Below are 281,856 nucleotides of genomic sequence, written 5' to 3'. Positions count from 1 at the left end.
CATAAACTAGMAGAGCTTCCTTGAAGGTAACTGTTGCTTTCTTCATAGTATTAAGTTACGGATCTAGGGCTGGACTGTAGCACCATTTCTGTACACAGTGAGTTGGGACTGACTATATGCAAACAGATTACTTGCATATAAGGTGGGTGAGAGTTACTCTACCAAAAATAATCAGGGATAGAGTTACTCCTGACAACCTAACGTCTAAAAGGATGATGCAAAAARTCAGTGGAGATTTTGCTGTTAATGCAGCAAGTGCATTATGTCACCAATGGCTTTGTTTTTTCTGGCTTGATGTAAAATAATTCAGTGCTTTCTATGTAAAAGTGCATGAAGTGAAACATTAATTAGTGGGCAAAAGACACATCTTCGCTCTCAGTGCAGCGTCTGTACCTTGCCTGGGTCTGGCGGAGGGGAGTCCCAGCASAGAGGGGACAAGTGATCAGTCCTGTGGTGAGATTTATCTGTCACATCACATGGGTGCGTGCTGGGGGTCAAGCAGCTTCCCAGAGCTGTGGCAGGGCCAGCAGCCAACAGTCACCGAGTCCCTGACCTCAGCTTCGTTCTGGGCTTCTGAGAGGAGTCAAAGAGCACTCAGCAAGAATTAAATCATCTCTGACAGCTTCAGCTCGCGCTGAATTTCCTGCCATATATGGGGGCAATGTTTCCAAGGGGCCATGCAGATGGGCATAACGCTTCTCCAACAGTGGCTCTACCTCCTCTCCTCCCCTGGCGCCCGGCCGACACGAGCCATTTGGCAAGTGCTGTGCCTCTGAGAGGAGCTTCCTCCATGGGGTGGTGGTGGAGGGGGGAGGTCTGGGCCTGCCCCAAGCCATGCAGCAGGACCATCATTTCTCGTTTACTGAACGCTTGGTATTTTCACAACAAAAGTGACAGCCGCACTTGACTTTTTTGCAGCTTTCTAAAGCACTGCCTTAAACAAACACTGACCAGTGCGTGCCGTGACAAACAGGGCGAGAGCGGCAGGTAAGGGCAGGGGCTGGCGAGGTTTTGAACCGGTTTCTGGTGGTGACACTGACCTCCTCTGCGGTCTTAGGGAATTACCTTTTCTCCTGCTTTTCCCTTGTCACTCCGCACGCCTTCTCTGTGTGAGGCTCCCTCTTACTGTGCACTGTCAGACAGCCTGGCACAAAGAGGCTTCACAGGACCTCAGCTGGGGCCTGCAGGCATTACTGAAGTAGCTTTTCATCTCTGGTCATGCTTTGCACTCCTCCCGCAGAGAACGGGTCAGCTCCTCTCGGTCTGCAGAACATCAGCTGTTAAGGCAGCAGCAGAGCGTCGGCTCTGTCACTCTGGATGCTTGTCAGCAGCCCCTCACACATCGCGTTTTTCATTGCACACACTCCAAACGTACATCAGAAGCAGGATTATTCCTTTCCCACCAGCTCTGGGATGCCAGAGAGCACYGGAGCAAAGCCCCGAGACACAGGCTGCGGAGGCACAAGTATGTGGGGTTCAGCACGCGCAGGTGCATGCAGCCTGAAGCAGGGCAGATATCCGAAGTCTCCTACACCCACTTCAGTGCCGCATTTTTGGAGATTCTGCCATTCATTTTGCTGAGGGAAGAAGGGCTGGGAGCAAGTGCTCAACTGTGTTTCAGACAAGTAGTGARATTCCTGGGCTAAAGGAGCTCTGAACCAACATATCCCCATAGGATGGTACCACCTACACCCCTTTCAATGTCAGGTTTAATGTGTTTGCAGCTAGGTAGCACACTGTGGCTATGCTTTTAGCTTCTTTTTACTGAGCTGTCTAAGGCTGGATTTAAGAATTTGATACAATGTACTCATTTGTAAAAACACTAACAATAATTTGTTTGTCTGGCTCCTGGCTTCATCTGGTTGAGAGTTTAGGAATGGGCTTAATGGATTATATGGGGGGCTAATGCCTTTAAACATTGTGTTGATTCTGTTATGCGTATCATATTAACTAGAATGCACTTCTGAAGCAGAGTAGGAATTTAAGCATTTAAGCCAGGCTGCTACAAAATGAAAAGATTGCAGTGTATTGTACATGAAATTTGATACTGTTATTCCCAGGTAGCATTTGCTCATTTAATTAAAGGCTACATGGTACAAAGAAACCTGCACAAAGCTCTGGGATTTTGTTGCCTGCACATGCGTACCTCAACAACCTCAACATCACTTTATAACCTCCACGAGCCTACCATAGCGGTTGCAACAACAGTCTAATGTGTTCTATCCACAAAAACAGAAAAATGCCACATTGAATAAGCTCTGGAAACCACTTGGCACTTCACTTATATTTTTGCTTTTGAAACTAAATCTCTCAATGAATAAGTAATAGGAAAGAAAGGCACAGAGAGCACACTGACCCTGTAACACAAAACAACCCTATGGCTATTTTAAATAATGCTGAAGTCTGAACTAGACCTTGTCAGTGCAAGGGAGCTGCAAAAGTGAAACACAGCCATGTTTTTTCACAGTGCTCCTCAGCAAAGGCTGCCAACCTTTCGGACCCTGCAAGCTCTGCAGCAGAAACATCGCACGGCCAAGAGCCGCAAGGCCATGCCACGTCCCTCAGAGGCTGTGGGAAGGCTGAGCCCCGGGAAGAGTTGCAGGTGAGGCATGGAGATTTCCAGGGCTCACCCTTTCCCTGCAGCAGGGTCAGGGCAAGCCGAGCCCTGGCTCCACTCGCACCTCTCTGCAACTGCAGCACCCATCTAGTGCACCCTCCGGCCAGCAGGGACGACCCAGCTCAGCTAGGCAATCAAGGAGGGCTTTCCCAAATGCATCTACTTAACACTGTTCCTTGGGGTTGGACGGCTAAAGAGCCCAAAGAGACGGCAGACCAGTGCGTGTATGCACCCCCCTACACACACTGTCACAGGCTGCTGAAAAATAAAGAATTATGGGAAATAAATTTTGTAATCACTTTCAATTTGTGATATTACTGCCGTGGCTTTGCTAATGCTATTTGCCTTAGGAGACAATATGCAAGGAAGGCCTCAGCTGATGAGAAAAGTTACAACAAATTGTAAACAGAGGATAGAAAGAGAAACAGAAAGATCCTCTCCCGAAGTTGTTAATCCCTCTCTTGTGATTTTCCTGCATGATTCTGTGCAACTGTAGGACAGCTGGAATGCGGCTAGACATTAAATTATGGCTGAATGTGACTGCAGCCAGTGTCAACCTTTAGCAATGTGCCGCCGGTCATGTTACACTTGGCACTTTCTCTTGAATGAAAAGCATTGCAATGTGGTGTACCCATTCTGCAGTGGACTAGCACTAGCGGCTCTTCATGCTGGGATTACTCACTATCATGAGTTCTGTGCTCCGTGGATGGTGGGGACAAGGTGAAAAAAGATCAGTGTCCAAAAGCCATCCATGATGACTGAAAGTTTATAGAACTGGAGAGTGTGAATCTGATGCTCTCCCCACCACTGCTTTTGATCGCATAAACCCACCAATGCTTATACTTGGGAGTATGGAAAATGTGTGATTTCACTGCTAACCCACAGCATAGCCACTGAGGACATCTGCAGTAGTCTTCGTAAGGTCACAGTGAAGAAGCTATTGCCAAAGTCAGGCTGGGAAAGATCCAACACCTCTGCAGACTGGGTGCAGTAACAGATACATACCAGAAACCTAAGGGGCCTAACTACTTCATGAAGAAACTCTCAGCAAGCATCTAGGATATTTTCTGTACCTTACACATACCCAAAAACTGACTCCATATGGACACTTTTATCTCGGGTGAAGTAACACTTCACATCAGTAGGGAGAGTAGTCATGGTGTTGGCAAAGAAGACACTTCACAAGGAAGGGAGATGTGCCATAATCTTTCTGTAAGATTATAAATTGTATGGATGCAAGGTTATGGATTCTGCTTGCCTGCATCCAGAAATATGGGAAGGGGGCATGTCCTAGCTTAAGTTGGACTAGATGCATTTTGTGTCCCAAGAACGGAAAATCTACTACCTCTCATCACTGGAGGATAACTGAGTTTTCCCTTTGGCAGAGCCCTACCTCCTTGGCAGCTTGCAGCTAGAGCTGCCACCTTCTGCTGGTGGAGAAGGACCTTGACCTTGGGCCAGGATGAATCTAAACTCACTGTAGATTTTCTGGGTGCATGGACACCTTGTGAACAAAATAACATTTTGTCTCTTTGTCTCAGACTACTGCAGAGATGCTGTCTTTGGCACTGGTTCAGAAACACCTCTGAAATGCCTGTAGACTGTGTGTTGCTGAAATATATGGCATGCAAAAGAAGGGATCTTCTCATAACCTCCCTGTGTATACAGTTTTCTGGGGCTGAGATAAAACATGCTTTGCTTATCATTCATGGTAACATGGTGATTCCTCCCTCAACCCCTTCCTCCCTTCAGAGAACATTTTATAATTGCTAAAAAGAATAGGTTAGTGACTGGTTGTGTTTATGCACATACACAGTGCATAAACCACCTACACCTGAAGCAAGCTGGTGCTGGTGAGGACAGGCAATACTTAAGGAAATTCAGTTTCTGCATAGTTCTGGCATATGCCATTTCTCTGCTGTATCCCTGCCTGCCCTTTATCCATTTAGATTATGAACTCTTAGGATTTGTTTCTTATTTCATGCACAATGAGACTGGAAGCTTGTCTGAGGTCTCTAGTATTACTCTCCTCTAACATTAATGACAATCATGACTATCAGACTGCCTACAAAGTCTTTTTGCCTTAGCAGAGGCAGCATCTCTGAGGTACAGTGAGTTGAGAGAGGCTTAAGATCATGACATAATACTCCCTGTACCTTCATGTCTAGTAAATGTGCAGAGTGACTGATTTCCAACTTTTTTATGCATGGCTGTTATGGAGCAAACACTGTCATGCCCTCAGGAACTGGCATTTTGCAGACTGCTTTATCATTTACTAAAGAGGGAAGAGTCAGAATGGAGAAAACCACCTCCCAAGTAATGTTCTTGGTCTTACAGGCAGTCAGAAACAAACCCTCCTCCAGATCTGCCTTACAAACACGGATGGGTAATTCAGTTACACTCACAATGAACATGGCGCATTGTAAACTTGGCAACATGTAGCCTTCATTTTGTCAAGAGTTTCAAGCAGAACTTGAGCTTATCTGTCTGCTACATCCACAACTGGACATATGGGTAGATCGGCACAGTATTTTGCAACAGTTGTGTCTGCCTTTGAAGTTTACTAGCACAAACAAGCTCTGAAGTAAAAACTTTCCCTGTACTCCCCTCAGGAGTATCCCCACTCAATCCATGCCTACAAAGCTTCCTAGGAAGCCAGAGAAAATATAACTGATATTCATCCTGCAGCTACACCTACATCCTCCGAAGGTTCAAGAGTTTAGAGGATTATGTTTCTTTTTAAGGATCCCATATAAAAATTCAGTTATTGTACACTGACTTAATCTTGCTTACACTGATCCTATCAGAAGTTTTTACTACCATCACACCAACAGAGTTTTGCCAGCTGTTTAAAATCCCACTCTAGTAGCTTGGGGATGTGGGTGGTGCTGATTACAAGCAAATTCACAGTACAAATCAAATGCAAAGCCGGTACTTATTCTATTGATATCCATGAAAGACATGAGAGAAATAAGCAAAACCAACAGGCCGGCACAGTAATTCTGTCTGCAAGAAGTACAAAGCAAAACCCCGACCTCCAGCCTGWCACACATAAACACACACCTACCACCCTTCCAAAATAAGCACATCACTATACAAAAAGCCTAAATCTGATGACAGTCAAAATGTACTGAAAAAGACAGCTGTTGGACTGGGGCTTAGAGGAAGCCTGAGGAGATGGCTCCTGGTGAGGAAGAGACTGAAAAGAGGTAGGTGTAGGTGTAGGTGTAGATCACTTTGTAGGTGATCTGCTACATCTCTTAATGTTCTGAGGACAAGTGGTATGTTTAGAGCTATGCAGAGTGTTCAGTTGGTGTTTAAATGAAATAAATTTGTGCAAATTGTGTTCTTCTTGATGATACTCTCACTATTTGAGGCATGTCTTTTCCCTTAAACCCACAGCATTTGGAATTATGTGAATATGTGGAATGCATTATTATACATGTTTTCACTTAGGTAAACATGTAGCCCTTGGAARTAAGGAGAAATGTTTGAAAAGCGGACCTCTAAGGGCCTAAAAACATACACACTTTTGAAAAATAAAGACTTCTATGAAGTTTAACCCAGCATTTTGCAGACAGTCAGAGATAGGGAGACCAAGGCTGTCCATGTTTGAATCCTTCTGCACACAGCATGCCTTGCCCCTTACTGTTTCTTTAAGGCAACGACTATGTTACCGAAACCTGTCCAAGAATTACTTTCAAGGAAAATACCAAATCCTTCYATTGACCTTTACCTGCAGAATCTTCCCTATAGCATCAAACTTTTTCCCTTTATCATCTCCCTAAGCAGCCTTTGCCCTTTAAATAGCGAATGTTTCTTTGGACTGGCCTTAGCAATGGTGCACAGTCACCTTATTGCATTGCCAATCCGTCTAGGAAAATGGCACCTCAGTTAGCAAAGGTTCCCTCTGAGGCAGAAACTTGCTTCCAACTGTTTGGCTTCATCTCAGGACCTCGCAATGGGCTCTCAGCATTTAAATGAGCAGTTGCCTGCTTAAGGAAAGCCGCTGCCTGTACTTCTGCAGCTCAGTGGCATGTGTGATGAAACCCCGCCAGTCTCAGCACCCATGCTCGTGCCCAGCAGCAAAGCAAGCAACACRGTAGCATCGAGGTGGGAGCATCTCCTCTAGCGGCATTTGCCAGAGTCCTGAGAGCATCGACAGCAAGTTTCCCTGCATTTCATCAGGCTTTATRTTATCATGACACTTCACAGAGGAAAGAGGGACGACTGAGTGGATTAATGAACGACAGGTGCTGATACCCAGTACTTTGCGGCAATGTAGGCTTACTTCATGTCCTCACATAATTTCAGCTGAGTACATTACTGACACCATCTTTTTAATCCCGGCTCCTGGAGCACATCCCGACTAGATAATGAATTGTAATTTCACAGGGCAAGATCAAATAACCACATTATYGGAAGCTGATCAGCCACTAAATAAGGATGATGAAAAGAACTATAGTAAAACAAAGCCATTTTCCACAAGTAGCAGCAATACAGAACYGGCAGCTCTATGCTCTTATTGCTGAGATTAAATGCAGCTTTCTTTTTTCTTTTTTTGCAAAACCATTAAGTGCAAGACAAATTTGGAGATACTTGGAATAGTTTCAAGAAAGCACAATGTTGTTCAAATATGCATTTTTTGTTAGCGTTGAAGCACTTCTAAAGATTCATTCATTTAGATGGGAAGATAYTGAGGTTCAGAACAATCCAGTCTCTCTCTAATCATTTCTGACCAGGGAGAGAAAAGAAAACCTTGACTAGAATACCTGAAGCATCCTAAAGGGGTTATTTCAATATAAAAATATTSAAAGGTTTTGTTTTCCAATATAGAATGTATAAAAATCCTGAAACATCAATAATTGCCACAAAACATAACTATAAACATAAGTTTACAACGACAAAAAGAAACTTAACTGCTATTTTATAATGTATCCTTGCCACCTGAAGTTCTTGGGGTGATTGGTCTTCTTCTATTGCTTTTGAAATGTTACATGTTATTTCTCCTCATACAACAAGACAAATTGTTCTCAGTCTTTTTCATTTCAGGGCTCCATTAATTAGGTTTCTGAAACATCTGTCAGCATAACCTCCTTCTTTCACAAGCTCACAAGATCTCAGAAAAGTTACCATTCAGTATGACATTTTTAATATTCAGTCTCAGCCTGAAAATTAATTTTGAACTAAAACATAAATGATCATCAGTCCTTTACTTCTACACTATTTTTCTGACTGAAGAATATTCTGGTGATATTTTTCTCTCAAAGCAGGATGGTTCTGAGAAACAGCAAAGTTCCTGAAACCTTGGAATATGACATTTGAACAAAAGAAGATTTTATGTATTTCATGAAAGCTATCATTCACTGCCAGTTTTTTTCAAGCTTGAAAAGTTTGGAAAAAATGTTTCCGTGTAGCAAAATCAAGAACACCAAGCCAAGTACACTCATGAAATTGAAATACTGTTTCTTTTTCTTGTTTGGTCCCTTCTGCAAATCCAGTTAAATCATCTGCTGCCAGAACTGCACCACTCTCTGTGTGAACCCTCGTGAAGSAGTTACTCTATCCCAGTTTTGTTGTTGTCATGGGTTAGTGCCTTTTGTTTTACATGTCGACCATCATTTCTAACAAGGCAGCATCAGAGGCTGGAGTCTCACTTCTCTAGTCTCATTTAAAGCAGTATAGGAAATCTTGGATATTTAAGGCACTAGGAGAAAGCCACTTGCTATTTGTAACTCAGCTGTAGCAAGAGGTTCACTAGAGCTCAGAGCATTTTTGCCGTAGGACCCGGTCCAACGTGGAAGGATGCGCTCAGAGGGGCTATTCTGCTTGCTGCAGTTTTAGGTGACCTYTTGTCGGGAAATGCAGCTGGGCTGGAGGATATTGGCAGAATCACGGCAAGGAGCAACTGTGCTGGACGCCCGTCTGCAGGGCCCGCAGAGACACCATGTGAAACAGAGAGCTGTCTCTCTCTCAAGTTAGCCAGAGTGAMCTGGCCCTTTCTCTCATGCCTAAAGAGGGTGAGGATTCAGAAATCAGTCACGGAAAGACCTACCTCCTGGCTACTTTCTATTCTCAGAGAACACRCAGATGACCAAGCTCTTGAGTCCCGTTGAAACCTCAGAGGACAAGATCCAGGCAAGCAGGCTGTGCTGAGGCACCTGCCTTCCATACACAAGGCACAGGGTACCCTGGTAGCTCAATGCTGTGCTCCAGACACCTCTCCAGGAGCACTTGCCGTTTGGGATTTTGGCCCCGTCAAGCCTGTATGCTGAGGAGAAGGCTGCCCATAGCCACAAAGCAGGTGAATCCCCCTGCAGCACCAGCGTGTCCTGGCACATGCACAAAGATGGATCCTGCAAGCTCCAAGCCTCCCCTCATTTCTGTTATTAATGACCAGAAACACAGACCCAAAGAAGCGTGCGTTTCATCTATATAATGGTCTTACACCACAYAGAAGCCTGAAACAAGGTGAAAAGGGCAGGGTTTTAAATTTGGGCTCTATAGACAAAGGGATACTGCTAGCTCCACAAATGTTTTGGCTTCTTGTGCAACACTTGTATTCTTAGTGCAGAAAGCAATTTGCACCTGGTTCTCTGTTGCTGTCACATCCCAGTTTATTTGTGCCTTATTTTATCATAACCAACACTTGCACAGAAGCACTTTAAARCATAAAAAAACATGCTTCTGTACACCGAAGTTGGCAGGGAAGAGTGGACTAATTTGCGTAAAGTCTGCAATGCACAGACTTCCCTTTTCCAGTGGCACACCAGAAAGGAGAGAGGCTTGCTGCTTACATTAGTTAGCATGCGACAACTCAGCAGTAAGTAGTTTGGCTCTGAAGACGAGCAAAGCTAAAACAGACGGTTGCCAYAGTAGACTCTTAAAACCTTGACGGAAGCCAATATGTAAGCTCGGGCTGCCAAAAGACAGCACTTGTTGCTTGACACTTTAGGACAACAGCATGTCACTCAACACTTCTGGAGTCTGAGTCTCAATTCAGGGCTTCTAGTCAGGAATGACCGCGAGCAGCTTGCAAATAATTTTAGGACAGCTACTGTGTGTTTACATCCAGCTGCCAGAATTATCTTCATTTTTTAAAAAAATAGCTGATGCTGCTTTTAGGCTTACAACTGCCTCTCTAAAGCGTTCCTGCAATTTCTGTAGCCTTCCGGGGTCAGGGTCTTACAGATAGATAGGACAAGGAGAGCGACAGCATTTAGCAGTCTGGGAAGCATCACAGGCAGGTTACGGGTAAGATACGRGCATGTCTCACCAGAATTTGCCTTTGCACAAAGCAACTTAGGTCCGCAAGCAGCTTCAAAAATGCTATACAGTACCGCCCCTGGGTAGGAACCATGTCCTCCCTCTATACCTAAGTGTAGGAAGTCCTCTAAAATGCTGAAGGCGCTGCATATATGCAAGGGTGACCAAAGATTTGCCATCGTGTTTGCAATCTCTCAGGGCTAGAAATCAGAGTAATTTACCAGTGGAAAGGGGAAATCCTCAACTGCCTTGTGGGATCTGATGCAGCCAATGCTAGTTCCACAAACTAATGAAATACAGGAATTTGAAAGCAGGATATTTTTACAAATAAGTAAACAAAGAACCCTGGCCCTACCTGTCACTATCTGTGCCATCTCATAGCAGGAGACTAAAGTGTCTGTGGCTGATGTCCTGCACTTGAAAAGCTGCCCCACCTGCCAGGCTACTAAACATGCCGTATGATATGAAACTTATTAAATCATCGCTCCTATRTTGTCCGAAAAGCAGTAAGATACAGTTTGGCTTTTTCTTTCCCGACCAGCAGCTATTCTTCCGCATGCCCAGCACCTCAAKCTGCCAGACATCTGGCAAACTGTGTACTGCCATAGATGTACCAGAAATAATCCATGTGCCCTGTCCTACTGTGCTGAKCGGGAGGGACCAGGCTGTGCACGCATGAGGGAGACCGCCTGTGCATTGTGTCTCTCTCTCCCTCTCCCTCTTTCCTCAGCACTGCAGACCACCACGGTCATCGCTGGGCCATACAGCAGGCCCTCCTCTGATCTACCTTCTGCTGCAAATTTCTGCCAAGAGCAAGCCACTTGCGAGCAACACAACACTGCGCTTGAGCCCATCTGGTTTAGTGGTCTTTGTGTCAGAGCTCTTGGTGTTATGTCGACCCCATGGGGAATGGACTGTGCCTGCAAGTCTCTTTACAGATAAAGAAGCTGCCTTGCTATTGCTGCTATCAATACACAGCAATTAGGAGTTTCATTCTGTCCTCAAAAAGCTGCTTTTGCATTGCAAAAGCAGAACAGCAACAGACAGGGAAAATAACTAGTGAAGATACTCGATCACTGTCCACTGCAGTTGTTTTATTTATATGCAGGTTTAGCTATTATAGAGTGCCAAGCTGCAAAGTGGACTGGTAGTATATACAGTTTAGTAATATAAAGGGACATATTGCAAAGTGCTAGGTTTCTAATGAATCTCTGAATTCACAGACTTTCTCTGAATTCATGGCATTTAGAGCAAAGTAGATATTGTCCACTGGTGTATAAATTTGTTGCAAGCACAATGCAGGACTATCTAAATACAGGGAAATGCAAGCTCCACACTTCAGACTATTTCCTTTCAGAGCATTTGCCAGACTAAGACACATTTAAAATGAAAAACCTGTGTCTTGAGCCAGAATAAAAATAAAACTCTGAATAGGTCCAAAAGAAGATCTCTCTCACAGTTTTTGACAGAAAAAGAATCTTGTATTTAGCTAGCTGTAGCACCAAAGTAACATGAGATTTGTCCAAGAATAAAATAATCTGTGGCAGAACAGGAAACCGGCAAAATTCTTCCACCTTGCTTTTGCACGGCTTATGAGGAGGCAAGATGAAGTTATCACTTCTGTTATTAAATGATAATTACTAAGCACACCTTTTTAAAACACACCTAAATGAAATGATGAGTTCTCTTAAGAATATTAGAGGCCTCAGGAAACCTATGCACAGGCACAGCATGTCCCCTGCCGTAGGTGACACGTGGGCTGGATTCATCATGAGAAGGATGCAGCACAGATCTGTGAACCTCTTTGATTGGGAGAGAGGCTGGGTTTCTCAGGCCCATGCCTTAACTTAGCACTGCTGAAATGCTAATAAATAGGCATCTTCACAAGCAAAACACTTAAGGCTTGTTTTAATAACGTTCCATATATCGCTAAAAGGCAAGTTTCGAGACAAAAGTTGATCCCTTCATCCATGATGCTCTTTAGACTTCATGAGACATGCATACCAATACTGATAGTTTCTTACCTAAAAATATCTGTAGATTCCCAGTTATCTGTTGGGAACTGCTACCCATGAAGGCAAAATCTTCAGCAACAGCATGTGTCTCATTTTCAATAGCTTTGTAACCTTTGCCTCAAAGAAGCTGAAGTACAGTTTACATCTCTCCCTCCTGAAATGCAACAACTGATAGTAACAATACAGGACAATATAAAACTGCAGTGAAGCATCTGTGTCTACTTAAAACAACAAAACAAATGGAAAGTAATTAGTAAGACTACTAAATGCCCCAAATTAAATTACTTATTTCTCCCTGAGGAAAATGGGAGATTGAGCATTGCAAAAAGAAAAAGCGAAAAATGGAAAAGACCATGTGGGCAGAATTTTGAAAATCACAGCAAGCGCATTGGTATAGACTAAGTGTTTGGCCAGAGAGAGCTCACCAAAAATTGAAGTGCTCAGGGCGTTCAGCAGCATTTGACCTGGAGGCTGAGCTCAGAGATAACATAAAGCAAAAGGACACTCTCCACAGTAGCCAGAAGAAAAAATTTCTGGCTGAATAACAACAGCATATTCAAGTCTTTGATTATAAGTATAAGAATGAAACATTTAAAAAAGAAATCTTTTGAAGCCTAGAAAAGATAGTGACATTTTACAGGATAAGAGGTTTTGAGAGATTTCAATTCAGTCATTATTAAATGGCTCATTCAGATTTTTTAGTCTTGGAATGAATAAAATATGGCCATTCACACAATCCAGCACAGAAGACTGGGTTTTGTGCCCTTCCTATATAGTCAATGGATAGAAGGCAAATCAAAGCATTTAAGTCAGTTGTCATCTCCCCATCAGCTTGGGAAAGAAACTGTTTCTGACAACTGGAGTTGGTTGCCTGAAGTTATGCTCCGTGAATATCCCTCTAAATGTCCAACATCCAAAATCCACAAGGGATAAAAATTCTGCTTTCTGATATGCTTTAGTCATCGCATAGTCGAAGTTTTTTGATTAGCAATCTCTCAGCAAAGGCATGCAGAGCTGTAGGTAATCAGAACCTGCACSTTAGATTTCAGCTCCAAGAAAAACCTTCCAGTAGCAAAGGATTCTCACCAGACATAAGACAAGGGAAATATTGTTAAGGAAATTTTGCCTAGAAAATTTTATCAATAATACCTCATTTTCAGAGGAATTCATGCACACATCTGCCACCACAGAGCAAAGGACAAGGCCACCATTCCAAAGTTAACACTTTCAGACAAGTTTTTTATCATGACAAGGCCCACATAAATATCCATCAGCCCCAGCATATTTACTGTCATTCTTAGTGGGTAACCAAGATCAAAAATGTGCTCTTCTATTTTCAGCACATACTTCAGTTAACAATAAATACATAAAATAAATGCCTGTTTGTATTTATTTCTCTCATACAGCAAATAATTATGCAAGCAAAATGATAAATATTCCTCTTAAAAGAAGTCAACTCTTCAATTATCTTTACTATGGCAATAAATGCATAATGAAATCCTAGCACTTCCACTTTTGAAAATAACATGCCCCACAGAAGTATAGATTTTGGCAAAGCAAAGTTCCCCTGCCTCCCAGCACATGTTTAACAAAGTTACTCCTCAGCTGTTTGCTGCTGAACTGAACTGAGCCAAAATGGGATGCGCTGAGTTTGTAGGCACTCCTAGTGCATTAAAGTGAAAAACCTGTCACTGAAGGAAAACTGAAGTTTCCAGTTTCAATCTGAAAAGTGTGTCTGCTACTCAGAAAGGACGATCATTGTGTCTTTCCACAGAGCAATTAGAGCAGAAAGCAAGCGAGGAAAGGAATTAAGAGGGATTTGTGGTCAGATCACTAGGACCAAATGGATTTATACAAATTTGTCCCCAGGATTTGTCCCTTTGCCTTGCCCATGTCCTGGCCATCAACAGCTTTGGCACGAATATACTGAAAGCAAGCTAATGGCACTTGTATGCACTGCAATTAGTAAGCAAGCTTTTAATTTACCTATACTAAAAATTACATTCTAGGAAGTAGATGAAAAGCTATTTTATTAACTAAATGAAGTATTTCCTTTGGGCTGTATAAATGATCCCAAAATTACACAGCCCACCTGGACTCAGAGGGAAGCTATTTAGTTTCAGAGAAAAATCACTTTTTGTATTGAAAATCATGTCATTGGAACAGTATGCACTGCAAATCGAAGCTTTAATAGTCAATAAAGCCAGAAAAGGCAGCACTTGCTACCAGGTTTTCAAATTATGGGATTCATCTGTCACACTCCACTTAGCATGCCTACATCACTTCACCAAGTAATGCCACCATCAGACAGTTATTTTAATAGTGAAAGGGTAAATGAATAGTATAAAAGGTAATAGAATGGGGGAAAAAGACAAGACAAATCAAGATTTTATCTCTCTCTCTCTCTCTCTTTCTTTTTTTTTTCTCTGACACTGAAGAGTGAAAATTCCTCTTTAACTTGTCTTTCAGTAGGGAAGAATACAAGAAGACTTATTTAACAAGGTGATTTAATACAGGAGAAATCTTCAAGGCATTTTAGGGGCACTTCTCTAGTGCTGCTTATACTTCTCTAGGATAAGTGGTATGGAGGACTTACTGTACGGATAAATGGTTTGCATAATGCAATCAGTCATCCAAACTTAAGAGTGACCTGAGACTTGTCCCTAAAATTCAAAGCCTACATCTTTACAGCTTCTGCTCTCCATGGCAGTTGGCAAGCTGTGGTCTTTGGGCAGGTTGTGCTCAAGGTCCCCCCGTCCCCCTACAAGTGCTTATTTCAGGACAGTGAGAAGAAGAGACATCTTGCTCGAAGGGATGTGGGGATTCAGCATGCAGAAAGATGCCTCTCCAGATAAAAACATCGTTTTTTGTCTGTTTTCCTGGTGGCTGGCTTGCAAAAGCAGCGTGTGCTATTGCCATCCTGTTTGGTGCCACAAGATTCCCCATGCTCAGAGCAAGAGGCAAAGCACATAGGCTGACTCCACTCCAGGAACCCGGCATCTGTGCAAATGTGGTCTCCTCCTCACCACATCATCCACATTTTGTCAGCACGGCTGAAACCCTCAGGAGCTAAGATTTCAGTAGCTACTGGATTTTGCTCTGACGGGAGGGAGACTCACGTTTCCTTAGTTCTAGCACTAGGTCGACCAGAGGGGCAGCACAGAATACTACCGCAGCCTGAAAGTTCAAAGCTGCAACATTTCCTGTTTTCTTTTTAACCTGCTGCTATTTCAGGTGACCATTCCCATATCATGCAGTTTGCAAAAGACTGCTTGGGGCAGAGTGGGGGAGGGTGCAAAGAAAGAAGAGCTTTTCCATGCAGAGGGATATTTACTAATGTAAATCCCTAGCACTCATCGATCTGTGTAGCCCCCTCCACATACACACATAAAATCTGTCCCGTTATATATTGCTGCCATACACATAGTGCCATGCTTACTTCCCAGCCCACTAGAGAAGAATCCTGTATCTTCTTCAAGTCTTCCCATTCCTTTTCATTAAAAAAGTGTACCTACAGCAGAAGAGACTACCTCTGAATTCTTCAAAGATCTTTTGTTCATTATTTAATAGAACAAGGTAGCACACATTCATGGAATATGAAAATGTTTTATTCACTACCTTCAGCTGACTCTTATTTTTCCTTTATCCCAGTAATAGGGTTAATACATTTGTATGTATTCTCAACACAGTATTTCACATTCCACCTGCAGATATATCTTTTTGTCTTTGAAATATCTATGAAATGCATTAAATAATCACTGTAAGCCATCTTTTGCTGATAACTTTATCATTTCACTTTCCTGAATTATTCATATAAATCCAACACTATATTATTACAGGAAAGCAATTAAGCTAGACTGTGTGATCTGGAGAAAATGGAAATCTCTCTTTTCTGTTGCACATGCTGTTTCCATTCCTTATTTACGTCAGCATCAGAAAACATTAGTCAGAAATTTGGGGGATGGAGACTGCTAGTGTTATCAATTGCCTAGGGGAAGAGACTGGTGACTTTTTTCTTAGTCCTACTGCCTAGCTGTAACGCAGCACTTCTCACTGACATATGTATAAAGGAGTATTATTTTCCCCAGCTGGAATTAGTGAAACTGAGGCAAAGCACAGTCTGTCTCACAGTTACGCTCACAGCCTGCTGCAAGGCGCCCACAGTTCCCAACCGCCAGCCCAGCGCTACAGCTACTCTGCCACCCAGCCTCCCACGTGGACAAAATCCCAGCTGCCACATGTGCAACCATCTTGGCAACAGATGGCTGTGGTCTGTTTTAAAAATGTGGCCATTAGATTCAGGTGCCTTAACAACTGTGTTTTTTTCGTATACCTGATATTACCGATCCCATAGCAGTGGCCTGTAAATTAAAGGCCTCATTGTTGCTTACTTTATGGAAGAATCTGAATTAATGTGAGCTCTAATCTATCTAAATCTGTTTGAAATCTGATTTGGTAAGGGCACATCTATTTCTTTCATGAGACATGAGATAAGGTAAGMATGTCCAATATTTGTCTAATTTTTTTTCAGAGAAAACTGAATGGGGTGTAGTCAATACAAAATAAGCGCGTAAACGCTAAAGCTATAGGTGTTGCTGATTTAATGAAATCAGCAGAGAAATTTGCACAGGGCATCTGTGTAGTTTTCTTATTCAGACCAGATGTAATGCCAACACACCAGAGAGCAGGAAACAGAAATTGTYCCCACACAGCCTCCTGCAGCCGGTGACAAAACTCAACCCCATCAATGAGCAGCACTGACAGAAAATGGAAATATTCCTTAGCGAAACGTCTCACAAAAGCTCCCTGTTCTTCATCAAAAAATTTTGCCATTAGAAAGAATAAATACATTACTATTATACATACATATGTATTACTGTTCCAGTAATCAATTAGTTCTTTCTGAGGAAGGACCCAAGAAATTAATGAAACATTTTCACAGTCTGTGGAGACCTATTATAGGTCATAACTATAAAACAGAAAAGGAAAAAAAGATGAAGCGGAAATAATAAAAAAAAAAAGCTAAAAGAGTTTAAATTCTAGAAGAAAAGCGCAATTTGAAAAGCCGAATTCATTAAAAAAAAGAGAAATGCACAGAAGCTCCTCCTGCTTTGCCAGCTCTTCTCCACATCAGCCACCATGCCTTGCCACAATTCTAGAGATGATCAGGCGGGATCACAAAGCAAACTGAGGCAGCAGAGCTAATTCTCCCCCCGCACTCCTCCCCCCCCCCCAAAAAAAAAACAAAAAACAAAAAAACACAGTTGGTACAAATGGAAACTGAAGCATCTCACCCACATCCAACCCTGTGAAGTAGCTGGACGAAACCACAGCTCAAGGTGAATAATGTAACAGCTAGGCTGGGCTTGTGCCCAGCCTGTCCTTGAGATTTACAAGGCATCTCAAGCCTGTTTGGAAAGTCTGTCCACCAGATGGTGGGATTTACTGGGCAGAGAGGAACCAGCCCTGTAGGCACCAACTAGGAAAGAAAAAGAGACCCTCCTGCCCTAAAGTAGCTATATCTTTCTACTAGCGGGGTGCTTTCTTATCAACTGGGAACAGCCTTCAGCAATGTAGACCACAGAAAATYACCTCTAGATCTGCAAGAAGACCACTGTAGGTTCAATGGAAAGAAGAAAAGCTTTAGCAAGTCACTGTCTGTGTTATTGCCTTTGCACACCAAAACAATGGTCGAATAAGCACTGTTTGCTTATTCACATTCCATAACCCAGAGCATAAAACAAACCAGAGAGCTGGCAGGTTAGCTGAACGTAACATGCTGGGTAATTTATTACACACAACTCCCTAATGAGCTGTGAAATAAATTCAGATTTGGCCATTTTAGTAAATTCAGGATAATCTCAATCTCTCAAATATCCGAGCTAATGATTTAGAGTTTGCTCACAAATGGAAATGTCCCTCCCCCTCGTCTGTTGCTACTGATTTTAACTTAGAGGGTGCAATAACGATTCTGCAGCTCTTCTTTCCCTTGTGGGCATAACCTAAATGCTCTAGCTGAGCTCAAGTTTCTGTTTAGCCAGGGACTGCGCAGGTACTTTACATATGCCTTCACCGCACATTTTGGAAGAATTGTGAGACAAACCAGAGAAGATAGTTTGACCAGAGAACTTCACAAAAGACTGAACAGGCTATCCTGCCACATATTTATCATCACTTTTCTCCATGTAATCATAAAGTAGGTCATCACTTTTCTCCTTTTCACCATAAAACACATCCTCTGCTAAGCACGCCATACTAGCTGGGTTTTTTTCAGACCGGAGAGGAGCAGATATGTGTTAAAAGGAGCAAACCCATACAATAGGTACGTATTTATGACTCCGAGACATACTTGAGAACATGCATGTGGTAAGAAGCTTGTATGCTTGCATGATTTGGCTTGTCCTTTGGGATGTATAAGATACAATGAGCCCAAAACTGGAAAGCCTTCAGCTAGCTCAGTCCCATAGAAGATGTAAACGCATGTGACATAAACAAACAGTCTCTCTCAACCTGCAGGACATTTGTATTCCATCACACCTTTAAAAAAAATTTCAAGTAAAGGTGATTCTGCAGACTGTCATATTTCATCAGCAAGAAGCTTTCTGTGTATTCATTTACAATCTTCCCTTCCTTAATTAAGTCCAACTACTTCTAGTTACACCTTTGTGTGCTTCATTAAATCATTTTGCTTCCTCCTTGGTATTTAACAGCCTTCAGTAATTTGCAGACTGCTAAGCTCCGTTCTTACCCTTTAGGTTGGTTAGTTGCCAAAACTAAACTAGCCAGCTCAGATCCTCAGCTGGTGTAAATCACTGTGGGTCCATCGGTTTCAGTGAAACTACGCTAACTGAGACAAGTTGCAATTCTCTTCCAGCATGTTTAATGGTTTTAATCTTTCTCATACTGCACAAGTTGCTCATTCTGAGTCACTGATCTGACATCAGTTCTTCTGTTTCAGCTCTGACCTCTCTCTACTGACAATGAAATGCCCAAACTCAGCATAATATTCAAGAAATGACTGCATCAGAATGCTTCTGTACATGCAGCCCACAGTACCACTGACTTTTTCTAAATTGGTTACTAACCAGTGTCTAATTCTGGTCTACTATCAGCTTTTTGTCTCCATCAAGTTTTTGCTCTCATGCTGTATATCCACATATATGTGTTCAATACAGTCACTGGAAAAGATACAATTTAATATAAATTAACTTATTTCTGACGATAGTTAGGTAGCTTTTCCTTGATCCCATGAATTTGTCTCTTCTGCTGAATTTCAGGTCAGTTCATGTAGTTGAATAAAACATAAGCGCCAAAACAATCTCATTGGAGTGTGTGCCAGTTCAGTGGAAGGGATTAGCTGTTTCTGAAATGCCGTGACATAATATATATTCAGACCTGCTCAGCTGGAGATATGTGGGGATTGTCTGTGAAGCGTGCAGATGCCTACAATACAGAGCCACAAGAAGGAAATGCTGTCCTTCACGTTGCAAATCTCAACTGCTGATAACACTGATGGGCCAGAAAGTCAGTGCTAGAGCTGCTGTACAAATAAAAAGCTGGTCTTCATCTGCACTGCTCGCAGTGTGAGTAAGCTCAAAAAAATTGCAGGCACTCCTGTGCGTAACTTACATCACTTGCTACTGAAGGAATCTGCATACAGCATAGTGCTGTCATGTTGTGGTGAACTGCACGGCATCTCTCTACTTACTGGGAACTACCGTCCTCAGTAGCTCCCAGTGACTTCAGTTGAATAACTGACAGAAGGAAACGGCTTCAGGCTTCTGTGCCTCTGAGGATTCAGCTTCCCTCCCAGACCAAGGCAGATATTGCTGTTTCTGCTGAACAGGAAACAGCACTTCTGAGTTTTGCTTCTAAGCAGAAATGCAGTTGTGTAGACCAGGGTGTTCGTTGCACTGACAGTAAAGGTTAAAGGAGCAGGGTCGTTCTGTGCCATGCAGCCTCTGAGAAACAGCCCCACCAACAGCCTGCGGACCCGAAGCATGATAGATTGGCATGCTATGAACAACTGTGATTTCTCACAACAGAGAATGCTGGGGCATGGTGCAGATAAAAGACATGAAGGACATTCACCACATAGGTTTTCAATGGCCTAAGCAGAGAGGTTATTTACTCCAAGAAAGAAAACAACCATGGCTGGGGTTCTGCAAAATAGTGTGCTCTGAACACAAATGCTGAGAAATAGTTTTCGACAGAACTGACACAGCTGAACTCATGTTTAGCAAACAGGTCAGTAGCTGGGGCTATCCCAGAGGGCTGCAAATGTCAACATGGCCAAGCAGTTGTTGTGTGTGATGAAGTGAATTACATCCTACCCATTTTCTCAGAGAAGCAGAGACTGCTTCAGAGTCACTGGACAGTGACTTTGCCAGTTTCTAATGAGCACTGTAGTCTACTTCTAGCCCTTCCATACTAAAACTGAACATCTTTTGTGGGGCATCTTTCTGAACAGGCTAACTACCCCACAGAGGCAGCACGGGATGGGGAACTGAGAATTACCCATGTACAGGCTGACAAAATAAAAACTGACTTCTCAACAATGCTGAAACTAGCACTAGTAACAAACAGCCCTTCATGCTCACTGAAGAGCAGGCATGGGATCAGATGTCCAGTATTGGACAATTACTATCGGACAATCTCTGCTAATCAGACAATTTCTCGCCATGCCTCTTTAAATAACCAACATTAACCATGACTGTTTTAGGAAATCTTATTCTTTACCTTCAAATACAACATACAAATATGAATGATGACTACTTCTTGAAGCAAACTAATTAGCATGTTAGAAAGTGCACAGTACTAGAAAACTGTTTCCAATGCCATGATTCTCAAGATCAGAACCAGTGACGTTATCATTTAAAGTTGTTCTGGGGTTGCTCTAAGCTACATCATCCATACAAAAATCCTAATATAGACAGCACCAGGGGATGAAATCATCAGGCCCCAGGCAGATACGATCTGTACCCTTCTTCCATATGGGCTGCCTATTCTTTTCTACATCATTATTAGATGTTAGTAATACTCAAATGGGTGCTAATATTTGTCCTATGAAYGATCTCGAAGATCAGTTCTGCTCTGAGATGCCAAGAGGCTGGCCCTGACCTAGGCCAAATGAGGTGACAGTCACAGAGCTCCAAAAATACTATTGTCAACTCTTGACCTGAACTTCTCCTGTCCTCACACAGCCCCATTTTCTCAAGCTGAGAAGCATGCAAGATCTTTGTGTGACCTTCCAACCAAGGAATAAACCATACAGTGTTTGTGAGTGGAATTCAGCCCCTTCCAGTAGCACAAGGAGGCTGTACCTAGCAGTCAGAGTCCAGCAGAGCCCTCAATGTACATGAAGAGATTTCAGAGGGCATTATAAATGGTCTCCTGCAATGTCTATTTTAATTAAGCTGTGTTGAGCCAACTGCACTTTGTGCTTCTTATGCCTTTGTTTGCTGGGTATAAATCATCTTCATCTTCTGTGCTTTCATTCTTTTGCTGATGGAAAAGATAGCACAAAAGGATTCCTCCGGATTGATTAACTAACCTGTCACCCCATTGCCCTTGGTGAGTTAAAGAGAACTGGAGGTTATAATCACCTTTATCACTACACGTTGCACAGCCGTGCAGATTTCCATCTTTCATATAATCACATCATGACTTTGCACTTACAGCACTGCACAGTTCTGCTAAAGCAACCACCCCGTCTCTCCTCAACTGCTAGTTCCCAAGAATGCTCTGGATAGCTGCAGTACATTGCAAATCTCCCTCCAGTAAGCATGGCTTTATAAGGGTGCTTATTTTGGTCTAGAAAACATGACAGTAATCATATGGGGTTCGAATCTGTGCTTCACCCTGTGCTTCCTGTGAGACCTGGTATAGTTCTGGTTGGGTTACCCGCACAGAACCATGCCCAGTCTAAAGGCCTTCAAAATAATTCACAGGCTTGATTTTATTCTTCCACTCCTTGAGAACTTATGAGCCTTAAAATGGGCTTCAGAGACACCAGTAGAGCCAGACGGAAGCATGAGGAAAAGAACAAAGCAGAGTATTTCAGGACAAACTGAAAAGGGAGCCACGGAGGAGTCTCAGAAACAATCCTCTTGGGCTGAAAGGCCCAAAGCCAAGTGCAAGAGCCAGTGACTGTAGCTCAGTCACTACAAACTTCATCTGGGATGAGGGCTGAGTATAGGAGTCTGATTAATACATTTACGACAAGTAAAACTGCGTTAACAGAGGAAATCCAGACGACTTCAGAAATCAAAATATTAACTCCCTCTTCGGGTTTGCAGAGAACCAGTGATAAAGTCTTTGATTCAAACAGCCTGAGAAGGGGAGTAGAGAGCCAGGTGGCCTGGTCTGAGGGTGCTAATAGGTGCTAATTGCCATGATTAGCCTCTCCTGGGGCCTCCAGGCACACACCCTCCACCCGATGGCTCAGGAGCTCTGTATAAGCTCAGGCCTGGGGCCTTCCTTCCTTCCCTGAACCATGCTGTGGTGGGTTTGTGTTCAGGCCCTGACTTATGCTTGAGTCTGACTTGCTTTCAAGACTGGGACTTGTTGCTGCCACCTGCCATCCCTGCTCTGCTTGTCCTGCTTGCAACTGTGCCCTTGCTGGTGAGGTTGCTGCCCTGCCTGTGATGTGGTTGTTTTTGTTTTCTGGTTTGTCTTCCCTTGTGGAGCAGCCCTGCTCTTTCTGCCCCTGCTACCCATCTCCCATCTACACAGTTAACTACCCTRTCCTCTAGTGACTGATTAGAGAACYGAGCACCCCTTGGGGTGCCTGTTCTGCAATGAGTGTGAGATATGTTCTGATGTGTTTGATATAATGCCCCCTGAAGTGTCATGTGTGGTGTAAGAGCCCAGAAAACATGCCTGGGGCAYGTATGGGATAGGGTGACACCAAGGTACAGGACCCTGTTTAGGGCTTCTGAGTAGCTTCTTAGTGGCAGAGGGACTTGTGCTGTTTTGTGGGGATGCCTAGCTGAAACCTGGGAATACGAATGTCCTTGGACTGGAAGGTGGCCAAGCAGTGGTTATTAAAAAAAAAAAAAAAAAAAAGCCAGTGATGGTGAAAAGGACTAGGATAGCCACAGAATCTGTGGAGGACTGAAGGCTGATTGAATGAAGGTCTCATCTGTGTTAAGTGCTGATCATTCCTCTTTAGAAGGCAACTGATGAGAAAAGGTTTTCTGAAAGGCTTAAGGATCTCTGGTTTTGTCTTTGTTCTTCCTTCTATTTAGCCTGCTTCRGTGATACTAATGGGATGGCCTAGTGATCTAATGGAGCATTGATTCCATCTCCTGGTCACAAAAAGAAGGTATGAATTTGAGTAAAACTTTGTCATGACTAGGTCTCTAAGCCTAGTTCTTCTATGCACTAAAGCAGAACAGAAAAGAATTATAAAGAATAAACACATGAATTGTGCTTTTTTTAGAGTTTAAAGGTGAAGCTGTACAAATACCAGAAACTAATTAGGCTGACTGTGTGATATTTAGTTATCTTAGATCCTAGGAGAAAAATTGATTTGTTGCTGAATAAAATTACATTTTCATACTGACTGACACAAGTAGACTTTGTTTCTACTTGCCCTGCAAAAGTGACCACTATCTGATTTCCATTCTTGAAACTATGCTGCTGAACTTCTTTAGTGATGTTATTTTAGTGTTATATTGATCAACAAACATTTGGTCTAGGAGTAACACTGAGCTGAAAGACCTTATATGAATTATACATCCCTATTTCAACTAACTGCAGTTTTCAAAAGGATATATTTTTTCTTAAGCAAGAGAGTTCTTTAATTTGCACAAGGGTGTTGTGCTGTTATCAGCTTCCAGGTGCAGAAGCTTCTTGTGAGGGACTGAACGCAAGCAAAACAAAATTGTTTTCCCTGCCTTACTAATAATTGCAGTTAGTTCTTAAAGTTGCTGCTTGGAAACCAAGCACTCATGCTGTGGATAGTCAGCTAGACTATTTAGTCAGTAAGCTTACATCTCCTAGGGGCACTTGCATCAGGTGCAACAAGGGTGCTGAGTTACAAGACCCTATGGCTAGCAAGAGGGGGGGATATGCAGTGTGTAAGTAGGGGATCACAGCTGCTTTAGCCTGCTGACTACTGTTTTTTGCCCAAACTTTCCTGGTGAAACAGGCCATGAAAGGAAAGCTTACAGTTCTACTGTATGAATACACAATGTCTCATACCTTGGTTTCTCATCCAAGAGAAACYCAAAATTCAGGGATAGACTGTTTGGCACTGGTGTCACTGTATAAGTATTTGTTGTAAATCATGATCCATGGCTCTACTTCAGAGGCAGGAAAAGGAGGGTGAGTGTCTAGCTGACTGTCAGTCCTCTTCACTGCTGAGTTTGCCAACTCCTATATGTGATCTTCCTGCATAGTAGTGCAGCATGTAACTCCTTTGCCCAGAGATTGCTCACTCAGCTTCAAAATGAGATCCTGTTAAACTTCCTGATCTTTCATTGTGAAGATAGCTTGGWTTCTTAGAAACAACCTCTAACTCTACCAACTGTCCATATTCTGCCTTCAGCACAAAGGGAAAGGATGCTTTTACACATGGATATAAAAGTTGCCATTTCAGGAACAGAAAAGCAGGGYGTAGTGCACTGCAAAGATGGTCATAACCAAGTGGAAGAGCACTAAAATACTTTTTGGGTGAAATTAAAGCTGATTTCCTGCTGTGAGAGTATTTGTTCCTCTTTTGATTTGAAGAAATACAGGGAGCGCAATCAGAAAATGTTACCTTGCTATCTTGATGTGCGTTGTAGTGGATTACTTTCTCTGAACCTTGTAATGCAATTCTGAGAACCCTCTTGATTCTTACCAGCCCAGCTAGAACAGCAACTAAAACTCTGCAAGGATTTCTGGTCTGAGTAATTTTCTGCATGCCTGACTCCTTGGATTCATTCATGCTTCTTGTGGATTCTTGGTGATCTCTAAAGGAAATTGCATGCGGTGTGTCTTTCACACTCATGGGCTTATCAAAGTAAAGTTGACAAGTTTGCTTTGCTCAGCCTTTGATGCTGCAAGGTGACCTGTAGTAAGTCTTAGCCACTTCCAGACAGATTTCTTCTGCCTCCCACAAGTCCAGTGATACCATGTTATACAGATAAAGTGCCTGTCACAGATTGCTGGGGTTAAGTGCTGCCCAAAATAAACCAAAAGTAATAAGTAATTGGCAGAAGAAATGATCACAAAAGTGAGAAAGGAAATTTGAGGTAGATGCATGTGCTGCAGGAGTCTGGCTACCTTATGGGAGCACTGCACAAATTCAACTTGGAGTGTGAGCCTTAAATGGTGGACAAATGTACACACACCCAGTTTTTGTAGATTAYAGCTATGTACTATGCCTACCTGTTTTCCAAAGGTTCATAGAGCTTTTTCCAACCACTGCAAACAGCTTGGATACAGAAATATCTGTGCCAGGTGCTTCACATAAGAACTGTCATGTATGACATAAAGATCACCTGTCCTGAGGTTTGAGGAAAGTATGGTCATGTCCCCATTTTCCCTTTGCCTTGAGCAGCAGAGAAATGCCTCCAACTGCAAAAATCTGTGCCTCTTGGAAGGAATAAGGAAGTAATACTATTTCCTGGCAAATGTTAGTAGGATAAATTCCTGACTGTCCACTAGGAACAGAGCCTCTGTGTACCTAAGGGCAAGAACYTGCAAACAGCAAGGAAGTCGAGGGGAGAACTTAGTCTCCTCTTAGTAGCTCCAGGTGGACTTAGAGTCCCACCTGAACCAGTCTCATCTCCAGTATGTAGAGCAGACTTTCCAGAAGTCACTATAGGGCTGCTTATCCTACCAGCTAACATGCTACTTTTTCCACCAATGCAAATGCATTGGTATGAGTCACCCGGTACTCTGAATGCAAACCCATGTTACCTTGCATGTGCTATAGACAARTTGCCTACCCTTTGCTGTAGGAAATCACACTTCAGTGGCAATGGAAAAGGCATTAAATTCATCTAACTGTTTTTTTGCATTGTCTTTGTTTAATAGGCACTAGAGTGAAAATATCACTTTGAGACAAAACTTTTTAAAGAGTTATGTGAAGCTTGGCTAAAAGCCTTTCTACTCATTTAGATTAGTACTTCTTGGCACTGCAGAAAAGGTTAAAAGGCTGTATCATTTTACTGGCTATTCTCTTTCAAAAAAAAAAAGTCCTTTCTGTTCCATCTTTACCCTGTATAATGTTCACTACAGCAGTTTTCCCTTTCCCACACGAAGGCTGGTGTGAATGCTCTGTTACATACCATTTGAAGAGAATCTCCTGAATTCACTGAGCATTATGACAATGACTTCCTAGTTTCTTTTTCGCTTCATCCTTTTACTCTGYGTGGCCTACATGAAATCACTATAAGGAAATTTTCTTTGCTACTTCTGTTTCCTCTCTGACAGAAATGCATAAAGACAAAGTTGAACTTCTGTAAGACAAAACCCCATTTTTTAAACTGCAATGTGTTTGCAGACAATGCTGATGAACACAAGTATCAGGACAAGCCAGAAGTAGAAATAAATGACAGAGGAAAGGCTAACAACACCGAAATAGCCTTCAAAGATCAAGAGGCTGAGAAAGATGAATAATGGTGAAAGTACAAGCTGATGATGTGAAACCAGAAGRGAAATGATGGCTATGGAGAGAACAATGACCCTCTCTTAGATTTGCCAGTTGGTGGCCTCTGTAATAGTAGATCCAACTTGGAATGTGTTGCTTTTATTRTTACATCAGTATTAGATACAGGGCAGAAGTAGCTACCAGCTTCTCAGATGGGGTGTAGAGAGGAATTTGGTCAAAATGAAGCTTACAACCTGGTTCTCCTGTCCTAGACTATCTGACTATTCCCCTGCCCACAGAAGCCCTTGCTTTATTTTGCTTAGTCAGCTTCAGAAGGCATACTTGAGGACTAAATTTCCACTTAATGTGATTGAGGAAGGCTGCTATCATTGTTCAGCAGTTTTTTTTTCCCTATAGCTGCAATTATCACTGCCAATGAAATTCACTGGGTAATGGAGGAAATCAGGAAAGTATATTCTTCAAAAACTCCCAGCTGCTACCTATGGAAGACTTATTTCTGGGGCTCCTACTCTGCCCTTCTGTCATTCCAGGCAGGATGAAGAACACAAGCTTTCCYCTGCTTTAACTGCTAGTCCATCTTTTCAAGGACTGGGGAAGGAGTGTTGAAGCAAAAAACTCAAAGGTAATTACAAAGCAAAGGCAAAAAAGTCTGCAGTTGCTAAATGTTTAATCCTTTGGGGAGCAGATGGAGTATCAAAGGAGGGAATGAAAGGAGATAAGCAGGAAAGATTATTTTAGCAACTGCATTTTGGACCAGGTAAAGTTAAAACACAAATATTTGTGGAATCAAAGCCTCAGTAAATTTAAGAGTCATTTAGCTCTATTTATGCTGAGAGATACATATTCAAGTTTGACTTYGTCATTCAGATCTTTGATCCAAGCCGTAGAATGGAAGATGTTCTTGAGATCTTCGCCCTATGAACTTTTACCCCAGTCCTTGMAAAATTTAAACTTCAGATCCCAGTCAGTTATGTTTTCCACTAAGATTCCCTGTAAAAAGGGCTAATAAATGTTTTAACACATTCTTCATGAAGCCATGAAATCCAGCAGACCAGCAAGTTGTTTCTATCCATAGCCTGTAACAATCTGCAGCATTCACTGATGTATTTATAACCAGCYAGAGATAAGTGGCATATGTGATAACATCTCATACTCATTTATAAACTTCACATAAGCCACTAGAGAATRTTCCTTTGATAAAGTTGAATCAAAATTATTTTCTCAGAGGACATGAACTAAATTCTGGTTTTGTCTAGTCAAATGGAAGGTATCTTTGTTTAGTTTCAGCAGTGATTTATTGCTTTGCTGTTCTTGAATCAAAAGSACAAAGGAAAACCCCAAACCATACATGAGCATACGCACTGACCAAACCTGGTATAAACCTTTTGATGAAGAGAGAGAAGAAAATGCTGGGCAAGGACAACTTACAACCCACCCTTGGAAAAGGCTCAGTAAGGTAAAGGCAGGTTTCTTATCAAACTTACTGCAGGAATGGTAAGTAAWGGATTATCCAGACAACATCTGGGATTGAACTTGCAAAATACCTGACTTTCTTGGTGTAATTATTTTGTATGCCTTGCTTATTCCCACTCAATTCTACAGTGTTATATTTCTGTAATCAATTAAAGAGGTACATTTATGATGCAAAGCAAATTAAGTGGAACAACTTTGGATGGGATTTGCTTGCTTTGTTCTGACTTCAGCCTGCAGTGTGCTAATACAAGTGTGCCATCAAGTGGTACAGTAAGGAAGAACCTGGCAAAGAACTGACTGCAGTTTAAGCTCATCAAATACAGGAGACTGTATGTCTCCAAGTGCCACTTTTTTTATAACTAAACAAGTAACAAATAGTGGTTTTGTAGCATATAAGAGCTCTATGGCTGGGGTTACTGGGCTGTAGCCGTGCGGGGAAATTCCTATTAATTCAACAGGCTTGTAGAAAAGGCATGAAAATACAATCTTTTTAAAGCCTGCCCAAGTCTCAAACTGCTATACAGCATGGTGTATGTTCCACATGACAAAAAGCAGCTCTTGAATGACCCTTTGAAGGAACTGATGGACAGCATGCTTTTGTTCAGCCAGGGGTTGCTGATTTCAGTGAAGCTCAACTCAGCTTTGAAACTGCTGGTTGTGTAGGTGCTCTAAGTCTATCTGGTCTGTCAAAGAGCTGTGTACTTATATTTCCTCCTAAAGAGACTGTGTGGGTGGAAAGGAGGGAGGATCTTCCGTGCTTCTCCTCACATTCTTTCCAGCCTTGCTGGACTTCATGAGTTAGGCCTAGAAACCTCAGTTTAGGGAGAGGGATATGAAGGGATTTTTTTAGACACATGCAGAGTCCCCATGAGTCAGGGACCTACATATCAGGGACCTATACCTTTCCATCACCAAACYACCTGAGCTTCTTGGCAACTTTACCGAATCAGTCCATATGTTACTATGAGGAACTGTTTTACTGTTCTTTTACATGCAGGTAACTAGAAAATGTACTAGGCAAAGGTCATATTTTAAGAGGTATTAAAGTACCTGCATGCAGTAAAATCTCTGGAGGTTAACTGCCCCAAAATATCCTTAGAAATATGGTCCTAGGTGATCTGCCTAAGAGCATACAAGAAATCAGGTCCAGAGTAAGAGATTGTTTTCCCCAGTACTAAGTTAGTGGACTATGAGACCAATAGYATCATAAAGCAGAGCTGCTGTTTCCAGGCTAGGATGGTGTATTGGCATTTAGCTCATATACAGGACAGCTAGGAGTTACCACTGCATTTTCAATTCTGGCAGAGCAGAGTAGCAGATTTTGCTCTATGCAGAACCGTTTCTGCTGGCATTACTTGTTGCAGACTTTTACAGYATTTGCTTGATGCAGCTGAGATGAACACATCACAATGTTCATTGATYTCTTTCTTCCTCCATCTTAATTAGAACTTTCCAGTATTTGCTGAATGAAAAAGAAAAACTTTAAGAAAGATCAAACATTCAGCATTTTTAATATAATCCTGCACTGTGAATAACAATAACAGACTYTGCTTGGCTAATGCTCACATAGAGATTCTTTAAGATGATTGAGACRAAGTTACCTTCCAAACATAGGTTCAATTTCTGTTAGGGTGACCTTGAACTTCACTCTCAAACATTTTTCCCTGGATATTGCCTAATGCCAAACACATCAACTCTGCCTGCTTCCCTTGATGAAAAAGGGTAATGCAGTTGTAGAGTGCAACGCTGTAAGACAAACTGTGTGGTTATCGGGTAATCAGAGCCATGTTGAAGCAGATATTTGAAATAACAGAATAYGAAAATGTCAAGGAAAGAACAGTATGAGCAATGACTGAAGATTGTTTGGAGAGCATCAGTAATTTGTGGTTAACAACACAAATGTTTTGAATCAGGACCACAATGCTTTGTCTTAAACATCTCACTAAACAAACCTCTTAAGCAGCTTATTCTTGCTGTTAAAAGCACTAGGGAACATCAAGCTTTATTTCATTAACCTGAAGACTTGAGACTCTTTAACAGTTACCTGTGGTYGGCTGAGTCATAACAGCTGACTGTATCTGTTCTCAGCCATAGCCAGCCTCTGGAAAAAAGTCATAGGAGTGTGGCGGAGGAGGACACTCATGTATTACTTGAGGAATATTTGTAATACTGACATCCTGAAACACCCAAGAGATGTATCCTCAGTACTATCARTATTTACAGAGATCTGGGGATGGTAGAGAAGCAGGGGCAAGAGAAGTGGCAGTACGATATCCATGTCCAATACACAACTGCACTTCTGAGAATTAAATGACTAAAGGAAAAATTACTGCTGAGGTTGTAAAGAGTCCATATTTGCATGTCATAATCTGTTGTCCAGGAAAATTGAAAAGATGATGAGGAGACTCTCATTATTTATATAATGAAACAGTAAAATACATTGTGTCCTGGCAAACATATTGTTAACTACTACAAAAACCTGTGGGGGAAAAAAAAAGTTCATCAGAAAACAATGGTAAATAATGAAAGGTAATTCAATAGATGTGTATCCAATTACCCAAAAAAGCAAGGAAAGAAGGGAGRAACAGACTACTCACTAAAATATACATCTGAAAGCATTCATTATTAAAATGGCAGTTATTCTCTCCTTTTCACTTAAAACCTGCTGGAAAAGTAAACCTGCTCCTGTTCAAAGGTAGAGCTCAGAAGGCCTGGGAGAACTGGAAAGCAATATGTGAAAAGTAGAGGCTATGCTTTAAGGAGGTCAAAAACTGAACATGAGAACTTTCTCAATCTCTTCTAAGATGCTGCCTCCCTCCTACTGTGCTTAGCCTTCTCTATTCCTTCTGTCTTGCCCTTCAGTGGCTGAAATTCTGTTTCACAGAAAAGCTGATTTACACGCTAGTCTCCAGCTCTTCTAACACCTTTATTCTCTCCCCCCCCCCCCCAGCCTTTAAAAAGTAAACCTTGAATGAGTTTTCCAGTTTCCCCCAAAGCAGATACTGTAATGCAGGTCAAGTTGCACTGTCCTGAACACTCAGTTCAGCCTGCCTTTAGACTTCTACAGAAAGCTAAATTTGTTGYTAACAGATTTGTGTCAAAGAAGAGTCATTGAAGTTGGAAACAGTGTTGCAGACAGCATGGGATATGTGCTCTTCATCTAGCTATATTTGCTACAAGCCCTATGTTGAGCCTGCAAAAATCAATGGAAAGATTCCAATTCAGAGAAAGCTATTTCTCAATAATGTTTTGYTCAACAGCAAAGTTTTCAAGCACCCCTGTTTGTGGCTTTCCTCACTCAAAGCGGTCCCAGAGAGTTCAGTGAATATAACTATCTAATAGGTTAAGCTTCTGTGCAAAGGTTGAGAGGGTCAGGCTAATATTACCAGAGCTCTGAATGGCAGAGAAGTGATGTCTAATAGCAGTAGGATGGAAGTTGTCCACCCCTCTTAAAAATGACTTTAAAATRTTGGATTTAGAAAGGTGATGTTTTAATTGAATTTACCTTTTCCTTTTCATCTGCTCTTCASTGTTCTCATTGCAACTTGTAAAGCTTTTCAGATTTCTAAATTGATTTTGTCATAATTAATTGGACAATTAACTGCATTACTTGTAATTATTTATCAAGTATGCTAATTATGCAAGTATTTGCAGATATAAAGTATACCCACATACTCAAATGAATTTAATAACAAGGCATTGCTGTGGATAATAYAGAACTTTTCTTTATTTGCACCATATATTTGAAAGGCAAATGCTAGRATTATATTTCCTCTCACAGACCTCAGGTTTTTCCTCTGAAATATAACGTTGTATAAAAAAATTACTGCATTGGACTGAAGACACAAATACAAACTCCTGAATTAAAAAAAGYAGGTGTGAAAATGCTTCTGAAATTTGCATGATACTTCCAGACTGATACAGTTGTCCTTTGGTGTCAGTATCAGTGTTTGGGAATTTGAGYGAATGTCAATAAATTGGAGTGAATGTCAGAGCCAGCAATGAGAACTCCCTGCAGCAGTGATCCTCAGTACACTAAGTTTTGTGCAGCGACTTATACGCATAAGCCTAATTCTCTGTATCTCCATTTTTCAAGCCTTTTTTCCCCTCCTTTTAAGTATCACAGTAGTTCAGTYACCAGTTTGTACTGAAGAGTCTTCCCACAGCGTGGGAGGTTGAACAGGCTGTGTGGACAACTGCCAGCAACAAGTATCAGGAGAGGCCACTTTGAGCACCGACCCTAGTTTTGYCATCCCAGGGAAATGCGCAACTACCTATTAATGCTGAAGGGTCTGCATAAGATCCCTTCTTCAAATCCTGTCCCACAAGCTCTAAAATATCTCAGAATGTAAGATGGTGGCTCCTGGTCTTTGGAAATAACCAAAATTACAGCAGATGTCAGAAGGGAGAGGCGTCTTGGAAATTTGCAGTAGACTAGCTGGCCTTTCTGTTATKTTTTTCCCTCAAGGAGCTTTCTGGCTTCAGAAACTTAGATCCCCTTTTTGTTACATGCSTAAYACATGTACTAAAATGCTCCTAGAAYRCAATCAAATTAAATTAAAAGTATCTGCTTATCAGACAGGTGACTTACCAGATTGGCTACACCAAATCTGCTAAAAGCTCTACACAGGTTATTTTAWTACTTATCTGCCACATTATTAAATCATTCTTTCTGCTGTTTTTTTGTAGACAAACTCCATTTAAAATGCACAGTTTCTGCACCTGTTTTATCTTTTGCATTTCTAAAGCACCTCTGACACCCAGTCATGTTTTGGGCTCTWCCTGTTTTGCTCTTTGATTCAGCTGATGCTTAAGTTGATGCAAAGCACAATGTAATTTTGATGGATTGAGTTAATGGTAATACCTAATGTTCGGGAAAGAACATGTACAAGAGAAGGAGCAATTTTACTTTAGTTTGGCCTGGGTTGCTCTATTGTCTGTTTTTTCATGCTCAGTAGTCTCCATGCTTCATCCTTTTGYCTTGCCTTTTATTTGTAGTATCACTACTGATCCAGAATACACTCAGGTTTCACCCACAGAACCAAGGAACCATAAGCAATAATTCTTGCTACCTTTTGTGTCATCTGAGAATTATTACTGTGTCTATGGTAGTAACAGCAYTGCAGTCAATTCTGCCATTTCAACCTTTTTGTTCCCATTTTCAAATGTTTATCACAAGTCACTCAGAGGAAAGTGAAGACAATTAATTAGGAAAAAAAAGTTTGAAGTTCTGTGGCAGTTGTTTTTTGCAATTGGTTAYCTTGGAGAAAGACAAAGATTTGGAAATATTTTGCCTATAGTTATTTGAGTAATGATAAAACATCCATCATAGTTGGAAAGCTTGGAACATGTTTTTGRTTTGGCAATGAAGTTGCATTGACATTTTCTTTAAGAACATAAATAATCTTCCTGATATTTATACTGGTAGATCTCAAAAGTGCTTTCCTTGCAGCCCTCAGCCACAGATACAGGTCTCCTTCCTTGGCCCCATTTGAGCATTGCTCAGTGAACTGGCTTACTAGTGAGAGAAGAGGGAGTAAGCATAAAAGGTGAGTAAGCATAAGGCACTCCCTAAGGAGTTAATGATTTGCTGGTTGATTCCCAGCAGCTTTGGATGGGGAATTAAAATTAACCTAGGCAAATTCTGTTGTCACTTAYACCTGTGAAGTCTGTAGTCCTCTGYTRCAAGTATTCCAGATCTATTCTGATATGTGTAAGAAAAATCTGACCTCTAACTGCTAAACCTGCAAGACACTTRGTTCAGTGACTTTACTCTCATATGCTAAGCATATTATATCTTACCTTAATCACATCAGGAGAAGATGTGGTGACAGTCAGAGTATTTGACCAGACTACTCGGCCAGAGTTCCCTGGTGAATGAGAAATGTTAAAGGATTAGTCTTTTTAAATTTTTTGCATCTAATTCCCAAYTCTCCTTTCATTTTACAATCCATTATTAAACAAGTGGCTGTCAGAYATGCAAAAGGCCATAGCTGACAATRAGGTGCTGGCTCTCCCACTGGTGAGGATACAGCAAAACAGCAGTTGTGATAGCCACAAGAAATGCACTGAATTCTCAGGCCATCAACAGCCCTTGTACAGAGGAACAGTGCCATCTGGAACAGAACCCATCAGCTCAGCACTCAGAAGGTATCAATAGCCCCAAGCAACTTAACTGATTTGTGGTGGAGAACTGCTACTTAGATGCAATTCCCACCACACTGATGATAAGGCCCACAATGAAACGCATTACAGCAACCAAGCAGAGACAGAGTTATTCTGAGCTCTTCTCCTTAGATACCTGGTAACATATTGCATGGACTTGAGAAGGCAAGTGCTCTTCTTGTCTAAGGCCATTGCCATGCCATCATTTTAACTCCTTTTATAGGCACTGATGAAGAGGCTTCAAGCAGAGGCAGTGCTACTTCAACCACCGGGTAGGCTTCAGACATCACAGAAATATTCACTGGCAGGCTGCTTTGTGACTGGATCTACAGTGAGGACAACTGAAATAACCCACTGCTGCCTCTGAGATTTCCCCTTTGGTGAGCACAAGASGTGGGCAAGTTTTCTAGAAGCTGTTGGAAAAGTGCCATGTGCTTTGAGGGAGGTTGAAAGGAGGCTGGTTTCCCTCAGGCAATCCAAGCCAGCTCAACCAGCAAAGGCATCCTTTGCATGCCCAAACACAAGTGCAGGGCTGCACATGTSCCAAATATTCCACTTTATTTTACATGACAATAGAACTCAAAATAGAAATTCAGAGAATTTCCAAAGCAGCTGGACTTTGAACCTGCAAGCCATTTTCCATAATTGTTTTAAGTTCACAGAACCAGCATTCCTGTTACTAGTGTTTTCCTTGGCATATCCTTTTCAAAATAGGTAATTTCTGTTACTTATGAGGATTATTTTTGTAGCTGAAGAGTTGTAATGAATCAGTATAACCTGAGTACGCCCTCCCAATGGTTACAAGAGATCTCCCATCCCCTCTGCCACCTGCCTGCTGCCCTGAAGGTGAGGACGCTGGGGCCCCTTCTCTCTGCTGCTGCATTGACACCTGCTTCCCCAAGCAAAGAGGAGGAGGAGGAGGAGGAGGAAAGGCACTTTCCAACGGGGCCTTGGCCGGACTGCACCAGCGCGCTGCCTCACCTTCGCCGGCGCCCTGCCCGCGCTCCCCCGCCATCTTGCAGCCCGCCGCTAGCTCCCCTAACGGCCCTCGGGGCCGGGACCCGAAATGGCCGCCGCTGACCCGCGTGGCCTCGCCAGCGCGGCCCGTGTTTCGCGGGGCGCCTTACCGTGCTCTCAACTCGGGCTGCTCGGAAAGAGCCTTTGCGCGGGCCGGGAGTGACCTCTAGTGTCGGCAAACGTTATCCAGGTAAAACACAGAAGCCAGGTCTGGCGTTTAATTCCATTCCAGGTGTAAACGCGCCGAAGGGGGGGGCGGGGGGGGGAGAGACGACTTGCCGGGGCCACCTCCCACCGAGCCTGTGTGTGGAGAGCCGCCGCGCCGTCGGAGCCGTTGAACCGACCGTTAGGGAAGGAGTCCACCAGGTTCACGTCGGACCCGAGCTCAGCCCAGGCTGGTCCTTTGCAGAGACCTAACAAGCTTTTGGGGGTTGGGTTACGGACGGGTTTTGGGGAGCTGAAGTGAGGAATGTCACACCCCTGCAGAGWAGTTGGACAAACACACGTTTACCATAGGAAAATGCCTGCCACTGATGTGAGGAGCCRTTGCTAACTGCTGCCCGGCCTTACTGCTGCCCCTCCAGTGTCCCTTCTGCCTTGTTTCAGGTATCCTTAGCAAGTGGCAAGGCTAACAGGACAGATTTTTGTTCCTTAGAACATGTTTTGACCCAGAACACCTGCTTTTGATTTTTTTTTAATCCAAGTAGTTCCCTCTGTGATATTGTGTGCCTTATTTATTTATTTATTTATTAAAAAAAGGCACCCAAATGGAGAATTTGCTGTGCTCCCCTGCTGAAAGTTGTGTAAGCTGGCAGGATAAAATATTACTTAAAGGCGCTCTGAATCTCCAGTCCCGTCTCTGATACACTATCTGATCATAGACAAATCATGTAACTGCTTTTGCTTTTCTATTTTCCCATAAAGAAAAGCTGTAGAATGCAGTGAGAGGTTTAACTGATGAGTGTAAAAACAGTGCAAACCTTCACTGGAATTATTTTGTAAGTACTCTGCCCTTAAAAATTAGGGAAACTATTAGCATTTAGGTGATAAAATACTGAAATGTCATCACGTTCGTTCCCCAGAAATTCTTTCTGCCTTTATCTGAACTGATACTGCCATTTCATTCTGGATTATAGCAGTAGGTAGTAGGCTGATGTGACAACAAAAAAAAATCAGTTTGGGTTTTTCAAAACTGAAATGCAAAGGGAAAAGAAATTCAGCTGCTTTAAAAAACTAATATTTCTTCTCAGGTTGGTTAGCATGCATTGACTGTAATGGGTTGTCTTTAGGAGAGGAAATATAGAATCTAAAAAGCTGTGATGTACATAGTTGCCTGTCTTTGAGTGTGGGAAAAACACAGGACAAGCTGGATCAGGAAGAATGGATTACAGTATGGAATAAAGCAACGTATAGATTACTATATTGACAGGTCYCTCTGCACAAGGCATCATGTGTGACAAATAGTATCTTAATGTGTAACAATGTTGCCTCCAAAATGGACTTTTCCGTGCATAGCAATTGCTGAACAGAATAAAAGTGTGCCTGTTCCTTTGGGCCTCAGTCATCCAAATACATCCTAACAGAAGATGCTTATAGCTGGTGTCATCACTGAACTAGCCTTACTTGTTTCAGGCTATCCTTATTGGTATGGGGGGAGGGGGAGTAATGTGTGACCAGTACTTAAAGAGCAATTTCTCATAAGAGTTGATGTGTTCCTATTTTACCTGTTCTAAGGGTAGTATTCCTGCGCTGCCAGTGTTCTGCAGACATGCAGTCTGGCCTTTTGAAAATAATTAGCTAAGATATCAAATGATGGGGCTTTGGGGGGCTTTTTTCTAACAACAGCAAAAGCCCTTTTAAGCCTTAAGATCTGTCATTTTTGAGCTTCTTTCTGYAACTTTTAAGTGCTAGGAAGAGGGTGAGTGGCTTGTTCTAAAGAAAGATGAAATTTTGCATGCAAGAATTCCAAGAAGGAGCACAATTATTAAAGTACTTATCTCTTCCTGGTTATGATGATAGTTAGCCACCTAAATATATTTAATATCAAATGCAAAGTCTCTTAAGGAAAAAAATGATAAACCATTGTGCTCGTGATATGTAGGTCTTTCTACAGGTAGAGTTTAGCCTCTTGATCCAACAAGAGGCAGTTAGCATGYGCTGGCATGCTTTGCAGGGTTATTGACTTAACTGGCGATTCTGTTGATGCTAGTTTCCCAAAATGAAATKAAACCTGCTTGGACTGGTGGCTTGTAGTGCTAAAAACTGCTGTGAAGTGTGAAGTTTAAATTTCTGTTTCTATGTCATCTAGTGCAACTCATGGGCTTGTGTAAGAGACCAGCATCRAAACAGATTGGGGCACTTACCTGAGATGAAAAGGTTGAGGTTTGAATCCAACTTAAGGAGGGCAGGAATGTAATTGAATAGACTCACAGGGATTTGTAAGTAGTCTACTAGCCTTTCAGTTTGTCATTATTTTGCCATCCTAGCTCCAAAAGATCTCCAGGTGTATGTTTTGTCAGAGCAGGTGAGTTCCCCAATGATCAGTTTCACTTGTTTAGTTGTGGGACATGGTGAATTATAGCACTGGMCTAAGATTTGCAAAATAGCAGCTCTTGTCCTACCTCAGCTTTTGACCTTCTGTGTGACCTGATTTTTCTGTGCCTCTGTCTACAGTGTAGCTAGCTGTGGTGACTCGTTGTGACTATTTAGTGCTACTTTTAGACAGTGAGAGAAGAAAATACCTGTGACGGTGTTCCTGCTTGTCTGTGTGGGAAGCCAGTCTAGAGGCAGACTTTGAGCCTTGCCTATTTTTAATAAGGGTGGATCCGGCCCTTAACTTTAAGTAACAGAGGCCCACAGGTCTGCTCAGTGCTCAGCTCCATGACAGTGCACTTCAAAGGCTAAGAGATCATTAGTGCCTCTGGAAAGATGCCCATGGGAATTGCTACTGAACTGCTAATATAGCTTTTGTTTTGAAAGGGCCTTTTTCACCTGCATGTTAAAACAAACCAGTTTGTGAACAAACAAGAAATGCAGACCTCAAGTTTTTGTACAGACCATATGCAGTTGGCTGCTGGTTCATGACTTAGACTTCTAGTCCTATGCTCAAAGCACTGGTTCTGTTGCTCTGGAGTGCCAACACTTCTCCAGACCTTGTCAGCTCTGAAAAAAATTTCCTGCCTATGTATGGAAAATGCAGATTGTATTTGACAGTCATTGAACTGTGACTGTAATTGGAGGAGCTGGGGGCCATTCAGCTCCTCAGTACATGCATATGCATATTAAATCTGAAGAGTATGTGCAAGTTCCCATCATAAGGACTGAACAGAAGCCAAGCCCAGCATGTCCCTGCCTGGGTGCCACATCTATATTCACACAGAGCTTGATTCTGAGGTTAGCTAAACCTATTCAGCTACTTAAAATAACTTGTATGTTTTCAATATCTTTGAAAGCTAAGCTATTTCTGGCACTGTCTAAGGATCCTCAGGTTCAAAACTGTTCAGCAATATTCTGATGCCACTCAGACATTACTGATACAAAAATTCTGCATGTCAGAAATACTGTGACAAATATGTTTAAAGAAATATAACTGCTGACAGATGTACGTATACTGCAGATAGAGATGTGATAAATCTTTTATTCAGTTTGATTTATACATGAACCTAGTGCTTATAAAAGAATTTTAATTCATCAGGCTTTGCTTTCAATGGTGACAAGGCACTTATTCATATTTTCCTTGACTGCCATGGAATTTCTCATATCTGCCACACAGTTGCAAAGTGCAGTAATAAGGGATTTGGTGTTTGTATGCATGCAGTCACATTAGAAGTGTGTGTGGCAGGAAGTGACAGCAAAGCTTGCCTGGGAGTTTTTGTCTTCAAGACAAATCCATCTGACACTGAAAGGAAGCTATACCCAGCTGCAGTATCTTCAAGTATAACAGTCTCAGAGCATGTTTGAGAGCTTTTATGTAAAATTGCAGTAGTTGTCAAGCACRTTAAGGGTATATTGACACAGAAGTGGTAACAAGTAATACTGTCTTTGTATGTTGTGATTTTATCCCTAGGACCTTAAAGTGAGAAGGTAAAGGAATGGAATTCATTCAGCCAGACACAAAGCTCATTGAGACATGATTTGCAATAGTGTAAAAATACCTACTCTTGAGGGGGAGAAAAAGCACTTTGATTTAGGCCAGGAAGACACAAGAGTTTTTAAAACAGGAATGTAAATGAAAGAAGAATTAGCTGTTGATAGGTCAATTAACAACTGGCAGTGCAAGAGAAAGTGTACTGTAGATGGAGAGACTTACTCAATTACTTGATGTCCTCAAATCAGACATGCATATGTTTGAGCGTTAAATTCTAAAATGTGAGGAATATTTGGGCTTTTTCCAATTATTAACTGAGTGAAATTCCTTGACTTTATAAAGCAGATTGAGTAACTTAATTGTAGTTGATGGCTTTAATATTTCTGGAATTTTTCTATGGCACAGCTCCACTGCCTTCACAAGAGCTACGCCAGCAGAAAATCTGTCTTGAAGTGCCCGCCTTGTTGCAGTGAGCAAGAGATGAGCGTTAAGTGAGGAGGCTTTAGAAATTGGACTTTGGAGCTCAAAAAGAGTGGAATTAAGGATGTCCTCTTGTTSTCATTGCAGATCTGATCTAGGCCTTTATACAACCACAAGAAAATCACAGGGGACTAGCAGCATGGAGTACGTGCTTCACATAAGCACCTATGTGGTTGTGCGAATACAGGGGAAGGGGTGAATTTAACAGTGAGGAAAGGTCAACATCAAAGTGGCAAAGTCAGGAGAAAAAGGAAGATCCATCTCAAAGGATAGGAACATGAATGTTAAAATCAAGATATCCAAACTCCATTAACTTTTGCTATTATTACAGAAAAACTAATTCACTAACCACCATTTGTGCTTTCCAGGCCTTCATTATGAGGTAGGGGAGGAGATTGCCTTTAAAATGTCTTTGGACAATAAACTTGGTTCAGAGATAATTTTTAGAAGAGCTGAAGATATTCCTAGAAACCTCTGAGATTTAATTGAGGCCTTCTGTCATTAAATTCTTATTACTGTGTAATGGAGCCCTACAAACAACATAGATGAAAATGAGTCATCTCAGTAGAAACTGGCATCAAAATGGATCCTATTGATATTAGCATAATGAAGGCTTTCAGATAAACATTCAATTAGTTTGAAACACAGCAACAGAATGGTTTTGTATTATAAGAGAAGCAGAGCAGTATTAATATGATCTGTATTTGTTGGAGGATCCTAAAAAGTCTGTTCTATTTTTTTAATTTAATTTTTAATAATGTCCTCACTGAAAAGCAAATAGCATATGAAATCCTTAATGTATTTGCAAGTTAATAATAATAAAAATGATTTATTTAAAGCCTAAAAGAGCTGTGCCATTTTAAATGTCAGAATCAAAGAAATCAAGACCAGAAAAGACCAAGTGTGATTGCCTGTAAAATAATGACCAGAAAATTTCACCCCTACCCACTTATTCAGGCCCAATTACCTGTGGCTTGCCTGAAGTAATAGCATTTTCATTTTTGTGGTCACAGATGGGAGAGCACCTAATATTAACTGCTAATGGATTTAAGTGACTAGTCATCAGAGGTTTGGCAAAGAAAAAGAAATGTGCCTCTTTGTAACCCCAAATTCACTGAAAAAAACTAACGTGGCTCTTTACTAGACTGACGCAGACTCCAAAAGTGCATATATATCAGCCCATACAGCTATCATTCAGCAACTTACCACTTTAAGCGAGATCTCTTTTGAGAACTGTAATAAAAGATTAGGCTGTGAGTAGATACTTGAATCAGACTTTGGGAAAACAAATTCAACCTGGATTTTAATATGGTACTGGGAGGAATGGAGAACACATTTCTGCTGGCATCCACCTCTTCCCATTCTCACTGCCATCCAATACCTTTTGATCGGTAGCAAAAGGAAGACTAGGGAAAATGTGGGCTCGTTGTTGAATGGGGTGGGGGCCCTGGTGATGAAGGATACAGAGAAGGCAGAGTTACTGAATGCCCCCTTTGCTCAGTCTTTACTGCTAAGGGCAGCCCTCAAGAATCCCAGAGCCTGGAGATGAGGGATAAAGTGTGGAGAAAGGAAGACTTTCCCTTGGTTGAGGAGGATCAGGATAGAGATCATTTAGGCAAACTGAACACCCACAAATCCATGGGCCCCAATGGGATGCACCCACAAGAGCTGAGGGGGCTGTCAGATGTCACTGCTAGGCCACTCTCCACCACTTTGGAAAGGCCATGGAGAACTGGAGAGGTGCCTGAGGACTGGAAGAAAGCCAGTGTCACTGCAGTCTTCAGAAAGGGCAAGAAGGAGGACCCAGGTAACTACAGGTYRGTCAGCCTCACCTCCATCCCTGGAAAGGTGATGGGACAGCTYTTCCTGGATGTCATCTCTAAGGAAGTGGAGGAAAAGAAGGTGATCAAGAGTAGTCAGCATGGATTCAGCAAGGGGAAATCTTGCTTAACCAATCTTGACAGCCTTCTGTGGTGGGATGCGTGGGCTGGGTAGCTGAGGGGAGAGCAGTGGATGTTGTCTACCTTGACTTTAGCAAGTCTTTTGACGCTATCTCTTATAACATCCTCCAAGGCAAGCTCAGGAAGTGTGGATCAGATGAGTGGACTGTCAGGTGGAYTGAGAATTGGCTGAACGGCACTGTGATCAGCAGCGCAGTCTAGTTGAAGGCTGTAGCTAGTGGTGTCCCGCAGCAGTCAGTAGTGGGTCCAGTCTTTTTCAACTTTTTCATCAATGAGGGSATGAGGGGACAGAGTTCCTCCTCAGCAAGTTTGCTGATGATACAGAATTGGGTGGAGTGGCTGACACACCTGAGGGCTGTGCTGCCATTCAGAGAGACATAGACCGGCTGGAGTGTTGGGTGGAGAAGAACATCATGAAGTTCAACAAAGGCAAGTACATGGTCCACCACTTAGGGAGGAATAACACCAGGCACCAGTACAAGCTGGGGGCTGACTTTGTGGAAAGCAGCTCTGTGAAGAAAGATCTGGGGARTCCTGGTGGACAACAAGTTAACCTTGAGCCAGCAACGTGCCTTTGTGACCAGGAAGGCTGATGGTATCCTGGGGTGCATTAGGAAGAGCACTGCCAGCAGRTTGAGAGAGGTGATCCTGCTGCTCTACTCAGCCCTGATGAGGCCACATCTGGAGCCCTGTGTCCCGTTCTGGGCTCCCCAGTGCAAGAGAGTCATGGCACCGCTGCAGAAAGTCTAGTGTAGGGCTACGAAGATGATCAGGGGACTGGAGCATCTGCCCTGTGAGCAAAGGCTGTGAGAGCTGGGCCTCTTTAGCCTGGGGAAGAGAAGACTGAGGGAGGATCTTACCAATGTCTAAAATAGCTGAAGGGAGGTTGTCAAGAGGTTGGGGCCAGACTCTGTTCAGTGGAGCCCAGCAACAGAACAAGAGGCAACGGGCACAAACTGAAGCACAGGAAATCCCATCTGAACTTGAGGAAAATCTTCTTTGGTGTGAGGGTGACAGAGCACAGGAACAGGTTGCGCAGAGAGGTTGTGGATTCTCCTTCGCTGGAGATATAGAAAACCTACCTGGACATGATCCTGTGCAACGTGCTCTAGGTGACCCTGCTTGAGCAGGGGGCTGGGACTAGATGATCCCTAGAGGTCCCTACCAACCTCARCCATTCTGTGATTCTGTGRCACAAAAAACTAGAATCACTATGAAGTTACCAATAGCTAATAACTTGGTTTAAAATGAATGGATTCCCTTCTCCCTGCTGTTATGTGAATAAAAGCCAGGCACAGCTAGAGAAATGTTTGGTTTCACAAAGCTGTTCTCTTGCTAGCTTGGTTTTAATTCTGATAGCCTAAATTTCTGTTACAGAATTTTCATTCAGAGTTTTTGATGTATTTTTCAAGCATTAGTGAAGAAAGCCTTAAAACACTCTGGCAATGTGAGTGAGAATTRCCCCTATTTTACTAAAGAGTGAACTGAGGACAGTACTTCTCATGTTGAAACAAGTGCTTAGTAACTTGCAGCACAGAACCTGAAGCTTGCGACTGCTCTGTGTCCTGCTTCTAATGAAAGCATCGCTGCCTTCTATAACATACTGCTGTTCCCACTGAAGTTCATTGCATTATAGGTGTGAATTCTTGAGCCGAATTAAGTTAGCCAAAAGTTTTGGCTTTTACTTCAATGGGGATGTTCTTTTATCCTCTGGATGCAATTCCAGTCTGGCTCTTTGCAAAGTCAAATTTCTATGGAGACATTACTTCCTCCACAGAATGAGCTGGATCTCTACGGTTTTCCAGAAGGGCTTCAAGATCCCTAGAGGTAGGTAACTTCATAGAAAAGCTTGAGGAACATGCTGGAAATGTTTTCACATAGAAAATGTGATCAGTGTCTATAATCTAGAAAGATTTTTTTACCAGGAAATACAAATGATCCTTTCTGGTCTGAAATGGGATTATTTTGGATTTACAGAAAATGCATGTGGAAATGTCTTTGACCTTCTCCACTGCCTCCTGGCCTCTCCAGTTCAGTCCAGGCCCACTGTCTTGTGCTGTACCAGCTCTATATGTCATATCTGATATCAACACAAATGTGATACAAATGCCCTTAACCTAGTGATAAATGATGTGTCAGAAGAAAAGCCAATTAAACATTGYGACAGATCTTTTGTTTCCTTGGTCAGGATTCACTAGTGCTTCAGGAAGGAGAGAGGAGCTGCAGAAGCCTGTGACCGTCGCTAGATGGTGTGTGTCGTCCACCAGCTTGAGCACAGACTTCCCAAGCAGGGTGAATACAAAACTCCGGGCTCCTAGTCCGTGGGCAGGGTGGCTTAGGGTGAGAAGCATAAGCTTAGTTCTTCCTGTAAAAGCCTAAGTAGGCAAAGTGGAAGTTTTATGAATTAAAATGAGAGAGAAAGAGTTGCCTAGCTATTTACCTTGAAACAGATCATACTTTATATTAAGGATACATTTTAAATTGCATCAGCATGTTTCTGTAGTATTAGTTTTATCATGGTAAAACAGCGCTTAAGGAATAATTTTGCTTAGCTCTAAAGGTCTTAGTACCAGGTAGTGGAAAGCCACACACTGGAGTCCTATAGCCATCTCATTGACCTACAGAACTAAACAGTGGTCTATTAACCATCCAGTAAAACATCCGGTCACCCAACATCACAGTTAGAGCTAGATTTCAAAGAGAGTTTGATTTGTCCTTTGGCATGTAGATGAGATGACTGATATGCTTCCAGGTGTTATTATCTTTAATCAATTGAAATAAAGGCCTTGAAAAGTACATAGTGCTGAGTTTTGCCATGAAACTGGAATCAATTGCATTTCTGGCAAATTTTCATATCACATGTCTAGTTCCTTGTGAGAGGGGACCTCTCACGTAAGCCAAAAATATGATGCGTGAAAAACATACGATTTTCGTATTGGATTTTCAAGCAGCTGCAAAATTTCGCTCTTGAAGAAAGTGAGCAGCTTTTATAGAAGTATTAACAACTGTAGCAGAAGAATTGTGATATGTTTATGTGATATTGAACAGGCTCAGCAAATAACCTATTTTCTTACACCGTTGTGAAGAACCAGAACACTGTACAGTACCTGAGGGATGGTTCATTTATTGATGGTGTCAGTTCCAGTTTGTGTCCCCAGTTAATCTGAAAAGAAAATGAACACAACCTCAAACAGATTTACTCTCTGCAGTTTCTCTGAATAATAATCCTCCAAATGACATCGTAGAAAATAAGAAGCTATCAGAGCCATGAGCAAAATGACATCTCAGTTTGTTCTGAAGCATTGAGTTTGCTTCCATTTGATGGGAATTTGGTTGTTAAAAGCTTGAGCAGGAAGGTCAAATTAAGTGTAGAGATGAGCAAAATCTGAATTTTTTCTCTTAAGTGATATTGTAATCTTCCAATATTTATCTTTGTCCTAAAATAGAATGTGAAAATGTTGAAATTTTTTGAATTGGCATCAGAAAGATGTCATTTAGAATAGATTTTCGAAAGATCTTTTTTGACTCATAACCTGATGTATTCTTGGACGTACTTGATGGGTATACATTTGATACAAAGGAATATTAAGCTGTAATCAGCACAGGTGCTGCCTCCTGGGAATTTAAGTCCTCTTGTCTCCTCCTAACTGAGTTCTTTAAAGCGCTGAATCTCCCAAACTGCGATGTGAATTCTCTGACCAATCTCGATTCATCACTAAATGGAATTTGAGCACAAATTGAAAATAGAATAATTTTAATCTTTAGGTTAAAAAGAAATTCCTCTGTGCACATCAAAATGACATAATCAGGTAACTTCAGTTCACCCCACTGTGGAGCTGAAATCTTCACAGTAAGGATGGACTTTGGGGTTTTGTGGGACTTACGTTTTCCATCAAGGAATCTTCCCRCCTGTTCCTGAGATGGTATTTCTCATCCTTTCCCTTTTTGTTTTCCTTTGCTCTCTTTGTTGTGCCTTTGCATTACYGCGTATACTGCTGCAGACCATGGTTTGCATTCTCACTGTAGTTTCTATGGCATCAAATACAAGATATGTGCAGGTTTCAAAGAGCAGACAGGTAAGAGTCTTTGATATGTAATTTCTTTGCCCTATATGTGTTTATCCCCACATCAGTAATAATAAGACAGAGGAAGAAGTTCTTCAAGAGTCTTGGTGTACTAAGCCAGGGCTGGCCAGATTTCTTCACTGAACTATTTCATATGCAGTGTTTTTCAGTTAGAAAAAAAATCACAACTTTTGAGGAACAAATTTGTTCTTTGTGAAAATCTAGTCTTTTTATTCATACGATAAACAAGATTTTCACTGGATATTTTTATAAACAAAATACTTTAAATTCATTTACAAAATAATTGACTTCATTTTCTGTCACATACCGGCTGTCCTGAAAGCACTGATTAGATAAGCTTACAAATCTCTTTGACTAGTCTCTATTTTTAGGTTAGGCTCATTTCATGGCAAGTGCAAAGTGAGAAAAACATTTGACTAGAGTGACAATTCTTGATTACTTAACTGAGCCACAGTTCAAATTTTGGAGGTAGTCAGGTGCCTGTAGGATTTGAGCACTTGTATCTCTAGCCATCTGAATTCTATTGACTGACATTTCAAATGGGTTAAACTTCATCAGCTTTCCCAAAAGAATGTTTGTGTATCCATGGCAGTAAGTCTTATAAATGGCCTTTTTAACTGTACTTGTCCAGTTTAGTTATAGTGAAAGATAAATGAGTTAAAGAAAACGGGAAAAGGCAGAAGGAGTTCTAGAAGTGCTGCACAAATTCCATGGATGTTGGAAGTCTCTGCGTCTGTTCATTTTCCAACATTGTCAGAGGGATAACAGTACTTCGGTCAATTTAGATTAGATGTTAATGCAGGGACAGTCTATTCCTAAGTTGGACTAAAAGTCACTGAAAGATGAATAATAATTTTGGAGTAGCAGCTGGAAAAAAGAATAGGAGAGAGGCCRTCGGTCAACGGGACTTCCACCCCCATTCCTTGCCCTGTACATCTGTGCTGTGAGCCACGTCTGGCAACTTTAGTGCTTTGACAACTTTGAACTGCCCTACTCACAAGAGCTTTCTTGGAGCACAAAGCAAAATACCCCATCACAGAAAGTAAAGCTGGAGAGGGGCTACATATTTAAAAGAACAGTTGCACATCAGAAATAAAACATTTTGGCTTCCTGCACCCAAGCTCTTCTCCTTCTGAGATGTCAAAGCATTCTTCTGAGAGTAAAGAGTAGCACTTACCTGACATACTGTTGATGGGTCAGAAGGAGGACATAGTACTGACATTTATTTTAAGGAAGAAAGCAAAGAGTAGTAATTTGTTTCAAATTTCAGCCTTTTAGAATTCAGGCAAAATCTGCTCACGTATAAAAACTGGCTCCTTGATTGAGTTGTTTCATTAGTTATATGAAATGAGACAAGGAAACACTTGGGAAACCAGTGAGATTTAGAGGCAGAGAGTGAATTCAAAGACATGATTTGAAGGTTATGTAGTAAAATGCTCAATTTCTTCAACTAATTAGGGCTGCTGGGACTATTGGGGAATGTGCTGTTTCTAGGTCATATTAAGTTTAGAAGCTTCTTTAACCAGTTGAAAAATAGTTTGGCTGAACGATTCTGCAATACAATTATTTTCCCCCTAGGTTATCTGTCTTCATTTATTCTAGCCATATACTTAGCAACCAGAAAAAGTAGCAGCAGAAACCAAAACCAACCAGTTTATTAAAATCCACAGTTCAGCTCCCCTCCTCCCCCCGAAGACCTCCCAGCCAACTTTCAAATTTAAAAATGCATTTATACAGAGGTACTTAAAATGTATTTGTTCCACTGCACACAATACCTGCTGCTACTGAATGTCCCGTGCTATGCAAACATGAACACAACCGTGAACAAAAAGCAGTCCAGAAGGCCTGATCCTGGATTGATGTGAATGAGCAGTCCTGTGTCTCAGAGGTGACTGCCTCAGTGGAGGATGTGACCTAGGATTTCCAAATGTGAAACTGTTTCTCAAATTTTTTTTTTGTTCTTTTGTCCCTTGCTGTGGCAAGACAGGTTCAAATCTGAAACAGCAGATAATGCTGCCGTCTGCCTCTTACATGACCACATAGTGCCTGTTTAATCACCCAAGTCGTAGTCTTCTGTTCAGCTCCCATCCAGGCTGTTTCAGCCTTTCACATCTCCTAGGTCCAAAGAGCTCTGTTCTCTAGTTATGCTTCAGTGGCATAATCCCTGCTTGCAGAAGTGGCATGGGTCTGTAGGCAGAAAAAAAAAACTGAGATGGGAGCAGTGGGAGAATATGCCTCTMTGCATAAAATGCAGTCAGGAAACAAGATTTCACCTTTTGTTGAAACTAATCGTTTCCTTTTAAGAAATGGCTATGAAAAATGTCACTGTTCCTACTTTTGGCCCTTAAACAGAAGGCAAGCAAATTTTTCTGACAGTGGAAGRGTTTTTATTTTCAGTTGGTTGTACATCAGTCTATTTTTCTGTTTTCTTGAAGAAATCCAGAATAAGGTTGGAATTTTCACATTCTGCTTCCGTTTATATTTCATTCTGGGCTCTAATAAGCAAATGAAAAGAGTGCCATTTCATAATGAAATGGAAATTGAACTCTTAAGCAGACTTTTCTGCCTTATTTAGAAACTTTGTCAAAGGATGTCAAATCTGCTATTTTATGTTGTGAAACAAAAGAGCCTTTGGCCTTTCAGCCAACCTCCAGTCTACTGAAGTGGAAACATGGCTCTCTGTGCAGGCCGCTTATTTCAGTCTCACCCATGAAGCTGCTGATGTTAAATCAAAGCTTTTTTATTTAAAATTGAGACTTTTTGCAGCTACAAATAAACCCCCGAGTTATAGCCAGAGTACCTAGTGTTATTTTTTCAGAACATCTAATTTRTCCAGGAGCAGTACTCCTGTTTGGAATATGTCAGCAGTGAAGGATATTTTTGCTGTCTCTGTAATTTTGGCAGCCCTGGCTCCTGCCAACTAGAAGCAGAAAGGATTTGGAGAGCATGTTTGCTCAGGTACAGCCTGGAATGTGATACAGGCCTTCATACTATCCATCTTCTTCCAGAACTTGATCTCTCTCTTCCCCTGTGCTGCTCCTTGGTACTGTCTGGGTGCAAGATGGACCTGTAGTTACAAGGGCTGTGCACGTGCAACATGACTACTCTGATATGTAGGTCCTAAAACAGACAGTAAGCCAAGTGACTGGGCAGTGCCAAAGAGGTCTGGCCAAGATTTAGCTCTGTTTTTTTTTTTTTTTTTTTGTCTTAAAATAAAGAGGAACATGGAGAAAGAAAGGCACAGCCCCTGGTGTTTTCTAGCTTTTCTCATGTACCACAGTACCCAAAAGCCAGTTACTCCTTTCAGGCCTCTTCCTTTTCCTAATAAAAAGCCTCATTTCCAAGAAGGTTGRAGTGTAAATTACCTCCTCTGTTCAATTACAAAATCTGATCGCTGCCTTTTCTTTTTCACCACTAATAAAAGCTATTGAAGTAAAGCACTCATCTCTCGTTACRGAAAAACAGGCAGTAGGTCACCTTGAGATTAAAATATATATTGCTAAGCCCTTTCTTGGGAATGTAGTGCAGTAATTGCTTAAGATGATGACAGCTAAAGGGAACATTGTGTTTTTGTGGAATGTTTTGAGGGATAATGGGCCAAATTCCCCAATGATTTAAACCAGCAAAGCTCCATCAAGCCACTCTCTGGCTGATGTAAATGGGCATACCACCTTTGAGATCAGTTAGATCTCCAGCTTTTATAATTTGGGATATTTCCCTGAACCATCAACTGTAATCCAGTCCTTTTAGATGGATGCAATAACCCAGTATAGTAGATCAGTAGCTGATGTCCCAGACTGCGTCCTCGGATATATACTCCTGTACCAGATAGGACAGGSTGGGAATTCTACCTGACCTTTGCTATGCATGCAGCAGGTTGAGGAATAGGTAAGAAAAGATGTGCCATGGCTCCAGGCTTTCTTGCTGCCCCTCAATGGCACTGGAAATGGCAAATGTCAGCCAGCAGCTAATTGCACCTGCACTTACCCTGGAAAAAAAAAAAAGAAAAGAAAAAAAGAAATGGGGATTAAAAGTAGTTGGGACTTGATTCACCAAGCTGTTCTAATGTGTGTGCTTTTGCCGCTGTTCTATTGCGAGAACTGAAGGGTCAAAGAATTGGTAAAAGCAAAGGCTGACCCCTGTGCTGTGTTACTAGAGATTTTAGGGAGGAGGTGGGGAGAGCCCTTGCTGATACAGAAAGAAAACCATGAATTGATTCATACTAATGGGAAACAGAAGCCAAGAACAGATTAGGGATAAAGTGTTACAATCAGATAATACTTGAAAACTCAATAGAGTGCTCTTCAAAGGTCAGGTTGTCTTATATATTAAGTATCTACGGAAATACTTCAGAGACAYGAAAGCTCAAAGTAAAGGTCAAATGCTTAACCCATAGCTTTTTAAGTTCCTACAGGAACCTTGGGAAAATACACAGTGATGCTTCTCACATGATAAATTAAGGGGGTTTTATTACTTGTTTTTTTTTTCAATCTGCATTCATACATATTTTTGCAGTTTTTTTAATACAAAATACTGTTCTGTTACAGCACCATATAATCTTCATTGCATTTCTGTGTAGTAAGAACTGTTAGCCTTCATATCTTACAGATAGGAAACAGGAGTGATTGGGCAAATTCTGGCTGTGTCAGTAGAGACATACCTTTAATCAATTCAACTTGAATCCTGAGATCAAGAACTCATATCCATTCATATCCAGACCTCATATCTTATCATACATTAACTTTGTCCATGTAATGAATGATAGCAGTGGTAATGGTCCACTTTTTCTTCACAATAAATTTATGACAAGCCCTCCTAGCAGTCTTTTAAAGATTAAAGAGATCAAACATAAAATTTAAAACAATGGCTCCATCAAACCTCTAAGTAGAACGTGTGTAAAGAGAATGAAATTATGTTAAGAACAAATATTTAGGCTCATGCTTGCATGGCCTTGGAGTCTGGGGCCAATGATGAGAGGTGTAAGGAGGCAGAAGAGAATTTAACTCTAGGACTCAGATGATAGCATGTCAGGAGACAGGTTGAGACTCTGTCCCAGCTTCTTCTAATGTCTAGCCAGCATGATATTAGAAAGCCATGGTTTTGGTCTTAGATGTTGGCCTTGAAAGGCCCTGGGAGGACAAAATCTGTTTGCGGATCTCCATTGTTTTTTTAAGAGTTGTGCATAGAGTGAAAGACAGTTTAGGCCAATTTGAGCTCCCACTTAGGGTCTGTGTATTGTGGGTTCTTACTCTGAGGTGGCCAGCTTCTCAGGATGAACATCTGAGAGTCACATGAGAGTGCCTTGCTGGCACTAGTCCTTAAAGCAAGGTTGATGACATCATTTGCTCTATCCTGTGTGTATGTTCTTTGTAAATAGCTGTGTGATATAAGCTATCTTCTCTGCTGAGATTTATAATTCCCAGGATGAGTAATGAATAGTGCAGTTAGCAACATTAGCACAGGTTACCCTGGCCTTTTGGTAAGGATCAGTACTAATCTGAGGCCACAGCCAAGCTTTTGCTGAACTGGAGAGAGAAAACATCCGCTTCTCCTTTCCTTTCGTCTTGTCTCTGCCACTCCAGCTTTTCTTTTCTGGTATGTGCCCCCAACTCAGGTAAGAAAGTGCTTTCATTTAGCCGGCAAAGTACGGTGAAAAATACCCTGACACAGGAGTACATCCCTACTACATTCTCAGTCCTGCAAAACTGTCAGTTAGAGTTGATTGTTTTCCATGCACCTCCTCTTTTCCTCCAAAAAAGACTCTAGTCTATATCCTAAAGCAGCTTATCTAGCACTGTGGCCCTTGTAGGCTGGTTTGGATTGGACGTTCAATGAGCATTTTTTTTCTTTCCCTATTTCTTACATCTCCTATTCTGCTTCTAGTCTGAGGATGAAGGTGAAATTGAGGTAAGGGTGGTCCAGTATGCTTTATATACTGTCAAGAGAATGCGATCATTCCTAAACAAGCAAATGTTGCAGTTGTTTTGAAACATGTCCAGAGCGCTTTGAAGTTTATCTGCTCTACCAGTGATTGCAGGTGCAAGTGCACCAGTGCTGACATTAGCATGATCAAGGAACCCGCTCCATTTTCATTGTGAAAACTCTATATGAAGTCCTGTGTCTAATGCTGTGGGGACTCCATAGGCCCTGAATTGCATTGTGTTATTCCATATGTTCATTGTCTCTATAGAAATGCAGTTTCACAGTCATTAAACATTTTAAGTTCATCAAGTACTAATTAYGGCAGAAAGCATGACAGCAGAATCTTCAAAGCCCTGGTGGACAGAAAAGCCTATTGATCATCCAATTGATTTTTATTACCTTGGTATTGAGCAGTAGAGCTGCCTCCTGTTACATAACCCATTTTTTTCTTTTCTAGTCATTGTACCATACTCATAAAATAGCTTCACCTGCTCTGATACAGGCGATAGTTTGAGTGGCATATCGCAYGCTGCAGTGTACTGCATTACTGCAATTCTCCAAATTCCTACCAAGTGCCACTTTCTCTAGACCCTTCCCTGGAGCATTGGACTGGAGCATCTGTTGCTGCTGTGCCAGACATTGAWATGAGCCAGCTTCTAGCCTCCTCTGTGCTGCTGTCAACTCACAGCAGCTCCATGGGCTTGGTGAGTTTCCCRCGTAGAAAGGGAAGGAGTGTTTGGCACTGTGCTTGGAGACATTGCTCTTTGCAGTTTTGTCATTGCTGCTGGGATTTACTCCACGTGATCTGACTATTGACTCATTAGGAGCATTGATCAATCACAGTATCAAGGTCCTARTCTTTAAAGTAGAAAAGAAACTGAGAAATGGCATTTGCTGTACTAGTTGCCAGAAAGCTCTCAAGTTTCTGCCAAGATCCTGAGGGACAGACAGAAGAGGGCAAGAGGCTCTGCCATGCTTCTAAGATGCTTTCTATTTTGAATTGTTAGTGCTGATCTCTCTCCTTATCTRTTCTTTTCTCTATCATATTTCCATTAGCTGCTGTTTGCAGTGGAAGGATAAGTGCAGATACCTGCAAAACTTGCCATTTGAAGAGGGAAGTGTGCAAGATGAATTTTGTTGTTAATGAGCCACTCTGAGAGTGACAGRGGACCCCAGAGGGTTCTTTGGGAGCTTATGCCAGGACCTGTTGAAGTTATTGGAAAGATTTCCACTGACTTCAGGAAGCTCTGATTCCCTCCCTAATCACACTCTACTGTGCTTCTTAGGAGATTGAATGCAAGAAGCCTGATACACTGTGGTTAAGCACCCTCAGATTGCTAATGTTCTTAATACGCTGGGGCTCCGGAAAAACAGGCTGTATTCTCAGCTGTACTTTGGTCTTCTGGGCACATTGSTTACACACCTCTTGGCCTCATTTCCTCATCTGTAAAGATGATGAAAGCTGCTTCTCTTAAAAATGCCTAAGGACTTCTTATCCTTTGTTGCATAAAGGAATTGATTGCTTCTGTTGTTAAAATTGAGCATCTGATYTGGGAGAAGAGCAGAACCAAAACAGATTTATATAATATAATGAGTCTAGGTGGCTTTCAGCCTATTTTGGGATGAGATGAACTCTGCCATCTCTTAGCCTGAAGACAAACCTGTCTAGATGAGCTASAAATGCCTACAAAAGCAGTGTACAATGTAATGAATCTGTGGCAACATGAACTGAATGCCTCTAATCAGAGCTGAGGCCTGCCAGAGCTGTGGCTTACCTGCTGTCTAATTCTCAACATTTTATTCTTCTTGAGAAGGATTGTATTGAGCAGCGAAGCAGACTGAGCAGTCTAATTCAACATTCTCGCAAAGGCAGATGTGTTATTATTTCTGATACTGTACCACGTTTGTGCTAGGATCTGGCATATACTGCAAGTACACCATAGTTTACTCGACTTCTAGCAATTCCACAGGGCTCTGAGAAGCGAACAGACTTGGTGTTTCCCCTCTTTTTTCCTAATGTGCTCCTGCTGGAGTGTGCTGCACAGAGCAGCAGTGGGGAGGCAGTGTCTGCCAGTGTTGTGGCAGATTAGACCACTGTGTTAGCCAGAACCAGTTAGGAAAGCTTAACTGTCTCTTTGCTGTAAACAGCTTATTTTTAGGGTAAGATCTTTGGAACCTCTTAGCATTGACGAAAGGGGATCACACTGAAATCAAGGGCTGGAATTCAACCACATTAGGGAGGGGATAGAGTCAGGCTGCTGCAAACCTTTGTGGTAAAGAACATCCTGAATGTACAATTGCTCTTCTGTATTAAAGATATTTCTGCTATGTCCTTCTCTTGGGTGTTTTCTTCATGTGAGAGAAGAAAAGAAAAGAAAAGAAATTCATTTAAGATGCAAAGACACAAAACCACATTAAGTTCCATTTACAGAGGTGAACTGGAAACAGGTGCTTCATRTGGGGAGGTACACCATTCTGTGAGAGAGCCCTTGAGAGTCAAGAGAAGGGAATTACAAAGAGCAACAGTATATTCAGAAGGATAACTATAATCAAGCCCTTTCCAYGTCTATTAAGGGAAAAGATAACCGCAAATGCAATGGTGAGATTAAAATTGACTCTGTAAAAGCCTTTTTTTTTTACTTCTGTGAAATAATTTCAAAACCAAAAGCAGGAATAATTGAAGCGCTTACAGAATATATCAATAATACCTCATTATCCAGCTTTGCTTCAATCCACTGATTTTAATTTTCTTTTGAACAAGTGGCGTTTATCTGAGGACTTAGCATATCAATGGGGAAGGGGAAGAAATGTAAAATACATGCTCCAGATTTACATATCTCAGGATGCCAAATAGCCATCAAAACTAATTGTTTYTTAAATGCTTTATAAACCTTATCTTATGTGTTGATCCTAATCAGAGCAATTAATTTCATAATGAATTCTTTGTACACATGTCCTATCTTATTATCCTTAGTCTAAATTAATAACATCATGGTAATAATTAGCAGATATGAAATAGTCTCTTCTACTTCTCATAGCATGTGGGCTTGATAAAAAGAACAAGGATGACAATTACAGGAAAACATGTCAGCTGTTTTGATTGTTGTGCACCTTAGCCCTAGCATCTGCAAAATAGACTTTATTTAAATGTGAATATCTTTGATGTTCTTTTCCCCCCTCCTATTTTTTATTTCAACTGTTTCCCTCCTCGGAAGAGGCAGCCTTCTCTCATCCAAACTACAGCACAAAAAGACTAGAGTAGAATTTTAGAATTGATCCAAAGTCCACTGGTGTCAGGTATTGGCACAAAAGTGCAGTAAGGTCTGACAATTTAGGAGTGCTTTGGCATCTGGAGGTCTATCAGTAATCTCYAAACCAGTCTTGAGATTTAAGCTTTCCAGAAGCCTGGGAAAACTGGGCAGCTTGATCTCTCAGACTGTGGTTTTATGGCTGCCTTAAGTCAAATTAAGATTGTAGTGCTGCTGTCACAAAACATCTACTACAAAGAAAGTTAACTTTTCAGCTAGATCCATTCCCATGATCTACCTCATCAGCCAGCTATGGGAAGGCAATKTGAGATGGTGCCTGCATTTAGATCAGCACAGGGCAGCCATCAAACTAYAGTTTCAGACCTTTTATCACTATTRCCTTCACCAAATACATTATCATGTATCAATTAATTCCTGAAATTATAAAGGTTTCCTCTTATCTGAAGGGAAAATCCCTTCCTCCAGGCMTSGCTGGGAGATGATACAGTCCCTGTCAGCCCACAGCCTTACCTTTAGCCCCAGCTTCTTTATAGCTTTAGGATTTCAATTGTCCTTTATTCRAAGTCACTCTTCTAGCCTGTGCAGTCACAAGAAAACATGACACATCTGCATAAACAAATTATTGCCTGAAGCCAACAGCTTGAATAGGCACCAAAAAAGGACAAGACACGTGGAAGAATTGCTTCAAAATGTTTTATTCATGCACCTGATCGATGACGTATGGTCTACAGCTTTATGGTAATAAAAGATCTGTTGAAAAAAATACGGTTAGGGATCAAGACCGTGGAATATTAAGCACAAAAGGAGAGTCTTCTCTGAAACAGAAAATGCCAAGTCACTTCGGTTCTTCAACGCAAGCAGAAGAGCTCAACCTTAGCTTCTTATTCTGAAGATTCAAGTCAGAAGAACACATTCCCTTGACACCATTTCAAAAAGACACAGCTAGCATTCCCCGCCTAAGGGAAGTATTTTGATGTTTTGCAAAGAAGGCCTGTGACAGAATCACRTTGCTGAGGGTCAAGATGAAGGCTGCTATCATGGAAATATGATCCCTTGTGCATTTCTCTTTTTTAATTATTATTCTAAATCAGTTGGAAACAGCCTTTAAACTATCTGCGTATTTTTGAAAGAATCATCTTGAAGTGTTACCTCTATCATAAAATCTGAAATTCAGTGTGCAGGTTAAAATGTTAAGCACAAAATGAGGTCTTGATATGCAGACAGAGAACAATTCTTTGTTTGCTAATAGCAGGAATAATGTGAACCCTAGATCATTCAACCAACATCACAGTCCTCTTGTGTTTGGTGATGCACATACGGGTAGTAGGAAAGATTCAAAGATCTTCTGTTCGACATAAACCTAGGGTAAATCTGAGCTGCAATCAGGACCTGCCTGATCTATCTTTCACCTAAAAAGTTGACTTCTGCCACCAGCAAAAACAGCACAGTACCCCAGTATAGAAACTTTGGAAGGAGAGAAATGAATGAATACTCTGAACAGAAAGAGTGGGGGAGAAGTCTATTTTTGATTCGACATTTTTTAAGCTTCTTCAAATAAAATGAAGATAATGGACAGTTATTCTAAATGAGTTACTTTAGAAAGTCTAAATCTTTCATTTTTTAAAAAAAAAAAAAAAAAAAAAAAAAACAAACATTGGAAAGGCATGTTTCCTCTCTCTTTCCTCACCCATACTTTTGAGGCCAAGAATATATGCCAGATTCAGCTGAAATTTGACATTCATTTTGGAAATTCATCTTAAAATTTTATTGCCATTGCATAGTATTGTTCACAAAATATTTTTTCTCTTTTCTGAGAACAGATCTTTTTTCCTTGGCATTCTCACCTACTACTTGCTGTGTTCTGAGGAACAASAGGCCAGTGGACCAGACTTACTCAGTGGTGGAACATCCATACTCTTTTCTATAGCAGAGGATGACAGCAGGACTCTACAGCTATAGCTGTGCTTGTAAAGCCAAATGGATTTCAGTGGGAGTAAGCCTGAGCACCCAAATCTGCCCCGATTTATTTTTTTAATAACTCTTAGTACTAGTTGCTATGTCATATGTATGACTACACAGGTCCTCTAATGTTCTCAAAAATAATATTCTCTTTGGTTTTGGTTGAGAACATACAGTTCACACCAGTGAGTTAAGCTAGCATGAGGTAATGAGTTGTTTGGGGTGGCTGTTGGTATATGCGGCAATCAGAGCCCTTTTAGTTCTGGTTTATTTTCCTCTCAAGGGAAATTTTAACACTATCCAAGGCACTTTTTGTGTTATTCAGATGCAAGGAGTGCTCTTCAGCCTCACTTYAACACAGTCACCTGCAGTAACTCCAGCTTGGCTCTGCTACTTGATTTTTATCTATCAGTGCTGATTTAGTTAGCTGAAGGTCAGGGGCTCTTGGGACAGATACTATGTAGAGCTCGGGATCTATTGATCTATTTAGCCACTTAAATTCTGTGAACCACTTAAAATCACAATCTGTGAGCCACTTAAAATCTGTGAATAAGCCTCTAGTGGTCACTAAAACCTGCAGGATCTTCCAGGACTAAGATGTTTTGGAAAATAACCTGTCGATAATCTTGACAGCCCTGTATGTTCTGGTAGGTTAATAATGTTTCACCCTGTAGAGATTTAGGGACTCCACAGTGTAGCTTGCGAATGTGTTTGCCCTCTATTCCAGTGGGGTGAGTACCAGTGCCATTAAAGCTGTGTGTGAACTTACCACCTAATCTTGCATCASGAATATCATTTGGGTGACGTAAAGCTGGAGGACATTCTAAGTGACCTCCAAGCCTATAAAATACATCAGGCACCCAAAACAGAGTCGAAGAGGTACGGAGCATKCATTTCTGCTTCAGTTCCACTAGAGCGCACCTCTTCCCCAGCTAAAGCTGAGAAGAGCAGCAAGACCAGGGGGGCAGATGCAAAATCCCTCCTAATGCGCTTTATCCAATATAACGTTGTCTCAGATTAGGATGCAGGCTCTGTTACTTGATTACCTACAAATCCACAATCATTTTTTGAGCTGAACTTATATTAAAGAATAACAGGTCATGTTAAAGACCAGCTATTTCATTTAGATTGAAATCAGGGGTTTTACTTATACTTTGAAACCTCAATTCAGAATTGATYGTACTAGAACTAGACAAATGCTTAGTTTGGTAAGTGCTTAGTTATACATAAGCTAAATTACCTAGCTGAACAGGACTTCCCTTAATATAAAATACAGAAGTGGCAGGAAATTGCCAGAACTGGGTAAGACATGGTCTGGCTTTGAAATTGCATTGAACAGTACATGATTACAATCTTTTAACATGGAAAACTCAGCTGACATACTCTATTGTGTATCTGTTCAGTGACCTCATATAAAATTCCAAAATGGGATTAAAAAAACCCTTAAGCATTGATATGTCTGCAAAGGAAAAGAAAACAGATGCTTACATTCTGACATTTTCTATTAAGGGGACATTTGCCTCTAAACATACTTCATGTGTGTRTGTGTTTGCAGATACTGAATCATCAATACAGGCAGTGTTTTTGTTTTCTGTCAAACAAACCACTTTGCTTCCTCCCTTCYACAAATAGAATTTCAACAGGAATATTTTTTCCCCATGCAAAACTAGTATTTCACTGATACCATCTAATTTGAGCACCTGTACTCTTTGAAGAGTTGCTAAACATGTGCTGCACACTGTGGTTTTAAGGTGATTAAACTCACCCTCTGAAAAATACGTTGTATAACCCAGCCTGATGTGGCTGGATTCACAGCACAATGAAGGTAGTATATTCTTCCTCCCTCCCTTCTGTATATRGCCTTCGTGTCACCTCTTATATCCTCTTTTGGTGTTACTATAGACTCATGAAAAGTTCTAGAGAACAGACCTGGAGCAGCACAGAAATGCTGTGTATGGAAAGCTTGTACAGCAAAGTCAGCTGCAATGCAAGCAATCCCTTCACACACAAGCAGAATAAGAAGAAAAACTAACCTGGCAAATAAAGGGAAAGAACTGATAACTTCACTGATATCTTTCAGCTGCAGGAATGAACGGCTGGTTAAACCACGCAAGATAAATATGAACTGAAGCTGGTGGATAAGAAATGTTTTTCTATTTATGGTGCATTACCAGATTTCAACTCATTTCACCTAAACCTGTCAAGATATTCAAGTAGTTGTCAATGAATGCTGAAAAAGCATCAGTATTTCTCATTGTTTCATAAGATTTTGATAAAAAAATGAGCCTCCAGCTTTCACAGAAGCCACAATCCCCATGTCTTTAAYGAGCTCTAAAATGTTACAGCTTGTAAGTTTTCTATGAAATGTCAGTAATTATGAAAGTGCTTGTGAAGATGATCATGGAAATTATTTTTCAGCTGCCCCTACTAGGAAGTGTTAGCTTTGTGTCAGTAGTAGCCATACCTGGCAAATAATTTTGCTACTAGTGGACTTTCAAGAACTGGACTTTTCACAAGGCATCGAGTTATTCTCAATTCCATCATTTTTTTTTTATGTAGTAGAGATTCCTTGACATCAGGGATCTTCAGAAAAACAAAACCAGAAAATTCAGATTCATCAAAGTCTCATTTTCAGAAACAATTTCTGCAAAAAATATAAAAACCGTTTCATTCCTAAAACCACTGTAATGAAAAACTATTTGGAAAAAAAAGATGCTCATTTATATTCCTAGTCCCACCTGCCACAGAGTTGAGTCCAGCTTCAAATCATTTCTTGGGAGTTCAGCACATTTTTCTATGGATATGTTTTCCCTAGACTGAAAAGCAGCTGCAGCATTTAACAAAATGATCTATTTTTGTGCGGTCTTCCCCAATAACATGAAGTATTGCAAAAGCCCTAAACAAGTTGTGCAGACCATAGACTTAGACTTATGTGTTTATATTTTTTGGCCCTCATATGCATCTAGTTATGTGCCAGTATGAAAGATGTGATAATAAGAGTCCTTGATAAGATAAAATACAGTGGATGAATGATAAGTTCAGAAAAACAAAGCCAAGCAACAATAAATTTGGCTATGTATGMCTAGGAGATGTAGGTAACCCAATCCATTCACCTTCTTCAAGTTTTGAAGAGTAGCTTGTATTTTCAGTGAGATGCCAAATCAATTTGATTGAACAACTRCTGACATTGCAATACAAAGAGTCTCTTTCATATGAGTGCATCTTTGATGATTTCATTTCAAATGCAGCCAAACCACAGGCTAGCCAAGAACTCACTTTTGTCATCTTGTTCTGTCTGAAACTGGAATCTGGAGGGAATGGATTCAGTGAACCACTTCCCCTTTCCTTTTGCCACGCTCCTTGCCTTCTGAGAAGTTGTCTCCAAAACTGGTGTGTAGCCTGCCAAGCAGAGGACAGGGACGGTAACTGGCTCAAAGTCTAGTGGTAACTCCAATCCATGCTCTTTTAAAAATGTGTTTCTTTGGAAGCCATGTTATARAGTCATGTTTTAGAAAATAGCTGTCAATAGCAATGACTGAACACAGGATGAGTTTGGCCTACTATTTAATGGAGAAGAACGTGAGGTCTAGCTGAGTACTTTACAATCTAGCCTGAAGTATCCTCAAGATTCAAAGAATTTTGGGCCAGCTTTAAATTATTCAAAAAGTCAGAAACTCTTCCAAAGTATTTCTTATGTAGCAAATACAGCCTGAGCTGCTCAAACAGTTATGTCATGTTCACCTCAAGATAATATTTCAGCTGGCTGTGAACATGCAGGCCTATTGCTCACAATTTCCTCTTAAAAAATAAACRCCCTGCCCAGGCAGAAATACCCTGAAGTCTTTTTTCAAGAAAGGGGATTCTGCCAATTCAGACAGAACAAGAGAAAGCAAAATCTGCTTCATTTATGTGTTGTAGCTTTTCTTATGCCTCCTGATGATGTCTTGCTCTCACCAAGAAAAGACTCATAATTGTGACATTCATGGTACCTAGGATGTATCACTACCGTTTATAGTTTGTGTACTTAATTAAAGCTGGAATGGCTCATGGCTCACTTGCAGCTGCTTTCCACGACTTGAAGTCTCTTGACATTATTTATGTGACTGTTAAGTGACACAGAAACACATCCAAGGGAGAAGCAGAGAGGAACAAATGGCTAGAGAAAGGTCACAGCAATACCACTTCGCTGCTTCCTAGCAATGGAAAGAGAAATTCTGCTCRTCTTGAACCCTTCCTTTTCTGTTCTTTGTTAGTAAAATTAGTTTATGAATTGTGAAGTTGAGAGTTTAATTTTACTTTTATTGGCTTGGAGGGGTAAAAATAAAAAAGCAGAGCAGTAAAGTAGAAATATGAATGTAGATATGCTCTTCTAAAACTGCCAGTAATTTGCTGTCATACAAATAGTATTGTTTCTCTTTGTGTTTTGTGCTGCTGACACTGACAGATTGGGGCAAGACACTTAAGCATATTCAGTGTATTTCAGGAACATCTGCTTGCATATCATCATCTGAGAACAAATTTGCGAACGCTCATCAGAAATGCCACTAATACATGTTTATATCAAGAGCCTAGGATAGGAATACAGCAGGAACTTGGCCTTCCCTTGAAGCTGGTTTGTTTCTTACGATATGCCAGTCTCTGAAATATAGCATACAAGAAAAGGTCTRCAATCTGATCAGTAGTGTGGAACAGCTTCTGTAAGCAGAGCAGCTAAACAGGTGAGTGAATTCAAAGGAAACAAAAGCAAGCTCTTTCTCGTACGATATACAGTTAATATATGGATTCCTCATCACAGAATAGTGGGGATACCAGAAGTTTACAGAGGTTCAAAAAAGGACAGAATAAGTTCAGGAAAAAATGGAAAACTTGCTCAGAAGCGTTAATCTCTGTAACCACATCCAGTTCCAAGGGTCTTAAGTTTTGGCTTACTGCAAGCTGAAGCACATACCCGGAAACTAGCACTATGCAYTTGCTTTGGTCTTACCCTCTTACAACGGCATCTGCTGCTGGCCAAAACATTTTCCAAAACAATCTTCTAGCAGTTTTTTGTATTACAGAGAGCAAGAGATCTCACACATACTTGTTGTTCTTTTGCAGTTAGATCCTTAAAACAAAGCTAAACAACCAGTCATGCCACTTAAATCGTTTTACAAACACTTAGTTAGAATGTCTTCCYATATACTGCAGAGTTTACTGGGTAGCAGATCCAAGTTAATGATCTTGATTTGTTTCAGTATAACAAGCTGTTTCATTTAAAATCAAACTCACCCACAAGTGAAATGTTTTTGTTAGGTATTTTCAACTGAAATTCAAAAATATGTCATTGACACAGGAGTTTTTTAATCTGTGGAAAAATTCCCCTCARAGTACCCTCTCTGCCCTGAAGGGCTTTAGTCTTTAACTCATTAGCTTCTCGGAGCTGGGGCTCTACAACGTTTCTTGTACAATTTTAGCTGGAAGCACATTTTCCACACAGAAATAGTTTACTAAGAAGGTGATATTTTTACCAGACTGTTGGCACGTTTGCTCTAGGTTGATAATATGCAAGTGGAGACTATTACAAGAGCACTTAAAMATGAAGAAGCCCCTCCTGTAAATAGTACATCAGGAAAAAAGTATTCTAAGAAATCTCTCCAGTTGAGACCAGAAACATGACAAAATGACCTACTGAAGGGCAAAATGAGAGTATAAAAGAAAGTGGTGGGGGAGAGGAGAGAGTGAAGGGAAGCAAAAGAGTTCAGACAGGGTCAGAGGTGTGCTTTAAAAAAAAAGGAAACCAACACATTAAAAATCATACCATGAAGAAAAGGCCAATGGCCTTGCTGATAGACTGATGGTTTTGCAGGACAGAGGTGGCACTGTGTTACACTTCACAGCCCTTACTTGACCTAGGCTGACTGACAGCCTTTCTTTCCAATTTACCAACCATTAATCGCTTAATTTGGTTCATAGTGCCTTTATTCTCTCTTGAGTGTTCATTTCTTCCTGTTTAGCAAAATGSCATATATCCTGCAARAACGTAATGGAAAAAGTCTACTGTGTGCATTTGCAGCTTAAAACACAGAGCAGTCCAGATTCTGACTGTCTCCTTTTGTTTTCTAATCTGCACAATAGTTACATCTTTTTTCAGCAGTGAACTGATTTTGCCACAGMACTAGATGCAAGACATAAAATATCTTCGAAATGTTGAATATGGTGTGTCTTCAGTATGCTAAAAATGAATGTCATGTAAGCCAAATGMAGTTTGCAAATATGCTTAGATATTTGCAGTTTAGTAAGATGATATAGTCTATATTTTTTGCTTTGCTGCCTCTCAAAGGTTCTRATCCAAAAGAGGGCTTCATTGTGCTGAGCTGTGTAAAGGTAAAATCATCATTGATGTAATTCTGCTCCTAGAMAATATTTAAACTTTAGCAAGAGCTGCATAAGGCTAACACTGTGCCCACATCATAACTCTAATTTTTGGAGAGAAATTCTTCAAATGTAATSAGTTTGTTAACAGGTATTAAGGTCTCATAAAAATGCAGCTATTGCTATCAGTTGCTATCCATGGATTTTATGTCAGAGTTTGAGAAGGCAAACAAGAATAGCAATGCTTTGGAACTTATTCATGTATTTAAGCATTTCTACTCTTACTGTGAAAWAAAGAAACATTAGACTTTGAAAAAAAATTACCATCTGCCATAATCATCTGAAATGAAATGCGGAGRTTTAAACTGATGTGCACTGTTTAAAAAAACAAAAAGAACACAAAACACAAAGCAGGACAACAGAACAACAGAGCTTTAAAATGAAAGCTAGRGAACAACTGCATGTCTTGTGCTGGGATTTTCCAAGTCACTCGTCTTGCACATAGCACTTGTGCAAGTCATGTCAACAAAATTAACACCGACTTCAGTGAAGCAGACCTGAGGTCTCAGTGCTGAGCAGTTATAACCCCTGCTGCACAGATGAGCAGGCACTGCCAGTTACATTCGACCTGGGCAATGGCACACTCAACTTGGCTTCCTCCAGTGGGAGTTATCAATGTTTATAGCTGTCATAGTCTTCATTTCCTAGCCTAACAATCTRTCTTAATTCTTAGATGACTACAGGAGAAAAAAGCAGTCCCTAAGCCATGAAGAAAGTTGCATAGCTCACTAGCATCACTAGGATTTTATTAATAATTTCAAGCAGATGTGCTGGTGTAGGACTTGCTGTAGACATYGCTTGATACTTCTGAAGGTGTAATGGCAGCATTTGTTAAGGGTTCCCATACCAGAGAGTTGGTAGTGTGACGCTCCAGACTGACTCTGCCATAGGCACATGCTCCCTTCAGCCCTTTCCCCAGTAATTTAACAGTGCCATGTAAGTAATATCATATATTACAGTAACACCCAGAAGGAAGAACCTACTGTATCAAATACTGTGAAACTGTAACAAAAACTTTGTCCTAGCACTGGTGACTATATAGTACATGATGAAATATCTCTAGTCAGAGAAGAAGCCTTTGGCCTGGTCTTAGCATACCAGATACCCCACAGTCCTTGAGGTCTGTGCTTCATGTAACAGCTGAGACTTGTAGAGAGATTTGATGTATGACAGTGAAGTAGCTTCCTGGATATTCATATGGTGTGACTTCTTATACAGAAGATGCAGTGAGGGATTGAGTCAGTCGTAGATGTTGGTCATGAGCAGGTGTTTTTAATCTTCAACTTACATCATGCTGCTCCCGTAATCTCTTCCCTGAAGGGACTTCTATGCAGGTCCCCTTCACTGGACTGTTGTGTCACTGRGAAGCCCAGAGTCATTCCTTTGACAGCCACATCATATAAGTTTTGTGAGCAGCATKATCTCATTGCCAGCTGAGAAATATCTCACTTTTCCTGAGGTCTGGGACAATTAGGAGTGGATACAATTGCCTGACGCCCAAGCTGGTGTCTAATGTGTTGGGCAAGAACACTAACTTATTGTGAAGATTCGAGTGTTATAAAGAATACAGTTTCTAGGTACTATGCTCCCAACATGGTGGACGTTTGTCCGCTGACCATGCGTTCAAGCTACTGGAAGAACATTATAATACAACAGCTATTTAGTCCAGCTGAATGCTTTGCAGTGTGAATAGCCTTGTGCAGGACTGTTGCAGTGATCTGATGTATTGCCAAAAGAATAAAGCACTGGGCTGGGCACAGCAGATGCTGTAGAAAGGGAGGGGAACCTTGGAAAAGGCACTTCATATAACCCTTTTGTAATGCACTTTGAAATCTCCTTGTGAAAAGAATTGGGTATTGTTATTATTAAATAAGGTTCAAAGCCTTCGGCTCTTCCTTGTTTCCAATTGCTCAAGCAGTAATATGTTCTTCTGATGGGAAACTCACCTGTGGTTTTCCCTGCATGAAACTTATATTACATTCTCCTAGGTGGATTCATAAAACATTCCTCACAATCCCCATTTATATCAAGCCTTTTTGCTGCTCTGAATAGCACAGTACCTCATAAAGAACATCTCCTTTCATTCAAAAACCATTTGCATTTTATTTGTGCCTCAGAGGAGGAACAATCCAAGCTGATTACAATCCACAGACACTGTATATAATGAAAATTTAATTGCATCAATCTTTTCACTGTAGTGGTCTTAACAACTCATTTTCAACTGGTCATTCTTCCACCTGCTCACCCAGGCCCAAGCAGCTGAAGCAAGCGCATCTCTGACACTGACTGAATACCAATGAAGCTAAGGTCACCTAAATGGCAAATGAGTGGGAGAATAGCACACAGAAGGAGATGTCAGCATTTTCGACTAGCAGCAATTATTATGYGATGAAAATCAAATAAATAACTGGAACACGGATTTTAGTGAACACGCATTGACACACACACATGCATGCAGAAGGGAAGTTGCAGAGTGAASGGGGGTGTCTAAATCAGCGTAGCAAACAAAGGTTATCCTGGCTCCCTTCATCAGAGCCTCCCCTTGACAAGTATTGACAGCAGTCATAAATCAAGATCTGCATGCTGACTCCAGTGCTAGCGATTTGGTCTACCAGGTAAAGCACTCTTGCAGAATATGTATTCATCAAGACTTGGTTTCTGCTTTCAACAATCAAGGCTGCTAAAATGCACAAGGAAAGCTAACAAATAAAAATCAATACAACACAAGATAAAATGGAGTGGTCGAGGGGAGGGAGGCTTGGCACCTGCTGCCTGACTGCATCAATAACCTGATAAAAGAGTCATTTTCATCCTATACCTGCACTGAAAATGTTCTTCAGGTGCAATTATAGTGGAGGCTAAATCTAAGGACACTTTATATGCAGGGAAAGTTAGGGTATTCCATGCTGAACCATGAAAATTACTGCAAGTGGCAAGAGAATGTAACTGCTTGAGACKAGTTGAAATGGCTTGAATTTTCCAAATTCCCTTAGGACTTGACCATAACCCTCAGATTCATTTAAGAATGCACAATCTGAGTATGAAGTGCTATAGATCAGAAAGTACAAGTTTTCTGTCACAGTATTTTTTTTTTTAAGGAAACTGATTTGATGAAAAAGGTTTTTCAAAACTGCATCTTCCTACACAAAAAGTCTTTTTTTTCCTTAAAAAGCTAAARTGTCAGAGAACAGCATTTTTACCCCTGGAATCGAGCTTCTTTTATGCAGAGCTACCATATGGGAACCAGAGCTCGGGTTCCTTGTATTCCGTTTTCATCCTTGAGACAGGGTCCTTCACTAGAACCACCAGGCCATTTGCAGTGATAGCTGACTTGCTTTCCATGTACCATCTTCTATTGCATTTATGCAATATGCAGTATAAGCAAGCATGGGAGCATGAAGTGCCTGAATTACAGACATTTCTTAGAGAATTTAGTCACCATCCACCTATTGACTTGAGGAAGTGTTTGTGTTGATACTTCACCATAATTTCAAATTGGTTTAGGATGAGGAGAGCCCCATATTTCTCTACTGTCAGATTTTCTTTTTCTATTTGGGTGTATGCACATTCTCCAAAGTAAGCAAAACTACACTTTTGAAGGAGAATATTTTATCTATAGGAGGTTGTACCTTACACATAGGAATTTAAAAAAAAAGTAAGACAACATTCTTGAGAGTATACTGTGGCTCCCTCTGCAGCAGAAGAAATTAAATTCAAATTTTTAAATTGATTTTAATCATTACTTTTAATTTTCCTCTCCTCTAGAAAGTGTTCGCTACAGTTCAATAGCAGAGAGAGGGAACAGCTGGTCTGCACATTTGTGAGTGAGCAGCATTTAATAAGGTAATATATTCATTTTCTAAGTGTCAAGAATTACGAATTCATGCCTGGCCGAATTAATGCACGTGTTTTCACACAGCACGGTGAAGAGCTCCATAAGTGAGCATTGCTGTGTTTAGGGTGCTTGTAAAACAATTGCTTCTACTAGAACAAGGGGAGAGCCTCTGTGTTATCTAATGCACACCTCTGTGGTCYCCCAAAAAACAAAAGCAATGAGATAGAGCTCCTGGATGTCAGAAATGTGGCTGTATCTGGCATGTAAACCTCAGGTTTCCATCCCTGTCCTACCACAGAGAAACCTATAGCATTTCAGTGCTCTGAACAAAAACTAATTTTCTTTTCTCTGCCAAGGCAGTGGCATGATATTGTGTTTGCAGTGTAGATAAAAAACAGATATCAAACTCTATTAAACTTTGGGCTAGGATTTTTGTTCCTTCCCAAAATCAAATAGTAAATATTGACTAAAGCAGATTTATCAATATTTATCTTGAGGGGAAATAAATCTACCTGTTTGCAAAACTATAAAGCCAATTTTACTAGGAAGAGAGATGACTCAAATGGTAAGTTTTCCAATAATAATATCAGTGCCTTTCAGCAAACCGATRTCATTAAGGGAATGATTGGCTGGGGAACATCCAGAACTGATGCCCAGAGGCAGTCTGGTGCTGAGGCTAGGCAGGGGTCCAACAAACAGAGTCTTCTGCTTTTAGACTGCCATTTCCACAGGTGTCCCCTAAACTTCCTATGGAAGGTAACAATGCACTTGTCTGTGTAGGGAGATGGGAACTGCGTGGCACAGGCATTTGCCGCCTGGCCAGCAGAGAGGAGACGCCTCAGGTGCAGTRTATGATGACGCTCACCCTTGGCAGWWGTCTCTTAGGGTGAACACGAGCAAAACTGTGTGGATGTTATTTGTCCAGCTGTGGAGAGAAGACCACAGGCCTGCATACGAAAGGGAGGTTATGAAAGGGAGAAGTGACTTGAGTGATGAATGATGTTAACTTGTCAGCTCAAAGAGAGCAAAGTGSAACAAAGAAGCACAAGACAGGAATAGGCACACATGCACAGTCTGCAGAGCTATCTAACTGGAGAGAAAGCAACTGCCCTGCTAGTGCTGCAAATGAGACATGTGAGCCAGTCCTTTTGCCAGCACAGGCAGAGARATGATGCCCACAGTACCAAGCACACCCTGACAGCAGCAGCAGAGCAAACAAAGTGGTGAGAGGCAGGGGATGGAATCTCTGGCCTGGCATGCTAAAGACAGAAAGCAAGAGAGTCAGAAAACAATACAAGTTTCAGTTCTTAATTTCCTTTCTTTTCTGCATGGCTCTGCCCGTTATCTACCCATGCCCGTTATCTACCCATGCCCAAGGGCTTAACACTTAATGGAGAGGTCTGAGTCACCCTTGAGGTGGCTGATTCTTGGCTGGAGGAAGTCAGTTGCTGCACTAAGCTAGATATAGATAGGGTACATTGCACCCACTGAGGTCTGGAGCCAGCATTTTGCAACCACAAATTTTTGAGAGTCCACCTAAGARTAGAACAAATTCTCCTTTTTCTTCCACCCTCTGACTGGAAAATTCTGTTACATTCRAAGGTACAGATTAGCTTATGCTTTCTCCCCACTCCTCCACCATTCACACAGTGGGGGGCAGGGGGAAGAACTGTATCAAGACCAATAAATGAAAGACTTCTCCCAAATGATTTAATAGTGACTGTATAAAGTGTCAATTATTAAATGCTCCATATCTAGTGATAAGAAAAGGAGGAGAAGGATTACCAATCCAGTGACACATTGCAAAATATGTTCAGCTGAGATGAATAACTGAATAGTCAAGTTAGAAATGACTCCATTAGATAAGAGACAAGCATGTGGAAAGGTGAGAAACATAATACTGAGCAGGGCAGGAAAAGTTATTTGCATAAAATAACTTCAACTAATGGCTTAGCAAGCTGAATCTAAACTATGACCCTTGAAGTATTTTCTGTTGACTTGCTAGAAGGTGCTTGAGTTTCAGCATGGCTTGGTGCTCCAAAAGCAATGTTGTGACCTRCTTAGTTCTCAGCACAAAAAGTAATCTCTAACCACTTGAGATATTACAGACTGTAGTATAAACATCTGTGAGAAGTGATTGTATGAGGCCAATTACTTCCTTAAGAAATGCTGCTTGAAAGAAACACTGGTTACTAGAAATCCATATTTTTGGATTTTGGACAAAAAAAAGATGCTAACCAGCTCTTGTAACTGCTTCAAATATTAGCATTTACACTGTGTCCTCTCAGAGTCTCAGTGAGCCTAGTTCTACTGCATTGATTTGGATATCCCAGTCAGTTCTGGTGAGCTGATTTCTCTTCCTCCAGCTGAAATGCTCTCCTGGGCTTCTGGACCTTTCTGCATCAAGAGTCTAACCTGCTGTCAGCATCAGCAGAGTGACCTTGCCTTGCCTGTGTCCACACATATGAGTTCCTAGCTCAGTTTCTAGCAAGGACTGATGACTTGAGGCCTGCAGTTAGAGTGACTGAATGTGCTGCCAAAGCATATCCCACGTAACTGGCAGAACCCAGGTCCGCTCCAGCTAACTGTCAGGTGTGATGAGTAAAGGTCTCACAGGTGCTACTAGTGCACAGTGACTGAAACCATGTTCTGCAGAGGAAGGTATCAACTGAAAAAGAGGAGTTTTTAAAACCAATACTGTGYAATGAAGTGCTATTGCTAATGCTGCTTGTTGTACAGAAGGGCTGCCTGAAGGCTACATTCTGCCATGGCAACATTTATCTCCGTGAGTGAGTGGAGAGGAGGGACAGCTGCCAAGAGGAACAGCCACAAGTGAATTATTCTGTCTTTCTATCCTAGCAATGACAAGTGGCAGAAGGGAGATTCATCATTGCTCTCCGCATTGCTCTCTGGCGTTGAAGCTGTTTTGTGCAACAGCTGGAGGGGATGGAAAGTGCTTGGAAAGGTGAACAAGGGAAGATTACGATGGTTAAAAGCTGTTGGTGGTTTTCCAAAATGGAGGAGCCTGTTGAGGTGCAAATCTAGAACTCCATAAAGGTCCAGATTGCTCAGCCTCTTATCTAGTCTGGGATCCTTTAAGAGAGCAATTCCTAAAGTCTTTTCTGGTTTAACACTAGATGCTTAAAGGGTCTCAGATGAATCTCCAGTAAGGGATACCTTCTCCTATAATAATACATATATACATCATACATAGCTGCAGTGTCATCTATGACATCTGCTGCCCAAGTCAAGGCTGGGCTGGGCTGAAATTGTGCCAGAGGACCRCAAGAAGCTAATAAAGAGGAAAAAGATCTTTGTGAGAGAAGGGCAAGGATGGGGGTGGGAATATTGTGCAGGAAAAGCTCTGGGGAATTATTTAATGCTATGCCTGTAGATCGAGGGCTTTAATAAAATAAAAAGAGCAGAAGAGAAGACTGTGTGCACTCTGATGATAGATGAATATGCCTGCTTCAGTACTTCTGGGATGGATTAAGCTATTGAAAAAGCATTCAACATTGGCTAAAGAACTGTAATATATGTGAAATTCCACAGTTAATGCATCATTAAATAATTTGCTGCAACTGATTTATAGGTGCAATATACTACACTGTGTCAAACCGTGTGGGATAATAAATGGTATCACAAAAATATACTATTGAAACTTTTGTTCTAATCAGTCTTTGAGTTTTAGTATAGTTCTGCAGAATGGAATTGTCCTATTGATCTTGACAGAGTAATAGGTAAAAGCTTCATGCTATGTATATTTTAGGCTTTTTTAAGCAAGCGGGGTTGTGGTCCAGCGAATCAGGCAGTAGACTGTGACTTGTGGTATCCAAACTCTCTCCCTTGTTCTGTCATTGACACTTTTAGCTGCTGACCTAAGATCCTGCAGGCCAAGCCCTGTAATGCTCACTCTGAGGTCTGTGCTCACTCTTCCTATGAGTGCAGTCCAGTATCCAGTCAGCTGCCTACRTGTCTCATGTACAGTGTGTCAGGGATGTCAGAATGAGAAATACACGTAAATCCAAGCTTTGCAGGGCTTGGGTGACTTAATACTTCCAGRGGACATCTTCCCACTCCCTAGATTCACTGTTCAGAAGCGAAATGCTTGTTGCCTGTCTTCCAAAAGAGGCTTTTTTATTTTGAAGTATGTTTGGGAAAAAACAATGTCCCACTGTCTCCTTTAGTATTCCAATTCAGTCGGTGGCTAATGCCTTTACCAAAGAAGTGAAAGGGCCCAATTCAGTTGTGTCCTTGCCCAAAATTTTCKCCCCCCCAACTTTCCAAAATAACCTCGAGATTGCCGGCTAAGCAGTGTTCGTAGCCACTCTTGATGAATGAATGTTTTCTCTTGCAGAAAATAACAAATTACCGGGCRAGGAAAAGAGGAGGCAAATTTGACCTTGGCAGATCAGTGTTAGGACATTCAGTTGGAGGAGGTCCCTCTTTCCTAGTCCCTACAGGACTGCTTACATACTTCGCACAAGTCCCTTTTGGGACTAATGCAAAGAGCCCTGATGCTGGCGGGTGCATTTAGATGCCACCATAATAAGACTAATGGGTGAGCTAATTGTAATAAATAATTTATTTGATTAATTTAACCCGTTTTTCTGTCTAGCTAAACTTTTATACTGCATTGTTTGCAAACAAGATCAAGTTTTTTCCATCTTTCTAAATTATTGAACAAATGTTTTCTGCAGCTCTATTTCAGCCTACAGGAAATATTTGCTAGGACTGATCTGCATGTGTACTGTTCATACTGTGTGCWTGATAATACAATAATTACAGTCTGTATTCCTTCACATTTTGCCAGAGTCCTGAGTGTGCCTATAGGCTCTAATTGCCCTGACAAACCTTACCTGGGACTTCTACCCACRCCCTCTGCCTGTAAGCCAGAAGCCCCATTTAAGCTTGAACCTGGGTCTTCAGTGCTGGCTTGAGCTGTGCTGTGCTGGTTCCAGTCTTGTCCCCAGACTGTTGTTTGGGTTTCMTGGGTTGGCCATGGAACTGGCTTGTTACTTTTCCTGATGCCTGCTGGGACTGTTGGTGGAAGCTGTTACTGCTGCTGCCCTCGTCTGGTTGCCCAGCTCAGATGCTCTGGAACTACAGCCTGTTGGCGAGGTTATTGTCCCTGCCTGTGTTGTTGTCATCCTTGGCTCTTAGCTTTCCTTCCCTGGTGGAGTGACCCAAATCTTGCTAATTCTTGACACGTGTAACTCTTACAGGGGTACTCCTGAGAGTTTTTTTTTAACACAAAATATTAAATGAATAGCTCCATTGCTTTGTTAAAGACAGCATTTAAAAATTACTAGTATGCTTGGAATCATGAGGTTCCTTTTAGTGATTTAGACATTTCAGAGCAGAGACAGCCTGTGATTCGAACGAAAGTTAACATTTCTAAATGCCTGACTGCAGCAATGTTTGTAAACAGTGATTAATGAGAACCCTTGAGTTTTTAAATAGGAGGAATCATTAGTGTAACTACAGTTCAAACATACACTAGAAGCAAGAGCTTCAGTGAGAAGCTGAGTTGTTAATTCAAAGCAGACCCTTCTTGGATGTGCAGTTTTTCAAAAATCACCTTTAAGGATTGTAATCTTCTGAGTTGGAGATATAACTCTTCTAGCATTTGAATGCTTTAAAGATTTTTGTTTAGAAGTTAAGGTATGAGGTTTTTTTTTCATTTGCTTGTTTGCTTGTTTTTTAATCTAGTGACAAAACTTCCAGAAGCATCACAGTTGCATAACACACACATCCCTTGGAGAGCTGATGAAATGGATGCTACTGAAGGTGCTATTTCACTGGGAAGATGGTGGCAGACCTGGAAATGGTAGGGCTGGTCAGGATCAGAGTGTCAGTGGCCCTTTCATAATACCTGCTTTACAGATGTTGATGTGAACACTCACCTTGATTTCACTTTACTCCAAATGAGAATCTCTCCTGGGGTATCTACTAGCTTCCCAAATTAGCAGCATGTTTCCAAGATCAAATACCAAGCTGAACACTTCCATCAGCACCATGATCTTTCTAATATTGGTCTTTACAATATCACATGGCTTGCAAAATATAAGTGGAACAACATAGGAGAAACGATTGGAAAAAAGTCAGTGAAAGGAGTCACGTTTCTTCTGAGCCTTGAGAATAAAGTAACTCTGAGAAAACAGGCGCTAGTAAAAGACTTTTTGAATTATGGTCCATTGTCGGATATGTTGCAGCGAATTAGCAGCCTGAGTTACCAGAGAGAAGAAACTGTGACATGATGGAATGGCTGTTTGCAGAATCTCAGCCCATAGGTGTTTTGATGCTAGCACAGTTATTGATGGAACTTCTAAATTAAATTAATTAAAGGGGGGAGCTACAATCACAGTACAGAGCTCATAAATGAAATGAATGTTCGGTAGCTCATGCCTGTCTGGCATTTGCCTCCCTCTCTCAGGGAGTAAAGCTTGCCCAAATGATTTTTGCTGGAGCACTGAGACTGTCCTCTCCTTGAGATTCTGCTTTTCTTTTGAGTGCAGAATTTCAATACACCTTCCAGAGAACAAAGCAGAAATGATATAAGTTGAGGTGAATCCTGATGGTGAAGCTATCCAGCATGGAATGAATTGCCTGCCATCATCTGAAAATCACTTGTGTGAGGCAAAAGTGATGAATTAAATACTGCAGTCACAATGGCACAACTGAACAAATAAAAGATGGTATTGCCACATAGCTTGGTAAGTCTTCCAATCTTGTCAGTGTATACTCACATCATCTAAACAAAGACCTCTTTGTTTGCTAATTCCATTTGTTCCTTGGAAGAGTTATGTGCAGACAAGGTTGCCTTCTTCCAGTAAACACTGCTTCAGTATTGGCCGTGCTAGGTACAATTCAGAGCAATGAAATAGAAGGTCATCAACTTCTCTTATGTGGACTGAATTACTCCTTTCTCTTTGTATGGTTTGTCTCATGAGAGGTGCTTTTGGAAAAATGATTATTCTGTTATGTCTTTTTTTTGGGGGGGGGGGGGTTGTCATGGTCAGTCTGATTAAAAGGAGGGAGTTAGGAATTAATTATTGCCACTTGTGCTCCTTTGAAGCTTGCTTCTGCAAACATTATTAGAACCTGGATTCCATCTCAATAATTTAAATGGACARTTGGCACTTTGCTGACCTCATTCTCTTGGAGCTATTTCAGGAATTAGTGGTTAGGAAAGACCCTGCTGCCACATAATACCTGATACTGCATGGTGGAATGATCGCTGCACCCCTTTTCTGCCTGTTCTCAAGTGGTAATTGTGTTTAAAGGGGAAGAATGCTTCCTTGAGTGTATCCAGTTTGTCCCCACTTGACCTAGCAGCTAATTTGCTGGCCTGAGTCTGCACATCTGCAGCACTTCTCTGTGGCTGTGCTTCTCCAGAGGCCACTAGTAGTGACTAGGGTCACTAGTGCTGTCCTTTGTGCAGCACTTGGAGAGCTCCTGTTGAAGGAACATGTTGGAGTGACTATAAGCACAGTAAGCTGCACAGTATGTCTCTTGACCAGACGGTATGTGCCTTTCCAGCAGAGTGAAGGTGTTGAATCAAGACCATCCAAGTCTTAGTCAACCACCTTGAGCACAGAGTTGCTTCCCGCCTACTCATTGCATGAGATTTTTCTGTGCAGAGTTTAATCAATTTACTAAGAGATAAACTTGTGCAAAGTGACTTCCAAAGCACTCTTCCAACAATACATGTGTTGCCCCTGCATTTAGACGAGCATAACGGATACTTCAAACAAAATATATATGTGTGATCACCAGTTTTGTTTTGAATACTTCCCCTTGAAAGAAGAAAATTATTCCTTTATGGAATGATTTCCTACCAAAGGAAGTCAAATTTAGCCACTCATCTACCTCATAAATATTAATTTGTAGTTAATAAGTCTTTTTTCTTTGGTGATAGTAATTTGAAATTGTGCTACAAATGTCTGGCCTGTCAAAGCCTGCATACTAATTATAAGTAAATGTGACTCCTCATCTTTATAAGGAAATAATAGTTTAATCTCAAGACTGTCACTTTTCATTGGGAATGATGAAGCCTGACAGCAGTGTCAAACAGAGCTTATCACAGCTGATACTTCAGAGGCTCTCGGACTTACTTAACTGATGCAACAATAAAATAAGGAGACCATCAGCAGTCTAGTGAGCGATTCCATTTGTATTTTTCCCATTCATAACAGTCTTGGCTATTTTAATGAAGAATTACTAATTTGTGAGGGAATATAATTCAGGAGTTTATTGGGAGATTTGCTTTTGGAAGATAATTAGGGGCAGCTCGATTTTCTTTTTTTGATTAGCGTGAGCATAAATCCAGATTTTCAGAAATGCACTCAGATTTCCAGAAGAATTTGCTTTCTATTAATGATACTACTAGGCCAGATGTGCAAAGATCCTCAGCATAGAGTAGCTACCATTTTGGGAGCCATGGTTAAATGGGATGGACTCTAGAAAACTTGGTCCAAAATAATGAGGGTTCAGTTTTTGTTTTTGTTTTCTCGCGGTGGGTTTCCTTGAAAATCCAGCCATGTATATCAGTTAGAATTGCTGGATCTTACTTTCTGCAAAACCAGATGTCCAGCTTTGGGAGCAGTGCTGTTCTTGGAAATTCAGCCTCAGGGTCTTTGTTAGAGCTGCCTTTCCCAGGTCCTGGGGAGATGAGATATGTCTATAGAGTATGTTACAGACAACTGCAAGTCACTCTACTCTTGCTCCAAACCAATAATTACCTATATAAGCAATGTTAATACATCCTCAAAGCTGCAATACTGCTGATAAGCTTGTGTGCTCTGCCTCTCCACAAGGCTTATTAGCTCAATACCATGCTAACATCTTGGAACCCACATCTATTGGCAAAATACTGTGTATAGAATCATAGAATCAGTAAGGTTGGAAGGGATCTCTGGAGATCATCCAGTCCAACTTCCCTGCTCAGCAGGGTCACCTAGAGCAAGTTAGACAGGGTTGCATCCAGGCAGGCCTTGAAGATCTCCAGAGAAGGAGACTACACAACCTTTCCGCGCAACCTGGTCCAGTGCTCTGTCACTCTCACAGGGAAGAAATTCCCCCTCATGTTCAGGCGGAACTTCCTGTGCTTCAGTTTCTGCTCATTGCCTCTTGTCCTGTCACACGGGACAACTGAAAAGAGTTTGTCCCCATCCCCTTGACACCCTCCCTTTAGGTACTTATCCACATTGATAAGATCCCCCTTCAGTCTTCTCTTCCCTTCTCTTGCCCAGTCTTCTCTTGCCCCGCTCTCGCAGCCGTTCCTCATAGGGCAGATGCTCCAGCCCTCTGATCATCTTTGTCATCACTGGACTCTCTCCAGTAGCTCCATGTCTCTCTTGGACTGGCGATACAAAATAGATAGTATGGATTTTTCTCATTTTAGCCTGAGAAAGAAGGAGAGAAAGGAATTGGGCACAATAGCACCAAGTAAACAACTGAACCTGTAGTTGTACTTACTTGATATCACAGGGTATTATAGTGTCACCCATTGCAGAACAAGTCTATTTAGCGAATCCTGCACACTATTTTCTCATTGTCATTCAGAGCATTCCAGGCTCAGAGCATATTTCTTTTGATATGTTTCATTTCCAGGTGCCAGCATAGAAATCAGAATTGTGTTCACTTCTTCCATTTATTTATTTTTTTCATTTCTTAATGCTTTTAAATTAATCAAAGACAATTCAAACTGTGTATGTTATTCTTTCATGGCAGGAGAATGAAACTAGATTCTTATTTTTAAATTTAAATCTAGCCTGCCATCCGTGAGGAGAGAAGGAATAAACAAACAATAAATAGCATTAATTTATCTGGAATAGAGAAAGAAATCCAAGAATTGCCTCACTTAGGGATTAAAGCTGCTAGGTCCCACTTGATTATAGAGACATAGGACCAAGCTTACATCTACTTTTTCTAGTGTCCTGTCCTCCACAGCAGGTGGCATCAAATGCTTCTACAGAAGAAAACTCTTCCTTCCTACTCTTGTTAGATGTTTGCATGAGCTATATAAAGCCTAAAGARTGTCCTAGTGAGATGCTTTCATTCCACACCTGCAGCATCCTGAATGGAGCCAATAGCACCTCTCTTGAGTTTATTTCATCTCACTCTGTTATTCTGCTTTGACCTATGCAACAGCCAATGTTGTAATGAATCTTACACAGGAGGTGGTATATTCATCATCATTTATGGTATTCTGCCTTGTCTGCACTAAAATCAAAGGCCATGCTCCTAATTTCAGTGGGAGCAGGATTAAGGTAGCTATATTTGTTATATTCCATAAATGAAAGGAAACTTTTCATAATAGCAAATGCTGAACACAGCAGGTCAATTATGCATCACTTTGTCAGGAGGAAAAAAATGCATGGTTGAAGGCAGACAAGTGTTTCCAGGAAGCCTCCTGGACCTGCATGATGATTTTGTCCTTTAAACTCTSAAGTTGTGAGCAAGCAACATGAAAAGGACACTGTTGAGGTATTTTTCATTGTTTTCAGCAATCATTGTAGTTTATCTCCTCTGTTTATATTAATAACCCTTCGCAATCTTGACACTGAAATCTGTTTTCTTCCTGAGAGTGTTCCCCTCTATCACCCATGCACAAGCACCTGGCTAATGRAAGGCTGCTGGCAGGAAATATTAGTTCTTTTATTTATTTATTTTAACCAGGAAAAAGCATCAGGCTCTCTGCCTCAAAGAACTCTTCCAGGATATACCACTAGCCTCCCTTTTCAGGGAAGGACTCTCAGCACTGGAAAAACAAGCAGCAGAAAGGATAGCTGATCTTTGCATTTCAGACAGAGCCAGAAAACCATGGGAGATTAGCATTTTATGAATGTGTGTACAATTTGATAGTCTTATGCATAGAAAAGACTTTGCCCCTATTAAAAGATTTTAGTCCATTTTTACCTCTGTCTGCAGGATCTATATACAAAAACACCTGTTTCTGTGGAATCTAAGGCCTGAAAACCCTTTTATTGTACCTTGAAGCAGGACTAGCTTAGGACTTCTCTGCCACACAGTCAGTGATCCAGGGATGAAGGAAAGGGACAATGATGTTTTTAGAAATGGGTGAGTTGTAGGTAGGAAAAGAGAGAGTGGGTTTTCAGAGGGACAGAGAGAGGAGCTAATAGGCTTTTGGAGGATTCCATAAGGCTTCAGGTCTCCTCATCCTCTCTGGAAAAAAGACAAAACCTCTCCAAAGACAAGGTGGAGTTATCCAGAGAAAGAATTAGATGCACCTTTGCATTGCTCTGCCAGTCATTGCACCCTCTTATTTGAAGGGGCAGTTCCCTGAAGAGGAAACTGGGCTAAGGATCCCAGGTCTCACTTAGACTGTTTTGGTTGTATCCTGCATAGTGGTGAATCATACCATCTGTTTCTTAAGAATCATCTGCTTTTACAGCTTATTCCCCACCTGGCTGGATACCATAGAGGTAGAGTCATAGGCAGGCACTGTCTGCTTAACGTTGCCCCAGTGGCACAAAGCAAACATAAACCAGATCATAAAACCTGTTAAATTGAGTTTATAGTCACTTTGCTAGATATGTAGCCCACAAGATAGCAAGGAAATCGACCCAGTGCCTTGTTCAAATGACACTACAATTGATGGTGTTACAGCATCACTGCTTATCAGTAATTGTCTTGCTGTTCCTGTGGGTTCTCCCAATTCCCACCTGCTTGATGATTCTACTTGTTACTTCTAGGTTTGTACTGAAATTGTGCATTTTTCATGGAAGGAACCAATTAATCTTTCAGAGTGTTAATACTATGCTTTTACTCTGCTGTAGTGATCCATTCTTTTCCTTTCTTTGGCTGCTCCACTGCAAATTGTGATCACAATTGTTACGGCAGCATGCTCAAAACAAGGAATTACCCTCCTGGGTAAAAAGAGAGGTTCTGAACTTGGAAGCTGGGGCTGGATATAGAGTTTTGCAGCCTTTTAGCACATGAAAATGTGAAACCCAGGCTTAGGTCAAGGATTCTGACCCAGATTTCTCCCTTGTTCGCAGGAGAGCAGTAAGGCAGACTACATGACTTCCTGAGATTCCTTCCAGTCTTGTTTCCTGTGTTAAGTGTGATGGTGTTTGACACCACTGCGATCATCGAGGAGGGTGTCTGCCCCCAGCCCATGTTCTGAGCTGAACTGGAATGAACATTTTAGAAATCTATGCAAATCTGAAAAAAAAATCCCAAGTGAAGGAGAACTTTCATTAGATCCTTTAATACCTTGCAACTGCTTATAGGGAGTGCTTAAGTAAACCGGACAGACACAAGCCCATGGGACCTGATGGGATGCAACTGCAAGTGCTGAGGAAGCTGGCCGCTGTTACTATAAGGCTACTCTCAATTATCTTTGGCCTTTCATAGGGATTGGGGGGGAGGTACCTGACAACTGGAAGAAAGTAAATGTCACTCCTATCTTGAAGAAGGGTGAGAAGGAGGCTCTGTTAACCACAGGCTGGTCAGCCTTACCTTAATCCTGGGGATGGTGATGGAGCAAATAATCCTGGAAACAGTTTCAAGCAAATTATAGAGCAGGAGGGTTGGGTTGTTAGAATTGGGATTGCTAAAAACTCTAACATGTTCTAATTTGCTACCATTGTTGACAAATCAGATTTTGTTACTTTTATAACATTCCTATAGAGCTCAGTGGGGATGGTGAATTTGCACTCCAGGCACTGCTCGTGTKGTCACAACTGGTACAGACAGTGAGAAGAGGCTTCCTCTCCATCTCCTTCTCCCTCTCCCCAAAGATAAGTGTGCTTGTATAGTCACATGAAAATTACATGTTAACTCTAGCCTCTACTAATCAAGATTTCTTCAGCTCCAACAGCATAATAGGAGCCTATTCATTCCACAATCTTGCTGTTGCTATTTAAGCAAAAACTACTAAGAATTCTTCTTTAACTTTTGTTCCTATCAGCCTCTTGGGCTTGAGGAATTAAATACTGCCTTTTTTATGACAATAATGTGAGAATATGGATGTCTTCCCATCACCCCTCCTTTCTTACAAACCACTTTGACAGGTCTTAGTAGGATACTGGTAGGATGCTGAACGTATTACATTCAGTCACAACCACCTTTTCTGAGGGGGCTTCACAGTTTTAGATACTACACTTAGGTGTGAAGCTTAACTCTGACTGGCACCCTCTCCATGTTGACTTAATTTTTTGGAGCTGTCAGTAAATTGGAATGAGCCCTTCCTTTCCATAGGCTTGCTCTTTTACCCGTCCATTTTATATATGAGAGCATCTTCATCAGACACATATCTTTCAGCTGTTCTTGAATGTGATCTTACTCTGATATTATAGTACTTGAACTCCCCTACACAAGGCTTAAGCAAGGTTTTAATCTCCCATTACCTCAACAGTACTACAGCACCAATCAGCTGATTTCTTACCCGCAGAAGAAACTGAATCCAGCACAGTTAGCCAAAATATCCTGACAAGAGTTATCTTCAAGCATGTTAGAGACTAGACTTGGCATATACTTACAAACCATAATTCGGGACAGATGTGTGTGTATGTATAATTTATTTATTTATTTATATTTTCTAAAAGGAGTCAGACTCCACTGAGACGTGCAGATGCTAAGTCAAAATCTCACTTCAGTCCTGAAGGACATTGTGGAAATCTGAATAAAAAAGCAATTGTCTTCAGAAAGTGCTGCTGTGCCGAAATCATTTCCGGGAATGAATCAAAGCCAATAAGATTTGCTAGTGAAACAGTAAATACATTTACCACTTTCTGCTGATTTGATTACATTACATAAACCGCTAAATGATAAGTAATGTTTTTGCCAAAGCACTAATATCAATTTGTATATTTCACTTTAAGAATAATTTCTCTATTTCAAACTAAAATAAAATAGCTTTCTGACATTTCGGAATGTCTCCCTGATTGGAAATACCAACAATCAAGCAGCTGTTCTTGGGTACATTAAAAAAAAACAAAACAAAACAAAACAAAAAAACTGTTCAAAAGCTGAAGCCTAGTTTGTGCCCCAGGCTGAAACTTTCAAAATGAGCAAAAGCTTCAATTATTCTTTTTCATCTGAAAATAAAGCAAAGCAGAAAAAAGCATCCAGTTTCACCATGTAGTTTTGAAAATTCCTTTTTGTTTCCTGTAGATAGAAAATCAGATTAGTTGTTTAATATAAACTTAACACATACCCCAGAAATCAACAAAACTTTAGCGATTTTCTAAGTTCTGCAGGTCTTTCCATATGTTGTGTGAAAAGCTTCTTCTTTGCTCTACTGGCAGAGAAAACAAATGGATGGTCAGAAAGAGCAATTTCCACTGCATTAATGGCAAATAGGAAAATTCATCAAAAGGGGAGGCCCCCATGTGAAAAGCATCAATTCTCTTCACTCCCCATTTGGCTTGGGACAACCTTTGAGGGAAGGCAGTGCATCTAAGCGAATGGCAAGCAGGGAATGAAGATGATCCATAAAGGTGCAGTGGGGAAACAATGCAAATGGTGTCAGATCCTTAGCACTAACCCATTCATCTTGTTGCTGAGATACAATGGTGATGGATAGGAGAATGTGGGAAGAGCTRATCTACTTTAGGAGGCTGCTTTAAAAAAGTAGCTAGAACAAAGAGATAGTGTACAGGCGTAATAGTGAAATTTAATTGGATTCCAATCAGCCTTTTCTGGACAATAACTCTGAGCTGTGTTCTGGAGTAAACCTAATACCAAGTGCTCTGCATTTCATTCTCCCTGCTTTATTTTCTTTATTGAGTTCACACTCTCTAAGGCAATGCTTGTGCGTTTTTTTTTTTTGTTTGTTTGTTTTTTGTTTTGTTTTTGGTTTTGTTTTTTTAGCACAGTAATTGATCTACTGGGGGATTTAGATGCTGTAATATTTGACTGCATTAGACACCAGCCCCCATTGGTTTAAGGATAGTGAAAGACTCTCTTTAATACAACCAGATAAGACTTCACAGTATGCATTTGTTCTTTCTTTGGGGACATCCTGTGTTCACACACACAAAGCATGAGACCTGACAGGCCTAGTAGTGACATAAAATATCCTATGTCAGTGGCAAAAGAAAGGTGACAGAATGGAAGAGGAGTCTTTGACTAGGAAAAGCCTCACAAGTTTTTACCATTGCAGGAAATTCCTGGCACGAAATGTCCTAATATTGCCCCAGGACAGAAGTAATAGGTTGAATGTATGCTGTCCTCCGAACTGAGATGTATTACTACTAGACACTGAGGTAGGGTCTAACATTCTCACCTGAGACCCACTGCCCCAGGCATTGCACCAGCTCCTACCAAGCACAGCTCTGCTTCGAAGCGCTTGCAGTCACAGTGCTTCCTTGCTAGTGTGCAGCAACCAGCAGTGTGCCCAGGAGTGAAAGCAGCACTCTGCTATTTCACGAGAGGCGTGTTGCACAGGCTGGTGCTGGAGTGGGAACTCCTTGTCTCCCTATAGGCAGGTTTGCCAGGGCTRCCTGACATGCCAGGCAGATGGTGTCAATGTGTGGCCATCCTTCCTTGCTCCACCCCCATTCCTAACCTACAAACTTGTAAAAGAAAGAGAAGTAGCTTCATAGAAGAGTAACTTCTATGCATTTACATATGCAGGCAAGGGTAAAGAGTGTCTTGCTTCTCTTCAGAGGATACCTTAAATCCCACTATGACCTTCTGCAAGCCTGCTTCCAAAATATAGTGTTAAGAGATAAGATGAAAAAAAGGAGATGGGCTCCAAGACAGAGAGCTGAATTGCCTTACCCAGCTGCCCTCTGGGATTCTTAGAAGAGCCAAGAATTTAATGCAGAGATCCAAATCTCAAAAGAGTACTTTAAAAACATGCACATTTTTCTTAATTTCTCTCTGCAGATGCCTCAAACTTCACCAGGCTGATTATGACTTCAGAGCAATGTAAATCAGAAGCTGCCACCACCAGGGTAAAGCTGGAGAGAGAGGAAGGGCCAACATTATTTGTCGTGTCAAACTCTTTGCACACTGAATGTAAGTAAATACAAGAAGACAAGGACATTCTAAAAAGAACATACTTTCCAGATGCAGTGAGGAAAGACAATGTGCTAATAGAAGATTTTTTTTCCATTAGTTCTGATCTACATGACAATACAGGATGGGTTTTTAATTTGTTTGTTCTTTCCTCAAAACTACCAGATATCTACTCTGTGTTTGGTTACCATCATCAGTTGCTTCATGTCTGGAATACATTAAACCATCCAGTCATTCCAGCAACCCTTTATTGTCATGGCTGATAGCAGTAGTCTTTATGGGGCCTGGGAGGGAGGTTGTTTATTTTTAATAAATAGCCAGTGGGGAATGAATGATCAGGGGAATGCTTTCTGAGCAGTTCTGTAATTCCCCAAGAGGAATATGTTTCATACAAGATTAGTGTATGATCATTCTCAGCCTCATATTCGAAAATTTTATGGTTATCCTGTCAAGCCTAGAAATTGATGGCACCAAATCCCCAGCCAAGTACAGAACATAGAAATCTGTCAGTACTATCTTCTTGTCTGTGTCATGCTGGGTAGTCTCAGTTCCAAGCCTCATCTCGAGGAATCAGCATCTCTGGAGCCAAAACAGAGAAATTTGCTTCAAATCCAGACATAAACTGATTTGAATAACATCTATGGTAAAAATAGTATATATTTTTTTTTCTAGGGATTAAGGTCTTCTAAGTCAGCATTTGAGCCTGAAGTTCACTTGGGGCTGGATTCTGCCAGTTTTACTCACAAGGAGCAATGCCTCACACTTCTGCCACTTCTGCTATTGATTTCAGCAGGGTAAGGAGGTGTTTCATGTGCTGATAAAATTCAGCCCTTTGTATGGGAATGTTAGTTGCCTCATGACAAAAGAAGTCATAAGCTCTCAGACTCCAGCCTTGACTCTTACAAAAACGCTAGCTGCAGTGTTTTTTAGTGAAGCTAGACTTACTTACAGCAGCATCTAAGTGCCTATTTCTAGTTGTTTTCATACTACCTTTAGCAGTTCACTGGTATGAAAGGAAATACTGAATTAGGAGATCTGTCCTGGCACTGGAACTTCCAATGGTAAATAGGGCAGTGAAACTGCGAAGGGAACTCTCAGAACTAAATCTCAAAAAGGAATATTTTCTCAGTTGTTCCAGCTACTTCTCTTTTTTCAAACCAGAGAAAGCCCTACTGAACTGTAAGCACCAAAGCAGCCATGTGGTTTTGTTGCTTTTCACCAATTGAAACAATGTTGGCCACTACCTGCCATAATCAGCATCTTACCTCTGTTCCGTGCTCTGATCAACTTTACCACACCTCTCTTCCTGAACCTTGTTATCTTCTCTGAATAATCCTGTACTCAACATATGAGAATGCAGCAGGAGCATTAGAAAGCTCTTGTTAGAAGGGAGTATAACATGCACACCAAATGCTATCGTGCAAGCTGGAAGTTAACATGCTGTTCTTGAGCTAGCACAATGCTCTGTGACATCTCTAGGTTTCATAGTCTTACTAGTACTCGTAATCAAGAGCTAGGAGTTGTCTTTTTGGTCTACTATTTGAACTTGTAATGAAAGGCTAGCCATCTGCAATTTTTATTTCCCCTCTAAACAACCCAGCACAATTTTATCTTATGATGATTAAATGCAGATTTTTGCCTGATACATCCTGGCAGAATGTTGCACCTGATGTTACGGAAGTTCCTATATTCAATCAGTTTGCTCTGTAATTATACTACCGATGAGGACTTGAACAATATTTATCTCTCTTATTTATGTGCACTTCATTTTCCAGATGTGAGTCTTTTACAAATTGCTTCATTGGCAACTCTAAGCGCATGCTACAGATCTTTCTCAGATGGGCCTGTGTGATTCTGTTCATCTTTCAGACTGTCCTTGAACTCTCAGAATCAGTGTTAAAAGTTGCTGCATTTGTGTATCTTACAGTCTTTCAGTACTCTATGGAAACCAGAACAGAAAAGTGATAGAAAACTGACTCCCCAAAGCTACAAGAGAAGCTATGCCTTCTTCTAGAAGGGACTGAAGGACCTGGTTAATTCTTCTGGGGTATAATACAGCAAGCTAAGGGAAAAGAACACCCCACAACCTTGTTTGGAGAATGATGAGTGAAAGATGAATAGCTATTCCTTTTTCATTTGTAAATTAAGCAGCAGATGCTATCTGCATCAAGATCAGCTGGAAAGGACCAGCTACCTAAGCTTAAGTGTGAGTTAATTTCAGATTTTTGAGAAGTTGCTACCTTTGTGTCAGGCTGAATTCTGCAGCAACAGGGCATGGCCAGGTCTTACCAAGTCAATTTTACCCCTAACAATGATTTTGTATAGCTGGAGATCAATATCCTGCTTTTTTGGGGAGAAAAAAAAGGGAAAAAAGGGAGTGGCTAGAAGAAAAATATGAGTGGTGGTTCTACCATCTGTACATTTGAGATATAGAGATAGATGTTGACTTTTTGCTAGAGACTAATAGGAAGTTGACTCTTGTAACAACTTAATTTCCCTTTCACCCCTTTTGAAAGCTCACACTGTCTTTTGGGATATGTCACACGTTCAAATCCTTCTAGGACTTGCACAGAAAAACCTGTGCAGACCTTTGTCTCAGTGCAGTGACAGATCATATAGCATCATCTGCAGAATGAATAGTGATCAAGGTAATTTGAGCTACATCTACAAAAAGAAAAATCATAAATTTGGTTTGCAAAACTAATAGGATAGATTAGGAAAATAAATGATTTGTGTAAAGAACAGGGTTGTGTTGACTGTTGACTGTCGAGATGGTGGAGTTCAGGATCCTGCAGGAAAGAACTAAGGCAACAAGCAGGATTGCAACCCTGGACTTCAGGAGAGTGGACTTCGGGCTCTTCAGAGACCTAATTGGTGGAGTCTCATGGGTTAAGGCCCATGGAAGGGGGGTCCAGGAGAGCTGACTAATATTCAAACATCATTTCCTCCAAGCTTAAGAGCGGTGCATCCCTGTGAGTAAGAAGTGCAGCAAAAGGGGCAGGAGACCTGCATGGGTGAGCAAGGAGCTCTTGGCCAAATTCAGAGAGAAGAAGAAAGTACACAGAATGTGGAAGAGGGGACAGGCTACTTGGGAGAATTACAGGAATGCAGTCAGAGTATGTAGAGATGCTGCAAGGAAGGCTAAGGCCCAGCTGGAATTGAGTCTTGCAAGGGATGTCAAGGACAACAGGAAGGGCTTCTTCAACCACATCAGCAGCAAGAGGAGGTTTAGGGAAAATGTGGGCCTGCTACTGAATGGGGCAGGGGCCCTGGTGACAAGGGATACAGAAAAGGCAGAATTACTGCATGCCTTCTTAGCTTCAGTCTTCACTGCTAAGGGCAGCCCTCAGGAATCCTGCAGCCTGGATGTGAGGGAGAAAGTCTGGAGAAGGGAAGACTTTCCTTTGGTTGAGGAGGATAGGATTAGGGACCTTCTGGGCAGGCTAGACGTCCACAAATGCATGGGCCCAGATGGGATGCACCCMCAAGAGCTGAGGGAGCTGGCGGATGTTGTTGCCAGCTCCATCATCTTGGAAAGGTCCTGGAGAACAGGAGAGGTGCCTGAGGACTGGAAGAAAGCCAATGTCACTGCAGTCTTCAAAAGGGGCAAGAAGGAGGACCCAGGCAACTATAGGCCTGTCAGCCTCACCTCCATCCCTGGAAAGGTGGTGGAACAGCTCATTCCGGATGTCATCTCCAGACATATGGAGGATAAGAAGGTGATCAGGAGTAGCCAGCATGGATTCCTCAAGGGGAAATCCTGCTTAACCAATCTGATAGCCCTCTATGATGGAGTGACTGGCTGGGTAGCTGAGGGGAGAGCAGTGGACGTTGTGTCCCTTGACTTCAGCAAGGCTTTTGACACTGTCTCCCATAACATCCTCCTAGATAAGCTCAGGAAGTGTGGGTTAGACGAGTGGACAGTGAGGTGGTTTGAGAAGTGGCTGAAAGGCAGAGCTCAGAGAGTCGTCATCAGTGGCGTGGAGTCTAGCTGGATTCCTGTGGCTAGTGGCATCTCCCAGGGCTCAGTACTGGGTCCCATCCTGTTCAACTTCTTCATCAATGACCTGGACGAGGGCACAGAGTGCCTCCTCAGCAAGTTTGCTGATGATGCCAAGCTGGGAGGAGTGGCTGACACACCTGAGGGCTGTGCTGCCATTCAGAGAGACCTGGACAGGCTGGAGAGTTGGGCAGAGAGGAACCTCATGAGGTTCAACAAGGGCAAGTGCAGAGTCCTGCACCTAGGGAAAATAACCCTCGGCACCAGTACAAGCTGGGGGCTGACCTTGTGGAGAGCAGCTCTGCAGAGAAAGACCTGGGAGTGCTGGTGGATGACAAATTGAGCATGAGCCAGCAATGTGCCCTTGTGGCCAGGAAGGCCAATGGTCTCATGGGGTGCATTAGGAAGACTGTTGCCAGCAGGGCGAGGGAGGTGATCCTGCCCCTCTACTCAGCCCTGGKGAGGCCTCATCTCGAGTACTGTGTCTAGTTCTGGGCTCCCCAGTCCAAGAGAGACATGGAGCTACTGGAGAGAGTCCAGCGATGGGCTACAAAGATGATCAGAGGGCTGGAGCATCTGCCCTATGAGGAACGGCTGCGAGAGCGGGGCAAGAGAAGACTGGGGAAGAGAAGACTGAGGGGGGATCTTATCAATGTGGATAAGTACCTAAAGGGAGGGTGTCAAGGGGATGGGGACAAACTCTTTTCAGTTGTCCCGTGTGACAGGACAAGAGGCAATGGGCAGAAATTGAAGCACAGGAAGTTCCGCCTGAACGTGAGGGGGAATTTCTTCCCTGTGAGAGTGACAGAGCACTGGACCAGGTTGCCCAGACAGGTTGTGTAGTCTCCTTCTCTGGAGATCTTCAAGGCCTGCCTGGATGCAACCCTGTCTAATTTGCTCTAGGTGACCCTGCTGAGCAGGGAGATTGGACTAGATGATCTYCAGAGGTCCCTTCCAACCTCACTGATTCTATGATTCTGTTCTATGATTCTATGATTCTATGACTGGCATCTAAAGGAAATAGGAAAATCCTTGTTCACAGATGAAGATGCATATTCCATGGAGCAGACACGTCTATTTCATATTTATCCTAATTTCTTATATACCTGCTCTGCACAACCAGACAGCAGGGAATTGTATGCCTCTCATTTAAAAGAAAGGAGAAAAAATAATGATTAGTCATCTTATCTGATATTGGCGATATCTTCTTGTAGAAGATGTTAGTAGTACTAGATCAGACTAAAAAATATTCTGAATCTGCAAATGGAAAAAGGCAGTCGATAAAATTATGGCAGGAAATAATCTTCTGCCAGACAAAGTCTCCCTATTCTTGAAGGTCAGCAAATAAGAGATATTGTAGGCAACGTGAGGAGATCACTTATGGCACAGTTCTTAGCTGATTTAAATAAACTTAACTCCTGATAGCAGCAGAGTTATCATGTTTTATACCAGCTGAACATCTGACCAAGTATTCCCACACTTGCGAGGCTAGTGTTTTGTGAAGCTTAAAAGTGTACATGCACGCGCACACATGCACGCACGCACACACACAGACACACACACACGTCCCTAGTACATGTTAGTGTTTCACGGAGACATAAATCCAGCAACTTCATTGGAGAAGTGTCAGATTAAAAACTGCATAAAGCATCAAAAAAAAAAAACCCTCAAAGCTTTTAAAAGAGAATTTAAATGTGTTTTCTCTACAGAACTTTTCTATGGCAGCATACCGTTTAATGAATGCATCTCTTACACAACAGCCCTTAGAGCAGTCTGTTTTCTTAATCAGAACTAAGAAGCATAAACTCTTCATTGCTCTTAGAATGCCCAGACTGAGGAGACACACAGATGAGCAAAAGGGTGGAAATCGTCAGTAGAAAGAGATTTTTGGAAGTGACTTAGATCCATTAAGGTCCTGTTTGGGAGAAAACCTCTTCTACATTCAGTGCAACTTGAGGAATAAGCTAGTTCCTAGTTTCCTTCATTGCACCTCAATTCCTCTGCAAGCAGACCTCAGGGCAGCTGCTACTGTTTCTTCACCTTCCAAAAGCTGCTCATCAAGTCCTTTCTACAACCTGATACAAGGCCCTTGGTCATCTACGGTCAGTATTTTCCTCTTCTTAGCAAACCATAGAACGTAGCTGGCCTCAGGTGGAGCCATAACTGAGCTGGCTTCGTGGTCCAGCTCATCTAATTTCACATGAACATAAACAAAGATACCTGAGGCTGTCTTTTATCCTCACTAAGCATTTTCTCATCCTCAGGCACAGGGATAACATTATCTCCACAATAAGGCAGCAGAGGTTGTGCCCTAGAGCAACAAAACTCATCTGACCAATTTAGTATCTTGGAGGCAGTCGCAATGTTCTGTTTTCTTTTCTTTTCTTTTCTATCCAAGCGTAGACATGACAAGGTCAGGTTTCTTGAATGTTGCAGGTCAATTCAGCTTCCATTTGAGCACCTAAATAAAATGWCTGGATAGAAAGTGCTCTCAGGGGCTTTACAGTTTGGTGCTGTTTTACCTGAATGATGTGGCCAGATTTTCGGAGGGGCTGTGCATATACAACAATGAATCTTTTTTCTTTTGCTGCTGAGTGCTAACAAAAATCTGTCTCACTGTGCAAAGATCTCATTACCATTATTTTAATCAGATGCCTTGGAGGCAAATTGCTTTACAGGCTGATTAAGTTTACGAATAATAATTATTTCATTAAGATATATGGTACAATTATGCACCTATTTTATTATGTATAGGCTTTTTAATTACCTTTTTCTTTTAATCATGTCACTTAATGTAATTTCTACAGAATTACCCACAACATTTTTGTTTAGAAATGATCATAGGCAAGCTGAAAAATAAAGCTAGAGAATATTGTAATCCACCTGTTCATGTAATTAAGCTTATTAATCTGCAACACATTTTATTACAGGTGTCATGTAACCCAAGTTACTCTGGGTATTCTGTTTTAGAAACTGAAGTATTTCACTTCTTTCTTGGTTTGCATCTTTTTCTTCCTAAGGAAGATGCACATTAAGAGGACTTTAAAATGTTGTTCTCTAAAGAATGGTAGATCATGCGTGTTCTTCCACATTCTTTTCTGTTTCTCCTTGCTGTAGCGTCTGTGTTCCTGGGTTCCTGCAGCTGGTTTCTGCATCTGTAGACTCTGACCATGGAACAAAAAACTGATTACCAAGACCATATACTCTCCCAAGTAAATTAGTCAGTGGCCATGATAATAGAAAAGAACACTGATAAGTTAGTATATCAGTCAGAAGTTTAGAATCTGCCTTAAAAATAAATTTGGCGGACACAGGAAAGCATCACAGTTACGTCAAGGCAACTACATTACTTATATTTGTCCCAGCAAATATACTGAGGGACTTCCTCAAAAGCTGAGAGGAAAAATCAAATTTTGCTTCTGCCCAGCAGCTTCTTGTGTAAATGTTATTTTCTATAGGGGCTTAGGTTGTCTTTAGGTGCTGAGTGTGCATTCCCCATCCTGTGCGTTGTTGGAGACTGCCCGACTGTTGAGGATGACTATATTGATTTTGCAAGAAGATAAGAGCCTTGATACATACAGGGTTATTCTTGTGAGTGTTTACGGAGGGTATTTAGTTTCTATTTGACAGCTTACAAGCTTGGTGAATTCCAGCTTCTTAGTCTCATGCAAAGGAAGTGCGTCTCTGGCAAAATGAATTCAGACAAATGAGTATGTGCCTCCTATTTTTGCACTTCCACCTCCAGGAAGCCAGACTAACTGAGGCTTAAATAGAGTTATGGGAAAAGATTTGGCCATTCAGATTTCAGAAGACATTGCAAACCTTTCCGTTAGGATCTCCACAAATGCAGGGCTTAAGAAAGGCAGCCAGCAAAGATATATCTAAGGATACAATGAGCATCCAAGTAATTTGCATCAGTTCGGATACTTGCCTTCTTTTGATATTTCAGAAAAATTCCCTATAATTTCGCATTCTTTGGAATGGTACTGCTTCCTGCTTCTTATTTGTCTATATGACACTTAGTACAAAAGGGTTCTGATAACAAACAGAAACCACTTCTCAGAGATGCTGAGCAGACTTGGATTCATAAGCTTGGGAAGCATTAGATAGTTATATTTTCTCTCCCTACCAGAGGCGTGAGGGAAAAGTAACATTACAGTTCTGATTTGCAAATCTTCTAGCATTCTCAAGCTGTGTCAGCTTTGAAAAGCTTATACGCAGAAATGTTCCCTGTAAAAAATCTCCTCTGGATTCTCTAATAATTTCTAGAGGTTTTCTGACAAAGAATCTTCCAAGTGGTATGATCTTTGCTTTGTCTGACATTCATCTCCGAAGATTTCCAAGACTAAAACAGTTACTGATAGCATCAAATAGGTCAATATTGGTTACCTGCGGAGACCTTGGAGGCCTGCTAAGAGATAATAATCTACTGTATATTCTCTAGCTGCTAAAGGAAGTAGGGCACTCTCAATAGAGCGGGATTCTTATCTTTCCTTTGATACAGATCTGCTGATGACACTGGCACATCATCTCCAAGTTTCCCTGATGAGATCCACTACATTGACTGGAATATTTTCATCTTGTTGCACTTTCCTTCCCTTTGTGGTTAATGGTCTGGGTCAACCTCTTGGAAAATGGCTAGCAGTAAAATTTATTAATGCCCCAAGTATCAGGTGAGAAAGTAATTCACAGCTTAAAAACAGATTCTGACTTCTGTCCATCTTTGCATTCTCACTCACAAAATAGGGATGTAGTAAGCCACTGCTGTTCTAGGTAGTCCAATGTGTATTTTCTAATAGTGTCCAGGCATAGGTTTTGGCCAGTAATGGTGGGTGAGGTGAAGCTCACTCACAGCCGCTTTCCACCTGCAGGGATGGGAGCTGCATTTTATACAAGACTAGACTTGGCAGCTGGCTAGTTTTCCCGTGAGACAGGATCTCGTGTCTACACCAGGAGGAGAGGAAAAGGAATGCATTTGGTAAATCAACAATGAAATCTAGACCCGCTGAATTTGTGGGAGCAGTTCTGGAATAAGGCAATGTAAGGACAGATATTTTAGAGTTGCACAGTGTTTCAGACCTGCGCCTTATGCAATAAGTTTCTACGTTTCTACTCATGCACTTGAATTTCGACTTATATGAATGGAGCATCTTTACAGTAGCAGTAACACAAGATAACACTGACTGTTTTCGCACAAGTCCTGGCAGTTTTTTAAGAAGATGGGGAAGAGGAGAGAGCCAGTGTGTCTCCTGGTGGGCAAGTGGTCTTGGATCACTAGGATGGCTCCACGGCTGCCTTGAGTGATTTACAGGTAAGGAGACTCCTGGGTTATAACCAGTACCTATCTAGAAATTTGCTGCTGCTTGGTTTTGATTACACCTCCTCTACAGCTGAATTGTTGCCTCATGCTGCAGAACTAGTGCATTAGCCTCGGTCCATTAAAAGTCACCTCACACTTCTGCTGCACTTCGCTGGCAAAGAAAATTCATTGGGGCCAGTCTGTGCACTTCTGTTCAGCGGCATCCTCCTGTTGAAGGCAGCACCAATGAAATCAGTAGGGCCACTAAAGGAGTGATAGCAGTACATCTTGACAAGGTTTTAAAGCATGGGTTAGCCGTAAAGGCAACAACAGCTTACCCACTGACACAAGCAAGTCATTTGAACAAACCTCCATGAAAAAAGTGAGCTAAGTTCTTTTTCTATGGTGAAACCCACAAAAGATTGAAATTATGCATATTGGAAGAAGTTAAAGTTTTTGATGGAGTGAATAGCCAAAAGAACAGGGCATTTTTAATTTGGAGATGGGGATAAAGAAATCCATATAGTCAGTCTGTTAGCCAGAAAGCTAACGCAGAAAGGATTGACTGAATTTTGCCCCACACTAACACATCCTTGTTTCTTAAATGGTATTTTTTCTGAATCCTCACTCTCAGTCTAACATTTGTAAGTACATCAGATATTGTTCTGTCTGCGACCATGCAAACTGCAGCCTCTTCAAGGTTGACCTTTGAAAAGAGGTGATGTAAAACCTGATAGGGCAAATCACCAGTATGCTGTTGAGTCAGACTAGTGGGAACTGGTAAACGCTATGCTCGTTAAATTGGGGAAAGCTCTGGCTTAAATGTGGAAGGCTCTGAAGTTACTGTTGTTTGAATAGATATAGCCCTTAACAGTTCCCACTCTCTTTGTGTAACGCTCCCAGTTGGGAGGAGATTTCTTGAGTTTTCCAATTATTTTCAGTAATTAAAAGAAGTTTGCAGCACTTTAAGCATCTTCTCTGATGAGCTGTGTGCTACAACCATCCTACACACTTAAACAGCTGCATTTTCTTTTCTTTTCATCTCATATGTCTGGAAATGTTTCAGACTTCTGACTCTTTCTGGATGCTAAACAGGCAATAGTACCTGTAACTGTAGTAAGCAACCTGCAGTGACACAGTGTGATATCTGTGTTGCCTCAAGGAAAAAGGAGGAATGCAATTCTTCTAGAAATATTTCTTTCTTTCCTGTTTCAAGGGGTTTATTCTGCCAGTAGCCCAGACTAACAATTATAGAACCGCTCAGGGAGGGCATGTGTGGCTGTGGGGTTTTTGCAGCCGTGAACAAAACTAGCTAGCTTCATTGATCACAGTGAGTTTCTCTGGCAGGGATCTGCACAGCCAATGTGATGGAGCAGATATTAACAGTTCATCATCTTAGAAGCATCCTAAAGAGAATTATAAAGGGCAAGATAGAAAGTGGAAGCAACTGAGGTTTTACCCACATTACAGAGTTTCGCCAGGTAATAGGCACTTCCACTGTCAAACCTCTAGCATAAACATCACCAAGCAGAGCAGTTTAGGCCACGTGTCACATGCACAGGATTTTGAGGCAAGCATATCAAACCGGTGTCAGCCCAAAGTTAGCTCAGGTATCAACAGCTGGTTAGCCACATGTTGTGCCTATGCTAAAAAGCCCCTCTTGCTGACTGCTGGGCATCCAGGGCTGGGTGGCATGCTTCCTYGCGTGGAGCCAGCAGCATCCTTGTCAGCTCCTTCAGCGCCACTCAGGAAACTGCTCTAAGCCCGAGAAGCAGCAAATCCTTTTGCCGATGAGGCCATGTCTCCACTAGAGGTCTCTGCGGGCTTGGGAGTGGCAGGGTTGTTCTGGTTTTGGTCAGTTTATAAATCCTAGACTTTGGGGGGAAAAACAGCTTGCTAATATGATTCATGTAGTTGGAGCTAAAAGAGGAGGAATTCTGAAAGTGGTGAAATATGTTATTCTGGCTGTTCCAAAACTTACTGCTTTGTAATGGAAACACCAAGACATTAATTCATCTGACTCAAGGCAGTAGTTTTAGGCAGGCAAGCCCAGCAACACACACTTCCCTATCAAAGCTACTCAGAAAGCATAGTCATTGGCACTGGATTTGCTAGGATGAAATACCTATAAGTGAAAAAACTTGCCAGTCTCCCTAACCATTAAACAAGAGAAAGAAGATATTAATGGTTTCGAATTGAGATTGTTGCTTTCCCTTTATGAATCTATTCCAAGTCGTTCTAGTAAAATAAATGGAGGTGTTCAGAGAGTGAGCAACTTTTCAATGAGCAGAAATAGCTGAATCTTGCTTTTTGCGTGTGTTTGTTTTAGAAATGGACTCTGAATAAGAAAATTGAAGGAGAGTGAAGCAAAATAATAGTAGGAGACCTCGGAAGAGGATCTTTATTTAATTATTTTATTCTTAAATGCTTAGATGGCATTGGTAATAACTATGAAAGATGGGTGAAACTTGGCTGTTACTTTATGTGACTCAGAGTTGTATTTTTTAAAGTACAATCAGAAACATTAAAACAAGCCATTAGCAAGTGTTTTATTATCCAAGACTTAAAAAAAAGAAAGAAAGAAAAATGAAATAGGAAAAAGAAATGTGTTTTAGCAAATCCTAAAAACATGTCTTGTGGACCACAGTGCAAATATTTCATATGTGTAGGGAATAGGATGACATTTCTTTAAGTCAAAAGAAAAAAGAAATAGCTATCACAGGAATCAAGCTGCAACACTCACCTCTTCATCACCCTGATTTACAGTAGACAGCTAAGGCTTATTTACTGGAAGTCTGAGTTTGAATTTGGAACCTTTATGCACCTGATTGATGTTTTGTCTTTCATATGGAAGCAAGAACGATGTATTTCTTCACAACACCCACTGCTCTGTGTTTTACTGAGCTGATGCATGAACTGCAAAGTGAAAGGAGCCTAAAACAGACCCCTTCTATAGCCTGTTACTGAACTGAAAAAGAGTATTAATAGCAATCCTTTCAAAAAACAACCTCCAAAACCTTCATAAGTAGTCCTCTCTATAAACAAAATGAATTAAAGCTGCATTCAAACATGTTCATTTTCCCCCACCTACAACATATTTTAATAAGGAGAATTTTATGTACTGCCGCCATCTCTGTTCATCAGTGTCTTGTCTATCCTACTGTTGCTTGCAGTGAATTCTGTTTTCTCGGGTCTATCCCTGATGTGGCTCTGATTGTGTTTTATAGCTACAACAGTGCCCAATTCCTCAATTGTAAAGAAATACACAGTTTTTCTTTTCAACGCTAACTTTCTTCTTCAAAATGATGCTGTACGCTCTTCCAGTGCATTTATATTGTAAAGCACTGATACACAATGCAATGGTGAGGGGCAGAGATTGTGGCCTCTTGTATAGTGTGACTCTTTGCTACAGGACACTATGGGAGGTGAAAAAGTAATCTGGAAAGATAGTGAAGTTATATCCCTTAGTGGCTTAGAATGGAACAGACATGATCACCAATTCTACGAATTCTTAAAATGTAGGCCTCTGAGAAAAGTAAGGCAAAGGAAAGAAGCATGTAAACCTTAATTTTTTCTTCTACCTTGGGGTAGATGGGCTTGGGGCCTTTGTGAGAGGTAAGATCTTTGGTCTGACATAGTAAGGCTGTTTTTATGTATGCAGAGGTTCCTTTTTTGAGAGTTAAGTAGGTTAAAAAATGATTTTGGTAATGTATTTCATGAAGGATTTCTTTTATTTCTTCAGCTCCTTAATACCCCCATATCCTCTTTCCATCAAAGTCCTTCTCCCTTGGTCAGCACACAAGACCAAAGAGAACATGATCCTGTCTGAATAATAGGGGTAAACTGAAAAGTGCTTTTGCTTTTCTTCTCCTGTCTTCTTCTTCCTCTCTCTACACTTTCTTTCTTTCTAAAGACTTCTATCACCGATTTTGAAGCTCACATTTGACTCAAGATCAGACAGCATCCAAACATCCCTGTTGCTAAGCCACCATGGTGTGCAGTCAGTTGGGTGAAAAGAATGAACTAGCTTCTACGAACACTGCTGAGCTCCTGGCTTTCAGTAGAAAGATAAAAATGCCTGATTATAAAAGATTACAAAACACAAACACTAGGCATACCTTATTACCTTCTCTAATAAACACCCTTTATTACCTTAGAACCCCTCAATACAAAGCTGTCCTTTACAGATCTAAGATTTAACTAGGCAGTTCAGCTGTAGTGTTAATGAACTTCTCTGTTGAGGGAGACTATTTTCATACTTGGTATCTGCAGTTTGGATTATTTTTCTCTTGGTCTGTTTTTGTACCTGCACATTATCAAAGTAACCCTGAGAGAAGTGTGACCTACTTTCTTTTTCAAAGCCATGGGAACTGAATTGATGTGAGTTGCCTTGAGAGAGTGCTCTCATCATATTGGTTGCTGCTAGTGTCTTGTTTAACAAGAAGGGAAACTGGCTTCCTCAAAGCCTTACCTCTAGTTGCAAAATAAAAGATGTAATATAGAAGGACTGATGGGAGTGTGTCTGGATTCATATGGGGGATCAGCACTGTCCCCTGCTTCCTGGCTTTGCTACCTTCTAGTGCTGACAAATGATCATGTTTCTCTTTGCCTCACCTTGTCATTCAACCCTTTTTCTTGTTCTCTTAGGTTCTGAGTGGCTTCAGACCAGCACTAACACAGACTGTGAGGAGAGCACCCAGCACAAAGCAGTCCACTCTTGGTTGCAACCTGCAGTGTTGTGTTCCTGCCCGCAGCCCAAATATGCTCTATTCCAGTGGATGGGTTATTAACTTAGAGAGACATTGTGCTTCCCCTTCCTAGCCCCATAATTTCAGCCTGAACATAACCAGTGTTGMGTCTTAGGAAAAACTTCAGTTATAAGCAAACTTCCATTGTGAAGTCAGAAAATATTTTATATCAGCTTTTCTCTCATCTGGAAACATCATTTCGTTTGTTATTTTTATTTGTTACTGGAAAATTTTGGACTGTTGACCTTTGGAAAATAGATCTAGTCGATGACAGCTGTACAGTAATATCCAGGCTAACAATCCCTGGGGATGCTGTACAGAGAGGTTTTCTGTCCTCAGAGCTGGAAGGATTTGGTATCAACTAGAAGGCAGCAGTGCACTTACAGGCAGCTACAGATAGTTCAGCCACCAGGAGGAGATAAAGATTCACTATTTTAGTCTGAGCCCTCTTTGGACCACTTTGCTCAGGAACCTGTGTATAGGCTGGTTTCCTGCCACCTTACAGAGCAGAGGGAGAAGGGAGGATAGGCTGAGGAACATACAGCTTTGGACAAATCTGGAAGAAACAGATACTGGCCCCTTCTGTAGCACCTTACGGTACATACAGAATCTTGATGAAATTTCACAACATGCTGGAGCATGGTGCTCATGTCCATGTGTAAGTGAGGAAGGATCTGTTTGTAGAACATTCTCATGGTCAGCGCTCAACTATATAGAGTCCAAACATTTGCTGCATCAGCTTGCAAAGGAGATTTGTGCAGAGCTAGGGAGGGAGGGTAACAATGGGTTTTGTACTCRGGCAAGCACAGTGTCAGTATAAGATAACTGGATAGCTCTGCTAAGAGGACAGGGTGGCTCAGGTAAGGAGCCAGACTAGCTGCCCTGTGCTTCCCCAGATCAAAGGGAGTTGGGAGGAGAGGCTGTGAGAAAAGAGGAGCAAAGTGACAGAGAAAGGATGTCTGCATAACAGTGTCATTTATCCAGTATATAATCAGATGAGTCATTGCCCATTACCCTTGCCTGAGCCTAACCATTTCCATTATAGGTCAGAGCAATCCAGGGGCTGCTGAGACTCATGCCCTGCATGAGATGTCACCTGCCATTTGAAAAGAGGTGGAGGAGCAACTGGGAGTGGGTCAGCTCCTGCTGACCTACTAACAGAAAGGCAGGGAGCATAGGAGATAGTCGTGCTCCCTTACACAGCAAGATGCTCCCAGCACATGGCAGACTGGAAGGAGAGTGGTAGAACAAGCCAATTACTGAACAGCAGCATTATTTGAGGAGTGGTTACGAGAGAGGAACTGAGTACTTGCCAAGGAATCCAACACGCTCACCCTCCAAAAAAGACAGTAATGATGCACCTTAAGGTAACTGGCTTTTTAAAATGCCAGTGTTATTTTTCAGAGCGAAATGGATTAATGGTGTTTAGAATTAGGTCACTAACTGCCTAGGGAAATGTACCTTAACCTTTGATAACCCTCATTCTGGGAAGTAAATGTCAATTAGGGCTTATTTAAAGGTGGCTGACCTTTTTAACCTGCACTACTGTGTGGAAGATGCAACTGATCTACTGAGAACCTAGGAAAATGTGTTTTATTTACCCAGAGAAAGATTGCAGAGAAATTAACCCTTTTGTTTTCTGAGCCTCACTTGTTATTCTGAGGCTGAACTCAAATCTGACCAAACTCTTCCAAGCCATCAGTCAGCATCTCCAATTTGAGATCCCTAGAATCCAGTTGGGATATGGAACAAAGATGCCTCCCTGAGTCCTTCAGAAGCTTTAAGCATTCATTACTCTCATTGTTTTCAGTGGAGATTTAAGCATTCATTACTCTTACCACTTTCGTGAGATCTAGGCTTCTAAAGCACATTTAGGGTCAAGTAAGCAATTTAAATAACTAAAGAACAGTGGACTGAAGAGATATTTTACTGCAGACATGACTTCAGGATGAGTAAAGAGGAACACTCAGAAATTGCAAAGTTAATCCCCGGCTTCCAAAAGTAAAGCAGATTTCAGCAAGTAGAGGCTTTGAAAGATTTCCTCTGGAGAACCTAATGAAAGGAGGATCCACACCTCAGCTGCTCTAGTGCATCACAGCTTCAACTCCTAGTGAGGGTGGATTTAAACTGGAGATCTAAGCATGTGGATACACGCAATGTTCTGCCATCCCTCCTGTATGTAACAGCTCTCCCCAGAGGACAAGGGAGACAGCTGGGAACACTGAGGTCTTCAAGTGGCACTGTTAGATTAGGCCAAGGAATTTTACTGTACTCTCCAAGACTGCAGGCCTGACTATCTCTGCATTAGGCCTTGCATCAAAGTAGTGCTAATAGTGAAGGATCATGTATCCTCATAGCTTTTGTCTGCCTTCAGAGGACTGCAGTGGAGATGCTCTGGCAGACCCCGCCAGACCCCTTCACTTCCTGGGTGGTTCCTGTGGCCAGAAGATAAGGACATGTTTATGTGCTTTTCTTCAATGGCCCATAGAGCTGATCTGTTCCATCTGTGGGGAAAATACTAAGTTAATTGTAGCTTTCCCATGAAAGAGCTGCTGATATGGTTGAACATTGACCAGTAAGGCAATATATCTGCTCTCCCAGGAGCAGGACACTAAATCCAAGCAAACAAAGGAAAAAGAGGCTGATTCAAAGCTAGATATGGATTGAAAGACAACAGTCCCTCCTGATACGTAGCTCTTTTGTAACCTCACAGCTATATTCTGGCTCTTGCAGGAATGGACTGACCGCCTTGATATCAGCAACATAGGTCCCCAGCAGTTCAAGTGAGGGACCTCAGAGATCATTACTTGGAATGAGATCCTCTTCAGTTTAATGGCTGGCTGGATCTAGCACTAATTTTGCAGCTATTCTGTTGGTGGTTACAAAACTACATAAATAGAGAGGAGAAAAAAAATAGAGGAGAAAGAGCAATCAGAATAGACTTCTTGAACAAAGTGAAGACTTCTTTTTGGAACTTGTTTATTCTCCAGAGAAAGGGAGATTTACTCCTAGTGTAGAGAAGAGCTCTCTGGAGAGATAGTTGAAGATGGCAGTGATTAGAAAGAGGAGTGAAAGAGAGTTGAATTATTTCTCACAGAGGAAATTCCAGGTAAATAATATTTCCAAAACAAAGTTAAGTGAATGAAAGATAATGAAAGATCTCCCACTGTCTGTCTGTCTGTCTCTCTCTCTCTCTTATAAGTTGTTGATAGTGCCTGTCTTTATAGAGGAAGAATGGAATGGTACAGGGAGGATATCTGAGGAGAAAACTGGAGCTAAACTACCTACAAGATTACAGGAGAGCATGAATCACTAGTGAAGAGAAAAGCATGGAGGACATACACTGATAATCACATGCCAAGGCAGATTATTARCTCCCTGAAAGCTGTGGGGTGGTTAACAGTAATGGTGGTAAGCCAGGAAGGGGAGAAGCTGTGTGGACTTTGAGAAGCCTTACAGCAAATAGCCAGAGACAGATTAGGCAACTCATACCTATAGGAGAGGTAGAAAATTTTGGAAGTCATGATTTTTTACACTCTTCTTCAAGGTGTATCAGTGAACAGCTTACTCTGAGAAAGCATCTGAGGTCTTTCTGTTTGGTGATGGGTTCAGACAGGGAGGAGAATGTTAAGATTAGCAGGTAGAGTGGATCTGTTGCATACTTTACTATTTCCTTTTGATACAACTTTTAGGTCACCTTTCCCTTCTAACTGTCAGATAAAACTAGAGGACAAGAAAAAACACTCAGAAATAGCTGAGAAGTCCAATTGCTGCAAAAAGAGGTAGAGATTGTGTTGTCAAAGGAACCACTTTAGTGGTCAGACTCTCAAATGAGCTAAGACAGCATCACTTCTGTAGCTATCACATGAAAGCAAAGGTCCGTTTTGTGATACAAGCGTTCAGTTATTGCTCAGAAAATTATTTTTCATCTTAYATATTATTATTATAATGTGTATATGCTTATACACATTTATTTGCAAGTGTGCACATGTATTAGCATGCACACAAATGCACACATGCTTTTGTATGTATATACGAACTTTTTTGTTTTCAAATACATAAAATTGGCTTAATCATCAATGGGAAGAAAGCAGAGCAGGTCTGTGTATTGTCAGAAAGAGATGCACCTTTAGACTACGTGCATCTTAGACCATGGGATGAGAAAACATCATATTTTGTTTCATATTAAATCTGAGTTAAGGAAACCTGCTCGAGAATATTTCCTCATAACAGGCGTTGTCATAACTCCAGATCAACAGAGGGTCACACATGTCATTCACTTACTAGCTAAAAAGCCGTTCAATCACTTATATACTTCTTGGAGTGAGCTACATTTTTGCCCTGAAATTTATACAGCGTCTAGCACAAGGGCTAATTGTAGTTTCGTGGCACTTGGCTTATCTAGAGCTAAAAGATTATTAAATTTTTAGAGTTAATTCTTTGCTTCTTAGCATTAGATTCAGTAGCAAATGCTTCTGTGATCTACAGAACCAAAGGAGGAATGACTGACTTCTTAAAATTCCTCTTTGCTGCAAATATCCATTAGTTTTAATATAAAAATGACCCTGAACTAACAATGAGTTCATATTACCTGCGTGATCTCCCAGCATATAGGATTGTAGGGTCAACACATGAAATATTTTATACTGTCTTCCGTGGAGCTTYGGTTGTTTTTCTAAGTATATAACTTCACTGTAATCACTCAGACAGTGAATATCCACACTACCACTACAAAGAGAACTGCTCCTGGCTTTATCATGGAAGATCACTGTTCAGATGGATTTTTTTTCTCATCCTGCAAACAATGCAGATTCTTTGCACAAATGCCCTTTTTCTGCCTTAAAATCCAGAGGAGTGAAAAGTGCTTTGGACAGTAAAGATAGAGTCCAGTGATAGAAAATGTTACACTGTTCTATGGAATCTCAAAATCAAGACAGTGCAGAGAGCAATTAGGAGAGTGGAGGACTGAATCAACATGAAGGTAGACTATACAAGCTTAAATAAACCTCAGCTAAAAGAGGACACAGGGAAGAAAAATGGACAGTCTAGGACTGAATGTACTGGACCAGGTTTCAGGAGGCAGAAATTCACAGCCTGTAGCAGACTCAGTATTTAATCCTGCTTGTCCCTTCATCTGCATAGTTCAGTTCCCCATCTGGAAAAAATGGAACTAATAGCTCTTCCCAAACTCAGAAGAGGTTTGCAAAGACAGGAGCCCCATGACTGTCAACATCTTAGAGTAGCAGTAGAGGCACAGAAAGAAAGCCCAAATCCAAGCTGGTGGCAACAGGAATGGAAAACAGCTTGTTTTGGTACCCAGGCAGTGAAGTCCCCCGTGGGGTTTTGTCAAGTCCATTCACCTATCTGTTTCTGGGAAATAATTCTGCAATACTGTGAACTATGTTATYAAAAGTGGTTATGCGTTACAGCAACTTTTTCTATCTATTGCTTTCACTTTGTCTTCTGAGACATGCCGCTTGTCCAGCATCTGGTTGGATCTACAGTCAGACGGAATCCTTAGAGTACCCAAAGTGAAAAACATTCCTTCTTAAAGATAATAATATGGCCTAAAGGGTGTAAGATATTATCTCAGAGCTGACCTACAGGAAACATTTACTGTAGCTGCAAAGACTGGCAGAAAACAGCTCCTGAGGCTATGATAACTCATGCTTGATACACAGAGACTGAAATGTCATACCATTGGCATTAAGAGATCTTAATGAATTAATAATGTGAAGTGATAAAAGAAGGTTTGTCCTTGCTTCACTCTGAGGATGGTTCAAAGGAATGCTAGGAACTCAGGGGTTATGTTTTTTTCTAAAACAAGTTCTCAAGCTTAGTTTTGCCCCATCCCCTCCTGCCCTTCCTCCTCCCCACCCCTCAAAAAGAAACACTTAACTTTACCATCTTCCAGGATCAAATGCATCATCGGTAATGATAACTAAAACACCCTGAAGAAATAACAAGGTGAGTAGGGGTGCTATTCTTGGTCCAATATGGCCCATATTTAGCACTCTGACTATAAGCTTTACGTTCCCTCTTCTGTGTAAAAATTAAGTACATCTTCAAATACACAAGCACAAAACATTCCCTAAATAATAATCATGGCATCTCTTACTAAGTCCAAGTAAAATCAAAACAATTCTTCTAAAAAGAGGGGAGAAAAGCACGGAGAAGTCTTCAGCACATATTCTGCATTCACCTTTCCAGTTTGGTCAAAATATTCAAAAGATATTGTTAATTCCATGCTGATGAACCTCTGAGCTGGTCAGTAGTGAGGAGCTTGGGAAAAGAGCCACTTACTGTTGTCGTTTTCCCTTTTTAACTCATCTTATTTCAATGTTCACTTATTGCTACATGAAAAATATTAATTGTAATGTCAATCTTCTATACTGTATTGGTTAAACAGCGTAAGAGTAATCATGAAAAAAATGTGTTAGGCCAAATTTCTGAGACAGCATATTTTGCAGTTAASAATTGACATCCTCAAAGAACTATAGCGAAATTAAGCATGCTCAAATTATCCAATTACTGGATCTAATTAACTGGGGCTTTCTCAAATAAAATATAAACATTAGGTTTTGCTGTCTTGGAAAACATGTCATCTGTGGCCACTTTATACCAGTGGTAGCGATTGGATGGAAGAAAAGCTGCTGACGTCCAGGTGAGGAAGCTTTCATGCATAACCTTGACCATGCCACATGCTCTTTCCTATGGCAGCAGCAGCATCTCATACTGTCAGTGACGGGAGAAATAACACAGCTAATCCATACACAGGCAGCAGAGGTTGTTCCTATTTCCTCCTCCTAGCAGAMGCTGTTGTGGGGGCTTCTGACAATCTAAGCTAGCAGGGGCTTGGAGAGTTGGGGGCTGTGGTGGAAAGGCTCTTTGAGCTGTGCCCTTTCCCTTCCTGCCTCCATACTAACTGGCACAGACAAATGGCAACAGGAGTCATCTTGAAATCTGTAGCTAGAAACAGTGCAGTGTTGGAATAAGGAAGAAGCAGAAAATCTAATTACGAGTCTGAGAGCTGCAGATTTAGGTCCACACTCCATAGACAAGAACATTTTTAGGTTAGGATTTCTATGAGGAGTCTGAAGCGTTGCTGAGATACACCTGAGCCAGTTTGAAATGTGCTCATCCAGAGAATGGTGAGAAGGTAGCGACAGCAGCAGAGGTTAGCAGGGACTAAAAAGCTCCTTATCCCGTGTCTTGGCTATGTTCATACACACTTAATCCATACTGAATGCTGGGCAACCTCAGTACCCAAGCTGGGTGCTTCAAACCTAGCCCTGGCATTTCTGATCCTTTGCCTGTGCTGTGGCCGCATCCAGAAGAGTTACATGCCAAATGACTCTTAAATGAGTTTATCAGTGAAATCTGGGCACTCTCTGGCCCTTGGTAATGGGATTGTTATTAAGTCAGTATTGAGGCTGTTTGAAAATCCCACCCAGTGCTTGGAAAAACAGAACTGAGAGTTGCCAGCACTCTCATACTGTTAAGTAATAAAGTCTCTGACTCTGAGCTCATCAAAATTCAGCGGGCGACTGGGACTCTTGATAAATGTGAGAATGTTGCTGGAAACCCTAAAGAAATATTCATCTCCTCAGGTGTTGTTTGGAATAAATAAGAAAGGTATTGCACAAAATGATCCATTTTAGATTAGGAAAGGCACATTAATATGCTGGGAGCTGATATAATTCTGGTATAATTCTGCTCTGTCCCCAAGACAACAGACGTCTTTCTGCTCTGTCTGCAGAAGTTCTGACTCTAAGACCACTGAGCAGTTAGTCTACAGGGTTTCAGGAGGCTGGAAAGCTATACTTTTTTTTTTTCTTTCTTAATACATTTACTAAGGAAAATGGAACTTTCAGATTTATCATGGGAGCCAGCAGAAGATGTATAGATTTCTTGAAATATAAGGAAATCCCCTTTACATTTTCTTGGCCTTTTGACAAGCATCAGTGCACTGTAGAAAGCTCCTCCATCAATGCAGAAGATAGATTACTCATTTGAAGCAAATTTGATTTGGTATATGAATACACATTTCACATGTTTGTTCTGAGATCTCCATACTTTCCACAAGGTCTTAGAAATCACTGGGTTTGACCTTGAGACTAGGAGGGGAACAGGATGTGATTGGACATCCTGGCAAGTAAATTACAGTGTCTGAGCCCTCACCAAGAGTTTGAAAACCTTTAGAAGTCAAGTCAAGGAAAGGAAAAGTAAAAGAGAAAATCGAATGAACCTTTGCCTAAAGAAGCTGAGTTTTAATTTTGGACTGTATTGTGCCAAGCATTTTAATATGTTGCAAGACAGAACTCCTGTGGTAAAGAGCTCCTCAGCGACATGGCCAGAGCACAGAGTAAGGGTGAGCAGTTGCCTCAGATGGCCCAGGCAGCAGCAAAGATGCAACAAGTCTCCAAATCTCTTTCTCTGCCCCACAACTTATTCACACCACTGTACTCTGCAGAGACAGGCTCACCCCAACCCCTGTGAAGGGAAACACAGAAAGTCTGATCTTTTTCTCTCTTAATTAGAGCAAAGGCATATTTCACTTCCTCACAAACTGTACAAGGATACCAGGGTAAGATCTTGCTATGTAAAACTCAGAAAATCCTCATCTTCAAAGATGTTCTAGGTATGCTTTTTTCCTATCCTTCCTGTTGCTGAAGTATCCCCACACAAAGACTTCATTCTACCTGAGGCCCAAGACATGAGACATCTTTCTGCTTCCTGGGCTTTGCATGTGATCAGTTGCCCAACTGACTTATCGATGACTTTTTTCAAAGCCTATATGAAAAGAGAGGGGTTTCCTAAAGGTACATATTCCCTTTCACATGCTGAGCAAGCTTGAAAAATAAGCACAGACGTGCTGCCCTGTCGGTTTTGTGCTAACCCCTCTGGGCTCAAGTTGTGTGAACCAGCAAAAGATTCAGGGGTTGTTTCTGGTTTTGTTTTCTTTAATAGAAGRTAAGTCCCTCATAAATCTCTGCTTCATCTTCCCAGGAAAGCTCAGATGCCCCAGTGCAGGCGGTTTGGCAAATGATGCAGCTCGCCGGTCAGTCCCTTCTATTCMCAGTGCATCCCAGGACTAAATGCCCCTTTGAGCAATGCTATGTCTCTGCCAAATGAACACCTGCAGGGCAGGGGGTGATTGATGGGGCGAGCAGGGAGACCTTAAATTTTCTAACTGTTCCCAAAGGAGAAGTTCACAGGTGGCGATGAGGTTAGGGATTGAGGGGAAAAGCAGACAGAGGAAAGGATGCAGCTCTGAGGCACTTTGAATGGGTGATAGGAGCAACAGCAATGAACCAGTGATTACAATTTTATTTTGCTCAGGTATTGCTGGATTTCTGCAGTCTGAGTCACAAAACAACACTCCACTTGGCTTTAGGAAAGGCTTATTTATTTCTGCGGAAGTTAAGGCAAAGCAGAATTACCAAAACCACCTCAGTTCAACACATCCAAAGGTAATCAGTCCCCAAACCGTCGAATGACCCTGCGCTTATGTGAGCAGTGGCCCGGGTGGTTCCTGGGGTCTCTCTGTTGGAGCACTTGCCCCCGTACGATGAGGGGAGAGGGTCACCGCTCAGAGCCAGGGCTGAGGAGTGACGGTGAGCCTTGGAGCCTGAGGCAGGGCCACACTTGGGGCGTGGGGGGTCCCCGGCCCTGCAATGGTGGCAGCCCTCTGTGAGGCGTCAGGGCCCCTGCGGGTCACAGTGCCCCCGGGGTCCCCTTTCCCTCCGGGAGCCAGTGCTGGCTCAGTGGCTCGTGGCTCCCGTGGGAGGAGGTGCTGTTGGAGCAGCGTGTCCATCCAGRGAGTCCTGCCGCGATGGGGGTGCTGCGAGCACTCCGAGGTGGGGCCAGCGCCGCGCTCGCGCCCCGGCTGCCGGCCTGCTGCTGCAGTGACGGGCACCTGCCAGCACCGGTGTTCCTGGCGTGGGAGAGCTGGGCTCACATGCTTGGGGCTGGTGCCAAGCTGCCCAGGGTGGCTCTTCCCCAGGCTGCGGGGAGCCGGCTCTGCCAGCCTCTCCTGCTGCCCCGTGCTCCGGCCAGGAGATGTTTGCCCCGAGCCGCGGCCCATCCCCACGGCTCCTGGGGCAATGCAAACCCTCCGCTGTTTTCCTTGCAGGTTTCTTCACTGGCGTGGGTGCCYGGTCTGGCCCTGCGCGTGGTGAGAATGGTGGCAGTGTGGTCGGGGCCGTCCCTGCGGCCATCACGACCTTCGCCGCCGTGGTGATTTCTCTTCTGGACCAGTTGGAAGATGCTCAGGTCAGGCGGGGGCATCCCACGGGGCTGCACGGGTCTCGAGGGCTCCCGCGGTGCCCCGGCGTCCCTGGGGCCAGGGTGCTGGTGCCCGGTGTCAGCATGGTGGAGCTGCCRTGGGGCAGCATGTGCCACGGCTGTTGTGCACGGTGTGTCCCCAGGGCGGCAGAGCAGAGGCCTACCGCCAGCTGGAGAGCGTCTTGTGGGGCGACGAGAGCGACCTGCAGAGCTCTGTCGCAGGCAGAGCCATAGCACTGGCAGCCCAGGACCTGCGCGTGGCCCAGGTGAGCTCCTTCTCACAGAGGCGACMCGGACACGGGCACCCAGCCCAGCCAGCCCGGGCAGAGGCTTCAGCATGCGCCCGGCGGGGCTCGAGGTGGTGACTTGGAGCTGCCCAGAGAGGCAGCTGTGGGCTGTGTGCACAAGGGACAGCGGGAGCTGGGCTGTGGGTTGTGCGTCCTGCCCGGCGGCTGAGCGCAGGAGCCAGCTGGGCTGGCCATGCTGCTGCCACACGCCGGCTGCTGTCTTCTAGGACACGACGGCCGCCGTGAGGATGGCGGCGAGTGACGTCCTGGTGGCGCTGGCCCGCTGGCACCTGCATGATGTGGTGTCGGTGCTGCAGGGCCACCTCCAGGCCCTGGAGGAGATGTCGGTGGAGCTGGTCCTCCACACTCTGCACAACCTGGCCATCCGCTACGGTACGGCACATGGGGCCCTGGCTTGAGCCTCCCTGCACCAGGGCTTCCCTGGGGCTGCGGCAGCTCTCCCGTCCCCCTGCCCCGGTGCAGCCCTGCGCCAGGCTGCAGCGTCTCTAGTGACTGAGGCCTCCCACCCCTGCCCTCTCGACAGCCCTGCAGTGCGTGCCCTTCGCGGGAAAGACGCTGGCRGCCCTGCGCGGCGTGCTGAGCACAGCGGGGAGCAGCCGGATGCTGTGCGCCGTCTGTGGCGGTGAGTGCTGGCGCCACGGCAGGGCCGCGGGGAGGGGAAGGGACAGGGATAGAGGTGGGGATGGGGAAGGGGAGGGGGTGCGTCGCCAGGCTCTCAGGGCACCACGGCCGGGCTGAGAAAGGTGTCGCACCGGTCAGAGCCTTTGTCACCACCCCGTGTCCCTTGCTGTGCTGCAGTTGTGGAGCAGTGGTGCAGCGGGATCAGCGCATACCTCCGCCAACGGGAGAAATGCGACTTCCCTCACCTGGGGGCCGCCCARCTCTGCGCCCCTGTTTACTCGCTTGTCTGCTACGCGGGCAGGAGCTGGCAGAGCTGCAAGGAGGAGGAGGTGAGTGCTGCTGCTCTGGCCTGAATGCTGGGGCCAGCCAGCGGGGTGGGCTTGGTGCTGGGAGGAAACACTCCCTGTGCTGGCGAGCCAGCCCATGTGGCCAGGGGTGCCGGGGAAGGGAAAGCCCCATGCGGGAAGGGCCGACTGGTATCTGGGGCAGGCGAGCACTGGAGGGACCCGTGGCCTCGACATGGCATGTCACCCTGCCTCGCTCAACAGGGCAAGCAGGCCATGCTGAGGGCGATGGCTGTTATGATGGGTGTCCTGCTGCACGCGGAGGAGCACCACCAACATGCCTGGGAGCAGCTTCTCTGGCTGCTGCACCAATACCGAGAAGTCCAGGACCCCTCAGGGGTGACCAGGGTGAGGCATCTTGCGGGGCACGGCGCAGCCAGGGACCAAGCAGGTGCCGCGAGGCATCGGGGAGCTGCGGGGTGCCGGGAGGAGCCAAGGCCCTTCGAGCAGGAACAGGGACTAGGGGCCTGGGGCTCGCGGTGACAGCTGCCCTCTCCCTCTCCTGCTCCCATGCAGAGTCTCAGCTATTTCCTGTGGGCTGTGATGGATGTTCAGGCCCAGGTGCCCCGAGCCAAGATTCTGGCTGTCATCACGGCTGTGCACGAGCAGGTAAGGCCTGACATCACACTGCTGCCCTGGAGCTGCTGCGCAGCCCTGCATGTGCCCAGAGCTCTGGGCTTTGGCCGTGGGTCCATGTCCAGAGCTGCCCACCAGATGAGTGCTGACAGCATGGGTGCTTTTCCATCCCTCTGCCCGCCGATGTGGCTTTCCCTGAAACGTGCCTTGTTCTCGCAGCTCTGCGATGAGATGGAGCCGCCCAGCCCAGGGCACCGAGCAGAGTTGTACCACTGCATGGTGCTGCAGGGTGAGGAGAGAAGAACCGGCGCCGCGCCGCTGCATCCCGGCAGCTCTCTCACAGACCTGCCTGTGTGGGAAGATGCTGGTCACTGATACTGAGCGTGATCTCTTCCCCGCAGCCCGAATTTGCCCGGAGGAGACCATCGTGTTCCTGTACTATAAGCTCAGGACCGGGAACAAGGTCGATCGCGTGGCAGCCGTGGAAATGCTGCAAGCTCTTGTCCGCTGTGACGGTCAGTAAGCCGGGCTGGAGAAACATCGTCTCCCCGGAATGCTGCCGCTTCCTCTGATGTGCAGCCTGGCCCCCTTTTCTGTCCCGCTTGTGTGGGGAAAGCTGGGGAGCCGTGTTGAGTCCCTGCGAAAACGGGGGCTCAGCCTCAGCGCCTGCCTCTCCTTGTCTCCTGCAGCCCCTGATGTGAGAGAGAAGCTGCCCCTGTTCACCAAGCTGGTGCAGTCTGTGTGCCATGACCCTGCAGCCCAGGTGAGCTGGTGGGGGCCAGGCTGGGACAAGGGCAGTTTCCCTGGGGCTTTGGGCCCTTCGGTGCCATGGCTGCAGCCTCGCCGTGCCTGCAGGTGAGGAAGGCAGTGCTGTGTTTCCTCGGGGAGCTGCTGCACTCCAGCGCCCCGGGCTGCTCGGCGTGGGACGTGGTGGGGCACCTCTTCGGCGAGTTCAGCCGGGCCTCGGGCAGACTGGTAAGGGCAGAGCGCGGCACTGGGCCTGCATCCTGTGCCGCCAGGGCTGAGGTCGCCGTGGGGGCACCTCCCCATGCTGTGCACTGTGGGGCCTGGCAAGAGGCACTGACGGGTGTTTCTCACCTCGGTCTCACAGGCAACAGGAAAACTTTCGGTGGTGGAAGTGTGGGAAGAGAGGACTGTTCAGCGCCTCTGCGCCCACGTCCTGGGCTCACTGGACGTATCTGCCGGAGCGGTGGCCAAGGTGAGTTGTCCTCGGCCCATGCACCCCAGCTTAGCCAGCGAAGCAGCCGAGAAAAGCTGGGAAGGAGCGAGGCCGAGGGGCTGGGCCGGGGCCAGAGAAGTGGCAGTGACGGGGGACCTGGGATGCAGAGGCGGAAATGGCAGCGTGCCGAACAGGCTGCTTCTTGCCYGCAGCTCCTGTGGCCGAGGCTGCTGCAGTATGTGGTGCCAGCTGAGTATACGGGCATGCTGGTCCCGCTGTGCCGCTGCCTGCGTGCCCTGGCCGAGAGAGCAGAGAGAACAGAGGGCGAGGAAGAGAAGGCRGCGCCCGAGGCCCTGAAGCCAGCAGAGCCAGGTGGGGAGCAGAAAGTCGCAGCACGCTGTGCCAGGCCGGCTGGGGGGGGGGCAGTGCATGTCCCTGCATCCCCTGCCAGCTCCCCACGCAGGAGGGCTGGGGCAGCACAGGGCAGAGCAGTGCCCATTGCTGGGCACGATGGCTGTGCCCCACGAGCCGCTTCCCTGGCTGCTGTGCCCAGCTCTCGCGGGGGTCTGGGGGCTTGTTCCTGCCATGCCAGGCCTGCTTAGCCAGCAGCCATTCAGCACGGCTGTTCAGGCCTGGTGGGGAGGCAGCACGGCCAGGGTGMTGTTCAGCCCTGCACGGGGATGTGGGACGTGGCGCGAGCTGGRCGTCTAACACAGCCTTTCCTTGTGCCTGCAGCCCCTCTGCCGGCTCCCCAAGCCCTGCTGGCTCGTCTGCTGGTGAGTACCGGGGYCCCCGGGGAAGGAGCTTCTGTGGCCGGGGTGAGGGGAGAGCCCGGGAGAGATGGTGCTGCAGCTGGTGCTGGGCACCCTGGGAGGAGGCAGGAGCATGGTGGAGGGTGCCTGAGCCTCCCTGCCTGTCGGGGGCTCTGGCTGCTCCCAGGGRACGGCAGCCCCCGGCCAAAGCCATCGTCTGCCTGCTGCTGGCCAGGGCAGCGCTGCCCTCCCTGCCTGCCTGCCTGCCTGCCCGCGGGACAGCCGTGGCTCCTGGGGCAGGCACCAGTGTGTCTCTCTCTCCCACCCCGGCCTAGGTGGTGGCAGCTGTGGCTCCACACACAGGCGGTGGCCATGGAGCCGCAGCCCTGCAGCTGCTGCAGGTGCTCTGTGGCACGATCCACAGAGCCGTGGGGGCGAGCTGGGCCACAGAGATCCCCCTGCTGCTGCAGCACCTGGCAGGTAAAGTGCGGGCGGGAGGCGGAGGCCGGGGGCCGAAGGCGCAGCAAAATGCCTGCAGCTCCCCAGCCTGGCAGGCAACGGTGCCACGTTTGCCAGCACTCATCAGCCCACTGGGCTGAGGCTTTGGGGCTTCGGGCTGCAAAGCAGCTGCCCGGGCTCTGCTGCCGCATTTGCTGGAGTAACGGTGAGGGTTTTGCTTCCACGGGCTTTGCAGGAACAACTGCCGGCTTCCTGGACAGGGCCGAATGGGACAGCCTCCTGCTGAAGGTACAGCGTCCCTGTGGGGCCCAGCTGCATGGGGCAGACAGGGGCGGGACAAGTGGTGCAGGAAGCTGGGGGCTGGGGAAGAGCCAGAGGCAGGCTGCCAGAGGGGCGGGTGGCAGACGGGCTGTCGGGAGGGGGAGCTCTGCCCCGACGGTCTCCGGGGCCGCTTGGCTGTGCCAAAGGCCCTGGCCGAGGCAGGGGGGGTGTTTGTTTCACCTCCCGCTGCACCCCAGTTCCTGCGAGCGTCGCTGGAGGTCATCACCAGCGAGGCCTGGACCGTGGAGCTGAGCCGGGAGCTGAGCCGGCAGCTGGGTGGCTCTCCCCGCCTGTCCTGGGAGAAGGTCTGTGCCCTGGCGGTGGCGCGCCCCGAGGGCTGCAGCGGCAGAGCCTGGGAGGCTCAGGCCGGGGCGAGGGCTGGCGGCGGTGATCTGCCACAGCTCACTGTGGCCGGGGCCCGGCCTCTCCTCTTGCAGCGGTTCCTCTACAAGGCTCTCGGCACGGCCCTGGCAGCTTGTGGGAGTCTGCACCACGTGCAAGAGCAGACCCTGCAACATCTGGAAGCAACCAACTTCCTGGAGCTGTGGGAGGCACAGGTGAGGTTTCTTCCTGGCGCCCTGCTTTCCCGCGAGTCCCCTGCGTGTCCCTGGAGCAGAGGGACTCTGCGTGCCCTGCTTCAGCCCTTACTCGTGTACTGTTTGCAGCCATTTCCCTGGGGAAAGGTTCTGCCTGGCCGATGGAGCTAGCCAGGCCTGGGGGGTGGGCTTGGAGCAACTCCCCATTTCTGCTCTGTTGCAGGGAATCGTTTCGGTTGTGTCCCGCTGCGCTGAGAGCCACTTCCAGCTGGCATTGTCCTCAGTGCAGCAATTCACGGGGACCTTGAAACACCGGAAGGTAAAGGYCTGGGGTGTCACTGTGGGGAGCTGCCGGGAGGTCAGGCGTGGGGCAGCTCCTGCTGCAGGAGCGCACAGAGCCCCGGGCACAGCGGGGCTGCGGGCTGACATCTCAGCTCTTCTCCGGCAACCCGCAGCAGAGCCACGCACTGAGGAACCGCGCTGCTCGTGCGACGCTCATGGTGATCTACGGCCGGATGGCGCTGCGCGCCCCCAGGGAGCAGCTGCTCACCCACGTGGAGAGAGACATCGTGGGGAACGTCCTGCAGCTCTACCGAGAGGGCTGCCAGGTGGGTGCTCAGGGTGTGGGGCAGAGCCAGACGGGGGCCTCCTCGCCCTTCCCATGCGCTCGCCCTGCTGCCCTGGGCCAGGGACTGTGGGGTCTTTCCGGCCAGGACAGCTGCTTCTCTCCACCTGGGAGGCTTATTCCTGGGAGGGCAGAGAGGTCTCCTTGCTGGGGCACAGGTGCCGAGCTGGGGTCTGCGGGGCTCCCCAGCGTTCTCTGCAGTGTCCTCCTCCCTGTGCTGTATGTGGAGGCAGATTCCCCCCGGCCCTGCTGCTCTTTCTGCCCTCGGCAAAGCTCAAAGCCTGTTTTTCTCCCCTGGCATCAGGACGCGCAGCTGAAGCTCTCCCTGGTGCAGAGCGTCACTGAGATCAGCCTTGCCATCCAGGCTGCAGACGCCGGCCCCAGGTTCGAGCTGTGCCGCAAGCGGGAGCTTCTGCAGATGCTGCTGGTGAGTGCCCAGAGCTGGGGCTGTCACCTGGGGAGTTTTAGGCTCTGCAGTGGGATGAGTGGGGTTTGTGGGGAGTCCTGAGGCAGGGAGCAGCCACCTCATCCTGCGGGGCCAGTGCCTGTAGGGTCTGGCAGCAGAGCCCCTGGCTGCGGCGGGCAGGAGGGCTCTCCTGTGCCCCTGCCTGCTGCCCACCTTGCACGTGTCTTCCTGTGCCTTGCAGGAGGTGATGCAGGAGGAGCCCCAGAAGTCCCCAGTGCAGCCCCGGGCCCTCATGGCCGTGGAGCAGTTGAGGTAGGGTCTATCCCGGGGCTGCGGCAGTCGCTGCATGTTGCAGCACAGCTGGTGGCTCTGGCTGGGGCTGCAGACGTTGGATTTGGGGCTGTCGATGGGGCCAAAGGCAGTTGTCCTTTGCCTCGCTCTGGAGAGTGCGAGTGAGCCTCCTCTCAGGCTTCTCTAACTTGTTTCTCCTGGCAGCAAGCTGAAGCCCCGTCTGAGCAGGGAGGAAAAATGCAGCCTCCTGGCTCAGTGCTGCCGGGGCGTCGTGTGCCTCCGTCACCCAGAGCAGATGGAGGCGAGAGGGGAGGCGGCAGCGGCTGCTCCAGTGGCACCGGTAGGCACCGGCCCCTCTGGGCCGCCCCTCAGTGGGGCGCAGCTCCGAGCGCCCCGTGCTGCAGCAGCCGCTGGCTGTGCTGGCGTTTCCATGGGGTGCCCGGCCTCAACCCCACTTTCTGGTGCCAGGGTGTACAGGCGCCATCCCTGCGGGCGCTGGGCCAGCTCATGAGAACTCTTCTGCGGGAAGAGCCGGCCCCCATCTGCTTCGAGGACGTGGTACAGGTGAGAGTCCCCAGACGCAGCTGCGAGCGAGGGGCGCAGCACAAGATAGTGCTGCCAGCAGTGAGACCCCGAAGTGAGGAGGTCCCTGTGGGAAAGGGCTCCTTGCCCAGGAAGGCAGGGTGCCGGCGAGGGGTGCAGGGCAGAAGGACACCCACGGTGAGACATGTCTGCCCATGCCAGGTCCTGCGGCACTGGCTCGCCTCAGCCGAGGAGTGCGAGCGGGAGAGGGCCCTGCAGGTGTGCGTTCAGCTGCTGGGTGCTCATGAGGAGCAACGCGAGCATGGGGTGAGCGGGGACCCCATGCACAGGGAGCTCTGCGTGGGGGGGGTGCGTGCCGGATTTCGGGTCCCCTGGGGCTGTGGGGCGGCCCCTTGTTCCCCCCCAGCTCAGCCACGGCTTGGGGGGCAGCATGGCTGGGAGAGGGCGAGCAGCCGCAGGGCTGCCGGTGACCTTTTCGCCTGCCTCTTGCTCCCACAGCGAGGCCGCGCCTGCGAGCAGTTCGGCTCCCTGGCGGGACTACTGGGGCCTCTGACCTGTGATGCCTCAGCTGCGTCCCGCTGGCGGGCAGCCACCTGCCTCGGCCACCTGCTCCAAATCGGAGGTGAGGAGAGCGGGCAGAGCAGTCCCCGCTGCTGTCTCAGGGCTGGACGTCGTCCCTGCGCCAGGGACCGTCCCCCTCCACGGCCGGCCCCTCGCCTAGCTCACAAACCTGCTGTGCCACCTTGGGGGACCCTGCCTTCGCATGGCCTTCGCTGCCCTCCCTCGGGTCCTCCCCTTGCTGCCTGCGGGGCCACACGTTGGCTCCCCACCATGACTCCCTTCTCCTGGCTCCAGCTGAGACCACAGACGTGGCACTGTGCACTAACGAGATCGGGTACCTGCGGGAGAGACTCAACGCCGTCGCCCCCGAGTCTCTGCTGGCCACCTCCACCAACATCGCGAAGGTAACGAGCCCCCGAAAAGTGGGCTGGGGGTCGTGGTGTGTGCGCTTGCACATGTGTGTGAGAGTGCTGCTGTCAGGGTGTGCGTTTTGCATCTGAGCCACTTGTGACGAGATCGCTTGTGTTTCTGATTTCTCCCCAGCTGGTTTGCAGGCATGTCCCCCAAGGCCAGGCTGCAGACTTCATGGACACTGTCATGGAGAGCCTGCAGTGCACCAGGCCCGTGCGCGCGTGGGCTGCTGGGCGGTGGGCACTCACCTTCCTGGGGGACTGCGGAGAGCAAATATTCCAGGAGGAGGTGGGAGAGGCATTCTTTGTGCTCACCCTTGTCTGCTCTCAGCTGTTGGCCCCCAAGAATGTGCTAAGCTGTTCTTTGTTGCCTTCCTCCTTTCAGGTACCTGAACTCGTCACCATCCTCTGCACCTGCCTGCAGAGCACCCAGCAGAGCACCCGCAGGAGCTTTGTGCTGCAAGCGATGTTCGTCCTGGCCTGCTGCCACCAGGAACCGGTGATTGACAGTCTCCTCCAGAGGTGCCTGCCCATGGACAGGTCTCTGCGCTTGCCCTCCCCTCTGCTGTCACACCCAGTGTTTGGCCTCTCATGAGGTCATTGCAGGTTCCCGAGGATGCAGGCTCACGGGTGAGTGTCTGTTCCCTTGCAGCAACACAGTGGAAGTGTGGAGGAGCCTAGGGAGAAGCGCTCTGGGATACCCAATCCTGGAGCGCTTAACTGAAAAGTTAAGGGCAGCCGGAGACAGCAGCCAGGGGAGCGAGTGCTGCACTCGGGAGCTGGGCAGCAGCCAGGCTGCTCTGGAGCCTCACACGGTACGGTCAGCTGCTGCGGCATTAGCGCTGCTTTGCACCTGCTTTCCAACTGGTGCTTTAGTGCGAGGGGGTTTTGTGCTCTTTGCGAGCACCTGTGGAGCCTCGCGGATGCTGTGCTGGGACAGTGGCAGCGTTAGTGGTGCGGGGAACTGGGACGGTTGCCGGTGCTGTGCCACAAGGCTGTCACTGCAGTGAGAAGCGGAGACWGTAAGAGCTGCCCCAGCCATCAGGGGGACGTGGCCAGTGGGACAAGCCCTGGTTTTACCATGCGGTTCTTGGCTGAATTTTTCTGTAGATCACCCGCGCCCTCTGTGAGATGGTGTCAGTGCTGCAGAGCGAGGGGCTGGTCCAGCACCTGCTTCCTGACCTGCTTCCCAGCCTCCTGGGGCAGGTCAGTGAGACGCTGCGGGAGGAGATGGAACCGTCCCTCAGGGAGCCCGAGAGCTCCGACACGTCAGGCAGGTAAGGAGCGGCAGGGGCAGGGGGCAGGCTGRCCTGTGCCTGGGGGCTTTGCTCAGGCGATCTGTGGCTGACTGTCCCGCTGGCGCTGGGCTGCCTCTGTGGGGAGTGGGGACTGGTCACTGCAGGGCAGCGCCTGGGGATATGGCCGCAGTGTGGCTGTTGCTGCCCGTAGACCCCGTGTTGCAGCAGGGGGCCGTCATGGGGCTCTGCTGATGGGCAATCTTTCCCCAGACTACTGTACCTGGCACTTTCTTTGGGTTTTTCTGCAGGCTGTTTGTGGAGGTGCTGGAGCTGGTGCTCTCCAAGTGCCTGGAGGAGCGGTGGCTTCGGCTGCTCCGGGAGCAGGGAGCATGGGCGTCCCTGGCCGAGCCCCGGGCTCACAGCRCTGGCGTGTGTCTTCTGGCGAGGTGAGAGCCCCCAGGCGTGCTGCCCTATCACGGGGCYTGCACCTGGGGAAAGGGCTGCCGGGGGCTTCCTGTGCGCCAAGCAGTTCTGCTGAGGTGCAGAGCAGCGTCCGTGTCGCAGTGGGAGAAGCTGGGAGTCGCGGCCCGCGGCCAGCCCGCGTGCCGGTGCCTCACCAGCCTGCTGGTGCTGTGTGCRCAGCGTGCTGCTCCGCGCGGAGCTCGTCCCACCACGCCTGCTGCAGAACCTCTCTACCTGGCTGGACTCGTGCTCAGCAAACCTGCGGCTCACAGCCACAGCTTTCTTTGCTGAGGTGAGGCAGCAGTGGGGCAGGGGTTTGGGGGGGGTTCCTGTGCCTGTCTCGCCCGGCATGAATCACAGCCAATGCGAGTGGCCCTGTGGCTCGATTGCAGCTGATGAAGGACCGGCTAGTGGAGGAGAGAAAGCTGCTGAAGCCCCTCTTAGAGGCCTTTGGGGCGAGGGCGCGCGACCCCGTCAGCGCCGTGCAGCAGATGGCAATGAGAGGCCTGGGCAACGCGGCAAGCGGAGCACCGGTGAAGGTGAGGCTGACTTTGCTGGGCTCTGAGCACAGCCCGAGCTCGAGAGCCTCCCAGGGCCCCTCGAGGAGCCGGAGAGAGGAGCAGAGGCCGTCACGGGGCCCTGTGGAGGTGGCATTCCTCGCTCCCGTGCCAGCAAGGCGGCAGAGGGCTGCTGGGTGCCGGTGGGGGCTCCCGGGCTGGGGTCTGCTCTGGGCTGGCTGTGGGAAGCGCCGACCTGGGCACTGCGGCGCAGAGCTGCAGCAAGAGGCAGCAGCAGTGAGTGGCTCATGCGCCCATCGCTCTGCAGCTGCAGAGGCACGGGGCAGCCGTGGTGGCAGTGCTACGTGGGGGCCTGGAGGACGGGGCCGGCGCGGAGGTGGCAGCCGAGAGCCTGCTGGCGCTGGCGAAGGTGCTGGGGCCACTGGTGGCCAGGGTCATTGGCTCGGCCTTTGAAGAGGTCACCAGGTCCAGCCGGGCCTTCTGGGGAGCGGTGAGTGGAGCCGCTAGCTCTTGTTCGGGGCAGGAGCTGTCGTGGGGGCGCATCCCCCACGGGCAGCGCCCCGCTGGGTCCTGGCATGCGATGGCCTCACTAGCAGCCGGCCCGGCGGACTTTTTCATTGCAGGAGGAAGAAGCCCTGCGCTGCTCGGCCTTCACCCTCTACGGCGCCCTGGCCGCCTCCGCCTCTGCCTCAGGGAGGAGGTCATTCTTCAGCAGGGAGGTGGAGGCATCGTTCCCCAGCCTGGTGCTGCACCTCGGGGACCCGGCACCGGCAGTCCGTGATGTAAGAGCCTCGAGCATGCTGCAGAGCCACGGGGAGGAGCACTGGGGCCGGAGGGGGGGGGGGGGGCTTGGTCCTGGGGTCACTGGGGACCTGGAAAGTGCTGGGGGGCACCCGGCGGGGAGCGGGGCCACGAGGGGCCAGGTGCCTGCCGTGGTCCCAGGCAGGCGCGCGGTGTCCCCGCGACCAGGCTGGTGCTCTCTCACAGGCGTGCAAGATGGCCCTGCACCGGTGTGCCCCATTCCTGGCATCAGAGAGGGTGCGACGTCGYGTGGCTGCCAGCACTGGGCTGAGCGCCGCCGAGCTGCAGGATGAGCTCTGCAGGCACCTGGTGAGTGAGCGAGCGAGCGAGCGAGCTCTGTGCCACAGCCGTGGCCCTGCATGGCCACCTGCCCCATGGCTCCCGCACCGCTGGGCCGCCTGGGTGGGTGCGGGGGCACAAAGGGGCGCCGGGAGCTGGAGACGATCTCCCTTGCCCCTSCGTTGCCCCAGGCCCGAGACTGCCCCGCACTGCTGGAGAGCCTCTGCCACATGGCCCAGAGCTGCTGCACGGGGAGCTGCTGGGCGCCGCAGGAGGCAGCCGTCCGCATCCTGGGTGAGAGGCAGCGCCGGGCTCCGGCGCTGCTCCGGCCGCATCCCCGGGTCGGGTCAGGGCTGGAAATGGGGAATCGGGGCTGGCATCAGGGCTGGGCCCTGACGATGGCATCCCTGTGCCAGGCCTCCTGATGAATGCGGCGCCAACCAAGAGGCCACAGCGGCAGGACCCGGCGTCACGGTGGGGAGGTAGGTGCCGGCGGCCGAGTGGCCACCCCGCGGGCTGGGGAGGCACCGGCAGTGCCCACGGCAACCAGGATGCAGGGAGGGGGCTGGCACAGACCCGGGTGCTGCCGCGGAGCGCTGGGGTGTCACGGCCGGTCGCCCATGGTGCCTTCCCGCGGCATCGGTGTCATTGCAGCTCGGCAGAGGCAGCGGTGCAATCGGTCACCCCGTGCATGGCGGGCAGCAGCCGTGGGAACCCGGCAGCCCGGGGCAGCAGAGCTATAAAGCTGCATCCGTGCAAGCCAGCCTGAAAGGAGTCTCAATAAAGGAACTTTTCCTCATATCTCACTGGAGCTTCCTGTGTTTCRATTTGTGCCCATTGCCTGTTGTCCTGTCACTGGGCTCCACTGRAAAGTCCAGYCCCATCCCYTTGGCACCCTCCCCTCAGACGTCTGCAGGCATTGGTAACATCCCTCTCAGGCTTTTCTTCTCCAGGCTGAACAGGCCCGGCTCTCGAAGCCATTCCTCTTAGGAAAGGTGCTCCAGTCCCCTCATCATCTTCATAGCCCCACGCTGGACTCTCTCCAGTAGCTCCATGTCTCTCTTGGACTGGGGAGCCCAGAACGGGACACAGTACTCGAGATGAGGCCTCCCCAGGGCTGAGTAGAGGGGCAGGATCACCTCCCTCGCCCTGCTGGCAACACTCTTCCTAGTGCACCCCAGGATACCACTGGCCTTCCTGGCCACAAGGGCACATTGCTGGCTCAGGGGTGAAACGAAGCTGAGGTCGACTGCTGTGGGGATCTGTGTGCAAGAGCCCTGAGGGCAGGAGACGGCAAGCACCAGGCTGAACCTCACGCCTGAGAGAGTTTCTGACACGAACACGCTTTTGGGAAGGGGGGGGGCACCATCTTCTGGGTCCAGTCTTTATCCAGCTGTTAGCCCATGGTTTCAACGCTAATTAACCAGTTAGCTTATAGGTACTGAATCAGTACTGACGAGTGAGTCAGTATCGATCCAATATTCATAAGCTACTTGCTCAGTTAGTTCAGTTAGCCAGCAGGGATTCAACATACAGAAACTAATCAGTCAGCGTTTGCACAAGATTTTCACTACTAATTAACCAGTTAGCTTATAGTTATTGAATCCACATTGACCAGAGAGTCATTACTGATTGAATATTGATAAGCCAGTTGCTCAACACCGACCGAGTGCTCAGTGAGTCACAGTGATTCAGTGTCTACTCACTAATCCGTCAGCACCTGTACAGCACTTTCAGTACTACATAACCAGTCAGTGAGTTTGGTGCCATGGACACAAGCTCATTAATCAACTGCATTGAACATTCACAAGCTCTTTGCTCATCGCAACTTCAATGTTGGTGCGTTTGTCACTGCTTCATATTCATGCGCTTGGTCCAATATTCGTGCACTGGTCCAAAACCTTCACTTCAATATTTATGTGCCCGTCACTCGCTGCTTCAGTGTTCACAGAATCCCAGAACRGTTGAGGTTGGAAGGGACCTCTGGAGATCATCTAGCACAACCCCCTGCTCAGGCAGGGTCACCTAGAGCACGTTGCACAGGATCATGTCCAGGTAGGTTTTCAATATCTCCAGCGAAGGAGAATCCACAACCTCTCTGCGCAACCTGTTCCCGTGCTCTGTCACCCTCACACCAAAGAAGATTTTCCTTGTGTTCAGCTGGAACATCCTGTGTTTCAGTTTGTGCCCGTTGCCTCTTGTCCTGTCACTGGGCTCCACTGAAAAGCCTTGCCCCACCCCCCTGACACCCTCTCTTCAGATATTTGTAGGCATTGGTAAGATCCCTCTGGGTGACCCTGCTGAGCAGGGAGGTCGGACTAGATGATCTCCACAGGTCCCTTCCAACGTTCCTGATTCTATGATTCTTTGATTCTTGTACTGGGGAGCCCAGAACTGGACACAGGGCTCCAGATGTGGCCTCACCAGGGCTGAGTAGAGGATCACCTCTCTTGACCTGCTGGCAGTGCTCTTCCTAAGGTACCCCAGGATACCATTTGCCTTCCTGGCCACAAGAGCACATTACTGGCTCAGGGATAAAACGGAACCGAGGTTGGTTGCTATGGGGACTAAATGCAGAGGCTAAGGACTGCATTTCTGGGGCCGCCAATGGAGGCTTCATCCCTGTTTGGAAAGTACATTCACCAAGTACATTCCTGAGTCCTGCATTTTTGGGGTCCAAAAGCAAGGCCAGGTCCTGTGCTTTGGGGGCTACAAACAGAGGTACAATGAGGAGGAGGTTGTGAGAGACGGTGTCAAAAGCTCTGCTAAAGTCAAAGTAGACAACATCCACTGCTCTCCCCTCAGCTACCCAGCCAGTCATCCCACCACAGAAGGCTGTCAGATGGGTTAAGCAGGATTCCCCCCCTTGCTGAATCCATGCTGGCTATTCCTGATCACCTTCTTTTCCTCCACTTCCTTAGAGATGACATCCAGGAAGAGCTGTCCCATCACCTTTCCAGGGATGGAGGTGAGGCTGACAGGCCTATAGTTTCCTGAATCCTCCTTCTTGCCCTTTCGAAGACTGCAGTGACACTGGCTTTCTTCCAGTCCTCAGGCACCTCTCCAGTTCTCCATGGCCTTTCCAAGGTGGTGGAGAGCGGCTTGGCAACAACATCCGCCAGCTCTCCCTCAGCACTTGTGGGTGTATCCAATTATGGCCCATGGATCTGTGGGTGTCCAGTTTGCCTAAATGATCTCTATCCTGATCCTCCTCAACCAAGGGAAAGTCTTCCTTTCTCCAGACTTTCACTCTTGTCTCCAGGCGCTGAGATTCCTGAGGGCTGCCCTTAGCAGTAAAGACTGAAGCAAAGGCAGCATTCAGGAACTGCCTGCTCTGTATCCTTCGTCACCAGGGCCCCCACACCATTCAGCAACGACCCCACATTTTCCCTTCTCTTCCTTTTGCTACTGATGCCTTGGAAGAAGCCCTTCCTGTTGTCCTTGACATCACTTGCCAGATTTAATTTCACATAGGCTTTAACCTTCCTCGCTACATCCCTGCATACTCTGACAGGCTTCCTATAGTCCTCCCAAGTGGCCTGTCCCTTCTTCCACATCCTGTCTACTTCCTTCTTCTGCTGGAGTTTTGACAGATCTTTCCACATCCCTGCAKGTCTCCTGCTCCCTTTGCTTGACTTTTTCCTCATAGGGACGCACTGCTCTTGAGCTTGGAGGAAGTGACACTTGAATATTAACCAGCTCTTTTGGACCTCCCTTCCTTCTAGGGCCCTGACCCATGGGATTCCTCCAAGGAGGTCCCTGAAGAGGCCAAAGCTTGCTCTCCTGAAGGCCAGAGTTGAGGTCCTACTTATTGCCTGGCTTCCTTCTTGCAGGACCCTGAACTCCACCATCTCATGGTCACTGCAGCCAAGGCTGCTCCCAACCTTCACATCTCCAACCAGTTCTTTTTTTTTTTGCATACTACAAAGTCCAGCAGAATACATCTCTTCCTTGACTCCTCCACCACCTGTATCAAAAAGTTACCTCTGCAGGAGCCTCTTGGACACTCTGTGCCCAGCTGTGATGTCCTTCCAGCAGATATCAGGGTGGTTGAAATCCCCCATGAGAACCAGAACCTGTGATCGTGAGCCTACTTCCAGCTGTCTGTAGAAGGCCTCATTGACTTCCTCTTCCTGACCAGGTGGCCTGTAGCCACAAGAGTATCTCCAATATTTGGCTGCCCATAGGCTCTCAACTTGCTCATCATCCTAAGCAGAGCTYGATACCCTCCATTTGTTCTCTCACATAAAGAGCAACTCCACCACCTCGCCTTCCTGGCCTGTCTTTCCTAAAAAACACGTGGCCATCCATGATGGCATTCCGGTCACACAAGCTATCCCACTATGTCTCTGCAACTACAATGAGATCCTGGCCCTGTGACTGCACACAGATCTCCAGTTCCCCCTGTTTACTCCCCATGAGTAAACGGCTCCCCATGCTGTCTGCATTGATGTACAGGCATTTCAGAGAGGTAGTCGTGCATGCAGGTTTCCCAGGAGGGGTGCAATAGGATCCCCCATAGCTATGTCTCATATGTGCTTCCCTGGCTGCATGCACCTGCTGGAGGCCTCCTGACTTGAGCCACATTTTGCTGACTACCCTCTCTCTACAGCTCTCCCTTTCCCCAACTGTCCTGGTTTTAAACCCTTTTTTACCAGGCTCGCCAACCTGTTGGTAAAGACCAACAGATCCCAGCTCTCTCCATCAGCTGCTGGTCATCAAACAGGGTCCCATGATCATAGAAACCAAAACTCTATTGCCAACACCAGCAGCACAACTGGCTGTTAATTTGCAAAATCCATCTCCTYCTTCTCCCATCCTTCCCCCTCACTGGCAAGGTTGAGGAGAAAAATCACCTGGGCTCCGAGACCCTTGACCACCATTCCTGGAGCTCTGAAATCCTGTTTGATTGTTTCCAATTAGCCCTTGGGGTTATTAGTGCCCACATGGAAAAGCAGCAGAGGGTAGTAGTCTGACACGTTGACAAGACTTGGCAGTCTTTCGATGACACCTCCTATACRAGCCCCTGACCTGTATACAGGCCTCTCCCTAAGGGCTGCTGCAGTCGTGCTTGCCTAGTTCCCCTTTCCTGCTCGCAGCAATCGCGCTCTAGTACCTCGGGGGGCTCCAGAAAGCCCCCACAACTTCCAGCAAGGTCTGCAAAGGTCTAAGCAGAGCCCAGACACTGCTGCACAAATCTGCTGCATCCATTTGCTGCCTCTGTTTGCTGCATTCARGTGCTTGTTGCAGGTCTCTCACCACCCTCTCTCCATGCAGGAGCTCGGGGCTGCCCCAGGGGGATCCAGGGCCCCCCTGCTCTGGGACAGTGGCTGCTTCCCAGCCAGGTTGCTCCCACAAGGGCCCAGCCCACGGCACAGGGCAGCAGCTGGCAGCTTTGGCCCAGGGCCTCAGTCCCAGCCGCAGCTCTGGCTCCCTGCAGTGGCTTTGCAGCTCCAGCCAGGTCTGTCTGTCCCAGCAGTGTGGCCCTGTTGCTCCCAGCCTCTGCAGAATGGACAGAGGGACAGAAAGAAGATGGGCAGAGGCATCCCAGGAGCACTCACAATCTCCCAGACCAGGGACCCCTGTCCTGCCCTTCCCCACTGGGCCCTACCACTGATCCTGGCCTTCCCATCCCATCCCAATCCGCAGCAGCACCAGGGACCAAGCCCTGTCCAGCCTTTGGCAGCCCCACACCTGGACAGGCCCCATGGGGAGCGCTGGGGGGTGGCAGAGAGACTGAAGTTTTTTTTTTTTTTTTTAAGTTTTTTTTTTTTTTTTTAAGGGGGAAAAACACCAGCAGACACCAATGTCCAAAAGTCCAGTATTTATTCAACATTTATCCTTTACTTTCAATACTAAACAACCAGTTAGCTTATAGGTCTTGAATCATTATTGATCAATGAGTCAATATCAATTCAATATTAATAAGCTACTTGCTCAATTTGTTCAGTTAGCCAACAGTGAGTCAACATATAGAAACTACTCAGTCCACATTTGGACACGACTTTTTCACTACTCGGTGGCCAAGTAACTCAGAGTTTGACGCCATATTAACTGATTAGCCAATAGTGATGCTATATGCATGAGGTCTCTAGTCAACACTGATGCACTCTATATAAGCTCATTAGTCAACATTCATTGCATATTCCTAAGGTAATTAGGCAACGTTGGGCCAATGTACATATAAACTAACTGACCARTCCTGAGCCAACATTAAATGCTGACACCAGTCCCCAAGCTGTGACAGTGATTGATCTACAGCCCGGTCAATACTTTCAATAACAACCAATGACCTTGTAGTCCCTGAATCTGCGTGAACTAGCGAGTCGACACCGATGCCACGTGGATGCGCCTGCCGCCAGCCCAACGCCTCCGCGCCGATCTCTCGGCGCCCCTTCCCCGTGCAGGGGCTCGGGGCTGCCCCAGCGGGACCCGGAGACCCCCCCCCCCCCCCCCCCCGGCCCAGGCCAGCGGCTCCTTCCCGGCCGGGTCGCTCCCGCGGGGCCCGGGGCCGGAGCCGCCCCAGGTGCAGCCATCGTGTCCCGCGTCTCGCTCGCTCCTCTCGCCGCCGCTGCGGCCCTGCGGCGCCACCTGGCGGCCGCGAGCGGAGCCGCCGCGCCGCGCCGAGCCGCGCTTCGGAAGCCGCGGGGGTCGTCGCGCACGGCGGCGCCGCCTGGCGGCCGCGAGCGGAACCGCAGCCTCCTCCCCCACCCCCACGCGCAGCTTTTCCACGTCGCGTGTCCCACTCGCGACGGAACTGCCGAGGGGCCACTCTGCAGCACGAGTTGGAAACRAGGTCGGCGCCAGATTTTTGACACCAAGCCAAGAGCTTCTCCGACCTGTCCCGGCCTGGGGCGAGCAGCTCCRTCATAACCCAGCGGGAATTTGTCGGGAAACAGGAGTCATTTTTTGGCAGCAGCGCTTCCTGCGGCATCGGGACATGCCTCTCTCGTGCTTCGTATCTCTGGTGGTAAATGACATAACGTGSTCGGTCTGTCTGACTTTGTGACCTGGAAGCTGGCTTTTTCATTCCCTCCTCCCCCCAAAAAAAATCCGCACTCTGAAAGGGGCCCCTCTGTCCTCTTGTAAGAGCTGGTCTTGCTCACAGCAGGAATTAACAGTGCAACATGAGGTTATTGCCCAAGCCACACCACAGAGGAGGACAAGCTCACTACAGTGATCCAAGCAATTATATATATATATATATAATTCTTAATATACATATAAAATATGCATATATATGCAGTCCAAGCTGCGTATGTTGCTAATGCTTAAAACACCCCGCTGCGGACTTTGCGATCTCTCTTGTAATTTGATGGAAAGCCACATTCCCGACGTGTTTGCCCCGCACCAAGCAAACAGCCTTGGCCTCGATTCAAGAGGTGCCTGGGAAATTCCCCACACTGCAAAGTTTCATTGCTAACAACAGCGATCCGTGGGGATTAAAAAAAAAAAAAAAAAGCGGCGGATTTGCCAGACGTCCTCCGCTGGCTGGAGTACCGGCCCGATCTGTGGTTGTTCCCGTACCGCCGATGACACGTGCCGCCCAGCCCGCTCCCTGCTGCTTCCCACACTGAAATTCGGGGGCCCTGCTTATGCCTGCGTGTGTGGGGATGTATATATATCCAYGCATGCATGCCTCCTTTCCTCTCCCCTCGACAGAATTTGGGAGAAAAGAGGCAATTTTGCCCRTGTTCCCAAGATCGAGGCAGGCCCATCGGTGTTAAGCCCTTGTGAGCAGGTGGCAGGAGAGCCCCCTCCAAGTGCCGAGCAGACACCTCGACTGCCCGAGGAGCTCTCACAGCCTCCGCTTACCGCCCAGCCCGCCGTGGAGGCAGAAAAAAACCCGTAGAAAACCCCATTCCCTAGCCTGAGGCCCTTGCTCTCCGCGGTGCTCAGGACCCACCGACATCAGGTCAACGCTGCGGGGCCAAAGAGGCCGGAGCAGAGAAGGACGGGACCCGGCGGGCGGACGGCAGAACTCCCTCCTTTTCTTCTTCTTGTTTTTTTTCCCTTCCCTTTATAAACAAAATATCATTTTTTACCTCGTGTGCCCTTTCGCGCAGCGGCTCTGAACACCGTATTGCTTGCGGAGGCGAATGATTAAACCTCGGCGCTCGGCGTTTCACGTTGAAATGTCAAGCTTGCAACGCACCATCTCAGGAGCAGGATCAATAGGATTTCAATTTGCTCGTTAGAAATACAGCTTTTTTCCTTTTTTTTTTCAGTAGCAAAACAAGAAAAAGGCTGGCATCCCACCTCACAGCTTCGCCTTTCTTCGGGTTTTTTCTTCCCTCCTCTTATGCAGCAGATATAGATACATTGCAGAAGGGATTTTGTGTGTTTTTGCTGGTGATTCTTTGGAGCTTTTTCGGGAACGCGTCCCCGAAGCTGGGCTCCAGGTGGTGCATTGAACCGAGCCGTCCTGCTCCTTCTTTACACCCACTGCTCATGGTTTCTGCCTTGCACCCTCTTTACACGGGGTTTAATTCTCCTTGCAAATTTGCACATTAGCACAGTAAATTAGCAAGGGCAAACGGGGAACGGCGTGGGGGGGGGGACAAGAAAAAGTTGTTCTCCTTCAACTTGGAATGATGATTCCCAAAATAATGGTAACTTGTCTCACGGGGCTCACCTGCCTGTTTTAATTAAAAGCATTTTTCAGGATGAAGTAAATACTTTAGAATTTTAAATAAATAAATAAATAAATAAATATAGCAACATGAAAGTCTTCTACAAGTTAAACTGCTGATGTGACTGGTTTTTGTATTCAACGCTGAGCAGGCAAAACAATTTTTTTACCTTTACTTTCAGTCCTTCTCTGTTGGCTTATGGAAGGACTAAAGAAAATCTAAAGTAGATCTTTTTTAAAAATAAASAAAAAATCAGTCTTCCTCTTTTTACAGTTAGTGGGGTTTTTTTATTTATTTTCCAGGTGGCAGCTAAACAAGGAGCGGCAGGAAGCGTGAACAAGCTGYGCTTGCGAAGGCTTCCTCGTCCCAAGAAGAAAACTCATCTCCTGATTTCCCAGGAGTTGCTGCAAAATCCCCGAGGCCTTGGAAAAAGCCGCAGGAAAAAGGGAGCTTGATGTGAAAGCCTTAAAGCCATAGGAGATGCCCCAAAAAGTGGTCTATCATCTTCCTCAGTACTCAGGACTCTCTGAAGTTACCCCCCMCAAAATCAGTTTTTCACTCCAGAATTTGAGCACGAAGGTGTCACTTCTCGACTGTTTTTTTCCGAAACATTAGCATTTTTTGCTTAGCTCAAAGTCTGTAAGAAAGAGATCTGCAGCAAGAACAGCTCTCGAAATAAATACGAAAGGATGTTTATTCATTTATTTGCTTATTTGGGGAGCCGTTGCTCCTGCCTTCCTACGGATTATTTCCCAAAGCCGGTTGGGAGACACACACACAAAAAAACATCCCGAGACACTTCCGCCGACAGCTCTAATAAAGTTATTTATTAGTTGACAAGCGTCTTTCACGCGCTGGGATCGTTACGCCTCGCCCCCAACCATCATCCCCAGGCTTTCATGGCCGGCGAGAGGAGACGACGGTGGGAGCAATCGCGGGGGAAGCGAGTCCGCGGGGCGCTGCAAACATTTTGCACCCAAAAAGCCCCGCTGCAAGCTCCTCAAATCCCCGTGGGTTTCTGCTTTGGCGGAGGGGGAGCTTCCCTTTTAGACCTTCCCCTCACCGCTTTTCTTTCGCAACTAGAGTTCRCATCGCTTCTCGCGCAAGGGCTCGGAGGGAACCGGAGGCAGCACCCARGGTGCCACGTCGCCCTGGAGGCCACCGCGACCTGGGGGCAGATCGAACGTCTTTTATTGAAGCACACGCTTGCTACCTCGTATAGGGAATTAAAACTCCTGAAAGCTTTATATGGTGCTAAAAAACAAACAACAGCAAGAATACAAAGCGTAGCGGCAACACAAAATGGAGAGGAAACAAGGAGGGGAAAAAGAGAATAAAAAGGAGCAACGTTGACCCCCCCCCGCCCCCATCTTGTACCTGATGTGTAGCAAACTGTACAGTATATACATCTTCTTCACGTAGCATCCTCAGCGAAGAGCAAACTAAAAGGGACTTCATAACACAGAGAGGGCAAAAAAAAATATACACCCTGTATTGTATTTGCCATCGAGCAAGCAACATGTTTATACACTAGTCTCTATAACTTAACGCTGTGTAACAGCATCTTTTCAATTTACAAAACAAAATATCTATCAAGAAATAATCTAATCATATTGCTCTTCAATACACTTCTGTAGACAAGTAAGACTTGAAGTAAACTTCGGTAGACTGCAGCTTTTGCGAGCCCGTAGACGGCTACAAAACTTCTCCATTCAAGTAGGTCCTTGGAAGTATTACCATGTGCTGCCATAGTTCAGTATATAAAGGTGCTATATATATATATATATATATACGTATATATATATATCCCAAGTACAGACAACGTGCGGTGGGAAGGCTTGGCGTTGTTGCTGCTGAAGCATAAGAAACCAGTTAACCTCATGTACAGTAGATCCATTTCCATGTTCCATGCACGTTACACTTCTACTTTATGAAAATGAGGACACAAACAGGAAGAAAAGGAAAGTTTGAGTCAAGCACGGCTTTATAAACGACGTGGTGGAGGCCGGTGTCCTTCAGGTATAGAAATCATTGAATTTTCCCCCTTTTTTTTTTTTAGTTAAAATAAATCTCAGGGCTAGTGTACAAAGTGCAGGGCTGACCACTGGAGGAAGTGACTTTAAAAGCGAGTTACAAGGGCACCATCCCGTTCACCAGCTGCACCTTCAGCTCTTGGAGGCTGCTCATTATCTTCTTCTGGTGACCAACAAGTGTCACTCCGAGGCGCCTCAAGTCCCTGTGTGGAGAAAGCACACGTTGTTTCTACGGACCAACTGGGGCCGACCTCGCTACTACCAACTCCCACGTGCTGCAAACCACCACTAATACCTCGCTCCTGCTTTCCAACGGAGGCAAGGGTACTTATCCCCGGTTTTAGTGGCTGTGGCCATCTCAGAGAGATGAAGGGATTAGACCGAGATCAAGTAGGCCAAGGAGAAAAGCCAGGCCAAACATCAAGGATGCCAGTCCCTGGGTTTTTACTACACATGAAAGACCCTGCTCCAGGAAAAAACCTGCATAAGAAAACATGCGTTGCAGTTTCCTCCTCTCCTAAGACAGACCGATATTTTATCTTGGAAATGGGCAGCATGAGGTAAGGTAAATCCATGCTTCCTTCCTCTTCGGGTAAGGTAAAGCCAAAGAGAAACCAGAAGCGTGTAAGTCACGTAGAAGACTCCCCACCGAAAGCCAAGGGGACTTGAGCTCCTAAAACACTTGAAGTTTTTTTGGAAAMCACACTGGCTCCTGGAGCCTCAGCGTTCCCGGACTCCACAGCATCTCCCTCAGGAGCCATCTGAGGTGTTGGGCAAACCTGGCCTACAGCACTCAGCACAGTTACATGCTGGAGACCGTAGATGACTGCACGCAACGACCGCCCAAATACTTCTGTGCAACACACGGGAGCTACACATTGAGGTGTGTCGCTCTCAGCAGCTTTACTCTCTGGACAGAGACTCCTGTGTGAATATAACAAATGAGCTACATCAAAAAAACTACATAGTTACTTTTAAAAACATTGCTTCTATTTCCTTATCATCCCTTTTTCCATGATGCATCTCTCCGATGCAGGCAGGAAATTGCAACATACTGGGCCCAGAGCAACGGAGGTCCATAACACACATCGGCCCACTCCTCACCYGGCAGAACAGGCTGCAGCATCTGCAGAGGTTTCTAACTCCTGAGGGGGATGAGCTTTCATTTCTGCCTCCGCTGAACTGCGAAACTAATTTGGCAAGCAATCTTAGTAACGAAGGAAAATGTAGTAATGCTATTGTTACGTACAGTTTATTATTTCATGTACACAGAAATGTTGGAAGCTCACACCAGAAGATCAAGAAAGCCCACAGCACAGGACGAGATTTTTAAAAGAGCCAACATTCATTTTCCCCTGCTGAGTGCTGCTCAGTTGGTGCTTTTTGAAAGTGCAGCTCTTTTTTTCAGGTATCTAAAGKGTAAGCTGAGCTCTTTTGAAAATCCATCACCAAATGTTTCACATACGTATGGTTTTGCTGATATTCTCCTTTTCCTCTTGCTTCCTCTTGCATGTTAGGCAGAACAATCAGCCTAAAACTATTAGCAAAGTACATACATGTTCGGGTTTTGTACGCAACTCCATCAATCTAGGAAAGAAAAATTCCCTGAAGCACTAGGGTGGCAGTGGGTTGATCAAAAACGTAGAGCACCACTCCAGATTTTCTGGATACTCGCTGCAGAGCTCTTCTTCTCTTAAGAGTATCTACCAMAACTCAATATCCTTGAGTGCCTCATTGATTTGTAAGGAAAGCAAGAGAGAGAAGAAAAACACATTTCTGGTTTCAATCCATTAGGTGCTCACCAGGGGATCTAGTCTATTTTTCTGAAGCTTGAATTCTCTTGAATATGGAGCCACTGGGCAAAAGCCAGGGGATTCCTCAAGGATGGGAAAAAGTGCTGCATGGTCTTTCGTCTCCACAAAGACGGACTGAAAGCCTAATCCAGGACACAGCTCCCAAGCCAGATGCTCCCCTGGTGTAAAACCAGTAGAGCTCCACTGAGGTCTGTGGGACCATGTTGATTTATGCCAGCTCAGTGCTCCCATGAGCATAAACAGCAGCACCAGTCCCGCAGGAGGAAACGTACTGTATTTTATATACAATACATTTTATTCAAAGGCCACCTTATATATTGCAAAGGCAGTGACAAAACTTTCCCCAAAGTACCTGAAGAAGGTAGGACTTTAATTCCCATTTTCAGACATGACTTCCACCATGTGGCATGCTCCCACACAGCCAAGTCCCTTCTCCAGCCAGGACTTCATGTTGCCGAAGAACTCAATCTAAAGCAGTGATGGCAAAAGCCAATTTAAATGCCTTTTCCCAAAACTGGGGGCACAAAACAGCCAGTTTTTACACAAAATCAAGCTTCTGTACCAAAGGGTTACAAAGCTACWGAACATAAAAAGCTCCAGCATAGCTTAGCTCATCTAACCACCACCAGCTGGTGGTTTCCCTGGGGTCAGCTCAGCAGGAGGGAGCTACAGGGCTTTGTGAGGGGCTGGATGGATGCTAGGAAATGTGCCGTTCCCCCCCAAGRCAAGGCGCATCTGAGACCCTGCGAAGAAGCAAGCAACCGGCACTGGCAATCTGGAGCCGAGAGACCCTATTCCAGATGTTCAGTTTGTGTGCRCTATACTGGCAGCAGCGTGGGCGCTCCTGGAGGGCATGGAGGAGACACATGTGCGTGCACATCTCCCTGCGTTCAAATCCCACAGCGACAAGACTTTTAGTCCCCTTTTAGGGAGAGATCTCCCCTTTTTACACTTCTTTTGTCTGCGGTTGAAAATGGCAATAAGCAGGAATTCAAAACACATGCTAACGCAGTATTAGGGAGCTGACCTAAGCTGACCAAAAAGCTAAGGAAATAAAGGCGCAATCGGTGTCGGCTCATTCCGGAGAGCCCACGTACAGCTGCAAGCACACTGCTCCAACGCCACAGCCTGTCAGGAAATTTCTGAAGGACAAGAGTATCCCCACAACTGCAATCTCCTCCATTGGCAAGGGTTGAATTCAGGGTCTTCACGTTGTAAGAAATATATTTAAAACATTTTATTTACAAACAGAACTACTAATACACCATGGACCAGTTTGTCGAACACAGTGTAGACTAGGACTGGATTGCCACATAAAATACAAGCCCCTCACCACCCATTTCGTCATGCAAAAGAGCCGGGTTCCTGAAAGATCGCCGTGGCCAACAGCCGTCAGCCTGCCCACAGATACTTTGTATTTCATTTCCCATCCAGGCCAGATTTCACCATTCTTCATCATGTGACTCTACAACTGACCATACAGATGGGGGCCACTCACGGATTAAGTTAGTCATCAGTTCAAGTGAGGAGGAGGAAGAAGAACCTCAAAGACCTTCAGAAGACACTACAGAAAGGAATCCACTTGCTAGGGACTTTTGCTTGAAATGAAGACCTTTATTTTTTAAGAGTTCATCTGCTCTTACTCATTATTCTCATCCTTTGTTATTATGACATGAGAATTGGGTCATTGAGAAGCATATGCAGCATCGTAGTCCCAGCACTGAGATTTCAGGCTAAGAATAAGCATCTAGAGCAGGTGAACTCTTAAATGTTCTTCATCCAGGTAGAGCTTTTAATAAATAATTCTTTTTATTTTATAAGAAAAAAAGTACAATGCAAGGCAACACAGCACAGATTATTACAAATATTCAGAGCTCTCTTCATCTAATAACAAACAACAGAGTGTCCTGAGATTCAGTGAGTACAGATCTTTCAAAAGATATAGTACGTAGTCCACATTTTGTTAGTAATTGGTCCAGTCAAGGGTCAGACTGAAACTCAAGTCATTGTTCTATCTATTCTTGAGTACTGTCCTGGTAAAGTTATTCTTGCAGGGTATTGAAAGAGCTCCAGACACACTCAAAGTCACTAGGTGGTCCACAAGTTTAAAGAGCAGGTCTGGTCCACCGGAAAGGTTTCCTTCAAGTCTGATATCCAGTTGGAAAGAGGGGGTGGAGGGTGAGGCTCCACTTTTCACAAGGTGATTCGTCCCTTTGCAAGAATTAGAGCTAAATGTAGAAATCACTCTTTGTTTGAATACATACATTTTCAGGACTTTTTGCTTAAGCAGGCAGAGCTCAGGACTTGGGGCGATATTCACTGTGTTTAGGTTTTATATCTTCGATTTTCAGAAATTTGTCACTAGCGCTATTCTTTTCCAGAATATAAGCATCAAGCCATCAGTTTKAAAGAAGCAGGGTGGTAACTGGGATTTTGGGTTGTGTGCATAGCGGGACACATCAGGACTTCCAACCCACTGAGCTTCTCACCCAAGACAGGCCCGATTTTCAAAAGSTGCTGAACATCTACCATCTCCACCAGGTCCCATAAAGAGGCCACAACCTGGGCACCAACAGACACTTGTAACATCAGAATATCATGGCCATCCTCTTTCATTCCTCTAATCATTTTTTTTCAGTAGACTGTAGGAATTCTTTACTTTCATCACATTTTTTTTCCTGCTTTTATCCAGTTTTTCTAATTTTTTCTGTTTAATTTCCACATCCATCCCCTAGGTAGTTTGAATTTAGGGAATATTGTTTTGGATGGCATTTGAAGGCAACCTCTTAAATTGTAAGGAATGTTTTACTGATGTCATTTGGGGAAAGCAAGCTACTTTCCAAATGTTCAGATCTTCTTTTTACCTGATCCCCCCAAGTCCCAGCTCTGGAATATATTGAACAGTTGCCTATATTAAAAATGACAAGGAACATTTAACCTGAATTCTCATTTGCAGGGTACAAAATGCTTTTGTTCTTCCTTTTCATGCGGAGAAAAATAAAAACCTCTACAAAAACAAAACCCCCAAATATATTAACCTTTAAAGAACTTCACATGTTCCAAGGTTATTTCTTCCCCTGAGTCTCTCTGGAGAACCTGGGAGGACCTAAGATGAGCCCCCCCACAAGTCAGATAAGCATTTGTTGATTTTAAGGGCAACCTGCTAGTTTACACCAGCCTGAGCCTACGGTCCAAGTCCTAAAAACTCTAGGATACCCTTCCTCTTAAGCCTCTGAAGTTTATGGTGGTTCATCTGATTTTAAGAGCTGAGTCTTTTGTGCTTTTTAATGTGTCTGAGAGGTATCACAGAGGCCCTGTTTTTGTATTTTTGGCTGGCTTTTTAATGAATCTTCCCCAATTTTCCCCAAAGCAGACCTGAGCAGGGCCAAGGCCTCTGGCTGACCCACAAACACAGTGCAGACATCCGAGGCAGAGCTGTTGGAGAAGCATGATGCCTTGCATGAGCATCTCTGCCTAAGGCACTCTGGATCCTCTAGATTTTATTTGCCGACATGTATTACTACCCAGCTGGAGCCAGCTCAGAARAACGGACATAGCTACCTCAAAAATCAGCAGAGCTTTGCTAAATTTCCCAGGTGGAAAGGGTGGATGAGCCCAGCTGGAGATAGTCCCAGGGTTTGCTCATAGCCCTGGGAAGATGAGCAAAGCCAYGCTGAACACTACATATACTATAATACATACACAATGTATTGGGACCCTGAGGAGAGGGTCAGAGCATCTCTGGCAGCTATAATCTGATTTAAAGACTTCTAAAACAACTTGCCTCTCTGGCTAGAACTGCACAGATAATGGATTTCTTGGTTCACAGCCAACCTGAAAAATGGTTTTCAAATAGTTTTTGGTTGGCTTGAAATGATTTTTGGAGGGATGTTCTTGAAATTTCTGGACTGCTGGAGGGTAAATATATAGAAGTATTTAAAATCTGACATGGAATTAAGCAGATCATTTCATAATCTCGCTTTAAGGATTTTAATTTAAAAAATCTGAGTAAGTGAAGTTTCATTTTAGGAATGTATGTTCTTTGACCTTTCTTTTGTTCTGATATAAGCCAGCCAGTGAAATGTCACATGGATTCAGAGAATATTTTAGTCCCAAAGCCTCCGTCCTTTTTTCTTAAAAAAAAAAAAAAAAAAAAAAAAAAAAAAAAACGTGGGTGTATTTCTTAAATGCTTTTCGAGAAGCCCTGCTGTGGGTAACCACTTTCAGCAACCAGAAACTGAGGAACTGCTCTAGATGAAGGAAGGGTTTCTTCCAAAAAAGGACTCTTTTTCCAAAGTTCTCCATGAGGCAAGGAAGAAAAGAGGAGGAGGAAACATGAGAGAGACGGGGAAGAACTCAAACAATAAAAAGTAAGAAAAGAATAAAAAGAGGGAGAAGGCAAAGCCAGAAGAGGGTAAAAAGAGGGTAAAAAGACAAAGAGGYAGCAGGAGGAAGCAGGGAACGGATTAAAAGAAAGATTGTGGCTGAAAACAGAAGCAAAGAGGGGACAAATTCAAATGCAACGAGAACAAGTGAAGAAAGCAGKGGCTCTGAGATGAGTAATGTGGCTAATGAGTTGAGAGCTGGCCTGTTGAGATTTTACACCAAAAACCAGTATGGCTATTTGGCATGGTTGTAATAGATCCTTCTATTGCAAATTACATACATGCAACCTAAGGAATCCTTAATAGCGTCATTTTATGAAGCCCTGCATTTTGTGTGATTTTGAAGAAATGCAGCTGAGCCTCCCGAGGGAGAGGTTAGGGAGCTCTCGTTTTGGCYGCACACTAGGAAGAGAGACGCTAGGACAGTGGGTAGAGCTGCGTGACCAATTGGTGACTAATTTATTGGTGAATGCAAAAAATAGAAGTGAAAAACGCTTAATAATTTGGGGTTGAACTCAAAGTTTTTTCTGGTCCAGACCAAAGCATTTCCCCTTTGATATGAGCATTTCTTTTAGAGCTCTTAAAATATTCACAGAAAATTCTTTCTTTCCTTAATCCTCTGCTCTGCATCTGTAGGCACGCTGGCCATCTGGTTGCACTGGCCTGCTTGTGATCGGAGGACCTCTTCCAAGGCAGCCCCAAGCACAGAGCCTAATCCTTCCCACTCTGCCTCAACGCTYGCGCTAACCCGAGCTCGAGCTAACCCAGCTGGAAATGCAGACTCCATGCTAAGCTCAAATAAGCGGCAGGAAGAAAGTATGGACGTGACTACCCAAATGACATGGGCGATTAAAGGGAGAGCATAACAAACCAGCAGCCCCAAGGCGTTTTTACCAAGTCATGCAGTGCTGTCGCCCCGACCGCCAGCACATGCGTGTGAAAATGTGGAGGGCACAACGGGTGCTGCGAGCCCGGCCCTGCTGCCAGGGCTGCCACCGTCAGAGCTGCTGGCCCGACGCCTTCAGCAGAAGAGCTGGCTCCCTGGTAGGACTTGAGCCTTGCCTGCAATACTCTGGCTAACGAATAACTGATCAAAGCTGGGTCCGATCCTGCTGATGCGAAAGGCACCTCACGCTTGCCTTAAGCCTGCACTAAATTTGAAGGAAGAGCCTAGGCCAGGGAGCTGTGGTTTTGCTGATGCCCTTGCGCAGGCGTCAGCTGTGTCTAGGTTTATTTCCAAGGGTCAGACTAGCATTGAATCCCGTTACCTTCCACTGGGCTGAGTGTCCACTCAGCCTTGGGTAAATCTGGGYGATCTCTGAAACCAGCTAGTGTAAAGCCAGTGCAGCTCAGAGGGGTCTCTAGAAAACACGTATTAACYAGTATTTTTTTTTTTAATTTTGTCAAGACCTCACATAATCAACTACTCTTATGTAGCAGGACAGCTTGTCAATTATTCAAACCCAAGCATTAATTTCTTTGMGCAAAGGAGCCAAGGTGCTGGCTGTCAATGCAGTGACGGTAAGCTCTGGTCTTGCCTGCACTTGTTATCGTCAATACGGATGCTAAAAGAGCATGCTTCCCTGGAAACTGCTGACTGCAAACGAGTAATGCTTTCCTTTCTGGAGCCGCCTCCCTGCTTATTTTCAAATGTTTTGTCTCTCCCCACTCCCAATTCCCATAAATGAGGTGAAAACGATCTGGAAACTACTCACTCTAAGGTCACCTGAGCCACAGCGTCCATCGAACTGTATCCGTTCTCCATGAAGATCTCCGTGTATCGTCCCATTTTGATAGCTTCCAGCCACTCAGCCACTGACCTGTAGGCACCGCTCCCCACTGGACTGTGTTCTACTAACAAATTTGATACTCTAGGAATAAAAGCAAAAACAACAGAGAAGCAAACAAAATCAGTATCAAGAGATACTCAACACAACTTGGTCATTTACATTTTTATGTGATGGAGATGGCTCTTTTTCTGCATTCTCCAGTGATTACTGCAGCCCAAATCCTCCCACCCGGCTCATGGCGAGTGGTAATTACTGCACCTCATCAGTAGTTGTTGCTTAACCCTGCAAATACAGCTCAACCAAAATGAGGTGGAAGGAACTAGCCCCTTGATAAGTCCCACAAGGGATTTTCCAAAGTTTTCAGTTTTACCGTTACTTTCAGATAGGCCAATGTAAAAGCTTTCAAAACCTCTGTTTCATGAGCAAAACATAAATGATTACGGAGGATGAGTTGGCAAGACTTTGCAAAATCTCTAACATTCCTCTTCACCTGTACTTTTGTCCACTTTCTCTGGTCCACAACATGAGCAAAAAGAGGTGGCCTCAGCAGCAGTCAGGGTTAGCGTCCTTCACTGTCACCTCTTGTACACGAGGCGACTCTCTTTCCACACCGCTTCCCCCAATCCCTCCTACTTCAAGGACCTCAGCTTTGCTTCTATTTGCTCCATTTTCCTCCTGCCTTAAAGCTAATAATTAACTTCAGACAGCCCAGAGCCTGGAAGCCAAAACTCAAATTACATTTCGCAGCAGCGACTGTCAACGGCGGGCTGCTGCTAACACTTCGGGGCCGGCTCCTGCCAAGTCAGGCTGGGTTTCCTGATGTGGCCAGCAACGAGCAAGTCCTGCAGAGAGCAGCAGCGCTCCAAGCCAAACACCAGGCTGGAAGCGAGCTTCACGGTTTAGCCCAAGAACGGAAGGGAAACTCCTGCTCCATACCCTGGTTCAAACCCCACCACGGCAACTGCTGACCCGTTCAATAATGCCACCCACGGAAGAAATAGTTCAGGCATATAGTAACCCTTCACCGCAGCACAAATACTAATATAATACATGCTGCAAAGGACCCCTGTTGTATACAGGTCCACCGCTCTTCTAGTGATGTGCTGGGAGCACAGGGGCTTGCCCAAGGTTGGCCAGGTGGACAGGGAAAGACACTGGCTTTGGCCCCTGCTTCGTGCCCTAGGACACAAAGCTAACCTTAGCCTTGCACCAAGATTATTACTGGAAAACATGTTTGTTGGATCAGCCTCCAACTGTGAGAATTAGACTTAAAAGATTTGCAGCTGGAAGGAGAGCCAGGATATTATTTTAGCACTTCAGGAATCGTCGTGTATTTTATGATCACATTAGTATTATTTGTTTATTTAATAGTGATGCTGAAGGGTCCAATAAAAYGTGAATACTTGCAGTACCAAGAGCATAATGGCTTCCCATAACATTTTATACACATGAGGAATTCAAAACTCCTAAGTAATCATAATGAGAAGTGGATTTTCATCACTAATGTCATGAGGTACCTACTGATATGCACCCGCTGTAATGTAGAGAGTGATTTCCTCCCTTATTTGCATTAACGAGAATTTCCATAAAGAATACATTACATATATAAAAGAAAGTCCTTTACAGCTGTTGTATGTTGAAATAATGCTTCATTTGGAAACACTGTGTTCTGGGTATGGCATTCTATGATTAAAGAAACAGTCACAAAAACCTGGCTGTTCAGGTGCTCCATCCCCATCCAAAATACCCAGCGCAACATGGAAGAGGAGCAGTTTGGAACTGGGTAGACCTGTACATGCAATAAAATATCAACAAAGTGCTCAGCAACTCAAGGAAATGGTTTTCTGCCTATTTTCATCTTTTCTAGAATAATCGTTTGGTAGAGCAGTACATCAACCACAATGTAGCATGCCTTCAAAATGACTGTTCTGAACTGAAAATAAAAGAGAAACATCACATATTTTCTGCTATCATAAACCTTTTCCTGCAGGTTTGCTGGGACTGACATTACAACTAATTGCTAATAAGATTCATTCTTCAATTGCTTCTTCAGATGGTTAATGATGCATACGAAATAGCCCAAGGAATCAGATCTATTTTGTATTTAAAAATGAAATGTACAGGGGTTTTATGTCTCTTCTCTGCCAGTGCATTAGACACCATGCACAGGGACATGATACTCGACCCCAGCTGGAAGGTAGAGCTTCTTCCTTTGCGCATGGGATTCTTTGAGATAGCTCACCTCCAGCTTCAAGTGCAACCAGAGGCACTTGAGGATCGCAGAGAAAAGCTGTGGCTCCGCTCCTGGGAAAGGAGGAAGCTGGCATGGGACGTGCGGTCTGGCAGCAACAGGGGAGATGGACTACATGCCGCTACGCAAGGCTCACTCGAGAAGTGGGGATGTGACGGGTCTGGCCGGACCTGGTAAATCTGCTTTGGTCCACGTGGCCTGCGTAACCTTGTCTTAACAACTGTACCTCGTTCTTGTTAAAGTGCTGTCAGTATAACGATTTGTGTCTTTTTTTTTCCTCCTCTGAGAATAAACCTTTCTGAAGTGCCAGAGCCTCACCCAGCGTTAATTAGTGGAATACCACTGACATCAGTGAAGCAGCAGTGATTTATACACATCGCTCCTTCATGACGCTGTGAGGAATCAAGTGATTAGTGACACACTCGTCTCAGCAGTGCATGTTTACACCATGGAGAAAAAAACCTCTCCAAAACTCTGCTATGGTGCAAAGAACAGTACTACAACTCACTGAAAAATATGAATCCTTATTTTTCCCCAAGTGCAGTTTTATTCCTTGACCATGTTTACCTTACTCATAGCTGTGTAGCTCTTGAGATTCATGTTTAATTGCACACCGGCTGCTCTGTTCACTTAATGTGGTTTAGGAAATCATTTGGGTACAATTCTTTGGGAACCACACAGATCCTCTCGTATTTATGAAGACTGCCAGAGCTGGAGGTGACGGCTAACAGGACTGGGCATAGTTGTGGAGGGATGTGCTTGGACTTCTGTGAGCTTTGCACATCCAAAGTTTCCCCAAGAGGCTCTGCTATTCGTATAAGCAGGGTAAAGTGAACAGGGAGGCAATCTGAGCAGYGTTCACTGTATACTTCATAGGCTCAGTCGTGCTCTCTCTAACCCTGGGGTAAGAGCAGAGACAGCTTTATCACAGACCTATAAATACCTCTCCAACTCCAGTTTCTGAAAGACAAGCCACAATCATTTTCCTTGTGGCAGCAGCACTGCATTTATAAAATAACTGGATTGCTCACCTGTCTGCCAATTTAAACACAAAGAGTTGATTTGGGAAAACTCCCCTGGACATAATGAAGCTTGAGGAACATCCACACAAGGATCTGAGCCGATCAAATAGTAAGTGGTAATTCTACACCAGGGACGGGTATTCAGACAAGAATCTCACTTTTGAGAAATGTCTCTAGCCTGAATTTGTACCTGCTYGACGCATTAACCAATGTCTTCAAGCTGCTTGGGTTACGGATGAGCTTGTCCAACATGCTGACAATTTCGTCAAACTTGGGCCTGCTGTTGCGGTCTTTCTGCCAGCAGTCGAGCATCAGCTGGTAGAGAGCAGCAGGGCAGTCCATGGGACTTGGCAGGCGATAGCCTTCCTCCACGGCTTTAATCACCTACGGGAGACAAAACACAAGGCTGCTGGGTTGTGTTTCTTCCTCTCACCTTTTTTTCCCCAAATGTAAAGTGATGTAATTGGGGAACTTACAGGCCAGCAATAAGCTTACAAACAACTCTCTCCCCTCTGCACACAAGAAACAAACCCAGCAAACCCCCTTATCTTTCACATATGGGATGAATAATTATGGATGGGTTGAATAATTAATTTCCAGTCACTGAAAAAACGCACATAGCGAGCCAAGGTATGGTGTAACGGGTGGGCCAGGTCTCAGGCTGCGCAGGTTCAAGGCTCAGCTGAGGTTTGCAGGTTACACCAGGTAACCTCCTAAGCCCRCTGCAGTCTGCAAACAGCAGCCTATGGGGCTTCCCAGCAGTGCCTTGGAGTACAGCAATTTTGTTTATTCAGTTGTTGGCCTCTTTTTAAATGAAAAGGCATGTGCTAGACCACAAATTTGTATTACAGTAATAAAAGTCTGACTGTATCTCAGAAGAGACTTTGAATGCTAATTGATGGATGGATTCAAGGCTGAGGCAGAGTAACCATCTCATATATCATTCAATACTGTCTGGGTCTAGTTGTGTCTTAGTGTGTCCACATTTCTGCCAACAATTTAAAATGTCAGCACAAGAGTATGCAAATTAAAAACAGGGGAGGGTTGTTGCACTGATTTCAAACACCAACTATCGATGCCTCTACAGCTAAAACAACTGGTACGCACATGTGCTGCTTGTGTTTTTGAAGCAGAAATGAATAAACAAGAGCAGAAATAAATAAAGCCACTTGCTTTCCCCATTTTTTGACAGATTTACGAGRGAGCTCAGAGCCTAAGAGTTCCCATTTTAAACTTTTAATACTTTTCAGGAGAACACAGCTCTCATTTCAGGCCAGGAGGACACGTGCGCATGCCAAGAGCCTCAGAAATCCTCCACACCCTCCGCTCCACGACTCACTGACCCAAAGGAGCTGCAAGCAGTTCTTGTTGATGGTGAATGCCATGCGGGAAACCACAGCATTTCACTGTTTTGACTCCAAAGATGGCCTCAGATGCCATTCATTCTAGGCACTGTCTCACTTCTGCTTTGAAAACACCCTGTTTTCAAGAAGGCTCTGCGGTTAGCCTGCTAAGTTGTTTTCTTGACCCAGAGCTCTTTAACTCCTTGACGGGCAGTACTGTAAGAGCCACCTCAGGCTGACACTGTCTTTCAGAAGGCTCCAAAATTCAGGACCCTCATATCTGATTTTCAAATCATCCTTCACTGCACGGACTTTTTTTTGCCAAGTTGGTAGTCCTAGGAAGGAGCAGAGCTGACTGAGCAGGAGCAGCAGGAATTTCCTACGTCCTAAGGGCATATGTGGTAGAGGAGACACTGTGTGACACTTTGCTGTCTCCTCAAAGAGTACCGAGCACATCTGAAGATCTGAGACCAACAGTGCTTCAAGGGAGATGCATCTAAAGCCAGGAGGTGCCAGCAGGAATATCCTCGCAGATTTTGCCTCTCAGTGGAGCAGTTGCACCATTTTCTACCCAGCCTCTGCAAGATTGCAAAGTAGTCTTTTCTACAACATAGCTTATGCTCACATCCTGAAAAAGCAGGCCCACCATACCATGCTCCCTTCACATCATGCTTCAGCTGATCCCTAAGCCCAAATTTGCAGCTGCCATATAAAAAACGTCAGTGTAGCACAGCTACGAGAACATTATCTATCTGCCATGTCCACATATGTATTTTTAACAATAAGGGATCATCCTCCAGCTTCAGCAGAAAGAAAATAGCAGCAAGATGCGTACCAGACCATCTGGCACCAGCTCAGATTATCTGAACTACATCTGCAATGGAGTTATGTATGTTTTATATTCCTGGCAGTAACATCCCAATCAATAGCGTTAACTCAATTTACAGGATGTCGTTCGTTCTGGCGATACAATGTAAATGCTATCAACATACTGCAAGGAGCTGGGATGCTGAAATACACTCCTGTATCTCAAGGTGCCTTGGGGGTCTGGCTGTAATGGAAGTAAAAGAATGAAACAGCAACGATCACTGGTGGCAACCGCAATAGCTAGAAAATAAGAAAACGGCACATTTACTTTTTCTGATCATTGGAGCACGCTGCTTTGGAAGATCTGAGGAGCAAAATGTTGCAGCTAGTAGGAGACAGTTTCTCTCTTGCCCTTTTCTGGACAAGCACTCTTCACTTATGGGATTGGGGTGACTGAATGTGGGATGTCTGCCAGAGGATGAGCTGAGACAGTCTCTTCCAGTAAGCCCAAGTAACACTTTTAAACCGCAGTTCTCATAAAACCACCACTCTGAAGACTGAAACGCGACCATTATGACAATTTAACTTACCAACCTGTGTAACAGAGGCCACAAAATTCCACTCAACAATTCCTACATCAGAGCCTTATCGTGTGCTTCAGCCAAAGGATATTTTTAGAAAGCCATCTAGGAACCACGGTGCCTTTTCAGTTTGGTTTGCAGTCTTTGGAGCTGTAACGGTGCCTGCCCTGCTGCGCTGTACCTCCTCTAAGACTGGCATGAGCAATCTGCCCAAATCACGAGGAGCACAGCTTTGCCCACCACCGACTATACCTGCGAGCGCTGTGCTTTAACTGCAAGCCGCACAACCGAAACTGGTGGGCGATGGAGCCTGACGTTCCCGTGAGCAGAGCRCCACGGCTCTCCACACAAACCCCGGCATGAAATCTAACACTGCTCGTTTTTCTGCCAAAACGAGGAGGCAATGGAAGAAGAAGAAGGGGCCCCGAGGATATGAAGGAGGAAGGCATAAATTACATGAGAAATATTTCTGTGCCACAAGGCTTAAGTTTCCTAGGCTACTATCGCCCAGGCAGTTGCCAGCTCTGGATATGACATGCAGAGAGATGATCCAAGCAAAGTCTGATCAGCAACTGCTGCTCATAAAAGATCTCACCATTCTCTGCTTTCTGCTCCTAAAGAAACCAGTCCTTCAGCCACTTCTCCTCAGATAAGCGTGAAACGCACCCATCGCCCCACAGAATAGAGTTTGGGTTTTTTTGGAGCTGATGTGCAAGGTGGAGATGTTTAAAGCCTTACTATCCAGACAAGGACTTCTCWGGCCACCGAGTGTTAGCTCACTGGCACCAGCCCGAACCTTAGTCTGACATTTACTGAACAATATTTGTGTTATGCTCTCACATCAGCGTTAAAAATAGCTACAGAGCTCCGTGTGACCGGAAAAGCGTGGCTCTAAACTGCTGTGTTCTCCRCATGGGGCAGAAAGTCTCTGTCCAGGATCGAGATAAGCCCCTGCTTAGAYGTACGCTGCTTTACTGAGCTCCTTGCAAAGGTGACAGCAGGGAGCACTAACACAGACTCAAAGGTCTCTGCAGCGGACACRGCAAAGCACGGGAGCAGAAAAAGGAGTAAAACTGCTCTCGAGGCTGGCAACGCAAGGACGCCTGAAAGCCGGATCCCAGCGCTGCCAGGTTGGACCGCAACCACTAGACCGCATCACCCAGCTGGGAAACAAGCCCCCACCACGACTCTCGCAGTTTCTGCTTTCCAGGACAGCAGGGGTTCGTACATGCACTTGAAACGCTGCCAGTTATCAGCAACTATCCCCTGGCAGACCTTTGCCAGCAGACACAAGAGGGACAGGCTCCAGCTCTGACCGCGTTAGCGCAGCTCCAGCCGTCTGCCGGGGGAAGCGGGCTTGCCTCCGTGCACACACGTTTCCCTCTGCGCAAAGCTTGCTCTGGGCTGCTGCAAAAGAGAGCATCGACAGGAGCACTGGTCTTCTCTGGCTCGAGSAAAGCCATTTTTATAGCGGCTTTCCTTCTAAAGAGGAGGGCAGTCTCTGTCCTGGGCCTGTCCCTCTGCCTGCAGAACCAGCGCTAAGCCCCYGGGACCCCGTCGCACAGCAGCCCTCGCCCGTGCTTACGTCTTGGTTCGTCATTTCCCAGTACGGTCTCTCGCCGTAGGACATCACCTCCCACATCACTATGCCGTAGCTCCAGACATCGCTGGCCGACGTGAACTTGCGGAAGGCGATCGCTTCGGGGGCCGTCCATCGGATGGGGATTTTCCCTCCCTGTGATTCAAAGGAAAAAAGTAAAAAAAAGGCAGATTGGAGAGGAGGGCAGAGAACATGCAAAAGAGGACGAAACAATACTTTCTCGAGCACCGAGGGATGCTGTTTTCTCGCTGGAAAGAGACATCGAATTTTAAAGTAAATCTGTTTGACAGCATGGGGCCCCTTTCCACATTATCTCAGCCCATAMGCATTTGTAGGCTGCCTACTAATTGGCCGTCCTGAAGGTTTGTTGTTTGAATTCTGTTTGAATGCCGGGACACGCATAGGATCAACATCTCAATTACGTTGCACTGGCTGGTAGGGGAATACGGCTCCTCGCTTTCCGAGAGCAAACGGAGGGAGCAACAGACAGCTCTGAACCGGGGGAAGGCTTTGATCTAATGAGAGCTTCATGCAAATTGCCGGAGAAGGAGCACTTTTCTTTTTCTTTTTTTTTTATTTTTTTTTATTTTGAGGCCTTGATCCTGCAGCTGGTGCTGTGTGGCGGGCACAAGGATGAGCGGGTGCAACGTCCAGCCTGCCTGGCCTCCGCTGCAGGGCTGGCACTGATGCCACCTCCCTCTGAGCTCCGTGGTTTAGCCTTTGCAGAGAGCTGTCAAATATGCTTTGCTATWTCCCTTCCCCTCTTCTAGTGCTTTAGAAATCAAACCTCAAACCAGCCCTGGGAGGGTTCAGGGGAGAAGGAGAGTTTGGATGAAGAAATACTTTTGTCATTGGGTTGAGAGTCGTCTCCCTTGATTATTATATCAAAATATGTTTTACTGTGAAGTCCTTTCCTCCCAGTGCTGAGCTAAATATTGGGAAGTATCTCTGAACCCCCTGTTAGAGTGTTAGAGTTTTTCTTTGCTGGAAAAAAGATAAAATTTGGAAAACATTTAAAAAGCAAATTAACAAACAAAAAAAAATCCCCCTTTTCAATAGCTATTTATTCACAGGCTCATCAGCGCATAACTTCAGTGAGGGGCCACGTTCTCAGTGGTGCCAACTAGCACGTGGCAGCAGGTCATGGCCGCAAGCAGGGCTTGCCTTTCCCCAACTGCCAAACCCCCGTGCCAAACCTGCCCCGCGCTAGCGTCGGGACGCGTGGCCTTCATGCCCATGAAGCCCGGGATCCTGCCGCAGCGCAAGGGATGGATTCTCGAGGCTGCCACAGCTCCCTTCTGATGTCGGGGGGGAAACTGCAGGGGCAAACGTGCTTCCTTAGCAATGAGCCTTGGGTGTTTAGACGTGTTTCAAAAAGGCTAAGCCGATCAGGAGACCGTGGCTTAGATCTCTGCATACRTACCTAAGCAAAGCACCTGTTCCTGTTTCTTTTCTCCCTCTGGTATTTGCCAAGGGAAGAGAATGGAGCTGGGAACGTAGCGCTTTTTGAAAGCTGGCTGTGTGACTCAGGTGCTCAGCGTGGACTGAATCACTGTGAGAGTGCCATTAAATCCTGCTTTGTTTGGCCATCCCCAGTGCAAAGTTGCAGGTATTTTGCAGAATTAATCTGACAACAATTAACTGATAACATCTGGCCAAAATCCTCACGCACACAGTTTGAGGGCTTTGCATTCACAGCAAACCTCTTTGCTAAAGAGCCTAAATATCAAATGTGACAGGGATTMTGTTTTTCTTGAGCTCAACCAGTTCATAATCCCCATAACTCACCCTGGTAGTATATGCTGCTTCGGGGTCATCTTCTAGGACCCTGGAGAGCCCAAAGTCGGACACTTTGCAGACCAAGTTGCTGTTTATGAGGATATTCCTGGCAGCGAGATCTCTGTGCACGTACCCCATGTCAGACAGGTACTTCATCCCRGATGCGATGCCTCGCAGCATCCCAACCAGCTGAATGACTGTGAACTGCCCATCGTTCTTCTGCAAAAGCAAGGGAGATGTTCGATCGGCTGAGAGCCCCAGCACCTTCAGCACGGTGTGCGCGCAGAAAGGCAAAGAGACACGTCTCCGGGGAAGAAAAACAGGGAAATTAATATTTCATTACTCTCCTGCTCTGACCAGGAAGCTTTTGAAAGTCTCATTGTTTGGAGGAGGCTCCCTAGAGACAAAGCTAAGGAAATGTAGTTCTTTTAACTGGTGATCAAGGAGCGAGCTGTTCTCACTGGTGAGTGATGAAGAGACTGCTACTAGGAGTAAACAGGTGTAGCTGTGTGCATAAAAGCACCAAGGTGGACCGTCTCCGAGTCAGCTGCCTGAACGGCATCAAGCTAAACATAAACCGTAACTGCACAGGGCCACGTTTGAGAATTCGGGATTACGGGCTATCCTCGTGGTGCTGCTTGGATCCCCTAACTCCCTCCGCCCTGCTCCATCCTCCAAAGCTCCTGGTTCTTGAAAAGCTCTGACAAGTCTGTTTTGCCAGGACACGGCCTGGATTTGTTCTTGAAATGTCACCAAGGTTTGCAGGATGAGTGAATCATTTCCATGCAGCAGACTCCTTTCTAAAATAAACACAATACTCCGCAATTTATCATTATCTGGTGTTATTGATAYACAAACCAGGTCCTTCATGCTGCTGTATAAATATAGATCAAGTGAGAACTGAGCTACTCCTGCCTTCAAAAAGGAGCATTAAGGGCTGTACCCGCACTCAGCAAACTTTTGCACTGATGCCAACCTTCAGTAAAGAAGCCAAACATTAACTAAGGTCCCCTGGAAAAAAGAGTTTAAGTATTACCTTCAAAAACGTATCCAGAGAACCATTCTCCATGTATTCAGTTACTATCATTACTGGTTTGCCTGGAAAAAACAAAAATGAATTATTAGCAACCCATTTAGAATGAAAAAATAAAATAAAGGAATAAAGTTTTTCATAACACTTGTGAATATRCAGCAATGCAAAAGTAAATCTGCACTGAGACACCGCTACCCTAGAGGGGGACGAAGGGCAGCCCCGTGTAACGGCTGGAGGACTGAGTCCTGCGGAGGGTTTAGATGATTTTTGAGAAAGTGGTCACAAGCTGACAGCAGATAACCTGTGCCTTGCTCACCAACACAGCCTCCCCCTAATCCATGCCATCCCATGTGATGAGTAAGCACACCTGGAAATCAAAATTCCCTTTTACGTCTCCTATATAATAACAGGAGCTCTTCCTGAGACGCATACTGTAAATACAGCCTAATTCAAAGAGCGAGTTAAAAAAAAGGGATCAAAATAAAAGTTCAGAACAAAAGACCTGGCCTCCTATTGTTGACATGAATAATAATGTTTTTCCAAATCCATTTGATTAATTTTCATGCCCGAGTCATTTTAATGGTAATTGTATATAGTTTTTGCTCAGTTTTTATATCTAATTTCTCGCTAGCTTGCCACAATGACATAGCAATAATTAATGTGGTGTGCTCCAGTCCTTGTAAATTCAATGAAATCTTATAAGAACATGTAAATTATTTTTTATTTAAATCAATTTCCATTAACTCGCATGAAGCCCAGACAAAAGAGGAGCTGTCAATTATTTCTAAAGTGCATTATAAATGTCTTTCGTAGAAATGATCAGTGAGAGCTGCTGCATGTCGCAACATGCACATGAAGGCGAATGCTCTCAAAAATCAGTTCATATTTTACAGTTTAGAGTTGATCTTCCTCTTCCCTCTTTCCCGTTAACTCTTTGCCTAATTTACTCTCTAATTAYCTACATAATCCAGGTAATAATCTGGCAGCACAAAACAGTGTGAAGTGCAGGTTTCTTCCAGAATTAAACTCTTTTTTTTCGCACCAGCCCAGGGTCCCAGGATTGCGTGGACTCAGCACGATGGGCACAAGTCTAAGCCCAGCAGAGTAAATTCCCTGCTTGGAAAGCCTCTGGGGTTACTGCATTTGAAGATTTCTGGCACTTTTGTTGCATTAGCTGGCTGCTGCAGGTTGGCAGTTAWTTGTGGAATAAATTAGCCTCATATCCAAAAGCGTGAAAATAAAGCCACCAACAGGGCAACTTTGAACCGAGCAAGTTAAAAGTAAACACCGAGCCCTTCGGAAGTGCTCGACGGAGCCTCGGTGTCAGCAGGGTTCCCTCCCGCGGGCGTTACGGGGCCACGAGAGGCRCGCAGATGTCATTCACGCCGACGTGCGAATGCCACGCGCACGCCGTCGGAGCGACAAAACGGGGCACGCTAATGAAAACAGGACCAGCAGCCCCTTTGCACAGCAGAAATGGCTAGAGGCTTCTCTGCAGGGGGACAACGAGGACGATTAATCCAAATTAACTAAAGGTGTGCGTTTGAAGTAGATTAGTTAAACTGCACTAAGCCCCTGTGTGGATATTCTCATTCAGAATTAAAAATGGCCTAATTCAATTTAGGTTAATTGACTTCMCAAGTAAATTATGACGCATCAAAGACATTTTACCCTGAAGATCCGAAACAACGAAGGGCCAGTGACTAAAATGCTCATGGAAAGAGAAGTTAGGCCTTAAGAGTTTGTGACAGCGTCACGGTTGGGAACTCAAATAGAGATTGCTGTGGTTTGTGTAAAAAAGAAGGAAAAAAGCAGGTTTTTACATGCAAACATCCAGAGAGCCAAATGCTGATGGAAAAATCTCAACTGCTGCTGGGGAGCTCGGCGTCTGTGTCCCCAGCACCGGCTGCTCCAGCACCAATTTTGGAGCGGTTCTGCTTCCACAAGGAGAAGAMGGCTTCCCCACCTCTCCCCTCTAAGCCGTTCTGTGATTAACCTTGCCAAAGGAAACATCTAGAGGCCGAGACAGTGGAGAGCATCTCCCGGCGGGCCCCGGAGCGCGGTGGGCAGAGCCATCCCCTTGGCTGYGCGGCTTCAAAGCCACTTGCTGCTTCTGTGGCCTTTGGTTCYCACTACCACTATAAGGAAAAATCAGCTCACTGGGCAAACAGGACAGCCTGAAAGAGSCCCCATCCTTTTTTCATCCTTTCCCACCCTTTCCCAAAGCCAGCGAAAGCTTTAGACTTTAGCCTGCGTCCCTGGACCCCAGAGAGACATTTCCCCATTTATTTACTTCTTTTGGCTTAATGCAGCATGCTCTGCGTGCTGGATCATAGGATCAATGCGCTGCTCCCGCTGGGGACACGCAAGGGGGACATGGCCCTTTGATGGTTGCCCATGATGGGAACATACCTCTGGGGCAGAGCTACAGCCTGGGCTGCCGCTGCYGGACGGCGCACCTGCTGCCGGCGGCAGCTTTTGTGCTGAGATTTCTGCCAGCCGTTTCAGAGTTAGCCTTTTCTCAAGCCCTCGCCTCTCTCATACTCTATACCCGTGGCCACTTTGCCTGCGTTAAGACACGCTGTTCTTTTTAAAAAATGATGTACGCAGAGCGGTGACTGGAGTTACCCAAATTTTCCTCCACCTGCACTCCTACCTCTCCCATCAGCTGTATTTAAAGGCAGCGGTGCACAGCAGCTTGTACCTACTTTTTGTGACAACGCCTTCCAGGTGGATGATGTTGGGGTGGTCGAACTGCCCCATGATGCTTGCTTCGCCCAGGAAGTCTCGTCTTTGCTTCTCCGTGTAGCCTACCTTCAGGGTTTTGATAGCCACCGGGAACTCCCGTTTYCCCTGCAGTTTCAATCGCCCACTGCAGACTTCTCCAAATTCCCCTGCAGAGGAAATTGGAAAGAAAGGGATCATAGCATGCCGGAGGAGCGCACAGCATATGTCTGTCCATAGGAAACACATATGGTATACAGCCCCGCTCCTATAGATCGCTGATCAGCAATACACTGTCATGCGCTCCTGGATGTGGAAAGCACAACATYCCGGTGATCAGCTACCCAAATAGCCAGTGTAACACAGGCCAAGTAATTCGCCAGCCCAAGAAAACCAGGAAGCTGCAAATCTTGGTTTTGTGGAAAGATATGTCAAAYGAAACATTCCTAGTGATGGGTTTTATCCCCTCCTATAGGTGAACTGCTCCAGTAGTGGATTTTCTTATATTTAAATAGTTATCTCTATTTCCCATTTGTTATTTTTTTTCCCTGTTTCATGATGTTTTTGTCTACTAGATTAAAGAGTCTGGTCATATCCTGTACCATCTTCCTGTGYAGATAACTGAAAAACACAAGCAAGCTTCTTCTTAGCCCTCCTTTGGTAAGTTAAATAGATGGAACACTGTTAGCCTTTCACAGCAATATACATTTTTATAGACCATAAACCCTTTCTGATTTTGCAATCACTTTTTTTTTTTTAGTAACCCAAATGGATTTTTTTTTTCTGGTGAGCAGTAAACTATCTCCAAAAGTACAGTTTCAGAAGATGCAAAATATTCCTAAAGGTTGGATGCATGTCTAAACAAACAGATCAKCTGGAAAGAAAATGAGAATTTAGTTTTTTTTGTTCAAAGAAGTTAAATGCTTCAGGCTTCTACATGCATGTTTCATCTCAAACGCCTTCTTAATTTCTGTTTTGAAACTGAGCTTAATGGGGGAGGAAGAGAAAGCTTAAAATGGTGAAAAAAAMCTGAGAATTAACTGAATCCTTTCCCTTAAAATCTACAGAAAGAATTTAGCTTGGTCCAAACGGACGATTTTTTGCTGGTTTTAGTCACTGACTTTCAAAATCGCCAATCACAAGCTTTTCCCACGCTTGGAACAAGGCTCTGCATCGCTTGCAAAGTGCCTAAGAGGACAAATATTTGACAGATYGTCTCTGATTTCCAGTGCTAGGAAAGGAAACCCTCCCGTGTTGCCAAGGGGCAGGAAAGGCATTTCCATACCAGCTCCGATAACTCTTTCGATCGTTATGCAGGAAGCTTCAATCTCCTTGGCAAACTCGTGCACAGCCTGGTTCGGGTCCTCGTAGGTATGGGGGTCGATGTAGGTCCTCACTCCCGGCAGCTTAACTGTGAACRCAAATCGCAACGTTATCGTTTCAGGCCCAGGAATCGTTGCAGGAACGACTTGCAAAGCCAGTCGGAYGGATGAGGGTTGATGCAGGGCTGCAATAAACTCTGCCCTAGCAGTTACATATTACCTAATCAATCAGCCACGTTATTTCGGATGTAGTTGCTGAGATTTAAATGAACAGAATATCTGCAGTACAACAAAGCCTGTGGGTTGTATCATTATAAATCTAATCAATATTAGGCTTTTTTCTTTGGGACTTGAGAGGGAAAAGGTATTTTCATTATCCTTATTATAAGTTTGTTTTGACAATCGTTAAGGCTACTCACATGAAAAACTGCTCATCAGTCTCCTACGACAGCTACATTACACTGTGGTTCTTAATTGATTCGCTTCCTGTTACCTTCATTACACAGCACTAATGGAAATTTGACTTTTGCTCCAGATGCATTTGCCTTTTCCACACCAAAAAGCACCTAGCTGTTACACAGTCACAGGTCCCACCACGCTTTACGGAAGAAGGGTTTTCAGACACTAGCTTTAGATGTCCAGAAGGACTGACAGCAGCCATAGGTTCGTATTTTTAAGTATCACCGTACATCTTTGCATATTCAGATGAGCTTACAGGCATTAATATGGTATTTCTGTAAGCTCGCAACGAGCAAGAAGTAGGAATTACTCCTTACTCCTTTGCAGAAGCATCCAAGGGAAATAGCAGCTGTGGGCTGGGTCCTCGCTGCTGGCTGGGATGAAGCAAAGGTTTAAAATAGGTATTCTGGACAGAGACATCCAGACCACAAAAATGTAATGCTGTTATGTGCCAGCCAGGCAAAAATTAATAGCATCCTGAGCCGTGCAGCAAGGATTCCAGCCATGGCGGCTAGCTAGACATATCTTTTGCAATCAGATCCCTCGAGTTGACCCATCCTGGAAAAAAGACGTACAGGAATGAAGAGTCGGACACATGTAAAGCTGACTGAAGTTGATGGAGCTGTTTGAGTGCAGAGTTAAGCCTGGGCTGGGTTCTCCATGGGACCTGGAGTGGGGGAAGATGGGGACTTCCGAATAACCGCATTAACTGGATTCTTCTGTGAATTACCAGCAAAATAGTTTCTGCAAAAACTCCCACTTGTATTTCTCATTACCACGGACAGCCAAAAACATGTGTACGCAGCTTCTCTCTTTACTCACTGTGGCCATTATGAAAATGCATTTTTTCTTCTTCTGGATCTTGTTTAGCCTTGCTATAGCCACAGCGCCTGGAAAAAAAAGCAAAAGAAGAATGCTTTGGTCTCTGGTAGAGTTGAACCCTGCTCATTACTTCAATCGCACAAAGCACAAAAACTCAGAGCAGTGACGAATCCGAACTCTCAAGTGGCCAGATTGCCGCTGTCCCAGTTTTAGCTCATCAAACTACTTGGAATTTCCCTAAAGTGGTTCAGGGCCCAAGGCCCACTGATTTTCAATTGGCCTTGTGCTTCCAAATCCCACAGATGCTTCTGAAAAACTCCATCTATCATACATCTAATTTAGCTATTATTAGGAAGAAAACAGCAAGAACAGGAAGGACAATGGAAGGGGAATGGGATGAAACATTAAAATCACAGAAGTGAGATCTCCTGGACTGCAGAGCCCCGGCCCTCGCTTTTACAGGTGTTGTAACGTCAATATTGTGTGGTCCCCTTCACACGCTGTACAGGTCCTTCAACTCCGAGGCTTTAGAAAACAGCCTTGTGCCAACATCCCCATCTCATACGCATGCAAAATGATGGGATAAAAAATGAATACCTGTCGTCTCACTGCCTTCAAAGGTCTCCTATGCATTTCTGCCTCTGCGGGTGTTTCCCGCGCACCTCCTATCTTTAGCCGGGCAGCGAGCTTTCATGCGATCCCCCCTGCCCGGCAGCAAGAGCTACTGCTGCGGCATTAGCACCCAGCAATGCAAAGCACGCTGCCGGATCGCACGCTGGAGCTGCAAACGCAGCTCCCCCAGGGATTCCTCCTGTTAGTCTTTGGCTGCTCTCCCCGATGCCTCCCGTGCCCCAAAATGGGCAGGTTTTGGTTTCTAGGTGGTGTAAATCCCACYGGTTTTCTAGGGGATTTTTGCATGTAAGTGGCTGCTCGGGTGGTGTCTGGGACCTGCTTCACTTGGAAAACCCCTCGGGAAGCTGCAGTCTACAGGGTAACTCTGCGGGCACAGCGCCCTGCTATATACACATACATATATGTATATATGGGTCTCGGCAGGCTCTCTAAGTGAGCCCCACATCAGCGGCCGTTTTGGTGCGGGAGATCCCTGGCTAGGACTGGCTGGAAATGGTTTCTTCTCCTGTTCACCAGTTTTCCCCTGCTCCCCAAAAGTATAAAAACTAAACATGTGAGGATCAAAACCAATTGCCATTTCTGGCACCTCCTTTTTTTTTTTTTTTTTTTTTTCTGCTGCAAAGTGTTGAAAGTTAAATCAGCTTTCTGCAAAAGTAATATTTAGGACTGGGGCGGGGGAAGGAATTTTCAAAATATGTTCTCAAAAACCTCAGATTTCCACTTATAAACAGGATTCAACTCATCCTTGTGCTGCTGAAAGGATATACAAAATCCCTTCTCTTCATCTTTTAAAGCAAAAACCCTTATCAGGGCTAGAGTATTTCGCCTACCAAAAAAAAAAAAAAATCTCTTTTCCAGCATAACCCTTCTTACTAACCGCATCTCAGGATGATTCAGCTSTAAAGAGATGCAAAGGCTAAAACTGGAAAGAAGGGAGGGAAGAGAGAAGCGGGGACAGGGAAGCCCTCCGGTGCAGCAATCTGAGCATACCTCAGTGCAAAACGGCCAGTGCTTTACCGCGCAGAAATAGGGGCCAAGGCAACCGAGCCGCCTCTGCCCGCGCCCTCTCCGGAGCCGCGTAACGCGTACAGCAGCACCATACAGCAGCATGTCGCTTCAACACACTAAATCAGGCTCTGCCACCCCCAGAGCATCGTTAAAACAAGCCCTGACGACGCGCGGGCGCAGCTAGAGGACTGCGACTCCGCGGCAACAGCTCGGCATCACTAACAAACCTTCCTGCAAAACCTGTCCAGCACTTGTCATCTGAGCCTTTCGCAGCCTCACGTCCTTAAATCGCTCCGAGAAATAGCCCGTGCATACGTTGCCTGGAGCTAAACCACGCTTCTTCCCTTCTGGACCTTTAGCTTTGTTAAATGCCTCGCAACAGAAGTTTTTTTTTCTTCTTTTTTCCCAAACCAAATTCTATAAAAATCTGCAATTTCAGGCTAGCAGCCCGGCTGCACTACGCAACGCAGCTTACCAGCAGATAAATTGTCTAAATTTTTGCTTTTAAAAGGTATTTCGTGGCAAAAAAAAAWTAAAAATCTACTTGTTTGTGAGATTTCTGCCTGTGCATTTGTTGGAAAAAACTGCAAGTCGAGGTCTCCTGAAAATTCATCCTCTCGCTTACTGTCATTGTACAAAACGGAGAGCTTCTGTATATTTTCTGTATCCTGTACAGCAAAAGTATAAAGATCCTGACGCTCATTTTATCTCCCGCTGAGCTTGAGCCACTTGGGCAAAGAGCTGACGTAATTCAGAAGCACGCCTGAATCTCAAGCCATTTGCTCCTGCTGCAGCTTCGTCCCAGTTTCTGGATCTAGAAAGCAAATAGCTTCCGTGCACAGCTCCATGTTTTTCAATAAAAGTATCAGAGGGGGGGAAAAAAAGTAAGATTTTAAATATTCTTAGGGCATCATGTCTTATTTAAGAACTACTTGCAGATTGGCAGGCGGCTCATAAAATATTGACGGGGCAGATTATAAAAGTGAAGTTGTAAAATGATCCCTATATAGGTTTATGAAATATAAAACGGACAGGTAGAAAGATGAAGGACCCAAGCGGGAAACCGAGGCCCGTAGCCTCACGTGGCAGAAGCCAGCTGGCAGCGGAAAGCCACGACCCCGCCGCCTTTTCCGCTCTTTTCCCAGGCACCGCGGGCTGCTCGGCTCTGCCCGATGCGGTACTGCACCTCCGATTGACTTGGATACAGAGGAAGTTCCCAAATTCCAGGCGCGGTATTTTTAGCCGTCGGTCTCTCGCTGTCGCCTTTGCGTTGAACGACTCCTCGCTTCCCGAAGCTGACAATTAAAAAATAATCGAGACAAGATGCCGTTTGCCCTTCTTGCAGGAAGCTCCCTCGGAAGTGAGCCCCATAAATCTCTTTAAAGAGCTCGTCCTGCCTTCCTCGAGCACAGCGGACGGTGCCTGGGCCTTGAAGTCTCTTTTCCCATCCGCGCCGCCCAGCACAGCAGCTTGTCGCTGYGTTTTTTGCTCCGCGAGTCAGCAGGAAAACTCGCAGAGGGTATTTGCCAGGTCTGGATGGCTTTCTCCATGCCTCTCGCCTTCCCTTATAACCAGTCTTGTTCCTTTGCTGCGTTCGGTGCTCTTCTGAGTAGGCACGTCCAACATTGCCACCTTCCTGATGCTGCTCTTCAGTGCTTGGAAGTTGTGAGAACTGAAAAAAAAAAAAAAAAAAAGGAAGCCTTTGGCTTTGGGGCCTTTGCAGGCTGAGGTTGGTTCCTCCCTGGGCTCCAAGTAAGGGGACGGGACGAGAGGACCCGGGAATGGTCCGCCCCGGCCACCGCTGCGCTCCGCGCTGGGTACTGCAGCTAACGCTACGCAAAGCCTCAGCGTCCTCCAGAACACGGAGTCCGAAAGCTTCACGCGCAGCTCCCCCGGCTACAGGGCGCACGCCGTGGCTGGCCGGGAATGCAAGCGGGAAGGCTCCGCGCTCCTAGGGCGGCAAGCGGACGCTCTACGGTTGCAATTAAACCCACCCTTGTTTTGATGAGTTGTGAACGAGGAGAGAAGAGGAGAGCACAGGAGGTGGTCAGGCAGCCCCGCGCGAGGCGGTCGCAGGACGGGGCAGCATGCAGCACAGACACCCGGCGCCCAGCGCCAGCAACGATATGTCCGCGGCACCTCGGCCATATCCTTGCAAACGGCTCCACGTCATCGGCACCGATGGCATACAGCTCGTTGCACCGACATGCACCTCACATGCCATTAAAAACGCTCCCTCCTGCCTGCCCCCTCTTTTGCTTTCTTTTTGGTCAACTATCCCCCACCACTGCCACCACCACCACCACCACCACCACCCCCGCCTTGGTGACAGGTTTGGGACGAAGCGTCCAGCGTCCAAGTTAGGCGACGCTCGTTATTGCGACACGCGGCATCGCCGGCGCGCTGTCTGCATCGCCCCAGCACGGGACAACGTAGCAGACTGGCGATCCCCTGCTCTTACTGGAGAACCTCTGTGCTTCGGGTTAAGGCTACTCGGAGTCGTTGCGAGACACAAGCTGGGTGCGGAGGCCGGATGTGAAAGCGATTTGCAGGTCGGTACAAGAAAGGGAGAGGGCGGCGGAGTGCGCACGGAAAACACGGAGGTGGGACACCGAAGGGGAGCCAGGGCGGGTGGGCACACTGACCATATTAGGCTCGGATAGGCAACAGCACGCAGAGAAGAAGCCCACCCACAGCCATGATCGCAGCAACTGAAAAGCAAACAAAAAGGCCCAGGATAAGGAATAATCCCACTGCCCTGGCAAGGTGCAAATACATTGGCAACATTTTCATATGCGCTACTTGTTCGTTATTATTACTCGGAGCTTCTAGTCTCACGAGCGTGCGTTCGCCCAGCAGCGGGCTCTGCAACTGCCCGCTATCCTGCTTGGAAAACCCGCCCAGGCAATTTTCGGTTACTGAATATACCGAAGTGATTTAGCAACAGGTAGATCTTCAGTACGACATATAAGCACGGGCCCAGTGATTTTGACAGCTATTCCAGTTAAAGCCAGCTGAAGATCTTGCTTATCGTTTCTCATAAAATCATCATCATGCAGTGTTCCCCCCYGCAAAATTGCGCCCTTCAGATTTTTAAAGTAGAGCTTACAACGCCTGAACACATTAAAATAGCCTATTTTGACAAAATTAACATTCTGCAATTGCACTTCCTTAAATTATGATGCAAAATAACTTCAGGCATGCAATGATTTACAGAATTATATACTGGATTATGTGCTTACTTAAATTAGAGCTGGCGAAAAATGTCTCTCTCAGCTCCTTTTGCATCAGTGGAACGACTTGCAAGCATTTTATAAGCAGTGATGCCAATTCTTTTACCATAATGGATAACATTTGATATTTTCGTAATGCCCCAGCTCCCAGACTCATATTAATATAACATGGGAAAAGTTCAGCTTTTACTAAATCTCTCCGTCGATACACGTTAACCCTGGAGGTCCAAAACCCCAAAGTACACAAAAGGAAGTGGAACGTTATATATTTTGAGTCCATTCTTCTGCTTTCTGGGCTAAGCTCACAYGGCTTGAGTGAAGGGGACAGGCAAGTCTCTAGAAGATGCCTGTRGCTCTAGCTGGACTGAGATGACTCTAGCTCCATTAGCTTGTATTTTAGCAGAAGGCCTTTTTCACCCCAGGCTTCTTCTAATAGTTGCTATTACCAAACCTTCCCACACTGCTCAGCATCCAAAGTCAAAGTTTTTGAAACAACAGTTCAATTAATCTGAAAGCAACCGTTTCCTTAAAAAGAAAATTGCTCCCTGTTTTCTGATACACAGAAACCTGTTTGGGTGCCTGATYGGAAACTGAGCTGCTCTGAAACAAAACCTGTTCCCAGCGGTGAGTGCAAAGTACTTAAAATCTCAGTYACTTTCTTTATGGGGAGAGGGGGAAATGCTCAAATGCAAGTGAGCCTTGATTCCTTGATACATCCCTATTCCTGCACACCAGGCACATAACGCTGTGCTTTCAGATCTCATTTAGGATTAAAATAGTAAAACGTGTAACATTAGAGAAAATCTAAGACTACGGGAAACAAACTAAGCTGGTTCAGCGGAGGACAAGATTCGCTCTGCAGTCCAAGGAGCACTTGGACAGGGAAGCGAATGCAGTAACTGGCCTCAGCAGTTAATGCAGAGAAGGATTTATCATTGCTAAGGCTTAAAAGACCTCTTGATCTGGCAAAGATACTTGACAAGAAAGCACTTCAGAATATGAAAACCCTGAGGCCAACAAAACTGGTTTTAAAATCTTTACCAGCAAGCTGACTTGTTACCTGGAAGTCTCTCAGGTCTGCTCAAGGTTAAGAGGAGACACTCCCGTATATCAGCAAAGGTTATTGAGAAAACACTTGCACRGTTAAATTCCCTTTGCTGCAAAGTGCGAGGCGCTGATGTGGCAGCATCTCCAAAAGCCTATTTGCAAATCAGGTTTGCAACCCTGCAGATGGTCAGGGACAAYGTGGAGAGCCTGGAGCCGCAGCGGAGCCTCCGGGACCTCCGTGGCGAGAGCTGCGTCCCTGGGTCTTGGCTACACCAACCTAGTTTTGAGTCCTCTTAGACGAGAAAAGCTGACACTCCTCCAACTCCAGCAAAGGTCACCTTGTACGGCCTCRGTGGCTCTCAAACCAAACTGTCTGGAAAACCAACTTAAATAAATGTGTGCCAGGAGCACTTATCAACACCCTTGGCCCAGTTTCAATCCTGCGACTGCATGCTTGCTTCATGAAATATATATGATGTGCCTTCTCTCAACGTAATTAATTTACTACGGGTCTGCAGATGACCTAGACAACTTTTGGAATTCAACTGTGTTTCTAGTGCCTAGATGCAGCTCAGCAAGACTCTGCCCTATATAGCTGCGGCCGGTGAAGACTTGGACGCATGCTAAATGAAAGCCTCCTCCTTTGCTTTTAATAAGCTGTTCTAATGGGATGCTCTTGAGAGGCATGCAATTAGAGACCAAAATGCTCGAGGCTTTCTGGGAAGATTTTTCTGCTCCTTTGCGCAGCCTTGTGAGACGGCAGCGACGACTGCCTCCATGCCTAGCTCAGAAGGCCAGCACCTCGTGAGTCAACGCGCATCCTTCAAACACCACCACAGGGACATTATACGCTGCAAACTGCTACAAGCGTATTGCAGAATAACTGAAAATACAACAGCCTGACTGGATGATGCACGTACAGTCGCTATGAGGAAAGGAGGCTTCCACTTCCAGGGAAGGGAGCTGCACTCGGAAAGATCTCGTGGAARTGGGTGGTATTATACTTCCTTGTAGTCTTTTCTCTAGGGCAAGTGTCACAGCACGCAGTGCCTTCAGGAGCGGTCACGCTGCTTATTTCTAGTGCCCAAAGCACAGYGAAATCGCTGGAAGTGCAGAAGGATGCCAGCCCGATGGTCTTTTCCACTCTCCACCCACTGCACAGCCAAGACGTTGTAAGGCTCTATTTTAAGACACTCAAATCCCTGACTGCATGCTATCCGAGTGCATTACCCCAGCAGCTGCAGGGCCTGCCCAGTGCCACCAAACGCAGCTCTTCCGAAYGCAGGTGCTGCCTCTTCCTCGCTGACCGTGCTACCATCCTGCCCCTGCCTGGCTCGGACAAGGCTTGTGCAGAACAGACCCACCAGTCGGTCACCTATCCGCGATGGTCCRTCTGCCCCATTCCTTCAGCTGCGGGAAAAGGTACCGCCAAAGAGCAAAGAGGCTGTTAACGTGCTGGCTGCAGTAAAATGAATCACGGGAGACAACSTCATATAGGAAAAAGGAAAAGCAGGCAGGAACGTAGAGATAAAATTCCTTTAAAATGTCACAATTAACAAAAATTGTGACTCACGCTGGAAAAATCCTCCCTATGGAAAACATTATCTACAAACTGTCTTTGCTGTTTCCTACGGAAATATCAAAAAAAAAGGAACTATTTTAAACCCTGACACATATTGGAAAAAGATTGGGGTGTGTGTGGGGGGAGATGTTTGTGGAAAAACGCATCCGTTTTGACCTCCCACATCGCACCAGGTTGCCAAAGCCGGAATACACGCCAACAACCCTCTCAACTCCTCTGCTCCTTCAAAGTCACTTTTTAAAAAGATGCACATATTTGTGTCCAGCCAGTAGCCCTCTGCCACTGCAGGGGTGGATATTTAAAAGTCTAAATTAACTGAGGTCAAGGATGGATACTCTGGTGTGGAAGCCTCTAATTGCCAATACCCAGGGGGCAAGATTTGCCTTTGCTCTGTCTTTTGAAGGCTTGTTCCTTGCCAGGAGAGACTTTCTGTATCTGCACAACATGGGGTGAGGGGTGGGTTTTGCTGCTTCAAATATATTTTTGTTAACTTCTAAAAAAAAAAACCCTCCTTCCAGTCCTTTGGAAGATCACTTTAGATGGAAAGGTCATCTGTAACAGGTAGATAGCTGGCTATAAATGCAGGTGCACCGCACACTTGTTATTTCTTTTGAGCGGTTTTTGCAAAGCAGCTCAGCATTGACCTAATAGTATTTCCACTGAACTCGCTCTCGTTTAACTCGGTAGAAGCCCGTTTCTTCATTTAGCGCTACGAAGCTCTAAGGCGCGGGGGACCAGAGAGAACTGCAGTCCTCAACACTCCACCTAAGACCCCTTGAGTTTTGTAAGCAGGGTTGTTTTGAAGGGCAAAACAGGCAAAAACCGCTCTGGAGCAGAGGGTTGCCTTCCCACCGCTGCTCCCTTGCAGGCTGTTCCAACCTTGCAAGGTTGCAACCTTGCGCCTGGCCTCCCACCTAGGTTTATCATAGGACTGCAAGGGCTGACGGCACACCGGCAACGTCTGCAGCACCTTACTCCCCTGGCAGGATGTTGCGTGCAGTCTCCGCTACTGATGTATGCCCGACACAGATTTTAAAACAAAAGCCTGCAATGATTTCAGATTAGCAGGCGCTTCAACTGAGAACAGTGATGCAAGCAGCATCTAATTCAGACATTGCTAGGAGAGCAAATTTAGCCTCGCTGCATCTGTAAAATACGTTGTGCTCTTCAGAAAAGCACATAATCCTAAGAAAACAAAGATCGTAACAACTCCGTGTTTAATTCAGTGCTTGTATCTGGTTGAATAATAGATCTGCAATCCACTTTTTTTTTTTTTTTTTTGCTGAGATGATTAAGGTCTGATTCAGGGATTCTTTGATTTGTAATCTTGATTGTTATATAATTAATATGCTCTTGATATAAAGACTGCAAGACTTAAAAAGTTATCAGCTATTTTGCCTAGTGGCATTGCAACCTTGGTCAGAGGACAGGCTATTTCCAGCAAGCTTTTCTTGAGCATCTGCAAGTAAATCAGCTCTGAAATGCAGCTTAATTGTTTAGGGCAAAGCGCATTTAGTTGCAAATTCCCAGGAAGCTCCAGTTTCAGCAACAAAGCGTGCTTCCACAGATGGACGCTGGCGCGTGGAAATGCCGCTGTGACTAACGCCGAGCTGACCTTTGGGTTAGGGCCAGCTGCCAACGGGAAATGCCAAGCTGTTATTTACCTTCGCTCAAAAGGAGCGAGAAACTGCAGAGATACTTGAAAAGCCAAAAGGAAGAGGTGTGGAAACTTCTGCCTTCAGAGACCTAGTGGAAAATAAAACGCCTGCAGAGCCCAGCAAACTCCTGAGTTGTATGGCTGCAAAATAACTTTCTAAACTGCAGAGAGAAGGAAGACTTTCCCCATCCCTTCCTTTTCCAGTTTCCCCAGCACTGTGAGTGTCCTCACTCCTGAGATGCCCGGCAAAGAAATGCCATGAGACACCCGTGGCAGCAACATCCCAATTTTGAAGTGCTTAGGGACGGGTGGGGGCCCAGGAGCAGCACAGAGTTGGAGGCAAGGAGCCTGTCTGCAGAAGCTGCCCTAGCTGTGTCCGCACCGCTGCACACCTACAGGGTTTTTCTCCCTAGCTTTGGAGCTGGGCAGAACCTGCCCTCCTGCGTTAGCCAGGGAGGAGACGGGAGCTCGGTGTGGAAAGCAGTGGTGCTTCCAGTTGAAGCAACTCCTGGAGATCAAAATGTCTGTCTTTGCAAAAATAATTAGTGGAAAGAATTAGAAAAGGACATTTAACCCCCTGGTGCCAAGTGCTGGAATACGTAACCACTCCAAAGACAGAGCAGAGTGTCTTCCAGAAACAGGTTAACAGCTTCTAAAAGGGATTAGCCTGTGACTTGGAATACATTTATCACCTCAGCAGTGTCCCAGCATGAGAAACACTCCATGAATTGTCTTGAAATCATATCCAAGGCAAAGCAGCATGACTGACATATTTCAGTGGCATTTCTGCTTCTTCAAAACAGGAGCAATTTTTTTGTTTTGCTTTGTTTAATTTCAAATTGGCTGCCAACTTTCTGGGTTTCTGGGGTTTATTTGGCTGTTCTCACGAGTCACTCAGCACACTGGGAAGGCATTAAAATTCGCAAGATCTCCAAGTGGCTAACAAGCCCTGCAATCCTGAAGCTACTTCTCTAATGATGAACCAGACCATGGGGCTGGAGGCTGCTCCACCACCTCCAGCTGCGGGCCTGGGTTCTTCCCAGTCTGTGCAGCCACAGCTTGAAAAGCTAAAAATGAACTAAGAATTCATCTCCTCTTTTTTAAAAGTAATTGGGTCTCTGGGTGGTTTGACCAAGGGGATATCTGACCTAAGGGACACCAGAGGCCTGGTTTTCATTAGTATCACGCTCTCCTGGCAGTAAGATATGCAGATTTGGACATGCCATGAGCCTGCATTGGCCAGATCTTCCTTTCAGCAGCAGAGATGGTGAAGATGAGCCAGTGATCCCACCCCAGGCCCTGTGCCTGCCCCTTCCCACACACCCTGTGTGGCCCTACAGAAGAGCCTGCCACTGCCCTTGGGGTCCACAGAGAAGGATGAGAGCAGAGCTCTTTGGAATAAGGCCTGAGGACCACACCTTCCAGGTGAGGGCCCTGGCTGTTGTCACTTCTCACTTGTGCAAAGGTGATTTCAATATTTTGCATGACATGGGTCATGCATGACGTGGGTCACCTTTGGCAGGAGGCTTGGAGATAACCGTCTCGCTGGACATGAGGTGAGTGGGTCACATCTGGCTGTGGAAGGAGCTGAACCGGGCACGATCTTATCTTGCACAACCCCAGAGTTACTCTCTTGCATCCCCGTTGCGGATCTTGTCCCAAGAGCGCTGCTGAGTGTATTTCAACATGAGAAAGTGGCCAGCACAGACAGGAAGAAGCTCAGAAGGAAATGGCACATAACCATACACCCCCACAGACCACTGCACACTTCTCTTGCTGAGAGGAGCACTTACTTTCTCATTTTTAAGCCCCAAAAGTCTCTCGAAGAGCTTAAATGGCTGCGCTGGAAGAGGGTGCCAGTGTCTGACCCTGAAGGGAGATGAGTCTGGCACACTTACCTGGTAAAACAGGGAATAACTGTGTCCTCCCAAGGATGCCTTACGCCTGGGGACAGAGCTGCTCAGCCTAGCCAGATTTCACAGATGCCCTACTTCCTCTGTGAAGGCAGCCCCTCAGCTGACAACCTCAGTATCAGTGCAGCTCCTCTGCAAATATCTTGTAACTATTCTTAATACTTGCCGTATCTTGTAATTTAAGAGTCACCTTGCTAGACCCAAGCTAGAGAGAGACCTGTATCACGAATGCCACAGTGGGCTGATCGGTAACTTATAAGCAAAGATGTTTACTCCTCACTGAGAACAAATGCAGCAGTATTAATAGATGCTGGCATGGTTTCTTACATTGCTTTGCATGAAGGACACTGCAGTTGTTTGCCTGCTGCCATTAAAATAAATGTACTACGCCTTGACAGGTACTTCAATGACTTTGAAGAATACACGTGTAGCGTATGAAAAAGCGCCTCGGATGCAGGCTGCTGTGCAATTTTAGTGACGCGGTACAAACCGAGACTGACACAAGCCAGATTCTTCCCCATTACCACACTCCCTTGTTCACCAACAAGTTCCATCAACTTCCATTAGAGTTGTCAAGGACTGTACAGCCCAGGCTTTTATCACTTGCCTATGTTTAAGCACAGAAGTCGACGGGACTGCCTGACGGTTTGATGTTGAGCGTGTTCCTCGACGAGGGCAGYGCTCTGAATAAATTGCTAGTGCGTGGGGAAAACGTTAGCACCCTAACACGTGAAAAATAAAACGCAGGCTCCACCAAACTTTGGGCATTTGGCATTCTTCTCTTTGTCTTCACCTGTGTTTTATTACAGTTAAGTTTTCTAAGTGATAAAAGCCCATTGCAAGATCTGAGTACGAACATATGGACTTCTAGATTTGCAAACACCGCCCTTTACAGACATTGAGCTCTGTGATAATATTTTACCCGTGATAACCTGTTCTGTTCATTTTTAAAGGAACATGAAAATGCTCCTAATAATCAGGGCCATTCTGTGCACAGAGTTGAAAATCATTGGGAAGGGAACTACATCTGGGAGCACGCTTTTGCAATTCCTGCCTGTCCAAACAGATCAATCAGCCCACCCTGGTGCTGTTTTATAGCATTACAGCTTGACAGCTTCATCCACGTGGCACATGCACCTAAATGGCGCTAATCAGCCAGTCAGATAAAAGTTATCACAAAAGTTGGAGATATATAAATACACAGCTGTTTCTCTTACCTTCCACTGAGAAGGAAACCGATAACGACAGCCAGCAGAATAACTCCCACTGTTACAGACACAACAATTATAGGAATCTGGCTCTGGTCGCTGGATGCAGCTACTGCTGAGATGAGAAACAGAAAATGGAGATTAAGGTTAAAACGACAGTCAGCACGCCCGTGAGTCTGTCTTGTAGGGCTGCCAGCGAGGTTTCAGATTTACCAGTTCATTTCTTCTTTCCCTCTTTGCTGTCTCTTTCTACTTTGGAGAGGAAACGGGTGAGAAGAAACCAAAATATGGGCAAAACCAAGTCAGCAAACAAACAAACTTGCATTTCATTACCGAATTCAGAAACTGAAATGTTACAGAACTTGCGGAGTTTGCAAACCAGAGTTTATTTTCCTGGGTCAGCTGCATTAGAAATCACTCAGATCAAAGATGAAAACCCCAGCGAGCTCCTATTTGCAGAAAAACATTTATGGAATGAATTCCTTATTGCTAAATAAGAGGCACGAGCAAGATCTCTGGGGGAACTGAAATTACCTGTGCTTCAGAAAGCTATAAGCACTTGCGTACTAACTCCTTGTAGCGTCTCTGTTGCACCGCYGGATGTCTGTGAAACAGAAATCTGCTAAAACCTGCACCAAGGATAGTCTTTGTACGTGATAAGGGCAGCTGAACTCTTCCAGACTGTGCCTTTGAAATGATCCCTTTGGCTAAAACACGGGAGAAGACCCTGCGACACAGAGCCGCTGCCCCGGCGGCTCTCGYGGCAGGGCCGCGGGAGCAAGAGCCAAGCGCAAGGAGGACCGGCTTTACGGAAGCTATAAAAATAAGGCATTGCRACCCCGTGTTAATTGCTAACAGAAAAGAAAGTAGAAAAGGGAAGGCATTAAACCTTCCGCTGCAGCGGGTCACGGTGGCCGCCTGGCGCTCGGCTTCACGCCGGCCGTGGGCCTGCAGAAGTACAGCAAAGGATTTCCTAACGACTGGCCCAATCCATCAGGTACTTAACGTTAACGGCTCCAAAGCCCTGCCACCGTCCGGAGATTTTATTAGCCTCACAAATTTATAGAGGCTCCTTTAGATTATGTTCTATTGCTTTCTTGGCACAATAATTAATAAGAAAAACAGTTAAAAAGAGATCATTAAGCTATTTCTCCAGGTGTTTTTTGCACTGTTCAAGGGACAGGGAAATCACGGAGGTCCAAGTGTGACCTGCAGGAGCCCAAAGGTGCAGACGCACAAGCACATCTGGGACCTTGCCGCCTCGGACAGGGGCGGACCTGTCTTATCCCTCTGCGAACGGTGGAGAAAAGAGGAGGCCAAAATAACTTAAAACTGGTTTTATTTTTCCCCTCCGTTTCTCGGGTACGTTGCTTAGACCACACAGCTGTAAATCGCTCAAGCCTCGTAAAGTGTGCTGAGGTATCACCACAGGATGCATCAGGAAAAAGTCCTAATGCAGGTATTTGCAATACAGACTCTAAGGAAGTGCCACTATTTTTGGCTCAGGACTGGAGGTGGTGACAGTGCTGGATCAAATGTGCATATATGCAGTATATTATTCATTAATATTCTGAAACACAATTGCTCTAATTACTCTAAACTAGAAACTTTCTAACAGGAGCCAGAACTTCTCCAGTACAAAATAGAATAATTTTCCATGTAATACGATTTTGTTGCTACTTATAGGACACAATTAATGGTTAATACAATAAGAAATACATTAAATAGATAATTCTTATTGCATTAATGCTTGCATCATGATGCAATTTGCACTGTATTAGCTCAGTCACTGGCTCCACAGCTACATCTGCACATATGTAATGGTTCCTTTAAAATCTATTACAGCTTAAAAAGTAACATCCATTGAAATGACAACTTAGAAACTTTTTTCAAGGAGATGATGATGAATTTTAAGTGATCTGGAGTAACCAAAGGATGGATGAATTTACTTTTCTAAGGAAAACATCCAGACCAATTTGTTGTTTTCCATAGAAGGAACAGAGTATTTCCAATATAAAATTTCTCCCCTCGGGCAAATAGTCTAAAAGATTAATAAATGTCAGTTGTACTAACTGAAACAGAGCCACAAAAGCACACGTTTTCTGAGGGTAAAAAAATATCTTCGACACCTCCGCGCGAGCTAGGTAACAGGGACCCCCACAGCCACAGCTGCACACGCAAAAAACATGGCACCGCGCTCTGCCTTCCTCCGGGATTCACCCCGCCACGGACCGATGCTCCAGAATCCCAGCCTGCATCAGAGGCATTAAAGCATTAAAAAAAACAAAAAAAAACAAAAAAAAACAAGCAAGCCCTGAAGCAAACTCCCCAAGTTTTTAGCAGACCAAGCAAAGCCTCTTCAGCCTGCACTGAGCATTTTTTTTTCCCTCCTCGTTCCAAAGCATAAGTCAAAATTCCTTTCCTTAAGGCTGCTGCACTGGCAGCCAAAGGAAACTGCTGTCCAGGCTGACTGTGACTTACACCGCAAGGTGCTGATGCCACTGATGTCCTTCCCCTCGCACGGAGCCACCGTTTAAGGAGAAAGAAGGGGTTTGTCTCCTAGATGCAATCAATGAATGTTTAAGAACAGGGATTTCATCTACTGGGTTCATTCCCATCGTCTCCCGGCACTCCGCCACGGCTTTAGGGATGGGATAGCTTCACCCCTCCTCGCTCAGCAGTGTGAAAGCAGCAATCGTTCGGGGCTAACGGCTCTCTCCAAGGGACCATTTCTCCAAGCAGTGAATTTTATGCAYTTCTGAAGCTTAGAGATCTCCTGATGCTCCAGCTCCCACCCAACTCAAGGTGATGAGGGACCTGTCCGGTCCCTGGTGATGACATGACCCATGTTTTTAACTACAAGGACAAGGCCAGAAAAAAAGAGAGAGGGCGAACACGAGAGTGACAGAGCTCACTGCAAAGATATCGATCCTCGGACTGCTTTCTGGCAACCRTTACAGAGACACGAGCTGACAGTAATTAAAATGACTTACACACTGGGCTGGTTTCAAACTCAAATCTTCGACTGAAGCCACCGTATCCAGCAGCCGTCCGTGCGCGGATCTGGAAGACGTACGCCGAGCCCGGTTTCAAGCCGTCAGCCGTAATAGCTGTCTCTTTTGATTTGATGATGGTGTAGCTCGTCTCCTGGTCCTTTCCCCAACCCCCCCACAAGAAACACAGAGTTCAGCCACACGAACAGCGGCTCCTGCAGAACACGCTCAGACCACGAGCGTCGCAGAAGAAGCACCACGAAAACAAGCTCTCCCTTCCCTAAGGAGCGTGGGGCAAGTTCTCCGGGTARCACGGGCCAGAACGGGGGGACCGGAGCTTCTCTGCGCTTCGACACGGCAGTTGTCCCTGCCGCCCGTTAATGGCAGCACCTACCTCCCAGTAATGCCACGAGAACCCCCTATTTACCCACTGGGCAACTTCATGCCGGCTTTCCTCCATCCACAAACTGCAGCTTGGCCAGCAACAACAAACTACAGCTGCTGGAAAATACCTAACTTTGCCTTAGTCTTCTGAAGCAACGAATTTTAAGAAATTTTTGCTACAATAAGTCTTATTTAAATCGGTTTTGGATGTGAAAAGAGTTTTAGTTCTTTGATTAAAACTTCACTCGCATGCTTGGTCATTACGGTTGGAATCATTTACCGAACCAAATAATCTGGACAAGAGCCCATAAATTAAGGCCTATAAACTTGGAAGCTGCTTTTTATCCACCATATCCTTTCCGATCCAAATCTTTATAAGGTAAGGAAAACTTCTCAGTAATTCCCTACCAAGATTTCTACAGAGTAATTAGGATCTGCGTGGATTTTTCTTTTTTAATTTGGCAACTTTTTATTGGGCAACTTTCCACAGACAGCAATATGCTTTGGATATGCTGCAGAAATGTCCAAATACAGGATTATGTATTTTCTAATTAAAGCTACGCAAGACTGTACTGGAGGCATTTCTATCTGCCAGCCTTTTCTTTCTTGTTAAGGAGTGATTTCTCTTTAAAAGAGTGTGATCTGACAAAACTCAATTTTCCAAAATTTTTAATATAGACCGCTCTCACCCGCCTGCAAACCAGCACTCTAAATAACGCTGTTGTAAAGGGCTGAAAAGCAARGGAATCTAAAAGACAGCAGCAACAAGCAAGAAGGATGAAGGGCGACCTCACGAACGTAACTGAATAAATAGTTGAAAATCAGAAAGTGAGTATTAGTTCACATCCTCACTTGGATGTCAGCCCAATTAGGCTTTCAATACAGCGCCGCCTTCTGCAAACATTTAAACACTTGCGCTTTCCTACAGAAAATCCTAAGCTCCAGTATCAGCCTGAAACGAATAAATCAAGCCAGCAAAAGCCCTCGCTGGCTGCAGCAACTTGCCCGTGAACGACTTGTGCTTTAAGSACTATTTACTGAAGCTATTTGGAAATAGCACATTTTAAAACCCCATGCTTTGCTAAAAGACAACACACAAACTAAACAAAATGAGCAAATGTATGCATTTTGTGGGTTGAATTATTTGCTCATTATTAAGGTTTCTGGAGGCTAATCTTCCCAGGCCACTCCAAGGCAAGGATTAAATGTAGCACAGAAGTTGTTCCAACAGCGTAATGAAAGAATCAGTAATTGATTATTTCAGGCAAAAGCAAATCCTTATTCTTTCCTCGTGCCTTGTTACAAGCTCGCCGTTCAGGAATAGCAATSTTTCCAGAACCCCAAGAAATTATATTCAACTGATGTTTCCAAAAATAATCCAAGGACATGCTGCACTTTGCACACAAATCCCTGCACAGCTGCTCGAGCCCCAGGGTCTGGGCAGCCGCTTCGTCCCCAAAACGGCTCACGYCAGGCGCTGTCTGACGGGGAAGGGGGACAGAGTGGGCTCAGGCGGCCCGGCACGCTCGGCGGTGCCCGAAGCGTGTCCCAGAGCCCCCTGCGGAGCCACGCAAGGAGCCAACGGCTYGTTTGTGGAGTAACGGCGAGAGAAGCCTTTTTCGTGTTAGGAGACCTAAGAGAGGCAAGCTTTGCAGGAGGAGAGAGTGTATTTTTATTAGACCGAGAAAGAGCTTACAGTTGGAAAAACCAGGCAAGCTTTTAAGCAAAGATGCCCCTCTTCAGCTCCTAATGGGCACGCTCTCCCCGCAAACCTTCCTTCCCTCCTTACCCCACGGCTGCGATGACACCCGTGGAGATTCCACGTCTCCGAGCAATCGGATCTGCAAAAAACCCAGCTCATTTGTTCATCCCTACGTTCCTCAGCATCTGCCTCGGAAATAAAGGTCCTCCTCCGGGCAGCCCCTTGCCAAAAAGGAGCCAGCGTGCGGGCGCCTGGCGGCTCTGTGCTCAGCCCGCGGCCAACACAGCGGGATCCCCTCCGTGCCCRGGGCTGCGAAGCACCAAGTGAGCCCAGAGAAGAGTCTACCACGGGGATGGGAGAAGCTCAGCAGACCTAACGGGCAACCCTGGCAAAAAAAAAAATAAAAACGCCAGACAGGCAGCAAAACCAAGCGGGGAATGTAAATGCTAAGGACGAGGGTTAGGCTGATGTTTCCGGGAGGCGAGGGATGCTCGATCCCCGAAYGCTCTTATTTTTAACAAATGAGCAGGCTCGAGCTTAATGTGATAAGGCTGGAGAGGAATCTGACACGCAGCTCTAATGTATTTGTTCAAGAGAAGTGCCACACTAATGGAAAACAACACCCTCATTTCAAGCCTTCCTAATCATTTACTGCAAAATCAATCTGACATTGATTTATGCATAAAATTGCTCCATTCCCTTCCATGACTCAGATAATTATAACTAAAAGAAGACAGGAAAGAGAAGGTACTTGGGATGCTCAGCAATCAGTCCGTCACACCTTTTCAAAATATTTGATTTCGTATTCCAGGATGATGCCGTTGGGTCGATCTGGCTCCTGCCAGGAAAGGGAGATGCTATTTTTAGTTATCTTTCCTTTTTTCACACTACTGACCGGAGAAGGTGCTGCAAGACAGGAGAAAAACAAGAGAGACAAAACCATGGTTAGTAAGACAGCTCGCCACGTCCGAATTCAAGCTCGTCATCGCAGCTTTGACGCAACGGGAGCCTCAGCTACTGCTCAGCAGCGGGGCCCGTTCCGGCCTCGGTGCTATTTGCCCCCGGGAATCTCGCTGCTGCTGACGTTAAGGTGCAGCCCTTGAAGGTTTAGCTGCCCTTCGCAGCCCGCGGGTGCGTGGCAAACGGGCCGGACTCTTCGCTTTCGGTTTGATACTTCTGAGACATCTCAGGTTGTGTTTTTGACCGTCCCTGCCAGCTTTTGCTAGGGGGAAAAGGCATCCGCAAGCCCGTCATTTTGTGCCCGAGACGAGGTCTGTAGCAACGCTGGGGACTGAGTGCAAAGCCCACGGTAGTAAGCGAATGCATTTCATCTTCTAAAAATTTTTTGCAACTATAAAAAGTCGCTTCTTTGGTACTCAGGACCAGCTACTTACCACATACTCAAAAAAACCTCCCTCAAAGCAATTAAGTAAAATAAAGGCAAACAAACAAGCTAATTTCACCAAGGCTGATTTTCAGCCCAAAAGAGCAWGGGAACAGCTCTGGGTGATACCCCTGGACCGAAGGCTAGCAGTGAGCTCGCCTGCTTCAGATGGGTTCCCGCCTCTCCAGCCTTTTCACTCCCAGTTTTTCTCACTCCTGTTCACTAACTTCTGGCCCATTCGGGCTCTCAGAGGAGAGCAAAAGGTGCTGGCTGTTTCTGCACCATTTTCTGCCGGAGAGCTGGCATCAGCTTCGCAGACACCCTTTGCTTTTTAGCAACTGTGCAGGCGTGACGCCAACATGATGGCTAGTAACAGCTAGACTGAAATTGCCGGTCCAGCAGGGAACGGCAAAATGCACCGAAAAGCACCCTCCCTGAGAAAGTCTGCTCTTGAGAAAGTCTGCTCCAAGCCTCCCATCTCCACCTACTTAAACTGAAGATACCGACAAAGCGCGCCGGTTACACGGCTCAGCGCCGGAGGAGGAAGGTGCAGGTATTTTGGGGTTTTCCTTTGTCAAACAAATTGCAACTCAATCCGCGTGGGCAGGCAAAGTCTGCAATCGTTCCATCTTAAAAGCCTGCAACTGGATCCTGTGCTAGGCGATCGCAGGGAAATAAAAGGGTTACTTGAACCGCGCTGCTTAAAGGTCACTGCTTCTGCAAGGGCAGCACCCGTTACAGAACGAAGCGGCGCCACCGAGAAGTTCTACGTGGAGCACAACGTGTTAAAAAAAAAAATGTTATTAAYGGGAAAGTCATGATATATAAAGCTACAATCTCCTACGGGTTTTGATGTGAGCAGACAGAATTCAGATCTTCTTTCTGCTTCTGCAACTCTGCTTCTAACGTTCCTAAGCAGGACAAGGGGCCACACAAAACCAACATGTTCAAGTCTCTGCAGAAGACGCATCGATGTCCGCGCCTGAATGACTACAGGAGACGACTTCATGAGGAACAGACCTTCTGGGGTRCTCTTCCTACGCAACCTTTGATAACGACGTTAGCACCGAATTAGCCATCTAGGCACCAAACGCAGTATTTACAAAATACTGTGCCGCATCCCGCTGACATCTAACCCTCGACCGCATTTATGGGAATAAAATGTTGATTACGTTTTAAGAGAACCTGATGTTATCAGGTGAAGGACCACCGCACCAACATAAAACAAATAATCCGTTTTCCACATCTCACAGTCTATCTAATCTCCAGCAGAGCTCTYTCCCAATTATTTTTGCCTTGGTGTTTAGCATCCATCTTGCATTTCTTCCGATGCGGTTGCATGCTTTTGCGTGCAAATGCAAGGGAGCAAGCGCTCCCAACCCCTCCGCGCGATCCCGGGTTGCTGCCCCCCAAGTGACGCCACAGCTCTTCCGCCCTCGGAGTTTACGCCTGAAGACGGAGTAGCCAAATCCACGCTTGTGATTACATCGCTACCATCACCCATCATACGCCCCAATAACCATGCTACCGTTCGTGCACAGCACTATGTAAGGCCAGTTTTAATGGGAAAAACCAAAGCCTGTATATGCCAGAAGAGAAACCATGAAATAAGTAATTCTGGTTGCCCGCCAAGTTTAGTTTACTGCAGTTTTTCATTCCTTTTCTAATTAGTGACATTATTGAATTCTTTTCTTAGGCCTTTGGTTATCACAGAGTTTGAAGTTACCCTAGCATTACTCATTGAATCAGACTAAAGGCAGGTGAAATTGCAGGAGGCTTCAAGCAGCAGATTCGTTTTTAACAAGCTATATATATTATAAAAACAGAAATACTTCTTTGAAAAGAACAGTGGCAGAAAGACTTCACCATATTGTCTTTTTCTATTTCTGTACACAGAAAATACACGTTTTAAAAAGCTCAAAACCCAGTGGCTATACCTGGATCAGAACTTCACGTGACTCGGGTTGCAACTTTTAATGTCCCATGGATGAACCCCAGTTTGCTTGATACTRTCTTTCAAAACTTTTTGGCCGTGAGGCCAACTGGTCACAAGCCGCACATGGCTAGTTACAGCGAGAGGATGGACGCAGATCAGCAGTCACTTGTAAGCACCTATGAAAACTGAGCCCAGGGAACGAAGAGGGCTTGCTCTAGGTACCACTGAACGCCCTTTCAATTCTGCCTGAGATCTCATGTAGGATTCAAACGATGCACAGGCCCCAAACAGTGCTGGGGGTCACAACCCCCTGCAAAATGAGCCCTATCCTAAAACACAGTTCAATTAGGGGTATCTTCTTCTTCTTCTGATTTTTCAAGGTGTCCCCTGACCAACCAGGGACATCACACAGGTTCTTTTCATGCAAATATCAAAGCTTGAGCATACTCTTCACATTTCTTTGGCAGTGAATATATGCTATTTCCCCGTATCTTCTACCTCCCAAGAAGAATACCTCAGATAAATGCCAGGACTCAGAATGATTTACAGGCTCACTTACCCACTTCCCTCTCAAATGCYTCTGAAATCTGAGATGACTTGATGCACTCTGTGAAACCAAGCAGGTCATGTTATGTCACGTGAAGAGAGGAAACSAGTTCAAGCATTCGGTTGCCTTGAGAGAAGACAGGGCCCCACTTTTGCAATCCGAGCCCAYGGCTTACTCAAGCAACCGGATTCACATTGCATGAAAAGGGGCAATCGCTCGCACAGTTCCCACCTCAACCCCTTAAAGATTAAACTCAGCTCCTTGAGTCAGAGAGCCAGCGGGACGCGGAGCRGGACACAGGGCTGGGTTTGCGCAAGACAAAGCCCAACGTGGCCYGCTTCTCTCCTTGCAAAATACGTCATTTCTTTGACCAAGCTTTCCTCAAATGATGTCTCTCCAGCCTTTGAATTGTTGATCTAAGGCACTGGARAGGTGCCTTCGCTGAAGACAGAGAGCAGAGCAGATACGGTGGTGCCAGGGACATCGCCGTTATCTGTTAGCAGCTCCACTGCAGAGAAGTGCACCTTGTTGGAAGGCACAAAACGGGAAAGAAAACCCAATTCKCACTCACATTTGAGAGGTATCGGAAATAATCTGCATTCAGTCCGCATTAGCACAGGGATAGTGGCTGGCCTTTCGCTTTGGGTCTGCTTGACAGCTAAGCAGATACACCTAGCTGAGACTGGAACTCAACATGCTGGTGGGGTCTAACACTTTAAGATTTACTTCATGATTCAGGCTAAGATGCATAAAGAGATTTTTGGTGTCTATCTCCAGCCAGACACAGTTGGGGCTGGGACTGAGATGCCTTCATGGATCTGGCCTTTGTGATGAGGGCCACCGGGAAAGCTGGGGGCCAGACAGGCATGAAGACACAGGGCCCYTGGTCACCGTCACCATCTTGGGTTTCAGGAGCACCACTGCTCCTCTCTGCGCACACCACCTTTCTCTGGGCAACTCCTCCATGCCAGGAGTTGCAAGGAGAGAAATAACCAAAAGAAGAAACAAGGAAACCAAGTAGCTTTTGTTTAATAGCTGCTAGCTAACACTAATCTCCCTGTCCCCAAAGACCTGTTTGCTTCCTGCCGTGGCTCTCTTTTTAAGACTACTTAGGTCATGGTGTTTAGTTACTCACATGAAGCTGTACTAAAAGAAGAAATAACAAGAGAGCTGTATTACTGCATGTACTAGATCACAACTCAAATCACACAATACATAAACTGGTGCTATAAAAAATATAACTAAAAATATGTCTCTTTTAAGATTCTCCGTTGATTGTTGATGYCAGTTGTGAAGACAGTAAAATGCATAGCTTCAAAATGTTTGTATGCAATCTTTYAATCAAAATACAGTGTTAATCTGTAGAAAAACAGGACTCAACATATTTATCTTAGAGGACAGCAGGTGCAATCAATGTAAGCTTTGCCATTCCCTTCAGTGTAACAACTGGCTGTTCAGCTTCCAGCTACCATCAGAGGAAACAGAGCAGCTATGGGRTAGAGCTCAAAGCCTGGCTGGTTTTTCCATGCTAACGTTTTACTACACTGGTCAGCATTTAAGGAGCACTTAGGGACCCTGTTCGGGGATTGCGGCTCAGTGGTAATGGGCATTGCACTCATGCAGAACAAAATGACCTCCCAGCTCTTGCATGCTGTTAAACTATGCCAAGAGAAAACACACACATCCCAGGCACTGCTGGTGCCTGTCACGTAGGAGGAGAAGGCAAAATCCTGCTAAGACTCACTGACGTGTCTAATTTTGGGGGGTGGCAGGTTCACCCCTACCAAGCCCTTTGCACAAGGCAGAGGGGAGCCTGGGCTCCCTGCTGTGTGGCCCGAATATTGCTCCTTCCCGAGGGTACCCAGCAACATGAGGAGACACGTGAGCAGAGCAACGTCTCGTCTCCAGTGCTCCTTTCTGTGCGCCCCGCTGTCAACTGGCACAAGTGTCTCCAAAATCACTGCTTGCTCCAAGAAAAAACAGAGAGTAAGTTCTAAAACCTTTACTGTAACAGGCTACAGCTAAGGAACACACGCTGCAATCACGACAGGATCCGGGCACTAAATTATAAAGTCGTTGGGGCAAGACTGCTCTCTCGTTCCTCAGGTGCACACCACCTCGTATACAACAAAGTCAGAATATTTAATGGAATCCATCACACATCACCGCCACCTCCAAACACTGAGTAATCTTGGGTAAGACTCTTTAAAAAGCAYATCGTTGCAAAAAATAAATTGCATTCTTTCTATTTGCCTTCTATTTACTGAGCAGTATATACATGCTTTCGGCTCTCTGCAATCAGGGATGCAAGATATGTACTTTTAAACAGAGTGAAAGCTGCCTGCAGATTTGTGTGACTTTCGSGAATGGGGCTCTACAAAAACCCAACCAGGTATCACAAGAGAAAATTGCAGGTAATAGGAACCTCTGGCAATCATAGAAGTTATCAGTCAGAATAATGCCAGTAGCAGCAGTGTGTCTCTGGACAGCACGAACTAACAAGCACGGTCACCACTGGTAATTCACACTGTTGGGGTGTACAAAAATGAGAAATGCGCTGGTACTCCAGTATTCCAAAGAAATCCTTCATACTGCTGCCCTTCTCATTTCCATTGCGATTTCCAAGAAAGCTTATCATAGACAGTTGCAGAATATTGAGCACACTCACCCTGAAGGAGGGGAAATACTCCCAGCTGGCTTGTTCCCTCCAAAATACTTTCAGTGTCTGAGTAGTAACAGGGGCTTAGGAGAATTTAAGGACTGGTTGGACAACGAGAGCTACGAAGAGCACTACACTCTCCAACATCATTCTGGAAAATCCAGCATTTTTTGCCAGGAATTCCTGCAGAGCCACAGCAGTTTAAGTCACCACGGAGGTTGCACTCTTCTYCCCCGGGTGCCCTTTCCTCCTATACCATATTGCACTTGAGCAACCAGGCTTTGGGAACAGACCAGGTTGAAGAAAGTCCTCTTTGGCCAACTTAGGCCAAACCAACTCCCTGAAGCAGTCTGGCACYATTCGAGTGCCAGGAGAGAGGGGGGCAAGCAGAGAGGTGGGAAGGAGAGCAGCAATCCTGGGGCAGATCAGCTTGGACTGCCACCGAGCCACGTCCTGCAGTACCAACATCCACCTACCAGCTTGACTCTGAATGGTGCTATCATCTCAGCTGACTTTTCTGAGGCCTCTGGAAATCAAGCTGCTAAGCTCCTCTTAATGATGGAGAACAGGCTGTGTTTAAAATCAGAGTCGGAGTCCTTCATACCACAGAATAGCTATAATTTTCCCTATATTCCATTAGCTATTTTGTTGTGAACTTCACAAAAGCCAAAGAATAAATACTACAGCCTGGCAACACCCTTATAAATTCACTCCTAGCAAGGTGATAAGGACTCTAGTTCTGACCTATCAAAGYGCTTTGGGAAAATGCTTAACTTAAGCACACGAGTACTAACACTACTGTCAGCACTTTGCTGGATCATAGCCACAGGGCTCACTGTTTTGCAGCAGAATCCTCATTATTGAGTACATTTATCAAGTTAGCTTCCAGCACACACATAACAGCTCCTCTCCTATCATTAGTGGCTTAATATCTTATTTGCATTTAAGCAAAAAGTTCCTTTTAAAGATCATGGGCCATTAAAAGCAAAATGAAACCATGGCTGCTGAACAAAATGCATAGAAAGCACACGCTCCTGTTCCCTACGGTCTTAAATCGGTCCCACCATCTTAAATCCTCCATCAACTCCTTTCTTCAAACAAGACCTGCTGCATCCTTCTCCTGGCTACTATTAAATTCTAAACCCGGTAAATTCACCAAAGGCATGGACCATTTTTAAACTGCGTGGGAAATTTCCTTGTCTGCCAAGGCTGCCACTCTGCATGATACACCAATCAATCTTGCTGATGAACTCTAATATTAAAGCCAAATTACTATACACTCCAGTAGGAACAGAGGCAGCCAAATAAACTCCTTACATTTCCACTGGAAGAACAGCAACCGAAGAGTTGCAGTAGGTTGGGGAAAGAATGGAGAAAATCCTTCACTGGCATGGTAGGTAGTTTTGGACTCCCTGTGGTTCACATTGCCTCCTGTCACCACTCTCCTCCCACATCTCATTCAGAAATGTGAGAAAAGTACAAATCTRTACAACTCCTCAGCACCTGCGATGGACCCTAGGTTGGCCTCAACTTTGCAGAACCACGGCACAGACCTTTTCTGTAAGCAAGTTCTGCAAAGACCAAAAGACTCGAAATAAATTTTTATTGGTTTTGGCACCTTCAGCTTCTTGCAGCCTCTTTGGAAAGGATGAAAAATAGCTGCAACGTAAACCTGGCAGTTCCCAGAAGAGCTGGCTGCAACACATCGTGCCCTGTTTTGAATGCTGGATGTCAAGAAAAATGTGCTCTATTTTGAGGGGATCTAAGGAGGAATCAGAGAACAAGCAGAGGTCTAGAAACCGTGAGCTATGAGGAGAGACTGAAGGATCTAGAGTTGATGAGTCCATAGGAAGTAAGACTGAAAGGGAATGTGAGAGTCTCCAAATACATACAAGGCTGCTGCCTCTGAAGCAAGGGAGACTTCCAATTAAATCTAGGAAAAGCTTCATCAGGACAAAAACCAGGAAGCATCAGGAAAAAATCGCCCACTGAACCTGAAGCACCTCTGTCTCTGGAGGTTTTAAAGCAGTTTACATGAACATATCCTGAGATCCTTCCAGGCACATGGCTCTACAAAGGCAAATGCACATCAGAAGGGGAATGATAAAAATGAGTTGGCTCCTTCAAAGGCAGGAATCTGGGCGATCCCTTCTGTGGCATTTACCAGGCTGCAAGTTTGTGCTAGGAAGAATGAGGAAAAGCCTGGATCGCTGAAAGCAGCCACCCATATGAAAGGACGGCCCTAAGATGGAAACATCAAACCAGGGGAAATAATACTCTGCTTTCCGGCTCTGCCACAGACTTGTAGCATGACCATGGACAAGTCACTTCATCTTTCACTGCCATTATCTGTGCAAGAAAGACGATGATAATTCCTCTATCTATCTGTACTTGAGGGGCAGGAACCAACCCTTCGTCAGCTGCCAGCATAGTCTTCGCTTTGGCCTGCAGGCACTGCTGTAAGGCAAATACAGAACAGAAGGAATACCTGCAAGTGTTACTCTGGGCTGCCAGCTTCCCCTATTTACATGACAGGCAACTCAGTGCCACTRTGCTGAGCTCAAATGTGGAACAGACACCCTACGTGGGTAAAAAGTGGTAAAATACTGGAGAAATCTGTGATAAAGGCTTAATTTTCATAATTTAGTAACTCTCCCCAACTTCGGTCTCCAGCGGAAGCACTCATCACCTGCTTAAAGAGGAGCACGTTGTAAAATTATTTGGCTGAGGCACAACTACAGAGATCCCCATTGAGCATCTGCGGTTGGGATTCCCATGCAGAAGCTAAACAGTCCCAATGGAGATTTCAGAAGTGCTAAAGTGTAGCTGCACATCTAAGACACAAAGGAGCAGGGCTTTAGCTCCCCTCCAGCATCAGCAGAACTRTGCTCAGTAACCAGGTTTCCATCGCTGACACGCTGCTTAGTCCAGTCTGTGTTAGTTGGTGGTTGAACTTGTGTCTTCCCACCGCAGGATTTTTCATTGCTTTTTTCGATAGGGTTGATTACAAATTAAACCACATGTCTGTGTGCAGGATAGCAGAGGGCAAATTTTATGTCTGCTTGGTTTGAGTTTCAGATATTATCACTCTCTAAAGCGTCAGAGAAAAAACACACCACAAACTCACGTTTTAGACCCACCCGTCGAGATACGGCAAAGAGGCTTKTAAGAGCCCAGCAACTTACTGCTTCCAAGTAAGCATTCGTGAAGCTGCACTCCCCCAAACACCTTCTGGGGTTTTGCTGACCTCTTCTGCTCCAGCATTCCCAAGACCTCATCAGGGAAAGACAGAGGCAAGATGAGACTCACTGTAGCCAGATTCCTCTGCTTTCTCTTGACTGCTCTGAAATGGCTGCAGGAATAGGGCTAATATGTTTTTTGCAAGGCTGTACCCTTTCTGCTGATCACTTGGCTCCTCTCGGCTTTGTAACTGCTAGGAGAGAGAAGAGTTTTCAGCACCACAGGTCCCAGGGGGGTTCTTCCCTTGGAGGAGTTTCTTGGCCTTCTTCCCTGTATTAGATCACAGGATGCCCTGAGCAACTGCCCTACTCCTTCCAACCCTAACAAGCTCTTATCTTACTTCACCCTCATTTAATATGTGGACAAGACCATTAAAAAGTTAAATGAGGAAATTAAGGAAAAAAAGTGTATCCAGCAGGGTCCAGGGAACTCCTTGTCTCCACACATGCAATATATAAAATGGTTCTCCATATGTAATCATYCTGCAAGTTTGTGACTCTCCCTTGACCGATCTTCACACTATGATTGCTCTCCTCAGTCAGCATCTAGTTGAAATTACTCCTGGAAGATGGCTGGAATTAGTTTAAGTGAGGCTGGTGGCAGGATGAGGTGCAAAAATAGCTGCTCACAGGCATTCGCACACCATGGTCACRGGTCTCTGGTGACATTAGCTCCCACTTAAGTCTTGGGTAGAAGTAATTTGCAGGACTACTGAGGGCTACCCGTGCAGCCACAGGCAGGAGTTCACTAGATTATTGTTCAGATGAGGACTTTGCTATTGCCATCCAGGGGGCTGTCATCTCAAGACCAGACTTGTAGCAGAGTTTGTCTGCATGGGGCTGCTGTTCAAACTACTTAGACTGAAGAGCTAGAAATCAAACTAAGATCTCAAAGGTGGAGAGCCTTACTGGRAGTGCACAGCTCTTGGCATCTCTGATGACTTTTGGTAGCTAACTGGATCCCCTCGCTTTGCACCGCTGCCAGGGGTTCACAGAGGATCTGTGATGAGAAGATGTAGCTAGCRGCAAAATGTTCTCTGAGAGGGTGTCTCAGGTCTCTGTGGGTCAAATATAAATGGAACGTTCTGATCTTTACTTTGGGAAAAATCACAGGAAAACCCACCTACCTTCAGTGTGCTCARGATTCAACTTGGTGCCAAAGTTTTGAAGAAACACAGGTGCAGATGGTTCTGGAAATAGCAGTTTGGGGGTAGGAGGGAATAATTAATTAAAATAATCCTCTGTTCAATGGGCTTTGTTATGTTTGCCACTGGCTCCTCTTAAAAGCATGCAATACAAAAATAGGGATGAACATCCAGTTACTTTTATTCTAACTGTAATAAGTATTAGCAATGTCAGATTAATCACACCTATCTTGCACTTCCAGGCCTGACCAATTTCCCCCGAACTGCASTGGTTTCAGTGCTATTCTGTTCCATGGGACACTGCGTATTAGGGTGGCTTTTCTCCTTAAACGTGCCCTGCGTAAATGTGAGATGGTAACAGCAGATGGCATTAAAAACGTGAATGATGAAWGCTATGCACCAGGCAGGATGATTAAATAACTAAATGTAGACCCTGGGATATATTCACTCCTCCTCATCGTGACATGAGCATTGATCATCCCTAACCCATGGCAGAACCAAAACAGAGATTTCCTTCTCGCAAACCAATCCGCTTCTACTCGGCCTTTGCTTATTCCCCTGTTATATAAGGGGGAAACCCATTAACCGTCTCCAACSATTCTTAATTCAGCAGCATTGTAAAGCAGATGTGAACAAGGCAGGTAGCTGGTGCCGTTTTTCCAAGGTTGTCTTCTACAGAGGTGGGAAGGGTGAAGTGGTCACCTTGTCAAGGCTACCGCAGCGAGCGCAGGAGTAACAAAGATTTGGCTTTCTCTCAGGATTCAAAGTACTCAAACATTGCTAAACTGTCCAAAAAATGAGAATTATCCTTAGAGAGCTCTAGACCCCACCTACACACAATTACAGTTAGGCTGGCACAAAAAGGGCGCAACAWCTCAAATAACTTAGTTAAAACTTGGCACAGATGCACTGAACTCAATCAGGACATGTTTTACGCTCATTTAACTTGGATCAGCAAATTTACAGGCAGCAGGTAAACTAAGAGACACAGTTTTCAAACAGGATCTCTACATTTCAAGGCTAGAAGAGATATTTCAGCCCTCCCACAAAATAAGACTGAGTTTTCGTCTTCCCTGGGATCAGCAACAGCTCATCCCCAGGGACAGATTACCAAACTTCACCTTGCGGTGACGTGCTGGAATACTGCCCATCYGGTCTTGTGTTACTCATTACAAAAATACTTTTACACACACTAGACRTGTCTGCTTGTGCAAAGGAACGGTGCAATAGGAAAAAAAGAGGTAAATTTGGGGCTAAAGAACATTTTAAGGGATATTAAAGACAAACAAAAATAGCATCAAAAAAGATTTAACTAAACAGCTACTCCCTGAGAACTGCAACCTGAAAAACAAAATAAAAAATTAAACTGTTTTAAATATAAATGTGTGCGTATTCACACTTTGGTGAGTCACCATCCAAAATCAAGTAGAGCTCAAGTAAGGATGTGTGCTTTAAATGTGTCTTTTTAAGGTGAATATCTCTTGAAGACTGTCACCAAATACCAAATTTTCAACCAACATTTACCAGTCTATAAAAATTATAAACGCCTTGCGATTTTAAAAAGCCTGCAAATCCTGAGCAATTGTATCCGATCACCAGGAAGCGTTCACAAACATTTTAATATTATCTAACACTACAGCGCCCAGGATTCAGCTCCACAGATTACATTCCCATGGGTCTTTTTTTTTTTTTACCAGCAATGAATGTATCTGAGAAATGTGGAAACACGTTTTTCTCTGTTATCATCCATTCAAAATGTTACAAGGTCAAGAAGAAATCCCACCCAGTCACACAGCTGCCACACAACTGCTTGCAAAGACATATATTACTGCATTTGGGACACAATCACTTTATTTACTGTACTCCAACCCGAATTACTCAAGCCATTAATGACGGTCAAACTCCTTGTGTACTGCTCTGATAAGAACTTTATATTGCTTACCTCTTTCCTCTGTTAAATGAACGGCATTTGGACCAAACGGGCACATCTTACCTTGTATCTTAAGAACAATACTGCTACCATCCTTGCATGGTTTCCAGTGGCTGCTTAAGGTTGTATTTACTGCATAAACGTGGACTGTAAAGTCCCACTGGCATCACTTGGTTGCTGCTTTCATTTTAAAACTGCTGGAACTGGCTGCTGTCCTCTTCCATTTCTTTTGAGGGTATGGCCTTCAAAGCCTGGATGCAATGTTTGAAATGGCCATTAAATGCCATATCCTCTCTTGACCATGAATCTTATCTTACCCAGCACTGCATTATAATCTTAGTGATCTAATTCTTCAGCTCATCTTTCTACTGACAAGACCGAGGATGGTCACTGTGACATACTCCGGGAAGCCGAAGACATCTCAGTGACTGCCTGAATAACACACCTGAGGCTCTCTGCTTCATCTTTTCCTCCGTAAGGCATGACAAATCACACAGTGTGATGAGGTGCTAAATGAGCAGGCAAAAGGATTCTCAGAACACTGTGGCAAAAAGTTTTCAAGCCGTGAAGTTTGCAAAAGAGCAAAATCAAAGTGATTACACTTTGATACAGCAGGGGATCTTGCTTTCTGCATATCCAGGAGAAACCATGAAGCCTAAATGAAACAATTCCAACGACTGCCCCTAACAGAAATGCAAACAGTAGCTGCAAAGACATTCAGAGGAACAAGTGTAAATTAAACCTACCAGAGACATCAGGCCATACCTTGCTTCCCTCTGCATGACAGACTACCCATTAACTTCATCAGAAGTAGCTTCCACGCAACTACGAAAAGAATTTGATCCAGTACGGCGAGGGGAAACACACTCCAGGAACTGACTTAGCCACAGCAGTGACAGAACTATTCCCCAAGAGGCCACCAGCTCAGGTGTAGGTTAACACAGGACAGATTTTGGAAGAGACTGTACGCACGGTCTTGTAACATCCTGCAGCCTTCATCAGGAAGGACTCTGCTCTGTGCTGAGATTCATTCCACAACTCTAGGTCAATGTGCAGAGTACTAAAAAGTATGTGATAAATGTTGGGGGAGAGCGGAAGGACACACAAAAACTAAGTTAACTTCATGGCTTAATCCTAACTCTGGCAGGGCACAGTGCCACTAGACCCTGGTGACTTGTGAGCTCTTGACAACTCTGCTGCAGGATCATTGCGCAACCTCTGGCAAATCACKTCCCTTCCTCCTTCGCAACCTGCAAAACGTGTGGGATGGACATGCCCTCTCCTTGCAAAGCACTYGGAGACTCATGGTCAACGTGTTCTGCTAAAACACCTCCAACCTCCTCTCTTGTGGYAGCTTTAGGCCTGAGGCCAAAACATCTCTCTCCTGAGACCCTCCTTGTCCATCCCAAACACATTTAATTGAAAAGCCCTCAATGCTGCTTGGCTGCTAATGACGATCTTTTATTGAAAMCTCCCTTCCTTTGGCAAGCTGTTTGTGTCTGATTCCTAGCCACAGATCTCCAGTCTTGCTCCTTTTGGTAACAAAGTGCTTCTGCCTACYGCAGCAGGGATGGGGGAGGACATCCACTGCCTTTCCCCACGCTCTCCTCTCCTGCCCGGGCGATGGGAGCATTGCTCTGACAGGCTCTTAACTAGCCCCAACTAGATTCATCTCTGTACAGCGTAGAGCAAAGCTGGAGATGCCTCCTGATGGTCTCCGTGCCAGCTCCCACRATACAGATACACCTCCTGCACACAGTTAGGCCTGTTCCTTAACAGCATTAAGGTGGCTTATTATCAGTATTAATTTAATTGCCAAATGAGRGCTTTGCAATTATACTCCATCATACCTTACTTCTCACATAGCTTTTTTTTTAAATACACAAGAGCTACGGTTTGGACAGAACCAAGGAAAAGGGTGCTCTGCTTTGATCTACTTAGCTTTCCACAGGAGATCCTGGAACAACACAACGCAAGAGCAAAGATTCCCATTTCCTGAAGGGTTTCCTGCCAGGCTTTCACYGCAGCCATTTCACCACTATTAAGTATCGTCAGGGGCCCTTATTCGTCCCTGGGAGGACTGATGTTATCTGAAATAAAAGCTATCTCACTAGCTAACATCCGCTCTTCCCCAGCTAGAGTTGTAGTGTTTGTCGTGAACTGTTTGCAGCTTTAYCTTTGCTTGAATCAACAAAACCCCAAGCTACTCCCCATGCCCAATACTGCCATAATTAGACAAAATTAATCTCTTACCTGCATCAGCTGTAGAGGTTGCACTGGCAAACACTCTACAGCCACCTGGAAAGACTACAGAAAGCCAATTTTTTTCCGGAGGCAAGCATGGGAACTGGCAGCGTTGAGCGCGCTGATGACGGCAATCRTTTCACATTGTTGTTGGTGGTGGGAGCACCAAGACAAAAGTCGTGCTCYGTCTCCTGCCTGCCTTTTCTGGGCTGCTCTTTTATGACACAGTTAATGATTTGGCAAAAAGTAATACCCCCATAGCAATTGCAAACACGCTTTCCCGTACATCTTTTAAGCAGAACAGAGGAAGCCAGCGTTTGACCCCCTTCACGAGCTTTTTCAGCTTGTGGCGCAKGGAGGATAGGAGAAGGAACAAGCACCTAAAAATAAAAGCGTGCAAATGACACTATGATGTGTAGCTACCTTGTTTACCATTCTCCTTAGCCRTAGATTTAGCAGCTTGCTCCGAACACGAGCTGTACGTCTTGTCTTGACTTTTTTTTCTCCTTCCCTTCTAATTGGAACTCAGTCTGCGAAATGTAATTAAAGTGCTCATAAATACTGCCAGCTAGCACACCTTTTTCTTCCAAGTAACTACCAACATCTTCAAGAAGACCTCATCAACCCTTGAGAGAATATAGACTAATATATCTTTTCACCGCTCAGGACGGGGAAGTCAATATTCCCACCTTCCACATAATTAAAGTCACCCACGTTAATGCTTTTCCTTCTCCGCTCCCTCCCCTTCTCTGACACACCTATCACCCTGTCATCAACRCCCRGCTTTCATCTGATTTACGCAGTTTYGAAACGCTGCACAAAAYYCAGCACTTCCAGCAAGCGCYGGAGCAGTCCTAAGCRTGARGTTTCCTTTCCCTTGCCTCCTCCTGTCTTCTGCTGAAAGAAAGCGTCTTCCCTCTCCTTTAAAGGGGATTATTTCCTGCAGTCCAGAGAGTCAATTCATTCCTGCCAAAGGCCAACTAAACATCAGTGTATTTACTGAAGGGGGTAGCGATCGCTCTCCCGTTGCAGAGAAAGGCAAAGAGAGCAGGATTTTAGTTAAATGCAATTGCCCAAGCACTAGTGTTTGCTTCCCTGGCTGTTAGCAGGGACAGCATGTGTTGCACGGATCGGCTCGGGCTACAGTAAAGCTGAGTCAGCTTGAATTTATCCACTGCACTCAGTTGCACCGTTGCCGTGTATTTCCCTCCCGTATTTTGTTCTAAATTAAGCAGCACTGGACACGGTACAAGCTCAATTTGAAATAAGTCATCACTACTATCAGAGGACACAAGAATCATGTGAGGCCACTATAGATGCATAGTTGTTATCTGARCACTTAAGAGCTGTTTGACTGCTTTACGGTGATTTGTTTGCTTTGTWGAGGTGTTCTGCAGGTGCTGCAAATAGCACTTGAAGCCCTGCAAAGCTATCGGACTCCGGCAGAAGCCCCCGCRAAGCCCGAGCCAAGAGACAGCAGAGGGAGGGTGCAAGGCGCCTGGGGCAAGCCTGGGGCGGTCTGTCCTTCATGCGCGTGCAGCTCCGGCGGTGGCTGCAGGAAAGGCGGGGATSTGCATCCTGCCCAGCCAGCCCCAAGCTCCTTTACACCTCCACAWGGGGCCTGAGCAGCACCTGGTACAGAGGGACAGGCGACAAATAAAGCGAGCCAGACGTTTCTGCATGCTAATGCTGAGCTGTAGGAAAGACAACTCTGGGGACGGCGCAATTAATAATCTAGTCAGTCAAGCACCAGCTCTGCTCTCCGGTTTGAGGCAGACTGCAGAAAAGTCGGAAAGAAGTGAACGATGAGCGAGCTGCAGCCCCGAGCCACCTCATGTGCCCAGTCCCTGTCCCCGCATCGGACTTCGCCAGACGTGCAACAGAGCACGCGAGTTTTTCCACGAATTTTCATGCAGCGGCTCTCTCCCTTGAAGGCCTGTCCAAGCTGAAGCGCTTGCGGGATCAGACCAGCGTATTATGCACCTCTTAGGAAAAAAGTAACGCATCTCCCTGGCTTGCTGCATTGCAGCATTAAAAGAAAAAAAAAAGAAAAGAAAAGAAAAAAATCTTGCCTAGTGCCTGCTCACTGTCTGGTCCAACGCCACTGTAGTCTGTGGGTGTCCTGCACAGATTTGCACAGGGCCCTTTGATCTGACCTTCCATTCTTAAAACCATCAGTCCTAAAGAAGCAGGCAAATAAATGAATAATATTTTTTYCCCTTCTGGTGGTTTCTATTGTACTAATCTAGCCAGAAATCCCATTCGGCACTCACTTTGATCACGACTGCTCCTGCAGGACAGGGAGATGCAGAACGCGTTCCACCACGTGAGCAAACGAGTACATCTGAAGTACGTTTTAATTAAAGCTTTTATGCTCTGAGGTTTTTATAAAGTATTTGCATGTATATGAACTTCAGTCCAGCTGCTGTGAAAGAAATATCTGTTTTCTTAGCTTGGCTGTCTGTCCCCTCCATGCCGTCCATAACTCTCYAGGTGGAGCTCTCCAGCCCCAGCTGAGCACATGGTGGGCAATGTGTTCAGGTGAAATACCRGCTATTACATTAACTGTTTGCTAGAAATACAAGTGCTACAAGTAGCATTTCACATGGTTTTTGAGGTATGGGCAAGGGCTTGTTTGTTATTTCAAGTGTTTTGCACTAGCAACTTCACTCTGAAGTAGAAGACTTGGAAAAGCCTTTCAAGCTTTGCTGAACTACATCTCTCCCATAACAAGCAATGTAAGGGAGAAAAAACATTTCAACCTGTCCAACACTATAAAATACTAATCAGAAAGCTGCAGTTCATGCACTTTGCATAATCACCACATCTTTCCTCCCATATTTTCTCCCAACTCAGCCTGCTCCATGGGTTCAGAAGCGTTGAAAATGTAAAACTACTTTTAATGCCAAAATCAGAGAAATAACATATCAGACAAAGGAATTAACAGCTTGTATGATGAGGCTGAAGATCTGAACAGGATTTTATTAGCAGTAAAATTCAGAAACTGCATCCAAAAAAATCTATACATTGATGTCATCTGGGAAGTGAAACCATTTTAGATGCTTTACTTTTGCTCTCTGCCAAGTACTGTACTCAGCGCAATACAAGGACAACTTCTGGTCCTGAAGACTGCATTTTAAGGCATTTAAAATTAGATTAATATAAGATTACTTGGCAATACTTTAAAAATGTACCAGCAAAATGAGAAATAAAATTTTAAAACAGCATTATCACTCTCRCAAGGCAACGTCAGTGGTGCTCCGCAAAACCAGAAGCTTCTTAAGGCTCTGACCTTGGGAAGCTCTTATCACCCGCACAGCTTTTAGCATGGGAAATGAATATTGGATTTTGGCACAACCTGCTCTACGTCCCTTTGGAAATGCCGATGTTCCCTCCTTATACACCTTTAAACACACAGCCCTTGGGCCTCCCAGGCTCCGCTATTTTATGGCGGGTCTGAGGCTACCTCGCACCTGGCCCTGTGCCCCACACAGGTGGCTCCTGCAGGAAAAACGCATWATTTCATCTTCTCGTGTCCCCACATAGTGACACCAGGGTTGTCTCGCAYGCTGTAAGAATAAAGTAAAAGCGGTATTATAAACTTGGGGAACTTGGGGGTTTTATTTCAAAGAATTCCTTCAGTGCTGAAGTCTGTGTTCCTAATAGTCTAGGTATAACGGAAAGGCTCATAACCAACTATGAGAAAGTTGCAATTACCAACAGGGGAGTTATAAATAAAACTATAAAATATTCAGCTGATCCATAATTCATCTGGTAGCAGACACCCAGCCATCTGGGCTGGGGTGAACTTGTGACTCTGGAATAGGCTGGTGTGTGAAGAAGATTTCGCATTCAGGATGAACGCAGCCATCACAAAAAACCCCAAACGATAAACCCTCCGTGCATCTCTGCGAATGCATGACTCCTTTCTCTAATTCTGTACGATTGTGCTTCAAAAATAAAGCAAAAGCCACAAACACAAGCTTGGCCTGATGCAGTGACAGGGCTACCCCCAACTTCCCTCTGTTCTCCTCTGCTCAGTGCTACTTGCTTTTGCTACTTGCACACATCTGCTGAGCCCATCTTGGTTCCTATCTAGGTTAAGCTACTTCCTGAAGTCAATCACCAGCATATGCATGAGATTCCATAAATGAAATTATTTCCTCTTTCTGCCTGAACGCTGGCAACTTGATACATGGCACATCGGCAAGGCTCTCCAGCGGGCTCTCAATTTAGTCAGAGGGAAAAGGCCTGATAGTAYGAAAGCTGAAGATGGGCTTCTCCTCAACTCGCAGTCTCCGATGCCGAGCATGGGGCAATCGGCGTGGAAAACCCGGCAGCTCCAAGAGACGCAGCGAGGCGAGTGCTGAGCGCTGCGCGGGAGCCCTCCACGCGAGCTCTCACTCGGGTGTCTCTCGGCTGCGTCACTCTCCGTTTGCACACCGACGGGAGCTGGCACGTTCACAGCTGGCAGAAGGAGCCTCGCACAACSCACGTGCCACGGTGCAGAGGGGCACAGGAGGCTTGTGCAGGTTTAAATGGAGGTGACGGTCTCTGAGGGAGTACAAATTCACTTGCATTTGTCAGAATAACCCTGGCCTGGGGTATCAGTTCATCCTGACGCGCAAGATTACACTTTGCTTTTAAGGGCACCTTGCTTTGGGTTAAATGCCGAGCTTTAGACACCTGCAATCATTCACTGGAAGCTAGCATGGTATCTCTAAATAGCAGCGTTTTCCAAATAGATTCACAACTGCAGGGCTTCAACCCTCCATTTATGCTGCTAATAGCTCCACTCCGACCAACATGAATCCAAAGCTTAAACCATCAGACCGGCAGCTCCGGCTGGAAGGTAGAGCCACAGATCAAAGCCTCGCTTCCTGTCCGGCACAGCCGCATGCAACACGCTGCACTTACTGCAGGTTCGTCTTAGAAACATTTTGTTATTCRGAAAGAAAACAAGCAACACTCCTGCTCCCCAACACCAATGCCCCAAAACTCAAGCGACGCCGAAGTTACAAGAATCARCGTCCTGTAAGGTTCAGGGTCTAACCAGACTGCTCTCGGTGGCAGCCTCRGGCACACAGGTTCCTTGTGGCTGGTGATAGCTCCATTCACACACTTTAAATTGCCAGTACTGGGGTCCCACCGAGCTCGGGGGCTCTGGTATGCAGAGGGCACCAGACATGTCAACTTCTCCACCGTTAATAAACATGTCCAGATCTTCCCCTTCTCCCCCAAAAGGCTCAAAAGCATCATACAGACTCTGACGCAGGCTGGCTTAAAGTAAATACTCTCGCAGGTTTTATGCCTAGAAAGGCTGTTAATGTTTCTTCTGAGCGTGCACTTGCACACTCCTGCCATGATACAACACGCGTGCAGGCAACCCTGAATCACAGCGGTTTGCTCCCTGGGGGCCCATCACAAGGCACGAGTCTCTGACCAAGACTGCAGGGTAGCTACACAGGGCAGCTAAGAYGAAAGACCTCAAGGGAGATGCACATCTTTGTCCAGAGCAACAGCGTTACTTAATCATCCCACTTGGTGAAATCACCGAAAAAAATATCTCACGCAGCCTGGTTATAGGGTTGCTTTCTGGAAACGGTCCTGAAAGGTACATTAGGAGGCRGTTTCAAAACATGAAAGCTCAAGCAAAATCATGAACAGGAAAAGGATGGCTAACTCAATCCTATCACTGACAGTCATGAATTATTCACTGAGCTCTAGCCCATGTGCAGGAGGCACAGCTTTCAATGCATTATGAGTGCATTGCAGATGGCTTCCTACCATCTGTGAGGTGAAAGCCCCTCRGGCATGTATTTTAGAGCTATCTCACCGGGGACAACCATGCTCTGGCCAGCTCCTGGGCCCATGCAAGGTTTCCCAGCCCTCACACCCCAGAACAAGCCCCACCTTGAGCCAGGGGAGCTGAGGAGGCTGGTGGACAGGAGGGCAGGACAGTCCTCMCAAGCATGTAACGCCAGCATTACTGAGAAGAATCATGGTGACGATGGCCTGATCCTCCCAGAAGGAGAAGCTGCAACACCCTCACAAACCTGAGGGTCTGCAGGACTCAGCTGCAGCCCAGGACCACACGGTTGTCTGCATGCAGATGCYCAGAGGACTGCAAAAGGCCAGGCACTGGGAAGAGCAGGCAAGCTTCAGCCTMCGTAACCTCCTGGTCTGACTGCAGCAGCAGCTGGGGCAGTACAGCTCACCATCCGCCTCCACGCTGCCCTGCCCAGTGCTGGGAATAGCTGAATTTACACAAGTCTCTCTGAGGCTTCACCATCTTATTATCACGACCGGTTCAGTTTTCTGGTTGTCATTTTTTCAGATTCGAACATCTAAAAGACAGTTACATTACCCAGAGACAAAAGCCGTCTTAGCTTCTAGCCTCCAAGTTCCTCCTAGCTTCTCAGTAAAAATGCTGAACACAAGTTAATCTCAAAAATAAAAAAAGAAGAAAAAGAAAAAAACTCCACCAAAACCCTGATCTGGGCATTAACAGTCTTGTGCAACTGTAAAGTCACTGCACACCAGTGCATCAACCCTGCTGGTGAAGTTCTCAGATGGCCACGTGCCACGTCCTCTACCTACTTCTACAGGTGTCCCGCTCTGTCCAACAGAGCTGCTGGGCTGCCCAGACACCAAAATGGTTCCCCAAGAGACATCCCATCTTGATGGTGGAAGGTGAGGTTTTAAAAAGCAAGGAAGGTGATTCTGGGAGGCAAAGGCATCTCCTATGCTTTCTGTGCAATGTTTCTCCTGTATGTGCCACCTTTTCTCCACCAGCAGCTTTTCTGCTGACTAGCAACATCCAAAAACAAGAGATGAGGGTCTCGCCACCGTCAGAGAGAGTTCATGCACCCACAGCCTGGGCAGGGAGGACAGGCTTTGACTGGGGAAGAGGCTGCTGGACTCACCAGCTGATCTGCCACTTCCTGTGCGCAAACATTACTTGGTTTTCCTGCAGTATTTCCAAATTTGATTTCAAAACTAGACAGTTCAGAGAAAACTATATTGGTCTGAAAATACCAGACTGGTTGCTGATGCCAGTTCTTTTTATCATGACTTGAAACCAGAGTGAGAGGAAGAAGAACAAATTATTTTGGAGGGAAACGTGGTTTTGGGGGGAAGCAATCCCTTCAGGATCCCAAACCAGATGCTGCTGGTGCTGCCAAAAGCTCCCATGTACAGAAGCTGCATGGTGCGGCCGGCACCCCGCAGCTCGCGCATTCTTTGCAGGCCTGAAATGAGCAGTCTTTTTGGGGGACTGACAAAGCCGAAGCAGCAAAATAAACCCTGGCACTCTTCTGCGGTGCTGCGCTAGGGAAGAGCTGCCAGCAGTTTGGGAACGGCCAGACCTCACCCATGGCGTGTGGTTTTTTCATTTCCCACTGCCAGCAGTTCTTGCAGCGTTTCTTCTCTTGCTGCGGGTGGCCTTTAAGCAGATCTTTAAGGTCTGCTGGCCGTCATGCACTTCCACTAGGGTAACACGGAGATCCGCTATCCTTAGCAGGGGCCGCGTGCAGCACGTGAAACCCACAGGTTCACTATTTCCCATAACAGAACTTTCCAAAGAAGGGTTGYGGGTAAGAGTTGTGCAAGGGGCTAGATTCTTGGCGTGAGGCACGGAAAACCCGTTACTATGCACATAACTCCCGCTGCAACTATCGGGAGGCTGGCACATAACTCACAAGACAAGACTGTTTCCCCACAGACTGCAATGATCAGCAATATATCATCTACTCTCGCACAGCTACGTTTAGTGAGGTTTATGTGGATTTAACTCCGCGTATCAAGGGAAATTCAATGCCAGCGATGAAACACTAATGCAAACCCAGGAACGGGAAAGCAGATTTTCTCCAGAAAGAGACTTACTGGCAGCAGCCTTCTCAATGGGACAACAGCAAGCAGCGTCAGGACTGTGACACCCAGGGATCTGCATTGAACACGTCTTCAACAAGTGTTCCCCTGCCAGCCCTGGCTGCTCCTCCGGAAGATCTCCTGCCACATCCGTTACCAGCCTGCAGCGACTAAGAGTGCCTATGCTTCTTTTCCACAAGATTTATCCCAACAATTTGTCCYGCACTTCAACAACGTGGATTCATTACCAGGACAGGTACCTGATGAACCACAACGCAACCATGCTCTCACTCCGCTGGCCACCAACTCCATGCATGTGCCCCAGGCGGTAGGGACAAAACACAGCCTTGCGCCAGCTAATATTTTGCTGCTTTGCAGCAAGGACCTGCCAATCTCCATCTAGCTGTTATACTGCACACTGCACCAGATTTCCTGGCTAAGTGTTTGCTGTTAGAAGGCAGCCCTGAATCAAATGGCAGGAAGCCAACCAAATAGGTGAAGGGTGAGATCCCTGCAAAACAGAGCACACAAGGGACAAGGGAACCTCTTACAGGAAGGTGTCCAGGGCTAGAGGAGCTATGTGACCATGTTTCTCTCCTGCCACATCCCAAGCAACGGCCGACAACGCCAGCTCCCCACCCAGCCATGTTCGAGGTGCACGGCTCTGCTGTGCCCCAGCTGCCTGTCCCCAAGGCGATGGTCTCTCTTTTTCCTCTGGGCTTCCAACGAAAGGTCTGAGCCCTGGACAAGTGAAAATGGCAGTCTACATGGTTTCCCTCTGTTCAGGGCAAAACCAAGATGGGCACAGCCCTGGACAAGGGAAAAAAGAAGTCTACACGGTCTCCCTCTGTTCAGGGCAAAACCAAGATGGGCACAGCAAGCAACAACATCTCAACCCTACCTTGTTGGAGAAGCAGGGAGATTGCACCATACCTCACCCGTCTGAGACCAGCCGCTTAAGCATCACAGCGTAAGAGTGGTGAGTTTACCTATAATCATGCAAAACCATTTTCTTACTGCAATCATTCCTAACTTTAGGACATTTCAACCATTCTTCATTCAACTGTCTYGGAATCAAAATGATTTCTTAGGGATGTCCCTTTCCCAATATAAGYGGCAATGCCCCTCTTCTGTTTGAGCGGCGAGCCGTAAAGGGGTCTCCGTGAAGCACTTAGCATAAAAGAAAAAGGAAAAAGCCACAAATCCTGAAAGCATCTCCTGCTGGAAGGAAACATTCCTGCTGTTGAAGACTGTGGTAATTATGCCCTGTGAGACATGAATCCCCTCCCACACACATATTTTAAGAAGTCACAAGCCAGCCCTCCTGGCTTGGACTTCCACCCATTTTAATGGGAGGTCCACACCAGGTCCAACCAGGTCGGGCTCCCACCCCAGCCATTTCCCCAGGTTGAAGTTGCACTTACCTGCCTGATTTGTGGTTACATTTACAGACACATACTGCCGTGCTCCGGGGCTCTGGTCGGACACTCCGTTCACTGCCTCAATTTCAAAGGTATAGTTTGTATGAGCAAGCAGATCCACCATCATGACAGAGGTGTTTTTCAGGCCGGTTTGCTGGGGGAGGTACCTGACATGACTGCCACACGCCTCACACCGCCCTGAGTGTGAGYTGCACTTCTTGCATGCAATATAATAAGACACATCTTTCCTTCCACCAGTATCAGCAGGGGGAATCCATTCCAGAAAGACACTAGTCTCGTTAACATTTGAGATGGCACTCCGAGGAGCAGAGGGGGGTCCTGGTTTGTAAAGTGAGAAAAACACATGGTAAAAACAGTTTTATCATTCATCCTACTCTCTACTACTCTCTAGGTTGTTAAGAGATGTCGCATGGTTCACATGCCAAAAAGCACAGAGAGACAATCTGCAGCAGCAACAGAAGAACGGAGAAGATGGGGATTTCTTTGGAGCACTCCTACGTCACTGCAAGGTGTGGGAGGACAAGAGATACACAAGGGGGCTGGCTCAAAAATGCCCACGGAAGCATGTCCCACCCCAGGGCATTTCCTCTGATGCTCTCCTYGTTCCTCCAGCTAAGGGAAGTGCAAAGCTTTGCTCTGACCAAGTCGCTGTGGTTTCAATGGGGGCAGGATTCCCCCTCCTTGCCCCGCTGCACCTATATTACCAGTGCTAGATAGACACATGCACAACGGTATTTGCACTATTTGGGTTCCCAGTTCAGACACTGAATCTTCCCTCCGCATGCTCCCACCTCTCCCCATTAGCTATTTGCAGATGGAGAAACCTAAGGGCAGTTGTCCAAATCACACCTACACGAAACACCTGAGGTGGCCTAAAGCAGATGGTGATCTACATGGGTCCCTGGAAACACGGCCATATCTGGRTCCTCAAGTGCAGCGCTCCCGGCACCTGGCAAGCTCCGAGCGCTAGCACGCTTGGTTAGCTACGCCGCGCCTGCTTATTTTGCCAAATCTCCATGCTTGGGATGTCAGCATGGCTCTGGCAACACTATCCRCAGCTGAACAGCTGCTGCTGCTGCAGAGGCAGCAGAGCTCCTACAAACTTGGTCTGTTTTCCCATGTGCTGTTGGGAGAGGCCATGGACCGGGCAAGAAAAGCGGTACTGTGCACTCAGGCCAAGGTTTCCAAAAGTGACTCCCAGTTCAGCAGGCCACTGTGCTGTCCATCTGGAGACATCCACAAGACCACTCATTTGCAGAAGGTGCTGGTGCAAACCTTTTCAGATGCCTCATGCCACAGAGAGGCCATATTGCTAGATACATCTGCAAATGCTGGCTTCGCTCTGTGGTAGCCTCCCAGTGAAACCAGAGGGACATTGCGGGCAAGCCTCTGAACACACAGACCACAGCCATCTTTAAAAAAAAAAGTCGCACTCCATTAATGCCTTTGTGTTACAGAAAGCTTATCAGTTTGGGAGGGAAGGGGAAATACTGCCCAGATGGTATCTTGAGAAACTTACTGTTTTAATAGACTTGTCTTGGAGACGAAGGACAAGTCAGACACATTCTGAAGATGATGCAAAAGGACAGCAGGAATCTCATGCAAGAGATTTGCACATTATCTACTGATGGTACTGAATTAAGAAGAAGGAGAAATGAATTAAAGAAAGCTGGCTTGGATTTTAGCCACAGCATCACTAGAAGCCACAGAGCAAAGAGTGAGATTTTCTAGAGAATATAAGGGCGTGATGGCAACACACTCCCACTGAATTTGAACGAAGCCATCAAAACCCAGGCACAGCTCCTTGTGAAGAGCCCTAGAAATAGCTTCACCAGGTAGAAACCCATACACCTTTAACAGTGTGTCTTAGATGGTCTTATTTTAGTTTGTTGCTATAATTAAACTAGATTCACATTTTTAAAATAGGCAGATGTTGCAAAACTGAATTACCTTATGAACAAGAAACATCCCTCCCTGCTTCGCTTTCCTCCTCTCCTTTTTAAGCCTATAAAATTGGCAATGCTAGACAAACACCGCGATGGTGTCAGCTCAAGCTGCTCCGATTCAAAGAGAAACTCTCGGTCAGAGAAAAACGAACGCTCCCGAGACGTTTCTTTTGCTTTGGGGAGAAAGAGCGCAAGACCAAAGGCATGTTAGTTGAGGCAAGTGCAGCCCAGCTCTGCTACAGTTTCTGCGACATGCCCGCGGCACCCCGGCCAGGCGCGTGCATTGGTGCCCGTGCCCGTGCCCGTGCCCGCACGCAGCGCTGGAAGCCCGACGGCGCGGACACCTGCGCAACGACCTCAAATCACTCAGAAGGGAAAGCAAACCTTCACCAGGTACAAGGCTGCGCGCGAAGCAGCCCGAGGGGCTGCTCTACCCCAAGCCTGGGGACTTCCGCAAGCTGATGCTCCYGAACTGCACCGTGGGCACCCAGCGGTGTGTTCAACCTCAGTGGAAGCGCTTTGAAGCTGGTGGCCCTCCACGACCTCTAAAACCGGCATTCTCAAAGGGGCTCCAAGACTGGTCTTCAGACCTCTGCAGATATCTAACAAGACCTGTTTGAAGACTCCTCAGATTGCACTTGGGTGAAACTTTGAAAAGTCACAGTTGGTAGAATAAAACGCTGCTTTAGCTTCTGAAGCTGAGGAGCCCTAAATCTGCTCTCATTTCCAACTTCTCTTTGCCAAGGATGAAGACATGCGTTTACAGATACATATATATATATTTTTTTTTTCCCCTCAAATTTGCTACTCTGTGTACCAGGCAGGCAGGTCTGTTACGATCCACCCTTTCTGCACCATGATTTATTGATCAGAGGCTGAAGGCAAAAATATTGGTATTTTTYCTGATGGACAGAAAATCTGTTTTCTGCAGATGAGCATATTTTAAATACAACCTCAAAGATAAATTTCCCCTGAGATACACAGATATAAATATAAATATATATATACACACACAYACACATACACACACTCAGAATAAATTTAATTGTAAACTTTCTGAGAGTAGACTATTACACCAACCACTCCATAAAAACCTCAGGGTGCGCCCCACGTCATACTGTTTAGAAATACTTCCCCAGTATGCTCTGATTTGCAACAGAATTACTTGTCAGAGGTGGGAGGGAAGAAAGGCTGCAACTTTATATAATTTCATTTTAAAYTGATGTTCTGCAAGGAACTGAAGTTAAGTTTATTTATTTAAAAAGAAATAAAGCACGACTGCTTTCTGGAAGCTGCATAAAAACATTAGGAGAGTTCTCTAACGCCTGCACGGACTTAAGTATTTGTTGTTGGACAGTAATAATTATTTCAGGCTGCATCGCAGCCCTATTAATTTTAAAATTACCAAATTATTGCTTATTAAGTATGTTTAAGAAACTGGAAAAAAACTAAATAGAGACATATTTTATTTCCTTCCCCTCCATTGTGCTTAACTGAGCAACTGACAGCCCTTTAGCAGTTTATTTTCTTCAGTGCTGCTTGTGTGTGTGTGGGGGAGAGTCCTGTGGCACCCTGGGTCTGAGAAGCACTCTCTTTAAATTAGGAAAATGGGCTTTTAGAGCTGTACCAGCTGGCAAGGGGACTTTGCAGGTGTGCAGCTGCAAAGCAACAGTGATGTATTCCCTGCAATTAGCTAGATTTCAAGTTGAAGRAATCCTATGAATATTATTAACTTCTGCAGTAATAAATAACTGGCACATTCACAAAACTTGCAGCATTTTCCCACTGGCTYGGTGGATTTGGGTCGGTCTTCCTAGCGTGAACTGTCCCAGCRCCTCGCTCCGAAGCGGCATCTGGCTCTCACCTGCGTATCCTGCCAAGTGAGGTCCCGGCAAAACTTAGCGCGCCGTACCTTAAYGTGGAGCTACGTTACAGTAAGCCACGTCTCCTCGAGGCACACACAGACCTGCCGAGGGCAGACGGTTTCCTCTGCCAAAGTGACTCTCCAGCAGGAAAGAAAATACTTTGGTCTTCTCCTGGTGCAAACCCAGGGAGCTGGGAAGTGGCGGGCACGGGGACCGAGGCTCAGAAAGCTGCTACCCTGCCAGCTCCAAGCTCTCATGCCCTGCTCTCTCCAGCCCTTCGCTCCACTCGTTTCTATTCTGCTTCTCCATCCCACCTTGTTCTCCACCGGGAGCACAGTCGGGGAAATGATCCCTAAGATGTGCCGCATGCTAACAGGCTGCCTACATGATTTTATGGGGATCTAAAGTCTGTCCTTCCACYCTCGAACTTCCAGCTCCAGAAAAATGATGCAAGGAGACAGGAAGGAAGTTCTCTCTTCACCATTTCCCAGCAGCTCTGAGCACATGAACTTACATCCCTGCTTCTCCACCAATAAAGTCTCCTAGAAGCTCTTCCTGCTCCGGCCCCAATAGTTCAGCTCCTCTTCAGTTCCTTTTAACTTSTTTTATACTGCAAAACCACATCTGGCCTCTGACAGACCCGGTCCAGCAAAGCCTAGTGGCTACACTGATCTTAGTGAGACGAGGTGGGGGGTATGCATCACGGGGGCCTAAACGTTTGAAACAAAGTGAGCAAGAAGCTTCAAAGTTGTAGCAGAGAAGATAGCTCACAGATSCAGGAAAAGGGCAAAATTAAGCAATCATCGATTCCACCACCTCTCTTTTGACTCCCAGTAGTCCAATCTGCCTGTTATACCTCCCTCCCCCTACAGCATGGGATAAAATCCATATTTTTGCTATTAGTTTAGAGAAGCAGCTTTCTCTGCAGAACTTTGCGGCCACCCTGAAGATTAACCACCTCCAGGTGGCCTCAAAAGGTAGGGCTCTCTCCCCGCTTGTCTGCTGAAAACGAGCCGAGAGGTGATGCTAAGCAGGACCATGCATGTTCTACCCACGGCTACTGCTGGCAAGCGCTGCCCACACGCGCCCCATGCTGCTGCCTGCGCGCGCGCACGCCAGCTCGCACCCAGGGCCGTTTCTTAAACGCCGTGCTGCTGGCTGAGGTGGTCTCTRGCACTCTTGCAAAGCAGGCTGCAAGAGATGGAGCATCTGCTGCGACACCTTACGCTGCACATTAAATAAACRCTTCCCGGAGTTAATGCCAGCGTTAGAAGCAAAAGGCCTGAGTCTTCTCTCGTGTAACCGGGGTAAGGTGGACAAAGTGCCAGCAACGTTACAAGGGGCTCAGAATAGGTGCAGAGCGTCCAGGCTCCAGCCCAGAGCCTSTCAAAGCACAGTAATTATGAGCATAATGTCTAGTCACAGTACAGGAACAGCTCAAAAGGATTAAAAACAACCCTATAAGCACATGCTTACTTGTACAGGCCATTGTAGGTGGGTCTGATTCCCTCCTAAAATAGTGCTCTTCACACAGGCAAGATGTGGATGCTTCATCAAGCGTGTAGCTGTGAGGGGGACATTTGCTGCAGGATGGACTGTGGGGTGAAGCTTTGAAGAACCCAGGTCTGCATACTGTAAAAAGAAGAACCACAGGCTAAGCTCTCCCATCATAAAATTAAGTCTCGTCACATTTCCTTTTAAAAAACATATCTTCAGCTGGAAAGAAAACAGACAAACACTCGCGAGCTATTTGGTTTGAATATTTTACAACAGCTCTCCCACTAATAGACCGTGCATACTTAAATATCTGTACCAAAAGAGAATGTGATTCTGCAGACTATTTTTTTCCTCTAGCGTCTGCCTTTGCCAGCTATTTGTTTTCCAGGTTGAACGCATTAGACCTAACAGATCTTATGCCTCTGCTTTAGAAAACATTATTGCACTGTTTTGGGTTTCTTTTTTTTTTTTTTTTTTTTTTTTTTTTTTCTTTTTTTTTTTTTTTTTTTTTTTTTTTTTTTCATTCAGTCTTCGAAAAACAGGTGAAATACAGCTCGTGTTTTTTGCTTATTATCTTCTGGACCCAGAAACCAATGTCTCCACAAATAAATAGTAATATAGGGGTTTAGAGGATCCTGAGATCCTCTTTAAGACTCCATGATAAGGCTACCTCCCTAGGGTTTTTTCCACGAAAACCTGTGTTGAATTTTGAAGCGCTCCATGTAAGACAGACTGCTCTGACTCGGGCACATCCGCCGTACAATACAGTCCTTCCAGCTCCAACGTGTACGTGCGACAGGGCGCAAAGGCTCGGCACGAGAGCTAATTATGCTCCCAYAAATATACCGTATTAGTTAAGGGTAGCTTGGGATATTTTTTCCCTTTTGATAATTTGAATTGCACACTTGTTTCCGGTCTCCCCGAACAAGCACTTCCTCACCTTAGCAAAGCACTCTGCCCTTGCCCGCCTGTGTGCGCACRCTCAGCCGTGAGCAGCAGCAGCCACAGCTTTGCACGTCGCCTGCACAACTTTAGGAAAGAGCCAGCTGGCCTTGCAACTCTGCTTGGATGTAGAGTCACAAAGCTGCAGTTCTCGAGAGGGAAACCAGAGCACAGATCTGCTGTTCTTCTCAAAAAGCAGAGACACGTAACCATGCTCCCCTGTTCCAAAGTGCTGTTACCTTTTTTATCTTTCAAGCGGCTTGAAAATAATTGTGCCCAACATGCCATCAGTGATGCTCAGGTGGAATACACCTGGAAACCACAGGACCTTTCCACCTCCATTCAGACCTCTAAGTCATAAGYAGTTTGCAAAGAAAACAAATTTGTAGCAAAAGCATTAATATTATCCCACCAGGAATGCCTTGGACAATCACAGCACGAAGGTCACGCGCTAAGATTTGGCCAGAGGATGCAATGGCAGAATTCATCTTCACCATGGACAACGTGTCCATTTTTACTGTGAATCCCCTTTYCCTCTGGAGGGCTAAGAGAAAGATCAAGCTCCACAGCTGGCTCTAGCTTTTACAGTACCAGGGAAACTTTCTTGATGTGTTCCCTTCTTCAGCAAAGACTGGAAACTTGCCTGTCAGCTCATAAAAAACATGTTTTATTTGATACAGAAACTAATTTGATTTCAGCCATCTCCAACACGGGGGGAAAAATAATTCCTCTTAGAGCCAGCCAGCAGATCACTCTGCTGCCCAAGGAGAGCAATTCAAGACCACCTTGAAGCCTCTCCCAGGCCCTGCCTCCAGCTCTGCTTTGTTCCTTGGGACCACGAAGCGCACACAGCTCAATGCAACCCTGAAGCAGGTCCCCGAGGCACCGGCGGCTGCTGGGCTCCCGGTCGCTCCTTTGCTGTCTCACGAGCCCATCTGACAGRCCCACAGCTGCCCGGCCCTGCGCTTGCTGGCTGCAGCAGCGACCAAAACAGTTCCTTTCCCTCCTATAAGGCAGGAAGAGACTAACTAATAGGAATAGAGAATCTTAGGGGTTTTAGAGATCCAATTTCCCAAATTGCTCYGCACCCAACTATCGCTCTGTAGCTAGACTGTGAACTTGGCAGGACACAGTCCAGCTCTTTTCTGCCCATACATCAGGATCAGGGTACCAAGGTACAGTGATAATCCAAACTAGTGGTCGGGCGCCTACCTAAAAACCCCTGAGCTGAGACGACCACCTCTTCCCACCTTGGGATACTGAGCACCTTTAAAGATGCGGTCGTTCATATCTGCTGTAAATAGCAGCACTCGAGAGCACATCTGGGGCTAAATCTGTTCTAGAAGACTGTTCATGGACATGCCACAAGCTGCCCTTGTGGTTTAGGGCACATTCCTCACCTTGTGGCACAGACCCTGTTCTTTTATTTGCTTCACAGCTACCTTAAAACACTGCCCTATCCATCACAAGGAATTCTCTAGAGAGTCTTCCAGGAAAGGAGACCACCAAACAGCTCCTCTCCAGCCTGTAATTTGTATTTCAAAGCTTAGTCAAACTCACTTGCACGTGCAGGCAGTAGAGAAGGGGAAATGAAAGCACGAAAACGCGCAGCGCTGTAACAAGGGCAGCCAATGTCTAGTGTGTACTCAATGTAATTAGCCTTCAGAAAAGGACTTGAATTTATCTCATTATGTCCTGTCAAGACAGACAGAAAATCGTTACGGCACAAGAGTTTACTATGCTTCTACTTGGTGCAAAGCAGCAAATGCAAAACAAGCGAGTCGTCTTCGATAGACTTTTAACAAGGTGCAGTCTGCTAATGATGGTACGATACCTAGCTCTGCTTGAAGGGAATGCTTTGTTTTCACAAACAGGTACRATGCCAACAGATGTACGCGATGCCTACAACCCATAATGCTTCAATGAGGGAAGTGAAATGAAACTCAACTGAACCAATTCTTGTGTAATCTGAAAGCTTCCCAAGGTCAGGCAGGTTCCTTCTCATTGAAGATTTCAACATAAATCCCCGTAATAAATAGCCAGCAAAGTAGTATACTGTCAAACCTAAAGTGAAAGATCTCTGGTTTAACCTTTTTGGTTAAAAAGAAAGAATAGTAGGACAGCAGATGGACTATGAGGGGGAAAAAAGAGAAAACAGGACAGCAAATTAAAATATATCTAAGAACTGCCACACCAAGTCAGATCAAAGGTGTCCTCAGACCAACATCTGGCAGCAGATGCTTCGGGAAGAAGGTCTGAAGGGGATCTGCACAGAGAACCTGCAGCACGGCCTGCCAGCTCTTGGCAGAGGTCTAGGGACCTCTCCTGATGGCAACCACTCTGTACGCTGCATTTTCAGCTCGGTCAAGACAATACGCTCAGTGGYTCTTTGCAAGCACAACCTCCAGCCCAGCATAGGCCCTGAGGAAGAGGCCAAGATATTGGAGGGATGCCATGAGTAACCTCCTCAGCCGTGCTGCGTGCTGCAGAGCTGGAATACCATGCTACAGAGAAGGCAGTGGTGCCCAGGACTTTGGACAGGCAGGCAGCACATGTGACACTCACCACCAGGTCTTCTGCTTGCTTCACGGACCTTAGGTTTTAGCAAAAGCACCACAGTATTCATGCTGTATTTTAGACATGAGGTTTGTCTAGAGGTTAGCAACGAGATCAACAAGGGACAGATTCAAAATAAACAAGATGTCACTGTTGCTTACTCAGCAAATAGCTAAGCTGAGGAACTCGCTGCTGCAGGGTGCAGTGGAAGCTAGAAGTTCACATGGGTTCAACACAGCTGCATGACTCCAGGGAAGAGGAACCCACTGACACCATCTCTCACCTGAGGGCTCGTTTGGAGGCTGGAGAGCACTGGCTGGTACACTCTGATTTTCTGCCTCTGGCTGCAGTAACTCAGATTTTTGGTAGAAAGGATTCAGAGAAGAACAGTGCCACAAACAGCCAGTGGCTTACGTCTACATACCTTCAGTTTTGATCGCTTATYTTACCGTTCCTCTTCTGTCAGTCAACCTTAAAATCTCTTCATAAAGTATACATGACTTCATTTAAAATTGCATGGGTATCTAGGGTTTAATTTCTAATAAAACCTTATTAGAAGCTTTCTTTATTTTTATCTCAGTATTTCTTATTCAACAACTCTTGAAAGTATACTTAGGACTATCATGATACAGTCATTCATTTAATGGTACTATCTCCCTTTTCAAGGGGGTAGGGAGGGGAGGAGAAGTCAGATGAGCCTAGGATTCCCCCTAATCTGCTGCAACACAGCGGAAAAGAAATGAAATAGAGGTTTAAGCTGTTAATGACACCAGCTTCTTTCATCCTAATATTAAAACTGATAACTCCTTAACTGATTAACAGGCACTGATGTGTGAAAATAGTCTTTAAATGAAATAGGTTGCTGGAGGAAAAAAAAGTGTATTTTTAGATTCAGCAAACATGCCTCAAATAGCCTGCTAGTGTTGGGTATAGGTGGGCTGTGTTTCCGTTAGTAGCACACCCAGTACTAGCAAATCAATTGCACTCTTTTTATTTTCAGTAGCAACTGCAAAACGTTGTCGGCACAGAGCAGCAACGGCTCAGCGGCCTCTTGCTGCCTGAGCACTTTGGCGTGAGCCAGCGGAGATCGGCGAAACCAAGGCGGGTGGCGAGGGCCTCTCGCAACAGCGATGCTGTGAGCTGACCCCCTGGCCTAACCTCGTGTTGGAAACTGGCTTTCAAACTTGCAATTGGGTGCTCCAAAGAGTCGTGCTGCTAGAAACTGGATTTTTGAACACGGTGAGGGGAAGSAGAAGGAATCACCGGGCCTTTTACAGTGAAGATGCCTCTGAAAACGGCATGCCCAACCTTCATGTACTACGTCAATACTAGAGGTGGAGAACACCAGAGAACCCGCAGCCAAAGCAAGCCATCCAACGGCCGAGACTACGCGACAGAGATTATTTTCTCCAAGCTTTAACATCAGGTTTGGTTGAAGGCTGTCCCCAGCGCCAGGGCCACTTTCCCCCTCTCACTGCGCTGCTCCCATCCGCCTGGACTGGCCCCAGCTAGCTGTGAAGCTGCAGGGCTGCAGAGCAAGGATCAACCTCAGAGGTTCTTCATTTCCCAAAGAATCAGATGGATGCATGACGGGCAAAACCACTGCCTTGAACACAAGCACTCAGCTATTAGGACCAGAAGTTAATATGAGAGCAGCTTTAGGCTTTGTCTCTGGAGAGAGAAAGGTTAGGGAAGGCGGCCCTGCAAAGCCTGGAAACGTCAGGAGAGATGACAGCGGTCCAGCTCCCCTTGCAGCCCTGTAGTTCTGGGACAAGAAGCTCTAGTACTTGAATGCTGAGGATCAAAGTGACCTGCCACACATCCCAAAAAATAAAGCTCAAGTAGCAACTAAGCGGTCTCCCTTGCACAATACTAAATTTAGTCGCTACAGTGATCAGAAACCTCAAATAAGAAGTAGCATCACTAATCCATAGGTAAAGCTAATAAAAGAAGTGGGTCACCCYGGTGCTTTGCACCTCGAAGAAAGAGGCTCGGCTCACCTTGAAGGTTAAGCCGATTTGCGTATCTCAAGTGGGAAACGCTCTTTGTTTTTAGAAAATACTGCTTCTTTTGATGCCTTTCTGTCCAACCCGCCTCCAACTGAGGCTGAATTACCGCCGTTCTGCCTTGAAATGAACTCGAGCTCTGAATACAAAAACAACCTTGAAAACCAGAATATAAATAAATTAGTACTTCCACTTCATCCCCCTCGAAACACCACTTTCCCCACGGCGCCACTCGCTGAACTGTCACGCGGCAATTTACGGTGTGAGCGGAGTTGCTGCAAAACTAAGATTTAACCGCTACTAATGATGCTAATGTGCTTCTCCTAAATGGTATAAAACTTTATCACAAGGCACCGCTCTGGAAAGGTCATCAAATTCCCAACGCAGCTGCATTTGCAAGCCATAAAAACACACAGAATGCGATACACGTGAAAATGCCCGCGATTACGTTAGGATGGTAACGTGCTAGATTTCTGCGCCTTCTGACCATGCTCCAAAGAAGATTTCAAAGCCATTGGTGAGGCCGAAACCTGAATGGAGTCTAAAACTCTCAGCAACACGCCGGAGGAGTGGGGAAGGAGATTCACCCCGGCAGACACGCCAGGGATCRACTTTGCAGAAGGAAAGCAAGCTGCGGGAAATTAATGTTCTCAGGAGAAAGGGAAGCATCTTCAAGGCGGCCRGTGCTGCAGGGCTAGCTTGGCTTTCCAAGGACTTGCTTCCCTGCCCTGATGCAGGCTCCTTTTCGCTGCTCTTACCTTCTGCTGGCCACCATTCTGCAATCCCAAGGCTTGCCAAAGAGCAACGAGAAATGCCGGCTGTCTTTCCTTAATGTGGCTGGCAGGGGGCTGCCTGCTTTGCTTTTGCAAACTTTCCTGTCTGAAAAAAACCTGGAGGAACCAGCACCTTACCAGAGAGCACTCAGTACTCAGTAGGGAATCTGAGTTACCGGTTGGGATGAAGTGTCACATCCCAGTGAAAATGATATTACTGTCACTAGCAGCTACCCGCTCTTGCAAGCTGTTTAGTGCATGCACAGTGACTTCTTCGCTCYGACAAGCAGTGCAAGGCAATTTTGATACGTTGTTTTTCAAACATTTGATACGGTGTTTTTCAAAGCCACGCATTTGCTGGCGCAATATTGCAAAGAGGTTCAGTCTTCTGATTCAGTCTGCTGTACAGATCTGGAGCCTGGCCAGCAARGAGAGACAGATTCTCTAATTATTCCGCGGTTTGGACAATTGCAACCAATTGTGGTTAAGAAATATGACATTTGGGAGGATTTATCGTGATGATTTATGTCACGTGTGTTTACTCTAGCAACGTTTCAAGGTTTTAGCCTGAACGAACAGGCGGTACATATGCAGGCTTTCAGGGGAACTAAAATGCTCGAAATACTTCCTGCCGGATGACTGTATCTTGTATAACTTCATCTGTGCGGAGGAGATCTTTAGGTAGCAGAAAATCAGCATTTCCTCCGTTGACCTCCTTTGGCGTTTCAGTCCAACACAGGCAGCACAAGCCAACCTATGGTGACGCCAAAACCTAAACAAAAAGATCTATCCAAGATCTACCTCAAATGCGGAATGGTTTGCTTGTTTGGAGCTTCAGGAACCTCTGTCTCAGAGGGTTAATTTGCTAGGATTGGCTGTAGACAATCTATTTTAAAACTGTCCCTCCATAATTAGTGGACAAACGTGTCACTTCAAACACAGGTCAAATTCCATCAGAGGGCGCTACAGCTGGATCTCCTACAGTCCTTCCAACAAAAAACACGAAGGAATTGGTCTACAGTAGCCTAGACTGCATGTGCTAAAGGGGTATATGCACGTCAGAGTGACTCCTGGGAAGCGGTTTTTGCAAATCTAGGCTACGGAGGCTGCTAACCAGCTCTGCAGCAGCCAGGCATTGCTGTCAGCGGGGCTCGAGGCTGAGTCCCGCAGCAGGCAATGTTCCACACGYGTGCAACGTCAGCGTGGGACCATCAAGCAGTTTCTCCATTCCTYATTACTGCTGTCCCTCTGCGCCCCCGCACTGCATTAACACTCCTCCTAAAACTACTTGGGAAGAAGCAGCAACTCTGCTTCACAGAAGATGCCCACTTTCGTTCCAAGCATTCGTTCGAGGGAAGACTAGAAGGCGAGGAGAGAGGAGAAAGGGGGAGCAGCTACTGTTGGGGCACAAGCTCGGCGTGCTGCAAGGGCCGGGGCTCAGTCCCAGCGCACGTACACCTTGCAAGGAGARACCACAACCTGCCCGCCTTGGGTCTCCCGCACGGCGTCCCATCCCTCAGGTCATCTTCCCCACCTTCTCTCAAAGCCTTCTCCAATGCCAGGATGATAGTCCACGACAGGCAGCGGGCAAGCGAGGAGGCTGGCTGTGTCCTCCTAACAGCCCCAAAATCTAGGGGCTGCCGGAGAACCCAAAGAACCAAACTTACTCTTTTGACACCTGCTGGGCGCATGCCGGGATGAGTATCRGGGAGCATGCTGGCCCCAGTCTGCCAAGTGACCCCCGTCGCTGGACCCAGGCACGTCTCTTGGCCTCCTCAATCCCCAGAAGTGATTAAATACAGAGGTACTTCTGCATTTTGGTGGTTTGTTCTCAGATGTGCTAGAGATCAGCCCAAACTTCGGAGATTCTGACACTTCGCCGAAGTACTTGCTGCATTTTTTTTGTTTTTTCTATTTTACTTTAAAGTTGCATAAGTGGCAAAAACACAGGGTTCATTATTCTGCACAGAAATTCTCCTGTCATCCAGCCAAATTTAAAAATAAATAGTTGCAATTAAATGTGTTGCTACATTATTTATGTAGATGCATTCAATTTGCAAAAAGCTACTATAAAATACCCTCCTTCAACACAAGGAAAATTTATTGCTCTCATTGTACACTTTCTTCTCCCTGCTCACACGTATTTTGCTGCCTGCCTATTTTTTTTTTCTTTGCGTTACTTAACACATCATTTTCCAGGTGCCATTTCTGCTACTTCCATCTTGAAAGAACTGGAGATGCAATCCAGATCCAAACATTTCTTTCCTTATTGATAACTTGTGAAGCAGGTTCCTCACTGTTTGCTAGATAGATAATTGCAGTAATTCACTTGCAGTCGAGGGCTTCTTCTTCTATGTTTTGCTCTTGAAGCTCCCGGGTAAATGATACGCACCAAAGCTGCCCAAGGCTTCTGAGTGCATATTAATTCTGCCCGAAACTACAGGCACCCTGAAGAATTGCTAATTTAACAACAGACTGTGAAATTATTTTTTCTTTATTAATTGCAGTGCTGTTTGAAAGCGACTTCGCCGCCCTGAACGGCTTTCTGCGCGATGAACGGCGGACAGTCCGTTTCACCACGGAATAACTGAAAGCCTTCTCTCCAGCAGTCCATATATCCCTAAACTGAATATAAATATGTGAAATTAAGCATCAAAAAATAGGTTAACTTGCTGCAAATGTTCCTCCGTCAGCTTAGCCGGGGTGATACTAGGCAAACCTGACAGGGAAGCACAGTGATATATCTCGCCTGTGCCTTGACATTTTGATTCTGTTTGTTCGCGTGCGTATGCGGGGATCTGGCTTTTTCTCCAAGACCTCTGTAGCTGTCAGTCTGGGCAAACAGCATTTGACAAGATGTCCATTTAGCAGCATGAGAAGGCAGAGGAAAAAATAAAGAAATTAAAAAGAGAGTGAGCAAGCTGCACAGAGCAGGTATCTGGGAAAAGCTGCACTGCCGTGCAAAAATGGATGTTCTTCCCATATYGAGCAACTTGGAAAAAAGAGCAGCTTGATATGCAGGCTCCGAGGCAGCGTGCGTGCTTTAATCAATAGCTCCTTCAAGAAAGGCGGCCAAGAATAACACAAAGAAAAGGTTGAGGGGAAAAAAGGACAAAAGGCCAGCACTGGAGAAGGCATCAAGATGTTAACTGCATGCTTACCYACGTGAAGGTCTTTGACTGGTGAAGAAAAAGGTCTCCCTTGCTCCTGAGAAAGTAGGTTAAAAGACAAAAAAATCCAAATGGGAAGTTTTGCCTTCCAAGATTGCCTTTTCGAGCCTGAGAAAAGCAGGAGAAGACAACGAAACGATCCCTTCCAAGTATAACGCAGAGCGATGCCCTGCTTGGAGACCTGAACTTGGAAGCCCTTCAGGTCACCTTGCCCGCAGAAGACTGTCCCCTGGATCAGGAGCATCAGGGCCTACCTGGCGGGTAAGTCTGTGAATGAACTGCTGGGCCAAAAAAGGGCAGCTCCCTCCCTTCCCTTCTCTCTCTTTTTCTCCAGGAAGGTGAAAAGTATGTTATACTGAAGCCATAAAGCGCTTACGACTACTGCCCCAAAGCCAGCAATCTCCACTGATGCAGGTACGTTGCTGACCCCTCTATCACGGTTATTCATGATGCAAAGGAGCCTTGTGTTTTCTCTGCAGCTTAATAAAACCTGTGGGGAATCAGAGTAAGGCTTTCATTCGTTACAGCCAGCCTTTAATGTTCAAGTCTGGATTTCCTGGAGGGGAACTGAATAGTTGAGAATAATTAGTGATTTACATATAGAGTTGTCAACAAAGATATGCAGGATTAAGTTACAAAGATGAAGGGTTCCAACTTCTCAGTTAGTTCACGGTTTTATTTTTTTAAGAGGTCCAACGCATCTGTATTTTAATTCCCCTCACATTCTGCTGTCGCTAGTAAAGTGGCCTGAAGCGGACAGCAAGAAGAGAGCACTAAATCCAACGCTTAAATCACTGCTTCCTCCCTTTCTTGGCAGATTTAAAGAGCAACCTGGCACTAACGCTTCCAAATAATATACTGCCGGACCTGACACAGCAGAGAAACTCCGCTTCAATCACACAAAAGTCCGGGTGACCGTGCAATTACAATTAACCTCCTGCCCGCTGCGCCTAACGACAAACGATCGCGTGAATGATAGGCCCAGGAAAGGACTCCGGTATCAAGGAAACGATTTCTGATTCTTACATATTTAAAAAGCAATTTTCAGTTAGGGAAAAGCCAAGGGACACTAATTTTAGTTTGCATCCAAAAGAAATTAATAACCCTCGCTAACATCGTGTGCAGGCAYGAGCACACGCTGTCAGCTTTCGAGCGGCTAGAGGTATGCAAGCTAAGCCTCCTGCTGCCAGAGCGCTGCGATCCGAAAGTACTAATATTCTACACAGCCATAAATCTCGGCTGAGAGAAGGGAACATGAATTTTGTACGTGTCAAATAAAAAAAAAAAAAAAAAAAAAAAAAAGCTCCTATTACCTCAAAAATAGGATGTAGTGAGGATGTAGCGGTAGTGTTTGGTGGCAAGTTTACGGGGCTCGTGGGGCTCCCCTTGCAAAGGCACTGACCGGGAAGTTCACTGTCCCAGCGGCTTTGGGCTTCTCCATCTCCCATCCCTGATCTTCTCCCCGCGCCGCGAGCTCTCTTTACCGGGGAGCATCTCTCGCCTCTATGCGCACCGCGCCTTCAGGACGCGCGAGGAGTACGCAGAATTATTTCCTAGTTTGATCCCTTTCAGGAACAGGGAAACACAAAGACAGCCAAGCCTTGAGAGTAGCAAAGAGCACKTGTTTTCTTCACTGGATCTAGCTCTAACGGCGGAAGAGTTTATTGCCCCCAGCAGCTCATTCCTGCCTCCTCAGCCAGGAGTTCCTGTCCCCTCCAGTTTGCCGGCACAGCAACCYGAGCGATCTCTCCCTAACTTCAGCAAAGCAAACTTCTTAGTGTAAATAATTTGCCGAGGCTTTTCTACCAATGCGTCCTACCCCGCACGCTAGCGGCAAAGCTGAACCTGCCTGTGGCTCGTGCTAACCTCTAGGCTCCTCCTGCAGAGGTTTTAGGATATGTATTTATCAAGTTTTTTATGGCAGCAAGTATGTTACAGTAGCTAGATAATCAGATTTAATGCAATTAGCACATAAGTGTGATAATGCAGGATATTATGTACAAGGGTTTCTACATAAATTTGTAACACCTGTTTCAGCCTGCCTTTACACAGTCTTCTCATAGAAAACAAATAAATATAAATATACTGTATTCAAGCAATTTAGTCTGATGGCTGATTAGGGAAACATTGCTTCATGAATTCTAAGCCATGGCATTTCCACTAATCTTCCCATTTCAATAGCAGGAAAAGGAATGGCTTTCATATCTCCGCGCTTATCATTCTCAAGCTGAGTATATTACCTAACAGTCTCTGGATTTACCCAATAGCTCTTAAAAATCAAAATGTACTGCCATGGTCTATGAAACCTGTGTGTGGCTCACTCTGAAAGCAGTATGTCATTCAGAAAACGAATACATCCAGAAAGCACTTCTCATCTTTTTTAAAAAGTTGTCAAATACACAAATGAATAATCAACATTGCTATGTTAGTTCCCTTCAACGAGATGCTGCTTAACAGATTATAAACGATGAGGTTTTTGCCTTGGCAAAAGGCTAAGTATTAAACCTCTCCTATATCTTTGCAGGGATCAAATACAATCTGCTTGTTGTCACATAAACCCGCTTTTCTGCAAAGCCCCAAAATGCAAAGCTGCAACTTCCCTACGTGCCAGTTTGCCCCCGTGAGATCTTACCTTGCAACCTTTGCAAGTGTTTCACCTTCTAAGCCCCAACCTCATAGACATTTTAAAACCTAAAATGAATAGTCATGAGCCTCTCTGCTGCGGTTTCTAAGTTACAGGCTTAATTTTATGTAAGTTTGGGAAGTACCCCAGCAGAGCACTGGTTATGAACCAAAATCCTACATCAGAAAAATACCTGTTAGTCCACAAAGCGGTTTCATGGCTGCGACTCAAAAGCAGAATGCCTACCCTCACCTCTTGTTTTTGTTCCTTCTTTTCCACAAAAGGTTTCATTACAAGCAAATTCTTAATTTATATAAAACAGAGTTTATCTTCTCTGTACCGACATCATTAGAATATCTCCAGATCAACATCAGGTGCTCACAGCAAGGAAAAGGAAAGGACTTCCAAACCCTCCTCAGAGAAGAAAAGTAGATTTTGGACTTCTGTCATGGCCTCTTTGCAGTGCTGAAGTGACCTTCTGTCTGCTGAAGGTCTTGCCTTTGATCGACCTGCTAGCTAGCTGAACAGTAAACTAGCAGCACTAGCTTTAAAACACTGTCCTGTAACAGCAGCGTTATAAAGCAACACAATGATAAATCACGGTTCTTTTGAGAGAAGACATCCTGTTCACAAGTACTGTCTTACAAATGTTACGGACCATACCCGGTTTCTATGCCAAAATGGACATTGGTCTAACTAAAGAAAGCGTGGAAAAAAAATCAGCACTGTAAAAATACACTGCAAATGTGCTTATGCTGAATTTTTATTCGGTTCAGGAGTGCATCTTCAGAGTGGATTTCTTCATTACCCCAGCTTGCTGTGCTTCAGCAAAAGGTGCAAAATGACTTTTAGGGGATGAGACTAAACTCGAAGATGTCCACTGGCAATGCGCTTACCATGGCCCAGCCGCAAGGCGGGTTGAGAGCCCAGGCTGGAGCCAGCCCAAAGCAGGAACCCTGCAGGACGTCTGGCGCGTCGCTGTTGCTGCTGCAGCTCACCCCCTTTGCCTTCTAGACCCGTTCCTACAGCACCACAGCACCTGCTCACGCAGACTGAGCCTCCATCAGCAGCAGATTTAACGGGTCCTTGCAATTCCCCTTCCTGTCAGCTGCCATGCCTGAACACTTGTCAGTTGTCTCAGATAGCCAAACATGACTCTGATGCTCACTGCAGAACACACRAACACCTTACACTAACAAATTAACAACTTATCAAAGGCAAAACTGACAAGTTTGGGGTTTTTTCTTCCATAAATCYGTGGCTTATTGCTTCCCAGTCCAGTAACGCTACTTAGCTCTTTTACGATCCACGCACAAAGACCTTTAGATAGATCATTCCAGCTTAGTAACACCACAATTACAACTACTCAACAGGTTTAAGGGAACTATCCTAGGTTTATTTCTCCTAAGAGTAAGAAAAAGTTGCAAGGCATAGACATGCAGCCTGGGCTCAAACCCTCATCTATTTGCTTTTCTAGAGATTTCCTTACTGGCCGGTGTAAGGGGGAGAGTTTAGCCAGGATCCAAGCTCCTAATACTCAAGTCCCCAAGGCTCTGCCTCGAGGACAACTGCGCCTCTTCCCTTTCCCTTGGACGACGGTACAGYAGCTTGCTGCATCATGGCCTACTAAGCTCTGGCAGCACCTCTTTCTTTTCTGCATAGAGTGAAATTCGTCCTTTGGGTCACATTTTGGAGGTTATCCCTTAAGTGCTACAAAGCCTTCTCAATAAACCACAGCCCAAAGAGTGGGGCCAGGTTGCCATGAAACTCCCAAGACAGGCTAGCCCAGCCTGGGCTTCCCAAATCCTCCCTCTCCATGTATACCCCTAATCTCTTCTCCTGGGCAATCTGGAGCYGGACAGGAGCTACAGAGTTTTCTCAGCACTTTGGTGCCAAAGCAGCCTGGCTCCCCATTACCCTGGGGAAGCGCTTCACCCTGATGGACATGTGGGCACGCGGGTGCTGAGTGCTTTAGGCATGAAGGACAGGAGAAGGTGGGTTGCCAGAGGGTGACAAAACTGACCCTGTGCGTTTGGCAGCCCAGATGTGTGCTTACCTACCTGCCCAGAGAAGTCAGCGCCCTGCTACAGATGACCAAATACCARCTATCTCAACCCGCTGTTGACCATGCACAAGGCATTTTCCTTCCAGCTTGCTCCAGCTAACTAATTTCTTCCTCCGCTCCTTTGGGGGAAAAAAAATGCTTTTCAAGCACAGATCACAGGGAAGGGCAGATTTTGGTACCACAAGAGAGCAGAATTGATGCTGCCCACACAACCTAGAGTTTGGAAATAATGTATTTATAGAAGTACATTAAGACCAATTTAGAAAAGGTTGATTAGATAAAGTAATGCTCATTCAGGCAAGCCTAAACAATTTTCTTATTTCATTGAATCAGCAATAATGTACTCCTACAAATGCAATAAATACATGGCCAATCGCCGCCTCCTTCGGTGCCTTTTYCCCTTGTTCCTTTTGGTAGGCAGCATTTGGCTTGTTTTGTTTCCAGAAAGGAAAAAAAAAACAGTAACTCGTTTATAAAACCTTCTCTTCCTGGTAATTTTATTTTGTCTCTGTAGCATAAGGCAATCTAGCAGAAGAAAACATTGTTTACTTGTTAATACTGAGCCAGGACTCTCAGAGAGAGTCAATGAGACCATAGAGGAAAACTCTTGTTTTCTTTGTGATTCTGCTGGAAGACCTGCGGTAATATGTCAGACACGGGTAGAGTCTTTTGGGGAAAATACAAACAGTTACTCTCTTTAYATCCATATGTATGAGAAACTGTGCTGGTCTACCTGCACTGAAAGATTTCATACCAGCACTCCAGCCATTTATTTTCACTTCCTAACAACACTCGCCCTAAAAAAGAAAAAAAATCATTGCAATATGTAATTCTGAAACCAAAGTTTTTTTTTTTTTTTAAAAAAAAAGAAAAAAATCTTGACTGTTTGGGACTACTAGTGCATCACCTGATTGTTCGCAAGGTACGGTCTTGGGAGGCTTGTAGTCTAAAAAAAAAAGGGGGGTAGGTACCCACAGCCGTGAGCATCGCCAAGCTCCCCAGACCCAGGAGGAGGACCAGGCCCATTGGCCAGGGAGCAACTGAGAAAACAAGGGGCCCCAGGAGAGCAAGCCAAGCAGCCTCTCCTTCTTAAGAGGAGAGGAACCTGGGAGAGGAACCCCACCAGTCACCTCCCTTCCCCGCTGACATTTGCTTAGGCAAACATTGCTGTTACGCTTTCATAAAAYGGAGATGCGGGGAGCTCTCTGCTGCTGGCCGCAGACCCGAGCACAACGCCTTAAATTCCCAAGTGTAAATTAAATTCTCCACGTTAAATCCCATCGACCACCACCACTGAGAGCTCAGAAGCACGTCCCTTCTGCAGAGAGACGTTCTCATTCCTTGTTACAAATCCAAACTTAATAAAGGATATTGCCTAGGTAGGGTTTTTTTTCCCCCCTCCCCCATAATTGAGCCAACATGTTGCTTTGGATCACTCTGGATGCAGCCACAGGATGCTTCCGAGCTGCTAGCAGAGCTAGTGCCCCTTCAGAGTTAAAAGGGAAATCTTTGGCCTCTAATGAAAGAAAGGTAACAACTAAAATCTTAGGCATCCTTCACGACGGCCAGTGCAGACATATTCCTTTGCTCTAACAGCAGGGCATAAGGTGAAAATTTTCAAAACCAGAACCGCATTTTCAGAAGTCCTGTGTGTCTTAACAGCCATGAAACACTTCAATGCATTTAAAAGCCCAATCCTTACCGACTTGGGAACCCCCGTCCAAATTACTTTCCGTTAATAAGACTGCCAGGCTAAACACTTAGTTGCTTTAGAAATCCCCACCCTTAAACAAGCAATGAGAGTTACAGAAGTGTCCATGCCCAGAAACTCCCAGCTACTTAAATAAGCCCTCCTAGAAAAATCAGCAGTCTCTGGAGTTATACCCCTGGCTTCAACGCGATGGAGGTTTTATTTTAAGCCTTTCATGTACATGCCTCCTTACAGGTTTAGGAACCTAACTTTAGTTTACTTCTCTGGGAATCTCCTAAAAATACAAAATGACCAACGAGGATTTAGTAATGAAACCAAAATCAGTGGGACCTGTGTAGCTACATGTCAATGCCCTCAGCTGAATGGGTATTTCTGAAGACTCAGCATGAGAGCAAGGGAGAGAATTTGCTGTGTTAAGATGTGCACTGTAAGTTTGTTTGACCCATGGTTAACTCTGCTCCAAACTGACCCGAAAACAAACCAGCGTTAACGGCCTTTACGCGACAAGACGCCACCCAAAGTGGGGACGGCGTCTACCCAGCTCACCTAGAGCACGCACACGGAGGCAGCTCAAAGACCTCACTCTCCCTGTCCCAGCTTTGGGGACCCAAGCAAGCATCTGTGCTTTATCCAGCCATGAAAACGAGGAGGCAGACAAGCAAAATCCTACCATCATCAGCAAGATGCAATCAGCAGAATTTTAGGTGGTCCTCCAATCCCAGCCCCAAGGATGCACCTGGATATATTTAACACACGTCAACACTTAATATAAGTGTTAACACTTAACATTTTTGCCTGTTACCAAGGCTGCACTTTTGGGGGATTTCATAATACAGTAACAAAGCCACAATACCTTGCAGCAGCCGTCGCAGATTAAATGTAATGTGATGCTCTGCCCATTACTGCGCAAGGGTGTTGGTGCACCTGCTCCACATTGCTTCAGGCAGACGATTGCCCTGTCCTAACCCCATCCGCAGCCAACATGGCAAGCAATTTATCACCATCATCCAACTTCATTCACTTTCCTTGCCGACTGACAGCCATCAAAATCTCTYGTTCCTGGCCCGTTACTAGGTGGCAAGGCAATCACAGCACCTAACAAGGTCTTAAAGGAGGAAAGAAACCTCCTAAATCTCATTACATGAAGGTCCCCCCTAGGATGAAGATTTGCGTGTGTGTGTATGACAAATGTCAAATGTATTCCCGACCCTCTTTATTATCTTTCAACCTTGCTTCTAGGTGAATTAAGCAGGAGAATCCTCTCGTACATTCGCTTAGAGAATTTGTGAATCGCCAACAGTTGAATTTGCTTGGTGTTTTTAAAGTAAATCCACTTACCTAACTCTGATAGGCAAGCTTCCCAGGCTGGAGCAAGCCGTGCAGTGAATTACCCCTGGCAACCCTGGCATGTTGCTATGAGGATATTTCTCCCACAAGACAGAAGGCTACTTCACCTACTACCATATCTGAGCCTGTCACTGCAAGCAAAGCTAAAACCTTTCCAAAACTTTCTGCTCTATTCACTACCTGGGAGCCGAATGAAAGGGGACAGTCAGGGGAAAGGAAACCACAAAATCGAAAAGAAGATCAGTATGGACAACTGTGGCAATCAAAATCCACACGGTGGTCAGTCTGATGCGGCTGGGACGCTGGGAACTCCTGGGAGCTAATGGCCACTGCCGCCGACTGCTGAGCAGAAACTGTGCTGCGTTCACTATGTCTTTGCTGCAAATGGCACCCGCAGGTCTGCGATCTAACCTGCAGGTCCTCCACGACCAGACCTGGAAGGTCTGCGCTTACTAACGGCTAAACGCACTAGGGAGAGACGGGAACGGAGGCAAACAGCAGAGAGCTAAGGCAACGCAAGAAGCCGAGGCCTCCGTTTCGCCTCCTCCGTAAGGCAGGAGGGCTGCCTTACCCCCCGAGTCCCTGCAGCTCGGCTCCTGTGCTGAAAGCCGACATCCAGACCGTCTCTGCAGCAGGCACACGGCAAGCCGGGTCCTGCCACGTACGTCAGCCCCGCTGCTCATCAGCGTGGAGCGCCCCGGAGGACCTCTAAAGCCAAGCGTGCCTATGAGATAAACCATYTACCCTTCCAGAGCAAGCAAACACGCCTGTCTCGAGGCGTGCTGCTACGCATCCTGCGCATCTCCAAGTCTCAGGACTCCGATATTCCGCTTACTGTCGTAGCCCGGAGGCTCTTTCAACGCTGCTCGTCTCTGGGAAGAYGTTAGCTACCGTCCCACTGAGCATGAATAAGGAATGAAACCAGCAGTCGTTCTCTGCCATGCGCTGGGAAATCTGCTTCCTCTCTAATACGCCAAATGTGCCTGTTGGATCTCTGGGAGACAAAGCAGAGCTGCTGAAGCATCTCCATATGAGATTACAAAATGTTTTAATTTTCTCTCTGCTTTGAGTTTTGGAACAAAGAAGCCGGGAGTCAGATGAGGTTTCAGCTATTTCTGTGTTTCCATATGCCCCGCAATGACCCTACGCAGCAYGAGCACCACTTCCAGACTGGCAGCCTCATAACGCAGACTTGCATTAGCCCAGAAAGACTCAGCTAGTCCCACTGGAGAAGAAAAAGACCCGCAGCTCTATTATCTTATAATATTCATTTCACCTCTAGGATTGTTCCCTTTAATATCAAAACACCTCTGTGCATGTACGTGCATACAGGCAGGTACGCATGCATACATCAAAAACACATGCAACAAATCTCATTCCTTTCCCGTGATGAGGTTAGTTGCCGTTCTTCCTGCATCGGGCTGCAGTGGCGGTAGGCTTGATTTCTTGCTTTTTGTCTGTGGGTTTGGTATGACAGACTTTTAATAGAGAAGCACACAGAAAAARGATCTTCTTAACACAGAATGGCTCCCAGAGTGGGCGAAAAGGCAGGTTTAAAAGGTCTCCAATAGACCTGTCACATTGCTAGACTTTTACAAGGAAATTACTTGAACCCATGTGTTTAGGTCACAAGGAGGAACCGCGGACGCTGGGGCAACTCGGACACTCTAGTCACTCATCATCCGGATGCCTTTCGAGCAAAACACCAAAACGGAACTGTAATTATGGTCGGTCAAAACTTTTCATCGGAAACTAGCTTTTCTAAAGAGTCTTTTTTTCTAAGAATTGCCAGATAATTAGTATATTTAAATAATTCCACTGGCTGTCCAAAACCCAGGTCCCTTCCCTCCCCAAAGGGTCATCTTAGTTAAATTATGACAAGAAAAATTTTAAATATTTTTTTCCCCCTAATTCAGAAACATCCATGGAAAATGCTTGGCAGTGACTCTATGTCACTCTATGACAATGTCCTTAGCAGTGAGCTTTGCCAATGATGCATGGACCTTACAAGCCTTCAAAACTTTCAGCTGCATTCTCTCCCCTACAGCACCACGGCTGCTCACTTTGGTCAATCCGCAGCAGCATCTTCTGGTCACAGCTTCCCTGGGAAGAGATCTGAAGGGACAACGGGGCAAAGCCAGACCATAAGCATAGCTTGCAAAGCACTAAATTAGCCTTTAATAACAAACAGCATCATCGTTTTCCAATTGACTCTGGCAGGACTGGAGAAACCCCAGCAAAGGGACCCAAGCAAATTGAACRAATAGTCAGCCCTGTCCGAGCCTTCCAATGGCTAATGATCAAATTCCCCCTCTCCGCTAGCCAACAGGATCTAAATTGTGTTCAGCAGATTCTGCTTTTTCAGTCCGGGGAAGCTCCCTGCGAGATGGGCTGGTTGCCACGTACCCGGTAAAGGTACCTAAACCGGCACTGCCGCTGCAGACCCCTGCTGCACCACGACAATTTGTTATCCAAGTGCACATACTTAGATCTTTATCTCCTTGCCCAGCTATGAAACATCTTTCAAGTGTCATATCTTGAATGCATATTCGATAGCTTCACAAGTTTACATGCACATACCTAAGCACATATCCATCCTTAACCCAAGAAAAGTGCCTTTTCCTTTTTTACATTCCTTGCCAGGGGTGTGCCACTCATTTGGAAAACCCACAGGAAAGAAAGAGTGTGCAATGTTCTTGGTAATGGAGAGAGAGAATTTTCAGGGACTCAGTTCGAAATGGAGGATAAACTCCTCCCTGAACAAATAAAAACAAGGTACACATTGTCGAAATACCCAAAATTCAGCTTTCAACTTTTTTTTTTTTTTTTAATAAAAGCAACAAAGCACGTTGCTAGCACAGATCACTTCTAAGAGGAGCCAGTTCTTATCATCAATGGACTTCTTAATTAATGTTCACCCTGTCTTTTTGTGCTGCTGAATTGAATTTGAGTGCATATGGCTTAATAGACGCACCAGATGCTGCTTCCCTAGGTGGTTTAGGAGCTAATGCTTCATCACTGAAGTTTTTTTTAAAAAAAGCAGGCTCATTATTTAGTGGATTAACCAGCTGTTCGGAAGAGGAGACAACCTGGAGGAACTACCTCGCCTGGCTGGAAACTGAAGTCCCGAGACCTAGACGGGGCTGTGCTTAACAAAAAACCCCAAAGCCACAGGCACCAGGGCAAGGTAACCTGTGCTGCAKGTCACCCAGGGYGACGCAGGCACTGAACCRGGTACCTCCACCTTGGCATCTCTGYCCACCGGGCTTGTGCAGAGAACGCCAGGTGTTTTGGCCCGGACAGCATGCGGTGCCACGCAAGGCGAGAGCGGGACGCAGGCAGCCCCGGCTCCTTCCTCTTCTCAAAGCCTCTATCGGGAAGATGATGTCTCACAGGAACAGCATCATCTCTCTCTGCCCTTCCTTGGTCCAGGCAAGGACTGAACCAGAAGCTCTGCGCCTTCCTCGATGCTGCCTGGCAAGGCCTCGCTCGGCTCCACACGCTTGCTCCCCATTTTGCTCTCCTCTACCCTTCTGAGGGCACCCAGAGATATAAAAACATGGGTTAATGTCCATGAGCCTTTAGCAGCTGCCAAGGATCCCCATGGGGCTGGCCAGCAGGCACCCTCGGATGTACGGAYTCGCCGACGGGCTCGTTTGACAGACGACTCCTCCAAGGCAGCTGCCGTCCCCCAGCGCAGATCAGCCCGCGGCTGCGAAGTCCTGGACCCGCTCCTCCAACACCTTGCTGCTACGGCTCCAGGCGCCACCGTCCCCGTTCCCCCAGGGGACGGACCCAGGCTCGCGTCCCCGGGAGGAGCGCGTGGGTCYGAAAGGGAAAAGCAGAGCTGCGCTTGCAAGCGAGCACGCCGCATCTTTAACACGCTGGAATTTATTCCTYCGTCTCTTTTAGGTCTGCATGGCGCACAAGCGGTAGCATCCAACTGAGCCACCGCTCCCCTTCCGTGCAGGTTTTCTTCCCACCTCCACCCTTCTCAAGGAAGCAAAAAAAAAAAAAAAAAAGGAAAAAAAAAAAAAAAAGCCTTTCTAATGAAGCTGTTCAGCTTTATGTTTGAACAGCAAAAGCAGGAACTGACCCCATCGGTGTCTGAGAGTTACAGGGGCCGAGAGCGTTTTCTTGCTGAGCATCAATTCCAGCTCTTTGAACCAATTGCCACAGATTCCAGGAGCTTGCCCACACTACAATTTTCACACTTAGCAACTGTAAAATTGTTAAAGCGATATCTTTCCAGCCGGTTGCTCTGTTATTAGTGCTTAGTTTGGCATGCCACCTTAGTTACGGGCTTTAAATGCCACTTTCAGCACTTCCCAGGGTAACCTTGGCCATGAAATTGGAAAATCAGATCATTTTCTGGTCTGTTTTCTTCTTTTTCTCTGGAAGAGATTAGATTTTGCTACGCTTGACTGACAAACCTCATTTGGGATTCCGGAGGAGGCCGAAGCCCTGACCTCCTTACGATGTGGGAGGCAAGACGTCTCAAGCTACGAGGAGGAAGGAAGAGCTAATTTCAACACATCACGTAGCAGGCCATTAGTAATTAATTTGCACCGAACGACACACATACACACACACGGAAAATGTTTAGAGAGCGCATCCCTGTCAAGTCAGGGTGTTTAGCTTTATTTCTCCAAAACGACATTAAAACCTAAACGTCTTTCTTCTTCCTCTGCGCTGTTATCTATTTCCGTTGTATTTATCTCTGGAAAACAGAACTGCTGGAGCTGGATTTTACATTTTAACTAAGTCTGATTTTAAAGCAGTCAAACAGTGTTGGCAAGAATATTTTTTTTTATACGCGTTTAAGTGATTATTTGACCTTTACGTCGCTATAATCTCGCTACAGCTCATTATGTTCCAAGCATGTTACCAGGGCCGTACACAGCGTTACTTGAAAAGGTTTCCAAAACTGCACCTCAACCATAACGAACCACAGACAAATGTCAAAACATTTAATTTCTAGTATTTAGTCACACCCCTGATGAAAGTTAACACTACGTTAAATAACACTACGGCGCATCATTCAAAATCATGGGGAAAARCCTCAGCTACTTCGTCAAGTAATACACATTAAACTGCACGACGCCAAGGTTTGGTCCGAGGAGCTGTGTTAGCTGGTTGCCTGCTAAGACCCTGAAGCTCACTGCTGATTAACCAGGRTTAAAAGCAGCACATGAGAGCAGCAGTTGGAGACGTCGCCCAGCACAAGGGGTTTCTTTGCAGTAATGGTATCGGTAGCAACTTATCTTTAACATCACCAACAACGAAACCAAGAAATCTAACAATGTAAAAAGCGYCTGAAAATAATGTGGGTTAGAAGGACTAAAATACGAGGCACCCTCAAAAGCTTTAAACCTTTTTGCCCGGCGTTATTCCCAAAGCTCCACGTCCGGCTAGTCAAAGTGCCCCGCACTTCCCAGGGAGCATCGACCTACCTTCCTTCGGAAAACTGCATGTACTGGACCTTTGCGGGCCTTCACCCAAGGTCCCACACAAGCRGAGGAGCCAACTTTGAAATTTATAGGCCTGGACATATGTCAGGGCTAGAGGCACCAAGCAGCACCACTTCGAGCTCTCACGGAAAGCTGTTTTTAAGAAGAGCTTTGCAGAGCTGGGCAGCAAAGCACGGGTTGCTCCAAAGATCAAAYGAAGAAAAGAGAGCCTCTCCTGGGAAAGAGGGCACGCGAGGGACCTCRCTCCATACTCATCTTCCAAAGCTGCTCCCCAAACTCTGCTGCCCCAATCAACCCGCTTTGTGTTTTCTCCACCTTGCCGGCACGGACAAGCCGCCAACTTTTCTGGCGTTGCCAATTAGCCGCAGGCCTTTACGAGGCAGCGCAAACAAAGCACGCTGACAAGTGACAGCAATCGATTTTTCAGCATGTGTTTTTATATTTAGGCAGGGAGCGACGAGCTAATGAAATGAGCCAGTAAAGTCCGAAAGCGGATCGTGGCACGTCAAATAGCATCGGGAAACAGCCTGCAAAAAACCCACCCATCTCAACACCACTCTGTCTTCCATTGCCWCCGCACTTTGCATACGTCGCTCGGTTTGCTGGCTTCACGGGCYTTAGCAAAGCAGGGGCACAGGCTTGCTCGACCTTGAGTAGCTGTTGGTTAAAATCTAGACTTGGAGATCAAGGCTTAAGCTCCTGCGAGAAGTTTCTTGCAGCCTGCTCAGAGCAGAGCAACTAAAACCTACCCCAGYGTGACCTACCGTTCAGCAGAAGCGTCTCGCCAGCCCTGTGCTTTTCCCACAGCTTTATGAATTTCCCCCACCCTCAAAAACACCCCTACCTGCTTCCAAGTGCGATTGAATATTAATAGCGTGAAATTTCCTTTTTCATGTTACAAAGTTCTTTATCTGCTGCTGGTCTTGTATTTGATCCTCATCTTGTCTGCTCGTCCTATGCTTTTGTTATGAATAAAATAAAAATTAGAAAGAGTAAGGTAATAAAATAAAATGAGATTGTATAATGAGCCTCTGAGACATTACAGATGGAAGGAAATTAGAAAAAGATCTATAGAGCTGCATTTTTATTCAACAGGATATTAACACACATACGTCTTCAAGTTCCAGATCAGAGCATCTTTTTATCACCTGCAAATGACATGCGGAGTGGTGGGAAGAAACGGGATGTGGGCGGTCTCGGAAAGAAACTGCTCCGATACTCCAGTGATGAAAGACAAAAACAGCCAAGAAATAAACAAACGCAAATTTGGTTATGCCGAAGTTTCTGCCTGCTCTCACCTCACTCTGCAGAAACCCGCGCAAAAAGGGAAAAGCAGACCAGGCACGGCGACTAAGCCACGCAACTGCTGCTGCCCCGCGGCAGGGCGGGAGGACGCAGCCCGTCACGGCAGGAGGCATCTTGCTCCAGAGGGTCCTGCAAAATAACTACGGAGAATTTTCAAAGATCCCCATCAAAGGAACCCGACTCCTGGATGCTCATTCCCAACGCGTTCCTCTTGTGGGGTGGGGAGAGCRGCGCTGGGGGCAGCCTGCACCGCAGGGAGGCTGCTCCCAGCAGTGGGAGGCAGTGATTTTGCAGCCACTGAGAGTTTGTTTCTTAACTGGCATCTCCAGGGCTGTGCTAAAAACATGTGCTCCTGTCTGGCGACTGCCCTCTTTCCAGCTGTTTGGTTTAAGGGGGGGCAGACCCGATGCTTTAACCACCTGACTTTTTTTGCATGTTGTTCCTCAACACTGCGACTCTGCCAAGGTCGGCGTTTTTGCTTTCAAAACGAAGCCTCTTGCAGCAAAGCRGAAAGCTCTGTATTCACCCTACAGTTCTCCAATAGGAATGCAAAGGAATCTAGTAGATAATAAAAGCTATTTTCTTATATTAAAGACGAAATATTTGTAAAAATTTTGGAATCTAGGCTCGGAAAGGCCTAAATTGTTGCAATCCATCACCCTTGGGCTTTTCGAAGGGAAGAGGTGGTTCTCCTCTGAGTCGCATCTTAATAGGAACTTCAGATTTTGCAGATTAATAACAGCAACAAAACTATTCACTACGGATATAGTATCTTTATCTTCAAAAAGACTATAAAAATGAACTAAGTAGCTTGCACTTAACCTTTTTATCTACTTGAACATTTCATTTTTAACACTAATGAAGTTAAAAACAAAACTACGTACTGCCTATATTACAGCATCATATTTCCTTGAAATAATATACAGTCCATTTTACAAGCGGCACAATTCATGTATAATGATAAACCCAGCAGGGAAAACTCACCACRATTAATAAGAAGTTTAACATTTTTACTTTACTCATGTAGCTACTTTCCAAAGACMTCAATAAAATGTTTTAGAAGTTAAATAAATCAGTCACTGACAAGATAAGCCATCGTAATGGGCAACTACTTTCCAATTACACTTGATTTTTGCAGAAGTCATTTTGGGAAAACAGCATTAATTGCCTTTGCAGTTGATAGGGCATTACTCCCGAGCAGTAAGCAAGGCATCTCAGTTCAGTGAATGTCCTGGGTGATGCCAGCACRAAGTTTAAGCAGAAAATAAAGAACAAGCACCACGAAGGTGACATCGGTAACAGCCCCCCCCATAACACATGACCTAAATAAATGGGAGAAAGAAAGCTTTGTAAAAGCTAAAAAACACCTTAAAAAAATAAAAGCTTGTTCTTCCCTCCTACAGCTCAGCTGTGGGCTTTCTCTGGCACTCACTGAGCTGCAGAGATCAAAAGGTATTAGTTACCTGGAACATGCTTTTACTGGTGCAGTCTTTTTCCAAGGACAGGCAAAAAAAGCCCAAGAAAATGCACTTACTGCCTCCTGCACAGTGGTGAGACTGCCCAAAAAGCTATCCGTGTTCCTAGGGAAACTCTTCACATGTCCAAATTGCCAGAACGGAAAAATSAAGATAGGTGCAGCAGCCCTAACTGCAACGTTACTACAGCTATCCACATTCTAGCAATTCCCGCACAGCCACGTACTCCTGCGGTGCAATTCGGCSCAACTCTGAACTTCAGCGTAACAGCAGAGCAGGGGAGGGAGCCGCTTAAGGAACAAGTTTTACCCCAAGTTCAAACAGAAAAGAAATCCCGAAGCGTTAAGAGCAGCAATGCGATTAGGACTGCAAACCGCCTCCATCCTGCCCCACGGCAATACCGAGCGGGGGACGGGACCGACCTGCAGTAAGGCACAGAGGGGCCTCCCCTCGCCAGGGACCCGAACCCTGCAGCTGTAGAAAGCTTTGCTGCCTCCACCGGTACCAGGAGGATTGCTGGCGTGGGTCAGGCAGCTTTGGCACTGCTCCAACACATGGTTTCTAGGTCTCGGTGGGACTCGGGGGAGCGTTCAGCATGACACCTTGCCCCCGCAGCCATCTCGCGAAGAGCTCGCTTTAAATTAGCCCCTCCATTTTTTTTACATAAACCACCTCATCAGAAAACGTCCTGGTAGTAAGTTAACAGGAAGGATCTGAGCACTCCAGCACAAGCTTTGGCCTTTTAGATAGGCACAGCACCCAGACACAGCGAGGGGACCTACCCCCATCACCCCAGCTTATGTTTTCCCCAAAGCACTGACTTAATATTGACAGTATAAACCCCTGGGCAGGTATTCAGAGAGCTTTGCCCAACAAAGTACCGCAACGGCTGCATCTTCAAGGCCTAACACACGTGCTGAAACGAGCTCTCCATCTTGAGATACTGAGATATCTCCAATATATTGAGAGGTTTTAGAGCTCRGCTTCCAGTTTGGAAGTCACCTCCCTTCCCAGCTTCCTTTGGCACCTTCTGCCTTGGATTCTCCATAGGTAGTTTCTAGTCAGAAGGAAAAAAAAMCAGATTTTATGCATTGAACTGGAATAAAGGGTAAGATTTGCAGAATTGGTGACTATATCTTTTAGTGGCCAGCAGGAGCACCTGAAAACACGCCTGCCTTTCTGATTTAGGGGGTTCAGCTTTCAGTAGGAGATGGATCACTTGAAAGAGCTCTCCAGCTAGACTCCTACGAACGTCTCAAAAATTTGGGTCAACTTCTACACCCGTCAAAACCCCGTGCTTGAAGTTCATCAATATACAAACAGAGACCGCTGAATCACCTTTCTATTAGATACAAATTCACACTTGGAATCACTGCACTGAATGCTTACAGATAAAAACCACTGGCTTCTATTATACACATGAGCAACAAAAACTACCCATCCAAAAATAAACTAATGAGAACGTGACAAACAACATAATATCTAACATGCTTTGGGTGTTGCGACAGAAACCAAGCATACAGAGAGCAGAAGCATATGGGGAGATTTAAGATTGCTTCTCGAGGCTTACTCATCATTTCTCTTGAACAGGGTTTTAGGGAAGGAAAGATTAGCAGAGCACGCTGAACATGCACAATGGGGCAGAGTTAAGGACATTTCAAGGTCACAGTCTCTTTTCTGACTCCAGAATTTATATTTCTATTGCTAATACYGAAGGAACACAAATGATTTCTCCACTCACCTAGAACAAGCGTATTTTTCCCCCACGTGATGAAAACACTATTCATTACTACCAGCAATACTGCAGGAAAGCAGGTTTCCTTCCTAAACCTGGTGATAACTGTAACAGTCTTACAAGGCTGCATTCATGTTTTAACAGATAAAATAACATTCTTGTTTTATTCTTAAAAGGTCATTTTCTTTTGTTTTACGAAATCTCCATTACAAAATCTTCTTTTCCTAGAGATTATTTTCTGTCTGTTCACGCATCTAACACCTCTCAGCCCCTAATGCTAACTTTTTACTTCTATGTTTTTTCCATCCTGCAAATCCGCGTTGTCATTCAGATCGAAGCAGAAATGCCAGTAGACATCCGTGTGCCCTCTGAGTCTCTTCCAACTCTTTTYTCAGAATTTCTTCCTCAAAAACCTACTTCTCCCACTTGCCACACTGCTGTGGTTCAGTTGCCACTCTCTCCACTCTCTTCTTTTTGGCCTGCCTTCTCCTCTATAGAAATACTTAAGACACACCAATTAAGGCTACCTGCATGTCCAGGTCTGCAGAAGCCGCAAGTATAGACCTGGTGGCTCTTGCATCAAGCCCCCAAATACTGGATGCATAAATTCATTCAATCTCCAACACTATCTTAACCTTASGAACTCTTCTCACACTGCCCTCCTTTCCATGCTAACTCCATTTCTAGTGCTTGGATATACAATATTAACACAGACTTCTGCGGTCCATTCAGGAAAATGTATTGTTTTGTCTAGGAAGAGGCCGCACTATTCTCACCAGATGAAGAACCCTGAGAGAAAGCAAAGGCCTCAGCAAGTACCACCAACAGGACCCGAGCTGTTTTGCCCTTAGTATGGTAAATGCCTTAGTCTTCTGGACAGGATTTAGAAAGATATTTCAGAGCTGTAAATCACTGATGGACCGTATGTGTTCCTCTTCATAAAAAGCAAAAACAAAGCTGGTATTTTTATTTCAAGAATCTCATTATTTTGAGTTCTGCAGCATCCTCTAACACGCAGCACATATGCACATTGCTGGAATTAGATGTATGGTGACTTACAAGAATGACTGAATTGGATACCTCAGCTAAAGTGAGACTCAATACACCAGCTTTTGGATTCACATGCAGCAAGGTGAATTCAGAGCAAGCAAATAAGATGACTGCTGACTCCCTGGGACACAATCATGATCCATTTCTAACCTAATTCCCTATTATTTAAGAACAACAAGCCTGAAATATCTACCTGTGGGGAGAGGTCAGGGAGGCTCTCAGAGAGAGCTTTTCTCTTCCAAAAGTCTCTGACTCCTCTGCAGCCTCGTGGAGAAAAACAAACAAACAAACAAACCACCACCACCACCAAACCCTAAAAGCGTGTCATCTGCTGCTTATGAGTCATCTTCACCCCAAAACAAGAGGCCCACTGGGCATAAAGTGGTCAAAAGCAGAGCCAACAAGTAGGAAACACTCCATTAGGAGGCAACACTCCAACAGTGTCAAATCAAAGAGCGGGCTGAATTGCTAAATCCGTAATTCACACTGGCACATCACCTTAGGTATCTCGGGTGATAGCGTTTAGGGCTTCAGGAGATCTTTAGAAAGGACTATAACACATCTAGGAGGCTGGGCTACAGAAGCACCAGCCTTCACATTGCGAAGGTGAGAAGGTGGAAAATGATGATCATCATTCCCTGCTGTTTGCAGGACCAATTTAACACAATTACCAGCTCTATTTTTGAGCACAATCATGACAGACAGCACAGCACTGCTTCACATTAATTCCCCGCAGTGGAAGAACAGGCAGGAAGGCCTATGGCACAGAAGTGGCCACAAGCATATGCTAGCTCACAGCGCCTGCTCAGAGGAGCCACAGAAGCGCTGCAAGCTCCACGCTGCCTGCGGGATGAGCAGGGCTCCCCTGCCATGGCCATAAGCTGATCACAAACTACCTGATGTCAAGGACAAGAGCACCAGTGCAAGGACTCACTGTGCATTACCGATTGCTGCACGCTTCTCATTTCACCTTGTTCATCCTACCAGGACATTTAATGAGATTGGCTTGACTCCCAATAGAAGAATCATCTATCCCAGGGGATCGCTCCATCATGCCGCAACAAGCCTCAAAATGGTCTGGAACTGATCTGCCTCTCAGCCTCCTGGACACCCAACACCCATTTTTGTGAATGATGCAAAGAATTTATGCATTTGAAACACATTCCATGTAGTGAGGTGAGTCCAGAGCTGCAGGGAATCCAAGTCATGAATGCTTTTAACAACGCTTCACTCATGACAAGCAGTTCTCCTTGTCCCTTTCTAGGTGCTCCTTACTCAGACTTCCTTTCCTGGCCATGCTCTACTCCTGGAGAACGTTCACTTTCCACAAGGCTTTTGGACATGTACCAACAGATTCTTATCTTGGCAGCAAGTGACGATTCACCAGTGCTTGAGAATTTGTCAAAACCTTTGCCTCAAATCATTTTCTCCCCTTCCATCTCTTCTCATTTCAGTACTGGATCCATCCTGCTTCAGTGTCTTCAGGATTTCAAGCAGGCTGTCATCCTATTTAAAAATAACATCGTTCCCACAACACCCAGCAGATACAACAGCTTTATGTCTGTGTTCAGAAAAACAGGAAAGGTAGCGATGACCTTGGCTGCAAATTTTTGAGGAAAACTTACAAGCAGTTCTCACTGAAGGAGACTGTGATGAGGGACAGGGCTCCATTGAAGGCCTAGATTTCCCTTGTTCAAGTCACCATGATGCCTGCAGCTCCACATCAGCTGTGCTGCAGACATCCTGAGCCAACTGCACCTCATGGGTTGGCACTAGGGGAGCTGTAGTTTTCCCTCCCCTTTTAGATGAGGGAGGATCAGAGACCATCTCAGGCCAGGAGCAGAGCTTCTCAGAGACCTTGCCTGCCATCCTCACAAAGCAGCAGCTCCAAAGGAGCTGATGGAGGCATGCTGGATCACCAAACAAGCTGGCGCCCACAGATCCCTGGAGCTTCTTGCAGAGCTGACAAGGTTCCCATGTTGGTTCCCAACCACCTTCTGGATCTGTTTGGACAAGCATCTGCTAACACACTTGGGAGCACAGAAAAACAAAGTCTGGAGATGACCATGGTGTATGGACATCAGTGACTGGATGAGAAGGAGCTCTGCTAGCAGTGATCCTTTTGTTACACTCCTAACAAAATGGAGAGTGAACAGCAAGATCCCAGCTACTGCCCAGAGCCAATTTCCTGCATATGTGATGCACATATGTCAGGAGGAGGAAGTCATAAAACAGAAATTTTTGCTTAGAAAAAGGATGAGAGTAAGTGTTGAAACTCTTGCACAATCTCACAGCTCTAGGAGAAGAGGCTATAAGGAAAAATACCAGCTATAGTAGCTGGTAGTGCTAGCGCTGCAAAAAATATTACATTGGTCATGCAAGATTGTTGTAATTGGCACTTGCTCATCATTCCCCAAAATACTGAAGCGTTCAGCACTATCATTAACACAAAAAGGCAACGCTCTTCCAAAACACGGCTAAAATAGCTATGGCATACATGACGTGTTAGTGTAATACAAATATGTGCAAAATGACTGTTTACAGGTTAACGTCTACAGTGTCTGTATCATGCATGAAATGTAACCAAGTGTAAAGGAAAGCAATAAAACTAAGAAGCAGTTTTCAGCTTTGCCTGCACAGCTTCTAACCTGAGGCACAATTAACTGCTGGGGATCTCGCTTTAAATAAAAATAACCAAACACACATCACATCTAGAATCCTCCTTCCTAGGCATGTCATTGTGCAAGCAGGTGCCTCTCCACGTGCCTGGCTTGAGTGAGGTGCATGGCCCCTTTTGAACTATTTCTTAAAGGTTTGCTTCTGCACTTTGGTCTTTTGATACTGTCAAAACCAAAAAAAAGGCATCAACCTCAAAAGCTCTCTACAACTTCTAAGTGTTAACTCAGCCTACACTGGCTTTGCAGTCCCACGATTCCTGCAGTATCAATCTCTTTGCAAAAGCATCCGCTCTAGCTCCTCCTTTGTGGCTAGCTGTCTCGCTCTGCTGAAAAAAATCGGCTAATTTTGCGAAGCAGCGACGGCTGACAACATAGTTGACTCCTGGGAGCTGCACAGATCCGCTTAGACGCAAACACCTACTAATGTATTATTAGGTTTGATGTCATCGGAGAGGCACGACTTAATGCCTATTTATCGTGTAGGCAACACTTCATTCGGAAACACGTTGTATAATATTTCATCTTAAGCATACCGGATAAGATGAGAACTTGGCAAATGTATTGATTTTAAATAATTTACTAGACCATGGATACTACCTTAATTTGCTGGGAAAGAAAAATGACAGAAGTGACAGAGAAGTGAGAGCACTGGGGACTAATGTTCTTGTCAACGGAGAATTCGTATCGCCCTACATATTCCCCAAACTCACCTCTATTATTTCAGCTCCTCTTAGAGACTATTACTGGTGTGGATAGCGAGGCTGCTCTGCAGATGTGTACAGTTCTTGGCCTCGCTAGCAAAAAAAAAAAAAAAAAAAAAAAAAAAAAAAAAAATAAAAAAAAAAAAAAAAAATAAAAAAAGAAAATATAAGAGAATATTACTGGTGTGGATAGCGAGGCTGCTCTGCAGATGTGTACAGTTCTTGGCCTCGCTAGCAAAAAAAAAAAAAAAAAAAAAAAAAAAAAAAAGGACATTAGATAAAAAGCACTGAGAAATGTTGAAGCCAAATAGGTTTTATTATGCTAATCTAGGCTCACCTATCATTGAATTTAAGCCAGAAAATTTATCCTAGTGATTCTTGGAGGAAACCCTCCAATTTGGAGTTGAGTAGGTCAATCAGCTGTGAAAGATTCTGTTTTTTTTGTTTTTGCTGTCACTTCTGCCAGATCTCGTTTTCATCGCAATTGCTATTTTATAATATATGTACCAGCAGAATCAAAGCCTTCTTCCTTCTTCTTCTAATTAGTTGTGTAGGCCTCGCGTTTGCCAAGAAAAGATTTAACACGGAAACTAGAAGCTGAGAAACTGTGAGGCAAATCAAGGAATTCAAAGACTGAGGTTTAAAGACCACGTTTTCCAAGTAAACTCCACAATTTCTGCATGCAGAGCTTTGCAGTACCACACTGCTGATAACTGTGAGAAGCAAAAATGCTTGGCTGCTCCTCTACCTGTTTCCCTCTCCTCTCCGCAGCTCCTTTTCTACGGCCATCATATGGTAACTACCCATGGGCTGAGACAGGCGGGGATCTACGCATCGGGGATGGACAGCAGTCCCCTAAAACCACCCAGCATCCTACATTGCGTCTTGTGGAACAAGCCACACGAGAAGGTCAGGCAACGAAAGACCTCCTGCAGCAGCTCTGCTTTCCCCTGCCTTCAACTTAATATCCCCCTCCTTTAACTTAATCTCTGCCGATGACTTTTGACAAATACCTTTCTCCATTACACAAGGCATTACACACTTTTAGGGATGCAAACATCTCCCCAACAAAATCCATTCTACTAAAAAAAAAAAAAAAAAAAAAGGTAAAGGATGGGTTAACATGAATACTGCGAGCCACACACAACTCTGGCTCATAACACGTATTTTCGGCATAAATTCTTTATGTCCCTAGTTAACGGGGTAGAAGCTTTCTTGAAACAAATCAGCTTGTGTTCAGCTCATTACTCTCTATGCAAACAACGAAAAAGGACGATTGCTGCTTTTAGAAGTGGACCAGAAATATTCGGATTCGTGGAAGCCTCTGGAGAAGATAAACTGAACGACATTTTTACGTAATTATTCACTACACCTAGCTACTTCCTCGTTTGCAATGCTCACACAGCAACCTTGCCTCTCCCACGTTGTATCTTATTTCACCTCCAGCAAGACTGTGCACCAGTGTATGATTTAAAACGGTGGTTTTCGGTGTAGTAGGCACATCTGCTTATTTTTGCTGGCCTCTATTTCTGAGTACACACGCAGCCATAACCGAGAGCACCATCTCCCAAGTGAGATTTCCCAGCCCTGATAATAAATCAAACGATCTCCCTTCCCTTTCCACAAACTGAACCAGAAATTAAGAAAGCAATTTCTACTTCAAGGTTCTTTTTTTGCCAGATTTGCCAGTTTTATTACAGCAAGGAGTAAAAAGAAGATTTGCATTTTATTCCCTCATGGTGGACGGCAAAACACCCTGGAAAGAAAAATGTTTCTCTCAATATCTTGTAAGCAATAAAACGTTCTTGGCTGAAGCTAAGGCACCAAGAAAAATAGTTTCCTCAAAAACTACATGGGCTTTTGCAAAAATTCAAACGGATGCTTCTCAGCTGCAAGCAYGGAGGTCAAAAGTCAGCCCACCACCCTGGACGCAGGTTTACAAGCTCTGTCCCCAAATGGCCCAGAATTACAAATAAGCAGTTTAGAAGCAGAGTAGCAACCAGGAGAAAAAAAACCACAAAAAACAAAAAACAGAAAGTGCTGCTTTCTGTAAAAACAGAGCTCATGGTATCCCTGGGGAAGGGGGCTCAGCTGCGGAGGGGAGCCGGAGCCCCTCGCCCCTGCGCCAGCCCTGGGCTAGCCGGGAGCCTCCGACGGCACGTCGCATCCTCCGACCGCAGAGCTGCTCCCCGAGGAGGCCGGAGGCATCTTTATTTGCAGGCTGCTGGAAATCTCAAAGGAAAACGATGCCAACTGCTGCTTGGAACGGGGGGAAATGTGTATCTTTTTGATGACCGATTCATCTTTAAGGTTGGTACGCCGTTTCCGCACTTTGTTGTCCCGAACCGACCGCGGTGATTCAGCTCCCTGGGGAACATTTCTGCCTCGAACATCTGGATTTACCATTAAGAGGGTTAAACACCCACACTGCGATGCGGAAAGCTCCAGTCCGACCCACAGGGCAAGGTTTCCCCGGCTTTTCYGTGCCTCATCCCGGGCAGTGGAGCAGAGAAGGCAGTTCCTCTGGACTCAGGTGGCAGGGCATCCAGGAGGGCTAAAAGGTCCTGCCCGAACGAGCGCAAGCTTAGCGCGGAAGCCCCAAATGTTTCCGTAAGAAGTAATGCCAACCCAGTGCCTGTTTGGTACCTCTAAATCAATATACAACTCCGCCAATCCATTTGTCCTCATCTACAACAAACCGATTTGACGATCTCTTACGAAAAGCAAGTGGAGCAAAAGAAAAATAAGGGGAGGGGGGAGTTGAATGCCACAAGAAAAGACTGGAGTCTGTTGGGAAGAAACCATAGCAAATATAATGGAGATGACTGCATATTTCCACCGCGTTTAGCACCGTACGAAACCTCTCCGTGCAAGGCCTAGCACCGCTGACCTTCATCTTTCAATGCCTCACAACAGCCAGCAAGCTCAAGCAGCGGACTGATAAACCTCGGTTTACAGGGCCAAAAAGCGACATGGTGTTAGGCAGACCCAAAGCGGGGACCGACACAAGTCTCAAACGCAGCGGGATCCCCTTCGTTCAGATGGGCGCTGCTTCTTCCGCGGCTTCCCAGCCCCAYGGAGCCCAGCTCCCACCCGGGGCCTTCCTGAGGCACCCCGTTGCAAAATAAAAAAAAGGGAGACGACTAGCATCGTATCAACTCCGTCGCTTCTGCTTGCCCGTCACCTCTGATGTTAAAAACTTTTACCGATAAAAGCGAGGGACCATCATGTTCCTGCAGGCAGTAAACAGCGTTCAGAGCCTGGAGCGAGCCAAGTTCCCTTGGAAAGAGGCACACGCTGGAGAGAGACAATTACGGAGGAGATTTATATCAACTGTTTTAGCATTAAATCTCTTCAGAGTCTTTAAAAACACTAAATTGAGACCTTATTAAAAAACCAGACATTTTTATTCCACCAGATTAATGACACTTACGTTACTGAATTCAATCTGGAGTTTCAGACGACGACGCGGCTCTAAGTGTAATTAAAGAACCCGTCGTCATTCTGGTGAAGATTTCCGGAGACGCCCCAGCAAGCCTGATAAATTAAACAAACGCACCAGCACATAGGTTTTATTATTCCCTTGCTTCTCCACATACAGTGGAATATCCTGATAGCCTTGCGTTACAAAATGGTTCAACTTCAGGCGCTTGAACTTCTGGAAGCTCATGGCAGGCTTCACTTCTGAGCGCTCATTAATCAGCACTTACTGGAAACTTTGCACTTGCACTCTGGTTTGGCTTGCTAATCTTCCGACGGCAGAAGCTGCAAGTCTGAAGGGTTTTATCCAAATAGCAGATTGGCAATTTTGCGTGAAGATGCTAAGAGCTTTTGTTTTTGCCGTAGAGGAAAAGATCAGGTCCTGCTGCCACAGGATACAAACCAGAAGCGTATTGCTTTGACAGGCACTGCTTCACTCTCATTCCCTTTTAGAAAGAGAGATAATTAGATCTGTAGTAACACCATCCACAGTAACATGCTATTTTAAAGTCAATGTTAGAACGCGTATTTAGAGTCTGGTGCTTCAGCAGAAGAGAATAGCTTGCAAATCATCCTCTTCAGTTTTTCACAAGTCAGCACATAGCAAAATATCTACTCTGGCCCTTCCGAAAAGTTGAAGATACAAAAAGCTTAGCGATAGCACATACCTTGTACTGGAATTTATGCAACCTGTTAAATATCCTCCATTTCTCCAACAGTTTAATGCATTAGAAATGAACTATTCACACCACAAATTTATGTTGCTCTCCTATCTCCAGCTTTCTTAACCTAGTTGAAAAATATCCTGCAGACGGTGAGAAAGCGCGGTGCCAGGTGTAATGGGATGTGTGAGTTGACCTAGTTAAAATCCTGCCCCAAGTAAACAGGAGGGGAGCTCAACTGAAACCAGCTATCGTATCACTGAAACCAGCTATCGTCCGGGCAGTGAGTCACTTAAGACAAACTCGAGTTTATGGGGCTACTCTTTGCGAAGTCCCATTAGTCCCACCTAGTGCAGGCACCACGTCCTTCTTTAATGAGCGTACGTAAAACGCGTAGGAAATGATAGGAAAAAAAACACCGCAGAGTCGCCACACCGCCGCAGCTGGAGGCAAAAACCAGCCCGCGCTCATCCATGCTTGCCGAACCATGGCCGTCTACGCGCCGTTAACCCACGCAGCGTCTTGAGGGTGCAGGACGAAACCAGGAGCATCCACCGACCACTGCTCTYGAGCACGGCTGGCGTCCCGAGGCTCCTCTCCTCCTGCGCTTTCGGCAACAGACCCGCAGAGGCGCGCACAAACCTTGCCTAGGGAAGGAAAGACGGACAAGCCCCACCACGGAGAGCCACCTTCTTCACGCGTTCAGACCTAACAGTTCAATTAGGTTGACTRCTTCACAGTTGAAGCATGACAGCAAAAATGTACTTTTTCTCTGGAACAAGGTCGGCTTTTGTTGTATTCTAGCATCTACTGAAAAAACCACTACTGCTTCCAAGTAGTGCTTCATGTCATGTATGACTAAGAAAATGGGGGAGGAGAGGGAGCAAAGCTGTTCTATTATTTATCAGCCACACATTCTACTTTTTGCCCCCACGAGCTATTTCAGAGATCTAGGGACTGTGGACACAGCAGTGCTGCAGAAGATCTTCTTTGATTAACACTTTCATCCATGCTGCTCTGCAGCACAACACTAAATTTAGACACCACTGATTGCTGCAAGCTATTTTTTTTGTCCCCAAGACTACTCCAAAAATTWAATTCCTTTGCCTTCATGTCATAAGACCATGCAGCAAAGCAGCACGTGAGCACTGCGCATTTATGCAAGCTCCTAAGTTACTGACGAGATCTTAAAGACTAAGCTGGCAAAGTCACTCCACTTTTGATAATTTCTGTAATTACAACTTAGGCGCTACTTACTTGATATTCTGCTGCCTATCACCAACTTTTAAGCAAACAGTAAATGCATATCTCTACGTTTTAAGCTGAAGCAGCTCAAATTGCTTTACAAATGCAGTCCCATGCAACAGTGGAGGCAGCAGACTCTGTTGCAAGGCATCTCAACTACCTGCTTGAAACAGTGGGTGACGATCAGGGCAGAAGAGTAAAACTGATAATCAACACCTTGACATTTCCAGGACTGGTTATTTTCTTTTACATTACAGCAGTGTCTAAATCGAAGGCTAGAGATGCTTGCTAGTCCCTTTACCCACAAGTGTAGGCATTGCTTCCGAGGGTATCCACCAACAAGCTTCCCCCAAAGGGGCTGTTGGGAAACCACAGGCTCTTCATCGCCCTCCAGGCATCTAAKGAACCTGTTGCCAGTCTGCACGGGCCCTGGCTTGAGGCCGGCAACACAGGTGCTACTCTGATACATGCCGCTTGGGCGACTGGGCGCAATGCAGCTCGTATTTCCCTGGCAAGGGCTGCTCTCCTGTCGAGGGCAGCTAGATCTCTGTCTCTTAGCTCAGCGGATGGAAGATCCACCTGGCTACTAACAGCTACCGTCCAGTCACTTTTCACCAAATACTATTCCCCTTTTGCTTCTGCACTTCTGTTCTTGCTGAAAAGCTGTTCCCAAACTGTCTCTAGAAAGGCCCTGGATACACAAGGGTACTAACTTTCAACACGTTTTTATTATTCAATGTTTTAGAACCAAATTCTGCATTTGACTGCAGAAAACTCGGTCTTGAAATTCCTCCCTGTGCCAGCCACRAGGAGGCAAGCAGCAGGGCAGCCGCCTGAGCTGAACACTCTACTCCTATGAAAGGGAAACTGCGCGTCCAAAACAAGAGGGGCAGTCCGGAAATGAGTCAGATCTGCTGGAAAATATTTACTTGCAGTTGTGAATACAAAGGAATCTTGAGCATGCRCCGCCGTCACTTCAGCAAGGCTGCCCTAAGATGGAGGGTTCRTTACTGTAGGTTATTTAAGATAAAGTTCTGGCACATTCACCTTCCAGCGATGGCAGTACAAGTCACTCCCCCAGACCCTGGCGGCACAGCACCACTTTGCCAGGCATGCCCCTCGGCACAAGGCAGCTCGGCCATGCTACGCCAAAAAGCGAGTGCATGCCTAGATCTCTTTCAGCAGAGCAAAYGAGATCTGGGGAATTGCCAGTGACCTTCTCAAAGCGAGGACAGTAGAGGCAGGGAGCCTGAGCTTCTCAAAAATTGCTTCACATGACCTTCAGCAAGTTACCAGGCCTTCTGTGCCTCAGTGTCCCTTTCAACCCGTTATCTGAGACTGTAAACTCCTCGGGGGCACAGCGACTTCTCTCTGTGGGGTGTACAGCACACAGCGAGTTATCTTCGATGCCTTCCAAAACAAACAGCACTCCCCTCGAGCCACTGCGTCCTAACACCTATCTGTGCGCGTGTGTGTGCAGCTGACAGAGAAGGCTGCAGCTGGAAGACTCCTCCAGAAAACAGCCTCAGGGACATTTCAGAAGCAGGACCAGAAAAGAGCAGTGAAAGGGCTCCCAAAGATGGTAGCTTTATAAACAAGCTCCGTAGCAGATGGGGCTTCTTCCGACAAGAGGAGGAACCACTGTAGTTCCCTGGACTTTCCAAACGCTGATGTGGAAGCTGTAGGCACTCTGCACCTGCAGAAATGTAATCTCAGGATACAGGAGTGATTCAGCCTCCTGAAAGCCAGAAAAGCAAAGGCAGGAGGATCTCGGGCTTGCCTTGAGGGAAAGGAAGGATCAGATGAATCACCACAGTGTTGTACAACTCCTCGTACTAGATGACTCCTCTCCGGTGAAGTTGCTTCTGTCAATGCTGGTTCTTTGACCCCTAAACTGAGAAACTGCCAGGAGAAAGGGCAACGCGATGAAGTCAGCAGCAGACAATTTAGCAGTAATGCGAGCAGACCCATCTCGGGGCCCGAATAATTTATATATCACATACACGATTTGACAGGATTAAATACGAAAACACTATACCAAGGATCTGTTATTGGAAGAGGAACGATTTGCAGCATGCAACAGCCCAACAGAAGAAAAGCCTGATTGCTGTGATGAATAATGCATATTGCCTATAGTACTAATTAACCTTGTACTCCAGTAAGATATTATGGAATAATAAGGCTAATCTGAACGTGGCCCGACACTTTTCCCAATGGCATCTGGAAAACAGGCTTTGGAACACGTAAAATTTGAATTTGTTAAACCAGGAACCTTTGCTCAATAAATAAGCTTTCTGCGAGATTCTGCTCGCTCGTCTGCATATGCGCAGCCTGCATTGTGTGCACACACGCAGGTGGCACAAAACGTGCAAGGAACTCCACCAAACGGCCTAGCTGCCTTTCCACAAGCCCTCCCTCCTGCTCGGCAGCACACAGACAGCGGGAACACACATGCAACCCAAGCCCACAACAGCTCTACAGCCTCAGAAGTTCTCCGGACATGCCCGTGTGGCTGTTGCGGAGATCGCCCCTTCCCTAGGCCTATAAAAGATGACTGCCTTTACGCAGAGGGCTCTAACAGCGCACTGGCAGTCTTGCAAATCTTGCCTTAGGAAGATAGCTCTTGACCAACCCAGCTGCAAGACCTTTGCAACGTGTGCAGCGGGGGAAAATACAAAGCAACTGGTGCCTCCGTTGCTCCAATTCAGGCTTCACCTCCAAGATGTATGTGTGGGCAGCCCACAGTCTGGGGCTCTTGGAGTTTAAAAAAGAGTCATGACAAGACCAATCCTGCCAGATCAGGTCTTTCAAATGCGCATTTGGACCTCTGCAAGAAACCCCCGTAAGGGGTTTGTTATCCAACCTCTGCAGGTCTCCATAAAGCTCCTTCTGAAATTCTGCTCTTTACCACTGTCAAAACCAGATTATTAAGCAAGCTGGTGAACAGCTTTGATGAGGCTTATCAATTATTATATGTGTTTGTAGCCCATCCTCCCTGGAGAGAGATCTGGTGCAGCTGGTCACCGGATGGCACAGGCTGGAATTTCCTGCATCATGCAGAACTAGAGGGTCCCTATCACAGCAGAAATGAAATGGCTGAACTCAGCTGATAATCGGTAGTCRGTGCATTTACAGGGATGGTGCTGAAGTAACATCAGGGCAAAGGTGACTTCACCCCACCAAACCATCCCAAAGGAACAGTCTCTGTGGACATCTGTGCTGCATTTCGTACTACCAGAAAGAAGGATCACAGGGGAGCGGGAAGAAACCTGAGTAACCAACAAATAAACCCAACCTATTTCCAGTTATTGAATTTAGACGTGAGCCAGCAGTGTTGCAGCCATCTGTTCTTTGCATTTCTTGCACAAYAATGCACTACTTTTGCTTTATTTTTCATTGTTTTCTAGGTTGAAACAAAGAGAATGGAAGAAGATCCCCGCTCACCTTTCCAGCAGTCAGCTATATAGCTCCAAACAGCAGCTACATATAGAATCATAGAATCAGTAAGGTTGGAAGTGACCCCTGGAGATCATCTAGTCCAACCTCCCTGCTCAAGCAGGGTCACCTAGAGCATGCTAGACAGCGTTACATCCAGGTGGGCCTTGAAGATCTCCAGAGAAGGAGACTCCACAACCTCTCTGGGCAACCTGGTCCAGTGCTCCGCACTCTCACAGTGAAGAAATTCCCCCTCACGTTCAGGTGGAACTTCCCGTGGTTCAGTTTCTGCCCTTTGCCTCTTGTCCTGTCACAGGGGACAACTGAAAAGAGTTTGTCCCCGTCCCCTTGACACCCTCCCTTCAAGTACTTGTAGACATTGATAAGATCCCCCCTCAGTCTTCTCTTCCCCAGGCTGAAGAGGCCCAGCTCTCGCAGCCCTTCCTCATAGGGCAGATGCTCCAGCCCTCTGATCATCTTTGTAGCCCATTGCTGGACTCTCTCCAGTAGCTCCATGTCCCTCTTGTACTGGGGAGCCCAGAACTGGACACAGTAATATATAATATATTAAATGCCTGTATTCAGATTTTTCCATACAGTTAAAAGCGCAGTCTGAGGGGCACAAAGGTTTTGGATCCGTTCAGCAAGAAATCACTTTCCTAAGCTAACAACAGCCTTGATTTCTTCCTGATCAGAATGGCAAAATTCTTACACCAGCTCACTCCAAATGAATGCCGGGACCCCAAGCTAATGCTTTTCTGCTTCAGACCTAAAAGCAAATGCCTACATCTGAAAAACACTGACTCTAGTTCAAGCTGGTCTTGTTTTCTTGCACAATGCTCATTTTGCTGTTAGCCAGTAAGAGTTGAATGTGATATTAAACAAACATGAGGCACTGGAACCTGTGTGTCCTGGAACACATGCACGGTGTGCAAAAAAAAAAAAAAACCCACAGCTTGTGACTTGGACGTGCCAGCACGACGGACTCTTTCGGTCAGGACACACTCTGAAGGTGTCTCACACACAAATCTCAGTAAATGCCTTGCGTGAGAGCACACATTCAACCAGCATTAAGCGTTCACAGTCAGGGGATGGACCTTCAGCACTGCTTCACGTGCTGAGGTCAGATCTAGCATAGTCTTTTGTCTTCCTGGCAAAACACTAAAAAGTAGGTGCTTTTTTTTCCCTTCTCCCTTCCAAGCACCCTTTTGTCCCATGGATCACTTTGGATGCCACCAAATCAAGCAGGAGGACTCYACCTTACAATATGATGCCAGGAGGAATCCGGCAGGCCACTGCCCCCTGCCAGTGCACTTGCCACGCGCTACRTTTTAGAGTCGGTGCACAACCTTCGCCTTCACCATCCGGTGACGCAGCCCTTGTCAATGCCATTAGCCGTGCTCAGAGCTCAGTCAATAACAGAATCACTGATTTTCCTTGTCCCCAAGCACCAGATTTCCATCTGGCAGCCATCCTACACACCAGGGACGGAAAACCCCACCCAGCACACTCATGAAAAAGCACCCGGAGATGTCTGACCTCAATGCTGAGAACGTATTACCAACACAGCCAGGAGGCRCGAGCCCAAAGGCTTAACGACAAAGATGTCAAGCGCAAAGCAAAAATTAGATGAGCACACAGCTCTGCAGCAATGGCAGCTTAGGGAATGCTTCCTACGATGCACAGTCTTGCAAGCAGGCCCAAAGGGTTGCCATGCAATTAAAAGTAATAAAAGCAAGGAGTGACTTCTTCTCTAGGACTTTTTATGGAGTAGTGTCTGCCTGTCTCTCCCTGTAAGAGGCGAGAAGACCACCACCATATGGAAAGAGACTCTTTCTTTCTCCCATCAAAATTAACTCTAAAATTCCCAAGGACCAAAGAAGGTATAAGATCAAATGGCAGCTACCTTTTGCCAGGAAACCCACATCCAGATTTATTGGTTTGAAGCAGGGACTCAAGTGCTATTTCAGCAAGGCTACATGAGCACAGGCATCGGCGGGGTACCTTCCTTCTCTCTCTGGTGCTAGCTGGACTCTCACTCTGGAYCAAAATTCCTTTTCACGTGAACGATCCATCAAGTCTCTCGAGGTTAAGTTTGTCTCTGCAGCTGCGTGTGTGGGTCTGCACTGCTCCGACCTGATGTGGGTCTGCTGGCATTACTGCAAAATTGTCCACTGCTGACTTTGGTGCAGGAAGCTACTGCTGTCACAGCACAAGAGCAAGTCCGAACTGCTGCAACACTTAATTTTTCTGGGCAGCAATATGCCTGGAAAGACGACTGCCCTGCTTTAGTGGAAGTATGCAAGACAATCAAGGCCAGTTAAGCAAACTAGTTTTGACATATTAAATCATGCTTGAACTGTGAGAGCAACAAAGTGATGTAAAAGCTCTTCTAAAAAGTCCTTCAAAATAAATAAATAATATAGACTAGCCTCATCCGCAGGAAGGAGAGAAAAGCTTTTATCTGAGCCTAAGGCTTTTGAGTAAGCAGAAAGGAAAAGAGGATTATTTCATAAAAGAACAAAGACATCCACCTTTTTCTGCAGATATTTGGAGCTGTTTCCAGGCATTTCACTTCTAGAAGGTTGCTCTTGCTAACTGCCCACTCTACTGAACAGTGTCACGAGCTCTGACAATAAAAGATCAAAGAGGCCCCAAGCCCAAACTCTGTCRGACAGAAAGAGTGAAATCCCAACAGTGTCCACACATTCACCCCTTCCCCAGGGAAGTCTACTTCAACCCAGCACTTTCACATGCACATGTAAGCCCCAAGGACCATCCTACTTGGCACTGGAGGGTCCCCTGCCTCCTTTTTTGCCACTGAGATTTTGGCCATTTTTACTTCAAATTCCTTCTGCAGATACCTTGCCGTAGGCATTTTCTTTTTTTTTTCCTGGAGAGATCCTACGTTTATTCTGCTGGGAGCGAACACTGAGCAGGAACCCCCTACTAACATCAGGTCGTGGGGCATCCAGGGACCATCACGATTCATCACGGTACTCCCCTGTCACCCTGCAGCACCACACGTCACCYTGAACCACTTCCTCCTCACTATGGATTTTGCCCAGTAATTAACGCAATCAGTCACCTTTGATTTATACTGATACGATGATTGCCCTTATCCCAAGCTCTCAGCATCGCTGGTATTTCCCGAACCGATGCAGAGCCCGTTTGGCACCGAGTTCGAGCAGCAACGAAGCCCGGCATCCTGGCTCTATCGCTGTCTGGGTAGCAGACTATCTGAAAAGCAGCTCAGAGCTGGGAAGCTGCAACCCGCAGGCTGCTTCCACCAAATACAAAATTAGAGCATTCCCCCCTCGCTCGGGGAGCAGCTTTTCCATTTGCTCTGCAGTAATTAAAAAGCTTTCTTTCCAGGCAGCTTTCAAACACAATGCTGTGACCTCTGCCAGTGTTGTAGCTGCATGACAGACTATCCAACTATGTGCAASACATCTAATATATTATTTGGAGAATTAGTACTGTAGCGAAAGGGACCCTTATGACCACGCACGAGGCAGCCATTTCACTCGGTGGAGAGTAGCCGTGACTCGGAAGTTCAATGAAGATGTTACTGCTTCCCTAGGAACGTTCACTTGATTTAAGTAACACCAATAACACACACAGAGGGACAGGAGAGAACGTGCCGGTGCAGGGTATGCTTTTATTCTTATTTTTATTTTTTTGTCCAAATGCAGAAGGTTCAGTTCTCAAAACCACTGCAGCTTTGGCAGTGAAAGGGACCTTCAAGCAGCTATGGATTCCTCCGCGTGGCTTTTGCAATGACACAACAGCTCTCGTTCACGTGAGAGTCCTGTTCAGAAAATGCACCTCCAGGCCAAACATTTTCAGAAGGGAAGTACCTAATTTTGAGGCACAAAAGCAAGCAGGCTAGTTGGTTCTCAGAGGTGCTGAGCGCCCGTTGGCTTCAGCGAGTGCTAGTAGGTGTCCGATGCTTCTGAAAAGAAGGGCCCAAAGTAATGTCTTAAATGACCTAACTTTAAAAACCTCCACCTAAATGAATTTGAAAAAAAATAAACTTTGTTTAGAAGAAAGGGGGAAAAAAAACAAAAAAAGAAATGGAGAACATCTTCCACAGCTTGGAAAATTCTCCACAAACGTGACTTATSTTGAAATGCCAGCCCTAGAGGAACGAGAGTCTGTGTGCTGCTGTCCAGCACTTCCCAGAGACTCCACCTTGAGAGATACGATCTTACAARGGTTTTACATTACTCTAAAATCACAGAAGAGCATATAGGACAAAACACAGCGCTGATGCCCAGAGTTGGAGTTCAGGCTCTAGCCTCTGGGCAGCACCGAACGACTCGGCCTCTACCCCGAGGCAGTCAGTTGTTAAGTGGGGAATAGCGACTCTGACCTCCTTCCAAAAAGTAGATCCTTCAAGGCCCACCGGAGCAAAGCCCTTTCAGTGACGCAGAATGTTTTTAATGGTTTGTATTAGCTATTCCTTTCACCGCATTGAAAGGGTCAAATCTGAAGTGCCAGCTGAACTGCTTACCAACTACTCTCAAAGTTCACCATCACAAAGTCTTGCCTTAGGAGACACCTCTGAGCCTTGGAGCACACCAGCGGGAGACTTCCAACACCTGCACTGGCTCCCAGGAAGGAGCTCGTCCCCGCCWCGGTGGGCTGCACAGGTAATCAGGCTGGAAAGCGAGGCGGCAGAGAAACCGATACATAATCTCTCCCACGAGCTCTGCTTCCAGGGGGGAAACCTCAGGCACAGCAGCGGGGGCACACAAATAGGGCTGGCCATCCACGAAATTTTGTCCGATAGTGCCACTGAGCAGCAGGAAGGAAGCTGTCATCTTAAATCCCAATTCTTCAAAACTTCAGCTRTGTTTTTTAAGAACATATATTTATAAAAGGTAGGAGATGTATATGGAAGTAATAAAGGACATTCATGGCCTGGCATCTTCTGCCTTCCTTTTTTTCCTTTAATCTATTTTGGGTACATGGTTTGGGGTTACACAATATCTAGTCCCGCTCTGCGACTGCCAGTGTTAACAACAACTTTATTGCCATCCTGAGGGAAATTAAAAATGGAGGCACAYCAGTATCAAGTTCAATACAGCTTTAACCATGTAATCTATCAATACCATCGTATCTACGCTGGATTCACTTCTTCACTGATAAAAATGASCAAAATTCCAGCAAAATAAATGGGCACCTCTGTTCATATCACAAGATAATTAACCTCATTCTGTAAATGTCTGTACTGTGTTCTACTCAGCAACTTACCTTATACAGGGCACAATTTTATCCAGTGAAAACAAAATATCAGCTGCAAATCTGTACATAAAAGGCAAAATTCTAGCTTCATTTTGTGGGACCAGGATGTCAACCTCAATGTTATCCCATAGCAAGTAAAAATGGTCAAGATACACAGCATACCAAGAGAAAAAGYAGATAATGATGTGGTAACACTTCAATTAACTCCTGCTAAGTGCTCCTAAATGAGAAATGCAAAACTGAGTATCTGCATTATGAACAAAACATGCAATATTATCACTTTATTTTAATACTTAATATCAATTTTGTGGAAAGAGGGGTCTGACAGACAGGCTCTGGCAGATCTCTGACAGTTTAGGAGGTTGCAGCCACCCTTCTGTGGCAGAGATTACCACCCAGGGACAGTGCCCATGTCTTACCTGCCCCGAGCTGGGGCATTAAGACAAATCCTCTGCTGGCCACTTCTGCCAGCGCGCAGGCTATCCGGTTCTGCAACGCCAGCAGCCACTTCCAGAAACAGAGCGGAGCGGGCAGGTGGGAACAGCTATATCTTAAATCAATGCAATTAGATCCATTGCACTCCCAACCAGTATTCACGTTTTATCCATTAGTATTTGCCCAGAGTTTTTCCCTGTTTCTCAAAATGACTGTTAACAAACAAGCTGTTTCCAAACAACTCAGAGACAAAGGTGACAATCAAAGGAACCAAAAGGCACCATGGTTAGCACGTATTTCCTACCGCAACACTTCTCCCATCCTGTAATTCAAAAAGTAGCTCCCTAACCTACTAGCAGACATCCTATATTCAAGGATGCTAAAGGAAGCAAACAAAATCAGTATTCAACTAAGCATCAGGTAGTTTATCTGGGAGCAGATGAAAGAATATACCCTATAACTTGTCCCAAAATATCTTTTGAGCAAGAAGCAAATATGACCTTTCCAGTTCATGCTTGCTGAGCTGATTCCAAACTCTTCTCCCACCTGTTTTAATTATGCTGTTCAATCCATACTTTAGGACTCCTTAATTGCCCTCCTGGAAGGTGATTGCATAGCAGTCACTGCAACGAACAATAAGGTTAAGTTAGGAAAAGTAATGGCTTAAAAGCATCGCTGTAGAATGAGAACAAGATCTCCAAAGCCATTAGGGGTCATGAGCACACTAAGGTAGTACAGAAGGTTACAACTCATTAGCAAAGCACAATATACAGTGCATCCACAAACGATGCTTCTTATAATGAAAGCAAATAGATGTGCAAAAATAAACCAAAGAAAGTAGTAGTTAATCAACCCTGTTGCAATACAGTTTTGATCTGTGGGAGATTATTTCTCTGCTCTTGTTAGACATTTCAGCTGCAGAACAAAATACCTAAATACATATGTGCACACCTCTCTATAGAACAAAATAATTCCCTCTCCAGTAACAACTACCTTTTGCTGTAATGCAGCACTCGAGTCATTTTCTTTACATTTGAAGAGATAATACATACAGTGCAGCCAAAAATTCAGCTCTTTTGACGCTGGTCGGTTGGTTTTGTGCCTAATTAAAATTAACTAGGCACTTCAGCTCATAATTATATAAACACCTACTATACTATACTCCCAGACAATTTGTTTTTAATCAGAAAAATGCTCAAGAAGTATGAATGATGGGCAAAAAAATCCCTGGAGGGGCAAGACTATTTCCAAACTCAGTATTTTCCATATACTGAATATTTCCATCAATGTTTTTCTTGCCATGTAATCACCTCCCAGTAGAACAATTAAGAAGAGCTTTTTATTTTTTTTTTATTTTAATCTCTGGACTTAGCTTGCTTTCTGCTCTACCACGAGGGTAAAAGCAAGCTTGCCTTATTCACCTGAGTCCCAGCTGGGAAATCTCCCAAAAGACTGGCAGGATTTAGTGATACGCTTTCTTTCCATAACAGTTTAAAGTGAGAATTGAGTTGACTGGAGGAGGAGAGSTGTGTAGGCAAGCTCTAGAGGGAGCTGCAAAGTAGTCCTTCTTAGGTTTCTCCTTTGAGAAAATAAAAAAAAAAGAGAGAGAGAGAGAGAGAGAATGTTGGCTGCTTTGGAGTCAAAACCCAAACTCCAAAACAAGGTTCTCTGCAGTGGCATGCTTCCATTTCCTAGAAACAAGGGAACAGAAGTTAATGGCTGAGCTTCAGTACTGTASCACCTGGAGAAGCCACACTCATTGAATTTGTTAGTAAAAACACAGTTATTGTTACTGCAGCATCATTATGTGTTCCACACAAAAGTCAAGCCTCCGGGATAGCTGCTGCTGCAGACACAGAGAAACTCAACGGTTGTCAAGTATGACGCTGCCATCACTTTTGGTGGTCACCAAAGCCTGCACAGATATTGCCTTCTGCTGCCCTCTGACTGCAGGTTGTCATCTCTGGCTGCCTGCTCCTGCCCAGCTCCAGAAGAGAATGAATTGCCTCTGAGCATCTTTCCAGGAGCTGATCGACAGTGGGGCAATCATCACTCTGGAAAAGTTCCTCCAAATGCCTGCACTGATTGCACTGCTCTCGGAAGAAGATGAGTAACTCTGCTTTGCTTCCTGTCAGTAAGCAAGAAAACCACTGCAGAACTGACTCGGCGGGTAAACTTTCCATCTACATAAACTTGGCTATCTTTGTCAATTAGTTTTAATTAAATCCTGAGCAAAAAGCTGTGAACAYGAGTTTTCGCTGAGACCTTTGTTTCCTGTAAGAAATTGTCATTTCTCTTGGCAGTAGCTGGGCTGCATTACAACACAAGGAGTGAACAATCAGCAAAAATAAATATTGTTTGTAAATGCACAGAGATATGTTCAACAAAGTTGGTTAAAGGAAAAACAATCAAATAAAAATGTCATTATTCAAGAGAATAAAAGCACTCGAACATAGTATAACTGTCAYACAAAAAATAATCCAAATATTTCTTCTAGAAGCAATCCTTTTCTAAAGGGCAGAAAACCACAGCCCAACAATCCCCTCTCCAGCTCATAGTTTTGAAATTCGTCCCTCGGAAGGCGGCAAGGGCATCACTGAAGTTAAGGTTTTACTTGATTTTTTTTTTCTCCATTATTTTGTCCAGCTCTGTAATATCTGTAATCTTGCCCATACCTCATAGCTGGCTAAAACTGGCTGTGCTCCTTTTGATGTCTCAAAGCAGCAGCATGCACTGATTCTTGGAAAGGAGAACCTCACAACCTTCCGAACTCATTACCTGCTCTTTCAMTTTGGCTCTAATTCAACGCACTTCTTTTTTGTATGCAAATATTTAATTAATTTGTGAATCGGCTCTGAAAAGCAGCTGCAAAAACACCAGGCTCTGCAAATCGTTACATTAACRGCCCCACAGTCACTCGTGGGATCTCACTGCTACAACTGTATTTAGGTCTCACTAGATTTATGTACCAACAGCTCCTCCCTTCCAATAGCATGGGATCTAGAGCTTTAACAGGGATGAAAACGAGTATTTCTCGTTCTCACTGAAACACACAGAGAACATATCTCAAGAGGAACAAAGAAATGCCAAAGATGCCTGTTTTGAGGAGCAGACTCAACCAGACTTGAAATTGGGCATTTGTCGGCCAGCGAAAACGCTCAGCAACGTTTCTCAAGGCCCTAATCAGACAGCATGGGCAAAACCGCAACAAAACCAGTAACTACCATCCTTTAGTTGCACCAGATCACTGCTCAGGTAACSAGCACAGGAACTCACAGAGAACGTGCTTTAATCTTTCTTTTTAAGAAGTACAGCAACTTATTCTTGTGAATAATGAACCTTAACATTGCTCCTTTATAAGCATGCCCCCCAAAACAGTCACAATTTACCTCTGGTTATCAACATGGTGGTTGCTGATAAATGAGCCGTGTTGCCGTAAGAAGTGTAAAATACAAGTCGTTTGGGTTCTTCAAAGTAAATGCTACCTAGCTGCCTACATTAATTGAAAGACTGAGCGCATTATATAAAAAGATTAGACCATGTCATATTTACAACCTTAAGTGTCCCAAGCGAGAGAAACTACTCAGCTGTTACTGTCAGTGCCTTCTTCAAAAGGAACCCTGCTGACAAGATGATGAATTCAGAGCACCGTTGCCAATTAATGATTTGTAGGCAGAAGGGATTTCAATAGTTCCCATATGTTTCTGAGGGTGACTGGGATTCACATCATCTCTAATAAAGAGAGCGTAGTCTGCCTCGTGCAGATGTGACACCAGAGCTTGGAAAAATGTCATCTTTGCAGGATAAATTTTAATAAACAAAGCCAGGCTCTTCTGGGTTGGAAACGCACCCATTTCCCGAAGCACGGTCAAGAATAGCCTGCTGAAGCGTAAGTGAAAGCTAAGCAGGAGACCACTGGCAAGATGGGCCTAACCGATCTACAGACCAAAGGTGGGAAGTCTTTCAGGTGTTCGTCATAGCTACACTGCTGAGTGCTGACACCATCATTACACCAGGTGGGAACAGGAGGTGCATTCCCTGAATATCTCCTATCGACCGAGCATCTCCAAGAGCCAACCTGCAGCAAATACTTGGCACAGTGACCTCAGTTGAACATGGGACATCCAAAAGGGGCCCTAAAACCTGCTCTGCCATAGGTGCTTATATGCCARCATCCCATTGATTTGGTGATGGAATTCAGGGCTTTTAACAACCCTGGGGTAATTAAAGTAATAACACTCTGCCTAGGGTGCAGGCAGCAAGCGAAGTACAAAAGTAGTTTCTACTACACCTTATCACAGGAGCACATGGTTGCATCACTACAAGACCACCTTTACAAACCCAGGCTATGTCCACAGTCCTAACCAACACAGCTGGGATCAGGCGCTCTCCTTCCAAATGACTTTAAAAGGAAATGGAAACTAGAATCCCAAATAACCTAGGTTATCCGAGAGCGTACTCCAGATTGTCATCTCAGCACAGCCAGAGATGCTGCTCCTCTGCCAGCCCAGTCCAGCTCTTCAAAATAGATTCRGGTCTCTAGTTCAACCTTGTAGCTCTTTTCTCTGAAACCTTTGCGATTGCTACAGACCAAAGCCCAGAGATACTGCATCCTGTGCAAGCAGCGTACAAGGGCAGGATTTGAAAGGTAAGTAACAGATGTACCCACTTGCTCCAAAAATTCTCACGGGTGACTGAAGCCAGTGTCTAGACATGCCACCCAAGCACAACATACTATTTTGAGACACAATAATTATTTAGCTAAACAGAGGCAGATCTTTGCCAGTATGTCCAATTATTGCAGGCGAGGGAGGTAGACAAAGATGCCCTCAGTTTGGGCTGTCATCTTTGCTCCCCTTGTCAGAGTATCAAATACCAAGTCAGACTCACCTTAACCTCCATGTGGAAGAAGGATCTTTATTGGCAGAAGGATAGTAAAACTAGGACAGATTTTGCAGTATATCTGCTACAGATCTACCCGTACAAAAGGAGAACACTCTAGTCAAAAAACACACACTGCATGATACCAGAAAATGTTTCTCTGAAAATAAATATACCTACACCTCTCTCCTAGTAAACTCTTGCAGAAACTTGAACTTTAAAATCTTTAGGGGAATGGTGTGTGACTGAGGACTAAAGGATCAACGCCACAGTTTACTTTGGTATGTGCTGACCTATTCTATGCACCAACACTACGAATGACAACTACAAGCACCTGGAGCAAGGTGAAGGAAAAAAAAAATGCAACACTGCCTTCAGTTCAAAGCAGAACCACTCTGCTTCCTATCATGGGCCACAGGTTCTCTCTTACAAAGTGTCTGCAAGTACAAGGCAATAAGATGAGAATTATAACCAATAGATAATTATTTTCTCAAAAAAACCTGCATTGAAATCTTTTCTCTTTCATGCCTATATAGGTTTTCTTCTAAGCTACCCATTATATAAAAGAAGTGCATATTTTAAACACAACTACACAATACAGCAAGTTATATTCCAAGAGGGCATAACCTCATTTTATATTGTACTTACTTACAAAGTATTCTTGTTAGGTCTTATGCTTCAGATACCTAAATTTCTTGCCAAGACCCAACGATTCAGGAGATCTATTCTGACCAGCAATCCCAGAAATCTCTGCTGGCTAGTTGTGTGTAAACTTCAACACATATGGAAGCATTTACACAAGTGGGGCTTTAGATTTAACTCTAAACAGCTGAGTAACTTTGCATTAAAATATTTACCAGAAGGGAAAATAAAATCAATTCACACCATATCAAAATCTTTTTTTCTCRTAAACGTGGAGAAATACATGTTGTTTTACATTTAAAAGCAAAATGCATCTTGCATATGGAAAATTCTTTCAAACACTCCCAGCAATAGTTCCAAAAAAAGAAATCAAGTTTCTGAAATTCATGGGAAAATCCCAACACTGAGTCAAGCTGCAAATAACAGACGAGACTGCAATCCTCTCAAGGACACCACTCCACAGGTAATAGCCGTGTGCCAGATTCTCAATCTCCATACGCCTGAAGCACCGGCAGGTCCCGTTACATCCAGCCAAGGCCTCTTCACGCTGCCACAATCATTCGAAGGGACCTCAGCGGAAGTGAGAATCCAGTCTACCAGTCTCACCTTCACTTAGCGCAAAATACGGATATAACGGGAAGCAACGAGAGGGATCCAAAAGAACCAAGACAAGACCACAAGCCACCCCAACGGCATCGGCACTGCTCCCTCACAAATCCTTACCTTGGCAGGTGTTGTTCTTCTCCTCATACCCTGCCTTGCACAAGCACTTCCCGATAGGCACCAGCCACTCCCCCTCGGCGCTGCAGTGCATCTTCGGAGCCTCATCAGTGACCGAGTGGTTGACGCAGACGCCCGACACTTCTAGCAGCTGTGAGGAATCCGCTCCCGTGATGGTGTCGGGAAAGCGGGCCAAGTTGCGGACCACTGACGGGCATTTCTTATAGTACACACGCACCGAAACCAGGGCAATACAGGCACCCACATCCTGGAAAGCAAGGTAAAATCCCTTTCTGGTGAGGGGCCCGACATCTCTCACCTCTGTGTTTAGCTTCATAACTCTATCTCCAAGGTCCAACTCAGTGAAGCTCTCGTCAGCAGCAATAGTGTCTATCTTGATGTACTGATTTTCTTTGATGTTCCTCCCATCTTCATCATCTGATTCAAAGTAGTACATGTTAAAAGTCTCTTTGCAAGTTCCAAGCCCTCCTGGAAGACTATTACAGTCCCTCAGGGTAAATTTGAGCTCTATGAAGATCCGCGATGCCCCTTCATTAGATATCCAGCTGGTCAGAAGCCAGTTGTTCTGATTCTGTTCCATTACTTTGCATACCTGGTATGTGTGTATTGGAGCATAGTTTTCATCCACCTCACCAATTTCTTCCCACTGTGTAAAAAGAGAAAGTATTACTTAAAAAAAAAAAATTAAAACTCCACTGAAACCTTAGCTTTCCCATGGAAGGGCATTTTGGGATTTGGAGGTAAAGTGAATGTTAGGGGACAGGGGTAAGTGTTTTAAACAAGTTTTTCCATATTAGAGGCATGATATAGTCCTGATAAAGTCAGATGAAAAAACATATTTATAAATAAATAAGGTTGCTAGTCTTAACCTTCTGTTTCAGACATTCCAGAAGTGGGAAGTGGGGTCTGTCCACTATTGCTTTAACTGACAAAACAAAGGCAAATGGGGGCATGAGTTGGCCTTTTCCAACACATCCACATAGGAGAACGAAGCTATTTACAACCCATCTGTCCTTGCTCCCCCCTCCCCAGCTCCTCTCCACATCCCCGTATTATCGCTGCCCAGCGCAACGGAAGACAACCGCATCTCTCCAGGCTACCCCCCCGTCTTGAACGGCCTGACGGAAAATCAGCAGAGTGGTATATGAAACAAATGGGCCTTTGCTCCCTGAGAGACCTGGTTAGAGAAGTTTCTGCTCATGCAGATAGCAGAATATTTCCAATAGAAGGAGTTACAGGGAACTGCAAATCTTGAGCTGTTTATGAGCATGCTACTTGGGTTTCTAAGCAGAACTCCAGCTGTAACTTCTCCCAGCTGTTTATGGGAATTGTAGCAATTGCTTTCTTCATTTTTATTTTGGCCACCTTCTGAAGCGCATCGCTTGGAAGAAATGCTGTTTCTCAGTGCAGGGCGTAAGAGTAAGCAGCACTGCAACAGCGCCTAAGATAGCAATATACAACATCAATGTTTCCTCTCTGCATTGGAGAACTCCAGTGTTAGGTTAATAGATTAGATTAACCTGCCATATGCCAAGAACTCGGGAGAATCAATGATTATTTCAGTTTTGTTCCTCTCTATTTTTGGCCTGCTCGTCAGTAAGGGCTTAATTCCCAAGATCTCTTCCATCCTCCCAGTGCCTCTACTCAACTTTGCTGCTTGCTCCTAATTAGGACTGGGAATGCAGCATAAAGCAAGAACACAAAGTTGCTCAGGTACAAGGTAATAGACACAATTCGAGTTGAATATTTTGTAACATTAAAGACCAAGTTGTTTTTTGTGAATACAGCCTGAGATATAGCCAAGAGCTTTCTCAACTCAGATATCACTACTGCAGAGCTGACAGGAGAACACCCTCAGAGTCAACATCATGATGGATTTTTTTCATGAAAATGCTTTACTTCAATTTTAAATGACAAAGGAACAAGTGGCATGAGAACATAACATGATGAGTCATGCATGCCAGCACCAGAAAAGCCTCTCCTCTCCTCCACTTGGGCCTCTTTCCTCACTTGGCAGGTGAAAGTCAAGACTTAAGCAATTTCTGCAAAAGATCTATCTGCTGCGATGCACAGAGTTCACATGTACTACTCATCTTCTGAGTGAGGAATCCAACCTGAAGAAGTTTTCCTCATGCTAATTTGTATTTTCATCTAACAAAACCCTTCAGATTTCCCTGGGCTTAAATAGGCCTTGACCCTACCACAACAAACGCACACATGTCACGTCAGCCGTCTTGGTAGTCTCACAAACTTAGAGGTATGCCCATGACTAAACCTAGACAGGTCTTTGTAGGATTCCTGCCGAACTTCTGGGAGAGGCAATTCATTTGAAACAGCTCTGCCAACAAAGACGTCGTAAATCCAAAGTCTTATTTTATTACCCTGGCAAGTCTCTATATGATGAAGAGGGTATCCCTCCACTGTAGCCTCCTCAGTTAGGGGTGCAGGTGAGCACTTCCCAGTACAGCCCTGGAAAGACTCAGATGACCTGAGTGACTTTCAAGCTTTGCTCTTTCTGAGTGAAGATCAGAGGACTGCGCGAAAAAGCAGGTCAACCACAGTTATGAGGAAGCATTAAGCTCCAGTAGAAGGTGGTGAAAAGCATATGAAGACCGGAAAATCCTCAGACTGAACAGTTTTAGGGAATGAGGATGTGTATGGATAGCAACAGATACGCAGTGTAACCCTATATGATGTTTAGGGAGCAGCTAATACGCATTTTCAGAGAATTGATGTTTGCAGTGACTGTGGTGTTGCAATAGTATCATTAACGACCTAACTCAAAAGCATACTAAAAATCCACAGAAAATCTCTCTTTTTCAATACTTGCAAGATCAATTTTCAAAATCATCATGCCCTCCAGAGTTACAAAATTAAGCTCATTTCCATTGCAAATTCCAGAAATTGTGTTGGTGGGGAAAAAGCAGGAAAAAAAGCTCATTTGTTCAAAAACTAAACCTAGTGTTTCTAAACATTTTGTTCGTGTACTGAGAGCACTTTTAACACTACGAGGAAAAAGATCCAAGCAGAAATACATTAACTGTGCTAGAGTCTAATCTCAGTTACAACAAAGCACGTCATTCAACACCTCCAACTATGAGATGTGCTGCATTTCCAGCTCTGCACCTCAGATCACGGTAAGTCCTGCCATCACCACCTGCCGTCAAACTGAAGGCAATCATCAGAGAGCAAGAGGAAAGGGAGGTGCTAATGAGTTAAGGCTGCTTATCTGCGTATAACCCCCAAGGGAGAGTCGGCCAGATTTTTATCAGAGCAGCAGCTATTGTGTAAAATCTCTGCTCTGTCATTTAATCCCACCTTCTTCTTTCCTATCTGCATGTAGAAGTGCACCATTTCTTTCTCTTCTGATTAGTTCAGCCAGGTCTACCTCACCCTGGAGACTGCAGTCAGCCTGCCACCGTTCTGCTTCTATATCCCTGCACTAGGCAGCAACGACGGGGGAAGAGCCCCTGCACCTCCTGCGCGGTCCCGATGTCCTGATTATTTCAGACCTCAGACAGGCATTCCATACAGCAAAGGAATATAAGCAAGCTGCAAACTCCAGAGGATGAAATAATGTGCTGTAATGGTTAATGAAAAAGAAAATTCAATGCATTAATATGACAAAATCTAGCCGGAAAATATTTGCATGAAAAATATTAAGTACTGCTGAAAAATTGTATAATATTTTAATTCCTCTCTACAGCATGTATTTTTGAGATATAAATCAACCCCGTCTGCAGGATTAAGACAAAAATACAACATTAATTTAGTGCTAAATGTTTTCTCTAAGTCTTTAATAGCCATAAGAAGGAAAACACAAATGCATTTCAATGTCCTGATGTTAAATCATTTATAGAAGACCTATTTCTGAATCAGAAATTTCCAGTACGCTTCTCCTAGCGCGTTAACAGAAGCTAAGCCTCACTCTGCTCTGTCAACAGCGTGCATGCAATTCATGCAGGCTATCTGCCTACGGAAAGGCCAAAGATACCACACACCTAACTAAGAAAATATGGGCTTAAAAAAAAAAAAAATCAGTGGAGTGGACTTGGGTTAAATGGACAATTTTAAAACACATTCACCAGCTGTCTGCTGCTCAGAGGCCTGTTTCTAGTCTCCAGGATTCCAGGACTGCAATTTGCTACTGCAGTACAGCAAAAACCTGCTGCCCCCAAAACAAACCATGACAACTGGAAYGGACATTTCAAAGCAGTTTTATTGCAAGAATTGTCAGTATGGTTCTCCCCTTGAAATGACCACTAACAGTGTTGTGGACATTTCAAGCAGCTCCCTAATTCCATGTCCAGTCCCGCTAARTGAGAAATCAGGTGTCTAACAAAATCCCAGGCGTCTTAGGGGAAAGGCGTAAGAGCATTAAGCAAAAGGGTTCCCAGGACTTAGCCGAAACCTTTCCAGCAGGACCCCTGCCTCCCCCTAACGCATTTTCAAGCTGCCTCTGTTCCCACGGGCTGTTTAACCRGCTGCCTTGCCTGCAGAGCTGCCTCTTCTCCCACGCATCATCTCYCATTTCATTCTCCACCCCACCACGTGGGGCTACCTGACATTGCACGACAAGTCAGGTATCTGCCGCCATAAAGAGGCAAAATTGTAAATGCCATATGTATTTTCACATTTCCTTCGGAGGGAAAAAATAATCACCTTGTTTCCTTATCATCCTCCCCATGTCTTCCTTCCCGTCAGGCCTTCTCCACCGCGTATATATGGCTCTCTGCCTCCATATGCCAGTTTGACTAGTGGCTCTGGCCTCTTCACTCATGTTTGCCCACCAGCGCCACACATTGAATATAGCTTTACTTTTCCTGTTTTTTTTTCTTTATCGGCTTCTTCATATATTCAGCAAAGAGCTAGAGCTCCAGGTACTTCTCACAGTGAAAAATTCACTGCTGAAGATCTGAAAACACATCAAAACAACGYTTTCAGCTCTCCAGGAAGGTGCGTCCCAGCCTGTGGGCTCCTCTTCCAGAACGAATGGCACTCAACCCAACTCATAAACCTCGGCTTGCAGCGCTCTACCTCGCTGTCCCAGTGGACGAGCCTGCTTGGAGGCAYGGGGCGAGCCCGGTACGTGGGCTCAGGCAGCCATGACACACCACCTTCTCCCTAGATGGAGCAGGAAGAGCACCGCAGACCCCAGGAAGACGGCATGTTTCACAGCCCGCTGTACAGACACAGCAAAACAACCGTGAGGTCCATAAGTCCCCRTACCACATCACTAGTGCTGCTCCCTGCAGGAGCAGCCGTGCGAAACCAGGACCCTCGCTGCAAACACGAGCCTGGCCCAATCGCACATCACTGGTTTGTAACATGGCCAAGCACCGCAAGATACCCCGTACATTTTGCCTACTGTCAGAGAAGGATTAATTTTACCCTGAGGTATGGCTGTTGAACCCATGACCACACCAGTGTGGAGTGCAGCGCATCATGGGGCCTATACAATTTCATGTCAGGTTGTCGTGGAAAACTCATTGCCCTTCCAGAAGGKCAGGACCAACCCAGCACCCTGCTCCGTGCTGATCACACAGCACATCCTGCTTTTCATTCCAGTAAAATACCTGGGCAGCTCTTTGACTCCCACTTACACGGCTCCCGTCATGACTTGGCTATCAGTCCTGCAGCCCACTTCCCGACACTGACGTTTCCTCCTGCGACCAGGCTCGAGAGGGTTTGCAGAGGGTTGCAAGATCAAGAAGATTTTCGCTTCTTTTGCACAAGAGTGCAAAACAAGAACTCAACATTCACCTTATTCGTACCCCTCCCTAAAGTGATACAAGAACAAAACAGCTCTTTTGAACATCAGCATTGGCAAGAGGGTGCATATCACCCATATAATCTACTGATTGTGGCAGAGTCTCACCATCATCCAGTTGAGCATGGCACAAATGAAACATTTTGAAACCAAACTGTGATTTTGCCTCCTGTGCACAGCAAAGAGGCAGACACGAGCCRCTTATGAGTTCCTGCAGGACACTGTCCAACAAACGCCTCGAGAAGAAAAAAAATCAGAAATTCATTCAGAAACCTCCAGTGTCCCTGAAAAAACACAGCTTTGGAGATGAGATGTAACCACTACAAGAGGAAGGGATGGATGTGGCAGACCCTGTCCCACTCACAGCAAGTGTCAGRGATCTGAACACCAGTAGGCAATGCGTGCAGCTCTTGGGCAAAATAAAAAGGCAATAACCAGCTGCAACACTGCAAGTTTGTAAGTCTGCTCTCCTGATGGAGGAGCRGTGTCAAGAGCAGAGCAGAGCAGTTCTAGCCTTACAGGACAAATGGTGCCAGTATCTATTGCCAGATACAACTRAAAACGGCCTTGCCCAACTTGCCTGTACCACTGCCATGTCACTGGCCAGGGTCTCAGTTTAAGCACAGTTATTAGATAATAATTTTCAAGCATTTTAAGCATAGTATTCAAGACAATTCAACTACAGAAGCCTGAAATTCAAATTCTGCTTCCAAGTGCCACCCTAAGCAAGGATTTTGGCCAACACACAGATCTGCAACAYCCTTCATCCAGTCCCGCACCCCTTAGATAGTGGAAAGAAACCAAATACAGCTGGATGACTTTTTTCAGTGCATAAATTCTAAACAAGGAAAAAAAGAGGGGCAAGATCAAAATAATTCATGAACTCAGATTAAGGTATGAAAGGATGGGAGGGGACAATATTACTGAAGAAGCAAATGGTCATTTTGACAACTGCCCAAACCAAGTATTTGGTATCTTCTCTTCCTGAATATAAATGAGAAAAGTAAGAGGAGGAAAAGAAAAGACATGAATATGACAACCAAGGCATTTCTTTCAACTCCAAACAAATTTTTCTGACCTCAGCTACCAAACCAAAMGAAGTTATTATTTGTACAGATGAACTTCTCTTTCACAACAAAAACGTCCGCCTTTACGATGCAAAAGGTGCAGAGATTCCTACAGAGCATCTGCTTGTTCTTTGATTTTGAGAAGGGCACACTTTAAGGGCAGGAAACAGAGTAAAAGAAAATTGCCGCCAGTTCAAGGCAAAAAGTATTTGGCCCAGTGTTTGTTAAAACCTTTACATGCCMGGGGCAATTGGAACTGCCTGGGAGCTCACAACTTCCATACATGCCACAGTACCCCCACCCAAGGTGAAGCCTCATTTGGATAGCAATTTTATAACTAAGGCACTTATACAGGAATACATACATATTTTTTCTTGCTGACAACAGGTACTAGTCAAGTAAAGAACAAAAAGAGAATAGAAAGGATTTGATTTAACTCTCTATTTGGACAAACATCTGGTCTAATAACATTAATTTAAAAAGCAAAGTTTCCAAGGAAGGTATAGAATATTTTCTAGTGGTTTGACACATGCCCTCAATCTGTGAAATTAGAAAAATACATCAAAACAAATAAGAATACCACTCTGGGCTACGTTTCTCATGTTTTTCTACTAAATTGCAGTCTTCTGCTGCTTCTTACAAAGTCACTCTGCTCTAGCCACTAAGCTCAACAGTGTGGTTAACTCATCTCACGAGTATCTTGGGACGTGGTCTAAATCACATGAAATGAAAGCTTCCTCACTAATTTCAGTAGATTTTCAGCCAGGAGATGAGGATTATTTTTCATCAACTCAGAACTTAGGCAGAAGAAAAACTGTAAATTGCAAAAAGGAGGAAAGGTATGAATGGCAAGTCTAATCATCTTTCCTGAAATGTGCTGCATTTGACTCATAAACTATTTTCACATCCAACGCTCAGCATCGTAACAGCCTCTCAAAGGTCTAGCAAAATAACAGATGGAACGTACGCTTAAAAATACACAAAAAAGGAAGGGCAAAAGCTCGGCTCGGGTTCTGCCATGTGCTCGGATGAGAGGAGCGATGCTGGAGGCGAAAGCCTGACGTGTGGTCCTGCTGCCCCTCGAGGAAGGGCAGCTGGCAACTCCGAGGAAAGCACCGGCTGCTGCCAGCTCACTGGGACCTCGCTTCTCCCTTAGTCCGACTCGGTGCAACTGCCACCGCTGCTGCTACCTGTGATAACCAGCGAATCCTCAAAGATTCCCTGCTATCCTGCCTGTGACATGTTTAAAAGGAAAAAAAAACTTTGCCTAGCAGAGAGCAGACCTAAATAAACGGACAGTCCCTCCCTCTGTGACTCGGAGGGTAAATTCGTCACTACAGCAGCTCTAAGGGAATGGCCAGGCATGTGCTTTGGGAAGACTATTTCCAACGGGTTGTTAACCCACGTTAAAGGCTACTCAAGATTTATCAGGGCTCAGTTTCACTACATGCCAAGGTTTTTGTACTACACACATCATAACATAGGGCAGGCCAAGAATTAGCAAAAAGGGGGGGACTGATTAACATGGCATCCCCATTATAAACCAGAACTACCCAATAAACAAGTCGAGTGAGTGTTAAGCACCACCTTTCTCCATCCCAACTCCATTGCTACCAATCTCAGATACTCAGAACACAATACAGGAGTATAAGATCAGCTTTAAAAACCCTGCAATTTTTTAAAAAATTAGAAGTATCTGGGTGGATATTTTGTTTCTTCTGGTATTTTATGTTTCATCTTGGTTTTAAGATCTCAAGTTCTACYTGGGTCAAGCTTTCAAGGTCTGGTGCACAACTGGGACCGCTAGAAATCCACCTCCCTCCCAAATGACTACAAACTAAGATTCTCATGGAGGTAAATTGCTTGGAGACCTCAGGAAGAAACCCAGATGGGAAAGACCCATGCTAAACCTCTGAGCCCTGGCACCACCGCTCCCCTCCGGAAGCACTAGATGTGAAGATATAACAGATGCTGCTTAAAGAACTTGAAGAATTTTAAAATCATCAGCTCCTACTGTTCAAACAACTGAATTTGCCATTTGAATGATTCCTCCCACCATATACATCCTCTTTTATAAGCRTAATATATATGTAAAGCTTGCTGCCCCATCTCTTTCTTCCGTTTGTGTAGTAGGCACGGCAGCAGACTTTTTAGTAAAACTTCTCTGGTGCAATATAATGCAGAAGTTTTGATCAGTTCCAGATTGCTCTACACTACTCACAAGAGGAGAAGCACTGCAGACACCTGTGAAGTCGAGATACCATCTCGAAACACCAGCAGTAATTTGCTGAAGTGAGTCCCACCCCAAGCAAGCTGGTAAGAAAGAAGAGCTATTAAAGCCTTAAAACTTACTTGCAAAATGTGCTCACAGTGAAATACAGCATCCACTTGGAGAAGTGCACAATTAAAATACACTCAGCTGTTAAAAATGAAGTAACATCAGGAAAAAGTCACCTAGACTTCTTAGTGCAACACTCCAAGATGCAATGGGGAAAGAAAAGCATACGGAGAAGTTTTGCTCTGACTTTGAYGGTTTGAATGATCAGTGGAAGACGTTGGGAGCGAAATCCAACTGGAATGAGAAGCCAGTTGGAGGTGAGAGCAATCAAAATAAAAAAAGGAGCGTCAGGCCCTTTGCAGCGTGCTTCATYAGAAGCTGCTCTGAGCTGTTCCCAGAGCAAAGCGAGCGTTTTGCTCCCACCGCCTGCTTCCTGCCTTCCCCCTTCCCTCTAAGGTTGGAAAGTCTAGGAGTTAAGYGTACAGCACACGACGGACGCAACTGAGGCTAAGGCAACGGAGATGAGCATGAAAGAGGCAATGGAAAAAACAGTGCCGTTAAATCATTTTTCATTGCTTAATGTAACAGTCATTGCAGAACAATTTAACAAATGCCGTAACAAACAGCATTGATACCGTACAGCTTAACGCTGGAAGACTGACAGAAACAGGTTTCCAGAAGGACTCAGCGTAGGACAACATACGTTTCAGTTTTATAACTAAACGCTTGGATTTTTGCAATTTTCAAGGAGAGTGTTAATGTTATTCATCACCTGAAGAGATATCAAGAGGTTCACAGATTAATTTTGAAAAGCAGTGAGCAAGAAAGGACGTTTTCCTTGTTCATCTGTGTCCTAATGTTTCAATACATGAGATCTTACTTTGGATTTCTGACTGCCTACTGCAATTGGGATAAGACTAACTATCAAAGCATGTACCGGGGAAACTGTTAGTGGAGGAAGAGAAGGAACAATAAATATTTCTTTCATAAAAACTGAACATCATCATTAATCTTTATCATTGTCAGCAACGACCTACAATTCCCTAAAAGGGGGAAAATGCATTTAGGAGTTTCCAGTAAGAAAGAAAAATTACTTGACCAAACAGTGCATTTAATGAAAACTGGTTAAACTACCTTTTCTAATGTTTCAGGCAAAGTGACACAATTAGCCACGTGCTGCTCTGGCAAAACCCAACCTCTTGGGCATAAACCAAATTGTACTGGATTATACAAAACCCATACAATGTAGCAGACCCTCCAGCAAACGCTTTATTTTACCCTTGCTCCCTGGTCTCTAATCTGCCCAAAGCTTTTCCTACAGATATTATCATATTCATGGCTTCGGCCCTGACAACTGCACCCATAAATCAATCCCAAATCTTGCATTAATCATCTTTCAGTAATCAGTGGCTACTCAGCACAAATTTACATCTCATTTCTGTTGGCCAAACAGCCAYATTAGAGCTCTGAAGCCTATTCAGGCTCAAATGATTATTTTCCCCTTATAAACGCTGAAGTCCTCTCGGTGCTGTCGCCGTGAGCGGCATTAACAACGCCGCACAGTGCCGGGGGCCACCCGACGTCAGCCTTGCGCGCTGCGACAAGCTGCGGCCCCCACCTCGAACAGGTTTTGTGCTTCTGATGTACCAAGACAGAAACRCGAAAGCTGCTGTGCTTTCACATGCAGAGGCCAGACTCTCTTTCGGGAACCGGCACGCACAGCAGGCACAGACACCAGGCAATTTATTGCACCTCCTCCTAACAGCTCTGTTTGCCACCTCTTTATTACATGACGTTGTCAGTAAGAAAACCAAAAGCCCATTTGGTGAAGAGCCCGTTGCCCCGGGAAGCAGCTCATCGAGGCACGCAGACTTTGCCAAGTGCTGAGCACCTTAGAGCTGTCATCAAAAACTAAGAAAACTCTTGGAGGCTGAACCTTTCAGAAAAATCTGCTTTTCCCATTCATCAGACAGCTGTAACTTTGTTCACGGCACCATCAAATTGAGTCCTATCATGCTTTTCTTTGATCGCTTCAGAATTAGGCTTTTCATTTTTAGTATCTAACTACATTTTTTCGTGGTTTTGAGGATGCTCTTGCTTCTTCGTGTGAGACAAAGACCATCRCTTATGCAGGATTACAGTAAGTAGCTAAAACACAATCAGTTTAGGGTGGGTTTGTGTGTTCTTTCCTGCCATCCCTATCGTGAAGCAATCTGTCCTGATTGAATGAAGAATAATTATTTAATTAAAGATCCTCAGCAGTCCTACATTATTAAACCAGCATAAAAAGCCTCACATTGATTGTATATTCACTTTCAGTTAAGGCCTGAATCAGTAGGCTAAGATCTAAAAATGAACGAACAGAATGAGTTTATGACTGTTGTTAAGTACTTACCCACTATAGGTAATAAATTATACATGTGGATGCTTGTTATGGTTATTCCACAACATAATGTAACTTTTAGTTACTTTTCATTATATGGGATCCAATTCCCACTGCTTCAAGCTAATGTTAGTATTTAAATACAGTACTAGAATTACAGTGTTATAAATATAATGGATGGAGGTTCAGTCTGGCCCTTATGTCTCTAAATTTGGACTTGAAGAGACATGGATGTTTGCATTTGTTTATGATGGATGCCTTATAACCCCCAAAATCTCAGAAAAAATGCATTTCTGAAGAGGTTCCATATTTCATCAGCTATTTTTTTTGACCTGTAACCCTACACAACTCCATGCTCCCTTCCAGTGTCTCTGGCAACCTCTGAAGAATCAAATGAACATTAATCTRCATTGGCTAAGAAAGCAAATACAATCACTTGGTAAATACTGAGCTGAGATATCTGCATTTCAGAAACAAATGCTGCTTCAGCAAACAACTGTGATAATGCAAAGTCCAGGAAAGCTGCTTTATAAGAAGACAGTAAGACTACCTCAAATTATTTACCTACGCAAAGGGTAAAACATGTGTTACCTGATGATATTACTGCAACACYTAACACAAAGAGAAGATTTCTGATACTAGGTTGCTTTTACTCTAACCAACAACTACAAAAAAAAAATCTAATCAATCAAAGACTAAACACTCCTGTACAGAAGACACAACTAACTTATTTTAAGCAGTGGGGGTAAACAATGACAGGAGGAACTTGCTGCAGGAGTTTATTCTCCATCATTAGAAACTTTTAGGGTGAACCTGGAGAAAGGAGAGCATCTGCTGATGTGCTCCAGCCGATGGTGAGCTCAGCGTCTGGCCTAAGCAAGGCCATTTAAAGCTAGCTCCAACCCATCTGTGTTGTGCAGAAATAGCGACCGACCCTAAAGGTCCGCTTATGTTTATCTCTAGAGGTTATAACGAGGGTCTGCTCCATGCCTGAGTCCCAAAGCCATGGAAGGGAAGAACACAGGAATGCCATGGGCAAAGTATCTCAGAGAAAGAAAAAGGGAAAAAACAAAAAAGCAAAAGAATACACCACACAAAACCTGAGAAGGAGCATGCTGGTCTATCATTAAGTACTTGCCTGCTGAAGTTAGCCACATGCTTGTACGCACTGATTTCCTATCYAAGGTTTCACTTCGATGAAGAGAGGGTTAGAAGATAAGAGTGGCAGAACAGGAGGAACAGTCAAAAGCACAAACTTGGGTAGAATATGCATTTCTTCAGGTGGAAAGAGATCACCATCAACCCTTCCCAACAATGAGCATTTCAGGTTCAGATGGGAAACGATAGGAGACACATGGAGCCAGCGCCTCTCCATCCCAGGGCCAAACGGCACTCACGAGTTCAGCCCCCTAGGGCGCTTTGGTCTGCCGTCTCCCACAGCTCCTCCAGCTCCAGGGGTTTCCTTCGGTGCTCCTTCTCTCCTGCTAAGCTAGAAGCCCCTCAGAAAGCCACAAGCAAGGACTTCTTTGGACTTGTGTATGGAAGAGTCTCCTGCACAGCTGTCCCAATGCCRGACGTGACCTGCTCTACAAGTTTTGTGCAACTTATAGCCCTAACAGCTGAWTTACAGCAACAGCATATTACTGCTGAGCACAACAATCCTTCTCCAGTTCCTATTTCAGATAAATAAAGGTTTTAAATCATCTTTGGGAGATGCCAGAGGAAAGGTGCTACTCAGCACAGAAGCTGAAAGTGATTATTTACCCATCTCTCTCCTAGGCCTCGCTTTCATTCTACAAAATGAGCCAACTGATCACTTCAATTAAACATGAAGTTACARATTATTTCATTATTATTTCACAGTTAAACCATGAAATCCTTCCCCTTTCAAACAGTCTCTCTTCAGCTTCAGACTCGTCCCCTCTTGGTGAAACGTTGGCATGCGTTTCACGTAAAACGTGCAAATTTTAAAGAAAAAAAGATGAACGGATGAACTTAAGGAAATAAATAAAAAGTATAATTCTCACCAAAAAATAAATAATTAGCATAGGAAACAGCCTTTCCACAGATTATGTGTTTAGTTGGACACCATTCTTATTAAAACGCATAACCACTGAAAGTCAGAATGCTAAAGAAATGGCACTTGGATTTTGAAAAGTTGCCCCCATAGCACACAGTACACAAAGCTTTCTAATAATGTGTGCTCTCATCCATAAATTATTGTGCACAAAGAAACTTAAAGCATTAAGCTGTGAAAAAAAAAATCATACTAAATAAAAGAATAAACTGTTCAGGGGAAGAACACACAAACCCCCCCGTTGTTGCATCTCTACAGCTTCCTCTCCCTGCCCCAAGCTGCCTGCTTATCATATCACATATTTTARAGCTATCAGCTGCCCCTCTACACCATGGGGCATGTCTGTGTTCACACACAGGTACAGATGCAGGCTGCACRGATTTATTCAGACAGCCAGGAAGGGGTCCAGTTTCCACGAGCARACGCAGCTGGGCCAACCTCACCACCTTACGTTTCACTCAGCTGATCTGCACGCTCTACTCCATTCCCGTATCGGTTTCATYCAACTATGCCACAGACAGAAAACTTGCCTGAGAGGCTATTCACACAGGACTAGACCCAAAGCCTTACTGTTAAAGGAATTAACTGCCTGTTAATTGTGATTTCAGCAAACTTCCAAGCAGCCCCTGCATGCCAGACTGCAAAATTATCTGCTCACACTAACAGTCCTACTCTGGAGTAAGTAGTCCTTGCTATAGCACACTGGTACAGGAGAACAGGCTTTTAGCCCACRTATGAGCAACCACCGTGTCTGCAAGAAGGAAAGGCAGACTGGATTCTTTAGTAACGTCTCGGCTTCTGGAACTAGGCTGTCACTTGCTCTGAAAGCTTATGCATGTTTTAATCACTGCTTGACATGTAGAGGGATGCACCATTCCCCATTCGGAAGGGGAATTCTCATACTTTTGCGGATTGAAGCGGCCAGAGACAGGCCACCCAAGCACAAAGGGGAGAATTCAGGGAAGGGAGTTTGCCAACTCCCGTGCTCAGCAATGCAATGCTCTGAGTCACTGCAAGACGCTTGGTTTKGCAGGCATGAAGCCTGTACGCACACAGGTGCCGAGCAAGGACTGGATCCTACCTTTACTAGGACTTTATGGGACTGCAGGGTTATTTTTTCCTTTCCCACCACAGATCTTGCAGTAGAACAAYCCATTTTCCCAGTCTAGAAGGGACAGACTCCTTTCCCAAATAACCAAGTGCCCAAGTCAACTGACTTAAGACTTTGGCACAGCCCTAGCACACGGCTCCGGGTCATGCACACATTGAGCATCACACCTGAACTCCTCTCAGACCCAATGCCCAGCCAAGCAGCTACTAAAACACCCTCTTGTTTCTGCATGGCTTCCAATGCAAGGACGATTTCCTTCTCCCCTTGGTCTCTTTGCCTCACAGAGCCAWCTGAAAAAGATATCAAAAGGTGATACGGCAGAGGATGCAACCCCTGACTCAGGCCATCGCCAGAAAGCCGCTCTCATTTCACATGCTGACACTTCAACAAGGACTCTGACAAATTGAGAAGAGTTCAGAAAGGACAGTCCAGAGCTACTCAAGCTCAAACTCTGCTTTACAGTAGAAATAACCACAGAAACTACTCAAGGCTCAAGATACAGCTATAGCCTGCAAAAGTGTCAAGGGCATGGGTGTGGGAAGAAGAAGTAGAGATGACTAGTAAATAATATGTAATGTTAGCAAGAAAAGGCAGAGCAAGATCCATTGGCCTTGAACTAAAGTTTGACAAATTCACTCTAGAAAGAAAATTTATCTTAGAACAAGGAGAGTTAATTGCTGGCACAAGTTGCAAAGGATATRGCAGACTCCCTGTAACAGAAAGACTTTAAATCAAGGAAGAAATCCTTCTCTAAAGGATGCACGATAGGTCAAATCAAAGTTACAACTTGTTGTAAGGACCACTGCACAAATGTCTATGGTGTAAATACCATGAGAGATCCAACTGCATGATCTTAATAGTCTCAATCAAAAATCCAGTGAAGCCACAGTACCATTACCTTCAGCTCACTCATTCACAAATCTGCTCTTATTTTTAAATAGAACTAGCAAATACTATAATGTTGTGCTTTTTTTTTATTGGCTGTTTTCCTCCATGAGCAAGAAAATTGTAACTCAGAAAGAAACAGCACATCCAGACCGCCAGTGATTTGCAACTAACWTATTCAGACAGCGAGGAGTTGCCTAACTTTCTGTCCTATTTTCGTTTYGATTACTTATTATTAAGACTGTAATATGAGAGAAAACTAGCTCAGCTCTCCAAGRTTTACAACTCAGTGCAGAGAAGAAAAAATCTGTCGGTAGTAGTTTCAGTTATATCATTGTACGTGAAAACTTTTTATTTCACTATTTTCTTCRTTTGCAGCTTTATTTTTAAAACGCACACACACAAAAGCACGAGTCTGGTTTGCTAACTTAATCTCATTCCCAGTTGTTCAAGAAAAGACTGGAGATCAGCAGTGCGAGCACCCAGTTTGAACCTCAGCTGCTGGCTTTAACCTCAATCCTACAGCTTCTTACAGCAGGAGCAGATGCCCTGGGAATTCATCTGGGAAAAGCCTCTCTCATATACGAAAAKCTTAACACAAAGAGACTCCAGCCTCCGCTGAGGACCCCACGCAACATCTGGAGAGACGCGCAGGGACTCCCGCGTACCGAACGCCAGCTGGGTCGGGGTGTGCCGAGTGCGGCGCCGCTGGGGAAGATGCCCCACAAGCAGGGCACCTCCGGAGCAATGCTGTGCTCACGCATCTAGTTAAAGCCTCAAAGGGCACCGAAAGGGGCAATGAAGAGAGGGGTCAGAAGGGTTTAAAGCGGGGGGGGGGGAATGGCATGCGCCAAAATAGCTTTGGAAACACTGAGCAAGGCCTGTTCAGGATTCCCTGCTTTCTCTCCAACACCTACGCTGCAGAAGCCTTTTACAAACATCATACAGGCAGCATAATAACCAAATCTCCTAGGGGCTGAAGACATTTGCCAGTTCAATACACTCACATGGCTCTGAGAAACAGGCTYGGTTAGCCTTAGCTACCGCAATTCAGGACACCGTGGCTCCCATCTATCTGTACAGCCTGTCCGCATCAGGACCAGCCCTTTAAGTTAAGCATGCCAGATTGTGAACAAACAACATTTTAAAACTGAACCTACCGGGCTCAGAAAGCCTGGGGAAGAGCTTTACAGCCTGTGTAATGGGCATAGATATTAAATTATCATTAAAATTAATAAGTGGGACAACATCCAAATCCCCTGATGGGTTTTGATTATCTCAATCTGGGTATTTATCAGCATCACTCCAACAGACTGAGTCATGAAGCTCTGACTGACTGGCGCAAGCAGTTCCTTATCCCACCCCAGCTTCTTTTGCACTGAAAGCAGGAAGCGTAATGACGTCCAATGACTTAAGAAAGGCTTGATTTGGTCCAAAATTCAGCTTCCAAATCAAGTAYTTGTTCCACTCGCATTTAGCAGATGTATTCTGCCTACCTGCAAACACGCAGCGCACATACTCCAGCCACTGCTTTCCCCAGGAGGCACAGAACTGCGCAAATTCCCGTACCCCACTACCTACCAGCGAGCATCAATGACTGCCAAACATTTCTGTTCTCATCATCTGACAAATATAACTACTGTGATGGACATAACTGACAAACGAAAAAGGGAATTTTCAGAAAGGTTTATGCCGATTTTCCCAATACCAGAACTGAAAGGACTAGGGCTTTGCTTAACTACTGAACTAATCAAAATCCCTATTTTTAAGGATGCAAAATAAACTCCAGAATTAGCACAGACACAAAAAAAAAGATATGCTGCCATTAAAGTTAATTACCTAGGAACATTCGGTTATTCAATCTGGCATCAAAATAAAGCAAACAGTAAACCAGAAGGCGCTTGTGTAATGAAGTGACTTTATCTCACAGGATTATACTTGTGGTTATGACTTTAATTGTGTAGTCTAGAAGGATTTGTGACATAAACTGAATAATCTTGCATTATTGTAATGATTTGTAATCACAACGCTGTCTACGATTTACTGGCTTACTATACATTTGTATTGCAATCAACTAGAGCAGTCAGTGCACGCTCTAAAATTCCTAACGGCACTTAAAACCGTGTCTTGCAAGGAGCTCCATCAGCTGCCCAGCCATAAACAGTTTGGAGGTCTGAAACCAGAGCATATTCAGCTGCGCATCTTCCCAACTCTCAAGGAAAATGAAACAAAAAAACAAAAAAAAAACCGAGTTTTGTGAACAGACGACCAAGCACCGACACAACTGATGCGCAAAGACACCCCAAAAGACAAGAGAAATCAAGATCGTGATGAAAAAGACCGCCAGCACAGGAAGAAGTGCTAGTTCTTCTAAATACCTGGAAGACTAAATAGATATCTAGTAATTTTTCTCTTTTTCAGGAAGGCAAAAATCCCAGGTACTTTTCCCACCCTGCTTTGCATCTGGTGCATATGGTTGGGACTTCAGGATTTCACCATCTCTGCAGGACTGCTCCGTAGAAGCAGCACATCTGCATCAAATATTGGGGAAATTCCAACACCAAAACCAATTAATTTTATTTTTTTAGAACACGTTAACTAAATAGATATTTAAATTATAACATCAAATACTTTCATCACCTCTCACACAAGGCAACAGCTAAACTGAACAARAAGACCCTAAAACCAGTAACTCCCCCTATACAACAAGAACAGAACTGCAAACATTAACTCTTAGATCAGTGTACACCAACATCTCAAATTGCATCAAGAAATACGCTGTGCTATCTTCTCCTGCCAACTGGATCTTCTGTATAACATTATGGGGCTGCCAATACTATGAGAAGAGACACTGATGCTGCAGGAAGACTTTCAAAGACTAGGATCAGGTCACTGGCCCCCAAATATTTTTGCTGAAGTCAAAAATAACTTTTTYACCAGAAGGGCTCAGACCTTCCCACTCTTCAAAGTTAAAAGTTCTCATCTTTGATACTGTAGGAAAATATCACAAGGAAGGTAATTATCCATAGCAAGTACATATCTTCAAAAGCTTCGGGCTTATTTTATTCCAGCACAGCAACAAATCTACAGCACAATAAGTATTTCCTGTGTTTCAATATATAGGTWGTTCATACACGCTAAATTTAGTAAGATACACTCCTAGGGCAAAAATCTGCTTTAAGAAAGGTAACTTTTCTAGCAATCTAAACGTCTCTGCTCACAATCAAAGAACWTTTTTTTTTACTTCTCTGCCAATTATTTTGTTAAATCAAAGACTTTATATAATCAAACCAGTGTCTTGGCACYTGCTGGAACACTGAAAAGAGAAACAAGCAAGAACTCAAAGGTCAAACACTTATCAGAACATTTGGTAAGAACCAGGAGTCTAATATGACTTTGCTTCTTGGAAAGCTTTGAGAGAAGGYGAATAAAGGCTTGTGCTGGAGCTGTTACTGCCTGGTCTGAGAGATGCTCTTTTTAGAAAGCCATCAGCCACCTCTGCTCCTTACCACTGCTGTCTCCATCCTGGGAGCTGTCCCAGAGACACCCGGCTCAGCAGGCAATTCCTCATCCTTCTCCTTTGGCAACGTACCAAGCCTGGGTCATTCTCTGCTTTTCTTGTTGAGCGGCTCATTTCCTACTGACTCCCTGGGGCTGACCCTGGCCTCATTAGAGCTATCTGGCAACTCATCCTTGGATTAGTCCTTACAATTAACTAAGTTCATCCAGAGGCATATCTGAACAAGGGATGGGAGGTGGGAACTAGGATTAAGTTTCATTCACTCACAACACTCTACTACTGCATCATGGATGCTTTTTCTTTTGAYTACTTCAAAATGAAAACAGGAAACGGCAATTTCCCATTATACATGGAAAAATAAGAGTTCTCTTCTCCAAATGCTTTTAACTCCTCACTGATTGCAGCCACAGCCTGATCATGTTCTGCAAACCTTTTATACCCCCTGTTCAGCCTTGTGGGATACAGACAGTCGATCACGGCAGCACACCATGTCACAGGGGCAATGCAGAGATGACCAACATGCAGGTGTCATTGACATTGCCTTCAACAACGCTTCATCATTCAAGTTGGAAAGAGTCTAAAAACTAGTTGGAATAGCCACCACTTTTCTTTGCAGAGGATTTCATGCCAAATACGATTTGGAAGTCATACTCTGGACACTTAAAAGCAGATGAACACACACATCTCCTGAAAGCATGTATTTATAGCCATGTGTATTTCTGGTACTGAAGGTCAAATCTATTTTGCCACTATACTTTCAGCATTAAAAAAGGCAGACCTCGTAATTGCTGGTTGCTTTAGCACAGATACTGAACACTAAATAATACAGCCCAGCATGTTTCCCCCTGCCCACTCCAAAGAGGTTTTCTGGGAGAAAATAAGGTGCATACAAACAAAATCTTTTGAGGCAAAAAGAGCTTCCAACTAAAATATTGGCATTTTTTTCTGATGGTCAAATTCCAGCCACACCGTCTGCTTTTGTACACATATGTGTAGGCTCTTTGAGTAGTTGTAGCTGTTTAACTGCTGAGCTATTTCTTGAATGGCCACATATCTAGAACTTGCAATCATAGAGAAGTCAGAGCTCTTCTGACTGGTTTGAGACTAGGTCTTCATTTGGAAGAAAGAGCTAGGCCAATGCCCACTACAGCAAAAAGATTCCTCCGTAAACTTCCTTTTCTTCATTCACTGTACAATACACAAGGCAATCGCTAGCCATGAAGACAAAACAATAGCTTGCATTGTAATACCACGTTTTTAGAAATCTTGTGTTATAAAAATATTCACCATCTAGGCTAAAACCTACCAGACATATTCCTTTCTGAAGTGAACATTCATTTTATTTGGTGCTTTTCAAGCTGGCTTTCCTGAACAAGTAGCAGGAAAAGAAAACCAACTTTCTTCTATTATGAAAAGAATATCAAATAAATTGAATCCAAGATTACAGTCTTGTATTTATAGTTGCCCCAAAAAATGCCATTAACCTGAACAAAAATATATGCACTCTAACAGGGCAAGAGCAAGGCCAATGTGTTCTAAGTCACAAAAATGGATCATGCCATTAAGTGATACATACTCAAGGGATATATACATTAAGCCAAAGAAGAAATAACTATACCCTAAAAATACATCAACGTAAGCTATACAATCTTAATGCAGATTTTGCGGACCCTGGGCTATGACACATGCATTCAGTAATGGCAGTACTTTTCTGCAAAAACTCATATTCTTAGTAGGAGCACTAGGTTTATACGTTCTGATTGTACAGTTACTAAGCTGGATACCACTATTTCTGGAATTGGCACAGAAGTAACAAAACAATGGTTTTAAACGACAAAGCTTTTCAAAGCTCTTTTATCCCTGAACTTAATTTGTAAAACACTACAGAGAGAGGGGAAAAAAAGGCTTTTTGCTAGCATGAAAAGAGATTATTGTTTGCCCAATGAGCCTGTAAGGAGTAACCTAATGCTGACAACCGTATGTAGGAAACAGAGAGACACTGAAGGATCAGCCTTCGTTTTTTAGTGAATTTTCAAGACCAAGACAGCAACGTATAGTTCTAGCAGAGACAAAGATTCACTTTATTCTTAATCTTAGTAGTAATACTCCATTTTACAGGATCTTAAGACTACTCCAGGTACTTTAGATCTCTTTCAGCGTGACCTATGCCTTGCCAGATGCTGCCACCAACTTTTTGTAGTGATGGATTGCCTGTCTGCAGCTGATTGCAAGAGTCCCATCCCACACGTACTGAAAAAAAACGTACCCTTTCAGACGTCCTGTCAACAGCATGCCAAGGACTTGAGTCCTGGACAACAAACGTAAGGGTGCACCCAAATGGAGTGAGAGGCTTCAATTTCAGATGCTTGGTTAGAAAATACTATTATTAGGTGATACTATTCAATGAAAAGTCTTGCAGAGCATGAGGTACTCAAGTTTAAAAGAAACTACATAAAATATCTAATCTGTCGTGGGCACCAGACAAGAAGTGGGTCATAAATGCAGGTCTTTGAAGGAATAAAAGGGCTGTTTGTAAACAAGGAAAGAACAAAAAAGAAAACAGAGTTTGCACTCTAGACACAGAGCTAACACAAGCTTTCTGTCTGCAGCTTCTCAGCTGTAGGGCTGGAAAAGGCCAAAACAGATTATTTCCTCTATCCTGCAGAGGAGATCAACTCTGCTTGTCCAGAGGAGCAGAGATGACAATCTAACCTGCTCTCAAAGACTTCCTGTCAAAAAAGCTTCCTATTTGCCCCTAAGCTGCTCTGTCTTTACCATTAGAAAATACTTTTGTCAAGTTTAATCTAAACCATCTTGGCCAAAATGGAAGCCCTAGCCTTCTTGTCCCACCCACTGCAAACCTGTGGAAGAGGTTATTCCTTTCTTCTCTGCATCCCTCAAAACAGTTACGGGCAAGTCCACTACTCTTCGCCTGGATGCATCTCCAAGTTCTCCAGTTACGCAATTACTCTGTTGTGGATTCTCTTCAATTACTTCCTATGTTTCCTGACGTTGTTCTCCAGCAGAGATCTTGCGAGTGCCAACTAAGGCAGAGCGCATCTTCTCAGATTTTGGTTGACATATTCAAGCTCCATGAAACAAATGCAGCCCTACAATCATTGGCAATGCCACCAGCACACCAGGGGAATGCACCAATTTCAACAGTATTTGGCAGGCCAAATGCAGCCCTCATGGCAATACCACTAACCTCCTTTAAACTAGCATCTTTAATTTTGCTCTGTGGCCTTCAGGGTTTGAAGCATTAATTCAGCAGTGCTTTAAAAGCTAATTCAATTATCCTGCACAATAACTGCATTATTAAATTCTGTTGTATTTGCAGAACCAAAGCACAATTTTTTTTTTTTTTTTAGTATATAATTACACCATACTATACATACATGCATGAATCACTCTGGTATATTGAAACAGGTGGCATAATCAAAAAAACATCACCATAAGATACACACAAAGCTCACTACATAGGAACATGAAGAACTGGGGGGAGCATCAAGGAGGACAGAAGTTTAGATATATACAGATACTACATTGAACCATTAGGAATCCTAGGGGAAAACAGAAACCTCCCACATGTTTTGACTCTGTTGAACTCAACACCACCTCCTGTTAAAATCCTTGACTTTGTATGTACTGGAAAATTACAAGTACCACTTTGGTTTGGATTACTCTGCTTTAAATAATAATATTTAAAAGTGGAGTGTTTGTTTCTCACTGACCTATGTGTGCACAAGCGCATGTATGTATAAATAAAAACTGAGGCCAAATTGCAGGTTTTTCAGGAGTCACTAGTATACGTTTTTAACCTATTCAGGTATTACTTTCACCTCCATTATGCTCCCTGCTGCAGTACAAGTTGTATTCTTGCAGTGTATCCCTCTCTGCTTCCTCTTCTATACTGGTCACAGCTGAGCAGCAGCATTTGCAGGAAAAAACACATGCTGCCAAAAGTACTGCCCTGAAAATGCCAATTATAATCATAGCTACATGACACAGCTCAATGGTGCCAAGAATCCTCCTTCCTCTTCCATGCTCCTCCATCACTTTATTTCTAGCCCTGAGGGCAAACACTGCCTCCAATCCAGAGCCTGGATTCCAGTATAAAATCTCAATCTGAACCAAAATCGACAGAGAGCAACGCGAATCTATTTACAAACCGTGCTGACTAATCTAAATCCCTGTTATTTTTAACTTCAAAGAGGCACCCTCGGGTACCTGTCCTCAAAAAAATGAGCCAGAAATACTGCTCATCAAAAATCAGAGCCACCAATGCCCTACATAAATGACAAGCGACTAGCAGAATGAATCTGGCTCAATTTACCCCGATTTTCAGTATTTGCCCTTATCTATTCTCCAAAGCAGAGGCAATTGCTTTTCTGCTTGTAGTTCAAGTGTGGCAAGCCAGCCAGCTCTCCCTCATCCTCTGCAATGAATAAAGAATTACGAGCGATCCCAGCATCCTCTAACATCTCCACAGGACAAGGTTCCTTAGTGCATGTTTATTTTCCTGTCTGAGCAAGAAAAAAAGCGGAACATGGAGCTGTGCAATGAGCCACAGCACACAGCCAATACTCAGAGGACCACAGAGGCCTTCCTGTTCCGTGCTACAGGAAGTTCAAGGAAATCAATGGGAGGTGGAGGAGATGGGAGAGGACCAGTTATACAAAAGTAAGGCAGGTATGCGGTGCTCTGATTTGGAAGGGAAAGAGTACTTCAAAGTTGTTAAGAACAAACTTAAAAATAAACCCCAGGAGGAAGAAGGTGTGAGAAAAGTAAATCAATGCTATCATAACCACTGAAGCAAAAATCAGACATAATTGCTGAAGAGATCAAGGCAGCTAAACCAAAGCATTTATTTTAAAAGGCAGCTTTTGCAATTAGCTGCACATTGTTAGAAGTGCTTCAGTTTTTATACGGCCAGACCGAGTAAGAATCAACTGCACAGGACTATAGGGGCTCTTTGGGGCTTCTACCCCGCTATSGCTTTGCAGGGAGCCCAACCACGTTGTGCATAGCCTCCGGTCAGAGCAACGGGGGAAAGGGGCAACACAGCTCACAAACTCTGCCTCATTGGACCCAACTATTTCTCTCACCGCACCTCCCGTTGTTCCTACTTCTGTGAGTTTCTGTACGACAAAAGGGTTTAGCAGAGGCAGTTTCTGTAGGTCACACTAAGTCAGTGGCACAGCCGTACATAATGTTATGTAAACCTCTAATGTGTCCAGTTTTAGTAAATGTAGGCAGCACCACAGGAAATCAATCCAGAGCTAAGAGACTTACAGACTTTACAGGCATGCTTCACAAGGACTGGCTTTAATGAAGAAAACCTGCTTGGAAGGCTTCTACCTTGTGCTAAGGACCAGATYTTTTTCTGAAACAACCTCAGGAAATTCCAATAACTTCCCTAAGCATAAAGTAAATTTAGAGCTACTGCAAAGCAAGGTCAATATTGTCCCTTTGGCAAGCGGTAACAGGATGAGTTCCCAACTCCTGAGCTGCAAAAGGGAAAGCATTTCTATCCTGATCGTGATCCACTGGCAGGGAGATGGCCTCCTTTCTGAGTTCCCCTGCTACACGGACTTTAGGAGGATTTTGCCCACATCCTAACACAGATGTAACTGCAGGTTTAAGAGCCATGCATGACTGCTGCAAGCTGCTGAAGCCCGCACAGCTGGGAAGGCCTCTTGGGGTAGGGAGGAAGCCATGCTACCAGGACTCATTAACCCTTCAGAGAGCAAAGCTGCAAAAGAATAAATAACTGTTTGTGCACAACATCCCGTTCTCCACTCCAGGAGACCTCAGCTCAATCCCTGCTTGGCCACAGCACATTTCAGACAAATCGCTTCAATCCCACCAGCCCCTTGATAAAATCATAGAATCAGTAAGGTTGGAAGGGACCTCTGGAGATCATCTAGTCCAACTTTGAAATGAGTGACCCATACAGGGATTGAACCCGCAACCTTGGCATTATTAGCACTGCGCTCTAACCAACGGAGCTAAACCTAACCCCAAATACTCCACCTCAAGAAAGAAGAGAGGTTTCATACTTTCCAGGAGTATGGGAGAAATGAAACCCAGCCACAATGTGAGAATGCTGGATGCTGCCAAAACCCGTATCACAGAAGCACCTAGGCAAGACAAAGCTCTGTATAGGCATCCCGAACCTGAAGGGCTCCTCTCCCTTCCCCTAAAACTCCTTATTCACAAGATTATCTGGTGCATCCTGTCTTGCAGCAGACCAAAGTCTGATCTTGTGGGGATAGAAGGCACTAAAGTACTTTATTTGGAATTCTAGCTATAAAACAGGCTCTAAGTCTATCCTGTCTCGAAATGGGAGGGTCAGTTTCTTTCCCCTATCACAGCTTTAATTTCCCAGAGTAGAGCCCATTTTCCGTTGCAATCAGCAAAAATGGGATCAACAGCAGGCTAAATGAGACCAGCTGGACCTCTCTGGAGCATGGAACATCTTAAAGGTTTAAGATACAAAAACTGCCACTATATATAGCTGTAACAGAAACTTAAAGAGTATGACAAAGGCAGATCCTAAAGATCTGCCAAAAAAGCAAGTTCATTTGGCATGACTGGACCTCTCTTCCCCACCCYTCATGACATTTTTAAAAATATTTTTTAAGAATAGATGCAGAAATCTATTTCTGAAGCCTTTCAGTTTGAGCCTTTGTGATATACTGGTAACTCTTCCCAGGCTTTCCCATACAACTACAGAGACTAAATGCTTCCTTTATTTAATGAAAGTCAAGCTCCTCATACAGTCTCCTACTTCTGGCAGATGTGTTCTAGGAAAAAACAAATATTTTTTTTTGAGATTCATAATAGAAATAAATGCTTCTCCTCCTCATGAAGTAAAGCAGCAACACTAAAGGAGTTTTTGAAGGCTGCTTCAAAATATATCTTTGGTAGGGACCATATCACCATTGGAATGGCTACCAAATACTTAAACTGATTAGAACCTACACAATACTGCTAACAAGAAAAATAAAATCTGATGTATCAAAGAGCTTACTTCAGCTCTTTGAATATATGGAAAAAGAAAGAATATATGAAATACAGAATACATGTAAATTCAGATTTGAATTCACTGTCTAATACACACTCATGGCGGTGGCTGTGTTTCATGTAAACACTGCCATCACCATTTTCATCACAAGCCAACAGGCGTCCAAATGAGACTGGCATCCAAGGCAATTCTGCAGCCAGTTTCAGCTGGTGTCTAAAACTCTGGAAAAGCACAATCCCGAAAGCTGTCATGTTGAAGGGCACAGTCGTGTAGCATTTCAATCTTAGAACATTTTCTAACGTCGGATAGCGTTCATCACTCCCAGGAATTGTCAAGAACACTCAGCAGCTTGCAGGAGACAACCGTACACGACTTTATTGATAAACTCTCTATGACACCAACATACCAAGTATGTCCCAGTCAAACTAAGACCACAACAGATGGGCAATTACTTCATGTTCCCTACAACTGCAATCACTGATTTCTCACGTGATGCAGCCAGACCAAACAGACACACCGAAGGATACTCAAGCACCTAAATTCCAGCGCTTACTTCAGTATCAACTCAGGAGGCCACATTCCTTCTATTTTCAGTATAGTTCACGGAGAGAGGCAGAGGATCTTCAATAGGACTAGTCGAGGGGCTTAAAACTCAGCTCCCTTTCTAGTAACTCTGTGTTATCAGCTTCCAGAATTTTATCATGGACCTAGACCTATTTCAAAACAGTACTGCTCCTTTAAAGTGAATAGTAATGCCCTAGACCTGTGGAAGACTTCCAGAAAACTGTGCTGCACATTCACCCCAAGGCTCAAAAAGAAGAAAAAGAGAATCAAAATTTTGCACTTAAAATTTAAATAACCCCATAGWTATTCTTGGTGTGGGGAGGGCTGAGGGGGCTGACTCATGGTGGCTTTTTCTTTTTCTTTTTTTTTTTAATACTTGTGGCTGGCTCTAYGGCATAAATAAATCAATCCCCAAGCCACAAAGCTCCATTTTTCCAGTCACAGCTTGTTGTTTTATTTATTTTTTTTCCTTCCATTGCCAACAAATCACTCCAGGGAGGTTTTTAAACCCAGTAGTCTACATTTGGAATGGAAACGATTAGTATAATTTGTGACTGAGAAAGCAAACAACAGACTTACCCCATTTTTTGGGTAGGCTATCCAGCCCAGATCCCCCATTACGGTGCGCGAGTCCAGTAAATTCACTAAAAAGAAACAAGAGGAAAAGCTGTTAAGGAAGTTGGATGGATTACATATTGCAGTCAATATGCCAAGATTTAGGTAACTGCGGTGAACAGACTGCTTGTAATTAACCGGGGAAGGTTAACGCATGAACTCCGCTTAACAACGAGGTCATACTGTGAAAACCCTTCTAGATAGGCATTAAATTCCTCCTTTGAGTTCTCCCACTGCAGCAAGATTCCATATGCACTGAACTTTTGCAGAAYGCAGATCCCATCTTTAAATTCTTGGGATCTGGTCTTTTTTTTGAGGGGGAACAAATATATACATATATACTCACAAACATGTATGTATGCTTACACACACACACACTTTTTTTAAAAGAAAGTACAGTTTTTAGCATAATCAGATCATAAGACAAAAAAAAAACAAACAAAAGCAACAGTCAGAATATCCTGGTTATCATAAACTCATTTTTAAGAGTATTTTATACATAAGTAATAAGAATATTCTTGTTAYAAGGAAAACTATTCTCTTCTCTCTCGCCTGCATTTTTCCAAGTCTTTTGACAACTTTGTTATTAGAAATCCAAGGGATCTTTCCTTGTTTTCCCCAAAAAACTCAATTTGTTTGCAGCTGTGGCCAAATTCAACTTTTCAACTGCTAAGCCACACAATTAACTAACTATTTACATTAAACAGCAATAAACTATTTCCAAGCTTTTAAYATTTTTCCCTCATATTACCTAAAATATGGAGTACAAAGTGTGAAATAATTCAAGAATAAAGCTACACACATTTAACAGAGCTAAAGAGAATTATGGCAGCTTTTGGGGCTGTCTCTATGGCTAAGAGCCTATTGTGCTTTCCAGTGCCCCTTCTGYATCCAGGGTTTAAATCCTGAAATTAAAACTAATCTCTGAATCAGCTAATCTAAAATTAGCAGGAACTTTCTACTACTTTAAAAGCACAGGATTTCCTTCTCTTTGGATTACAAGACTTGCTTCCCACAGTATATTTGTGTACTGCAATCTCACTTCTTACACTCATGCCCCTCTTGAAAAGGAACCRATTTCCCTGGGTCTTTCTTTCTMCAGGTCTTCTGATCTCCCCCTGACRTATTCTTTAAAACCTCCTAATCAAGTTTTTATAACGGGATGGCCTCAAGCAGACATCAGTCTGTGATGAGCCAGCCCCAACAAGCCTGAAATCAGCGGAGGAGAAGACTGGGGGCTCAATATTTTTTTGAAGCAAGTCCGTTTATAGGTACCTGTAGTTTCACAGATAGGTGGAACCAACAAGTTACACGTCGAAGCGTAATGGATGTGACCATCGTAAACCTCAGCCCAGTACTTCTATCAGGCTCATTTGCTGCCTCTGCCAAAGAAAAACGCTGCCAACTACCTACCTCTGGTATTGTAGTTACTCTGTTTACAGGGTATCTGCTGTTCCTGACACACACAAAAAAACTCTGATCAAATTTCTTTAATTRGTATTCAACTTCGAGTGCCTGTTTTTCCCAAATGAGTCAAAGAGACATAAATGCATAGGAAGTATAAAGATTTAATACCAAATCATATTGTCTACGGCGAGGCAGAGAAATAAAACCAGACGTGCACTACATAAGTACAATATACTAYATAAAAGGCACGTGCCTTTAAAATCTTAGGGAAATACTTAAAGCAGTAAGTACAGATTAAACAACAGATCTAGTTTGAGGAACAGTTCTCAGAGTCCATCTGATCTTGACCGCTGGCTTGTACTGTACCAAGACTTGAACCAAGTCCATCGTACACAAAAATTGCGCCAAACATACAAAACTAGATTCAAGGGGAAAAAAATGAGCTCTCAGCTCTGGCATCACGAGCACCATAGGACTATTCTGTCCAGGTATTTGCACACACGTGCCAAGTATTAATCCAGAATATGACCATAAGGCACATAGCTGCTCTGCCTCAACTAGCCTATTTGCGTGACATTTGG

At 45.1% G+C, this 281,856-nt stretch overlaps 2 protein-coding genes across 16 annotated transcripts; one reads left to right on the top strand and one right to left on the bottom strand.

The window, feature by feature from the left end:
• Positions 1 to 108,029: 108,029 nt before the first annotated feature.
• On the top strand, positions 108,030 to 119,534 carry LOC146601241 (maestro heat-like repeat-containing protein family member 2B). 7 transcript variants are annotated; one of them, XM_085310304.1, is made up of 38 exons: positions 108,030 to 108,177; positions 108,329 to 108,427; positions 108,604 to 108,755; positions 108,975 to 109,118; positions 109,287 to 109,379; positions 109,566 to 109,635; positions 109,748 to 109,861; positions 110,036 to 110,109; positions 110,202 to 110,321; positions 110,458 to 110,565; positions 110,739 to 110,898; positions 111,262 to 111,302; positions 111,614 to 111,758; positions 111,973 to 112,025; positions 112,256 to 112,363; positions 112,496 to 112,615; positions 112,818 to 112,913; positions 113,053 to 113,202; positions 113,524 to 113,646; positions 113,867 to 113,937; positions 114,121 to 114,256; positions 114,385 to 114,480; positions 114,661 to 114,765; positions 114,958 to 115,081; positions 115,315 to 115,424; positions 115,564 to 115,719; positions 115,816 to 115,970; positions 116,083 to 116,245; positions 116,541 to 116,707; positions 116,977 to 117,114; positions 117,311 to 117,422; positions 117,523 to 117,669; positions 117,956 to 118,138; positions 118,245 to 118,430; positions 118,636 to 118,758; positions 118,920 to 119,022; positions 119,145 to 119,210; positions 119,383 to 119,534. In XM_085310304.1, the coding sequence occupies exons 1-38, from the start codon at positions 108,033 to 108,035 to the stop codon at positions 119,469 to 119,471; spliced, it is 4,545 nt and encodes a 1,514-aa protein (XP_085166430.1). In that variant the 5' UTR covers positions 108,030 to 108,032; the 3' UTR covers positions 119,472 to 119,534. The 7 variants fall into 7 exon arrangements, with proteins under 7 accessions (XP_085166430.1, XP_085166415.1, XP_085166422.1 ...); XM_085310289.1 differs by having other exon boundaries at positions 113,050 to 113,202; positions 118,272 to 118,430; XM_085310272.1 differs by having other exon boundaries at positions 108,033 to 108,177; positions 113,050 to 113,202.
• An 8,626-nt stretch (positions 119,535 to 128,160) lies between these two features.
• EPHA5 (EPH receptor A5) lies at positions 128,161 to 279,892 on the bottom strand. Of its 9 annotated transcripts, none has more exons than XM_085310181.1 (17): positions 279,833 to 279,892; positions 252,551 to 253,214; positions 200,169 to 200,324; positions 194,864 to 195,199; positions 171,268 to 171,392; positions 168,401 to 168,560; positions 165,417 to 165,522; positions 157,413 to 157,478; positions 153,127 to 153,194; positions 151,809 to 151,934; positions 150,508 to 150,693; positions 147,803 to 147,864; positions 146,776 to 146,985; positions 144,973 to 145,122; positions 140,847 to 141,040; positions 137,309 to 137,464; positions 128,161 to 129,597 (listed from the first exon to the last, which is right to left on the bottom strand). In XM_085310181.1, the coding sequence occupies exons 1-17, from the start codon at positions 279,869 to 279,871 to the stop codon at positions 129,492 to 129,494; spliced, it is 2,910 nt and encodes a 969-aa protein (XP_085166307.1). In that variant the 5' UTR covers positions 279,872 to 279,892; the 3' UTR covers positions 128,161 to 129,491. The 9 variants fall into 9 exon arrangements, with proteins under 9 accessions (XP_085166307.1, XP_085166315.1, XP_085166343.1 ...); XM_085310189.1 differs by having other exon boundaries at positions 165,417 to 165,519; XM_085310251.1 differs by lacking the exon at positions 128,161 to 129,597 and adding an exon at positions 131,994 to 133,436.
• Positions 279,893 to 281,856: the final 1,964 nt, after the last annotated feature.

The sequence above is a fragment of the Rhea americana genome, unplaced genomic scaffold, assembly GCF_003343005.1.
Source record: "Rhea americana isolate MKP2758 unplaced genomic scaffold, rheAme1 scaffold_107, whole genome shotgun sequence".
NCBI classification, from domain to species: domain Eukaryota; kingdom Metazoa; phylum Chordata; class Aves; order Rheiformes; family Rheidae; genus Rhea; species Rhea americana.
The sequence above is the reverse complement of the archived record's forward strand: the minus strand, read 5'-3'. Positions and strand labels throughout refer to the sequence as shown.